Below are 288,358 nucleotides of genomic sequence, written 5' to 3' on the forward strand. Positions count from 1 at the left end.
GTGTGCAGCAACGAAGACCCAACGCAGCCAAAAGTAAATAAATAAAAATGTAAAAATAAATAAATAAATAAAAGTAAATTATGGTACCTCCTGGTAACTGGAATATTTGCAGCCATTAAAATCTGTGGTTTATAAGAATATTTAATAACACGGGAAAATGCTCAAATTTTAACATTAAGTCTAAAAAGTTACATGCAGTGTTACGCTATTTCAAAAGAGAATTATATGTGTAGTTTAATTTCCAAAAGGAAATAGACCCAAATATTAATAAACATTATCCTTGGGTAATAAAAATATGAATAATTTGGGCTTCCTTACCCCTTTTGCTATTTTCAAAAATTCCTACCATGACTTACTTTTATAATTAGAAGACACACAATATTATTATTACAATTATTTTTAAAGAAGTTGGCTTGTAGAACTGGAGAGTGGTTTGTGGCACTGAAGCAGACAGCCTGGGTTTAAATTCCAGTTCGGCCAGTCCAGCAAGCCACTGTCCCTTTCTGTGTCTTAATTTCCTTATCTTAAAACAGACATTATGATAGCACCTACATAATAGGGTGACTGTAAGATTAAATGAGTTAATTCATGATAAATTACTTAACATAATGCCTGGCAGTAAGCACTCCCCAATTAATCTATTACTACTATTATTATTGTAGATTGAAAGATTCCAGCGTCTTACCTATTACAAGTTTAGCTATTTCAAATAAAGGCTATTTTCTGAATATAATCACAGACCTCCAAAACCAAGGGGACTGCATACAATATTTACTGCAAAAAACTGTAATGATTTCCTTGAGGATTGGGTATATTTAGCTGTTGAATTAGGCAATGGAGAGCAAACTAGCTAGAGAACAGCTGTGGCTGCTTTTCCTCTTTCTCTATGGCTTTAATGCTCCAGGTGGGGTCACTGCGTTATACCTGTTTATTCAAAGAGTAGAAGGATAAAGGAGCCCTCTCCGAATTTTTCTTTGGTGGGCTCTAAATTTAGAGCTGTATCTCCACCTCTCAGAGTTTGGTTCAATCCCATGAACCAAATTTGGGTGAAGAGATTCCCTGCCCAAGATTACCCAGCTAATAAGGGGCAGATGTGGAACCTGAACTCATGTCTATCTGGCTCCACGGGCTAGTGTTTAATTTATATAATACCTTCCAACTGCAAGACGAAAAGCTTCAAGAAGGCCACTTCATCCAAGACCCAACAGTGGGACATAGAGAGGATCAATTTGTTTCCCACTTCTCATTCCTAAATGTCATCAACATAAAACAAATCAAGATCTAGCAGGGCATTCATACAAAGATCAGCTCCTGACTCTAACATAGAGCATAGGGCAGAAGGGACCTACTTTCTTCATAAAACAGAGAAAGAGTTATAAAAGAGGCCCCATGTGCACCATGAATTGGGCTAGAAATCTGTGTCCCAGTGTCATTATCTCAGGGAAATCAATCTCAGTTGAGGCAACAACTCTAGGTGACTGCTTAGGAAGGGAGGGGCAGCTTGGTGCTCTGAGAGCCTAGAGTTTCCCTGGCTCCTGCAGCACTTACAGTCTGTGCCATCAATCCCTGTCTGTTGTCTGTATCTCTGCCTAACTAGTAGTGATCTCTTCCACATGTCTCGTTCCTGCTTAAAAACTAGAATACCACCACCTCTGTGAAGCCTGCCCCTACTCTCTGGGGGCAGCTAATTATTTCCTCCCTACTGAGCTCATCAGCTCTGGGCCTGTTCCTTCACAGCAGTGCTTCTCCCACTGTGTATTGTTCTCTGTCCTGTCACAACCCCAGTCAACTCTCTGAGGTCAAAGACTACAACTTTTTTTTTAAGGTTGATGGGAGAATAAGTTGAGATGATGTAAGTAAAGTGATAGACAGTGCCTGGTACACAATAGGTATTCAGTAAATGTTCTCCCACTTTGTTGGTTCTGTCACTTGTAGACCCAGTACTCAGAGCAATTCCTTCAAGGCCACGGTTACTAAACACATTTTTCTTGAATAAATGAATGAGTAAATTAACAAGTGCATTCCACCTCCTGCCCCCAGGGCAGGCGTCACATCTTATACTGATCTATATCTCCTGGAATATCTTCTTCCTTTTATGTACATCCTCTGAAACATCTGTAACAATAGTGATCACATGACTGGGCACAGTACATGACGGACTTTCTCTTCTTGCAAAGGGTATTGATAGATTGAACATTTACCTCTAGGACAGCTACAGGAAATATATTTTCTATCATCTGTTTCATCTTGAGTAAGTGAGATTGCCTGGGGTCTTATAGACAAAGCTTTCAATCTTGCTAGTAAAACTCAATTTAACTCACTTGCCAAGGAGAGGGCTGTTTTCCTTTCTTTCTTTCTAAACAGTTAAGAACAAATATAAACTAAAGAAGGATAAGCCCTCCAAAGTGAGAACCCTGATGAAATCCAAGTGTTAACCGTTTTGATCCTAAAATCTCATTTACTTCCATATCCCCATGCCAGCCTCATAGGTACTCAAAAAAGTGTTTCTTTACTAAATAAAATCCCTTTTAAGGAGATAAAGAGAAGGAAAGTGATGAACTCTACAGTGTAATTTTGTGACAGTCTGTGGCTTTAAAGGCAAACAGTACAGAGGAGAGATGAAAAAATAATAATTCACATATCTGGATAGCATTACGCAATTGTAAAAGCATTTCCCCCACATGTTGTATAGTATTAGTTACATAGCATTAATTGAACCCTTACTGTATAATAGGTGATTTAAATACCATTGTGTCTAATCCTGACAACAAATCTTGAAACATTATGACAGTGCTCATTTTATAGTTGGAAAAAACAAACTTAGACAGGCTAGATGATTTGCCCAAGGTCACAGACCAATATTGATTACCTTCCCCACCATTAAAATGTGAGGTTCATGAGGGCAGCATCTCTAGCACCTAGAACAGTACCTGGCATATAGCAGATGCTAAATAAATATTTGCTGAAGAATTAACCTTGTTGGCTGACTCCAAAGCCTTAGCTCTTTCTGTAATGTCACCTGCTACTTTGTCAAATGGTCTTGAAGCATCCAGAAGTAGTACCCTCTTTACACCCATGAGAAACTGAGGTTCTAGGAGATGAAGTTAATTTGCCTAGAGCTAACAAGGATAGCTGGGCCAGGACTGGAACTCAAGGTTCCAGACTCCTAGCAGTATTTTTTGTTGGCTAGTCTGCACGGAGGCCACGAGGCAGACACAAGCTATAGCCCACTTTCTTTCTCCAAGAAAATCCACGGAGTCTGGCCTGAAGAGAAACAGTTAACAAAGAGTTCGGACGAGGGAGGGATAAATTAGGAGTATGGGATTAACAGATACACACTAACATATATAAAATAGATAAACAACAAGGATTTACTGTATAGCACAGGGAACTGTATTCAAACTATATTCAACAATCTATAATGGAAAAGAATTGGAAAAAATATATAAAACTGAATCACTTTGCTGTACACCTGAAACTAACACAATCTTGTAAAACACTACACTTCAATTAAAAAAAAAAAGTTACATCCAAGACTTTCTGCCTAGAAAGCAAAAGGCAACCTGATGCTGGAAGAAAATTATGTCCCCCAGTAGATGAGTGGACATTTAGGGTTACCTTCTTATTACACCAGAATTTGATGTTTTGAGATAGGGCTAGTCATGTGGTGATGTCTAACCAGGCAGCAGCAACCTGACAGAAGCTACTTCATCACACAATTGTTTTTTTCTCCTAATCATATTACTTCAAATGGTCATGGGCCTTTAATTTTTCAAGGAAGAGATATGTATTCAATTAAACATCTTAAGGTTATACAGACATCATATATATATACATTTTTTTTGCCAAAGACTTTTTTCTTCTCTTTTTTCATTTTATTTTTAATACCAAAGAAAATGTCTATGTATATCCTACAGTTATTATAAGTTAGTAGCTATGGTAACTCCTATATCGATTTGTTAAGTACGCAACTTAACACAGTGTCCCTATGCTAGGTATAGTGTAAGACAAGTAAGTAAATATATATGTACATAAGTTAAAAGTTTACAATATTCCATACAGCATTAAAGAGGCCATGTAAAAGTAGATAAACTTATACCAAACCCACAGACAATCAAATAAACCTATTATTATCTGATATAATGGACAATGAAATATTTATAGCTATATAGGTCAAGGGACTAGCCCATCTCAACTGCCATTCCTTTTTTACTTTCAGGCTATCCTTCCTCCTTCTTTTTTATTAAAAAACAACAACAAAAAAACTTCCGAGTATTTTCTCTGTTTTTCTTTTCAAAGCATCAAAATCAGTGGAGACAAACCAGAGCCTATTCTGGTTACATCCACCTCAGAAATCCCCAAACCTAAGTATCTGGCAACAGCTTGCAGAAGAGCCATACAAACTACTCCTGGTGGGGAAAGAAGTCATCGACCTACTAGCAGCTCATGTGCTGACAAAGTCCCAACAAAGGAGATTATACGTGGTCATAACAGCCACATGGATATGCCTTTTGCAGCTGACACATCAGTCCCCGGATTCTCACACTGTGTCTGCTGTATGCCCTTGCAAAGCTCACTCTGAGGACACCGTGGAGAACTGGAGCCATGTTTTCCTACAGGAAAGGAACAATAGTTCCTTCCCTCATCTCCACATTTAATAACTCCACATTGTACAGTGAAATCCTTGGCAAGGTAAGAAAGAAATCAAGCCTGGAAGCCAGGGACAGCTGCTGTCACTGGAAGGGATTCGTGACTGTCTCTTGCCCTTCTCTCTCCTCCTCAGTGCACTTTTGCTCCCCCTTAGTTTTTCTATCGTATACATCTTTTATTGTTTTCTAAATATAGGCTTGCTAAAACCTCAGTGGAAAGATCGTCTATTGAAACCAAAGTGATAGCAAGTAATGTGTCGGCAAATCGCAAAACAAATAGAGGGTACACTCAGCACTTTTGCTTCTGCTGCACAAATAAGGCTCCTGGAAACATGGGTTGAGTAATCAAGTCTTTTTCCTGGATGTACAACCGCACAGCTTTGGGAGATAACGAATTCAGCTCGTGTAACTGTATACTCATCTAGAAGAGCAAAAGGAAGCACAGAAAGCGAGAAAAGGAGAGCTGGCCAAACTTTTAACTGCTTGCCCTCCTTCTGCACCTGCCATGACTCGCAAGCATAATATCATGTCCCCGCTGGCCACCTGTCCTGAATTCTGAGCCCAAGACACCCATTGCCCTTGGAATTAAAGAATTACAAATGGAATTTTTGTACCTGCAAATTAAAAAAAAAAAAGATAAGTGAGAGAACTTAGAAAAGATCCTTTGCAATGTTTCTATCACCCTTGTCAGGCTGTTTTCTGCCCCTGGTGAATGCTAACCAGACATATGAGTAAGGGCTCCTGAGGACCATTTGGCTGTTTTACTGAAATTAATTTTGGTTCCTACAGATTAACCATAAAGACATGCATTGGCTGCAGGTGTGCCAAAGCCAGCGTTAGGAGCAAACCCAGCAAATTTTGTGGAGATGGCTAATGACTCCTGCAAAATTAATTTAAATTGAAATAGGATAAGAACATATGGAAATAATCAATCATTCCCCATTTTGAGCGAATATTATTTTAGTATGCATAGATTTCTGATATAATTTTCTTTCTTTCCCTTAAGGGCTGGGATGTACTCACACACTAAGTCTTCTTGCAAAAGAAAAGATTTTCTTTTTTCCCCAGGAAAGAGGAGATATGTGTTTCATAAATTTTTTTCCTTGTCTAATGCCGAAACATACATCTGGGGCTTCACAGATGCTGATAAAAGCCCTTACAGAAAACACAACTCTGTTCTCGGGGTAATTATGCAATCCTAGTGGCTGGACACTGGCTCTGGCTTCCATTTAGAATAAGATCTGGGCCCACTTATTATGCATGTCCACATTAACTGGACGATTTATAGAATTTAAATGTGAAATGAGGAGAAAGCAGAGAGGCAATGGCAATAGAATGGAAAATATAAAAGAAAAATATTTTTCAAGTGTTTGGAAAGAAATGACTACATTAACAAAAATCCCACAGCCACATGTTCACACGCTTGTACTCCCATTTCATGTGCAAAGCCATCTCCAAAGTTTGGCTCCAGTTTTTCTGGAGGAGAATAAGACAGAAGTAGACACACCCATTTTAAAGGGTGGGTTCCCAGAGCAGGACACCAGTGTAGTCCCTTCTTCTCCATAGACATTCTTCTAATACTATTTATAGTTTATGTACCTAAGTTATTTATACCTCATTCCAGAAAATATTTAAGGTAACGTTATTGATATAAATCCACATCAAACACAAATATTTACTGATATTTATTTAATGATAATTATTCATTCTTTATTCAACAAATACGGATTAAGATTCTGTTCTGCACCAGGTATTGTGTTAGGTACAGGGTAGGGGAGGATACATAGAAGAATGAAGACTAGTTCCTGGCCTTGAGGACCACATAATTCAGGGATGAAACTGCCACATAATCTCCTAAATTTAAATATAGCAAATTCGTTCATGCAAAAATGATCTACTGATTTTTTTCCCCTCTTTTTACTTTGGATTTGTTTTCACATGTATTTATTGGACATCTATTATGTGGCAGGCAGTATGCTAGGAATTGGGGATATAAATTTGGATACAAAAATCAAAAGAAGAATTTCAAAACAACATTCCACAATTCTAGGGACAGCAGATGAGAAGTCAGAAGACATCTATTTGTAATATTGTGCCAGTGGAGGTGGAGAAGAGAATTCAGAAAATTAAAAAAAAAAAAATCATTCCTATGTGGCTTTGGAAGAGATCCTAACTTTTGTGGAAAGCAGGGAAATAGGAAGTGGTGACGAACTAATGACTGTCTAATTCAATTTTCCTTAGGCTCATGTTATCACTAATCTCTGTTCCCTGAGCATTCATCAGCTGGGGACAGGGTGGGGATGGGAGGTTGGTGTCAAAGATTAAATCCAGATTCCAGTAGTCGGGTTTCAAACTTTAATTGTACAAAACTCACAAAAGAGATCATCTGGAATTGGGGATGGTAGGGAAAGAAAGGGGACATGAGGTAGCCAGGAAAGGAAGTCCTCAAGAGAAAAGGCAAGCTGGAGGAGAGTAAAATAAAAGACAAAGTCAGATAGTAACAGACCAAAAGAACAGCACTCTTCTTCCAGCCTTGCTGACCAAAATCCTGGTGTAAGCACTTAACCAAGTAATCAGTTTATGTGCTCCATCTGCCTAGCTAATACCTAGGGGGCTGTGACTACGTTCTGGTCATCCGTATCGCTAAACCTCAGCAGGGTGCCTGGCCCAGAGTTGGCCTTCAGTAAGTGCTGGTTAAGTAGATAAGAAAATGAATCAAGTGAAGGAGAGGACAGAAATAAGTTCAACATGCATATGTATTCTGTGCACAGGAGGCTTTAGCTGCATCCTATAAGTTTTGGTAAGTTGTATCTTCATTTTCATCCATCTCAAAGTAGTTTCTGATTTCTTCTTTGACCCACTGATTATGTAGGTGCATACTGTTTAATTTCCACATACGTGTGAGTTTCCCAGATTTTTCCATAGGAAAATGATACTGTAAACTGCCCTAGTCTGGGAAGCCCAAGAAGAACACCATTTGGAGAGGACATGAGTGTACAGATTAGAAAAAGCGCGAGATTTCCTGGTAACCTCTGCTCAGGATGAACTTATCGATATAAACCTGCCCTTCAGCTCTCCACCCAGAGAACACAGATGTGTTCAGCAAATGAATATTCTTCCAAAATATAGGTGAAATATATGTCCAATCACACATGATCCCAGACATGGAAAGGCGTGGCACATAGCACAATCAGGATTCCAAGCAGGCCATAGAGCATCATGGTTAGGAGCTTAGGTTCAAATTCCTATTCTGCCATGTTTTTGGCTGTATGATCTTGGGAAAGGTGTTAATTTCTCTAGGTTTCAATTTCCTCCTTTGTAAAATGGGGATGATAATAGTACCTATCCCATAAGGTTATTGTAGTAATAATAATAATCACATAAAACACAGCACAAAGGAAGCTTTCAATAAATGTTAGCAGGTATTATTGTTAGCACTTTGGGGCCTGGAGTCTGAAGCTTTCAATATCAAATATGCTGCTGTATGTGTGCCCCCCTGAATAAAGGAACTGGAGCCATCCTTCCTGAGTTTGAATCCCTGCTCTCCCACATAATAGCTATTTGACCTTTATCAGATTACTTAACCTTTCTGTGCCTCAGTGTCCTCATTTCTAAAAGCGGGGTCAAAAAGACCTGCAGAAGGTTATTCTGAGTAGATGAATTAATATAGGCAAAGCTCTTACAGTAGTGCCCTTCCCATGCTAAGTAGCCAGTCCCTGCAATGATGAGACTTAAATTTTTATTAAGGCAACAGACAAAACCCAATAAAGAGACAATTAAAAGTTACAAATTGTGGTAAGTGCTATGAAGGCAGTAAAATAAGGCTGAAATAGAGAATGGGGAGGGACACCTAATTAAGCTATCAAATGGTCAGGGAAGCCCTTCCTGAGGAGTAAACATTTGAGCTGACAGTTAAAGGAGGAAAGGACTGGGGAACATTCCAATCTCAACCTTGCCAAGAACTGAAGGAAAAGCCTCTTAGGCATAGGGAACAGAAGAAGCAAAGGCCAGAAGTGTATTTCAAATTGAATTCCTAACAATATCGGCAATCGTCACATTCCTTAACATATCATGTCTATGTATCTTGTTTATATCAGAAGCATGCTGTAAAATGATGTAACATGATGAGACATGAGGACATGTGCCAAATTCACATGCCTGATCCTTGCTGGGCACTTCCTTGAGCTATGCATGTGTGTTACAGTGGTCTACTAAAGTGCACCATTTTATATGAGAACATGTGTAGATCTGAATTTTTATAAGAGATTAATGCAGACCTAAGCCTTCCTAATTCATGATCATTTAAGACATTCAAATAAAAGTACAGAAGAGGCAGGAGGATTCTTATTTTTAGGCTTGCACAAAAACAAATTCACCTGGCAGCACAAGTCGATGATGACTTGTTTCCAGTGTGGTCACAATTTTGATATGGAACACGTGTGTGTGTGTGTGTGTGTGCATGTTGTGTTTTAGCAGAGTCTTTTAAATAGTTAGGAAATATATATATTTAAAACAAAGGAAGAAATGTCTATGGAACCCCTAATTTCACTAAACTCAGTGTCACAGACAGTTTGAAAAGTACTGTTGCAAAAATATCCCAGGTGGGAAAAAATTAATTTATCACTGTCTTCCATTCTCTCCCCATTGGCTACTTTTATTTCATTCATTCATTTAACATATTTATTGAGCTCTGTGCTAGTTATTCTTCAACTTCTGCCCCCTCCTGCTCTAATCTATTTATTCTCCACTTTACTCTGCACTGCTTAGGGCCCTGGGAGGCACATCAATCAGGGTCCCTTGCCCTTAGGCTTTTGGTTCCCTACAGCTGGTGGGAGCAGAGCAGAGATCAAAGGTGAGTTCTCTCCCTGCTTGATTCCTGGTTCTGGCAGTGACTGGGTCCCTCTGTAACTAGAACTGCTGCTAGGTGATCCTCTAGGCACCTCCAGTGCTCATCAACTCTAGTAACATCATTTCCTCCCCTTCTTTTTTAGACTGTTAACTGCTCCCCTCTGTTGCTAGTGTCTTGGTGCTTCGGTCTCCTTTGTGGATTTCTTTAACCACACTTCTGTGAATTGTCCCTTCATTAACATCTCTTCAAAATCTAAACTGAGTATATCTTCTTTTTCCTGCTAAGACTCTGACTTGAACAAGCCTCTGCTATGTTCTAGACCAGTCCTGTCCAATTGAAATATAATTTTAAGCTTTTTACTAGTAAAAAGAAACAGATACAATTAATTTTAATAATATATTTTAACTCATATTCAAAACATTATCATTTTAATGTGTAATCAATATAAAAACTTAGGAGATATTTTACATTCTCTTATTCATATGTCAAAACCCGATGTCTATTTTACATGTCTCAATTTGAACTAGCCACATTTCAAATGCCCAATAGCCACATGTGGCTGGTGGCTACCTTACAGGATAGTGCAGTTCTAGATACTGTGTTGGGGCTGGAGATACAGAGAGGAAAGATCTTATCCCTCCCATCATGGAGTGGATGCTCCAGTAAAAAATATGGACAAGCAGACCATTACAAAATAATGTAGTAAATGCATAGTCAGTGCTATGCATAAGATGCTATGGAAGCAGAGCTCTCTCTACCTGTGGGGTTTAGGGAGAGAAGATAATAGGGAACACCTGAGTGGGTCCTGAACCCTGATTAGGATTCCGCCAAGGAAAGGAGAGTGGAGAGAGCAATGCAAGCGGATAGAGAGTCCTCACCTTTCCATCTGCCCTAGCTACGTCAGGCCTTTTGGACTACATCTGAAATGGACATCCTGACCACTTAGAGTACAGTTGAATCTTCCTAGTTATTCTGGTACAAATTTGGATCGATCTCTGTAGTCTTAGGCTTTGGGATGAAAAGTTTTCAAAGGAAACTCAACTAGGCAATAATGGGGAGGGTGCTGGTGAGATATGTGTGTGAGGAGAATGCCTATAAACAGACACATTGAGAGAACCTGGATCCATTTTCCAAGGTAACGAAAATCTGGCCACTGGTTGGCTTAGTTGGTTCAGGTTCCTGGGCACAGAGCCCAGTTTTATTTTCCTTATCTCATCTGTTGCCCTTGCTATTCTATAAGTGTTGTCACTGGACAGATATTAAAACTCACTGTTCCTATCTTTTGGAGATGCTTCTTTGTTGTTGTTCATTTATTCTCCTTATATGAGCCTCATTTCTTCAGCGGTTCTGAGGACTTAAGGCTCAACATCAACATCCCCAAAGTCTGTGTCTCATATGAAAACCCTACTGCCTTTAGCCAAATATATGTCTTTTCCCATTTCAAATGCAGACTCCCTTTAGGGCAGCTCAAAAAGTTCCTACTTCCTATCTGAGAGGCACTGCTGGTTCTCTGCCCTTTGAAGAGAGGATATAACTTAAGTGACAATAAGGAATGGTCACATCTTTTCTGCCTCAATTCACCTTCGCAGCATACTTCATCAGATGTTTCTGGAAGACTCACCTGACTCTCCTGAATCCCCCAACTTGTTTTCTAGCATAAAAGTACTTCACACAGGGCTTCCCTGGTGGCGCAGTGGTTGAGAATCTGCCTGCTAATGCAGGGGACATGGGTTTGTGCCCTGGTCTGGGAGGATCCCACATGCCGCGGAGCAGCTGGGCCCATGAGCCATGGCCGCTGAGCCTGCGCGTCTGGAGCCTGTGCTCCGCAACAAGAGAGGCCGCGATAGTGAGAGGCCCACGCACAGCGATGACGAGTGGCCGCCGCTTGCCACAACTAGAGAAAGCCCTCGCATAGAAACGAAGACCCAACACAGCAAAAATAAATTAATTAATTAATAAACTCCTACCCCCAACATCTTCTTTAAAAAAAAAAAAAGTACTTCACACATATAACAATAACAAAATAGAGCTGCTCACCTTTCAAGCCTAGGGCCTTGTGCGAGGTTCCTCTGATCCTGTTTAGGAGGTGATAAAGTACGCTGCAGATCTCTTTGGGTAATTTCACAGTGCTTAATGGCTGGTGAGGATTTTTAAGGATACCCAAACAGTAATGAGAGAGGAAAGGAGGATAACTATTCTTAGATACTAAAAAAGAAGTATGTGCTTAACTCAGACAAACATTCTGGAGCCTTTCTGTACGAGCAGAGCTCTGATTTCCAAGAGGTTGGAGAGCTATGGCTGTTTACATCCTTTGTCTGCAGCCGTCAGATGGTATATGCACTGCAGCCTTATTTTCCTTGTCTCCTTCTTAAGTCAACCATAAATCATTTTCGATGCCGAGCTTTCCACAAAAATTCCCTGTGGTTTCTTTCGGTCTCACACTCCAACTATCACGTTGCGATTTCCACTGGCAATAATGTCAGCATCTGTTCTTCATATCAGCACTATTTGCAAATACTTTGAGACCAAGTCCTGATTACTACTCAAAAGTTCAACTTCTGTTTTCTCAGAGCCAAAACACATACTGTATTATCCAGTTTAAATAGTTTCCAATCCTCATCTGGGCAGCGGGCTTTTTCAGTTCCTCCCACTACTCATATTACTATTTTTAAATTTCTCTTTATCCTTTTCTTTCAATTCATTCACTGTATAGACGATTAACTTGGGTCTTGAACATGGCTAACTTTGCTCTTCTGAGTTCCCTATATCCCTTCTGAATTCCCCCCCTAAGGATTTCTTCCATCCATGCTGATGTGGACTCTGAGTTCTCTTACTCCCAAAGGCAATTTATTTATTGATGCCACCTTTTTGTTTTTCCTGAGTGGTCTAAGTCAGATCTCAGTGTGCCAGAAATCAGGCAACGATTGCACACAAAGAGTCAATTACTCTTAAAGAGAAATTTCCATGGCTTACATCTGGCTATTTTTCATCTCTCTGGCTTAAAACCTCCACAGTTTTGTTTATTTGCAATGTGCATGTATTTACATGGTTTGTTTTTGGTTTTGGTTTTATAAGTGAGTGTATGTATGCGGTTTGGTTTTGCTTCTGGTTTTGTTTATTTGTTATTTTTCTAAATGACTTGGTTGAACAGTTCTTCAAGTGAGCTGGGTGTGCCATTCTAGGCACTGTCTGCAATAAACATTTTTATGAGCTACCCCTTTTGCATAGACACTGTGTTTCTGGATTTGTGAGAAAGTATGTACTCATATGCTTGTGTGTGTGTACACATACACATGCAAAATACAGAAATTAAAACAAGAAATGGGAAGCTACCTTACCAAACCCAGTAGACTGAAGGACTTACATCTATATTATATAAAAAGGTCTTCTATAAGTTAATCAAAGATAGGTATGCATTTATACAAGAACTAGAAAAAATCATATAAATTATAAAGAAAATCACTAATATATTATTAGGTAACTAATACCAGTGCTACTACTAGCTCTAATTCTAACATTTTTTTGAAGGCCCTCCATGTGTCAGGTACTCTTCTATATGCTTTACATTTAGAAATCCATTTAATCCAACAATAACTCTATAGATAGGCACTATTATTAGTCTGTTTACAAATGAGAAAACGGAGAGGCACAGAGAGGTTAGGTGACTCATCCACGGTTGCACAGCCAGATAAATGGAAAAAGGGACAATGAGAAAATTCACAGAAGATAAAATGCAATCACAAATGGAAAAATGTTCAAGATTGCCAGTAATCAAAGAAATGTACATTGACAGTAAGTATCCTTTCATACTACACCTTTGATGAGGCTGTGGTTAAACTGTCACTCTCAGATATAGTGAAAACAATGTAAATCATTGTAAGGTTTTAGGAAATCCGTTTGTCAGTACTTATAAACAACTGTAAAGAGACTCTCTTGAACTCAGTAATCACATCCCTAGAATTTATTCTTTGAAAGTTATTCAAAAGAAGACTCATATGAATAAAGTTTGCTGCAGCATTTTTATATTATCAAGTATTAAAAGCAATCTAAATTTATAAATACAGAAATACTTAAGTAAGCTATGGTACATCAATGAAATGGAATATTATGTAGCCATTTAAACTATAATTATGAGTGATAATGATAATATAAAAACGTTAGATAATGTTAAGTAAGGTAAGTCAAATATAAAATTTGACCTATTTGTAATTATATAAAATTATGTATACATATGCTCAAGAACCAGAATGGAACATAAAATGAAAACACTTGCAAATGTTAAGATGGCAAAAAATTTTTTTCCTATTTTTAATTGCCTTTATTTCTGTTATTTCCCATATGATAGCAAAACCAGGAGTTGGGACAGAATAGAAGATGCTGTCTTTGCCTTTTGATAATATAGAATTTAGCTGAGAACTTATAGAATCATTGACTTTTAGAGCTGAAAGGGACCTTATTGGACTCTTTGTTCAACTCCCTGATTTTACAAATAAATACTCTGAGGCAGAAAAAGATTGACTTGCTCAATTGCTCATATTTAATTAGGAGCTAGAAATTACAAACCCAAAATGACTCACAATCATTTAGGGTACATTTGTTGCAGAGAAATTAAGTTATTAGGACCCTATCTTGAAATATACTATATCCATAAAAATGACTATTTTACTAATTCTACTTTCTTATCTGCATTATTAACTGCCTCCTTTCGCACCTGAAATAAGCTTTATGCCAAAGCAAGAGCTCTAATTCTTGACTGTATGGTACACATCATGCATATTTTTGGCATTTCAAAGAATGTCAAAATATTTATCAAGAAGAAGAGTATTTCAATAACAATACGGAAGCTGCTAGTCATTTTCCTCTGATGGTAACAGCAGGAATTCAATTAAGATTTGATAAAACAAATTGAATTTCACTTTAAAGTATTTTAAAAAATGTTTTCTAACACTGACTAAAAATCTATTTAAACCTCTTAAAAACTAATTTTTGGGATAGGGGCTTCCCTGGTGGCACAGTGGTTAAGAATCCACCTGCCAATGCAGGGGACACGGGTTCAAGCCCTGGTCTTGGAAGATCCCACATGCCGCAGAGCAACTAAGCCCACGCACCCCAAGTACCGAGGCTGCGCTCTAGAGCCCACGAGCCACAACTACTGAGCCCGCGTGCCACAACTACTGAAACCCGCGCGCCTAGAGCCTGTGCTCCACAACGGAGAGAAGCCACCACAATGGGAAACCCGCACACCGCAACAAAGAATAGCCCCTGCTCGCCGCAACTAGAGAAAGCCCACATGCAGCAATGAACACCCAACGTAGCCAGAAAAAAAAAAAAAAAAAAACCCCACTAATTTCTGGGATAAAAATGAAGAATATAGGTGAATATATAAATGTTTACACAGGCCTTGTAAAGAGGCTCCCATCTACTCACGCATGATCACAAAAGCAAAAACATGTCTTCAGGAAAAGTAAGACCCACTTGGCAGGTGAAATTCTCTACTCGTAAACCCATTTAGATTATGATCAATTCTGGCTGGGCTCCTCTGAAAGGACAAATGAAAAAGAAAAAACATGGGAAGAGGCTAAAGAAATTTTGGAAGTTGCAGATTGGTGTGGTGATACTGAAGTTGTTCTAGTGCATGTGTGTTGGGGCCGTTACGTCATGCCCCCATGGCTGATTTGCAAGAAGTGTGTATAAGGACAACTTGAGGTCCTCACTGCTGGGATTCTAGCATGCCTGGGCAGAGTGCACTAGTACAGTGAGTTTCCTGGGGCATCAACCAAATAGCACCAGCAGCCAAAGTGATAGTTTTTGTTTTTGTTTTGCGGTACGCGGGCCTCTCACTGTTGTGACTTCTCCTGTTTTGGAGCACAGGCTCCGGACGCGTAGGCTCAGCAGCCATGGCTCTCGGGCCCAGCCGCTCCGCGGCACGTGGGATCTTCCCAGCCCGGGGCACGAACCCATGTCCCCTGCATCAGCAGGCGAACTCTCAACCACTGCGCCACCAGGGAAGCCCAGCCAAAGTGATAGTAACGGCTGCTCCCACCAGTACCCTGTACCTGAGCCCTCGGCAGCAGCAGGAAGCAGCACCAGCTTTGGGCGCTGGGACAGGAGCATGGGCTGGGTGGAAAGCCCTGGACGCCATTTGATAGAAGAGAGCTGTTGAAACACCTAAGGACTGAGGAAAAAGATAATAAGACACAGATAAGGAATAAGAGAGGAAGACTTTTAAGTAGAAATTGCTTATACATACAATCGATAGGTTTTTTTTGTTTTCTGGTATGTATTTTATTAATCTCTCGTTCTCTCTCTCTCCTCCTCTGTGCCTCTCTCTCCCCTCACTGTATTTCTTTTTTTGTCCCAGGAAGTTAAGAGATTTGATATACTAAGAAGACCTTTCCTGAGTATATAATCTGTAGTTTCAAGTTAATATTCATATATGTAGGTTCAAAACCTATTCAGACTATCTGACTCTACTTTTTACAACTCCAAATCAGTTCAAAATCCATGGAATTCTATGTGATAGTTTCCTTTAAGTCATACCCTCAATGGTCCTCCACCCTGGCTAAGTATCAAAGTCTCTGAGAGAATCACAAACAAACACCAATTCCCAGGGCCCCCGTGGAGGGATAAAATCAGAATCAGGTGGTGGGACCTGAAGCATCAAAACATGTTAAGAGCTTCCAGGTGCTTCTAATGAACAGCCAAGGTCGTGAGATCCATTGCTCCAACAGGAGTTAGAAGCTTTCTAGAACAATTCTAGTTTCAATATGCATATGAATTACTGGGGGATCTTGTTAAAATGCAGATCCTGATTTAAAACGTCTGGGATGGGGACTGAGCTGAATTTCTAACAACCTCCCTGGTGATGCTGATGCTGCAAACCACCTTTGAGTACAGAAAGGATCTAGGATAATTAGGTCCAGAATAGAGTGGGCAGAGATAAGCAACTAACAAAATAATAAACTTTGTAAATAAAAAAGAGCAAAACAGAAAGTGTGTATAGCCTCATTTTATATGACCGAAACTTTTAACTTGGTCACAGATTCTAAAGAATCTAGATATTCTCTAAAGTCAAGGAAATATTGAAATTGGTAGCACGGACCTTTCTATATTGCCTCCTACCTCCCAGGTTTGCCATGTGTGTCATATTTGTGACACCCCTTAAGACCAAGCCTTAGGGACCACAGTTGGAAGGGATATTTGGATTGAAATAGCAGGGAAGCCAAGGTAATAGGTAAGAAGATGAGCATGGACTCTGAAGGGAGATGTAAGAATCAGAAAAAGGGAAATGAACTTTTTTGTCCAAAGGCAGGAGGCAGAGAGCTGGAGTAAATGCAGTGCCTAGAATTCCAACTACGACCCTCAACAAATGCTGGGGTGGTTTTTTTCTGTTGCGCCAGCACACTGTGTGGGGAGAGTCAAATGTAACACATTTGCTTTAGGTCCTCTCCATTTACCCATCACTCCCAAGCACAAGGGTTGGTGGAAGGTCTGAAACTTTTCCAGGTCTGCTTGGTGAAGGGTTTGATGGTACATTCTTAGTGGTGGGTGTTATGAGAAGGTACTATGGTGGTGGGAGCCCAGGATCTCTTGTACTTAAGCCCTCTCTCCTGGGAGTGGGCAATGAGAGTGTATGCAAAATGCCAGGCTGAGGCCAAGTGGGCTGGGCATAGTGAAGACTGGTGGAAGGCAGGGTGGTGTGTATGGAAAGTGAATGGGAAGGGCAGAGAGCTAGAGACAGAAGGCAGAAAGTTCATGATTTGGGAAGGCCAGGCTGAACGTCAGGGCTAGTTTTTGTTTTTTAACTGTGGTAAAAATACACATAACACAAAACTTACCATCTTAACCTTTTTTAGTGTACAGCTCAGTGGCACTAAATACATTCACACTGTGTTACCATCACCACCATCCATCCACACAACTCTTTTCATCTTGTAAAACTAAAACCCTGGCGACCCCAGTCTACTTTCTGTCTCTACGAATCTGAATACGTTGTCATATTCCAAGAAATCATTGCTAAATTCAATGTCATGAAGCTTTTCTGTCTCTATGAATTACATGTACCTGTAAGTGGAATCATACCTTGTCCTTTTGTGACTAGCTTATTTCGACTACCATAATGTCCTCAAGGTTCATCTATGTTGTTATAGCATGTGTCAGAATTTCCTTCCTTTTAAAGACTGAATAATATCACTTTGTATGTATACACCATGTTTTGCTTACCCATTCGTGTGCTGATGAACACTTGGGTTGCTTCTACCTTTTGGTTATTATGAATGCTGCTATAAACGTATATGTACAAATACCTCTTTGGGTCCCCACTTTTTAACTATTTTGGATATATATATATAGAAGTGGGATTGTTGGGTTACATGGTAATTCTACTTTTAATTTTTTGAGGAACCACCATACTGTTTCCCATAGGCACTGCACCATTTTACATTCCTACCAACAGGGCACAAAGGTTCCAATTTCTCCACATTCTTGCCAACAGTTATTTTGTTTTTTGATAGTGCCATCCTAATAGGTGTGAGGTGCTTTGCAACTGTGGTTTCGATTAGTGATGTTGAACATCTTTTCATGTGCTTACTGGCCATTTGTAATATCTTCTTTAGAGAAACATCTGTTTAAGCCCTTGGCTCTTTTTTTTCTTTTTTTTTTTTTGCGGTACGCGTGCCTCTCACTGCTGTGGCCTCTCCCGTTGCGGAGCACAGGCTCTGGACGTGCAGGCCCAGCGGCCATGGCTCACGGGCCCAGCCACTCCACGGCATGTGAGATCTTCCCGGACCAGGGCACGAACCCAAGTCCCCTGCATCGGTAGGCGGACTCTCAACCACTGTACCACCAGGGAATACCCTTGGCTCATTTTTTAATCGATTTTTTTTTTGTTGAGCTGTAGGAATTCTTCATATATTCTGGCCATTAACCCCTTATCAAATATATGATTTGCATATATTTTCTCCTGTTCTGTGGGTTGCCTTTTCACTCTGCTGATTCTTTCTATTTTTTTGGGGGGGGGTAGGAGTTCATTTATTTATTTATTTTTGCTGTGTTGGTTCTTCGTTTCTGTGCGAGGGCTCTCTCTAGTTGTGGCAAGCGGGGGCCACTCTTCATCGCAGTGCACGGGCCTCTCACTACCGCCGCCTCTCCTGTTGCAGAACACAGGCTCCAGACACGCAGGCTCAGTAGTTGTGGCTCAAGGGCCTAGTTGCTCCGTGGCATGTGGGATCCTCCCACACCAGGGCTTGAACCCGTGTCCCCTGCATTAGCAGGCAGATTCTCAACCACTGCGCCACCAGGGAAGCCCCTGCTGATTATCTTTTGATGTACAAAAGTTTTACATTTTAATGTATTCCAATTTACCTTTTTGTTGTTGTTGCCTGTGCTGCCTGTGTTGCTGCCTGTGCTTTCTTATTCCAAGAAATCATTGCTAAATCCAATGTCATGAAGCTTTTCCCTTGTGTTTTCCTCTAAGAATTTTAGTTCTAGGTCTCACTTTTGGGTTTTTATCCATTTTGAATTAATTTTTCTATGTGGTATAAAGTTAGGGTCCAACTTAATTCTTTTAAATTAATTAATTAATTAATACATACATATATTTTTGGCTGCGTTGGGTCTTTGTTGCTGCGTGCCGGCTTTCTCTGGTTGTGGTGAGCAGGGGCTACTCTTCGTTGTGCTATGCCAGCTTCTCATTGTGGTGGCTTCTCTTGCTGCGGAGCACGGGCTCTAGAGCACAGGCTCCGTAGTTGTGGCTCATGGGCTTAGCTGCTCTGTGGCACGCGGGATCTTCCCGGACCAGGGCTCGAACCCGTGTCCCCTGCATTGGCAGGCGGATTCTCAACCACTGTGCCACCAGGGAAGTCCTCAACTTAATTCTTTTGCATGTGGAAATTCAGTTTTCCCAACGTAATTTGTTGGAAAGACTGTCCTTGCCTCATTGAATGGTCTTGCCACCCTTTGCAAAAATCATTTGAGGATGTATGCAGAGGTTTATTTCTGGGCTCCATGGGGGCTAGTTTTTGAATTTATGTGATCAGGTGATGACTGTGGCAAGAGATGAGCCAGGTTTCTTGCTTGTATGACCAGATCAGGTGAACAGTGTGTGGGGTGGGGCTTTGTAGCACTGATAGCAGCAGTTTGCAGCTCTCTTGAAGGCAGCTCAGACCTCATCCCAATTGTGACAGGTTGCATGGGTTGTGGTAATGCAGAATGGTGCTGAGTGGTATTATAAGTGGAAGCCCTAAATGCTGTGGTAGGAGGTGATCTATGTAGAAGTATGGGCAGAATTATTAAAAGGGAACTTACACACAAGAGGGTCTGTGACACAGGGGCTACCCCTTGTTTCACACGATTTGTTTGGCTTTTGCTGGGTAGTACGTGACTAGATTTATTCACGGGGGGCTTTGAAAAGTGTCTCAAAAACTAGGATGCAAATTAATATGCTGGGGTTGGGTAGACTATGGTGGTCGAATGGCAGTGGCCAGCCGAAGCCAAGAGATTTAAGTAGGAGATACCACATCTCAGACAAATGGTCATCTATCCTAAGCTGTGGGCATCCGAAGAGCAAGGGCCGAGTCTTATTCATTCCAGCATTTTGTCTGGCAATATCTGGCACACAGTGGATGGATGCTTAATATATGTTTGAACTGAATTGGATGTAAGTCAAGAAAACAGCAATAATTTGAAGTAAGGAAACTTAACTCTTCATAGTTAGGAAAATTTCTTATGGCTAATTTAAAATATGTATATTATAGGAAGAGTGCATTTCTCCTCCCTTAAAAAAAGATGACTTGATCACCATCCTTTGTTTAAAAAAAACTATTAATTACCACTTGTTAAGCACCAATTATCTCCAGGCATCATGTCTTGCACTTGATGTGCATTATATTTGGTCCTTACAACAATCTTCAGGTGAGCAATATCATCTCCAATTACTGAGGCTCAGAGATGTTACATGTCTTGTTTAAGGTTACACAGCCAGCAGGAGTGAAGCTAGGATTTATATCCAAATGGGCCCCATGTTTCTTCTCTTCTCTGAGAACCCTTTTTACCTGTTTCTACCTGGGAGCTATCATTCTCATCCTGTAGCATGCTCTTCTTCTAGGGTTAATAAACACATTTTCTTCAGCCTCTAATCATGGCCCTTGTAACAAACTATTACTAACCGTTTATCTGTCTCTGGCCTTTCCCCAAGTTCTCCATGTTCTTTGAGTTTGGCATCAATCTAGCATTTAAACACTACTGAGTGGGGGAAAAAATTACAAGTTTTGACTTCAACAAAAGAACTGAATCATCTCCCTTTCCATTTTACATTGGCATAGAAATTATTTTGCACTGATTCACATATTCACAAAAAGTCAAAATTTCAAAAAGTGAACAAATAAAAGGAACAATAACCACCAGGAATCCTGGTGACAGCTGGGTGGTGAGGTGTGGTTTTGTGTACTTAACACAGACAACTATGTGAAAAGGATAGCAGCGAAAAGCACTGAGCACCTGGACCAAGCATTTCTAGGTGCAAGAGCCCAGGCCCTGGCATTGTACACTCTGAGGTGAAGAGAGACAACAGGGCTCAGGAGGCAAAGCTGAACAAATACTGTGACATGGATTTTTAGTCTCCCTGTGGTTTAGAGCAGTGCAGCTCAAGGGATGGGTTGTGACTGGGTGCTGGTCTGGGAACTGTTTCATTCCCAGTCTGTGACCGGGTGAGCAGAGAGACCGAGTAAGGTTATAACTGATGAATCTAGTAAAAATCTTGGGCTTGTCTCTTTCCTTTTTCCTGTTCAACCCTTCATTCCCAAAACCTAGAGCAATGCCTGACATGTAGCTGGTAAGCACTGGCTGACAGGGCAGTAATATGGAGAGATTGTGGGGAGAGGGCAGAGACCAGGAAACAATGCCAGAAACTGGAGTATATCTTTTTTTTTTCCTACTAATTCATCTTTATTGTGTTTTACAAAAGTATTGGTCTGTGACAGGTTGGAAACGGGCAAAACAAAACAAAAAGCAACTACTGGTCCTTCGCCTCGGATAGTTTGAGAAGTGCTGGTGTACAGTGAGTCAATGTAGAAGCGGTGCTTGGCAAAGTTGCTAGACCTCCTGGCCATTTATTTAGCAATCTAGTAAAGTTTAAGTGTAGTAGGGTTCCTAGAATAAGTCACTGGTTATAACTTTGGAAATTCATTCTGTTTGCAGTCCCCGGTATTCTAACCACATACACGTGTCAGTGCATACCCTGCGGATTCCACCCATCACTAAGGCAGATGCTTACAGACCAGGTAAGCTGCCACAGGCTTACAGGTAAATGCTGAGCAGATGACTCAGCAAGCGACAAAAGGACAAAATAGAGTCCACTCCACATTGCTCTAGTCTCGGTAGATGTGGGGTATGCTTTACCCAGCACTTACAAAACGTTTAGGTAATTCCCACTCCTGTTGTTTCTCACCATGTGGAGGGACAGCAACTGGTCTCTTCAGTCCTGTCTTCCTCATTCCTGGGAGAGGTGAAGTGACTTGGCTAAAAAGTGAATTAGGGAAATGAATTAGGCATGTTTAACCTAGTCCTTTTTCACTCTCTCTTGGAAGCCAGCTGCTCTGTAAAAGGCTCTACAGGGGCAGACCCCCCATGGGTAGAGTCTCGTGGCTGTCCAGCTGTGGGTCTTGATTCTGGGGTTCAGTACTGGGGGGCAACTGTTTCCATGCACCCTGAGCCATTCTCTTCTGTACCAGCTACATCAGTAATTAAGCTCATGTTTTAATCTTCATCTGTTGGCACCTCAGTCTCTCAGTTGGTTTAAAATGTGGGCAGGGAACACAGGAATAGTGCTTTGGGGGGCTTCTCAAACCTCACCAGATGGTGGTGACTGCATATCATGGTATTGTCTCATAGGCTATTCTGGCCTGTATTCTTTACCTGCCCTCCATTTATTTCCTTGCAGAGGGTCAGCAGATCTTAATCACTTGGTGACTCTATTACATTGATACCTAATCTGTTCCCTTGTGCAAAGTAGGAGCTAGACCTTTCTCTGTCACACTGGGGAATGAGGACGATCTTCTGGCTTGGCCAGTGTCCCCTCCTGCCTGCACCTCTCTGGGCGTGTTTATCCTAAAGCTGTACCCCATCTTTCCAGGTTTATGAACATCAATAAACTCATACTTTGTGACATGCCATGATGGAAAAGAAGCACAAGGGCTCTGGAATCAAAAGTAAGAATCAGATAAAGGCAAGTCTTTGCTCTTCTAAAAAGTATCAAAGGGGCTTCCCTGGTGGTGCAGTGGTTAATAATCCGCCTGCCAATGCAGGGGACACGGGTTCAAGCCCTGGTCCGGGAAGATCCCACATGCCGCAGAGCAACTAAGCCCGTGTGCCATAACTACTGAGCCTGCGCTCTAGAGCCTGTGCGCCACAACTACTGAGCTTGTGTGCCACAACTACTGAAGTCTGCACACCTAGAGCCCGTGCTCCACAACAAGAGAAGCCACCGCAATGAGAAGCCCGTGTCTGCAACCAAGAGTAGCTCCTGCTCGCCGCAACCAGACAAAGCCTGTGTGCAGCAACGAAGACCCAACACAGCCAAAGATAAAAAAATAAAATAAAAAGTACCAAAAAAAAGTATCAAGAACAAAATGTCTTAATGGCTATTTCTGTGATATAATTCAGGTAAACAGAAAAAGAGCTCATGGCCTCTGCAGCCTTCCTATTCCCAAGGCTCAGTGAAGTCTCTTTCTTTGCTTCTTCCTGAGCCAGGCTAGGAGGCATTTAAGCTTACAGTCTAGTTCTCTGAGGTTCAGTTTCAAGTCACTCTTGCTACAAACTTCTCTGACCTCGCATTTTTCTTTGGGTCACTGGAACAGTATTTGGCTATTCTGCCTGTGAACACTGCCCACTTTCTCTAGGCCAGTGTGCCAGACGCTTCTGCTGGTAGCCTTTCCTAATGGTGACTGTTTCTATGTGTCTGGCTGAGCTTTAGAGGAATGACTGACCCTAGATTCCGCTGTCATCATATTGACATGGTATGCTTCCTCAAACGGACCTTGTCTATGCCAATAACTTTGTCTGTAACTCCCCCCCATATGGTATTTTATTTGCCATATTATTTTATATTATAGATTAAGTCCTTAAAGACAACGCCCACCCCGATGTAGTTAAGACCTTTGTCAGTCAAGGTTTTCTATTTTTATCATTCAACTAACCTTTTACATTAAACATCTTTTAGGGCTTCCCTGGTGGTGCAGCGGTTGAGAGTCCGCCTGCCGATGCAGGGGACACGGGTTCGTGCCCCGGTCCGGGAAGCTCCCACATGCGGCTGGGCCCGTGAGCCATGGCTGCTGAGCCTGCGCGTCCAGAATCTGTGCTCCGCAACGGGAGAGGTCACAACAGTGAGAGGCCCACGTACCGCAAAAATAAATAAATAAATAAACAGAAATCTTTTAATGTAAAGAATGCATTAATATATAAAAATATAGGCTCCAGGTTTAGAAAGCCACTCTCTTTGGAAAGTTACTGACACTTCATAACAAACTATAATAAATACCCCAAGGCAGGATGAATCAAGAGTAACTTACATTCATATATAAACATAACTATAGTACAAAGTTACATAACTAGAATAAAATTTAATGTAAACGTGCCAAAGAGAAGAAAGCACGAGATTTATAAAGCTTACATGCAGTCAGAAAATGTTCAACTGAGTAATAACCAAAGCTTCATTAACTTGGCAGTCCTGGGGACTTAGAAAGTGAGGTAGCTCAAGCCAAATTCCTTGGGTGTTACAGTTCCTCCTGTCCCAGGCCAGGCAACTGGCAATGGAACTGCAGTAGGGGTAAGCACTGCATGTGTTGTACATCGTTTTCATTGTAGGTAAAAACCAGCAAACAGGGAATTCTTTATTCTTAAGAGTTTTCCTGTGCCCATGATCAGCTCCTGCATGCACTTGGAGGAGAGACAACCCTATTAAAATGTCTTTTAAAAAGCTAAAGCTAAATGACTAAACATTAAAGCTTTGAGGAATGGGGGGGGGGGCTGGAACTTACAAGGAAAGCATCAGCTTGCTTATCCAGGGAATGAGCAGAATTTAATTCTCATTCCAGCATGGGGCTGCTAGGCACCCAGCTCCTTTCACTCTGGGTAGAAAACAAATCCCCAAGTTGCTACCGAGCCAAACTTTAAAGGCCAGTCAGGAAATGAGCAGCACTCCCGAATGGGAAAGGCTGGATCAGTGTTTTTTCTAAAGTAAACAAAAGATCTGCAAAAGTATTTCCTTGCGCTATTTGGCAAGAGAAAGAAGCACCTGGAGAGTGAGTTAGGAAGAGAAAGCCTATAAGACAAGGGAGTAAAACAAGGATGGTTATAATGAAGCTTTGTCTTTGTCTCACTAATCTCCAGAGCCCAAGTATTCTATTACGAAACAAAGCAGCAAATGAAGAGATGCTCAGAAAGACTGGTTGATTAAGAATACATTCATGGAGAGGATAAACAGAGTAAATGCTTTTCTGGATCCTGAATTTCATCTTTCATTTGGATTTTTTAAAAAAACCTTTAAAAATATCTTCCAGAGAGTCAAAGTGGAATATATACATTAAAATAAATGAGGGCTGTGAAGGAAGATGTATGAGCAAGGAGAAAAGCTATTATCCTCAGAGGCAGAAATTTCCTTGCTTCAATGCGGCACGTGACACTGGCAATTTCAGCCATTCTCTTTCAGTGCAAGTTCCAAATGCTGCTTAAGGGGACGCTGTTCCAGCTCACCTGAGGGAGTGCGGCGTAACTAAAAATGTATGGGGAGCTATCACGTCTGTTCAGCAGGACAGCCTCAGGAGAAAGACGTTACTCTCAAAAGGCAGGAGGTGAGAGAAATGAGGCAGCAACTGCATAGTGTTCCTTGTGTTAAGTACACAGCATTTTAAAAAAAAACAAAACCATCAACAAACTAATGCAAGAGACTCAACAGCATCTCATCATTAATTTTAGGAAGTTACACAGTTTTAGAGCTTTTTCTCAATGAGAAAGGCTTAGACTTGAAGGGTGACTGCCCTTCCCCAAAGTTTTTTGAAACAACCAACAACTGATATATAAAGATTAAGTAAGAAAAAAACTAATTTCTTTTCCTGCAATGAACTAGGAAGTGTCACATAAAGGAGCAATGGGTTGAAAACACTGCCAAAAAATTTGTGTAAGGATAACAAAACTCATAGTTTTCCTGGACTAAACCCCACCAGTCCAAGTAGGAGAGATGTTTGGGGCTTTTTAGGAGGCAATGAACAGCTCACCTAATTTAGCAGTTAACACCTGATAGAAAAGCATATCTTTTCTGGAGTCCAGGCTCTACTTAGTGCCTATCTGCTGGAGAAAATCAAAGATAAAGACATAAATCACTGGGATGCCAAGGACACAGCTAACTAAATGCTATTTGTGACTACTTGAAGTCCATGTGCTCCTAAATATTTTTTTCTCCTTATGTAATGTTAACCTGTATTTATCCATTCACCTGCCTCTAGCTGTTCCTGGCTAAAGGTTAAGTGGTTGTGAAACCACAGGCACCGTAGAATCCAAAGCAGCTGTTTTAAACTCTTGGACAGTGGTGGTGCCTTGTAGCTTGCTTTTGATGAGGTCCGGGAGCAGCAGAGGGTGAGCTGTCTTTGACTATGTGGAGGTTTTAATGTCCTCCATGCAGATCATGCCAACCTGGCTTGCCAGAGTTGGGGTCACTGTGCCCTGAGACACTTCAAGATGGTGCTCAAGGGAGCTGTGCTCTACCGCCACCTGGGCCCCTCCGGCAGGTGGACTTGCATTTTCAATTTGATGCTGTTTTTCTTACCCTCTGTAGGGACTCACACGCAGAACTATTATTACTTGCATGTTGCTGACTCATACGCAGAGGAAAAAGTAATTTTGTCTTAACACCTCTTCCCTGTCATTTAAGGCATATGTTAATGAAAGATAGATTCTGGCATCCACTCTCCTCTGCAGCTTTGAGGCCACAGTATATATTCATTATAAATGAAGATGCAACTGTTATTTTACTTCTATTTATATTTATAACTACACCAAAGCCAACCTGCAGGTAACTTTGGGCCTCTCAAATCCCAAGCCATATTCCACGGAATGCTCAACATGTCAGGCTTGAATTGGCATTATTGTACATACAATGTTTTAAACAAAGATGTTTTCACTCATTTTATTATTGACACTCCCTGATCACATATTTTAGATTATGCTGGAGCTGATCCCTTTGAGGGTTCCCCCTACCCCCTTGCAGTACAGACTGATTTATTTTCTTTAAGTGAGGAGTATGCAAGTGATGGGTGCTCTGTGTGCTCACAGGGGAGCCAAGTGGAAGGCTGAAGCCCAAAGGGGGGTGGGGCGAGAGCAGAAGTAAACATATGCAGAATGCTGAAAAGAGCTGACTGCAAGCTTTTGCTTTGTCATTCCTCTTCGTTCCTTTCCTTCTCTTCCTTCCCAGTTTGTAACTGTGGATAAGTACTACCTACCTATTTCATAGAATCACTGGATCTAGAATGAGCTGTCTCCTTGAAGATCGTCCGATCCAAACTCCCACCCATTGCTATAATTCTCTGCTTGATTCAGGAGCTCTTTTTCTTCTCCAGCAGCTTTCCCGAACAGCATTTGAGTCTATCAATTAAAAGTGTACTGATGAGACTAGAGGTTTTGGAATCAGACACCTCTGGGCCCAAATTGTGTTTCTGCCACTGACTTGCGGTGATATCCTAGGCAAATTACCCAATACCTCAGAGCTCCAGTCTTACCTGTTAAATGGTTACAGTAAAAACTAATTCATAGGAGTTTGAGGATTAAATGAAGGAATCATGTGGTATATAAAAGTGTAGTGTATAAAAGACTTAGCACTCAGAGGTAAATTAAGAGCAGCTAAGCGGTTCAACAGGAACTAGGACCCATGCTTCCTGTCTGACTTGCAGGCAATATTTTTCCATGCATTTTACTGTCTTTCTCACAAGGTCTCATAAAACCACTGAAAAAGTTTCTGTTGCTGGAGTACTCTGTATGCTGCCTTGTAGACTGTAAATACTGTTATTAATAACAATACCTCACATATATTCAGTGCTTTAGATTTTACAATGCACTTTTCACAAGGAAGGGAGGTGAATACCCACACCAACACGTCTACTGATGACTAACAGAGGCAGAAAGCAGAAGAAGCAGAGGCTCAGAAAAAGGCCTATTAATGATGCAAATGTGAAGTTATCTGCACTTGTGAGGAGCATAACAAACATTAAAACCAATTAGAAGTAATAATGCGTGATATATTCTGGCTTCAGAAATTGGCTTTGATGAGTTGGAAAACCAGAGGAATACAGCATAGGAGTCTGGGGGCAAGAATTTAAGTCACCTGATGTTGAATGGTTTACATGGTCCTGATGCCCCGGAGGGCAGCTCTTCGCATACGGGTGAATAATTTTCACGTACAAATATGTATAGCAACGATTTAGACTGCATGATGGTAGAAACCTCGATGTATTCAAAATTTAGAGACGACGCATATGGAACTGAGACAAGCAAAGCAAATAAGTTCTCAGAAGTCAACATTAACTGGGTGTTTCAATACGACAAATGTGTCATACCGAAATGCAAAACTTTTAATAATAGAAACCGCTACCTTGGCTTTCTCACAACCTTATGAAACAGTACTTCATGTGTGTGAGAATTTTTACATTTGGAAAATGCTCAAAAGTGAATTTTTATAAATGGAGGAAAACAGAGGGTGCATTTTTAATATAGCATCTTTCATTGTTTCTGTATTATAAAATGAAGGAACACATCTTTTTCTGTTAGAAAGAAAATAGTCCTTTTGAAATTCAGCTCCCTCAGCAGATGAAGTTTTAAATATCAAACTCTGCCTAACTGACTAGTCCTAGCTCCATAGATGTGAGGGAAAAGATGAGAATTTCATGAAGTTATCAAATATTTTAAACTAATACCCAAGCAGATACATTTGCAACATTTCATGATTTCTTAATATCTATAGGCAATATTTCAAATCAGGTCTTTCTCTTAGTTTTCCTCTGCCAAAAAAAATCTACATTTTGTCTGGCAGCAAACTCTAAGTAGGGGGTTGATTCAGGTAGGCTAAGGGAGAGAAAGACTGACCAGACAAGCAGAAGACACTGATAGAAATGGCCCATTGAGCAGCCATGTGGAATAGGAGGTCTATGCTAGACAGAGCCCAAAAGAGCCCAGTTTGTGTCTCACAGTCCAAATTTGGTGGATGTATTTTTGAAGTTTCTAAAGGTTAACTACATGCTGTAATACATTATAGAAAGACACGGAGCAGCATTTTACTGTGCCAGTCAAGAAGCTGGCTTGAATCTGCTATTTAGGACAGAGAGAGACAGTACGATTTACATGTATGAGAATGTGGGAATAATTTTACCTTCTGTTGTTTTTAAAACCACCTTGGGCCATGAGTTTTAAATTGAGACACAAGAAGATCTGCTGGGGTTCCCATAGCAACATTAACTTATCTAACTGCCCTTGCTGTACGTAATACCTTCGTTACTAGTTTGGCTTTTAAATATCCACTTTAATTAGGAAAACAACTGAGTTAAGAGTCCCAGGCAAATTTTGACTTTTACATTTACTGCATGTTTAAACAGAAACCTTGATATTGTACTTCTGAGGACTTGTTATCAAGGAAAATGTATGCAAAAACCTTCCGTGGTTCTCCTTGCCCTGATCTCTGACCTCACTGCATTCCATTCTGTTGACGACTCCTCAATCAATCTTTCTAAATATATTTATAACACACCATGGCTAGGATAAAACAGAAATAAACCAACCTCGGATGGCTCTAGTCCAGAGACCAGAACCCAATGCACCCTCTATTCGAGGCTGTCTATAGATGCCCTCCCCATCTTTTCTCCACTATTCCGAATCATGAATATCCATATCCCCACCAAACATACCTGTCTTCTCACCATCTTCTGAGAGCATATGTTCTAGGACTAGCCTGAGACCTACCTCTTCCCAGAACCCTGATTCTTTCCCTTCCATCCCAGAGCTGATCTTTCTCTCTCTTCAGAACCATTATTACTACTGCTACCACCACACGATGTCTGTGACTGGGCAGCAACCCTCCCCTCTTTTTGATAACAGTGTCTTGATTTTCCTTCGAGGAACTTGCCTCCATTCCATATAGTCTGGTGGTGCCATCAAATAACCTGTCCTGCCCCAGTCTGTCAAAAGATGAATCCATGGGGCTTCCCTGGTGGCGCACTGGTTGAGAGTCCGCCTGCCGATGCAGGGGACACGGGTTCGTGCCCCTGTCCGGGAAGATCCCACATGCCGCGGCGCGGCTGGGCCCGTGAGCCATGGCCGCTGAGCCTGTGCATCCGGAGCCTGTGCTCTGCAACGGGAGAGGCCACAACAGTGAGAGGCCCGAGTACCGCCAAAAAAAAAAAAAAAAAAAAAAAGATGAATCCATGATCCACATTGGACCAATCATATGCTTCCAGGAAGTTGAATATTAAGTGAGTTCAAAAAGGAAAAATAGTTGGAACTGATCATTCTGATGGTGGTCCTTTCAAGAGATTGTCCATGTCTTCCAGGTTTCTGTGGCTCATAATCAGTCAAGCATACCAGCTAGCTGATAAGCTCCGTATTTGAGTACTTGCTCACATGTTATCTTAGATCATGATTTAGAGGCTTGGGATGCACAGTTTGCTTTGCCAGCTAGAGCCTATTTATGCTCTCAGAAGACAGAGCTGGGTCTTTATTGTATTATTCCATATAATTCAGCACAATGTAAAGTACTCAGTATATGTTGTATAATGAATGACAGACCAGTTTTAGAAACTCCATTTTTACCAAGTACAATTTGCAAGCCAATTTATGTCTTTTTTGAGGCAAGGTGGTAAATAAATTTTTAATTGCTACGATTTAAGAATTTGCTTGGGTATGACAGTTGTCTTAAAGAAGGCTTCCAACTTGTACACCTAAGAATAGCCTGAAAATAATATTAGCATTGGTCATACTTCCCCAATTTTAGGAAAGGAAAGAGAAACTAAAATTCTGTTTCAGACATTAGTCTGTGAATTAAAGAAAAAAAATGTTTTGGGACGAACAACGACAAAACAAAAAAATATATACTTTTGTCTTGGTCTTGTGACTTTCCTTGGAAACAAGGTGAGCTGCCTCTCTGCTATCAGTTAACAGTGGAGGAGAGTTCAACTGTGTTCAACTAATGTATAAATAAAGTAGATGGGTTTTTTTCACTTCTAAAAAATGGCAGGTTTCCGCTTCTCAGAATCATCTGACTTATATCGGTAATTTAACTGAATGCTTATAAAACTCAAAGAACAAACAAAATGGTTAAGATGTAATAAATCCAAACAAGCTTTAGCATATTAAGTTTTGAAAACACAGAATACTGTGCTCTCTTCCAAATCACTTACATGTGCTTAAAATGCACAAAAGAGCCCACCCATGGTAAACAGCAGGATATACAAATTCTCTTCTTCTGTCTTTTCAAAAATGAAAGATTTACAGAAGACTTTGAATAGTGTAATCCTCTGGTTTGTACCTTAACATGATACATAGTTCAGCCATGAGAAAAGAGTGAAAATACCAATTTGGAGCTTTTTTGAGTGAAGGGTAATGGTTTCTGGAATTTTCCTTGAACCCAAACTCGGTGCATTTTCACTTTTTTTTTCCTATTAACTTGTAAGCGACGATCGACCAGATTTTGCTTCTCATTTAACCCAGCCTTGCAGAACATATCGTGGACTTCCCCTGTGAGACAAGAAAGGCAGTCAAATGTATGATATGTGACTTGGGGGGAGGGGCAGTCAGGAACAATGGAACATTAACGGAATGAATGACCATCTGAATTTTCATTTATACCAAGAAACATTCTCTAGTACAAATTGGTGAAGGAAACCCATGACACCAAGTGGTTTTCTTCTATTTCACACAAACATACCAAGTATAAACAGTTGAACACAGCAGGTGTTAACAGATATACAACACTATAGGTTGCAGCTTTCAATATTTTGAAAGGTGCCCAGATCTGAGTTTTTGTTGGTTTGCAGAGACCCCAAATGGCACATTGTAAAAGTACTCACATAAGTTTGGGGAAAGTCCTTGAATGAAGGATTCATTTTAAATGCTTTTTTAAAATGAGAAATTGACAAGAGATAAGTAATTTTCTATGGACTCTTAAAATCACATTCCCTCTTTTGGCTGTGGCACGTCATCAATTTTTTCATATCTGGGCTAACAGTACCTCTGAAATGGAAACTTCGTTAGGGTATGAGGATGAAACAAGTGATTCTTTAAATTGGAAAAAGATTAAAAGGCAAAAAGGCCACTTCCAAGCTTTTACATAGAACAGTTATAATCACTAAGGTGTAAAGACCTCTAATGTTTATTCAACTGTTGAAGCCTCATTTTTAGAGCTTCTAAGTTTCTCCCTGCAAATAATACCCAAGGAAAGTTTTTACAGCTAATTATTTCCTCTTATAGATAAACATACCTTTTGTAAAGAAATATGCTCTGGTACCATCTCCTCGAACATAAAAGTTTTCAGATAAACAATGCCCTAAAAAAAAAAAAAGTGTGACAAGAGAAACTTAGTATTCCTTAAGAAAACCACCACCACCAATAACAACAAAATTGACATGAAATGTAAACACAGCATTCTTTAAAACACAAGAAAATAACTCCAAACTGAATATATCATTACCCCTTTTAAAACGAAGCTGAGTCTTATCGTATCTTCCATAGTCCCGAAATAACAGCATTCCCCCAGGTTTCAGTAACTTGGACAGTCGGTTTACAACACCTTGCATCCTTTGAAAACAAAGCAAGAGACTCTGTGGAAGTCTTGTTTTATACGTCACATTTAACCTCTTTAATGATAAAATAAGCACAGCTCAATGAGGCCAAAGAAATGTAAGCCACAAATATAAGGGGAACAAAACCAAAAATATTTTGTATAGAAAGAAAAAAGGACACCAACTTGCTAAATAATCAGATTCAAAAAGCCTAGAATATCAAGAAATCACCCAAATGACCAGAGCGGTAACTTCACAGAGCTTGATGTTGTAATGTCAATGCTGAACTGCAAAACCACATAGACATTCCTGATATTAACAGCAAATTAAGGTAGTTCCAAGGCAGAAAAAAATGAAGTCGTTTCATTTTCCTTGCAAGATAAAAATTATGCCAGAACTGTCCCAATAAGACATACCTAAACGGGGATCACCTTTCCTCCAAAACTAGCTGCTTTTCCTCCTGACTTCTTTATTTAGTTCAAAGGTACTAAATTCACCGAAGTGTAACACCTCAGAGAAATCTTTGACTCCTTTTATTTTTCTCTTCTTCCACTATCCTCAGCACAACCATTTGGTCATCAAATTGTATGTCTTTTTAAAAAAACTACATATTTGGGCTTCCCTGGTGACGCACTGGTTGAGAGTCCGCCTGCCGATGCAGGGGATACGGGTTCGTGCCCCGGTCCTGGAGGATCCCACGTGCCGCGGAGCGGCTGGGCCCGTGAGCCATGGCCGCTGAGCCAGCGCGTCCGGAGCCTGTGCTCTGCAACGGGAGAGGCCCCAACAGTGAGAGGCCCGCGTACGGCAAAAAAAAAAAAAAAAAAACTACATATTTGATCGTTTCTCTCTCTCGTATCCCATTGGTACTCCCTTAGTATACAAACTCCAACATCCTCAGGCTGGAAACAGAATTGCTTCTTAATAGGTGTTATTATTATCCCTGCCAATCCTCCCTGCGTATTATTGATGAATTAGTATGCTTAAAATGATGGTTTTGTCAAATCATCCCTTTGCTCAAATTTTCATGATTTTAATCCACAGGATAAAATCTTAGTTTCTTATTTGAGCCCTTAAGATCACCTACAACTGACCTCAATCTTTCCAACATCTTTCCCACTACTTCCTAATCTGAAGCATCTTTAGCCAAACTGTTACACGCTTGGCTCTGAGCAGTCCATGCCTTTGCTCATGTGGTTTCCCCTCAAAGAATTCTCTCCTCCTTACTCTTTGCCTATTTAAATTCTATTCACACTCTAAGCCCCAGCTCAATACTGGGAAGCTTTTATTACTTTCTTTCCTTTACTGCTTATTCTATCCATCTGGTTCCCAAACATGACCCCTTGTGACTGGTTTTTTTTTTTCTTTTTTTTTTTAAATTTATTTTTGGCTGTGTTGGGTCTTCGCTGCTGCGTGTGGGCTTTCTCTAGTTGTGGCAAGCAGGGGCCACTCTTTGTTGCAGTGTGCGGGCTTCTCACTGCGGTGGCTTCTCATTGTGGAGCACAGGCTCTAGGCGCGTGGGCTTCAGTAGTTGTGGCATGCAGGCTCAGTAGTTGTGGCTCACGGGCTTAGTTGCTGCGAGGCATGTGGGATCTTCCTAGACCAGGGATCGAACCCGTGTCCCCAGCATTGGCAGGCAGATTCTCGACCAATGTGCCACCAGGGAAGCCTGTGACTGCTTTTGATTTAACGTTTTTGGTTAAGTGTTCAAGGCCTTATATGTGATTATGGTACAGTCATGACAAAGATTTCAGATCTCATATCAAGCCAAGTGACTGACATTGGCTGCCGACGGAGCTCTACTGCAAAGGACTCTTAAGACTCACAGGGAATGCCAATCTACAAAATCAATTATCAATGTCTGCCCTGGGCAGAGAATGGTAAATGGCAGCCTGTGTACTAAGTCCTTGCTGTCTCTGCTTTATACAAGCTTCTTAAAACTTCTCAGCATACCTTATTTTAAAAATTAGGGGTTTTGATCAGATAATCTGTAAATTCCTTCCAATTAAAACACTGTTCAGGGACTTCCCTGGTGGCACAGTGGTTAAGAATCCGCCTGCCAATGCAGGGGACACAGGTTCGAGCCCTGGTCCGGGAAGATCCCACATGCCGCGGAGCAACTAAGCCCATGCGCCAAAACTACTGAGCCTGTGAGCCACAACTACTGAAGCCCGTGCATTAGAACCTGTGCTCCGAAACAAGAGAAGCCACCACAACGAGAAGCCCACGCACCGTGACGAAGAGTAGACCCTGCTCCCCGCAACTAGACAAAGCCGGCACGCAGCAATGAAGACCCAATGCAGCCAAAAATTTTTAAAAATTAAAAAAAAATAAAAATTTAAAACACTGTTAAGTGGAATAACAGGGTGAAACAGTATGTCAGGTTATGAAAGAAATAAGTAGTAAGAAAATGAAAGTAACTATGAAAACAAGAGAGAAATGACAGAAAAAGGTGCCATGATTAGAAAAAAAGCTCTTTAAAAAACCTGGAACCTAAGTACATGAAAGAGAAAAAGAAAAGTATTTTTCCTTGTTTATTTTATTACAGGTTATTTTCACACTGTGCTATATCCTTAGAATTTGACAATTAAAGAAAACCATATCTAAACCTTAAAATATTCACTTTCCGGATAAATGTTTTACGTACAGAGAAAAAAAATCTCTTTCTGCAATTATTAGCAAAACAAGCATGAAACGAAAACACAAAAAAACAAACAGCCAAATACTTCAAAATGTAGCCTCCTTCTGCAAATCCTCTCCTTCCAACTATCCTTTAAAGTCTGCGTTGCAGGTGAAGGCAAGAGGTGGGGAGCTGCTTCTCTTATCAGCCCATCTTGGGTCATAATGCAATTCCAGAGCCAGTTCCTGAGAAATGCAGGTGGGAGTGGCCTGCAGGTGAGATGGACAAGAATGGGGGAAAGCCCCTTTTCTTTTTTCATCTGACTTGGGCCAACTCTGCTATCCTCACCTATCGCTGGATGGAGGGAGAGGAGAAGGAAAAAAAGAGATTAAAAAAAAAAGAGTGTTTATTGACTATTCGATGCTTAGATCTTTAGAAAACATATCATACTTTTATTTCAATAACAAGAAGGACAGCTACCTATTTTTTTTGTAGCCTTCTATGGTTTACTCCCATTTAAGTTGGGACCCCAAGACTCAAGGTCTAGCTGAACTTCCAAGCTGGCAATAAGCCATTTTTCTAGAATCTTCCTGGGGCTGAATCTACTACCACAGTGCTAGATGACCCTAAAGATACTGCCTTACTTTTCACTTACTATTACCCAACTTCTACTCATTCACCTCATATTTAGATCATTTCCACGTAGGTAAGAAAGTAGCTACTGACATGATACATCTGAACTTATTTTATAATAAATAAATAGAATGAATATATGTACTATAAAAACAATCTTTCCAAGATATCTGCTTCCCCTTCTCTTTAACATTCAATTCAACTCATGACAAAAATACATTATCTAAACTAATTGAAATAGTCTTTTTGAGGTCTCATTTTGAATTTAAACATTTCCTGTTATAGGCGTCAGAAAATCTTGTTCACTATCCACCTACTCTATCCTTTTTACTATTCATCCTTTTAACTGCGAAACAAAATACATAGGTGACATCCTTCTACCAGTACCTGAATAATGCCAACAGTATAAACAGATTAGCAGAAAGAAATAGGTTATAGAAACTGGGAGGAAGTAACTTCATGGAACTTGATATATCTCACCAGGTGCAATTATATATTTCACTCGTTATTTGGAAATCTAATTTGCTTTTCCACAAGTAATCAAAGTGCACATCTCTGAATGAGAAGTGAAAGGACTGTAAAGGGTCCTAGTGACCTTATAATAGCAAAGAAGGAAGGACACAATACTCGATTTATTTGGGAAAGAGTCACACTCACCAAACAAAAAGTGGTTGATGCCAAGTCCGTATCTATTACCAGAAGATCACGAAAACCCAATTTTAAGAAACATTATGAAGGCACAACCCCTGACACTTACCACATGTGTCTTAATACATACAAGGTGGCAAAATTTTAAGAAAAGTGATCATTTTAATTGCTGGTAATATCTCTTTGTGCTTCCTCTTTAGAGAAAAGCTGTATTTATTATTTCAAAATCTTATGTGAACAAAAATATTTAAGTCATGAATATTTAAATGATGGCACTAGGCCAATCTTAGATTATAAAGGTCCGAGGTTAATCTGGCAAATTTTGATAACCCCTAATTCCCTAGTGGGCTTCTTTGAAACAAATATTTTAAAGCCCATCGATAGAACAGTGTGAAGCCAAACAGATTTACAGCCCACCTCTTCATGAACATTCAGCAAGATGCTAAATCAAAGATGTTTGTTTCTGATCACCAATGTACAATTTCCCTCTCAGGAGTCTATTAGGCTGTTCTGAATTTGTAATTTCCTTGAAGCTCTGTCACTTTTAATAGGTATGTGTCTTGCCAGAAGATGCTTACTTCATTCTGACAGTGACAGAAAGCTCACTAAAGAAGTAGTGTCACCAGTTTCTTTCTGAAAGTCTGAAGAAAGGAAAAACTACATTTAAAAGGCTGCATATTATACATAATGTAGTTCATTAATAAATTCAAGAATTGTCATTTTTGCTTTGATAGTTTTGAAAGCCACTCCTGATAAAGGGGCTGTACACATTTGCTCTGCCCTTTAGTCTTCATTTACCTGTCAGGATGAATGGAAGAGAGCACAAAGACGAGGAGAATGACATCCAGGATCCCATCTGGAAAAGGGTAGGGTAGGCCATCGTCACAAACGTCATGAACAAAGGCACAGCACTGGGCTGCTCTGTATGACGCGTGCGACTGTCATGATAAAGGAATGAAAAGACAAAAACAGTTGTTAGCAGACTTCTAGTATTTTTCTCAAATTAAAAAGGTCAATTTAACTTCTCTCAAGTGCCTTTCTTCTATAAATTTGATTTTTGGATTAGGTATTCTGTTAGGTTATTTCAAGCTATCATTAAAAATTAAGTCTAGCACTTGGGCTTGATAACAAATATTCTTTTGCAATCCCTCTTTAGCTTGAAAAGTGGAGTAGGGCAGTCTTTCTGAGTCAGTAGGCAGTGTTGCTGGAAGCCCACCCTGTGTTACTTCAGAGGCACTGAGATGGTCCTCGGTTCTCTCTCTCACTGCTTATTCCATGCCTCCTTTGGCATTAATATATAAATATCCTATAGTACATAATCAACATTAGGTAATGGTGATGGCTGTACAACTCTAAATATACTAAAAATCACAGGTTTGTATACTTTAAAATGGTGAAATTTATGGTATGTGAACTATACCTCAATAAAGATGCTATTTTAAAAAACCACATCCACACGCAATTTGCCTATAAAAACAACGCTAGAAGGATATATAGCAAAATACTAACAGTGATTCACTCTAGGACTCTAAAAAAGCATATTATAGGTAAATTTTATCTTCCCCTTTAGGCTTTTCAGTATTTTAGAAAATGTCTACAATGAAAAACTATTAACTCTTATTACCAGAAATTATGTTCCATGTGTTTACTATACATTTTTGTTAGAATTTCCATTCCTTTTCCATTTCCTAAAATTACCTCTTTTTGCTATGATAATGCTTACTAGCATTTGGGAATTGTTCAAATAAGGCCAGGTTCCCACCACTGTTTTCCTTACAGTTGAGACATTTTAGATTTGTAATATATGCCTTTTCAGACCTTTTTTTTTTTTCAAAATTTTTAATTTAATGAGTGCCTACTATGTGCCAAACTGTGTGTAAAGCTCTAGGGACATAAATATAAATACCATCTTGTAGGAACCACTCTCTTGAACTCTATATTAAATCCCAAACAACTTCTATTGTTTTAGGGTAACATCTTAGGCATCAGTTGATGATATGATTTACAAAATTGTAAAAGCTCAGTTAAAAATGGTCACAGATTACATCTGATGCAGTTACATTAAAAAAAAATCACTTCAACAGCAAAAAATTAGATTTTTAATATAGCTCTCTTTAAAGAAAATATAAGGCATACCTTTACCAGCTCCACAGCTCCAGAAGCGAAATCACAACAATAAAGAAAGAACTCTGGAGCATTCCTATGAAAATGAAAGAAATATTTAAATCTAGAGCCCAGATATGCTGAAGCTACAGAAGAAAGGAAAGTGTAGGTTTGAATTTGTTAGTATTTCTTTAACAGAATTTTGGATGACACTTGGCTTGTTGTTTCTTCTTTTTAGACACTGTTCTCTGCAGTGGTGTGTGGATGCCTTCATGTTGTTTCTGAACCAACATTATCTCAAACACTTATCAATTACAGGGTGACTTTCAAATTCCTGCCCTGATTTTAAGGCCCTCCATTATGTGGGCCTACTTGCTCTATATCCCATCATACTCTCCCAAGGGAAACCTCCAAAGCCATCCATCAGCGTTACTCAATCTTCCTCCTACCCCTCACAGGCACTCTTTCTTGTCTGCCTCCAGCCAGCGTGGCCTGTAACTCCTCTTAGCTTAGCCAAGTTCTATCCTCTCCAAGGACCCTCAACCCCCAGTTGCATTTACGTGCTGTTAAATATAATATTAATATGTTTATATTAACAGCATGTAAATACAACTTCTAAAAATAATAAAACACTAATATATTCTTATCGTTTCAAGTGACTGTCAAACTTTTCTTTCCTCTGCCGTTGCGGAGCACAGGCTCCGGACGCGCAGGCTCAGTGGCCATGGCTCACGGCCCCAGCTGCTCCGCGGCATGGGGGATCTTCCCGGACCGGGGCACGAACCCATGTCTCCTGCATTGGCAGGCGGACTCTCAACCACTGCGCCACCAGGGAAGCCCGATTTTCAAACTTTTATTGAGCCTTATACATGGACCAAGCATTAGAATACAAAGTAGTAAATGAAACTGTCTAATAAAACTGTCAAGTAAGAGTATGGGATTTGGGAGCCAATTACACCTGTGTTTAAATCCTGGATTTGCCAGTTATTAACACTGAATTTGACTTAACTTCTCCGAGGCTCAGTTGCTTTACCTACAATACGTAAATAAAGTAAGCAAATTCAGGGGTTTTTTTTGGGGGGGGGATGTTTACCCATATGAAAATCCTGACTAATTTTAATTGGCCTCCACTGAACTTAGACAAGTTCTATTTGGTCTTTACCTGAAATTCAGTAACAATGGCTGAGCCATGGTTACTAATGGGCAGGCACATACAGCTGTCCCTTGAACAATACAGGTTTGAACTTCGCAGGTCCACTTACACATGGATATTTTTCAATAGTAAATACTAAGTGCTATATGGTCCGTGGTTGATGGAATCTGCGGATACAGAAGGAACCACAAATACGAAGGGTCGACTGTAAATTATTCGTGGACTAACCCCCCACATTGTTCAAGGGTCAACTGTACTTTGAATTTTGTGGGTCAGTACCCTTCCTAATCATACCTTGTATGCTATTAGCAAAGGATCCTTGCATCATCTTGCTTAGTAGTGTGTCTGAATCACAGAAAGAGATCAGTATGTCCTAAACAGTAATTATAGGTATGGTCCTGGCTCTTGTGGATTTTATAGCCTAGTTGGGGACATATACAATTTCTATAGAAGTGTGCATAAGGCAGGCACCCTCAGGTGAAAGTCTTAAGAATTTTGAAGGAGGGGGATGGCATTACTAAGTGGGAAGAAGGGGAAAGGGTTTAGAAGTGGGAGTCACATGCTAGGGATGAGAAGCAGAGTTGATCCTGAGAGCCCAGTGTGTGACAGGATATATGGGCTTTGAAGCACATAATTAGAACTTCCAATTTGATTCAGGAGGCATTTCAAGCAAGGAGGACTTCTAAATAAATACGGAATATAAGCACAAATATGCATTTAGCAAAATCTCACCCAGGCTTGCATTACTCTCAAATGCTACTCATTGATGAATACTACATTCATGTATAATATTCATATATAGTATAGTATTCATATATAGTGCCATCTTCAAATTAAGATCTGTCCAAATAAATTAATGTATCATGAATAGGATATGGTTATGAAAAGTTAACCAGTACTGAATCAAAGTTAAAACTTGTGCTGCTTATATTTTCTCATCCATCCCATATAAAAATTGTGCTTTATTGCAGCATATATACCCTTATTGTTTCCTATGAAATCCATATATTTGTGACTTGTAATTGTTGGTTGGTCACACATGTTTGAAATGTCTCAAAAAACACTCACATACATATAGTACTATGTGGTATGATGGCTAAGGGCAAGGGCTCTGAAACAAGACTGCCAAGGGTTGAATCCTGGCTCTACCACTTAGTTGGGTGACCATGGAAGAGTCATCTAATCTCTCTGTAATTGGTTTCTTCACCTTTATTTTTTAAAATTAATTCTTTTATATTAGAGTATAGTTGATTAACAATGTTGTGTTAGTTTCAGGTGTACAGCAAGGTGATTCAGTTACACATATACATGTATCTATTCTTTTTCAAATTCTTTTCCCATTTAGGTTATTACAGAATATTGAGCACAGTTCCTTGTGCTATACAGTAGGTCCTTGTTAGTTATCTATTTTAAATCTAGTAGTAGTGTGTATATGTCAATCCCAAACTCCTAACAGAGATAAATATGGCATCTAAGTTGGTTGTAAGGATTGAATGGACTCATATATGTAGAGTTTCTAGAAAGGTGCCTGACTCAAGAGTAAGCACCTAATAAATGTTAGTCATTCTTATTATTGTTGCTATCATCATCACCATCATCATTATCATCATTGTTATCATCATTAAAGGAAGATCTGCCTCTGCCTTCCAGGAACTTAAAAACTTAAGAAATTAACATGGTTCTATAAATACTTCCATATAGCTCAAAATGCTTCTCTGGACACTGGCACATCTAGCTTTTATGAAAGGTATGCAGTCTATCTTTGGGCAGTAGTTACTAAACACTCACAAGATACAGAACAGTCTAGTAAGCTAAAGGAAGGCATGTACCATTTGCCATGTGTCCTACCAGACGGCAGCTTGACCTCTGAAACTGAATTCCCACTGCATCAGCAACCCAAGTTGGTCTTGTGATCACCCAATGACTTTCCAGAGCTTTTCAGTAAAATCGGCTGACTGCCTTGGCCCTTCTCCCAGCAAACAGGTGTAAATATCACCACTACCACCACACCACCAAGCACTCTCTTGGCAAGGGGTTTAAGAATTAAATGATCCTTGGAGAATGATATGACCTCTCAATTCCAGAGGTCTAATTATGGTAAAATATTCTAAAAATGTAAAACATTAATCTTATACTCTCCAAAAGTAATAAAACACAATTTCTGTGGTGGGAAAAAAAGTCTAATCCTCCCTTTGGAAGGCTAATCACTGGTTGCCTTTTAAAGATGAATTAATTATCTCAGGTTATTGAGCTACAGTGATTTCTAAAATATGAATATGAGGCAAAAAAAACCCAAAAAGACATATCCACAAAGAAAGAGTCAGGGGGTGAGAGGCAAGAGCTTGCAATTATTAGTTGGAGGGAGAAGTAGAAGAGGGAAAAATACAACTAACAAGTGGGGAGCCAGAGGTATTAATCAGTCAGTGTGTACCAAGCTCTATCTATATTGTATTGTTAGGCTACCTGAAAAATCAGATTAGAGTAAAATATGCTCTTTACCTCAAGGAATATATGAATAGTAGTTGAAGAAATAAGACATAGAGAAACGATATGCTAAATAATAACTTGAGGTTAAGTCATAAAGTAACACACAATCAACTGCCAGTGTAGTAGATTTATGTGTATTACAAGTTCAGAGATCACAGGGGTGAAGGAATCTGGCTACGTGGTATAAAAGTATAGGAAATTTTGGCCCAGAAATTGGAAAAGGGAAAACAAAGAAAATAAGTCCCGAAAGAGGAAGACCATTCAGAACTGCAAATTGGCCAGCACCACTTCTGGCTGGACACTTTAACTGGTAATTTGATGATATTAGGGAATTACTTAATTTTTATTATGTTAGGTTTATAATAGTAATGAAGTATGTCCTGCTTTTTGGAGATCCATCATAAGTACTTAAAGTGTCATGATGTTGGCCTTATGTTAGTAACTGTTGAAACAAGGTGGTGGGTGTATGAGAATACACTGTATTACTCAGTTTTTCTGAATGCTTTTACATTTTCACAATGGAAAGTTAAAAAAAAAAGGCTTTCTTAAATTTAAAAATAGGCATAGTGAAAAGACTGAAAGGAATTATAACAAAAATTCTGTCAGCAGCTATGCTAATGGTAGTGGGAATAATGGGTGATTCCCCCCAACCCATTTTCCTCTAATGGGAATGTTCTACAAATGTGCTTATGTTGATTTTATAATGGAAAAATAATGGGAAAGCTATCATGTAAACTTAAAAAAAAATAGAGACTTGACAGACCAGCCATAGGTAAAAGGTGTTAAAGTTTTGTAAGGTGTATCTTCTTCATCACCTACTAAAACACATAGGTGAGGTGGTGAACGGGAAGGGCAACTCAGGAGAACATCTTTGCTTTGAATCTTAGGGTTAGGTGCTATAACTCCAAACAATTTCAAGTCCAGATACAGTCATTTGAGAAGGTTTTATACTGGGTGTGGCTCCAGAAGTGATGACAAAAAAATGAGTTTAAAGCTTACACTTTATTTTGTGTAAGCTTTAAACTCAATTCTCTATGTGTAAAATGACACCTAAATAACCTGGAGGGGTAAATAAATCTCTAAAGTTCAGCAATTCCCAGCTCAGCAGAAGGATCCAACCAACCTTTTACTCTCTTCTTATTCCCTCATCCACATAAACACAAGCTTAAAAAATTACTTCAACTCATGGTGGACAACCCAGGCCTGTGAAACATTATTTTCAGAGTAATTCTCAGTTCACATGAAATTAGACACTCAGCCAAGACACTTCTTTTGAAATTTCCTTTAGTCATTGTTTATATAGGAACAAGAACACTACTGGCATATACATGACAACTTTTTCCCAGAATTTCTCAACCTCCCATATGTATGTAGAATTTTGTAGGAGAAAACTCTAAAACTCACTGCAAAGTGTTCAGAATTGGAAAAACACTATTCCCAGCACCACAGCCAACCTAAAATCAAAGAATAAACAAATATTATGAAAATAAAGTTAAATTTTCCTCACCAATGTCAGATTTTTTAATTAAAAAAAAACTAAAAGAAATTTACTGGATCTCTGGGTATAGGAGAGTTTTCTAAACTCAAAAGCAATGAAGTAAATCACAAGAATAATATGCACTGAGAAATCTGACTTATGGAAACAGCTAAAATTTTTACATACCAAACCCCAAAATAAACCAAATTAAAAGGTGACAAACATACTGTGAAAAAAACATTTGCATTAAATATGATAAAGGGCAGAGCTCATTTTTTAAAAAGCATCTGATAAATAAAGGAAATAAACAGAACACAAAAGAAGTACAAATGACTTCTAAACGTTTGAAGAACTATATGACCTATTTAACAATCAAAGGAATGCAAATTAAAATAAGGTATAATTTTTGTCTAACAAAGCAGAAAGCACTAAAATAAGAATATTCCAATCAGTAAGGGTGTGATGAAACAGACCTACACTGCTGTGAATTGGTATTAGTACAACTTCTTAGAAAGCAATTTGGCAATACATTTTAACAGTACTAAAATTTTTAAATAAATTATGAACTAGTAAATTGAACCCAAATAATAAAAGAAAATGCAGAAAAGTCTATACCCAAAGATGTTTGCTGTTGAAAACCTGAAAACAATTTAAATGCCCAGTCAAGTGAAAACAGGTAAGTAGAATCATAGTATTCCACATAGTGAAGTATTTTGCAGCCATGAAAATGTTTATAGAGAATTTTTAAAGATAGGGAAAACTGTTTATGTTATAATGTTCAATACAAACAAAGCAAAACCCCAAAATGCAGGTAGAGTATAGCTCAACTATACAAAACAGTATAAAGGAAAGGAGAAAAAAGTCAGTTAAATGTTAATAGTGGTTAAATTAAATCCTTTGTTTATGGGACTGTAGATTATTTTATTCTTTCTCTTTAGCAAATTCTCTGTAAGCAGTATATATTATCTTTACAATCAGAAGGAAAAGGTTTATTTTTTAAAACAGAAAATCAAGGTCTACACCAGATTATAGCAAATTACATACTTCACTTATTTCTATTTCACCTAAAAGTGGGTAATAACAGAAAGAGATAGAAATTAAGGCCAAAACTTTATTGGTATTTAAAACTTCCTTCAAGTTAGAAATTAAAGTAGACAAATTAAAAAAAATTTAAATCACAAACTTAAAACCTGACTAATTAAAGATATGAGTCCCTTAAATAATTTTTATGCACAAAAGTATATGAACACTTATTTAATAGTTAGATTTGATCATTTCTCCCCTAAAAAATCTGGATCGTTATTAAAGTAATATGGAATGTACATTGAAAAATTTTTGCCCCTGCAGTACCATACCTCTAGGATTCTGAAAGTGGCGTTGCTACCAGGAAACAATTCAGTCTTCAGAGGTCCTTTTCTGTGTTCTTTGGAGTCTAGGTTGGAAAAATCAGATCCTGCTTTGTTTTGACCATCTGATGAGCCAGAACTTTCTCTATCATGATTTTTTTCTTCAGGCATAGTAGGGCAGTGCATTCTTGAGAAACAGTTTGCAGCATGAACTTTTACATGATTCCATGATAATTCTTTTACTTTCTCTTCAGTTTTTTGACCAACTGGAAGAATTTCAGGAAATTCCCTCAACAGCCAATTACGATCTTTGAAAAACTTATTCTTATGTATCTTATAAAATGTGTCCCAATATTTACTAGCTTCACTCTCATACTTCACTAAAATAAAGAGAAGAAAAAGGATTTATTTTACTATGAATTATATTTATCATTAGTTACTATTTTAATAACTAAATATATTTAATAATTAAATACTGTTAAATACATTACATATACTATTCACTTATAACAATTATATTTACTATTGAATAACTTTAATATTATAATAATTTTTATTTATCTGATTTTTTTTAACTTTTTTTTTTTTTTTTTTTTTTTTGCGGTACGCGTGCCTCTCACTGCTGTGGCCTCTCCCGTTGCGGAGCACAGGCTCCAGACGCAAAGGCTCAGCGGCCATGGCTCACGGGCCCAGCCGCTCCGTGGCATGTGGGATCCTCCCGGACCGGGGCACGAACCTGTGTACCCTGCATCGGCAGGCGGACTCTCAACCACTAAGCCACCAGGGAAGCCCTTTTTTTTTAACATCTTTATTGGAGTATAATTGCTTTACAATGGTGTGTTAGTTTCTGCTATAAGGGAAGCCCTTTTTTAACCTTTTAAAGGTTAAAACTACAGAGTGTTAATCCTCACAAAATGTGTCAATGTGTGGGTTATTTGGGCTTACCCTGGTAAGTCTGCTTCTGTCTCAATAGTTTAGCCAATAAATTTTTGTGAGGAATATAATCATTGCATACTGCTTTCTACAGTCTAATCTTGAAATCTTAATGATCACATTTTTACCAATAACCTGTAAGGCTCTTTATTATCTTAGAGAAATGATACCTCATTTTTTATGTCTCTGTAAATGCAGCTTCAACACGACAAATGTCTGTGCAAACTGGTAATCAAACAGGAAATTGTGGAATAATAAATGACATAATCTTAGGGCTAGAACGGTCCATTGCAATAATCTACTCCAACCCCCTTGTTTCACGTTTGAAGAAAGGACACACAGAGAAATGAACCCGCTTGTATGGGTCCTGGAGCCCGGTCACAGCAGAAGCAGGACCGTATGATCGGACTCCTGGGGTCTAGGGGCCATCCCGTAACTCCATTCTTCACCCACCTCCAGAGGCACCTCTTCTTATTGACATCTCCTAATATGAAGCCTTAAAGAGAATTTCTGATACAATTTAAAAAGAGATATGCATTTTGTGATGTCATCCCTTCGATTACCCTGGGTCTCAGCATCAGGGTTAGGTCAACAGTCTCAGACCTTCAGGCAATTCTTAGCTTTCTGCCTCTTTCTATCTGCAGCTTAAATTAGTATAATCATTAATTCACTCACTTTCTCAATCACTCACTCAAGAAACATTTCTTGGATACTATTACATACCAGACCTAATCCCTGGGTTAGGAACTACTTTCGCCCAGTGTAGACACGTGACATTTCTAAAGTGCCTTCAAAAAATTAAAAAAACCTTCCATTAATATAGAATAATTTTCAAGACTTAATGTTAGGTGAGAAAGCAAAATGTAGAACAATAAGTATATGATGCAACTATTTATTAGAAACAAAAGAAGAAAAAAATACATGTGTGTACATACACAGAAAACAGTCATGTATGTATATACACATATTTACTGCTATATGGGCAGAATACTTCTGGAAGGATAATCACATAATTAGTAGTACTGGTTGCCTCTAAAGAGTGGAACTGAGTGGCTGGGGACCAGGGTTTGAGGAAGAATTCTCATTTGAATTTTGATCCATGTGAAATTATAATCTATTCCAAAAATAAACTAAAACTAAAAACAACAGACTCATTTCTTTGAGAATTTTAAAGAAGCCCTTACCCTCAGAACAAGCAGTTGCCTATAGTCAGGTTTGTCTCTGTTACAGAACCCTGTCCTGAAGCCCTTATATTTTTTCTTTTCTTTCCACTTTTATCTTTATGGCCTTGTACCATGGATCCCCACCCATCTGGCCACAAGACTTCCTTCCCATCAGGGCTGAATTGTATCTGGCAGCAGGACTGCTAGAAAGACAGAAACTCCCATCTGTATTTAAGGTCTGAGAAATGAAAGTAGATCTCTGTAACAAAAGAATTATGTGATGTTGAAGTCCAAAACATGCTCTCATCCGCACTAACGGGAGGAAGCCTATTTATCACTAATCTAAAAATGCTGTATATCTTTAAAATAGTTCTATCTCTACTTTTAGAAATTGGAGTGTACCTGATATACTGTGTAAGAAAACAAAACAACATTCCGAAAATCAGACTCAGGAGGAATTAGGAAACCGTCAAATTTCCCCAGGGTCTTCTCGCACCTTCTCTTCTTCCTTTTACCTTAAGAACTCTCTTTGTAACTCACTCTATGCTGGTAAAAGATTTTTCTGCTTAATAAAAGGTGACCCACCTAAGAAGACGTATATTTAGTCAAATCTCTAGCATTTGAGTTTCCAATACCAAGTTACTTGTGAAGTGAGTTTGAACCTAACTATAAGTAACTAGAATGTAATATAAGTGATTAATTTGTGGGAATATCCCCCTCGGAATTAATTGCCAGGGGAAGAGATAGACAGCAGTGGAGTAACTTGAAAGAAAAGATGTTCATAGCAGTGCTATGTATAGTAAGAAAAAGTGGAAATAACTCAAACAGCCAGCAACATAGGAATGACCAAGCAAACCATGCATGTCAAAACAGAGTAAACTTATGTAGCAATTAAAATTTAAAGGATAATAATATTAAGAGAAAATATTCACACAGAATGGTCTATACACTGACTGCAACTCTAAAATTTATTTTATATTCATTTATAACCATCAGATGGAAATTTGGAGTGCTGGTAACAACTTAACGATTATTAGGTAGTTCTTTCTTTTGCAAAGTTTTATCTACATCTTACATGACGATAAAGAATCTTGGTTGAATTCTTCATTCTACTTGCCCAAAGAGTTTCCTCATTTGATGAGGGGTTGAGTTAGAGCAGCGGCCCCCAACCTTTTTGGCACCAGGGACCAGTTTCGTGGAAGACAATTTTTCCACAGAGGTGGGGGGTGGGGGGGTGATGGTTCAGGAGGTAATGCGAGCGATGGGGAGCGATGGGGAGCGGCAGATGAAGCTTCACTCACTCACCTGCTGCTCACCTCCTGCTGTGCAGCCTGGTTCCTAACAGGCCACGGGCCGGACCCCTGAATTAGAGTATCTCTATGTTTAAGCTCTAAAAAGTCTATGTACTTTCCTATTAAATCCCATGAATTTATGGAGAACATTAAACATTCAGTTCTACAAACTGCAAAATCTTGGATCAGATTGCTGTCATAAATATGAGCCTGTACTACTGTTTAATTTCTACAGTTTATAAAGAAAATGAATTTGCAGTGAGGTGACTAGAATCTGGTGCAGGTACCAAATATATCAAGCACCTAAATTCAACCCTAGCTTATCCAATCTTTAAAAAGGATCTGATTACTATTAAAAGATGATGGTCAAGGTCTGCTGATATATACGCTTTCAAGCCTTTTTCAAGTATTTCCCACTCAGGAATTAGGAGGAAAAAAACAAACATCACATAAATCATTGTACCAATAACAGCAGCACAATAGTACATACTAAGTGTTTATTTTGTGCCAGGCACTATGTCAAATGTTACTTGGATTTTTTTCCCATTTAATCCTAATAATACCTCTCAGATAGACATGTTATTCCAATTTACAGACAAAGAAGTTCAAGGTCAGAGGGGATAAAAAAATTTGCCCAGAGTCACCCAGCAGAGCCAGGACCTGAACCAATTCTATCAGACTTTATGCTCTTAACCATTATACATACTGCCTTCCTAACACAAAATCAAGATTAACCCCCTCCAAAATATCTCTGAAAATAATCTGTTTTTCTGATTTTGTACTTCCCTCTCATTATGAAGCATCAAGCTGAAATTAAAACCTCAGTATGACTTATAATCAGTATAACCAAATAGTAAAAATAATGCTGATTGGAGTGAACCTACATAAAGACAGATCAGAAAAACAGACTTAATTAAACCCCATTTGAATTATATAAAAAATAAACTATGCAAGGTTGTATGATGAGATTATGATGAGCAACAGGAACATAAAATGCTCTATGAGAATAGATGGGTTTGTGGGACAGCAACAAAACAGAAACAAAACAGGATAGTCTGGGATAAAGGCTAATGAGCTGGAACTTTTTTTTTTGCTTTTTAAAGTTGTGCTTTTAGCAGTACCTTCAATCAATGCTGGCAACGCCACAGTTCCCAGTAATGTATAACAGCTTCTGAGACCCCACGGAAGCTCAGTCAAACTCATAATTATGGCTATGAGACAAGGAAACACCTCCAGCATATAATTTAATTTCCTGAACTGAAAGAGTATCTGTGATAACAGGGGAATTGGAAGAGCAACTTTTCTGACCATGAGTGAAAAATTTAGCTTAATCCTGCTGTTCGCTCAACTCAAGTTCAGGCCAATAATGATAAAAGAATATAGTGTAGAGAAATCTGCCCTGTCTTCATCTTGTCCAACTGATTTTCTAAACAGGTATATTAATGATCAATTTTTCTTGGAGGAGAAAATTTTCCCTTTACTCTCCAAGGCTGCCAATTCAGAGTTAATTGCTCTCTGCCAATGGCCGTAAAAGGGATGTAGTGATCTGTTTAACCACAGCCAGATGAAGCAACTTCTCAATTATTCATTTATTAAATTCAATACTGCTGAGGGGAAGAAGGACTATGACACACTAACCATACTTAAATATTCAGAATTCACCCTGAATCACACTGAATATAACAACTAAGAAATTGAATTAAACCATTTATATGTATCTGACATATACGATATGATTAATATGTATTATGAAAATTTATTCTAAGTTGCAGTGTAACAAAAGGCAATTTATTTTTTTAATTTTATTTATTTTATTTTTTTAACATCTTTATTGGAGTATAATTGCTTTACAATGGTGTGTTAGTTTCTGCTTTATAACAAAGTGAATCAGTTATACATACACATATGTTCCCATATCTCTTCCCTCTTGTGTCTCCCTCCCTCCCACCCTCCCTATACAAAAGGCAATTTAAAGCTATTTTTGCACAGCAATTACACGAACACCTGAGCTCTCGAAGTTGGAAATTTCCACATGTCACTGATAAAGTTAATTGTCTAATAAAGGAAAACTCTTAAAGTTATGAAATTTAAAGTATACTTCTAAGAGCACTGTATGAAATTAACAACCAAAGCTGACCTACAAACAAGGATCCTAAATTTATCAGCACACAAAACTTTTAGCTACTCTATTTTTTTTTCTCACATAGGACACTCTCAAGTGGTAAGGTATTCACAAAGGAAGGTATAGTGGAATTCTCTTACTATTTTCCTCGACATAGAGAACTCATCCTAGGTAGATAGTTATTTACAAGGGTATTTTAAAGTAAAAATAGCAGCTGCATTTGTTATTAACTTTTAAAAACCCATTACATTTGCTAAATTACCAGCTGAGATATAACACACTAGAGATGTTTTCAGGAAATTATAATCATGTTAACTCAAAAACTGCCAAATGTATCTTTCTCATTTCTCTGAATTAACCTGCTTTAAAAAGAAATCTAAGCTATTATAAAATTTAAAATAAATTACCAAAAGGAAATGTGGAATTAAAAATCATTAATCTGGGCTTCCCTGGTGGCGCAGTGGTTGAGAGTCTGCCTGCCGATGCAGGGGACACAGGTTCGTGCCCCGGTCCGGGAAGATCCCACATGCCGTGGAGCGGCTGGGCCCGTGAGCCATGGCCGCTGAGCCTGCGCTCCGCAACGGGAGACACCACAACAGTGAGAGGCCCGCGTACCGCAAAAAAAAAAAAATCATTAATCTGGGCATCTAACTGAAAGAAATATTGTTAATGAGAGGCCGGATGCTTTACATTTTAATCACAGGAATGAATATGTCAACCACTGTACAGCAGAAGACTGTCTTATTTGTGATGTATAAGTTCTTATTTTCAGAATTGTGGGGGTGTTTCCGGACTTCAGTTCTCACCAAAGGCTGAGACAATAGGTGACAAATGGGAAATGGGAGTGACAGGAGAGACTGACACACAGAGACCAAAAGAAACTTGCCAGAGAGTTGGCCAGCATGGGAGAACAACCAGTATTTCCTCCCAGTGGCATTAAAATAAGTAAGATAAAATCAGTAGACAGTGCTCATGCCGTATACTATTCTGCAAATGGAATACTTTATGATGGGAGAAAACTGGCTCTTTCAAAGACTTAGGACCCTCCTGGATAAGAAGAGGTGGTGATTAACAGGGGCAGTGGGAGAAGAACCGGGTCACAGCTTCCTTTGGGTTTTCACAACGTTTGGGAATAGAGCTTTTAAACGGATCTATTCACCTTGACCCACATTCATCAGAGACATTAGATATCCAATTAGAAGCCTCACCTAGGCTGCTGCAGACTAGCAGGTCGATGATTCCTGGTGGAGACTGGACTGGGTGGCTGGGGAGGTATTTACTCTCACTGTAATGTCCCATCACTCAATATAGTTCCTCAGGACAGAAGTTTTCTTTCTTTGCCACCCTCAACTGCTGCTCTGTGCAACCTTGCTTAAGTGTGATGTAAGGGTCACCCTCAATGTGTGTGTTCCTCTCCTTGTAGCAGTTCTCTGACATGTGTGAAGTCCACTGCACTGAGTGGTGTTATGGGGGGGGGTGGGGGGAGGTAGGAAGGGAGGACGCAGAGGGGACCCAGCAGAAGCCTTGATCACTTTGAGTCATTTTAAAATGAACTCTTTTGTTTTGTGTCTCCACGGCGGCCAGAAAACTTGCTCAGAAACAGACTGCACATGCTAATAAGCAAACCAAATGCTTCAAAGCAGTATCATCAGCCCTCTCCAGTCTGCTTTTCCTGCTTCTATAGAGGAAGGCCAGTCACCACCTTTCTATTTCAGTCACATTATGGTTCTGTGGGAACTGTCATTTTCCTTTACTGTGGTTTCCAAGGCCTGAAAATAACCTTCTCATTAGCTTCACTCAAGTTCATTGTTAACATAAATAGGCCAAAATAGGCAGCCACGTACAGAGCCCTTTAAGGGAACATTATCAGCACTGCTCATCTATTTATGTTCTAAACAGAAATACTCAAAAGAGCATGAAAAAAAAAATCCTTGGTTTTTCGTATTCTCAGGAAATATACTGTGGATAATTTTTAACTTCCTGGAAAAGAATTAAGATGACTGATATCTTTTAATTCTGTTTAGGCTTGACTCTCTCTGTCACATCCAGGTGGCCACTAGCAGAAGCTTGAGTAATGTGGAAAATATGCCTGTGCAGCTGCTGGCAAAGAAGCAAAATTATACTTCCTCAGAAACAGTGTGACAGAGTTCCTGCAAAGGAATGCAGTACGGGCTGATCTGTGAGCAGAACTGCCACCGGTATGCACTCTCAAATCCAGCCCCAACACTCCCTGGCCACATCCCACTCTGGGACTGCATGGCTGGAGTTCATAAAAATAGAATGGTTCTACTGTGGATCAGGTGCTCTTCTTTCTTGTCTATCCTCCAGGACATATTCATGCTTACAGTAAGGAAGGAAAACTAGCTCTGAGGGATAACAAATGATGCCAGAGGATAAGACAGGGCCACACTGCCCCCTTCACTGGCAAAGGGCAGCTCATGAGGGCTGTCTCATTAGCTTAAGTTTCAACAGCTACCTTTGCTTCAAACTTTAGCCTCAAGTGTAGACTAAAGTCACAACAATAGCTAACTACCAGTGGGATTAGTGCTTTTCACTACGCTTGGCTTGCACAGAGGAATGCAAACATCTTTCTCTGGGGAGTTTCAGGACAGCTGATCAATCTGGAAACAAAATTCTATCTCAGGGGTTGGCAAACTTCTGTAAACGGCCAGACGGTACGTAGTCTGTGTGGACTACATAAGGTCCCTGTTGCAACTACTCAACTCTGTAGATATAGCTCAAAAGCAGCCATGGACAATGTTAACAAATGAGTTCCAATAAATCTTTCTTTATAAAAATAGGCAGTGGGCTGGATTTGGCCCCTGGCCATAGTTTACTGCCTCTCATTCTATCTAACAGGTACACTGACAGTGCAACATGAGTGATTGAGAAATGATGATGACCAGAACCAAGTTGTTCTGGCAAAACTAACCTATGGTATTAGAAGCCAGAATAGTGGTTGCTGTTTGTAGAGTCTTAGGGGTTTGGGAAAGTAATTGGGACAGGGCATGAGGAAGTTTCTGGGTTACTGGTAATATTCTGTTCCTTAAAGTGGGTGTTGGGAAAATTCACGGAGTTTTATGAAAACTTTATGAAAATTTATGAATTGTGTTAATTTCTATGGGTATCTGGTACTTCAATAAGCTGTTTTTGTTTTTTTTAAAGAAAAAAAAAATCAACCTGTTTTAAAGGAGAAATCATTTAAGAAAAAAAAGGTAGGAAAATTCTCTCTAGAGAGTGTAAGTGTTGGGCCAACTGCCTGTCGGTTCCCAGCTACGCATTGAGAAGGACAGAGGCCAAATTTTTTTTAGTGTGCTTTTTAAACAAAAATTTGTGGTAAAAAACACGTAACATTTACCATCTTAACCATTTTTAAGTGAAGAGCCCGGTAGTGTTAAGTATATTTACATTGTTGTGAAACAGATGTCCAGAACTTTTTCATCCTGCAAATCTGGAACCCTATACCCATTAAACAACAACTCTGTGTTTCACCCCCTCCCCTAAGCCCTTGCTAACCACCATTCTAATTTCTGTTTCTATGAATCTGACTACTTTAGGTACCTCATATAAGTGGAATCATATAGTATTTGTCTTTTTGTGACTGGCTTATTTCATTTAACATAATGTCCTCAAGGTTCATCCAGATGATAGCATGTGACAGAGATTCCATTTCTTTTTATGGCTGAATAATATTCCATATGAAGAGACCACATTTTGTTTATCAATTTATCTGTTGGACATTTGGGTTGCTTCTACCTTTTGCTATGGTGAATTGTGTTGCTATGAAAATGGGTGTGAAAATATTTCTTCAAGACCCTTTCAATTCTCCTGGCTATATATTCAGAGGTGGGACTGCTAGATGATATGGTAGTTCCATTTTTAATTTTTGGAGGAACTTCCATACTGTTTTCAGTAGAGGTTGTACCATTTTATAATTACTCTAACAGGGCATATAAGGGCTTCATTTCTATGCATCTTCACCCACACTTGTTATTTTCTGGTTTTGTGATTGTAGCATAGGCCAATACTTTAGAAGCCATTTTTAAGGTTGGCAAGGCCTTACCTAAATTAAACTCTAAATATCAAAGGCCTCCAAGAAAAGTACCTCAAATCCTTATTGAAACTTTATGTTCAATAAAAGACCAGAAACATTTTGATATGACTCTACCTTCTTCGCTCAAAGTTTTTGAATCTGTTGAATATTCCTAGCAGGTCAAGTGCACAACAGCATACTAAAAGATGCATAACTAAAGGAAAAAATTTAAATTATGTTCTCATATCCTGTTTGAAATGCCACCCTTATGTATCTCCCAGAGAAAGCAATAATATGACTATAGAAAGAGATTATACTTATAGGGTGAATACATAATTTATTTCTTTAACTTTGGTTCTGCTACACTGGAATAACTGGGAATTCTCCCAAAGGAACAAGTAGATTAGCAAAGGTAGAAGCTAAGAACTCTCTAAAGTAGTGGCACAATTAGGAGGAAAAGAGACTGAGGTGTGAACTGAATCAGTGGAAGGGCACACAGGAAAGCCAGGCTCCAGGAGACACAACATGTAGTTGCTTTACCTTGCTCTTCCAGAAGGACTCGCACAGCTGAGTTTTCTTCTACTTTTTTTCTGGCTGCTTCTTCTTCTTCTTTTGACCACTGCATGTGATCCCTTTCAAAAAATGAAGATTATAAAACATGCTTTATAATTGAAGAAGGCAGAAAAAGAGTGACAAGGGATACCTCTTTCATTCTAGGTTAGTCAAAGGCAAATGACACAAACAAATTCCAAGGCAAATGAATACGTTGTGTCAGATGTTCCTTGTGACAGCGCCGGTGCAACCCTGGAGCGCCTACGGTTCTTCTAACTCTGGGTGTGTTGCAAGCCCCAGCCACCTTCTGGAGATAACTGCTGAAGTGGTGTCCCAGGAGCACCATGGTGCATGTTTATCTGGGTGCTGGTATGGTTTGCTGTGTTTCATTCTAAGGCTAAATTTATTTGCTTTTCTGTTAATTTATGAACAGGGAATTCTTTAATAGTTTTTTCATACTCCTTTTGCACTATTCTTATTAGCTGCTTTAATTTCTGCATATGGATTCATTTATGTTTAAATGATAGACTACTTGATATAGCATATAAGAAGGTCATCTTTCTAAGACCTGGCACTTTCTATAAGTATTTTGAGTTTCAGAATTTACTCCACATGAGAGAATATTATTTCCTGCCACCAAAATATCTTTCTTGGAATAGAAGCAACATCTTTATAGAAAAAAGGTGATTTTTGTTTTGTTTTGTTCTTACAAAGTCTATGTTTCTTTTTTTGCAATAGGTAAAACTGTAAGTAGGTGATGTAGTTTCCTGGAATAAACCGTTTTTCTTAACAATAAAGAAATCACATACCCAAAATTCAAGTCTGTTGCAGTAGTCTAGGAGTAATGAGGTCCAGCACTAAGGTGGTGGCAATGGGAAACAGAAAGGCAGAGTAGAGGGGGAGACACTATGAAAGAAAACTATAGTTATGATCTGGAGATTAACTAGATAATGAAGGGAGAAGAATGAGAGTCAGGAATGATTCCAAGGTATTAAAACTGAGTACTGATGAAAGTGGGGGCAACAGTGACAGAATAAGGAGTTGCTTTGGGTGGAATGATGATAAGCTCAGTACTATTTTAAGTCATGTTTATGCAATCAGATACGAGAGGATATACTCCAGTGACCTGGCTATAAATACACCACTGAAAGGTGAGAAATTACATTTAAGAAGGATCAAAACTGGTATACTGAAGTTCCCAGGAAAAGTATATGATAATGTAAAAATCAGAGTTTCACAGATGAAAATTTAACCACTGTTATTTCAAATAAAACCCAATCATTTACAACCCAAATAATCACTAAACAGCTTTATCACTTGCTTTAATGAATGAGATCAGAACGAATTTTTGCTTTGACTTATTTTAATATATGTGAGCAATCGCATATATAACTTGGAGCTGGTAACTACATTTTATATTCTGTACCTATAAATATATAGAGAATATTATTATATGACAGTTATGATGTTAAATGGATAAAGGCAATAAATCACTTATTGAAAAAATAGTATTACTAAGGCTGGGGACAAGTTTCTCATCTATGAATTTCTAAAAAATATAATAAGGAAAATAGAACAGTCCGTTTCCCTGTAAAAAAATCAAGCTCTGAGATGAGAGTGTATATGGTTTTCACCCGTACGCATTTGTTTTAAACTGTTAGTTTAACTTGCTTCTTCCTGAGTATTTAATAGATTTAGTTATTTCTTAAATTGCTCTAACTTCCTTATACTGTTTTTTACGTTGCTTCATTTTCTTAACTGCTAGGTGAGGGGGATATTATACCCTTAGCCCCAAGAGAACAGATTTTCCACTATATAGTTATAGAATCCCCATAGAAACCTATAAAATGTTTCTACTGTATTTATGGGGACTTCCTCCAGACCAGCTGCTTTATGGAGGTTCTTATATTAGAAGAGTCTGATTCATGTACATCCAAACCCAACAGACAGCAATAAGAATCATTAAGGTTTATAAGTAACAAATACAATTACAATAGAATTTAAGTATAGAGACAACTAACAAACAAACTGAAAATAATCAGGTATTTAACAACCACCACAACCACCACCACCACCACCACTACCACCACCACCACTACTGAAGGAAGAAAATGGTTCATACTGTTTGACTTGCAAATTATACTCTGGGAATTTATTGTAACGAAGCCACTAAAAAAAACCCAGAGAAGTTCTGTACAGAGAAGTATCTGTACAACAGTATTTACTGGAATACCAAATATAATAGCATAAAACTGGAAACAACCTCACTTATAGGATAATAGAAAAAGTATGGTAACTCAAAGGAATATTATACAGACATTTAAAATGATAGATATGAAGTTTATGCAACAACATGGAAAAGTATATATGAAAAAGCATGAGGTTAAAACAACAGATCCCCAAACTGTATATGTATTATAATCACAACTATATAAAATAATATACACACTGGGTGAAATAAAAACAATTATAGTAGAATAGTGGAATAAAGGGTAACTGCCTTAAAATTTCCTTAATATTGTAAAGCTGCTTCAACTAGAGATAATCCTTTTAAAAACCATATTTATAAAAAAACTATACTTCATGTTTAAGACATATAACAATGGTCATTAAAACTTTATGCTATCCTTCTTGGGGGAAAACCCAGCAATCTTTATAATAAAAAAGAATATATGTTTTCTTAAAAAAAGAGAATTGAGGGCTTCCCTGGTGGCGCAGTGGTTGAGAGTCCACCTGCCGATGCAGGGGACGCAGGTTCGTGTCCCGGTCCGGGAAGATCCCACATGCTGTGGAGCAGCTGGGCCCATGAGCCATGGCCACTGAGCCTGCGCGTCTGGAGCCTGTGCTCTGCAACAGGAGAGGCCACAACAGTGAGAGGCCCACGTACCGCAAAAGAAAAAAAAAAAAGAGAATTGAGAAGAAAATATAAAATATGCTGAATATTTTTCCTGAAAACGTGAATTTGAGAAAAAGAAATCTTAAAAATAAAAGATAGGATTTTTAGTATACTACAAAGCTACAGTAATCAAGACAGTATGGTACAAGCATAAAAACAGAAATATAGATCAATGGAACAGGATAGAAAGTACAGAGATAAACCCACGCACATATGGTCACCTTATCTTTGATAAAGGAGGCAAGAATATACAGTGGAGAAAAGACAGCCTCTTCAATAAGTGGTGCTGGTAAAACTGGACAGGTACATGTAAAAGTATGAAATTAGAACACTCTCTAACACCATACACAAAAATAAACTCAAAATGGATTAAAGACCTAAATGTAAGGCCAGACACTATCAAACTCTTAAAGGAAAACATAGGAAGAACAGTCTATGACATAAATCACAGCAAGATCCTTTTTGACCCACCTCCTAGAGAAATGGAAATAAAAACAAAAATAAACAAATGGGACCTAATGAAACTTAAAAGCTTTTGCACAGCAAAGGAAACCATAAACGAGACCAAAAGACAACCCTCAGAATGGGAGAAAATATTTGCAAATGAAGCAACTGACAAAGGATTAATCTCCAAAATTTACAAGCAGCTCATGTAGCTCAATATCAAAAAAACAAACAACCCAATCCAAAAATGGGCAGAAGACCTAAATAGACATTTCTCCAAAGAAGATATACAGATTGCCAACAAACACATGAAAGAATGCTCAACATCATTAATCATTAGAGAAATGCAAATCAAAACTACAATGAGATATCATCTCACACCAGTCAGAATGGCCGTCATCAAAAAATCTAGAAACAATAAATGCTGGAGAGGGTGTGGAGGAAAGGGAATCCTCTTGCATTGTCAGTGGGAATGTAAACTGATACAGCCACTATGGAGAACAGTATGGAGGTTCCTTAAAAAACTAAAAATAGAACTACCATATGACACAGCAATCCCACTACTGGGCATATACCCTGAGAAAACCAGAATTCAAAAAGAGTCATGTACCAAAATGTTCATTGCAGCTCTATTTACAATAGCCAGGACATGGAAGCAACCTAAGTGTCCATCGACAGATGAATGGATAAAGAAGATGTGGCACATATATACAATGGAATATTACTCAGCCATAAAAAGAAACGGAATTGAGTTATTTGTAGTGAGGTGGATGGACCTAGAGTCTGTCATACAGAGTGAAGTAAGTCAGAAAGAGAAAAACAAATACCGTATGCTAACACATATATATGGAATCTAAGAAAAAAAAAAAGGTCATGAAGAACCTAGGGGCAAGACGGTAATAAAGACACAGACCTACTAGAGAATGGACTTGAGGATATGGGGAGGGGGAAGGGTAAGCTGTGACAAAGTGAGAGAGTGGCATGGACATATATACACTACCAAACATAAAATAGATAGCTAGCAGGAAGCAGCCGCATAGCACAGGGAGATCAACTCGGTGCTCTGTGACCACCTAGAGGGGTGGGATAGGGAGGGTGGGAGGGAGGGAGACGCAAGAGGGAAGAGATATGGGAACATATGTATATGTATAACTGATTCACTTTGTTATAAAGCAGAAAGTAACACACCATTGTACAGCAATTATACTCCAATAAAGATGTTAAAAAAAAAAAAGAAATTTTCACACCAAGGCTAGTAGAATTAATTCGTAATTTTGGAGTGGCCATGAGTCCTATGACTTCAGTTCATATGTGTGCATGTGTGTGTGATTTCATATTCCTTCTATATGTATAGTGCAACTGAATGATGATTCCTTGCTTTAGCTTTAAGTTGATGGCAATAACAGTCTAAATAATCATGCATTTGGTTTGGTTTTGAAAAGTTAAAACACACACACTCTCTCCCCAATCATTTAGCTTGGGTACTAATGTTTCTGAGGTTCCTACTTAATGAAAACTGCTGAATGTGGTGTCACTTCCTATTATAATTTTTAACAATCAGATATAAACCAAAGTACCCAGTGTAAGCTACGCAGATAAAATGTTTTTCTGTCTTGGTCATTTACTGTGTATGAAAAAGTGTCATTATAGAAGAAAATTTAAAGACAAATTTAACAAATGTATTAGGTGCCTAGTGAATTAAAAATAAAATATTGTTAGGTAAAAGGAAGAAATAAAGTTTATTAGTTTCACCTTAAAACTATTTCAGTAATCTTTAATTCCATAACAAAGTCATTTTATTACATAGTTACAATTATATTAATAGAAAAATTTAAAGAGGAAAAAGTCTTACCTTTCGTTTAAATATCCTAATCAATTAACAGTTCTTATTTTTTCAAGTTCCCTTCCTGTATTTGCGGATACACACACACACACACACACACTCTTCTACATAGCTAAAAAATATTCATAATTATGGCTTAAAACTGCTGTATAGGATTTGTGATTTGCGCCATGACAGAGTACCTAGAAATAGGCTTATCCTTCTGCTACAAACAATAATAAAACTGGATAAAATAGTATATAAACCAATTGCTTTTAGGTACTGGACTACACTTCAGACAGCACAGGACTGTGATCCCTAAAAGAAGAGAAACACAAAAGGTCAGCTCCCACATTTACCCTGGGCTTTCTGTCTGGGACATGTTCTAGACTGTGGTGCAGAGGTAGAGCCCAAGCAGAGTCTGGCTGACTCACTGAGTGGTAGTTTTGTGAGTTGAGAAGGCAGAAATCAAGGTTCAGAGCTGCTGAGATGGTGAGACTTTGTGCAGCAGAATACTGAACGAGAGGGGGTTGGACAAAGGGGAGGGTCCCTGAAGTCTGCATAGGCAGTGCAGTGCAGTGCTTGGAGATACTGGAGTTCTGGCTAAGCCAGAGTGGAGAGACCTCTCTGAACACTTCAGGCATTCAGTTAAGACTCCAGAAATGCCATGCTATAGGAATAAGAATCACGCTAGATTCAGAAAAATATCAAAATAATTTCACCTGAACAGAACCTAAAATTAAATCTGACTTGACCAAGAAGATTTGGCAATAATTTAACCACTTGCCAGGAAAAAAACCTCAACACCTTTAAAGGAAGACAACATAATCCAGATTCCACATAAGATATCATCCATAATGTCCACCAGATAATCAAAACTTTTAGCATGTGAAGGAGGAGGATAATATATTACCCTTCGGTAAATATATTTTTAATATTTTATGTGACAAAATGGGAGGCATGCAAAAAGCTGCACACTGAAGTCTGATGAATGACTTGTAGAAAAGTACTTGTATGATTGTTTGCATTGTGAACTAAATTATATGCTTTTCTCATGGAATGCTATTTTTACTTGAAAGAGCAACTATAGACAAACTATAGCTATTCAGACTTGAGTATTCGGCATCTTAAAAGTAAACAAAATCAGCCTATCACTTTAAGAAAAGAAAAAGTATTTGCTGTCAAAGATAAATTTTGTGCTTTCAAGCAAAAATTAGGATTTTGGAAAGGTTGTTTCCACCACGAGTTTGATAGCTCCCAATACTTAAGAGATTTTTCCTGATGGGAATAATGGTGTATTAACAAATGTGATTTTTGAATATTGTATAATGAAATGTGTCATCTGAATCTACATAAAACAGGGAACTAAACTTTCCAAATTATCCATACATGATGTCGTAAAATGATGCATAGGTAAAAAAAAAAATTCAAAATATAAGGTGTGGGCTTCCCTGGTGGCGCAGTGGTTAAGAATCTGCCTGTCAATTCAGGGGGCACGGGTTTGAGCCCTGGTGTGGGAAGATCCCACATGCCACGGAGCAACTAAGTCTGTGCACCACAACTACTGAGCCTGCGCTCTAGAGCCCATGAGGCAAAACTACTGCAGCCTGCGCGCCTAGAGCCTGTGCTCCGCAACAAGAGAAGCCACCGCAATGAGAAGCCCGCACAACGCAACGAAGAGTAGCCCCTACTCACCGCAACTAGAGAAAAACGGGGCACAGCAACGAAGACCCAACGCAGCCAAAAATAAATAAATAAAATAAATAAATTTATTTAAAAAAAAAGTGCAAGTTGTAACAATGGATTATAATATAGCACAATACCAAAAGTTCATTGATATGGTTTCATATTCCATATTGCAACTAAGAAACTGCTGCTGCTGAGATTTAATTTAGTATCAAGAAAAATATGGGGGGGCTGCCCTGGTGGCACAGTGGTTAAGAATCCACCTGCCAGTGCAGGGGACACAGGTTCGGACCCTGGTCTGGGAAGATCCCACATGCTGCGGAGCAATTAAGTCCATGCGCCACAACTACTTAGCCTGCGCTCTAGAGCCTGTGAGCCACAACTAGTGAAGCAAGCCCGTGCACCTAGAGCCCGTGCTCTGCAACAAGAGAAGCCACCACAATTAGACCCCCACGCACCACAATGAAGAATAGCCCCTGCTTGCCGCAATTAGAGAAAGCGCGCGTGCAGCAACGAAGACCCAACACAGCCAAAAATAAATAAATAAATATTTTTTAAAAAGGAAAGAAAAATATGGGGAATTCCCAGGTGGTCCAGTGGTTAGGACTCCTGCGCTTTCACTGCCGAGGGCCAGGGTTCAATCCCGGGTCAGGGAACTAAGATCCCACAAGATGAGGGGCACAGCTAAAAAAAAAAAAGAAAAATATCTAAAATTATCTTAAGATGCTATTATAACACTCCTCTCTTTTACAAGTACATATCTGTGTGAGGCCAAGTTTCCTTCATATAATTCAACCTAAACAACATTACACAAAAGATTAAATGAAGAAGCACATATGAGAATCCAGCTTTTTCCATTAAGCCAGACATTAGAGAGACTTACAAACATTTAAAACAATGCACTCCTTGCACTATATTTTTGGGGAGCAAATAGATATTTTCATGAAAATATGTAATTTATGTTAACATGTAATGTTTATTATTGTTTTAAAATTAATTAATATTTTACTGTTCAGTTTCAATCTCTAATATTGAACATATCAATAGATATAATCCACATAAATAAAAGGTCTTTGGGGTCCTCAATGATTTAACAGCGTACAGGGGTTCTAAGACCAAAATGTTTGAAACTATTGCTCTAAAATAAGATACAAAAAATAATCAGAAGATGTATAGCCAAAAAGCCAGTAGAGAAAAATAAAAGAACAGATGAGACAAAAAATAAACAGAAATATAACCAGATTGTATTAACTTACACTGCTACCAGGATACGGTGTTATCTTAAATTTCTCTCTCTCTTTTTCTTTCTTTTTTGGTGTTATTTTAGTAGCTCTAAAAAGGTACCAAATTGTTTTGATTTGTATTTCTTTTACTGTTGTATATTTTCCCATATGTTCACATGTACTTCCTTCTGGGTCAATCTTTTATGTCTGTTCCCGATTTATCCATATAACAAAAGGTTTTCATGCTTTTCTAACAATATAACAAATATTCAAATGTTAATCTTGATGTATGGTAGTGGAAAGTAATTTATATTTTCTATGTCTCTTAGTTTTTGTATTAGTAAAATAAATGTAATAGTTCTCAAAACAGTGTACAATTAAGACTATGTACTTTGAAATTATAATTATCCTATTTCATCAAATCTAAGATACCATTATTTTCTGTACCAGTAAGAAAGAAAAAAACACTTCCAATTACAATTGTAAGATGCCATCAATTTTAAGAAATGCCATGACTTCACAGAGATGTTAATCAGTAAAAAAAATGTCTCAGATGGATAAAATATAGTTGTTATAGGTAAATCAGAGAATAATTGAACTAACTTCAATTAAATCTTTTCTACCATTGACACTAATTTATATTTCTGAGTCCTGGCTTTCCACTTACCTTTTTTGGCCATAATAAATATTTCAGTTGATTATTTTTATTAGTAAATCAGTTTCTTACTTAGGAATGAATGACATACAAAAGACACACAGAAAGAACCAATGCCTTCCCACTTCTGCATACAAGAGATAGAGGTCACAGCTGCTGGAAAAAAAACAATATTTACTTCTCTCATTACACATTTATTGACAACCTATAACTATTAGGCACTGGGCTGTGAACTGGGGACACGAAAATGAAGAAGATTTGGTAGAACTCAAAACTGTTAGGAAGATGAGGAGTTGTAATTGATTATTAAAGAACAAAGACTTTATCAGATAGACAGTAAGATGAGAATATGTACATGGGGGGCATTCTTTTAAAAAACTCAAAATTCAAATAATACTAATGCTTATAAAATACGAAGTTTCATCTCTACCCTACTTCTTATCCCCATGTCCATCCCTGAGATAAACAGTGTTATCAGTATGATGTGGACCTTTCCAGACATTTCTCTGTGTATATAAAAACAAAGATATGTATATACTGTAGCACATGTATAGAAATTCCTTAATAAAAATGAGGCCATACTAGAGATACTTTTCTGCAACTTGCTCTTTCTGTTTAATGACATACCATAGCCATCTCTTGGTATCAATACACATGGATCTCTCTTATTTTTATTAACTGCTACATTGTTTTCCAATGTATGGATGTAACCATATTTTTTAATGGCTTTATTGAGGTATAACTGACATACCGCACATATTTAAAGTATATGATTTGATACATTTTGACAAATGTAATATGCGTGAAAACGTCACCACAACCAAGTTAATAAATATATCCATTACTCTCAAGTTTTCTGGTGCACCTTTGTAATCCCTCCCTTCCACCCCTCCCCTTCTCGCCACACCCCCCTCCTGCTTCACTAACAACCACTGATCTGTTGTCGGCCTCTATAGATTAGTTTGCATTTTCCAGTACAGTAAAAGTAAAGTATATACTCTTCATTTCTAGCTTCTTTCACTCAGCATAATTATTTTGAAATGCATTCATGTTGTTGTGTGTATCAATAGTTTCATTCCTTTTTTATTAGTAGTGTTCATTATATAGATATACCACAATTTGTTTATCCATTTACTTGTTGATGGACATTTGGGTTGTTGCCAAATTTGACTATTACACATAAAGCTATGAACAATCATGCAAAAGTCTTTGTATGCTTTCTTTTCTCTTGGATAAATATCTAGGAATGGAATGGCTGAATCATATAGAGGTTGTATGTTTAATTTTTTAAGAAACTGCCAAGCTGTTTTCCAAAGTGGTTGCACCATTTTATATTCCCACCAGCAGTGTATGAAAATTCCAGTTCCTCTACATCTTCACCAACAGTATTGGTACAGTATTTTGAATTTTAGCTGTTCTAATAAATGTTTGGTAGTATTTCATTGTGACTTTAATTTGCACTTCCCTAATGACTACTGATGTTTGAGCATCTTTTCATACGTTTGTTATCAGTGTATCTTCTTAGGTGAAGTGTCTGTTCAATATTTTGCCCATTTTTATTGGGTTGTTTATCGAATTTTGAGAGCTTTTTATATATTCTGATTTTATTCTTTTATCAGTCATAAAAATAAGCAAAATATTGATATATGCAACAACATGCATAAACCTAAAAATAATGATCCTTAGTAAAAGAGGCCAGAAAAAAAAGAGTATATATTGTGATTCCCTTTACATAAAATATTGGAAAATGCAAACTAATCCATAGTGCATGCTATGTTCTTTCTCCCCTCCTTCCTTCTTTCCTCTCTGGTTTGTTGGCAGACAAATTCTCTTGACACCAAACCTTACTCAGGTTTATCTTTCTCTGCAAGCTTAGTTTGAAGGCTGGGTATTATGTATCCTCTGCACTTTTCTGTAATCTGAGGGTTTCAGAGGTGGGGGAGAAGGGGGAACTCCACTGGGTAGTTGGCAGCCTTTATTTTATGAGGGTCTGGGTCTGCTTGTTTTTTTTTTTTTTTTTTTTTGAGATTTATTAAGTCCTATCTATGCTAGGTTTCACTTATCTAGTTAGGATGTGTCCTATTCCTAAGGGGGTTTCCCTTGGGCTTTGGAGAGTTTCAATTCAGCATGGAACTCTGGAAAATGGTGAGCCCCATGATTTTCCCTGCTCTACTAAGACCTCAAATTTTTCTGTGATAGGTAAGAACATTTATTTTCAAGGGCTCTTTCTCAACATTTGCCAGGGCTGCCTAATGAGTATTAGTAATGATTTGTCAGCTGACCTTTCCCTAGTACTGCTTCTGAGGGATAAAGATAGGGTTAGGAGCCACTCTGAGCCACACATGAATCTATAGTTTCTTTCCTTGGTCACTAATTGTCTATGTATGAACAGTATGAACTCTTGTAGTTGCTGTTGGCATAGTTTTTGCTTGCTTTTACTACTTCTTATTCATTTTGTTGGAGGAGGAATACTTTGTTTTTCAGATTCATTCCATCTTCTTTACCTGGAGGATTCAAGCTTATTAGTGAAACAGACTAGAGCTCCTTTAGAGCCGTGATCATCTGCTGTTCCTCTCTTGAGTACTGCTCTGAACCTAGCCCAGTGATGGGTACACGTCAATATAACAAAAATGCTAAGGAAAAAAGATATCATTTCATGTTCTATAATGGTTAACTCTACGTGTCCTGACAACAGAGCCTGATTAATTCTCCTAAAATACTTCTTTTGTCACACCATTTACCCAGTTTCAAAATGTGAAACCTCTCTTCCAAGTGGGCTGGTCTATTTGCTTGCTTTTGTACACGAAATATACCTCGTGTACAATGCAGATCTTTGCTCATGTCTAGAACAAAAGGGTTTTCACTATTTAAATCCTCCTCATCCTTCAGAGCCCAGGTTAAATCCTACCTGCCCTATGAAATCTTATTGACTTTCTTACATCCCCATCTCAAAAATCTCTTCCTATTCTGAAGACTATTCCTATGGTCTTCACTGTCTTCACTGTATGACCCTGCATAGTCCTCTATACTGTTTATTTATTCACTGGTATATATCTCAACTCTCCATCTTATAATAATAACAAGAATGATGCCTTTTAGGGAGCTTACTACTACTAAGTGTTTTACATATTTATTTCCTTTAATACTCACAACACCTCATGAAAAAAACTTGCTCAAATTCCTCAAATTCTAACCCTGGAAAGGGGTAGAGTCAGGGCTTAAATTCAGATTTTTTGGGTTCTGAAGCCCATGTTTAGCTATGATATTTTTTAAATTTATTTTTTATTTATTTTTTATAGCTATGATATTAACTCTCAGTCTAGCTGTAAATTTCAAGTAGACATGAACTGGATCTCCTATTTCTCTACATTGATTCACTTATTCAAACAAACTTATTTGGTGCCTATAATATAGAGAATATAGCAATGAAACAGATATAAGCTAAGTTCTTCTCTGAAGAGTCATACAATCTAATAATGAAGATAAAACAGACACATAAGTAACTAAAGTACATGTTAGGAAATGGTAATAATAATAATACAGCTAATTCTTATGTGTTGCTTATTTATCATGTATATACAATTTATATTATAATATATATATACTAATTCAATCCTTACAAGAACTCTATGAGGTTAATATTACTATTATTAACCCATTTTAGAGATGAGGAAACTGAGGCACAGAGAGATTAAGTAACTTCCTAAAGTTAGACATGTAGACTGCCCCTTTTAACATCTAGATTGCCTCTCATGACAAATTATTGTATAAATAAAGTTCAGACTATATAGTAAGAAAGAATTCTTGATACCTGAACTCTATTGGGATGCTGGAAACAGTTATTTAAATGGGTTATGTAATAGAAAGTCATGTTACAGGATATAGGTCTTGCCTTGGATCTACAGAGAATCACTTAGCTCAGTGTTTTTAAACTAAAGGTCATGACACTTTTAGTGAGTCATGAAATCAATTTAGTTAGTCCATCTACATTTAAAAAGAGAAAAAAACAAAAATGGAGCAGAAAAGAACAAATGGAAACTATGAGTGCATGTCTTACATGGTAAAACTGCATAGGAAACTTCTGTTCCTGTTTCATATATGTGCATGTGTTATACGTACAGGTACTGTTCCATGATGTAAACTATTCTCCTTACTGTGGGTCATGCCAAAAAGCTTGAAAGCTGCTGGCCTAGCTGATTTAGTTATATGATAATACAAGTGCTTACTGCTTCCTTATAAATTTCGGGGGTCCCCTGAAAAGTTCCTATACACTTAAACCAGGAGCAGCGTGGAATAAGGAATGATTCTTCCAAGTAACCGTGTAATTTGCTCAATACAGACAGATGTCTGGGCCATGTCTCACAAGCACTCTGAATATAGTTTCATGTCAGTGCCCCCCAAATTGATAAATGTACTAAGTATAACTAAAAGACTATAAGTGGAATACAAAATGATTTAGTCACTGTGGAAAAGTTTGGCGGTTCTGCAAAAAGTTAAATGTAGAATTACCACATGACCCCACAGTTCCATTCCTAGGTGACTCAAACAAGTACATGTACACACATGTTCACAGCAGCTCTGTTCACAAGAGCCAAAAGGTGGAAATAGCTTAAATGTCCATCAGTTAATGAGTGGATAAACCAACTGTGGTATATACATACAATGGAATACTATTCTGTCATAAAAATGAATCAAGTACTGATACATGCTACAATATGGATGGATCTCTAAGACTTTATGCTAAGGGAAAGAAGCCAGACACAGAAGATCACATATTGTATAATCTCATTTATACGAAATATGCAGAAGAGGTAATTCTCTAGAGAACACAGATTGGTGGTTGCCAGGGGCTGGGAACTGTAGCATGAGTGTAAGAGGCCTAATGGATAAGGGATTTTACTTTAGAGTTATGGAAATGTTTTGGAACGATGCTGGTTGCACAAAATCGTGAATGTAATTAATGCCACTGAACTGTTCACCTAAAATGGTTAATTTTATGTTATGTGAAATTCACTTAACTAAACTATTAAGAATTAAGAGCCTATAGGCAGATGTAAATACTAGTAATATCCAGAATCTGGAGGGCAAATATTACTCAGGATATAGAAACTGAAGAAAAATGGTATTTTTATTTTTTCTCAAAAAATTTTTAACAAGAGGTTCATGTATAGAGTAAATAGTTCTTATTAACTAAACTAGAGGCTAAAGGGAAAAATGAACTGTACACAATTCTGATCAACATCTCTGAGAGAAAACTGACATGTACTTGTTAAGAGACTTCTTAAAAATCAAAATTCAGCATGAGGAGACATTATTCTTAAATATAAAGGAGGAAATAAGGAAGGAAGTGAGAACTTTTAGACAGAACTTTGGACTTGAAGTAAGGAGAAAGTAAACCAGTCTTCTGGTTTTCAGTTTAATTTACTTATCTTCTCTTCAAGCAAAAAACTGGGGTGGGGGACATGGGAAGGTGATGTGAAGCAACTACTTTCCTCTTCCCTTGGAGAAAATTATTATTTTTTTATTATTACAGTATGTATCTGCTTTGGAGAGAGTTCACTAGAGGTATCCTGCACAGGCAGGGTAACTTCTTTGGGGGTATGCTATGGAGAAGGATGGCTGTAGAGATCAGATCAAGGTTTTTCAAACTCTGGTCAGCTGAACCCTAAAGGTCCTCTAGGCTGCTAGAGGGAGGGAGGGGTGGGAGAGGAAAAGGGAAGTGGAGCTGTCAATGCCCCAAGCCTCTATGACCACTTCACTTCACTCAGAGTAGGTTTGTTTTTACCTTTTAAATATTGGGATTCTATGTTAAGTCTTCACTTGGAAAAAAAATTCTACTAAAGTTTGAAACCATTGGACTGCATCAAGGATTCCTAAACCTGGTAGCTCAACAGAATTACTAAAAGAACTTTTTCAAATTACAAATTCCTGGGCCATACCCCAAGGGATTCTTGTGCAGCAGCCCTAAGCTAGCCCACAGTGTTTGAGAGGCACTGAACCAGATGACCCTTGCTTCCCTGACAGCCTATGACAAAACAGAACTTAAATGGGCAGGCAGGAATCTTGGGCAAAAAAGTTAGTGATAGCAAATGGAAAAAGAAATGTAGACAACTAAATCACTAGAGTTTACTGACAAAAAACAAAACAAAAAACCTGGCAAATGAGGAGCTTGCCTAGGACCAGAAGTTCCTCTGGAGGTTTAACTGTTTGACAATTATCTCACAGCCTATTATAACTGTCCAAATTGGTGATGATAGTCAAAATGGTTTAACTTAGTAACTGTCCAAGAAAGTATAATGTCGGCCACACATGTAATTTAAAATTTTCTCGTAGCCATGATAAAAAAGTGAAAAGGAAATTAATTTTAATAAAATACTGTAATTCAACATATCCAAAATAATATCATTTTAACATTTACTGAATAATTAAGTACAAAAATTATTAATGATATACTTTACCTTTTACTTGTATTAAATCTTCAAAATGTTATAGCACATCTGAATTCAGACTAACCAGGTTTCAAGTGCTCAAAAACCATATGTGGGTAGGGGCCACCATATTGTATAGTGCAGGACTAATTAATAAAGTCAATCTATTTACTTTTAAAATTGATATTGTGTTGCAATATAAACATAGAAAGTCCATGAATTACTTTCCCAGCCCTAGAGGTCCTGCTCCCAAGGCTAGTCAGATAACAATCTTGTCTGCAGATATTATACCCAACCTCACATCTTCAGCCCTGACTGCTCTCTCTTCCTAGCAGTGGAGTCTATGTTCTGGACATTTTTCTCAGGATGTCCCTCTCTGAAAACCTATTCAAAATATCTAAAATTAAATGCACCATCTTTATTCCAAAATAAAAAATCAATTTACCTCTTATTTTGTCTAATACCTATATCTGTTATGAGCACTCATATACAAGTCTTTATGTGGACATATATTTTCATTTATTCTGGTAAATACCTAGGAGTGGGTGGAATTGCTGTGTCATATGGTAAGTGTATATTTAACTTTATAAGAAACCACCTGTTTGACATAGAGAACAAACCAGTGGTTTTACCAGGGGGAGAGAGAAGAGGGAGGGACAATATAGGGGTAGGGAATTAAGACGTACAAACTATTATGTATAAAATAAGCTACAAGGATTAGAATATAGCCAATATTTTGTAACTATAAATGGAGTATAACCTTCAAAAATTGTGAATCACTATACTTTATACCTGTAACTTATATAATATTGTACATCAACTATACTTCAATTTAAAAAAAGAAGATAAAAACAAAACAAACAAACAAAAAAAAAGGGCTTCCCTGGTGGCGCAGTGGTTGAGAGTCCGCCTGCCAATGCAGGGGACATGGGTTCGTGCCCCGGTCTGGGAAGATCCCACATGCCGCGGAGCGGCTGGGCCCGTGAGCCATGGCTGCTGGGCCTGCACGTCCGGAGCCTGTGCTCCGCAACGGGAGAGGCCACAACAGTGAGAGGCCCGCGTAATGCAAAAAAAAACAAAAAACAAACAAACAAAACAAGAAGATAAACCACCTGTTTTTCTTCTATTATATTTAAAAAAAATCAATTTACCTCTTGATTTTCCTATTTCTATTAGTCATCTAGGATCAAACCTTCAGAGTCAAATGTTTCCTTTTCCTTTAGTCTACAAAAGCACCAAGTTCTATTTTTCTTCCCTTACAATCTCTCTCATTTTCCCTTTTCTGCTTCTAGTTCTACCTGCTGATCTATCCTTATACTGTTATACAAATACTTATACTTAATATACCATGTATAATGAATGCCATTTCTCTTTAGTGGCTCTGTAATACCTTTCACTTCAGGTGTGGATTTAAGACCACACACAATCTTGCTCCTACCCCACACCTGGTCTATTACCATTCCAACCTTATCATTTACCAATCTCCTAGAAGAGACTTTATTTTTGGCAAACTATCCTGTTCTCCTGAATATGCCTTATACTTCCTCATCTAGGTGAATATGACTGTCTACCCACCTAGAATGCCCTTACTCCAGCTTTACCTATCTATTATTCCATAAATATTTATGTGTCAGGCACCATACTGGGTACTAGAGAAAGAATAAATATCTCAGTTTCCCCATTTAAACCTTCCTTTATATGCCAATTATAACTCAATAAAGCTGAAAAATAAATCTTCCTGACTATGCCAAAATAGAAGTGATCCTGCATTGTTGAGTTGTTCTTTTTTTTTTTTTTTTTTTTTGCTGTACGCGGGCCTCTCCCGTTGCGAAGCACAGGCTCCGGACGCGCAGGCCCAGTGGCCATGACTCTCGGGCCCAGCCGCTCTGCGGCATGTGGGATCCTCCCGGACCGGGGCACGAACCCGTGTCCCCTGCATCGGCAGGTGGACTCTCAACCACTGCGCCACCAGGGAAGCCCTTGAGTTGTTCTTATACAGACCTATGCCTTATAAGAACACCCTGGGCCCTTACAATTTGCTGCCTTGTATTCCTAATTATCAGTTTTTCCTATAAATACCCATCTATCTTCACAAATAAAGGGTGGATTTCCTAAAAGCATGAATTAAGGTCAAACCAATGTGTTCTCCCTGGTGCTCAGTAAGCAGCAGGTACTGAGTTCACATTTGCTGATTGATAAGTACTTGTAATAGAGGCAAATGGAGGGCTCTACCTAGAAAAGAAGCCCCCTCAGTGATATGCTGCCAAATCAGGATCAGAGGTGAGCAGGGAGGGCCTGCAAGAACCCAAAGCTGAGGAAAGCACTTGGGAAACTTCACTTTTCTAATTCTCTTTGCAAAGAAATTCAGAATTGGCAACATTTAAGTTGGGATCAGTTACCCTTGCTTTTAACTTCAACAACATAAGTGCTCAATTTAAAAAATCCTTTTCTGGCACTAAATGAAAATAACACTGGTGATGCTTAATGTACATACATTATATCACACTTAAAAGATAACTTACCAGGCTTCCCTGGTGGCGCAGTGGTTAAGAGTCCGCCTGCCGATGCAGGGGACACGGGTTCATGCCCCGGTCCGGGAAGATCCCACATGCCACGGAGCGGCTGGGCCCATGAGTCATGGCCGCTGAGCCTGCGCTCCGCAACGGGAGAGGCCACAACAGTAAGAGGCCCGTGTACCACACACACACAAAAAAGATAACTTACCACATGTTGTGTTCAAAAACTTTGGCTGGATCAGTTAAAATCCTTGATCCCAGAGGGGCCACTGGGTGATAACTACTTCGGTATCTGTGAGGCACCTTTCTTATCCTTAGACGAGAAAAATAATTTCTCCAAATCACATTCATCCTCATCAGTACCTGGAAAGTTACAAACAGTTAATTAGTCAATATGGATTAAACGACATATTATTTATCTAAGAGCCAATAACTGGCCTAAAAGGTTTACAAGCTGAGAAAGGACATGAAAACTAAAAAATTTGAAAGGGAAGATGGGCATGGTAGCTTCTTTCCTGAAGTATTTTTCAGGCCAAGAGAAGGACAAAGAATATCTGGAGTGTCCAACATTGCCTGGCATTCTTTATAAGTCACAGCCTTGACCAACTTGGCTTTCTTTGGTATTTGCTTATATAATTTTTAGCACATGGCTAAAGCATGTAAGCCCAGAATCTGGATTTTGTATACTAAAAAGTTTTTTTAAGTGATTTTATTATTTTGTTTTGGGAATTCTAGGCAAATGTATTTCTAGGGAATATTTGATGACCACTAGACCAAAAACCCAAGTATAGGAGCAGAATAAGAAAACAAATTTTAAAAATCTCATTCCCTGGGCTGGGCTGAATAATATGAATATTGGTAAAATAACTATATTAAGATATGATCCCAACAGTTCTTATTCTAACAACCCTGTATACATACATTTTAAAGAATAATCAGTAATGCATTTGCAAAACAGATTTCCCTGTACAAAACGCATGCTTAAATCCCAGCTCAAGAGGAGAATCATCATTTGATTAGCCAAATCTATCTCCATTTCTGGAGAATAACTTAAACATTTAAAGAGTATGTTATTTTAATTATGTACTGGCATATATGTCGGCTTAAAATCTTCATGGAAAAGTATAAAAAATAAGCTCTAAAGAGCTTATGTTTTCCAATAAGAATTCATTGTAATACCGCTTGGCATTTCACCCCCATTCAGTTGTTAATCGCAACATTCAGCCTAACGCTGTAAACTGTCAGGTAGAAACGGATGATGAAAGGTGTGTATATATAATATGCATTAGAGACTATCCCAGGTGCTATCAGGCATAAAAATGACATGTATTGTACACCCTTTACCACCTTACTGAAAGTCAATGGGTTTTAAGACTACGAATTCCAAAACAAACTGCAGAATGTCAAAAACATCTCATTGTGCTTTTAAACATAAAATTCAAGATTTTCCTTTTGGGAAAAAAAGGCTTAGTTATACACACCAAAAAGACTGCAATGATTCCATTCAAATGTGACTAACAGTGATGAGAAATGAAACATTCAATAGCTAGTGCAGATCTCCTGTTTCTTATTTGTTTTTCCTTCTCCACTAAATGCAAGCTCTTTGGTGGAGGCAAATGAAATCAAATGCTCTGCCTACCACTACCTTTCCTCTGATGTGCCTTTGTTCTTTTCTCCTGTCACTGTTCCACATAAGACTAACAAAACCCTACTAGCACAATTATTTTTAGAGCTCTCTTTCTGCACTGAACATTATTCATAAAATCTTCCGTATGCTGAAGAGTAGAAATGGATTACACCTAGAAAAAGAGGCAATTCATGCTCAAAAGTATGAAATGATGTAAATGTTTTCCACCCAGGAAAGCCAAATCAAAATGAAATTTCAATCCTTCAAATAATCACGTGATACTTATCTATATCTATCTATATATAGAAGAGGAAGAGAAGGGAAAAAAAGATGTTTCTCTCACTATAAATGCCCAAGAACATCTACAGACAGCTGGAGACAAAAAGGCATAACCAGATTGGATATTAGGCAATTCAGGAAAATGTCAGAGAAGTGTGTGCCTTGCAGACCACTAGCCCATAGAAAAACACGGTATAGCCAGGGCCTAAACATGTGGCAATTTGTCCAGCTTAGGCAGCTTTTTCTAATTAACCACACAAACATCTTTATTTCATTTATGTATTATCTACAACAGCCTTGCAATGCTCTTCATCTTTTATATTATATAAATATATAGTAAACTGTATAATAAACATAATATAAATACATAATACAACTACTTAACATAAATGCTTTCTCAAATAAATTGCAACCTTCTAAGGGCAGCACCAAGCTGCTTGTGAATTAATTGTTTGACTGACTACACAAAAATGGTACCTGTCTGACATAAATTTAATTGGAAGGAAGGTACTTCATATTTCCCAAGGTGGCTCCTTAGATCCCTGCAGTGTGGAAGAAGGAAGTGACCGAAGAGTTGACACTATACAGGCAGCTATCCAGTTATCGTCACTGCAACGCTTAATAAATATGTGCTTTATGTTATGACTATCATGTTAGCTTAATGTTTACTAGGTCATGGTTCCATTTTGTGATGAGAAAAAAAGAGAAGGGCAGGGTCAGCTCCCAAAAGAATTCTGGTAGAGAAAATTGGTTTCTGCCACCAGAGAGTCCCACTCTCTTTAGGTACCCTCGATTAACTCTCTTTTGGCATACCCTAATTTGTTTGTTTGTTTCTTTTTGGAGTGCAAAGTTTATTTATTTAAAACATCTTTATTGGAGTATAACTGCTTTACAATGGTGTGTTGGTTTCTGCTTTATAACCAAGTGAATCAGCTATACATATACATATATCCCCATATCTCCTCTCTCTTGCATCTCCCTCCCACCCTCTCTATACCACCCCTCTAGGTGGTCACAAAGCATCGAGCTGATCTCCCTGTGCTATGTGGCTGCTTCCCACTAGCTATCTATTTTACATTTGGTAGTGTATATATGTCCATGCCACTCTCTCACTTCATCCCAGCTTACCCTTCACCCTCCCCGTGTCAAGTCCATTCTCTACATCTGCGTCTTTATTCCTGTCTTGCCGCTAGGTTCATCAAAACCTTTTTTTTTTAGATTCCATATATACGTGTTAGCATACGATACTTGTTTTTCTCTTTCTGACTTACTTCACTCTGTATGACAGACTCTAGGTCCATCCACCTCACTACAAATAATTCAATTTCGTTTCTTCTTATGGTTGAGTAATATTCCATTGTATATATGTGCCACATCTTCTTTATCCATTCATCTGTCAATGGACACTTAGGTTGCTTCCATGTCCTGGCTATTGTAAATAGAGCTGCAATGAACATTGTGGTACATGACTCGTTTTGAATTATGGTTTTCTCAGGGTATATGCTCAGTAGTGGGATTGCTGGGTCATATGGTAATTCTATTTTTAGTTTTTTAAGGAACCTCCATACTGTTCTCCATAGTGGCTGTATCAGTTTACATTCCCACCAACAGTGCAAGAGGGTTCCCCTTCCTCCACACCCTCTCCAGCATTTATTGTTTCTAGATTTTTTGACGATGGCCATTCTGACGGGTGTGAGGTGATACCTCACTGTAGTTTTGACTTGCATTTCTCTAATGATTAGTGATGTTGAGCATTCTTTCATGTGTTTGTTGGCAATCTGTATATCTTCTTTGGAGAAATGTCTATTTAGGTCTTTGGCATACCCTAATTTGAATACAAGTTTAATTAAGATATTATTTGCATAATGAAATTGTACGGATTAGTACTTTTATTTGAAATAACACAAAGAAGCATAGCTAAAAATATTCTATTCACCCAAAAGAAGGCAGGAAAGGAAGGAGAAACCAAAGATCAGATGGAACCATTAGAAAACAAATACCAAGATGACATATTTAAATCCAACCATATCAGTAATTACATTAAGTGTAAATGGATTCTAGTTAAAAGACACAGGTTGCTAATTTGTATGAAAAAGCAATGCTCAACCATATACAGGTCTCCCCCACTATCCAAAAGTGGAGGATTCCTGTGAAACCTTTTGTAAGCCAAAATGGCGTAAAGCAAAAAAGCAATTACCTTAGGACACATCTTGTTAACAAAATAAATCAAGATAAAGTACAGATGCTCAAAGCTATGGCGGCTTAATGCTGGGATGCTGAGTGTAGTTCCCAGGGAAGGAGCTTGGAGGTGCCGCTCTTGATGCTCAGGGTTTGCACCGCCTCTATAACAGCTCACTGCAAAACAAACACTGAAAGCTATTTTCGGTTTTCACCTTTTTTCGTAGAAGTGAAAATCCTCTTCAGATTTCTTTCATTTAGACCAATGTAGGTCTTTCATCAAAGTGAAGGAGGTAAAGCAAACTTTCAAAAAGCAGGGCATACCTATATTGTCTATAAGAGAAGCACTTTAAAGATACAAATAGATTACAATTAAAAAAGAAATGGGACCTGGTAGCCCTACAAGCATTTGGTGTTAAACATAAACTCTGCGCAATGATGACTGGGATGGTAAAAGAGCAGGACAAATATTTGAGCAGGAGAGCAGTCCTTTCTTGATTCCTTCCGGTGAGCAGGGGTTGCTGCTGACATTTCTTCTTATCTGAGGTGGTGGGATCTAGGTCTTTCCAGATCTTTCCAGTTCACCTCCAGTGTTTTAATTGCTCTGGAGATACAACGGAGCAATAAACTTGGGAAGCTGCCCTTTACACCTGCTGGCATTTGAGGGTATAGGAGTGAGTTAAAGGGTTAGGAATCAGAAATTACACTTATTTAATGAAGCAACTTAGTAGCTCCACTTTTTTGTCTTTCATTATTCATATATTCAGTTGTGAAATCTGACATACATACAGACAAGTGCATAAAACACAGATGTTTAATAAACAGTCGTAAAAGAAACAGCCCTTCAGCATACTTGTGCTCAGCAGCCCCTGCTCCCACCTCAAACAAAAGCCCCCGCCCTGCCTGGTGCTCATTTCCTTCCTTGTGTGTCCCCAGTTTTGCCATCTACTGATGCATTCCTAAACAACACTGTTTAATTTTGCCTATTTTTGAACCTTATATAAATGACGATCCTACTTTATATCTTCTTGGGCTCTGTAGTACATTGAAAAAAAAGAAAACAAAAAGAGATACCATGCAAACACTGCATGAAAAAAACTAATGGAGGTATAATAATAGACAAAATAGACTTTTAAAAAGACTATTACATTTAATAATGATGAGCCAATTCATCAAGACATAAAAATCCTAAATGTACATGTACCTAATACCAGAGCTTCAAAATACACGAAGCAAAAATAGAATCTTTTAAAAGGAAAAATTAACAAATTCACGGCAATACTTGGAGATTTTAATAGCCCTCTCTCAGTAATAAACAGAACAACACTCAGAAATGAACTATCAAAAAATCAATAAGGACATAGGAGTTTTGAACATTATCAACTTGACCTGAATGACATTTATAGAAAGAGCAATATACCTAATAACAGCAGAATACACATTTTTTTCAACTGATCATGAACCATTTGCCAAGGCAGACCACATATGCTGAGCTATAAGACAAGTCTTAATAAATTCCAAAGTATTCAAATCATACAGAGTATGTTTTCTGACCACAATAGCAATATTAAATGTTAATATTTTTGATGAATTGACTCATTAATAAATGCCCCTCCTTATTTCTAGTAATAGTCATTTTTTTGAAGTAAATTTTATGTATATTTTACCACAATAAAAAAACAAACCAAAAAACCTTCCTACAAAGAAAACTGGAGGCCCTGATGACTTCACTAGTGACTATCAAATGTTTGAGGAAATAACACCAATCTTACACAGACTCTTTCAGAAAATAGGGGAGAGAACACTTCTCAATTTGTTTTATGAGGCCAGCATAACGTGGAAAAGTAGTACAACTGTGTGAAATAAAGGTCTGAATATTGGCCACATTATTACAATGCAGTTTTCCCACAGACTTAGGGCTTCTCATTATAGTTCCTAGTTATCAGGTGTTTGTCAGGAATAAAACTTGCAGATATTCAAAAGAGGGAAGCCTGGTAAGAGTTTTCTAGGCATGTCTTGGTGTGCTTTAACTGCTAAGGCAGTTTGAGTTACAACAGTCCAGAGCAGAGAAATACGAAGGCAACAAGAATTTCCACAAATCCTTGTTAGGAGTTTGAGTTTTAATTTACTGTTGGAAGCACCTTAAAAGGTTTGTGGTCCTGATGCTTCACTTAACTTAGCTCAAACTGATTCTGCCATATCAAATTCTAGTCCATATAATCAAGTGGTATTTCTTTTACTTACTTTGCCTATAGGTTCTCACTTTCAGCTCACCATCCTACGGTGGTTCTTCCTCTCAAGTCCTATCAAGGTCAGAATGAAACAGAATGGGGCTTCCCTGGTGGCGCAGTGGTTGAGAGTCCGCCTGCCGATGCAGGGGACACAGGTTCATGCCCCGGTCCGGGAAGATCCCACATGCCGTGGCACGGCTGTACCCGTGAGCCATGGCCGCTGAGCCTGCGCGTCCGGAGCCTGTGCTCCGCAACGGTAGAGGCCACAACAGTGAGGCCCGCGTACCGCAAAAAAAAAAAAAAAAAAAAAAAATGAAACAGAATGAAGAAGGAGCACGGGTTTAGGGCCATGGTCCTCTGATATCTCAACACCAAGACTCAGTCATGAATAGTCAGTTGGCTAAAGCAATCACTGAGGAACAGATCCAGACAGGAACTGAAGCTCATATGGGTATCAGAGTGAGAGAATTTCATTATCAATAGCATTTATTATGCTATAACTACATTGGTATGCCATGAAGAGCTGACAGACTTCCTGCCAGCTCTCAGATGTAGGTAAGTGTGCGCCCATTTTAGAATACAAGGAAACAAACAAATGTATAAAATGACTTGGGTTCCACATATATATCGTATGACAAGCCAAGGAGAAGGTGGTTTTAACACTCACAAGTTTTCTGAGCTTACCACTAACACCACATTATGCTTGCAGCAAAGGCAGTAGCCTTGGTGTAGAAGGATGACTTGTAGGGAAGAGATCTCTGCCCTACCTCCAAATTTTGGCTAAATGCTTTGCTTTCCACTAAAATGTGGCACTTTTCACAATGACTCACAGCCCTACCATACCATACCAACAAAACTATATCATATTCTTCTGAAACAGGTAAGATGTATATAGGATATTTCATGTTTTAAGTAACTGCCAATGTTATTTTTGTAGAGTAATTGTTTTAACTACTTCTTAAATAAAAGGGATAATTTTAGTAAAAGGAAATACTGCATGCCATACATTGCAATTTGAAAAAATCTTTGAGGAAGTAAATCACCAATCCCAATTTATTTTTCATATAAATATTAATATTTAAAAAAGTTAAGTATTTACCATGTTTGAGGCCCTGTTCTAAGCACTTTACATGTATTATCTTATTTAACCTCTATTTCCCTACCAAGGGGTCCTATTTTTATACCCATATTACATAGGAAAACCTCACAGAGAATGAAGTAAAGTAACATGCTTAAAGTTACCCAACCAATAACTAATGGGGCTTCAACTTGACCCAAAGCAGTTGAACGGGAGAGCCTATGCTCTACCTTTTTTTAAAAACATCTTTGTTATGCACATATATACAATTTGCGCCCTACCTTTGTACACCACACATACAAGAAGGATCACAGTATTGACTCCCCAGTCTTTACTGGGGTTGCTAATTTGTTGTATTTGATTTAAGGAAGCCCAGAATTTCTTCCCTCCCTTCATCTTTCTTAATTCTGTTTTTTTCTCTTGGGCCTTAATCAAACAGCAAGCAATGCCACTGGGAGACGCCAGTCCCCAGATGTAGGGCAGCACAGTCATTCTCTTTTTCAGTACTCAAATCTCAAGGTACAGGCAAAGTGCTCTTGCATAACCTAAATAACGTAACATTTTAACACCCTGTTCTTTTCACTGGTCTTTTACTTTTACTCAGTTGAGGAGTAGAGGCAAAGAAGGACTTCTTTCCCTTACTATTTAAGCTTGAGCCTAAGATTGCTTCCTCACATCTCAATACTATTGGAAGGGCACCAAAGAACTAGAGCAAATAGTACTGTTGTTCGTGTGAATCTGTAATGATTATCCTTGGAGCACTTCGCTGGCTTTGAGCTGCCTCCCTAAGAATGATTCCCAGTTGTCTCAGCTCACTGAAATCTCAGAGAAAGAAACTGCTGTTAATCATACACTAAATGCCTGCCCTTTGCTTAAAAGTTAACTTCCCTTGTATGTTTCCTGGGTTCTGAGCATCCTTTAAATGAGTAAATTAGTGATACATTCATGTTTTTACCTTTGTAACTGTTTAGCTTTCCTTCTCTGGCTGGGAAGCTGGTACAAAGGTTTCATTCAGAGGAACAAACAACATCTAGATAAAGCTGCACTAACATTACCTGAGAGGCTACCATTAATGAGAGCAAATTAAAGTGCTATTATTGTACTGTTTTGAATAGTGAAAGCCACAGGTAAGAAACACTTAAGTATCAACTACAGGCGTGAAAACTGAAGCTTCAATTAACTCTGTCAATTTCAGAGAACTCTGAGGGTGACTATCTGTGAGGCAAAGAGCTCAGGCAACTTGTACATCTTGTTTTAATCTTTCTTTGGATGATTATAATTTCAGAGAATAAATAAGGTTATTAGCAAGAACAGAACAACAGCAATAATTACAGTAAGTATTTGCAGAGCACTTTGATCACACTATGATGTCAGTCACTCTGCAGCTTCAAAATGGGAATCTCATGCTGTGTTTGCTCTCTAAGACCACCCTTAAATGTGTCACCATGCACTCACACACACAAGAAGTTACTGGGACTCACACGTTATATGAAGGATTTCATGTAAACCCATCTCAAAGCTGCCTTAAACCTGAATATCTGAAGGGTATTCTAATTGCTCTGGAAGTTGTCTCCAAAAACATGCTGGACCAGAATGAAATCTGTTTTAACTCATTCACCTGCCATTTCACATTTGTACGCACTACAGTAACTTCTGGAAGTAGTAATCAGATTTGGTGGGCTGAGAAAAGGTATTAAGTTACATGCATGCTTTATGTGTTACCAGTCCTTACAAATTCTAGTAAAAAACTCTCATGAATGAAGTTAATGGAGTTCTACACTTAATGAGACTTCTGCTTCCTGATTCATTGCAAATGGCCTTAACCCTAGGTACTCTAGATGGCAGGAGATGCTTGCACCTGTATGCAGGATTTACCCAGTCATGTTTGGACTAATGTATCAATAAGGCTGTCCTGGCACAAAATGGAATATTATAAAGAATTCAAGTTATAAATGAATGTTATATATAAAAACCTTGGGGGGGCTTCCCTGGTGGCGCAGTGGTTAAGAATCTGCCTGCCAATGCAGGGGACACAGGTTCGGGCCCTGGTCTGGGAAGATCCCACATGCCGCGGAGCAACTAAGCCCGTGCGCCACAACTACTGAGCCTGCACTCTAGAGCCCGCGAGCCACAACTACTGAGCCCGTGTGCCATAACTACTGAAGCCCGTGCACGCCTAGAGCCCATGCTCTTCAACAAGAGAAGCTACCGCAAAGAGAAGCCTGTGCACCTCAACGAAGAGTATCCCCCGCTTGCCACAACTAGAGAAAGCCCACGCGCAGCAACAAAGACCCAACACAGCCAAAAATAAATAAATAAAATAAATAAATTATAAAAAAATCTTAGGAAAAAAAAAAAAACTTGGGGACTTCCCTAGTGGCACAGTGGTTAAGAATACGCCTGCCTATGCAGGGGACACAGGTTCGATCCCTGTCCAGGAAGATCCCACATGCCACGGAGCAACTAAGCCCGTGAGCCACAACTACTGAGCCTGCGCTCTAGAGCCCGCGTGCCACAGTTACTGAGCCCACATGCCATAGATACTTAAGCCTGCGCATCTAGAGCCCGTGCTCTGCAACAAGAAAAGCCATTGCAATGGAAGCCCGCACACTGCAATGAAGAGTAGCCCCCACTCTCTGCAACTAGGGAAAGCCTGTGAGCAGCAACGAAGACCCAACACAGCCATAAATAAATAAATAAACAAATTTATTTAAAAAAAAAAAAAAGGAATCCGCCTGCCAATGCAGGGGACACAGGTTTGAGCCCTGGTCTGGGAAGATCCTACAAGCCGTGGAGCAACTAAGCCCATGCACCACAACTACTGAGCCTGTGCTCTAGAGCCTGCAAGCCACAACTGCTGAGCCCACATGCCACAACTACTGAAGCCTGCGCACCTAGAGCCTGTGCTCCACAACAAGAGAAGCCACCACAATGAGAAGTCCATGCACTGCAATGAAGAGTAGCCCCCGCTCGCTGCAACTAGAGAAAGCCTGCATGCAGTAATGAAGACCCAATGCAGCCAAAAATAAAAATAATTTTTTTAAAAAAACTCGAAACAGAACATTAATGAATAAAAGCATCCAAATGAATGTATTTCCATAATTTCAAAAGAATGTGGGATTTAGGTAGGCAGAAATTATAGAACTGTGTAAATTCTATTTTAAAGAACTACAATTAGTTATAACTTGCAAAAAATCAAGGCAAACTGCACCATGGTCTATCAGGTAAAAATGTGACTGTCACATCACAGGAGGTATGACACAGAAAAGGCACCAGAGAATGGAAAGTAAAATTCTCAAGAATGATACAATTTCCACATGAAAACAGACAAGTCGAAAGTTTCCAGGGAGCAATACAGAATGCTAGGAATATAGAGTGGGTAGTCAGAGTATGTTAGATTCCTCATTAGGTACATTTGTGCTTTCTACCAATAACAGATGTTGCTCCCACTGAGATCAAGCCTTTTCTCCTCTTGTCTTAAAGAGTCTTCTTGGCCTGGTCTTCTGTCTACCCTCAGGCCTTTTATCCAACAGGAAACAGACTCCTGACCTCCTTGTGGCCTTGTGATTACTTGGAGCTTAATTCCAACATCTTGGCCTTATTGAAAAGATTAGCCTTCCTAAAAATACACCTTCCCATCTTCTCTTGCAGTTGGAGGAGCCATGTGACCATGTTCTAGATGACAGAAGTCTGTTAACGGGCAAAAGTCTTTGCCTCCATACAGAAGGGAAAGGGGCTGGAGGATGGCTTGCTGACACCCTCACTCTGCCTTTTTCCTGAATAAAGGAAAGTGATGCTATGTACAGGGGAGGGAAAGGGCCTGGTTCTTGACAGTATCATTGAACAGGTAAACCAATGATAGTTACCACTTTCCTCTGGATTTCCTGCTAGATGAGAAAAATAAATCCTTATATATTTTAGCCACTATTAGGTTTTCTGTAATTTTCACCCAAGAGGATTCTAACATAACATCCATTACTATTGGGTCCTAGGAATCCAGGGACAAATCTATTTGGTTCCTGCCCTCAAGAACCTTATCACCAGGGCTTCCCTGGTGACGCAGTGGTTAAGAATCCCAATGCAGGGGACACCCGTTCAAGCGCTGGTCCACGAAGATCCCACATGCTGTGGAGCAACTAAGCCTGTGAGCCACAACTACTGAGCCTGCGCTCTAGAGCCTGCGAGTCACAGCTACTGAAGCCCGCGCACCTAGAGCCCATGCTCTGCAGTAAGAGAAGCCACCACAACGAGAAGCCCGCGCACTGCAACAAAGAGTAGCCCCTGCTCACCGCAACTAGAGAAAGCCCACAAGCAGCAACAAAGACCCAATGCAGCCAAAAAGAAATAAATTAAAAAAAAAAAAAAAAGAAACTTACCACCAAGTGAAGAAGAATGAGATGCAAACAGAGTCCTGATAAATGTGTAATAGAGGTGGGAATAAAGTGCTATTAAAGTACAGAGGCATTAGTGATTAAGTCTCTTGGTTGTGGCTAGGGAAAGCTTCCTGGTGAAGGCAACATCTGTGCTGGGTCTAGAAGAGTGAGTGGCAATATTCCAAGGAGATAAGGGTAAAAACCAGGGCACCCCAGACAGAGGGACTAGCACAAATAAAGACAAAGAAGTGTGAAAACATATGGTATATTCAGGGAAGCAAAAGTAATTTGAAGAAAGATGCTAAGTAACTTTGGAAATGAGTAGAGTCTGTAAGACTAAGGGCATTAAGAATTGTAATAAGCACTGTGCTTTAGTTGATAAAGGGTTAACCATTCTGAAGTCACTATACAAATACACTGGAATTGAACAATTAAGAAGCAGATGGTGGGAATCAGGTTTCTCACCAGGAGTGGAAGGTTATGGATAAGTGAGGGGAGAAGGCTAGAATAATTCATATGGTAATGAATTAGAATTGGAGTCATCAGTATGAACTCATATTTAGCTTATAAATACAGATGTTACATACAGAACTAATTATAGATGTGTGTATATACATGGGTTAGCATACACACATATATTTCCTTATTTTGTTAGTTGAGAGGCAAACATACCCCTGTAGCAACAAGCACACCAGGGACCATCTTAGTTTCTAATACTATTCTCTAATAAAAGGAATCAGAGCTCCTTGGGAAAATAGCTGAGGCTAGGATTGGGGCAGGGAATATATAAAATGAGCCTGTAGCATGGTGCCAGAAAGTAAGGAACTGCTCAAACAAAAACAAAAAAACAACCCACAATGATAAGGATATGTCAAAGGGACACATAAGCCAACTGAAAGCACTCCCAATGGCCAAAGCTGAAATACTGATACTCTGAACCACAAAATAATTTTGGCTTATAACCCAAAATATAAAATAAATATCCATGTGTTCATATTGATAGAAATGGTTGATTGAATAAACAGATAAATAAATGGGTGAGAAGGGACAAATCTCTCATGCAGAAGACTTCCAAATAATTTATGTAGACACTCCACCCTCAAGGAGGTGGAACATAACTCCTCATTCCTTAAATGTGGGCTACGCATAGTTACTTCCTTCTAAAGAGTACAGTATGGGTGGGATGTGGGGGAGTGACTCTGCAGTGGAGAAACTTGAGAAACACTACCTCAGTCAGGTGATCAAGGTTAACATCAACAATGATAAGTCAGGTTGATAGTATATATTCTTTATATGATATGATAAGAATGGCACTTTGCCTCTGTATTCTTCTTCCTCCCCCAAACCCATAATTCCAGTCTAATCATGAGAAGAACATCAGACAAACCCCAACTGAGAAACATTCTTCAAAATACCTGACCAGTATTCCCCCAAACTGTCAAGGTCATCGAAAACAAGTTAAATCCGAGAAACTGTCAGAGCCAAGATGAGCCTAAAGAGACACGACAACTAAATGTAGTGTATCTTGGATGCGATCCTGTAACAGAAAAAGGATATTAGGTGAAAAAAAATTTTTTAATCTGAATAAACTATGGACTTTAGTTAACAATAATGTATCAATATTGGTTCATTAATTGTGACAAATATAGATACTAATGTAAGATGTTAATAATAGGTGAATCTGGTATGGAGTATATGGTAACTATGTATACTATTCTCACAATTCCTCTGTAAATCTAAAACTGTTCTAAAATTAAACGTTTATTTTTTAAAAGTAATTTTATATGCTTAGAGCCTACGATGTGAGGGACAGATGGAGGTTGGAGTGGAGAAGTGATTATAAGGCCGGAAAATTAGGCAGGGGCCAGATAATGAGGAATCTTTATGTATACCAAATTAAGCAGCTTGAATATTTTCTTATAGACACTGTCAACAACTGGTAAGTTCTAAACAGGTAAACAACATGATCAGATTGTATTTTATAAAGATTGTTATGATGGTCTTATCCTGCCAATTACTGCGCCCTAAACGAGAGCAGTAAAAATCAAAGCTCTGGGACTGGGGCATCTACAGCTTCTTAAATCTTCACATATGATCCTGGTGCACATCAATGACTTAAAACCACTCCTATACAGAATTGATTAGATGAGGGCTACACTCAAGAATTTGTCACAGATCACGAGAGCCAAAGATAGTGGCATGGGCTTCCCTGGTGATGCAGTGGTTGAGAGTCCGCCTGCCGATGCAGGGGACACGGGTTCGTGCCCCGGTCCGGGAAGATCCCACATGCCGTGGAGCGGCTGGGCCCGTGAGCCATGGCCACTGAGCCTGCGCGTCCGGAGCCTGTGCTCCGCAACGGGAGAGGCCACGACACTGAGAGGCCCGCGTACCGCAAAAAAAAAAAAAAAAAAAAAGGTGGATAATGGTGGGATGTGGGTAGGGAAGGGAAGAGAATAAGGTCACTTTGCACATGACAAATTTTAAGGATCCCACAATACATTCAAATGAATATCCCCAAAAGATAGTTGGAAATGAGTTCAGGTAATTAGTAGGCATTAGAGATACAGATTTCAGAGACAAGTCCCTGGTCTACAGGTTGGTGGGTGAAGTCATGATGAATTGATCAAGAAAAAAAGGAGATAGATAGAACTCAAGGGAATACAATACTTAGGAGTCAGGTAGAGGAAGAGGAACCAGTTTATGTGATCAAATACTAAAGAACATTAAAAAAGGAGAAGCTAAAAATAAATAATTGGTTTTGAAGGCACAGATCAATTATGACCTTTATCAAAGTGATTTGAATCCTGGCTGTGCTGGCAGAATGCAGACTTTAGGAATAAGTAGGTCACTGGGGTAGGGGAGGTAGTAAATGTAGAGGACTCTGATAGGCAGTAGTGAAGAAAAAACAGAACTTGGGCCTTACCTTAAGGGATTCCCTAGGTCAAAGAAGTATTTGTTTAGATGCAAAGAATCCTAAGTATCTTTGTAGGATGAGAGAAAACCCAGTGTCGGAAACAAAATAGACTGAAGACAGCGGAAAGAGATGGATTGTTGACAAACAAGTTTCCAGAAGTGGGAGGTAGGGAGGGGGGATAAGTACACAGAAAACATGTTATCCATGTAAGGCATCAAGAACAATCTCATCCTCTGATGAGTGAGAACAGGTGTGTTTGTAGTGGAAGGGAAGATTGTTAAGAGAACCCTTTCCCGATGCTCTCTTCTTTGTGAAGTAAGAGGCTGCAAGGTAGGGAACCTGAGAAAAGAAGGAACAGAAAAAAAAATGAGAAAGGAAACTAACAACATTTGAGTAAAGTAATGTGAACAACATAATTGGCCCACGTGGAGTTGCAACTCAAATTAGTGATCATTTATTAGCTGCCTCCTGAGTACTCAATCCCCACTTCCAATAGCTCATGGACCTGGGATCTATGAGTTTGCAGAGAAGCCACAGTGGACCTGGCTGAAGCCAGAGATGGACTGCATAACCTACACTGAGCCAATCAGTACATTCCAAATCTGTGGGCATCGTGACTGGTTCAGAGGTGAGCATCAGACTAAATCTGGCCAACAGAGTGCATCTCTTAGGTCTAGTGCTAGAGATTTTGGGACAAAGATGATTTCTCATACCTGTTACACGTGAAAGAGGAAGCATGAAGCCCTGGAGCTACTGAAAGCTGTATTAGTCACCTCAGGCTGCCTTAACAAAATACCACAGCCTGGGTGGCTTAAACAGTAGAAATTTATTTTCTCACAGTTCTGGAAGCTAGAAGTCCAAGATCAAGGTGGCATCAGGGTTGGTTTCTGGTGAGGTCCTTCTTGCTACTTTCTTGCTGTGTCCTCACATGGCCTTCCATCTTGCATGCTTGTGGAAAGAGAGATCTTGGGTATCTCTCTTCTTATGAGGACACATTTCTATTGCATTAGGGCTCCATCCTTATCACCTCACTTAACTTTTATTTCCTCCACAAAGGCCTTATCCAAATATAGTCACATGGGGGGGGTTGGGGCTTCAACGTATGAATTTGGGGGAAGGGGACACAATTCAGTCCATGACAAAAGCTATCTTGAAGCTACCTGGCCTAAGGATGATGGCACGGTACACATTTAGGATGAAGCTAACTCTGAAGAAGGAAAATTGGGAAAATAAAAAGAAGTTAGGTCCCACTGTTAATTAGTTAGATTAAGTTTCATTTGAAGCCAGTCCCACATCTGGCTTTTTCAGTTTTGAGCCAATATATTCCCTTACTTGTTTAAGCCAGTCTGAGTTTTCTGTTATCTCCAACCAAAAGTAACCTAAATAATATAGCAGTTATGTGATTTCCTCTACCACCAGGCAGTCTGAGGGGAAAATATGTGGTTTTACCTAGATTAGGCCTGTCTAGGCTTGTAGTTAGGATGTGGAATTGAGGGAGAATAACAAATGACCATAAAAACCCAAAACGACTAGAAATTTAAAAATAAAGAGGAGAGAGGAGAAGGAGGGATTGGGGAAGGTTGATGGACTTGATGTGGTTGAAGTCTGGGTTTAACAGAAACAAGGGGAAGAAAAGACAGACAGAAGGTACTGGTTAGTAATTAGGCCTTCTGAGTTTAACCTATGTCACCTAGTAACAAAAACAGTAATGCTGTAACAAGGAGAAGGAAATCCTATTTGAATGAGAGATGCTTACAGTGTGGGAGAACCACAAGGCCATGAACACCTAGGAAAAAGAAACATTTTAGCATGGACGAAAAGCTGAAATATGGACCCCCAACTACCACCTCATTTTAATCTTCAGCAGGTCATTATAATAAATCTCCATCCTTTGCTCCTCAGGATCAATCCCCCACTGGACACATCTAAGATCCTATGACAACTTTTTTAATTGTATATTTATTACGATAATCTAAAAGATAAAATCAGTAGGAGCAAATGTATAACTGCTACTTGATTTCAGTGCCTAAATGTGCATTTATGATCTTGTTGCAACAAGTAGCACAGATATAAGATAGAAATGATGCATCTGAGTACATAGCACACTGTAAAAAGATTCTGCAGTTTTTTTTTGTTTTTTGGCGGTATGCGGGCCTCTCACTGTTGTGGCCTCTCCCGTTGTGGAGCACAGGCTCCGGACGTGCAGGCTCAGCGGCCGTGGCTCACGGGCCCAGCCGCTCCGCGGCATGTGGGATCTTCCCGGACCGGGGCACGAACCCGTGTCCCCTGCATCGGCAGGCGGACTCTCAACCACTGCGCCACCAGGGAAGCCCGATTCTGCAGTATTTTGAGTTGAGAAAAGTGGTGAGGGAATTGAGAAGACACATAGCACACACAGTACAGATGGGATGAAGTCCAAAGAACCTGTGTGGTGGTGGTCAGTACCTTGTTTATAATGAGAGCTGCAATTTAGTTTTGGTAAAACATCAGCAGTCACGTTATAATGTTGTTAATTTGAATTTTATTGGCTTTGTGGTTGTATTTGTGCTTATTTTGATTTTATAGTTGAATAATAGCTCTATGTACAAGGAGCTTATAACCAGATTTGTGTTAATAATATAGTAAAATATCAACTCAGGGGTCTGAGAATTCTTTTCCTTTAAATGAAGGTTTATATATTTTTCAACATTGAGAAATACAGTATTAGAAGATTCTGTTCCAGCGAATTCTTCTCCCACTCTTCCTTAACAGCAGAAATACTCCAAGTAGGGCAGAATCACCTCAATTCTCCTTGGAAAACAATTTCAGGTGAAGAGGCAAAGGGTTTGGATTAAGTTGAATCCAGGATCTGCCACTTACTACCATATAACCTCTAACATGATACTTAACTTTGTTAACCTCAATTTCCTCAATAAAATGTGACTAATAAGATTATTGCAAAATATGGGAGGGTTATAGAAGGTGATCTATCTAGCATAATATAGCATAGTGCTAGGTGCATGATAAGTGCTCAATAAACTTTAGTTGATATTACTGTTGTTACCGTTAGTTTGGCTCTCCTTACAATTTCCCTAGGGCTTCATTAATACCACAGGATCAAGCTTCCTACTTGATCTGCTATGCCTATTATTCAGCCCTAAAGTAGTCCCAACTTCCCAAGAAAGTGAAAGACTAATTTACCAATGAAGTGGGGTGGTATAGTAGAAAGTGCTGAACTGAGAACAGAATAAGCCTCAAGTTTAAGTCATGGTACAGCCGATCCATTAATCATGATTTTTGGGAAAGTCACTTACTTTGCCTAAGGCTCATTTCTTAAATGGAGATAATTCCTAAGTCACAAAGTTTTTACAAAGAACATTATAAACGACATAGTGTTTCACAAATGTAAAGTCAAACTATTATTCAGTGAATTCCAGAAACATTTCTAAAAGACACCCCTTAAAGCTTGAAAAGGAAAAAGAAAATCACAAATAATTAGGAACCCCATTCCCACTTTCCTCTATTGAGCAATCAGGTATTGAGGTGGCCCATTCGGCAAAAAGGCAAACTGTGAAAGTAGCAATCAAGCCTTTTACTTACCATAACAGTGTAAACAAGAGGCAAAAAGAGGCACCGGCTCCCCAGTGTTCCATTTTCCCCTGTGGAATGACACCAGGCAAGGATCGAGTGGATGCAACAAAGATGGGGGAAACTGTCTCACTGCCCCAGACCCCTGAAAAAGAGGCTAATGCCTTTTTGTGGGCACACGGACCAGCGCAGAGTGGGAGGTTTAGGAGGAAGGGAAGAGCTAAGAGAGGAATGGTACTGAGCCCAAGTAGAGAAAGGGTCTCCGCAGAGGCCCCCAATAAGGAGTCCTCTGAATGCAGGCATCTGGTCTAGGAATTGTCAAATGAAAAAACTAGCAGTGAAACACTCTTCCCAGGGGATTTTGGGCAAGAGCAAGCTTTATAGTACATTAGAAGAGGCAATGTGGAAACAGCATGATTGCCTAGAAGGTCAGGGATTTCCTTATAAGGCTAGCAGGTCCTGTTTTCTAGGGTAAGGTGAGCTAGCTAAAATGAGGTTGGAGGATTGCGATTGTAGTATGTTAGGTTTCCTTGACAGATGTTTCCCATAAGGGCAGGCTGACTAAGGTTTAGAAATGTGACCTTGACTAAGCCACTGGCGTGACATCCATTTTGTGGGTCCCCACATATGCATTCACTTTATCAGAATGCAGATATACATAAAAGCATGGCCACACAGAGTGGGGAGAGGCAGGGCGGGGGGTGGGTGGGGGAAGGCTTGACTGGAATCCCTACAGAAAACTGCAGTGCACTGGCTGTATACCAATTCTGGTGTGCGGATGGCAGCTTCTCCCGATGAGGCCTTGCAGGAAAAGTCTTAATTGCTAACTGCCAGGCCTGAAAGATCACACATATGATTCTGACCTAGAGTCAGACTCCTCACCCAAAGAAAAAAAAACTCAAGCACTCTTTACTTAACATATAATAAACTCATTCAGAAATTACATAAACTAAAATATCAATACATTTAAGAATGATTAAAACAAATAGCCCGTGAATAATAATGCCACAGCAAGTTGCTTGAGAATAATTGAGAATGTTAATTATAGTTTTAACTTCCAAGGACCACAATATGTAAAGAAACCATAGTAATCTTCAATCTATAAAAGGTCTTATTTCTAAGACCATTTGTAAGTCAGCTGTTAAGAGCTCAGAACCACATTTTCCACAGGAGCATTTTAATTGGTGATTAAGATACCAGCCTAGACTACACATGCTTTCAAAATCCATAATGTGGATGAAAAGAAATTTGTTTCTTTATTTTAGATGATCTTAGAAAACTGGCAAATTCCATTTTCCCAAACAGCTGAAACACTGCCAATCCATAATGCCTGGGGCAACTGGAATTTTATTTAATACAAAAAACAATCTGATTAAATGATTCTTTTAAAACAACAATAGCAAACACAAAAAACCTGTCGGCCATCTCGTTGCCACCTGATTACATAAGGTGTGCCTATAAAGGTATGTTGTTTAACTAAAAATTACAACTTTACATCAAAATAAATGTTGTCCTTTCAAATAAATCACCTTAAGAGATTACTATTTATTCCAATAACAGTAAAACATCTTTGAAAACATTATTTTCAGATAATGTCCTCATAGCAAGCTAATTGATTCTTTTTCATATCCTCAGTGGTGGCAATATTTTTGCTTTAGGATATATACCTTTTGTTGTTTTTAGACTAAGTTGTTCTTGTTGCCATAAATGTACATATTCTCAACATACCAGCTTGGAAAGATCATATGCATTAAGATATAGCTTCTGGTATGTTCTGTTTCCTTAAACAGTCTCAAACAGTCATACCTCATAAATCAAGTGCACATAGTACACACTGTACTGCCACAAATGATAGTATCCATTGTGCTTATTCTGTTTTGAGAAGCCAAAACTATCTGGAAATATGAGCTAGATTTTTTAAAGTTTTTTTTTTTAATATTGATAACAAAAATAGAAAATATACAGGGGGAAAGAGCCCTCTTACAATTACAACAAAAAAATTATTTGAAATACCTAGGAATAAATTTAGCCAGAAATGTACAGGACTGATATTAAGAAAGCTATACAACTCTACAGAGGATCATGGAAGATAATTTAATAAATAGGAAGACAGTACATGGGTTTCTGGAGCTGAAGATTCAATATTGTAAAAAAAATGTAGGGCTTCCCTGGTGGCGCAGTGGTTGAGAGTCCGCCTGCCGATGCAGGGGACACGGGTTCGTGCCCCGGTCCAGGAGGATCCCACATGCCACGGAGCGGCTGGGCCTGTGAGCCATGGCCACTGAGCCTGCGCGTCCGGAGCCTGTGCTCCGCAACGGGAGAGGCCACAACAGTGAGAGGCCCTCGTACCGCAAAAAACAAACAAAAAATGTAAATTCTCGCCAAAATTAAAGTAATTCCAATCAAAGTTCCAAAAATGTCTTTGGGGAACTTGAACAAATAATTTTAAAGTTCATCTGGAAGAATAAACATGCAGAAAGTACCAAGAAAATACTGCAGGGGAAATGTGTGCTGTTGATTGTGGTGGCGTAGGGTTAAGGAGGGTTGGGGTAGTCCTTGCCCTTCCATACATTACAATACTCTAGAAAGCAAATATATCCTGGCCATGTCTACAGTGCCAGGATATACAGTCAAAGCACTAGAACAGAATAAAAAGTCCAGAAACTAGTCAAATTATATATAAGAATTCCATTTGTAATAAAGCTAGTATTTCAAATCAGTAGGTTAAGACTGGCCTATTCAAAAAAGCGTATTAAGAAAAGGGGCTACCTATTCAGAAAAAATAAAGTTATATCCCTATTCTTTCTAACACCAAATAAATTCCAGATGAATTAAAGTTTTTAATGTAAAAATACTTTTTATAGGCTTAGAAAAAATATAGGTGAATACTTACTAAAAAGTGGGGTAGAAAAGACTCTTTTAAACATTATACCAAAGCCATAAAATATAAAAGAAAAAGACTACTTGATTGCTATAGGAATGTATAGGATGATATACTATAAAAGACACTCATGGAAATAAATGCAAAATATTAGAATGTGTTAATATGATTAATATATAAGGAATGTTTAGAAAATAATTAGAAATGACCTCAGTAGAAAATGTGCTAATACATCAATAAGCATTCACAAAAGAAATGCAAATGGCCACTAAACACTTAAAAATGTTCATCACACTAATAATAAATAACTTTGGGGGATGCTTATGACTGCAAGTAACAGAAGACACTATTCAAACTGGCTCAAATAAATAGAGCATGTTATCTCTCAGAACTAAGTCCAGAGGTTGGGCAAGTTCCAGGTATGGTTTCAGTTCTATAATGTCATCAAGGACCCCGGTTCATGCCATTTCTCCATCTTGCTCTAAATAGCATCACCTTCATTCTAAGGCTGGTTCGCTTTGTTAATTAAAAACAGCTGCAGCAGTTCCAGGCATCACACTGGCATGGCAATATCCAGAGCAGGAAAAGGATCATCTCTTTCTTATGCCTCTTTTTAGTGATGAGGAAACTTTTTCACAAGTTCTTCAACAGACTTGCTCTCAGATTTCACTGGCCAGAACTGGGTCACAAACTATTCCTAAACCAGTCTCTGGTAAGAGAATGAGTTCCTATGATTACCTTAGACCTTTTGAGGTTCTCAAAGTGTGGTCTACAGATCCCTAGGGGCTCCCAAGACACTTTAAGTGGGTCTGCAAAAGGTCAGAATTATTTTCACAATACCATCAACATGTTATTTGTCTTTTTACTGTGGTGACATTTGCACTGATGGTGTACAGGCAATGGTGGATAAAATTGCTGGGATCTTGGTCTGAATCAAGGCAGTGGCACCAAACTATACTAGAGGTCATGCCTTCCTTACCAACCATGCATTTGAAGAAAAAAAAGAAAAAAACAGTTTCACTTTAGCATATCCTTGATGAAGCAATGAAGACTGTTTTCATGGAACCCCATTTTTACTTTGGCATTTTCTCAAAAACAAAGTAAGCCTGTCAAGAAAACAACTGACAGCATTTGTTGCCATTGATAAAATTCAAGCTTTCAAGCAAAAATTAGAATTTTGGAAACCCTGTGTCCACCACTGTGAGCTTAACAGCTTGCTGACACTTAAACACTGTTCTGATGAGAATAAAGTATTTTTGATATTGTATAATGAAATGTGTCAACATTTGGAAGACGTGCACAACTCAGTGAACCAATATTTTCCAGATGGCCAACATATGATATCACAAAATCATGCATGGGTAAAAGATCCACTCAAAGTGCAAGACAGACCAATGGATTTTAATGTAACAGAGTAGAAAAAGTTCACAGGTTTGATTTCAAATATTATATTGCAATTAACCTTTAAGAAACTAACACATGGACTTCCCTGGTGGTGCAGTGGTTAAGAATCTGCCTGCCCATGCAGGCGGACACAGGTTCGAGCCCTGGTCCAGGAAGATCCCACGTGCTGCGGAGCAACTAAGCCTGTGTGCCACAGCTACTGAAGCCCGTGAGCCTAGAGCCCGCGAGCCACGACAGGAGAAGCCACCACAATGAGAAGCCCCAGCTCGCTGCAACTAGAGGAAGCTCGCGCGCAGCAACGAAGACCCGACGCAACCAAAAATAAATAAATTAATTAATTAATTAAAAAAAGAAGCTACCACTTACTGGGATTTAGTGTAGTATTAAAGGAGATTCTTCACACTCATCTGAATAGACTTTTAAAGTACTCCGCCCCTTTCTAACTACTTATATATCTGTGTGAGATCAGATTTTCTTCATATATATCAACTAGAACAACATATCATAATAGACAGTGCAAAAGCAAATATAAGAATCTAGCCATCTTCTTTTAGGCCATACATTAAGGAGATATGCAAAAAGGTAAAACCATCCTACTCTTCTAATTTTTTTCTTTTGGAAAATACTTTTAATAAAAAGGGTATTCATACTAATATGTAATAGGTTTATTATTGTTTTAAAAGGACTTAAATAAATAAATTTTTTCTTAGGTTTAATTTCTAATACAGCAAATAATGATAGCTATGATCCATATAAACAAAAGCTCTTGGGGGGGCCTCTATAATTTTTCAGAGTGTCAAGTGGTCCTGAGACCAAAAAACTTGAGAACTGCTGCCATAGATTAATTTTCTGGGGTGACATGGAGAGCAGAAAGTCCACCAATTAAAAAAAAAATTGGTGCAATGGGTTACTGACCATCATTTTGGCAAAGGTGAAATGTTGTGATCAGTGGTGTGCAAGAACAAGCATCCTCACACATTGCCAGGGAGATTGTACCAAGAGACCTTTCCTGAGGGAACTTTGGCAATACACATGAACATTTTTAAAGAAGAAATCTGATGGAAATTTCCATTTCTAGAAATACATCCTAAGAATATAATCAGAAGAATATATTAAGGATTTGTCACAGCATTATACTGAAAAGCTGCAAACAATCCAAATATTCATCTTTAGAGGACTAAATTATTGTACACCTATATAAAGGAAAATTATGTAGTTACTTAGAATGTTGCTAAAAACCTAAAGTTGTTGATATGGAAAGAAGTCCATGATTTATTAGGTAGAGTAAAAAAGGTACAAAAGAGTACCTATGGTATGATCTCATTTTAAAAAATTAGTACACATACCAACACCTATGTGTATGCATAGAGAAAGTCTGGAAGAGTTTATGGTAGTTCCCTTTGACTGAAAGGCTCAAGGAGATCCTTATATTTTCTTCTTCATGTGTCTCAAAATGTTCTTTTCGAGAAAACTCAAATTACTTTTATAATCAGAAAATATAAAAATATTTTAAAAACCAGTAACTATATACATTCTATATACTATCCACGCTTGGGAAGGAAGGGGGAAAAAAAGATGATACGGGCAGTAGTGACAGTAACACTAAAAGGTTACAAAATTTTCTGATGGTCACCCATTTCCATGGAGGAAAAGATGCCATGGAGTTTGTAACAGTTTGGTTAGTGGGACCCAGACAGAATGCTGTAGTTGGCTGGATTCAGGACCCAAATACCTTAGGGTCAAAGAAGTCTAAAGAAAGCCTACTTTTAAAAGACCCCAATTTGTTAGACCAGGTGAGGCAGACAATTGCAGATGCTGAGAAGGTGGGGTAAAAAAGCTGGAAAGAGAAATTGGAAAAAGCAAAGAGGAGAAGGTGTAAAACAGACAAATAAAACCACATTAGAATATCAAATTCCAGTTATCCAGAAACTTCCTATTCACCAACTAGGGAGGTGCTTCCTACACTGCTGTGTGACATTATGGCTGCTGTCTCTTTCCATTTGGTAACTGTGTTTCCGATGTGCTAGAACCTTTTCATTTATAGTACTTGTTAATCATCAGGCAGCACACACAGATGGCACCAGTCAGGTCTGCCCAGCCTAGCTGCTGGGAAAGCTTGTGCACCCTCTGCTGGTCAGCTCCACACCAGGACAAGAGGGTCTGTGTCTGTAGGAGACAACTTCTAAATGACAGGAATACACTTTTGTGTTCTCTATACAGCCAATTTCAGTGAAGAGTTTGGAAAACATTTCCTGAAACTGCTGCCTCAAAGAGACAATTCCAGATTAAAACAGTACCTTCCTTTGTTACACCAAAGAAAAACATCATAACAACTAAAGTCCTATGAGAAAATATACCATCTAAAGCATCTTAAATTCGAATGACTTCAGTTTATTACATAATAAGTAAGTAAAGGTGTGCAGATGACTGCAACACTTAATATGACTACAAAGCTCCATGAGAATTTTACTCTGGTTGAAAACCTGAGATTATCATAAAAAATAATACTTGTACAGGTTTTACAACTTACAAAGAGCTCTCACATTCATTTTCACACCTAATCCTTACAACAACTCTATAAGCAAGGGAGGAAGGCAGGGCAAGCATTTCTGTTATCACCATTTTACAGATGGGAGCTGAGGCTCAAAGGGGTTAATGAGTGGCCTTGATCACACAGCTACAAGAACCCACACTCCAAGCAGGTCTCCTGACTCCAAATTCTACGTTCTTCTCAGAGCTCTATTCTACCTGAGCTGCTGATCTATAAGGGGTTTTCTGAAGAGTTGGTGTGTATTCTACGCAGAGAAGTAAAAGGCCTAAAACATGTGTTTCTATAATACATTCATTCCATTTTGTTTCAAATATCACCAAAATTTTAGGTGCTGAACCCTAAATCTGAGGGGTTTGCACTGCAGGCAGTGCTTTGTCCTAAAAGAACATCAGTTTAACAAGGGAAGTGGATATTTTAATAAGGAATCTACTGAAAACCAAAGTTAACTTCAGAATCTCTATGTTGGCATGTCTAGGCCCATAAAAAGTATCCTGTCAGGTTTCATGGCTTCTGCATTCACTCAGTCAATACTATATATATGTAGCAGGAAACTGGGGTTGGGAATCCTCAAGTTCTGGTCCTACTTTCTCTTGAATGTTTACCATCTTGATAATTTTTCCCTTATAAGCAAAACATTATGAATACTGTTTTGTCAGAGTGCCAAGCTAAAACTCAGTATGCTGAAGGAGAGTCATTGAAATTCAGCTATAATCACAGAGATCCCCAAAGCTAAAGAGCAAAGCAAAGTAGTAATAATAGACTCAAACAATTATATAGTGCTGGCTATGTGCCAGGCATTACTCTAAGTGCTTTACATATATTAAGTCATTTAGTCCCCCCAAGAACCCATTTAACAGATAAGTAAATTGAGGCACATAGAGGTTAAGTAATTCTAGTTAGGGTAACCAGGTTCACACACTAATAAGTAGTGAGGCTGAGATCTGAACCCAGGCAGGCTGGTACCTGAGCTCATCTTCCTTCCAGGACACCACATTACATTTCGCCATCAAGTCTCCCTAGGCTCCTCTTTGGCTCTAACAGGTTCTCAAACTTTCTTTGTTTTTGAAGACCTTGACAGTTTTGAGGAGTACTGATCAGTTATCTTTAGAATACCTCTCAGTAAATATTCATCAGATGTTTTTCTCATGATTAGACTGGAGTTATGGGCTTTAGGGAGGAAAACCACAAAGGTAAAGTGCCATTCTTATCACATCATATCAAGGGTACGTGGTATGAACATGACTCACCACTGTTGATGTTAACCTTGATAAATTGGCTGAGGTAGTGACTGACAGGTTTCTACTGTAAAGTTACCAACCCCCCTCTTTTCCATACCATATGCTTTGGCAGGAAGTCACTATGCACAGCCAACACTTAAGGAGAGGGGAGTTATGCTCCACCTTTTTAAGGGTGAAGTGTCTACATAAATTATTTGGAATGTTTTTGCAAGGGAGATTTGTTTCTTCTCCCCCATTTATTTGTTCAATCACTTGTTTATATCAGTACAGTCTCATAGATATTTATTTTAAACTTTGGGTTATAACCCAATACTACTTTATTTTGTTGTTCAAACTATTCCTGCTTTGCCAATTAAGAGCTCTTTCTGGGGCTTCCCTGGTGGCACAGTGGTTGAGAGTCTGCCTGCCGATGCAGGGGACACAGGTTCGTGCCCCAGTTTGGGAAGATCCCATATGCCGCAGAGCGGCTGGGCCCGTGAGCCATGGCCGCTGGGCCTGCGCATCCAGAGCCTGCGCTCCGCAACGGGAGTGGCCACAGCAGTGAGAGGCCCGTGTACCGCAAAAACAAAAAAAAGAGCTCTTTCTGTTGTTTCCTATATCCTTTTGACACATTCCCATCATTGTATTTTTGAGCACTTCTTTACTTTCTGGCACTACAAGATGTTGCAGACTCTTGTATATTCCTTGACCCAGTCCTAGAATCAGCCATTTCCTCTAAAGAGTGTTGGGACTTCCCTGGTGGCGCAGTGGTTAAGAATCTGCCTGCCAATGCAGTGGACATGGGTTCAATCCCTGGTCTGGGAAGATCCCACATGCCGCGGGGCAACTAAACCTGTGCGCCACAACTACTGAGCCTGCACTCTAGAGCCCGCGAGCCACAACCACTGAGCCTGCGTGCTACAACTATGGAAGCCTGCACATCTAGAGCCCATGCTCTGCAACAAAGAGAAGCCACCGCAATGAGAAGGCCGTGCACCACAACGAAGAGTAGCCCCCGCTCACCGCAACTAGAGAAAGCCCGTGTGCAGCAATGAAGACCCAACACAGCCAAAAATAAATAAAATAAAATAATTTATTAAATAAATAGAGTGTTTGTTCCTTTTATTGGAGAATGGTCTGGGTGCTGGGTGTGCTCTTTGCTACTATGCTGTCCTTGCTTCTAGGCCCTCTCAACTGACAAAGCAAGGAAACATATGTGTGTATACTAAACCATGTATATACACATATCTTTATCTATAAATGTTTCATATGTATCCATCTGTATCTATAGTACGCTAACTAGAGTTTATACTAATGTCTCCAACTCTAATCCATTACCACATGGATCATTCTAGCCTTCCCCACTTGGTTGTCTATAACCTCCCACTCCAACAGTAAGAAATCTGGTTGCCATCATCCACCATGCAGCTATTAATTGTTTAATTCTAGTACTCATGTGTAGTAGTTTCAGAATTATTAACCCATACCTCTGTGGGAAACTTTTATCAACTAGAGGACAGCGCTTATGTATAGTTCCTACTGCTTTTAGTCTTACAGTCTCATTTTCAAAGTTACTTAGGTCAGCACCTTTTCTCTTGCCACTTTCAGTGAGATCACTGCATACATTTGTAATACAGTTAGATTCTTTTGTCACCGTCTGCATTATATCCTGGAACCCCCCTTCCCCTTCTTTTTTAAATTTTGCATACATTAAGTTTTACTCTTTGTGCTGTAAAGCTATATGGGTTTTAATAAATGCATAGTCTGGGACTTTCCTGGCACTCCAATGATTAAGACTCCATGCTTCCAATGCAGGGGGCATGGGTTTGATCCCTGGTTGGGGATCTAAGATCCTTCATGCCGTGCATGGCACTACAGGAAAAGAAAAAAAAAAAAAAAAGAAATGCACAGTGTTATGTATCCATTACAGTATCATACAAAATTTCTCTACCCTAAAAAAAAAACAATGCTCTGTGCTACTTAATCAACCTTCTCTCTTCCCCAAACTCTCTACAACAGTGTGTTCATGTTTATAAATTCATGTGATTCACTTCAATCCCGTTTCCACTTAGCAGATGATTGAAGGAAACAGAGTAAATGGCTTAGTCAAAATTTCACTATGTGATGCTGCTACAACTTGTGCCTTGTGACTCCTGATGTGATGCTCTTTCTACCATGCAACTCCACTTCCTTGATTTCAGCAGGGAGAGGCATGGTTGTGCACACAGACAAGAAGAAGAGAAGACAGAAATGGTGCTAAGTGATCGTATCTTACATTAATGGAAGCTTTTACACTAAAAATATGAGAAAGTAGAATTCTTGTTCTGGTAATTTGGTGAGCCTGATACCCCCAAAACCTTTCTGCTATAAAATATTCCCAAAAGCCTGGACAAATACATTAAAAAATATATCTTGTTAAATATCGATACATCAGTGAGCCAGCAAGAAAGAAAGAGAAACCCTCAGAGACCAAAAGCTAGCAAAGATCCAAAGAGCTGAGAGAGCAATGAAGCCAGCAGTTGCCCAAATTCCAGTGTTTAAAAAACAAAACACATCACCAAAACTTATCTAAACTCAAGTTTGGTTTAACATTAGAAAATATATTTATGTAATTACCACATAATATACATTAGAAAATATATTTATGTAATTATCAGATTACAGGAAAAAAAAATATATTATCACCTCAGCAGTTACAGACAAAGTCTTTGATAAAATTCAACACCCATTCATGACTAAAAATAAAATGAACAAGACTTTTAGCAAATATGGAATGGATGAGAAGTTCATTAACCTGATAAAAGGTAGCTACCAAAAACTTACAATGTCATCCTTAATGGTGAAATATTAGAAGTATTCCATTTATAAACATGAATAAGACAAGGATGTCCATTATCACTGGTTCTATTCAACACTGCACTGATCCTGGCCAACATAGTAAGAAAAGAAAGAGGAAAAAAAGTAAAAGAATTGAGAGGGAAGTAACAAAACTGTCACAGTTTCCAGAGGACATGATTATCCATGTAGAAAAATCCCCCAAACCTTACAAATGACAATTATTGCTATTAAAGATAAATGTTGGCAAACAAAAGATCAATATACAAAAACAATGTTGCTAAACATAAGATCAATATACAAAAAGACAACTGCATGTTTGCATACTAGCAAAAATATAGTGAGAAGACCTAATTTGAAAATATACCATTCACACAACGAAGACCCAATGCAGCCCTCCCAAAAAAATTAATTAAAAAAATACATATACCATGTACACCACTGACCAAAAACATAATGTACTTAGAAAGTTGCAAAATATGCAATCCATTAATAAAAAGATTATAAAATTTCATTAAAAGACACTAAAAAGATCTAAATAAATGGAGAGACATACTGTCTTCAGAGATAGGATAATTTGATATGGTAAAGATGTCAGTTCTCTTCAAATTGATAGGTAGATTTAATGTCATCCCAATCAAAATTCCAGTAAGGTTTTTGTAGAACTTAATCAGATTTAAAAATGTATATGAGGGCTTCCCTGGTGGCGCAGTGGTTGAGAGTCCGCCTGCCGATGCAGGGGACACGGGTTCGTGCCCCGGTTCGGGAGGATCCCACGTGCCGCGGAGCGGCTGGGCCCGTGAGCCATGGCTGCTGAGCCTGCGCGTCCGGATCCTGTGCTCCGCAACAGAAGAGGCCACAACAGTGAGAGGCCCGCGTACCGCAAAAAAAAAAAAAAAAAAAAGTATATGAAAGTGCAATTGCAAAAAAGAAATAAGATCCTCCTGAAGAAAAGGAATAAGGTAGAGGACTTGCTGTACCAGCTGGAAAGGCTTATTATAAAAGTGGTCAGGTATTCATTAACCCAGGGAGAGAAAAATAGAATAGACCAGAAAACAGAGCCTAGAAATACACTATGAATGTAAACTCGATATATAACAGAGTTAGCACTACAGATCTGTGGCGAAATGAGGGCCCCTCCAATAAATGGCTCTGGGACAAGTAGTCATCGGTGTACAAAAAAAAGAGAGACAATAAATGGGTGTTAGTTTAAGGTGCTTAGTTTGGGGTAATTTGTTACACAGCAATAGAAAAAGAACACCTTTTTTAATGTGTGTACCAAAACACAGGTTTAAGGTCTATAGAAGCACTTTTCTAGGAATAAAAAGCCCAAAAGAAACAAAAGCCCAGCCAGTAGAAAATGGATAAATAAATTGTAGTAAATTCACACAATGAAATACTATATATTGGTAAAAATAAATGAAATGAACTACAGATACTCTGTCAAGTGTAATGCTGAAGCAAAAATAGACAACTTGTAGACGAGTACATATATGCAGTATGATTCAATTTATATGATGTTCAAAAACATTCAAAACTTAATGTTTTATTTACATAAAGAAGAAAGAGGAATCCAGGAACAACGATGGACACATAGGAGATGTCAAAGTTTTAGGTAATGTTCTGTGTTTTTAAAGTTGATGATAGCTATCTGGGTATTCATTTTATAATTATTATTTATATATTATGCTATGTTACCTATACATATTCTTTTGAATAAATAAAATATTTTTTTAAATAAGAGGAATAGTTTGTAAACTTTACTATCAATCCTTTAAACCTAAATCTTTCTGGACTTCGTATATGAATGAATCTACTACATGTTCAGATATATATCATCAAAATATACAGAGAAAAAAATAAAAGAACCAAATTTATGGTTAAAAGCCTCAATAATTTCAAAATAAATTTCCAAAAGTGACTCACTCTCACCTGAACTACTACAATTACCTGCTAACTGGTCTCTCTACTTCACTCTTGTCCTGATGCTGTACCTAACTATCTCTTTAAGGGAATGTAATATCACTCCAGAGATTTTTCCCATCACATTGCCATGGGCTCACATGCTCTGACCCCTGCCTACTTCTGGGACCTGATTTTATTCCTCTCTTCCCACATGCCCCAGCCATAGACCAAATCCTAACATTCTCCAGCATTAATGTCTATAATGCTAATGTGTACATTTAATGAAATCTTGGCATCTTTCATTGACAGCACATCGTGAGTATTTCCCAGCTTTCCATTTGTTCTGGGGAATTTGGGGATGTTGATTTGTGGTTCTGCTTTATCATGATTTCACTTGACTCTTTCCTTCATCTTTAATATCTACTACATCAGAAGTCCTGTCAGTTCTACTTTCAAAATAAATATATCCTGAATCTGTTCCCTTCTTTCCATCTCTCCTGCCACCACTCTAGTCCATCTATCATCTATTTTTTTTTTGCGGTACGCGGGCCTCTTACTGTTGTGGCCTCTCCCGTTGCGGAGCACAGGCTCCAGACGCGCAGGCTCAGCGGCCATGGCTCACGGGCCCAGCCGCTCCGCGGCATGTGGGATCCTAACGGACCGGGGCACAAATCTGCGTCCCCTGCATTGGCAGGCGGACTCTCAACCACTGCGTCACTAGGGAAGCCCCCATCTATCATCTCTTATCTGGACCAATGCAACAGCCACCATCTCCTTGTTTCCATTCTTGTGCCACTGCAGTACACTATAGCCACAATGACCTTATTATAACAAATTAGATCACGTTACACTCCTTCTTCAAAGTGTCCTATGGCTTCCCATCACAACAGAATAAAATCCAAAATTCCTTATACCCGATGTGACTTGGTCCCAGCCTACCTTGGCAAGTTCACTTCCCTCATGCACACTAAAGAATCACACTAGCCTTCTCATAATTTTAGAATAATCCAACGTTGTGATTGCCTTAGGGACCCTGAATTGGAGCATCCCTCTGCCTAGACTACTCTAACCTTAGTTCATGCAGATTGGCTCATCCTCATCATTCAGGGCTCAGTTCAAACTCCACTCTTCAGAGAGGCCTTTCCTGACCATCTAGGTACAGTAGGGCTCTCAACCACTCACTGTCGAGCACATGACTCTGTTTTCTCTTCTTCCCAGCACTTTATCACTACCTGAAAATCTTATTTTTAAAATCTATGTATTGTCTGTCTCTCCCAACACGTGAGGACCTTGTTCCCTGTTCATTGTTATACCCTATGCCGAAATAGCTGCCAGCACATTGTAGATGAAAATAATTACATGTTGAGTGAATGACCTCTTGTGGCCTTGGTTCAAATTTGTCTCTGAACAAATGTTCAGGTTTAATAACCAGAGTGTTTTATACATTTATTCTGTTATGCCTCTTTAAATGACGTATGTGAACAAAAAGCATTTTATTAACTTCTGAACTCACATGTCCTCTTTTCTGTCTTTAAAGTATCATGGCAAGGATGGTTAAGTATTCTCTAAACATCACACAGACACAGAATGAAAAAAAAAAAAAAAGAACTAATGTTTGTTTTATGCCCCAAATTAAGAGAAGTCATTTCCAAATCTTAACCTAGGGATATCGGTTCATGACATTTTACCTTCAACAAGAAAATATCTACTTTATAGGTAAAACTGTTAGGGATTAAAGTTTTTGTTGTTTGTTTGTGAATAAAAGAATCTTTATTTATTGATTGATTGATTCCCATAGGTTTATTTTTTATTTTATTTTTTAACATCTTTATTGGAGTATAATTGCTTTACAATGGTTAGTTTCTGCTTTATAACAAGGGATTAAAGTTTTTAAAAAGTTATTTCTTTTTATGAATATTGTGGTTTTCTACTTACTTAAAGAATGAAGACTAAATCTGATTCTATGTTAAAAGTACTTAGTTGCTGACAATAGAATCTGTACAACATTGTTTTTAGAATAGCCCATTCATTCAACATACATATGCATCCTTAGCACACTGCCTAAAATGTGGTTACTGCATATGTATGTTGAATGAATGAATGGACCTCTCTAAACACAAACGTTGGGAAGACAGGCAAACAACAATTCTAATATAGTGCCACAACCAGTGTATGCAGAGTAACGTGTTAGAAGAGGCAAGGCTATAACTTGCCTTGTCTCTTCTAACATGTTAGAAGATGGAGCGGTCGGGAAAAGTGTGTGAGTGGAGCTGTGATACCTGGGATGAGTCTTGAGATAAACAGATAAGAGGAAAGGAAGTGTGCTCCAGACAAAGAAAATTTTAAATGTAAAGGCACCCTGGCTTGAGCAAGTAGGCAACATGTCAGAAGCACAAGAGCAAAGGTGGGGCTTCCCTGGTGGCGCAGTGGTTAAGAATCCATCTGCCATTGCAGGGGACACGGGTTGGAGCCCTGGTCCAGGAAGATCCCACATGCTACAGAGCAATAAGCCCGTGCGCTACAACTACTGAGCCTGCATGCCGCAACTAATGAAGCCCGTGCTCCACAACAAGAGAAGACATCACAATGAGAAGTCCGCGCACCACAACGAAGAGAAGTCCCCGCTCACCGCAACTAGAGAAATCCTGCAGGCAGCAATGAAGACCCAATGCAGCCAAAAATAATAAATAAGTTAATAAATTTTTTTTAAAAAGCACAGACTCTTAAAAAAAAAAGAGCAAATGTGAAGGACGGGCAAAGGTGAGGCTGAAAATGTGGGCAAGATGCAGATAGTAAAGTGCCCTGTATACTACACTAAGGCATTCAGATTTTGTCCTATAAGGCACCTATACTGACCTCGAGGAATTCGTATTATGTAGCCTCGAGGTTATGAGATTTCTCTAGAGAAACGTTTTATTTTTAATTTGTTAAAAATCTAAATAAAAAAAATTTTTTGAACAAAAGGATACTCTGGATCACCTGGATGACTACCTTTTAATTGATTACAGTACTGTCACAAGATTTCAGTTCACACGTTTGTGTTTAGGACTGCACTGGCAAACAAGTGGTTTATCATTGGCACAGGTTTAATGAGAGACATGGAGACTTTTACGTAAATGATATTTGTCAAGTGAAGGTCAAATGAAATCATGACACAATGAACAAAGGAAGATTTTTACACTGGTTTAAATAAAGAAAAGAGGTGAAGTCACTGAGTAATCTCTCAACACCAGGACAATGCGGACAGGCCTTTCTGTAAGGAATTTATGCCCGGGAGGACAGTGAAGGTTTACTTTTTAGAGCATGATAGGTCCAGCAAAAACAGTCTCATTGTTAACAATAAATAAGCATTCATCAGAATTTATTTGTTTTATAGTTTTGCTTCATTTAATGTACAACCATTTATACCGAACATATTTTAAGCTCACCATAGAGAATCCTAGGTATCTACTTAGGTTTGAGAAATTCTGCTCTGGGTGACTGGGAGCCACTGAAAGATTAAATAGGGAAATGACAGATTTGTGCTTTAGAAAAATCACTCTGGCAGCAGTGTGGAGGGTTGGAATTGAAAGTATTTAAGTAAGGCAGAAAGGAGGCTACTTAACATAATAATATGATAAAATGGTGAGGCCCTAAATTACTGGGGGGGGGGAATGAAGAGGAGATGGATAACAGAATCAAAAGCACTTGGTTGAGGGTGACAGAAAAGAGTGCATCTAGGATGACTGTCCCTTGGGTGACTTGGTGGTGAGATACAGACCACTGGGAGACAAGTTGGGGTGAAGGGGAAGAAGAAAAAAAGAGGTGATCAATTCAATTCAGCAATGATTTGAATTTCATTTTCGCCAAAGAAAACCCAGTTATCTTTTCTGGGTTCGTTTTCTCAGTGACAGCTGCATTCATGAATTACCAAATTAACTATTATAGCGCTCTCTAAAAATATACAAAGCACTCCACAGTATGCTGTAAATAAGTCATGAAAAAATCAGCAAAAGCCCAGGCCCTAAAGGAAATTCAGCAGAGTTAAAAAGAGATATGACAAATTTTTCCTAAACACTTAAAACCAATGCACTCACCCAGTATTGTACTTTTTGCTCTGTCAGTCAAATGCAATCACTCCCTAGCCCACGTCTGAACAAGAGGCCACGTGGGAGATGCAAAGACACCACCCTCAAGGCACTTAAAAGCAAAGCAAGGGCCCTCGTCTGGTGCATGATTACTGAAACCTTAGTGTGGTAGGAATGTCATATCCTCAATGACCCAGCCCTTGAGGATATGACAGGAACCTCGACCCTACAGGCAGGGCTAGTCACAAAGTTATCTTTTACTTAGAGGAATCAACGTGGAGTACCCTAGGCAGTTCAATAACAATGTAAATATTTCATTCCCGATAAGGAGGGGAAAAAAAGGCGAGTAAGGACAATGCAGCAATTATCGCAAAACCAGCCTACGTCTCTGCGGACCACAAAAGGGCGGGCCTCCGGGAAAATAATTCAACTCTAGTTTGGTGGGAATGCCAGCACCTTCACCACTAACTCATAATAACAAAAGCATAGTGTTTACGGACCCGAAAGGTTTAACCGTACACCTCATCCACAACGTCCAACGCGTGACTGAAGGGAAAGCCGAGGGCGTACCTTTCTTTAGCACAGGACGCTGCCTTCGGGGGAGAGGGGCGGTAGCACACGACACCGCCACCCTCTCGGCGCCCGGTCAGGGCCTCTCAGAGCAAAAGTCGGGGGCTGAGAGACGTAAGGGTACCGGGGCGGCAAGGGACGCACCCCTGAACGCAGGGCTTGAACAGGTAACGGGGACCAAGAGGCTGCAGCACAGCGCCCCCAGGGTTCTCCCCTGGCGCCGCGTGCTGAGCCGGAAAGCCGCGCCAGCCCTACGGCGCAGCCTCCGCCGGGGCCAGAGGAGGCAAGGCCGGGCGGGGCCGCGGCCGGTTGGAGGCGGGGCCGGGGCAAGCGCTTGCTCCCCGCTGCCTTGTGGGGGTTGTAGTTCTGGACAGAAGTCAAGATGCCTCCGAGGGCACTGGGAACTACATTTCCCAGTGAGGGAACGGCTCCGGCGGACCGCGCGTTACGGTCGTCGCAGTGCCGGCCGCCGGGTCCGGAACCGGAGAGCGTTTGAGGGGCCAGCCAGGAAGGGAGTTTCTTTTCCTTCCCAATTGCCCGGTCTCGGGCGGCGCCGGCTCTGCCTAACCTCGCCTCACTGCCGTGCGCCCCCGGCCCGGCTCCGGGTGTCAGCTTTTCCTGGGCCCCTCGGGGAGTTGGGGCCTGGAGGTTCGGAGGTAGCGGCTGCTGCCCGGCGTCGGAGTGAGGGGCGCACCCCTCTTGGGCCCTGCCAACTCCGCCACCGGCCCGCACCTCCATGGGCCCAAGCCAGAAGCCCAACGTGTGCCGCAGGCTGAGTCGCCGGGCGCTGGGCTTCTTCTCTCGGGACGCGGGCGTGGTGCAGAGGACGAACCTGGGTATCCTGCGGGCGCTGGTGTGCCAGGTGACCGCCCGCCGGCCGGGAGCCGAACCAAGGGCAGCGGGGCGATTGGCGGAGGGTGGGGCTAGGGGTGGGAGTCAAGCTTCCGGCAGGGGTGCAGTTTTCACGCAATACAGCCCCGTTTTAAGATCACCCTTGATGGGCAGGGTGATCCAGGCCTTGAACCTGGAGGATTAGTAAATAGCCTTTAATAGAACCGGCACATGCTTTTACTTTTAACTTTCTTATGTCTTATTGCAGACAGTTTTTTTTCCTAAAAATTGGTCACCCCACTTAAGCCAAAACGTGAAGGCAGAGTGAGGAAGAATTGAACATAATGTTTTTTTAGGAACGTACATGAAATTACTTTGAAAACTGTAAATGTAACTATCCAACTTAAAATTGGTGCACAGTAGAAACTTAGGAGTTATTTGCTAAATCGAAATTCCTTGTGTCTTTCAGGAAAGTACTAAGTTTAAGAATGTTTGGACAACTCATTCCAAGTCACCTATAGCCTATGAGAGAGGAAGAATATATTTTGACAACTATCGGTTATGTGTCAGCAGGTATCTTTTTGGTGAAAGTTTTTGCTGTAATTCATTTGACTGTTGATCTTAACTCTAATTTTTATAGAAACACATGCCTACATTAGTGCTTAGTGAAATAGGAGAATGGAGAAATCGGTCCAAAATAAGGGTAGGGGGTAAAATGCATGTAATTTTAAAATCTTGTTAAATCTAAAGTTTGAGGTTTTATCCTTGTAAACACCAACTTAAAGCAAATTTATATTGCAGGCAAAATGACAGTTTGCTGAGTACAATGTAGTATTTTATTCTGCTTAAAAGATACCAGAGTCAAGAGATCCAGGTACCTACTAATTAGATGATGTTTTAGAGAAGACTTTCTGTGTTTTGTTTTGAAACTACTTGCCTTTGTTTTAGAAGGAAATTTTCAAACTTGCTCAAGTAGAGAATAGCATAGTGAACCCCATATATTCATTACCTAGATTCAAAAAGGATCAAGATTTTGCCATTTGCTTATCTTTTCCCACCCCCTTTTCCTTTATTCCTTTGCTAAATATTTTAAAGCATATTCCAAACATCATGCCATACTTAAGTTTGCTTCTCTAAAAAAATATGGCTATTTTCTTTTTCTTTTTTAAGAAAGAATTCACCATTTTAAAGTGTACGATGCAATGATTTTTACTTCCTTGAAATTCAATGAAAATGAATTTGATGAACCACTGATGGTTCATATAGACATCACTACAGTTAATTATAGAACATTTTCATTACCTCAAAAAGAAACACTGTACCCTTTAGCTATCACCAGGATACCTTCATCACCCTCAGCCCTATGCACCTGCTAGTCTACTTTCTGTCTCTATAGATTCATCTGTTTTGGACATTTCAAAAAATTGAATCACATAATATGGGTTTTTGTGTGTGACTGGCTTCTTAGTAGATTACCAGTTTATTATAAAAGTTTATAACTCAGGAACAGCCAGATGGAAGAGATGCATAGGGCAGTGTATATGGGAAGGAGCGCAGAGCTTCTATGCTCTCTGAGCCTGCCACTCTTCCTGAATCTCCATGTGTTCACCAACCCAAAAACACCTCTCCTTTTCTAATATATATATTTAATGCCATACATTTCCCTCTAAGGACTGTTTTTGCTGCATCCCACAAATGTTGATACACTGTATATTCATTTTAAAATTTGAGAGCTTCTTTGATCCTTGTGTTAATTATAAATGTGTCATTTAATCTCCAAATATTTTGAGATTTTCCAGCTATCTTTCTGTTATTGATCTCTAATCTAATTCCACTGTGTTCTGAGAGCATATTTTGTATTATTTCTAGTTGTTTTAATTTGTTGAAGTGTACTTTATGGCCCAGAGTGTGGTCTATCTTGGTGAATGTTTCACGTGGGCTTGAGAAGAATGTGTATTCCCTTGTTGTTGGATGAAGTACTCTAAAGATGTCAGTTGGACCCAGCTGATTGATGGTACTGTTCAGTTCAACTATATCTTTATGGACTCTGCTTGTTGGATCTGTCAGTTACTGAGAGGTTGTTTTGAAGTCTCTAACTATATTAGTGGATTTGTCTATTTCTCCTTGTGTTCTGTAAGTTTTCGTCTCACATATTTTGACATTCTGTTGTTAGATGCATACACATTAATGCCACTCTTTATCCCTGATAATTTTCCTTGTCAAAGTCTGCTGTGTCTGAAATTAATATGGCTACTCCAGCTTTCTTTGTTTCTTTGTCTTTTATTCTTTTTCTGCCTTCTCTGGTTTTAACTGAGAATCCTGTATGATTACATTTTCTCTCCACTTTAACATATCAATTATATTTCTTTTTTAAACTTTTTGGTGGTTGCCTTGGAACTTGCAGTATACATTTACAACTAATCTAAGTCACTTTCAAGTCACTTTCTCCTACTCTTCATGACTAGTGCAGCTACCTTATAACAGAGTGTTTCTAATTCCTCCCTCCTGTCTTTTATAATATTGCTGTCATACATTTTACTTATCCATAAGCTATAATCATTGAATACCTTGTTGCTGAATACATTATTATAAACACATTTTTATCAGTTAAATCAATTAAGAAAAACAATGGATTTTATTTTATCTTTATTTATTCCTTCTTTAACATTCTTCTTTTCTTTATGTAAATCTGAGTTTCTGACCTATATCATTTTTCTTCTCTCTGAAGAACTTCTTTGAGTTCTTAAGGCAGAACTTTCTTATAAGGCAGGTTCACTGACAACACATTCCCTCAATTTTTGTTTGTCTGAAAAAGTCTTATTTCTCCTCAACTTTTGAAGGATAACCTCTCAGGATACAGAATTCTAGGTTGGTGGGAGTTTGTTTTGTTTCATCACTTTAAATATTTCACTCCACCCTCTACTTGCTTGCATGGTTTCTGAAGAGAAGTCCAGTGTAATTCTTAACCTGTTCATCTGTAGGTAAGGTGATTTTTTTCCCTCTACCGTCTTTCAAGATGTTCTCTTTGTTTTTGATTTTCTACAGTTGGAATATGGTATGCCTAGGTATAGATTTTTTGGTATTTATCATGCTTGGTGTTCTGTAAGCTTCCTATGTATGTGGTTTGGTGTCTGTCATTAATTTTGGAAAATTTTCAGCCATTATTATTTCAGTATTTCTTCTGTTTTGTTCTCTTTCTTCTCCTTCTGGTATTCCCATTTTGTGTACATTACACATTTTCCAATTTCCCACAGTTCTTAGATGTTCTGTTCTGCTTTTTTCATTCTTTTTTCTTTCTAGTTTGGGAAGTTTCTGTTGATGTATGTTCAAGATCACTGATTCTTTCCTCAACTGTGTCCAGTCTCCTGATAAGCCCATCAAAGACATTCTTCATTTGTATTATGGTGTTTTTGATTTCTAGCATTTCCTTTTGATTTTTCTTAGGATTTTTTTCTCTGTGATTAATTACCCATCTGTTCCTCCATGTCTCCACTTTTTCCATTAGAGTCCTTAGCATATTAATCATATTTATTTCAAGTTCCCAATCTGATAATTCCGAAACCTCCACCATAACTTGTCTGGTCCTCACACTTGCTTTGTCTCTTTAAACTTCGTATTTTGCATTTTAGCATGCCTTGCAATTTTTTGTTGAAAGTTGTACATGATGTATTGGGTAAAAGGAATTGTAGTAAATAGGTCTTTAGAGTGAGATTAATATTTATCCGGCTAGGAGTTAGGCTGTGTTTGTTGTTTGCTGTCGCTGTGGGTGTCAGAGCCTAAAATTTTCTCTGGTGTTCTTGTTTTTGTCTCCCCAGTACTGACTCCAGCGGCTTGCTCCTGGGTTTTTGCTTCTAGTAAGCTGTGATTCTTGGTATCCACCTCTCTCTCCAGTTTTGGGGGCAGCAATTTGCCCTCTGACCTCAATTATCTGATGTAACTAATAAGAGTTGTTGATTTTCAGTTTGCTTAGCTATTTTCTTGTTGGGAGGACATGACTGATGGACCAGAAACCAGAAGTTAGAGACAATGGTTTTTTAGGTAGTGTTTGAGATTTGTTCTGACCCTGGAGGGCTCCTCCCAGCAGTCTTTTTCTGGTTCTCTCCAGCAAATTAACCAGCCTACAGTTTAGCCTGTATGGCCAGTGAATCTACAGATCTCTACTCATTTGCCTTTCATCACAGCCTCCACTGGTTGTGAGAGTGCTCTTAGGCTAGAACTTCTCACTCTGTTACAAATGAAGTCAGTTTCTCTGGGAAGAGACTTGGAGCTATCTGCTTTATGTCCTGCTTCTCCGCCAGGCAAAATCTTCAAGCCAAGGCTCTCAAGCTGGTGGGGGGAGAGGGTTAGTGGCACTTTTGCCTCTGAATGACTCCCTTACTCTAGCTGAGCACATGGGGTTGGGGCAGACATTCGCCTCGGATTTTCTTGCCACTCTCAATGTGGAACCACTGCTTTATGAGGTGGGATAACGGTAATCAGAGCTCCAGTATTCTTAGGCATGGCAGGCCCAAGGTAGAGCCTCCGTCCCATGAGTAGGGGCTAGGCAGAAGGGAGTCCCACCTCTTGACTGCACTAACCTAGGACCCAGGCCCAGCAACGAGGAGGTGGAGGCTGGATGGAAAATGCTGTCATTCTACCCTTCGAGGGAAGGTAACCCTCTAGGAGCCGGGGGTTGAGGGAGCCCTGTGCTCTTGGCTGTACCAGTCTGGAGTAGAGTTTTCATCTTGCTGAGCTAAGAATGGTGGAGAGGGAGCACATATTATTTCAAACACCATAGACTCTTACTGTTCTTACTGAGTTCTAGTAGATTTTTTTGAGTAAATGTTTTTTCATTTTGTTATATGCCTCTAGGACCACTTCCAGAGACTTTAATTAGTTGTCCTTTTATAATTCTCACCATTTTACTGGCAGTATGTCCATAGAGCTCCTCATACTCTCATGCTAGAAGTGGAAATCTGGACATCTTCTTATATCATCATAATGTCACTATCATGCCCAGCAAAATTAACAGTAATTCTTTGGTATCATTTAATGCCCGTATGGTAACTTTTCCAATTTAGAGATAGCTGCTTTAATTGAAAATTTTTAAAAAATTAGGGTAAGTGGCATTGATTGGTGATCCAGTGGTAAATACCATTGGAGTTCTTTAATATTCCATTCAGGGGTGTTTTACCCATAGGTTAGAATCATATATGAGGTTGCTTTCATTCCTGTGAAATTCTGTTTGGTTTAAACCTTTGAGTCAGTGAGAGTACATCAAAGTTGAATAAAATTGTCACCCTAAAAATTGTTTCTAAATTGTTTTTAAAGTTCATGAGTTTAAAAAAATGAAAACATCTATGTACACCTCTTAGTAGTAATCAGGGAAGTATATATTAAAGGTAAGAGACTATTTTTCATATCAAAAATATAGTGTTCAATATTGGCAGAAGTATAAGCTTATTCAACCTTTCTGAAACACAACTTGGGAGTAAAAAAAAAGCCTTAAAGGGTATTTCCTTTATTATCTACTAATTTGCATCGCAAATAAAGGAACTCTTTATCTAATTAATTTTCATTTTATGATGTTGGAATAACAGTTTATGAATGTGGAATTCAACAGAGATATTCATATTAAATGTTAAAGGATAAAGAAAGAATTCAGTATGCTCCAATTTTGGAAAGTGATCAGCAGGTGGGTATGTGTATATAAAGAAAAGCTAGAGGGAAATGAACCAAGATATTAATACTGAGCCAAAATGTTAATATTGGGTAGTTTTGTACTATTATAATTTATTTTAATTTATTATATATTTTAGATTTTTTTCTATGAATGTGTATTATGAATTTTGTGATCAGAAAAAAAAATGTTAACATTTAATCAAGAAGAGGAAAACAAAGTAGCAAGTTGTATTTTTGGTATTCCGAATCTCTGAATTAAAAAAAAAAACAAAACCCTCAAATCTGAGCAAACACTACCTCATTTATGAAGAAGAATAATCTTTTTTTTTTCCCCAGCGTTGCATCAGAGCCAAGAAAACTTTATGAAATGCCAAAATGTTCCAAATCAGAAAAAATAGAGGATGCTTTATTATGGGAATGCCCAGTGGTAAGATTTGTTTTTAGAGCACTTATTTCTAAAGCATTTTTAGCCTAGAAGAACAGATTATTGTTAATATACTGCATAAAGAAATAAAACTTAGGCATCATAGAGATTCTTAAACTTTGAAAGGAATCAAGAAGAGAGCATATCTTTTGATTATCATTTTTCCTCACGAAGTAATTCCTGTCCTAAAAAATTATATATTAATACTATGAATATATTCTTAACTTTTAATACCATTTGTAAATCTTGAAAACTAGAAAAAGTTATGAACTGATTAAAAGTTTTATAAGCAATATAAGCTAGTTTATAGTTATTCTTAGCGTTTAAGAGATTATTCTACTTAATATATTGAGACAATAAAATATTTATTTAGGGCAACAGTTACGTTATGTGACTTTTTTTTTTTGCGGTACGTGGGCCTCTCACTGTTGTGGCCTCTCCCATTGCGGAGCACAGGCTCCGGACGTGCAGGCTCAGCGGCCATGGCTCACGGGCCCAGCCGCTCCATGGCATGTGGGAATCTTCCCGGACCGGGGCACGAACCCATGTCCCTTACATCGGCAGGCGGACCCTCAATCACTGCGCCACCAGTGAAGCCCATGTGACTCTTTGAAAGTGGATTCTTATGGGTTTCCTCTATGAATCTTTTTAGGAAAATAATAAGATAAAAATAAAAATAATAAAATAACAGATAAGCTCATTCCATCAGATCAGCATTGCCCCAGTGTGTATTTTTTCAGAACACCGTTTTCATAAGATGTTAACATCTTATAATTGCTAGAGGAGTTGGGAGAATTAGGTTGTTTAAAGGGTTAAACAAGTTTATTTATAGAATTACTTCTCAGAGCCTTTAATACTATTAATACTTACAATAATACTACTGTTCATGGTGATTGTCAAACCGTTTTCCCAGCTTTTTTGATCATAGAACTTCCTATTTTGAGATATATTTTTAAATATTAATTTTCCATAGGATCAGTGTCCTAAGAAACACTTAAGAAGTGCTGCAACACATATATACAATGGAATATTACTCAGCCATAAAAAGAAACGAAACTGAGTTATTTGTAGTGAGGTAGATGGACCTAGAGACTGTCATACAGGGTGAAGTAAATCAGAAAGAGAAAAACAAATACCGTATGCTAACACATATATATGGAATCTTAAAAAAAAAAAAAGGTTCTCATGAACCTAGGGGCAGGACAGGAATAAAGACACAGACATAGAGAATGGACTTGAGGACCCGGGGAGGGGGAAGGGTAAGCTGGACGAAGTGAGAGAGTGGCATGGACATATATACACTACCAAATGTAAAATAGCTAGCTAGCGAGAAGCAGCTGCATAGCACAGGGAGATCAACTCGGTGCTTTGTACACCTAGAGGGGTGGGATAGGGAGGGTGGGAAGGAGACACAGAGGGAGGAGATATGGGGATATATGTATACATATAGCTGATTCACTTGGTTATACAGCAGCAACTAACACACCATTGTAAAGCAATTATACTGCAATAAAGATGTTTAAAAAAAAAAAAGTACTGCAACAGGGGCTCCCCTGGTGGTCCAGTGGTTAAGACTCCTCGCTTCTACTGCAGGGGGCATGGGTTCGACCCCTGGTCAGGGAACTAAGATACCACATGATGTGTGGTGTGGCCAAAAAAAAAAAAAAAGAAGAAAGAAAAAAAGTACTACAACAAACTAATCAGGTCTCTGAATCTGGCTGTTTGTTTTTTAGGAAAAATAGAATATGTGACCAAAAATAATGTTTAAAGGTTAAGAGACTATGCTTTGCATTTATTATTAAAATTCCTTTTTTTTTTTAAACAGTTGTTTTTACATAAAATTTTAGTTTTCCAGAGCTGCTGCTTTCTTTTTCCCTGGACAGTTGCTTTCTTTTCATATAAGTCTCCTTTTTAAAAATCAGGAAGCTTTAAATCTACGTTCTCTTCCCCAACTCCTTATTGAAAGTTAAAAATAACTATTGTGTCCCCACATCTAAAGCCTTTTAATCCAGTCTCATTGGTGAGGGGAAGAGGATGACAGATTTCCTAACTGAGAAACATTTTGAAGACACCAGTGCAGAACACCAAAAATTTAGAGCAATCCTGCAAAAATAAAGTTTCTAGTAACCAAATTCCTAATCTCGATTCTCTTTAAACATTTCATTCCTATTTGCAGTGGAGCAAGATTTTCCACTAAGAAAAACTACAAATCATATTGTATTAACATACTGATGTGAAACTACATTTAAACTAGCACCCTTGTTCTCTGAGATAATGTGTGAAATACAACTTTTAGTTTAGGAAAATAGCTTGAACCTATTATGTATGCTACTTAATCCTTGTTTTTTTAAGTAGGCAAGGTATAAATGGTACATTTTTAAAAACTCCACGAGGTGATACTTATGTAAGACACCAAAGAATAAAAATATTTACATCATTGCCTGTGATTTTAGTGTAAGACTTCAGTAGCTAATAAGCTTAAACACACACACACACACACCCAAGAAACAAACAAAAAAACCTTGTTTCTTTCCCTGACATTTGAAAGGGGAGACAAACCTTAGGAGTATAAATAAAATAACTACACTTACATTCTTTTCTATTCACTATTCAGCCCAAGCAATATAAGAGTAATTTCAACTTCCTTATTCTTAACTTTCCCCTTAGAACATCCTTTTTATTCTATAAATCAAAGTAGAACCCTTGGCTTCTCTTTCTCTTTCTGCCTTAGTCTTCCACCTTATGGCAACTCCTCAGTGGCAGGTACGCCCAAGCAGCTGTCCTCTCCCTTTGTTGGGGGTAATCCATTGGAGACAGAGGTTCTCTTTAAAATTAGGTCTGATTCTTTTCTTCTTTGGCTGCCTTGATTCTGGATTTTAGCTTTTCATTTGAGGTTAGAGTAGAGCCACAGTGACTAATGGGATAATTTGCTCTTTTGCCATTTTAACTTTTATCAAAAGGAAAACAAGTCTTGGAATAAAGAAACATCTATTCTAGCAGATGACTCTTAATTGCTTATGGTATTATACATGGTTTTAAGAACTGTTATTGGGGCTTCCCTGGTGGCACAGTGGTTGAGAGTCTGCCTACCGATGCGGGGGACATGGGTTCGTGCCCTGGTCCGGGAAGATCCCACATGCTGCGGAGTGGCTAGGCCCGTGAGCCATGGCCACTGAGCCTGCGCATCCGGAGCCTGTGCTCCGCAATGGGAGAGGCCACAACGGTGAGAGGCCCGCGTACCGCAAAAAAAAAAAAAAAAAAAAAAAAAGAACTGTTATTGTTGCTATTGTTATCACAGCAGCATCAGTAGTACTCCTATTACTGTTGTTATTATGATAATGATTGGCTAACATTTGTTGAATACTTAATGATTAATACTTAATAAGTAATCAGTTATTTCAGGTACTGTTGAAGCACTCCATGTGAACAAACTCACTTAATAAATTAATGATGAAAATAATTATTCACGATTTTAATCTTTCCTTAATTCTTTATTTGTGCATTAATAGTTCTTTTTTAATTTACTTATTTGACTACTTCTTTAAGTGTTTAGCTGTTTTCTTTGGATATGGATTACTGCAGATTGTTTATGACCGTGGAGTTTCAGTTTTATACCTCATTTTTTTTTAAGGGAGAAATGCTTCCCAATACATCAGATTATAAATCCTCACTCATAGCACTGACTGCTCATAATTGGCTACTTCGTATATCAGCAACTACAGGAAAAGTCCTTGAGAAAATATATCTTGCTTCATATTGCAAATTCAGGTATTAAGTGTGACTTTGTTATTTAAAATTTTATTATGAAAAATTGAGACTTGTGGCCTGGGATATTTCAAGATTTTTTTTTTTAAGTTTTCCATTGTATACATAGATCTCAGTTTAAAAACCTATTCTATTTTTCTCTCCTCATGACTACTTTTGAAGATCTGAGGATGGAGACCCTTTATCATTTATCTTTGTATTCCTCATAAGTAACTAACCTCTAGTAGTTGGCAGATACCCTTTCTTAAAAAAATTTACTTTTTACGAATAGTATTTTATATGTAGGATGTATTTTATGGTAGATTTTTCTGAAGGCTGGTCTGTTGCAGTTAAATTACCTACATAATATAATCTAAGAACTGTTAATTTTTAACTAGCAATTTTATAAATTAGATATAAATTTTTGGAATGAATATGTGCATGCAAAATGTGAATGTAACATTTTCAATGCTTTTTGTAACTTCGATTTTAAATCAGGAATGGTTTTTTGTTTTCTAAGTTTTGAATACTGACAGATCAAATATAATTTTTATTCACTGAGACTCTAGAAGGATTAAAATTATATATATATTTAAAAATAGGAATAAATACGTATAAGGATCCAAGGGAATTCTTTTAGTTAGTTACTTTTTAAAATAAACTGCTTTGCTTTTATAATTTAAGTAACTGAAAAACTGTTCACTTTTAAAATATCTATTATATTTTTATTTTAAGTATAAGGAAATTGACCCAAATGAATAAATTTCTTTTTATTCTTTTAAAAGATACTTGAGCTGGGACACTCCTCAAGAAGTCATTGTAGTCAAGTCAGCTCAGAGCAAAGGCTCAGCATTGGCCCAGCAGGTAGACATCTTTAAACATTCAATAAAATAAAGAATTTGTTTCCAGAGGAATTTGTCTGAAAATTTGTTATGAAAGAACTAATTATCTTTGATTTCTGAAGCATGCTATAAAAGTTGTTTACCACAAATTTAGGCAATTCCCTTCAAGCCACTCTGGGGAAATACCACAGATTATTTTATATTCCATAACGGAAAGAAATTTGAACCTTGTTCTTCAGAGTAAAGGAGATATCTTCTTCAAGCAGAGAAATCACTCGAGTTTTAATTGTTGATACTTTTTTCTATTTCTGTTTTCTCATGTTAGTGTAATACTGTTTTGTAATGCTAAATGATATGACCATGATAACTCTGTGTCTTTTGATTAGGCCCTTGATTATTAGAATTCCAATTCACAATATAAATTATGTTGTATAATAATATAATACAATATATTAACTTATATTACAATCTATTATATAGTATATAAATATATTTTGTTATACAGTATATAAAGTATGTTTTTGTAAAATATATTTTGTTGTTAAGAAACGTTTACTGTTATACTTACTTCTATAGATTTTTGTGTGTATATGCAGTTTGTAGTATCTGAAGGACTAAAGGCTTAGTGGACATATTTTGAACATGCAGCCCTTCCTGTTTAAGTAACTTTGCAATATAGATAGAGGAATGTTTTTAATTCATGAAAACAGTGTTTTTATTTTTTTAATTAAAAAAACTTTTTATAGAAGTATAGTTGATGTATGATATATGTTATAGATGTACAATATAGTGGTTCATGGTTTGTAAAGGTTATACTCCATTTATAGTTCTTATAACATATTGGCTTTATTCCCCATGTTGTACAATATATCCTTGTAGTTTGTCTTATACATAATAGTTTGTACCTCGTAATCCCCTACCCCTATATTGCCCCTCCCCCGCTTCCCTTTCCCCACTGGTAACCACTAGGAAAACAGCAGTTTTAAAATACTCTTGAGAGCTGCCTATGATTTTAGTCTTTCCTTTTAGGCAGGCATTCAACAACCTGTTTTGCTGTACCTTGCAGTGTTCCATGTGCTACCTTTTTCACTCATAGGGATTCTGGAGATCAACAAAAAGGTAGGAACTCATTTCTGATTTAATTGTAATACTAATTTTTTGACAATAAGGTGTAATATCATTGTTTAATTATTTGTTTATTAGGTGTTTGGATTGGAAATGTTCCCTTGACTGTACAAAGCTTGCTGATTTAGTTTATTTCATATCAAAATACATGAGAACATTCGATGTGGGACGAGAGTCTAATAGTCCCTTCATCTTTCTACATGTTTATTTATTTATTTAGTTAGTTATTCTTGGCTGCTTTGGGTCTTCGTCGCTGCGCATGGGCTTTCTCTAGTTGTGTTGGGGGCTACTCTTCATTGCAGTGTGTGGGCTTCTCATTGCGGTGGCTTATCTTGTTGTGGAGCACGGGCCTAAGCACGTGGGCTTCAGTAGTTGTGGCACATGGGCTCAGTTGTTTTGGCACGCGGGCTCTAGAGCATAGGCTCAGTAGCTGTGGCGCACGGGCTTAGTTGCTTCACGGCACGTGGGATCTTCCCGGACCAAGGATCGAACCTGTGTCCACTGCATTGGCAGGAGGATTCTTAACCACTGCGCCACCAAGGAAGTCCCTTTCTGCATGTTTTTATGCTTCTTAAGTGGATAGTGTTGAGTACCAGTCATTAACAAACCACTGTTCTATAAAATTATGAAATGAGTAAATATTTTTTTCATTGGGAATATTCCAAAGCTTGTTAAAAATGATCATAAAGGTAAAAAGCTGCAACAAAGTGCCTCATTTTAATTGCAAAGTATAGATCTAAAACTTGTTTTATGGTATATAAACAAGTCTTATAATTAAATATGTAAGTTCTTCAACTCATTCAGTGTTGGGTTTTGTTTTTATTTTTTGCGGTACATGGGCCTCTCACTGTTGTGGCCTCTCCCATTGCGGAGCACAGGCTCCAGACGCGCAGGCTCAGCGGCCACGGCTCACAGGCCTAGCCGCTCCGTGGCATGTGGGATCTTCGCGGACCGGGACACGAACCCATGTCCCCTGCATCGGCAGGCGGTCTCTCAACCACTGCGCCACCAGGGAAGCCCAGTGTTGGGTTTTATTGTTGTTGCCATTGTTCTTGATTTGTGGGGTGGTTATTTGGGAAGAAAGAAAGGACATATTTCCTCTGAGTAAAAGAATCAATAGTTTGCTAGTTTCCTTTAAAAAAATTGTTACTTAGTTTGGGTGAATAGTTATTTATTGGTCTATTCTACTAGTCTTTAATTAAGCACCTGAAGCATTATTGAGGCCAGGTCTTGAGGGTCCACTAATACTTATAAGCAAACAAGATGAATGTATTTTAAAAGTTTTATATAAGCATAATATACTAAACTGCATAAAGACTAAAGAATTAATTATTTATTAATTGTTCATTTTGTATCAGGCACTTTGAATATTTTACGACATATAATAATGGTGTAACATATAAAGTATTCAACTAGGAGGTTAAGCAGCTACCAAAATTCTAAAGGTAGTAAATGGAGAAGCTGGAATTTGAACTTAGATTTGACTCCAGAGTTTAAACCAAATTTTAAAATAAGAGTGGCTACTTTATTATAGCACTCATCATTTGAAAATACATTTGAATTAAACAAATCCTCCTTTCAAATTGGGGAATGAGGATCAGGGAATAAAAAGTCATAGGCTAGTCAAGAGCAAAGCAAACCATGATTATCCTTTTAAGAGACACAGCTCATAAGTGTAATTGTTCTCTTTGTGCTTGTGGATTAAGTAATTGTGTATACTTATTACAGTCTACAATAGGAGTGAACACTTAGCAAAGTCATAAATTGTTTCTACTTATTCTTAACATGTTCGAGATAATCATTTGAGGGATTTGATTTTGATTACAGTTATTTGAAATTGACGTATATCTTTCACTTACCCTGCATAATAAGACTACCTATGGGCCAGGCTCAGAATGTACTTTAAGCTGTTTGTTGGGGTAGTAAATCTTTACTAAATGATTTGTCTTGAGTAGAAACAGAAACAGATTTTCACTGAATTTCTACTTGTTCTTTCTTTTTTATTTATTTATTTTTGGCTGCATTGAGTCTTCGTTGCTGCATGCAGGCTTTCTCTAGTTGTGGCGAGCGGGGGTACTTGTTTTTTCATTGCTATGAATATTTGTTTATGTTAGTTGGCTTTTGTTAAATATTAAAATAGGCACAGAATCAAGTTCTTTTTAGAGCTCTGTGGAGCATCATGACAGGATCCAGTGCATAGAACAGAGACAGAAAGGGAACAATGAGCCAAAGCTCCTCAAGGTCAGCTAGGCTAAATGTTTCTGGATGTATTTGGTTTTTAACATGTTCGGTTTTAACAGTATTAGATATTTAAAGAACAAGGTAATGATAAAATTCTCGAGTAGGCTATTTTTTACTAGAATTACTTTCTTAGACCCAATCTTTTCACCTCCAGCTAAAAAATGTCCCTTTATAAATAACATTTTATGAAGAATAGGTCCCTGTATTTATTCTGCTGTGCATATTCTGCATGGTAGAATTAAATGGACTCAGTTTACACCTATGTCCATGAGGAAGAGGATTTGTTATTACAAGATATTGACAAGACTGTGAAGCAAATGTATGCTGCTGCATCATTTTGAGGGGTATGTCTTACACTCCCATTAGTGCTTCAGTTTGAGACCCCAGTGGCTTACCACTCTGCCCTAATAACACCTTAGCTTCCAGTTTCTAAATTATAATTAAGTTATAATGTTAGGCAGCAGTGTTGTAGTGGTGGCCTGAATATTAAACAGATGCACAAACCACTCTGAAACTCAGAGGATTGGCCTTCTGGTCTTTTCTCAGGTGATATCTGCCTTTCCCCTCAGATTTTCGGGAGCGTAACAGATGCCACCTTGTCTCATGGAATGCTGATTGTGATGTACAGCTCGGGACTGGTCAGACTTTATAGCTTCCAAGCCATCACTGAACAGGTAGAGAAAACTGAAATTTGCCATATTGAAATTAACTTGAGATTTGGACTGAGGTATGAATTTTTTTTTATTTTATTTTATTTATTTTTTTATACAGCAGGTTCTTATTAGTTATCCATTTAATACATATTAGTGTATTCATGTCAATCCCAATCTCCCAGTTCATCACACCACCACCCCCACCCCCCTTGCCACTTTTCCCCCTTTAATGAGATGTTTTTAAAATAAGGCACTGTGTAGATTTCAACTCTACAAAACTGTACAAATGCAGAAAGACAAAGTAACCTTTAAAAGAGGGGTGGGAAGATAAACAGAAAGGCCCTTGAATAAATAAAGACATTTCCTATGTCATATACATGTGAATTTGATTTTTTTCTCTCTCCAGACAGCAAATAAGTAGGTGCTAAAGCCACCATTTTTGTTTTGTTTTGTTTTTAGTTCATGCAACAGAAACTTGACTTAGGGTGTGCATGCAGATGGGGTGGGACTACTGGAACTGTAGGAGAGGCTCCTTTTGGCATTCCTTGTAATATTAAAATCACAGGTATGGCTGCTATATAGTACTTTCTTCACCTTAAAAATTAAGTGGTCATATTAATAGTTATTGTAATCATCCAAATGTTTTTTGCATGATTTAATTATAAATTAATTCATTTTATTCCTATGCAGAGTATTCTTTGCTTTTGAATAGGCATTCACAAAAATCTGTTATTCATTTAGATAAAGGCCTGGGGATGCTGGACCTTGCTTAGCCAGAGATCTGTTGCCTTTGGCAAGTTACTTTTACCTTTCTGGTCGTGATTTCCTTATCTGCAGAATAATAAGTTGTAGCAAATGATACCATCTTAGTTCCTTTATAACTTAAAATTTTACAATTCTGTGAAATTTACCCAACTTAAAGATCAACAAAGCACAAAAAATTATACATAATTTTATAAATATAATAAAAATGTTCTATATTTAATTAGCTTATCAAATTCAGCAGTTTATTAAAAGGAAATGAACTGCTACTCAAATTGAGCAATGTGTGTTAGATAAACCATGACTGACCAGAGTTCATCTCAGCAATACAAGAATTATTTAATGCAGACAGATGTAAAACTGATATGAATAAATTTAAAAAGATAATATATTTTGTTATCCTAATATTTGTTTATCTTTAGTCTTGGTTCATTAAGAATCATTCTTGGGACTTCCCTGGTGGCACAGTGGTTAAGACTCCAGGCTCCCAGTGCAGGGAGCCCAGGTTTGATCCTTGGTCAGGGAACTAGATCCCACATGCATGCTGAAACTAAGAGTTTGCATACCACAACTAAGGAGCCCACATGCCACAACTAAGGAGCCCGCCTGCCGCAATTAAGACCTGGGGCAACCAAATAAATTTAAATAAATAAATATTTTTTTAAAAAAGAATCATTCTTTGTCATATTGAGGATATTTCCTTTTACTTCTAACCAATAAACATCACATATTTAGGTGAAACTCCAAAGGTTTTTCTAACATGGGTCAAAATAAGACAGTAATTTTTTTCTATTATTACTATTTAACATTACATCATCAACAGATCAAGAAACAAATGAAAGATTTAATTGTGAGAAAGGAGATGTTCTTTTTATTAGTAAATGACAGACTATAAAAACAGAGTCCAGTATAGCCATTATTCAAGAAACTCAAAATAAATATTCTAAAAATTACTCAGGGTTTTAGATGTCTTGGACAAGCTGAATTAGGCAGTTCTGTGATAACTCAGCCTCAGCAATACCTCCTATATTTGATACAAATATGCTAGCAGGAATCTATTAAGAATTTTAAAACTACAGGCTCCAGTAGTAACTACAATGTATTATTTTGAAGAGAGTTTCCCCAAATGGTACATTGTTCTCATTGAAATGCAGATAGTAAGCAAATAAAGCAAAGAACAGGGTGATAAAGAAAACTCATAGAACCTTTGATTGTGCTGTGATTTTGGTCCCTGTTTGTAGAGAGAAGACTAGATTTGGGATCACAATCTTGTTCTGCTACTAGTAAGAGTGAAATTCCACTACTAACTGGTGGTTATGATAGTGAGCAAATTACTTAACCTCTCTGGGCCTCACTTTTATCAACTTTAAAATAATAACATTTGAAAATATCTGTGAAATCACATGCCATTGTAAAACAATACAGCGATTGTTGGACATTTAGCTTAGAAAAGTAGCATACTATGTTGGAAACTTTGAGTATTTTTTCAGACTATATTGACTGAAATCCTATTCATTTCTACAGATTTGTTTTTCAGGACCATTAAGCTCTGTACAAAATTATTCCTTTTAACTGTAAATAACTTTTTTTAAAAAATGCAAAGCAATTCATTTTCATTACAGAAGAATTAGGAAATAATGATAAACAGAGAAAGTTTAAAATACTCATAGTCCTCCTGCATGGAATTAACTGTTATCACCTCAGTGTGTTTTTTTGGTAATCTTGTAATGTATATATGTCTGAAACCAAAAAAGAATCATACTGTGAATACTCCTTCATAACTTGCTTTTTAAAAAAATAATTAATTAATTAATTAATTAAATAATGGCAATTCCCTGGTGGTCCAGTGGTTAGGACTCCGTGCTTCCACTGCTGGGCTCCCAGGTTCTATCCCTGGTCAGGGAACTAAAATCCCACAAGCCACACGGTGCAGCCAAAAACAGAGAAAAGAAAAGAAATAATAAAATGATTAAAATAAAATAAAATAATTTAAAAAAACAACTCAAAGTATAATTTACATGCACTTAAATGCCCTCATTTTAACTGTACAATTTGAGTTTTGCCAAATGTTTATATCCATGAAACCACTACTACAATCAAGATTTAAAATCTTTTCATCACTCCAAAATGTTCCCCTGTGCCCTTTCCAGTCAATTCCCTCCCTATCCCCAGCCTTAGGCAACCAATGAACCTGCTTTCTTTCACTCTAGTTTTCTGGAGTTTCATATAAATGGAAGCATATGATATGTACTTTTTTGTCTGGCTTCTTTCACTCACCGTATTATTTTTGAGATTCATTGCATATTATTGCATATATCTGTAGCCTAACCCACTTTTAAATGTTAATATATTACAAATATTAATTTCCATCTAGATTATTTAATAGATGTTCTTATGAAAACAAAGTCGGAGTTCTATCTCTTTACATCAAAAGAAATAATAGATGGATCAAAGATTTAAAGTTCTATGAGAAAACTTAGAGAATCTTTTTATCTCAGAGTTGAGAAGAGCTTTCTGACGCAAATGCAGAGCCATTAAAGAAGGGATTGATAAATTTGGCTACATAAAAATAAAGTGCTGCAAGGTAAAAAACAAAAGCACACACATAAACCAACTCAAAAATCAAACAACGAACGGGAAGTATTTGCAACATACACTGTAAAGGGGTAATTTCCTCCTTATATATGAGTTCTACAGACCAGTAAGAAGAAGTGACTACAACAACAACAACAAAATGAGCAAAGGATATTGTTCAGAAGAAGAGGAAATATAAATGACTTTTAATTTGGGGAGGACAAAGCCCAACATCACTGATAAGAGAAGCGCAAGTTAACACTATCATAAGATACTTCTTTTCAGATTCTCAAATATCAAAAAGTTAGGTAACAGGGTTGGTGAGAGTATAGAAGAGGCACTTTCATTTATTATTGGAGTCCCTTGGGGAGGACAATTTGTCAGTATGTTTCAAAATTTTAAATGCATATATTCTTTGAGCAATTCCATTTTTAGGAATTTATCCCAGATACATTCACATGTGTACAAAATGACAAACGTACAGTTACAACATTGTTTCTAACAGCAAAAGATTGGAAACAATGTATATTGATACATTGATAGGTGACATTAGTATTCTATGATTGTTTGGCTATGTCATAAACTTAATTGTTAAAAAGAAACAGGAATTCTTTTTGCACTGGTATAGAGAAGTTTCCAATATATATTAGTAAGTAAAAAAGGGAGTGCAAAACTATGTATATAAAAAACCTCATTTGTGTTAAGTATTCATATGCATATATTAAAAGTATAGATATATGAGTATATGCCTTTAGGATTGCTTGAAGTATCTGGAAGGGCACACAGAAAACTGATAAATAGTGGTTATCTTTGAGGAATACAGATGGAAGGAAAACTTAGTTTCATTATATTTCTTCTGATGCTTTTTGAATGCAGTACTTATATTACCTTTGCCAAAGAGTGGTCCTATGTATATATATGCACACGCTAAGCTCCTCAAGGTTTTAAGATCTCAACTTATGTACCATTAAACGCATGAACTGTAAATTTATTTAACCAGTTTACAATGGACATTTAGGTTGTTTTTAATTTTCTGTGATTATAAATAGTATAAGAATGTTCCTGTAATTATTAATGATCCTAAAATTTCCTCATCACAAGACATGGAATCAGCCATTCTCTGAGAACTCCTAGGCCCTTTCAATTGAGAATAGTATTAGAGATCAAAATTTGGGCTCTTGGGGCTAATGGGGGGACCCACCAGGGTTGTGGTGAGCAGAGTCTTGCTGTGCTTTTGGGCTATTTTTAGCAACTGCTGGGAAAAGTATTTCTTTTTAAATACATCTTTTTGCATTGATTTTTTTTTCCTATTTTGAATTCCTACCTTATATTCTCTACAACATACCTACTTAAATTTTTAACCCCAAATTCAAACTCTAATTGTATTTTTTTCTCTTTATAATTCTTCTTTTCCTCATCCACCATCATTTGGTAGCCACCATATTATCACACATGATGTTTATGTACCTTTCACAATTTACCGACTGATGTCCTTTGCCCATTTTTCTATTGGGGTGTCCATCATTTTCTTATTACTTAAAAAAGATTTCTTTATATATTAAGAATATTACCCTTCTCTTAAAAGGTTTTAAAAAAAAGGTACTTTAAATATAGTTGATATGTTTATACTTATCTCTTCTTTCTCAGTTTGTAAGCTCACTTTTCATTATTTGTTTTTCTCTTTGTATAGCTTTAAGTAGTAAATTGCCCTTATGAAGAAACCTAATAAGGCACACACTTCTATATGTAACATGTGATTTTTTGAGTGAATGGTCTCCCTAAGACAAGTCCCTTTACTGACAGTGGTGGCCTCATAAGCCAAAGATTAAACTCTCAAGTTAGAGGCATAAACAAAGGACTCTGATTAGTCACCTTCACAAACAGACCATGTGGTATTTCAGTAGGGCTGCCCCAAAGGAATTCTGGTCTTCATAAGCAGCACTACCTTCCGTTTATACATGTCTCCAAAAGTAAGTCTGTTATGCTCTATATAAAATTAATTGTCATCAAAGAAGAAGACTAGGAAGCACTAACAGATAGTTCTTTTGTGTTGTCAGTCTCCAATAGACAGTGACTGACTGGATGTATCTAAACTACCTTAAAATTAACTTGTCTAATGATTATACTAGTAGTAGTGGCTATCCTTTGATAAAGCTTCCACGGTAACAGGACCCATCCTAAGTGGTTACTTTTCATTATTTCAGAAGTGGAAATCTTAAGCAACACTTCTTTTGTAAAGTTTGCTAAATATAACCTGTTAGTCTAGAATATGAAGGTTCTCTTCCTCACATTTGAAGGAAGTATTAGACCTAATACCTTGTTGGATTGTTACGAGAGATGGAAATAGTATCTAACCAAGCCTTGTAGATAGCCGGTGCTTATTAAATGGCAGCTGCTTTTGTTAGGTATACTTTGTCATTTTTGCCATCATAAGCACCTTCAGCCCATTTTTTATCTCCATCCAGCTGCATGTCACACATATCCTGAAAACGGATGTCTAGAAAGTTGACTCATAACCTAACAGTTGTTTCCTATCAGATTTTTCTTTTCTTAAGACTATGGAAATAAGCAATAAGCCTCTTTCCTGATTGTATTTTCTTTCCTTGAACATAGTAATTTTTCATTAGTGGAAGTTCATAGATGATGCGTGCAGAGGTTGAGTTCAGTTAATGAATGTTCCAAGGCTACCAGAATAAAGGAGCTAATACATTCCTTTTGTCTATCTCTGCAGATACACCACCACTGCTCTTTGAGGTGTCCTCCCTGGAGAATGCTTTTCAGATTGGAGGCCATCCTTGGCACTACATCATCACACCTAATAAGAAGAAACAAAAAGGAGTTTTCCATATTTGTGCCCTAAAGGACAATTCCTTGGTAAATCAAGGTGGTCAGACTTCAGTAGTAAATTTATATCAGAAATTCTTTATTCTCTACTTCTCTTAATAGGTCCACAATCCTAAGAATTACTTTTTTGTTTGTATTAATAATTTGTAAACAACGTAAAGTACAGGAGAGTACAAAGAATATAGCAAACACTTGTATGTGCTACCCAGAATTTGAAACATTAACATTTGAAAATTCTCAGGACACCAAAGATTTATTAGGTTTTTTGTCCTTACCATCTCCTTGATCCCATTTAAACATCTCTGAAGCTGCATAGTGGGAATCGTTGATGGAATGTATTCAGGCTGCCTCTGAAATTACTGGTGGAATGTGTAGTTGGTTCTGCTTCTTCATGGTTTGTTGCTCTTGGCTCTCTAGAGCAGAACCAGATAGAACTCTGTTGGTCACGGTATAAACACTGAAACACTTTGAGTTTTCAAGGATATTTTAAAGTTATATATGGCAGAATAGAAAGAAAGGGTATATGGCAAGACAAGACAAAAAATTACCCCTTGAGTTAATTTTTCTTTTTAAAAATGACTTAGGCATTGATTTATCATTTAATAAACATTATTGAGGGCCTACTGTGTGTCAGACTTGACTGGGGACACATTCTCTTCCCACAAGTTGCTTACACTCTCAAAAGAAAGCAAATGTGTAGGGAAATAAGATACAGTCCGTTAAGTACAGTGATTGAGATAAGTACAAGAGTGAGTGCACAGAGGAGGGGGGTTCTATCTTTGTTTTATATTGCTGATTTAGTTTAGTTTATTTCTGGAGCCTCTTGATACATCAAATGAACTTTTTATGAGACAGACTCAGCTTATTCCACATGCTTCTCTTCCAGAATCTTTTTCCATCAGTCACTGTTGGACCCAGTGGCTTTGAGAGTCACAGGTCACCTTTCACCACACCGAAGACGTACACAGTCTTGGGTCCATTTATCTATTTCCTTTGGTGTCATGGCCACCAGGGAACGTGGTGTATAGTGTGTTCTCGTTTTTTGTTTGTTTGTTTGTCTTTTTGCAGGAGCATTCTTCCCTTCCATTTTCTCATTAACCTATCACATGTGGGAGCTCCTGTTTGGCCCAGCCCAGTGACATCCTCTTTTACAAATGCGGACTGTTTCCCACAAGTCTGTGGTTTGATTATTCACCTCCCAGCTGTGGACGTCCTTCAGCCACCAGGACCTGTCACATCTCTTTTTTGCTGAACTTTTCTATCTAGTCAAACCCTGCACAGTTCACATTCTAGACATTTAGTACATATTCTTCTTATATAAGAACTGATAATACATATTCTTTTATGTGTGTGTACAAAGTGGCCTTCAACATCTACATCAAGCATGCCTGTCAAGTATTCTCCTTGTATGATTACTGATTATAACATTTAGTCAGATCGTATTTCAACATATTCATAAATAATTGCTAAATCCAGGGGAGTTTTCAGTCCTTTTGCTGGACAACTTTGTTGAGGTGATACTACCTTAATGATGCATATGTGCATTACCTCCCCACCTGTCAGTCAGAAAAATACATAACCCAAAAACATACATGTAGGCAAACTGAAGAATTCAGAAAATGATTTATAGCTTTCTATTAAACTGAGCTTTAAACTAGCATTTGAGCAAATAATAAAAACTACAGAAGCTGATAATAATGCTGCCTAGTATTTAGCACAAAGAGAGATGTTTCTTTTGCATGTTGTATTTAGATATTATAATAAAGAGAATAGTCTCCTAAAGAAAGAAAGATATGGGTTTTTTTTTGTGTGTATATATATATATATACATACATACACACACAGCATAAAAAAGTTTTATATTGGGCTTCCCTGGTGGCGCAGTAGTTGAGAGTCTGCCTGCCAATGCAGGGGACACGGGTTCATGCCCCAGTCTGGGAAGATTCCACATGCCGCGGAGCGGCTAGGCCCGTGAGCCATGGCCACTGGGCCTGCGCGTCCGGAGCCTGTGCTCCGCAACGGGAGAGGCCACAACAGTAAGAGGCCCACATACTGCAAAAAAAAAAAAAAAAAAAAAGTTTTATATTAAACAAAGGAGCATTTGGAGCTAATGCCAAAATGTACATTGTTTTAGTGGTTGCAACAAAGATGTTTAATTGTATTGATTTTCTTATATGTAAAATGCAGTAATACCACCATTTCTATTAGAAATCGTTAGAATACTTATAAAAATTCTTAAAAAATTAAAATGCATGTGCTAATTTGATACCTAAAATGTGTTAAATTCCAGTTTTTAAAAAAGCATGGCATACAAAGCACTTGTGATGTAACCTCAGCCTACCTCTCCAGTCTCATGGCTGGACACTCTACTTCTCAATTTAATTTTATCTGCTACTCGTGTTTGTGCATATACATGCTAAATGGATCAACACTTCTGTGCTTTTGATTTTGCTGTCTCTTCTTTCTAGCCACTTTATTCTCATTTCAAGGCAGAGTTCAGGCTCCTGACATTCTGCTTACTTGGGTTGGATGCTTGATAATATCCTGTGCATAGCTTGACCACTTTGTTTTCTACATTGCCTTATTCTATTTCTGTTTCTATCTCCCTTCTTGAATATGAGCTTCTTGATGACAAGGATTATGTTTAGTGCCTAGTGTGATACCTTAAACATTGTGTCCTGTCAGTATATGCTAATGGAATTAATAATTTTATATATCAGAAACTTTTATGAGTATCTAATAGGAAAGATGACATCATTTCATTTTACATTGGAAAAATTAAGTTAAGTGACTTGGATAAAGCCAGTGAAGTTGATATATCCATGCTGGTATTAGTCCCCAGTGCTCCTGTGTGTAAGGTAAAACATTTATTACATATGTGATCACATATGGAGGTATCTTTTTCTTTATTTTAATGTCTAAATATACTACTATGAAATCAACCTCTCTACTTACCTTAAGTGCTAAGCAGTATTAGACCGTTTCCTCAGCATTAGAGTTTAACATCTGACTTTTGCAAGGAGATTGTATGACCTGTTTGGTTGCATGTTTATTTTTGTGCTATCTACTCTTCTGATTGACAGTTTGTTGAGGATAGGGAAGGGAGAAGGATGTTGTGGGGGACTGCATGTACATAATTATGGCAGAGTTAAATAATGGAAAATCCATGGACTTTGGAGTCTAATCTGCTGTTTAGTAGGTGCTGAATACTAAGCAAATGATTTATCCTCTTTGTGCATCAGTTTCCTCATCCATAAGATGGGGATAGCAATATATGCTTCAAGTATTGCTGAGATCAAAAGAAATAATGAGTATAAAACATCTAATGCAGTGCCAGACATACATTAGGTGCTTGAGATATGGTAACTTATTATTTGTGAGCTATAATATATAGTGCATGGTGCATCTATGAAATTTCTGAATTTAATGTTCTGGATTTCTCAAGTTTGAGTGTCCTAATTCAGCCCTAATACACATCCCAGTTCAGCTGGTTAATGTTTTCTCTTCCTTTACTTTTGACTTACTGATCTATCACTGATGCTGGATTGGAAAAATTATTTTATTTTTCCTTAATTTTTATTTTCAATATTTTGTTCCAATTTCAGGCAAAAAACGGGGTCCAAGAAATGGAGTGTTGTTCTTTAGAATCTGACTGGATCTATTTCCATCCTGATGCTTCTGGTAGAATAATACATGTTGGCCCAAATCAGGTCAAGTGAGTATTTTCCTTAGTTACTTTAAAGTTAAAAGTAGCCTTTGGTAGTATTTATTGGCATCTTTATTTTTGCCAGCTAACTACTGAGCAAATTTTGGAAATAATTAACTTTTTGTAGGGTGCTTCCTCAGAGAATGGCATCTAGAAAACCTGACTTTATTCTTTCAACCTCATCATTACTGTTTGTAAATATTACATTTGAGTAAGTTCTTTGTTGGATGATAGATGATGTGTGAGGAAAAGATTACATGTTGGTTCATCCTCATCAGGTCTTAATTCATTCTCCAGGATTAATGAGAGAGATGATTTATCTTTGTTCTAAAAGACAGCCTTACTGCTGGAGAAGCAGCAGGTTGTTTGAAGTAAATCTTGTTGTATTTAGTTTACCCACATCTTCCACACAGTTGACCTCTCCTTCCTTGAAACACTCTTCATTTGGCTTCCCTGACACCACAGTGCTCCTGAATATTTTCTTCCCTCTCTGATCTGTCTTTCTTAGTATCCATTCACGTTCTTTATCTGCTTTTTTTTTTTTTTTTTTTTTGCTGTATGCGGGCCTCTCACTGTTGTCGCCTCTCCCGTTGTGGAGCACAGGCTCCGGACGTGCAGGCTCAGCGGCCATGGCTCACAGGCCCAGCCACTCTGCGGCATGTGGGATCTTCCCGGACTGGGGCACGAACCCGCGTCCCCTGCATCGGCAGGCGGACTCTCAACCACTGCCCCACCAGGGAAGCCCACGTTCTTTATCTTCTACTCAGACTTTAAGTCCTCAGGACTTAGACCCTCTTTTCTCACTCTTTGTTCCCTTTCTGCTTGATTCTCCTGTTTATTCCCTTGGCTTTAAAGATCCTGTATACACCAAAACTCCAAAATTTCTCTTAGCACAAACCTCTCATCTAAGTTTATGTCATAAGTCTGGAATCATTCTTGATACTTTCTTACCTTCTTGTCTTTCATCAGTATACTTGTACTTAAACACTCACTTGCATTTTCTCTCTCTCTCTCTCTCTCTCTCACACACACACACACACACACACACACACACACACGCACCATATATCCCATCAATCCAGTTTATTTTGCTACTAAACATTTCTTAAATCTGCCTCTTTCTGCCCTTGGCCACTGTCACCACCTTGGTCAGATCATTGTCATCACTAGCCTAGACTATAATATTTGCCTTCTTACAGGACTCCCAAGGATCTACTTTTTACTCTTTAAGTCTGTTTATTTCTCAGCAGCTAGAGTGATTTTTAGAAACATTAACAAACACAAAAACCTAACCAAGTGAATTCTGTTTTAACCTTTTTATGACCTCCTATTGCGCTTAAGATAAAGACCAACATACTTAGCTGGTCTAAAAGATTCTTCCCACTCAGTTTACTTCAGTCATGCTGTCTTTTCACAAAGCTAAGGACCTGTTCCCTCTATTTGAAGTCTGTTTCCCCTACCTGTTTTGCCTAATTTCTATTCATATTTTATGCCCCCTTAAATGTCCCTTTTTCAAAGAGTGCTTCCCTGGCACCCTTCATTAGATTAGCTGCCCCATCATATTTTCACTCTACCCACTATATAATCTTCTGTAGCACCTACAGCAATTTAAATTAATTATTTGTATGATTATCTGTTTGAATATCTAGGTTGGGAATCATGAGCTCCATGATAGGGAAAGAGTCTATCTTGTTGACACCTGTAACCCTGGCACTGAGCATAGGTCTTAATACAGAGTAGGTGCTCAGTAAGTATTTGTTGAATAAGAGGAGTAGTGTCTGCATTCTTTATTTTGTATGCTTCATGATAATTCGTCTACTCTGAATCAGTTATAAGGAGGATGAAGGGACTTAATGAAAAAAGATTATGAACTTTTATAAAAAGTCATAAAAAGTATGGTCAGCTTTAATAAACCTTACTCTTTTTTTTTTTTTTTTTGCGGTACGCGGGCCTCTCCCGTTGCGGAGCACAGGCTCCGGACGCGCAGGCTCAGCGACCATGGCTCACGGGCCCAGCCACTCCGCGGCATGTAGGATCCTCCCGGATCGGGGCATGAACCCGTGTCCCCTGCATCGTCAGGCAGACTCTCAACCACTGCACCACCAGGGAAACCCAATAAACCTTACTCTTAATGTTTGTTACCACACATCTTTTATATTAGTTTGAGTTTAAGAAAATAAGGTCCACAAAGAGTGTGTGCCCTTTTGCTAGGTTTTAGAAGATAGGCACTCTTAAATATTGGCACTAATTAAGATAACTAATTAAGGAATTTAAAATGTAATCTGATTTCTTTGTCTCTGGCAAACTCTAAGGCCTCCAGCTCTCTCTGGCCACAGTGGCTGCTTCTCCCTGCTGTTCTCTTTGCCTGCATTTGAGACTTTAAGCTTTGAGGACATTGTGCTTTTGATGCTTGTTAATGCTGTGAACAGATTTGTGTAGGTGGTGAGAATATTCTTTTACTTTCACTTGCTTAATAAACTCGATCCGTGAGGTCATTTGCACTCAGAAAACTCAAATCTTTAAATATAACCTTAAGAAAAAAGAAAAGAATTAAGTCATTTGCAGTTTTAAAATACTACTCTACTATGAAAACTCTCGGTTTAGAACTTAGTTGCCAATCCAGTCTATATTATATTTAACTCTGAGTGTTGTTCATTGATACCTCATTCTATCTTCAGAAATAAAAATGTAAATATCTACTATAATGCCATTGTTAAAGTTGAAATGTTGAAGACCTGCTGCAGGATGGTAGAGAGGAGGTTCTTTAGAGTAACTTTCATTAAGCCAGTTTGGAAGATAGTGTAAGCCTCAGCAAGCTGCTGCATTACCTACTTCAGTAGCACCTGTTGTCACATATCCTGTTTTTCTGTTTAACAGAATCTCTAAATTTGAAGAAATTTATGGACACTTAAGTTATCAGACATTAATATTTTGGACTAATCAGGAGGAGAAGAGAACTAACTCAGTGTTGTTACCATAATTTTCATTTGTTAAGTTTCTTTTCACTAGTTCAACTTTGACATTTTGATGGCGTGTTAAGATCTTAGGTTCTTAGAATCCTTTTTACCTTTTCAGAGTTTTAAAGCTAAGTGAAGTAGAAAATAATAGTGCCCAGCATCAGATCTCTGAAGATTTTGTCATTTTGGCCAACAGGGAGAAGAACAAAGTAAGTCAGGAGTACTTTAAAATCCTTTGTATATCACTGTCTTTCTATATAAGAATATAATATGCAAATGTATTTCTCTTTTAGTGTGGCAGAAAAGAAAAGCACAGTTCTATAAAAGTCTGTTCATTTTGTCTACATGGGTAGCTAGTCTTAGCCCCATGTATAATATCTATGAGATTTGAAGAGAGCTGATTATATTGACTTTATCTTTTGCTTATTTCTGTTTCCTTTCTGGGTTTCTCCTTAAGTTTTTATTGATGAATTATCAACCTTTGGGTTTAATTAATTGTGCACACTTAGGGTAAGAAAGGTTAGATATAAACTTTAAAAAATTACACACTATTCTTTGACTCCAAATGGTTCTTTGTCTTTAGCATATAAATTAAGAGCCTGAAGAAAATCATGCAGAGGGAAATTTCCAAAAGCAGATCGACTCTTTATTTGCTGTACTATACTAAGGCAAAAATCAGAAGGGCAGGTGAAGTAACAAATCTGTAACCTTTGTATTTCTAGTTTGGTATTTTACCCATTAAAAACTTTAATAAAGTATTTTTATTAATTGGAGGATCCAAAATCTGGTTCAGAATTTTCTCAGTTGAGGAAAGAATTGTGGATGTTAGAGAACGGTTGGTTAGTTAACAAATTCGTTAATACAGTTTTGCCATTGACTACGTAATAGGACTTGTCATATATTTTTATTTCTCTCCATATGATAGAATGAAAACTTACCCACTGTTACAGCTTCTGGACGGGTGGTAAAAAAAAGCTTTAACCTTCTGGATGATGACCCAGAACAAGAGGTATTACTTTAGCCAGAAATAATAAACCAAGCTTGTATGAACTTGCCCTGGGGTAGAGGTTGGGGAGCTCCATGCAACCTTAGTCTGTAGGATTGTGTGTGCTATTTGAACCGATGTGTCTCTGTCTCCTCTCTTTTAATATTGGAATTATTCTTAAGATTTTGTTTGCAGAAGATTTCATAGGACCGAAATAATTTGAAAACACTATTATTAGCTTATTGTTTTGTTGATATGCACACTTCCTAGGGAAATCTCTTAATAGAAAATTATTGAGTTACATCTTGATGACTATGGCTTTTACCTTGTTTTTCACTTACTAGCCATAGATGTATTTGTTAATGTTCATGAGCCAGAGGAGGAGGGTGTAAGGGTGTGGTAAATCAGTTCAGCCTTTGGCCTCAACTTGACATTGCCAGTCACTAAGGCACTGGAATTACTTATGAAATCAACTCAAAGTGTTCATACTTCAAATATATAGCCTTTGCGTAAATACTGAATCCCTTTAGACTCTGTAACTATATAGTTCATATGACCATTTCTAGGTAGAAATATTGAGTAGATCTCTAAGGATAGTTTTTTTTTTTTTTTTTTTTGGCAATACGTGGGCTTCTCACTGTTGTGGCTTCTCCCGTTGTGGAGCACAGGCTCCGGACGTGCAGGCTCAGTGGCTATGGCTCACAGGCCTAGCCGCTCTGCAGCATGTGGGATCTTCCTGGACCGGGGCACAAACCCGTGTCCCCTGCATCGGCAGGTGGACTCTCAACCACTGCGCCACCAGGGAAGCCCTAAGGATAGTTTTTTTTTTTTTTTTTTTTTTAAGGATAGTTTTTGAAAATCTTTTAAAATAGGTTGGAGGTGGCACAGTATGTGACTACTCTCAAAAAAGAAAAAATATATATTCTTTTGAACCAAATATATATTTATTCTTTTGAACCATCGAGAACAAAGCAGAAAGCTTCCTACCCTGTAGGTAAAACTGTATTCAAAAAAAAAACCAAAAAAAAACATGCCAAAGTTACCAAAAAGTGGCAAGAATACTTAAGAAGGGAGAAGGTAGTAGCAAAGAGAAAGATACTCTGCATTGTGAGATTAGAAAACAAAAACTTTTCACCTGTAAAGGAAAAGTTGAAAGGGGTTGTGACTAAAATCTATAAAATTACTGACACTCAGGCAAGAAGTCACCTTTTGAAGTTTGCCCAAGGTAAGATTACGGCAAAAAAGTAAATTAAAAGGAATCACTGGTAATAAATCTACGTAAATTTTTATGTCATAGGTGGTAAAGGCAGAAAATGTAAATGGGTTAAAAAGCAGTTTGACCAAATGTGAGTGAAGGTTTAGTATTTGGTGATTAAGAGAAACTTGCTGTGCCTGTCAAGATGTGCCATCCCTGGATGGGTGAGCATAGATCTGCTTCCCCATGAGACTGTTGGAGTCCCAGGTTTTCGTCCTTGAGACAGAGTTCTGGGGTTAGATTTTTCTCTCTTAATGTCTTTACCATCATTAATCATTTCTAACTAACGTCTCTTATCCCAGTCCTGTTCTGTGGGTTGGATTTCTGTTCCTAATATTCTCCCTCAAGTATAAGCAGCCATTTTTGCTTGCAGGATCTTAATTCCCCGACCAGGGATGGAAAGCGTGTAGTCCTAACCACTGGAACACCAGGGAATTCCCTAAGAAAGGGTTTTTTTTAAAAAGGATGGCAAATAGGGTCATAAATAGTATATGATGGGCTATCAGTTCTTCTTTTAATGACTTGTGTTTTTCTGGTATGAGAACCTTCCGAGCACAGTGGGAAGTCTTCAAGTTTCAGAACTGAGTTTTATATATTTAGTCCTATCTGGAAACCAGTGAACACACCTATCAGTGTCAGCAGTTGAATACCTCTTTCAAATTTGGAGACACTCTGGCTTGCTGTCATAATAGAGGATTTCAGTTATACTTTGGCTGAGATCTACATAGACTTGGTTGTGTTCATCAAAATCTGTAGGATACTTCTTGAGTCCTAAAAATCTTGAGACTGATATTTTACTAGGCAGATAAGTGGAAACACATTTCTATCTATGCTCCCACCCATTCATTTTTCTTTCTACATATTTTTATAAATAGTAGTTAAGCCACAAACGTAGAAATAATCCTAACTGGATTTTGCCCCTCTTTTCTTTTGCCTTATCTATTCCCCAAGACTTTCAAAATTGTGGACTATGAAGATGAGTTAGATTTGCTTTCTGTGGTAGCTGTTACTCAAATAGATGCTGAAGGAAAAGCTCACCTGGATTTCCACTGTAATGAATATGGAACTTTACTTAAAAGCATTCCACTCGTGGAGTCATGGGATGTGGTGAGTAGAGTCCATGGAATACAAAGTTGTAAGAGTTTCCTTTATAGGTGACATTTATTGGAACAGATGTTACTGTTTTCACGTCAGTCCAAGTTCACCTATACCAGTGACCACATGGAAGAGGTTATCATCCTACATGCAGGACAAAATGAGTACTTCTTTAGACTTTCTCCTCTAGGGATGAGAATTTCTCCTTACCAATGGCTTTAAAGGTAAAGTTTTATGCTTTTTTCATGAGACATGCTGTCTATTTCCTTACCATAGTCTAGTTTTCTCCTATTTTATAAGTTTGGTAATGTTTTAAAAAATAAAAATATACTGTATCAAATCCCCACAGTTATTTAATAGAGACAAATCTAAGCGTGTAGGGTTTTCAAGCACTCTTAGAAGCGTTTGTCTGCTCTTCTAAGTATTATAGAATATAAAAGTTATAAAGAACAGTAGATGTTACTTTACCCAATCATTGTTTTATCAATGGAGAACCTGAAAGATTTAGCAACTTGCCCACGGTCACAAGTGAAATAGTGGCAATGTTGGCAATAGAATCTGGGTGTTCAGACTCCTAAGTCCAGGGTTCTTTTATTCTCAACATTTTGTGTAATGCTTTTCTCATAAGTCGTCTGCATATCCACAAATAATGAAAAATAAACTACTTCTGGCAGCTATTTTGCCTCCAAGTATATATTTGAACATTCCTAGCATAGACGCTGTGACATTTTAATGACTCAGCAGTGAATATGATTATGTGAAGAGGAGATTCCATTTGCCTTTGTTTTCGTTACAGACATATAGCCACGAAGTTTACTTTGACAGAGACTTGGTACTACACATAGAACAGAAACCCAGCAGGGTCTTCAGCTGCTATGTTTACCAGATGGTATGTGACCCTGGGGAAGAAGAAGAAACCACAAACAGAAGTTGTAAAAAAGATGGCAATAATTTTAAATTTTGAGATGTAACTTCTGAGACTTCTAGCCAAACACCCCAGCAGCCATGTCCAGTCCTCCTTTTTATTATCTGCATAGCATATTCTCCAGTATTTTCCAGAGAAGGTCTTGTGTTGACTTCAGATGACTGTGACTTCTTTTTTAAACTCTTGCCATACAAGATGGTGAGTACTTCATTTTATGTAGAGATTTTTTACAATGACATCCCAAGAAGTCTAACATTTTGCAGTTTTTAGGTGGGTGGTGATGCAAATATAAAACATTGAAGAGCAGAGAAAGAGGTTAATTCTAATTATTGGGAGAGGGTCATCGATGAGTAGGTGTTTAACATGGTTGTTAAAGGATGGCCTGGGATTTTGATTAGTAAAACTAAGGGTGAGAGATAAAAAGAAAGATACAAAAGATACAGAAAGAAATCAAGAAATCCTGTATCCTCTCACCCAAACTTTGTTTAAGGATGGAAAATGAGATCTATAATATGAAAGAATACTTTGAGCCAAAAATGTGTCATCACAGTTTAAAAAAAATGTATATGTATATATGTTTTGTGTTTGTATATAGTATCAGGAATTGGCTGTAGTTCCCCAATATCTTTTCTTCCATGGTTTTATTCTCTTGGTTTGATGTTCCCATTGGTTTTTTGTGTTTCTATTAGGCTAATGTAAAAGATTTCAAGCAAAATGTAAGTGAAATTTTTTTTCTCATATGTAGGCTGTTTAGCTGTTAATACATCTAAGAATGTTGTATTCATTTCACTCTTCTATTTATTTGGTGAGTCTTCCAGTTCTGCTTAGGCAATATTTTCATACCTAGGCAATAAGATAAAGGTATCCTGGGTTGTACCAGCTCTGCTCCCTGTAGAAGAGTAGATAAAGTCCCAGGAGTTCTTACTAGCTTGGAAACTGACTGGCAACTAGAAAAAGGTTTTGGCTCTATCTTAGCTGTGAGATGAGTAATTTTTCTTCTTTGTTAGAACTGATCAAAATATGATCCTTGAACTCAGATAATCATTCTTCAGAATGTTAAATAAAAGCAACCCAAGTAAAGGGAGGAAAATGTTTCTTTGTGTTTCCTGTTTGAAAAATCCAGTTGCTTGCAATACATATGTTTAGCACATTTCTCTGATTCAGGCTCAAAAGAATAACTAGTAAAAATAGAAGGGGAGGAGACAGCAGTAAAAATCATTGCTGATTCAAATTTAAAATTAAAATATGGGATATTAGCTTGGATGATTTACATCAAAATCCTCCAGTTTTTCCTTCAGTTTTGGCCTTATGCCATGTTAAGAACAATGTGAATTCTGCCCTGTTCTGCCCTTGAAGTTTGCAGATAAATTTCAGGCTAATTATGATCAACAGGGCTGGTGAGAGAAAGGCCTTAGCTATTCCAAAAGTCTAGAAATTAGTAGCAGAGTCCATAAATTAAAAAAAAATAAAGCCTAAAACTGTCTTTTGTGCAATAGAAAAGAAGATTGCTAACATTTTAGAATAAGGGAAAATATTTATATGTTGGCTAAAAATAAATCTTTCTGAATCTGCACTTATGTATAATAACCACTTGGGAAAGTAAAAGTGATTGATTACCTCATGAGCAAGATGATAAAACTATCTTCATATATTAAATTCTAATACTTTTATATCTACAAGTTGAAAAATCCATTCTCGTTTTATGCATATTTAATAGTACTATTTAATATAATATTTGAAGTCAGAGTATTTTGGAGACATGATTGTGATTACAAAGCACAGTTATGAATAGCTGAATAGTTATGATGTGCTAGATATTGCCCCAGACTTCCAACTAGACATGAGCTATATCTAAATAGTCCTGCCCAGTGAATTTATACCTTGAAACAGGTTCGATAAGAGCAAATAGATAAATATCAGAGAAAAGAAAAGAAACCAGTATGGTGGGTTTCAAAGCAAATGCAGTGCTATGTAAAGGCAGAAAGCCTGCTCTCCATTTCCAAAAGTGTTTCAGAAAAGGATGTCTTAAGACTTCAATTCTGTCAGATTTTTTTTTAAAAAGCAGGCTTGTTGAGTTTACCTTTCTCTAAGTCATTGCCTTCTTTTTATGAAGGAACTCATCTGTTCAGAAAGGCATCTGAGAACTATCTGAGATTCTTGGCTGCTTTTTTGGTGGGGGCAGGGTTGGGTGGAATACTTCCAGTCAAGACAGGAACTGAGCACTAAGAAACGCCTATTGTCTCACTGCTGCCCAAATCAAACTAGACCTGGATCCACATGCCATATGGGCCAGGCAGGAAATGCACCTAGTGTGAAAGACAATAGGGAGTTGTGGACAGTGTAACAAATAGGAGAGCTATGCCCCAACTAAAGGGACAAGCTGCTACTGCTTAGTTAATTAAGCTGCTACTGCTTAGTTTCAGCCAGTTGTAACACCATGTGGGAATGTGGACTGCATGATTGTTAACAAGAAGGTTAATAAAAAGGGTGCCAAAAGATAAAGAAGATAGCAAAGAATGTGGTAAATGCACAGGTAACAGACATAGCAGGAAACAATAGAGCATGATTCCCCCAAAATTATTGGCTTCCCAGCTCCCTACAGTGGCAGCAGCTGCTCATTCCGCCGCCTGCCAGACATGAGACTGCTGTTCTCCTGAGGGCAGAGGGAAGTGGTAGTTAATATCCTCCTGCCCCTCCTTAACCCTCCTCTCTATCTGACTATTTTAGAGGCTTCAACTATGTGCCAGCCTACTTAACAGGTGCTAGGGGCAGACATAAAACAATATGGGTGACATTTCTGAATGTTTAATGCAAGATTGGGTGAAACAGGGTAGCTTCTTTTAGATGGTCCAGATATTAAGCTGATGAGAGGTATATTTCTGCATTTCTCTCTTTGATCTAAGGGTCTGAATTCTCACAGTATCAGTGCAGCAAGATTATTGTTCTTTGACTTTCTAAAACATTTCTCGCAACTCAGAGAGAAAACAAAACAAATCCTATTGTAGTTGCTATTTGAACTACCTTGTGAGGAGATGATACTGTTCTATTTAAATAAACTAAGGTTTTGTTCCACATTTTCCCATCAATTGAATGTTTTGTTTCTTGTACACACTTTTTTCTTAATGATAGCATATTTATTGAGTGCTTTCTATCTGCCAATCTATCTGTGATACATGTAAAATGAATTGTCTCACTTAACATTCAAAATAATCGTATGAGGTATGAACTACCATTTTTCTTCCTCATTTGTAAAATGAGGAAAGTGAGGCTTACAGAAGTTAATTTGCCCAAGGGCCTACAACTAATAAGTGCAGAGATGGGAAACACATTCAGATTTGTTTGACACAAACTTATGCCAGATTTCCTCTAAAGCTCTCAAAAGGCAAAGGATGTTATTTTATCCCATATGTAGCATATTAACAATGATAACATTGGGTATATACGAAAATGCTTAAAAGTCTTTTTAAAAAATGATTAGATATCCGAATTTTGGACAAATTTTGGATGAGACACAATTGGCCTATTCATGTATATAACTTGACATAAAAGATGGCTCTTGGGCTTCCCTGGTGGCGCAGTGGTTGAGAGTCCGCCTGCCAGTGCAGGGGACACGGGTTTGTGCCCCTGTCCGGGACGATCCCACGTGCTGCGGAGTGGCTGGGCCCGTGGGCCATGGCCGCTGAGCCTGCGCGTCCAGAGCCTGTGCTCCGCGGTGGGAGAGGCCACAGCAGTGAGAGGCCCGTGTACCGCAAAAAAAAAAAAAAAAAAAAAAAAAAAAAGATGGCTCTTCATGCAATGGCTGAAAAAAGTCAGTTTTTAAAAAGATACAAAAAAATGGTACTCTGATCTTGTTTGTGGTGATAATAAACACCAGTATTAGTAATTACTCTTAATGTAACTTGATTTTCTTTTCAATAATTAATATGTTTTCTTACCTTTCTTACAATGTTTACATGTATGACTTACCTTTTAGAATCCCAGGGATTATGCAGGGCTAATTTCCGGTCCCTGTGTTTCTATAGAGTCTCTATCCTATAGAAAGAATAATTTATTTCAGGCCAAGGATAGATAATAGAAAGATAAGACCAACTGGCTTTTCCTAATCGTTTTATTATAAAAATTTTCAAACATACAGCAGAATTGAGAGAATTTTACAGTAAATACCCAAATACCAACCACATGGATTCTACATTTTATTCTACATGTTTTATTACTTATCCATCCATGTTATTTTTATGATGCTTTTCAAAATAAATTGCAGACATCAGTATATATCCTCCTAATACTTCAAAAGGCATATCATTAAGTAGGGTTTAGTATGGTTTCATTTTTTTCATTTTTAAGGTACATTCACATGCAGTGTAATGCACAAATGTTAAGTATAAATTTGCTAATTTTTCCCAAATCCATACACCTGTGTAACCCAAACCCTTTTCAAAATTTAGAACATTGCAATTATGCCAGAAAGTTTCCTCATGCCCCTTCCCAGTCATTCCCTACCCCAACTCTCAGATGCAACTACTGTTCTGATTATTTTGCCTCACAGATTAAATTTTTCTATTCTAAAACTTCATATAAATGAAATCATGCAAAGCATAATGCCTCTTTCACTCAGCATGTTATTGAGATTAATTCATGTTGCCTGTATCAGTGGTTCATTCCTTTTTATTGCTGAATATTCTCTTGTATGAATATGTCAGTTTGTTTTTTTCCATTTTCCTGTTGATGGACACATGGGCTGTTTCCACTTTTCTTTCTTTTTTTTTTTTTTGCTGTTATAAATAAAGCTGCTATGAACATTCTTATACAATTTTTTTTATGAACACATGTCTTTATTCCTCCTGAGTAAACATCTAAGGGTGGAATCATTGGGTCCTAAGGTAGGTGTATGTTTAGTTTCATAAAAAACTGCCAGACCTTTCTTCCAAAGGATTGTACCATTTTACGTGCCTTCAACAATGGGGACTTACCGTTACTCCACATTTTCTCCAACATTTGTGTTTGTTGTTTTTATCTTAGTATTTTTGGTGGGTGTGTAATCATTTCCAGTTGATACTTAGATTGTTTCTATAATACTTGTGCCTAGAGTAGCCCTCTTGTCAGATCTATCCCTTCATCTTTTTTAACACCACCCCCTACAAGGAACGGCTGAAAGTATTCTTTGTGATAATAGTTAAGGTAACCTAAAACTCAGGTTGAGTTATTCTTTCTCAAACATGGAATACATTGCTCACCAGTTACTTTTGCCTTAATGGAAACCAACCTAGGAAAAACCTAGGTTGCTAAAGGGACATGTCAGACTGTTTCCACATGACTGCTGGAGCTGGACAGGATGGCACCAAAACATTGTAATAAAACAGAATATGACCTTTTCCTATAATAATTATGAGTTCATGTTATTTCTAAATCAGGTGAATTTTTGATGCTAATAGGAAAGCATATTAAACAACCTTTATGCTTTCCCCAGTAACTATATTAGATCTCTGTGTGGTTTTAATTTATATTTCCTTATTAACTAATGATAGTAAGCACATTATGTGTTTGTTTGCCATGTGTAAATTTTTAGTTTTCTTAACAAATTTAGTGAGGTATAATGTACATACAGTAAACTATGCATATTTAAATAATACAATTTGATCGTTTTGACATGTATGCATCCATGAAACCATTGCCACAATCAAGATAGTGAATACATCCATCACCCCAAGAAGTTTCCTCTTGCTCCTTTGTAATCCCTCCCTCCTGCCTCTCTGTTCCCCTCCCCCTTCCCAAGGCAACCACTAATCTGTTACTGTCACTTTAGATTAGTTTGAATTTTCTAGAATTTTATATACATGAAGTCACATAGTAAGTACTTTTTTTTCTGGCTTCTTTCACTCAGTTTTGTTACTTTGAGATCCATCTGCGTTGCATGTATCAATAGTTCATTTCTTTTTATTGATGAGTAGCACTCTATTATATGTATATAATCACAATTTGTTAATACATTTACCTGTTAATGTACATTTGGGTTATTTTCCTTTTTTGGCTACTACAACCAAAGCTACTATGAACAGTTGCATACAAATTTTTATGGACAGACATATACGTTATTTCTGTTTGGTAAATACCAAGGAGGGAATGACTGAGTCATAGGTTTAGGTATATGCTTAACTTTTTAAGAAGCTTCCAAACTGTTTTTCCAAAATGGCCAAACAAAATTAATCTGCATGATGTGATACTCTATATAGAGAACCCTAAAAACTCCACATAAAAACTAGTAGAACTAATAAATGAATTCAGGAAGGTAGCAGGATACATGATTAATATACAGAAATCTGTTGCATTTCTTTGTACTAACAATGAAATATCAGAAAGAGAAAGTTTAAAAAAAAAATCCTGTTTAAAATTACATCAAAAAAATACTTAGGAATAAACTTAACCAAGGAGGTGAAAGACCTATACACTAAAACTATAAAACATTGATAAAAGAAATTTAAGATGATTCAAAGAAATGGAAGGATATCCCATGCTCTTTGATTGGGAGAATTAATATTGTTAAAATGGCCATACTACCCAAAGCACTCTACAGATTTAATGCGATCCCTATCAAAATACCCAGGACATGTTTCACATAGAACCAATAATCGTAAAAGTTATGTGGAAACAAGGAAGACCCAGAATTGCCAAAGCAATCCTGAGCAAAAAGAACAAAACTGGAGGCATAGTTCTCCCAGACTTCAGACTATACTACAAAGCTACAGTAATCAAAACAGCATGGTATTGGCACAGAAACAGACACATGGGTCAATGGAACAGAATAAGAGCCCAGAAATAAACTCACACACCTATGGCCAATTAATCTACAACAAAGGAGGCAAGAATATACAATGGAGAGAAAACAGTCTCTTTAGCAAGTGGTATTGGGAAAGCTGGACAGCTACACATAAATCAGTGAAATTAGAAAACTCCCTCACACCATATACAAAAATAAAATGGTTTTAAGACCTAAATACAAGACATGACACCATAAAATTCCTAGAAAAGAACATAGGCAAAACATTCTGGGACATAAATCGTAGCCATATTTTCTTAGATCAGTCTCCCAAGGCAGTAGAAATAAAAGCAAAAATAAACAAATGGGACCTAATCAAACTTAAAAGTTTTTACACAGCAAAGGAAACCATCAATAAAATGACAAGACAGCCTACAGAATGGAGAAAATATTTGCAAACAATACAACTGACAAGGTGTTAATTTCCAAAATACATAAACAGCTCATACAATTCAATTAAAAAAAAAGGCCAAAAGACCTAAGTAGACATTTCTCCAAAGAAGACATCCAGATGGCCAATAGGCACATGAGAAGATGCTCAACATTGCTAATTTTAGAGAAATGCAAATCAAAACCACAATGAGGTAACACCTCATACCAGTCAGAATGGCTATCATCAAAAAGTCTACAAGTAATAAATGCTGGAGAGGGTGTGAAGAAAAGTGAAAGCTCCTACACTGTTGGTGAGAATATAAATTGGTGCAGCCACTACGGAAAACAGTATGGAGGTTCCTTAAAAACTAAAAATAGAACTATCATATGATCCAGCAATCCCACACCTGGGCATATATCCGGAAAAGACGAAATTAATTTAATCTTCTTAATTCAAGAAGATACATGTATCCCAGTGTTCATAGCAGCACTATTCACAATAACCAAGACAAGGAAGCAACCTAAGTGCCCATCAACAGACAACTGGTTTAAGAAAATGTAGTATATATACAATAGAATATTACTCAGCTATAAAAAACGAATGAAATACTGCCTTTTGTAGCAGCATGGATGGACCTAGAGTATATCATACTAAGTGAAGTAAGTCCGACAGAGGCAAGTATTGTGTGATATCACTAATATGTGGAATCTAAAAAATAATACAAATGAATCTATGTACAAAACAGACAGACTCACAAACAAACTTATGGTTATCAAAGGGGAAATGGGGGGAGGTATTAGGAGTATGGGATTAACAGATACAAACTACTGTAAATGAAGTAAACAGCAAGGATTTATTGTATAACACAAAATCTTGTAATAGGACTTCCTTGGTGGTGCAGTGGTTAGGAATCCGCCTGCCAATGCAGGGGACACAGGTTCGGTCCCTGGCCTGGGAAGATCCCACATGCCATGGAGCAGCTGGGCCTGTGCGCCACAACTACTGAGCCTGCACTCTAGGGCCCACATGCCACAACTACTGAAGCCCATGCGCCTAGAGCTGTTCTCCGCAACAAGAGAAGCCACTGCAATGAGAAGCCTGGGCACCACAACGAGGAGTAGCCCCCGCTCGCCGCAACTAGAGAAAGCCTGCATGCAGCAACAAAGACCCAACACAACGAAAAAAAATAAAATTAAAAAAAAATCTTGTAATAACCTATAATGGAAAAAAATATGAAAAAGGTACATATATATAACTGACTCATGTTGCTGTATACCTGAAACTAACACAATATTGTAAATCAACTATATTTCTATTTTTTTAATGTAAATTGCTATGGACAATGACCCCAAAAAATTAATCTGCAAACTCATGACTGCTTTCTAGCATACCAAGGGCCAACTGTGTTTCTAAAGAACCTCTTTTGCCAGTTATGTGTTTTACTGTCATTATATAATTTATTACATTAATCCATGAAATGTGAGTATTAAAAAGAAAAATTTGCTTTTACTATTAAAAAGTTAAATGCTTTAGAAAGACTTGTTATAATCAGGTCACTAAAAATTTCTGTCAAATAAGGAGTGGACAAAGTAGCTGTGAAAGATTGAGAGATGTCTTAGCCTTAGGTTCCCTCAAAAACAGAGCCTGAAGCAAAGCCTATGTGCTACTTCTTTGATAAGGAGTGAAATCCCTGCAGGAATGAAGAGCAAGAGGAATGAAGCAGATACAGAAGGAAATCCAGGGCTTCCCTGGTGGCGCAGTGGTTGAGAGTCCGTCTGCCGATGCAGGGGATACGGGTTCGTGCCCCGGTCCGGGAAGATCCCACATGCCGTGGAGCGGCTGGGCCCGTGAGCCATGGCCGCTGGGCCTGCGCGTCCGGAGCCTGTGCTCCGCAACGGGAGGGGCCACAACAGTGAGAGGCCCGCGTATCGCAAAAAAAAAAAAAAAAAAAAAAAGAAGGAAATCCAGTATCAAGCTGGCTAAGTGCAACTAAATGCTTAATCTCATGAATCAACTTCTGAGAAGGCACATGAACTGCCCCTGGGCAGTATGTGAGGAACAAGATGGGGAAAAATGGAGAATAATTTATCCCCCAGTTCTTATCATCTGCCACTCTTCAAAGCTCATCCCCAGAACATCATTCCCCTGAATTTCCAGACTGCACAAGGCTGAGTTCACCTTGACATCAATGGACAGAAACCAAGGGGAACTCACAGAAAAGTGATGAGTGAGGTCGTTAGGCAGGTTGTGCCAGCATGAAGTTTGCAGAGTCCACACAGAATGGTGTTGGTAGCAGTGGCTGGAAGAAGAGAGGGGTGAGGCCAACAGAATTTGATTTTGTACAAGGTGTCTGATAAAAGGGGGAACTGAAAAAAAATGGAAGGATTCTGGACTCAGATTTCTTCACTTGTATCTCTGGGTTCTGGTCTGCTTTAAAAATACCAGTTCTGGAAATGATATCCAGTGAGTGTGGTTTATGCCAGAAAGATGGCAGAGAACACCAATCAGCAAAATCAAACCTAAAGAAAACTTCTTGGCCTTATATCGAAGATAGTTAAATGAATGTACCCTTTTATATTTTAAGTTGGAATAAAATGTTTGCAAGTTATGTATATCTTTATACAATGATTTCCTTTTTAATTAACTTTTTAAGTTAACTGACCAGCCAGCCTTCCTCAGTAATGTCAGATAATAGAACTTGTTTATTCTTTCTAAAAGATTTAAGCCTTATTGATTTATTTTGATAGTTTGATTTTAATAGTTGGGAGATACTGATTTTTTTTTAATTGAAGTATAGTTGATTAACGTTGTGTTTGTTTCAGGTGTATAGCAAGTGGTTCAGTTACACATATATATATTATTTTTCAGATTCTTTTCCATTATAGGTTATTATAAATATTGAATATAGTTCCCTTTGCTGTACAGTAAGATATTGATCTTTTTTTTTTTATAAATTTATTTATTTTATTTTTGGCTGCACTGGGTCTGTCGCCGCGTGTGGGCTTTTCTTTGGTTGCCGCGAGCAGTGGCTTCTCTCGTTGCGGAGCACGGGCTCTAGGCGCACAGGCTTCAGTAGTTGTGGCAGGCGGGCTCAACGGTTGTGGCTCGCGGTCTCCAGAGCACAGGGCTCAGCAGCTGTGGCGCACGGGCTTAGTTGCTCCGCGGCATGTGGGATCCTCCCGGACCAGGGCTCGAACCCGTGTCCCCTGCATCGGCAGGCGGGTTCTCAGCCACTGCGCCACCAGGGAAGCCCGATATTGATCTTTAATAACAGCTTTATTGTGCTATAATTCACATACCGTAAAATTCACTCTTTGAAAGTGTACAATTCAGTGATTTTTAGTATATTTACAAAGTTGTGCAACCATCATCACTATGTAGTTCTAGAACTTTTCATCACCCCAAAGAGAAACCCTATACACATTTGCAGTGATTCCCATTCTTCCTTTCCCTCAGTCCCTGGCAACTGCTGCTCTACTTTCTGTCTCTATGGATTTGCCTCTTCTGGACATTTTATATAAATGAAATCATGCAAAATGTGGACTTTTGTATATGACTTCTTTCACTCAGCGTAATGTTTTCAAAATTTCATCCATGTTGTATCAGTACTCCATCCCTGTTTTTGGCCAAATAACATTTCACTGTATAAATGTAATATATTTTGTTTATCATTTCATCTCTTGATGGATGAGTTGATTCCAATTTTTAGCTATTTTCAATAATGCTGCTATACACATTTATGTACACGTTTTTGTACAGCTACGTGTTTTCAATTCTCCTGATACATACCTAGGAGTAGAATTACTGGGTCATATGGTAGCTCTATGTTTAACTTTTTGAGGAACTGCCAAACTATTTGCCACAGCAGCTGAACCATTTTACATTCTCAACAGCAGTGTGCAAGAGGTCCAATTCCTCCACCTCCTTACCAACAATTGTTATTTTCCATTTTTTATTATAGCAATACTAGTGAGTGTAAAGTGGTGTTTCATTGTGGCTTTGATTTTTATTTCCCTAATGACTAATGATGTTGAGCATCTTTTCATGTGCTTACTGGCCATTTATATCTTCTTTGGAGACATATCTACTCAAATCCTTTACCCATTTTAATGGGATTGTCTTTTTTTTTTTATTTTTTGGGGGATTGTCTTTTTGTAGTTGAGTTGTAAGAGTTCTTTATATATTCTGGATATAAGTCCCTTATCAGATGTGTGACTTGCAAATATTTTCTCTCATTCTGTAGGTGGTTTTTTCTCTTTCTTGATTGTGTCCTTTGAAGCATAAAAGTTTTTAATTTTGATGAAGTCCAATTTATCTGTTTTTTCTTTTGTTGCTTTTGCTCTTGATGTCATAAGAAACAATTGCCTAATCTAAGGTCATGAAAATTTATTCCTATTTTTTTTTAATATTTATTTATTTGGCTGCGTCGGATCCTAGTTGAGACACGCCGGATCTTCGTTGCAGCATGTGGGCTCTCTAGTTGTGTCTTGTGGGCTCGGGCTTAGTTGCCCTGAGACATGTGGGATCTTAGTTCCCCGAGCAGGGATCGAACCCGGCTCTCCTGCATTGGAAGGCAGATTCTTAACCACTGGACCACCAGGGAAGTCCTACTCCTATTTTTTTTCCAAGAGTTTTTCATCATTTAAGTTGACTGTTTAATCTATAATATTGGGATGAATGGAATTTAATGTTAACACTACTTACTTTTTTATTCCTCCATCTATTACCTGGAAAACAAATGGCAGTTTGATTCTAAGTTTATTCACAAACTCGAGGCTGGGGACTGCCCTGGGAGGGGTGAGCATGAGGGCTAGGAGGGATGTTGCTGGGAGTCCATTCCCAGTAAGAGTTGGTGAGAGAAACAGGCCCCAGCCACTGGCTTCACTTAGAGCTAGAGGAATAAGATTTCATCTACTCCTAAAAGGAAGTGCGGGGGAAACAAGGTACTGCCAACATATCAGTTCAGGCCCACTGGTGGGTTATCTTAAATATTTTTACTTCCCCAAAGTTGAGGTGGTTGTGGTTTTCACATGGTCCTACAGTGAGTGAATACACATTCTGTGATCAGTGAGATTAACACCTGTTATTTTATAAATATTGACTCTAATAGGTGACAACAAAATAGTGTCTGTGATATAAGCTTGTATGACTTTCTGATCAATTATTAACTTTTTCTGTCTCAGAATCTATCTTAGAATTTTGATAATGTATTATGATAAATATCTGTTACCCATTTTATTTATTTATTTATTTATTTTAATTAATTTATTTTTGGCTGCGTTGGGTCTTTGTTGCTGTGTGTGGACTTTCTCTAGTTGCAGTGAGCAGGGGCTACTCTTTGCTGCGGTGCATGGGCTTTTCATTGCAGTGGCTTCTCTTGTTGCGGAGCACAGGCTCTAGGTGCATGGACTTCAGTAGTTGTGGCTTGCGGGCTCTAGAGCACAGGCTCAGTAGTTGTGGCACACGGGCTTAGTTGCTCTGCGGCATGTGGGATCTTCCCCAACCAGGGCTCGAACCTGTGTCCCCTACATTGGCAGGCGGATTCTTAACCACTGTGCTACGAGGGAAGTCCCCCTGTTACCCATTTTAAACTTAGTAGACTACACAGAAGTGTCTAAGAATGCTTTTGAGTCATCGCAGGGACGTGACTGCTAATAAGGACTAAAACATTGAGACACAGCAGCTTCTGTGGCTATCTCATGAGTTTGATCATTGAACTTATTAGGTGCTCTATCTTCAAAGAACAGCGTTGTTAATTGTGCTTTTAATGACATAGGAATAAAACAAGATGCATTTTAACAGCTATTGATACCTGCTAGAAGAAACGTATGTTAGGCAAGGAAGTGCACGTAATAATAAAATGTCCGTGTCAATGAATACTAAAATTGCATACAGATTAATGAAATAAGACTTTGTATCTTCTGATGTCAATCTAAAATTCTGATGATGGAAAATGCTATATTTAGGTGAGTTCAAAAGTGCATAGTCACTGACAGTCATTCTAATAAACAATATCGTTTGGGGTATAGTACTGGAGTTAATACCTAGAACATTTACTCATCTTTGAAGTTTTGAAAAATATATTGGTGTTCCAAGGAAAATCAACAGATTAATCAGGAGGGAGGGGAATTTGCTGAGTTCTTTTTTAGCAGCAAAATAGTACAGACTCATGAAAGACTATGAGGAGTAGGGAATGTCCTTAGTGAAGTAGGATCCAAGGTGTTGGAAGCAGCTGGAAATGCCCCATTTGGTATTGGTCTGTGTCAGTATATGACTGAGGACAGGAAACCTGGGAATCACAGCTCACTGAAGCTCCTTGGCCTCAAGCTCCTTATCACAAGGGAAGGAACTTAGTTTGAAGTGGTTTCTGTTGGTGTCTCTCCTAAATCTGGGTCTGTATTTCAAGAAAGGGGTATAGATTTCTTCAAAGAACCAGTTACTGTCAGCCTCTATATCTCAGTGTCACTCAGATATTTTGTAACAGGGCACGTTACTGCTCCATTGCAGGTATGAATTTTAAAATGTTCAAAAGTGAGAAGTAAATCTCTCTCTCATGCACTTTCTGAGTCTGTGTCTGGGCTGTCTCTAATACTTCTCTTTTACGTTTGGAGCTAAAATCCATATGGAATTGATTTTTGCTTATAGTGTGAGATGGCGGGGTGTCTCTTTTCTTTCCCTTTTCATAGAAAAATCTAACTAATCCAGCACCACTTTTGTAATGACACCTTTATCATAAACCAGGTGTCTATATAAGGACTCTACTCCATTCCATTGGTCTATTTGTCAATATTTTCACCAATATAATACTGTATTAATTACTGTAGATTTATATCTTAATATTTAGTAGAGTATGTCCTCACATATTTTTCTTTCTCAGGAGTGTCATGGTTATTCTTGACCCTTGACATATTCTTTACTCTTCCACTTTAGAATCTACCTGTCAGGGACTTCCCTGGCGGCGCCGTGGTTAAGAATCTGCCTGCCAACGCAGGGGGCATGGGTTCGATCCCTGGTCCAGGAAGATCCCACATGCCGTGTAGCAACTAAACCCGTGCACCTCAACTACTGAGCCTGTGCTTTAGAGGCAGCGAGCCACAACTACTGAGCCCACGTGCCACAACTACAGAAGCCCACACACCTAGAGCCCATGCTTTGCAATGAGAAGCCACTGCAGCGAGAAGCTTGCAAACCGCAACGAAGAGTAGCCCCTGCTTGCCGCAACTAGAGAAAGCCTGTGCACAGCAACAAAGACCCAACGCAGCCAAAAATAAATAAATAAATAAATAGATAAATAAATAAAAGAATCCATCTGTCAATTCCACAAAAATTAACTCACTGCAATTTTGATTGGGATTACATTGACTCTATAGATAAACCCAGAGAGTAATGACATCTTTACTATTTTGAGTCCTCTAATACATTGACATAGTATATCCCTCCATTTATTTACATCATTTTCAATTTCTCTAGAAATGTTTTTAGGTTTTCTGTATAGAGATATTGCACATCTTTCTTTAGATTTATTACTAGGTGTTTGGTATGTTTCGATGCTATTGTAAACAGTATCTTTAAATTTCATTTTTTAATGGTTTGATGCTCAACAAGGGAAGTTCCATTGATTTTTGCATACTAATCTGTATCCTGTAAACTTGTTAAACTCATCTAATAATTCTAATATCAATCTGTGGATTTTATTTTCTAAGAATGCAAAGAATTCAATTTTTTAAATATAATTTTCGCCTTTTATTCTTTTAAATTTATTTATTTATATTTTGGCTATACTGGGTCTTCATTGCTGCGGGCGGGCTTTCTCTAGTTGCGTCAAGCAGGGGCTGCTCTTTGTGGTGGTGTGCAGGCTTCTCATTGCGGTGGCTTCTCTTGTTGCAGAGCACGGGCTCTAGGCGCATGGACTCTGTAGTTTGCAGCAGGTGGGCTCTAGAGTGCAGGCTTAGTAGTTGTGGTGCACGGGCTTAGTTGCTCCTTGGCATGTGGGATCTTCTTGGACCAGGGCTCGAACCTGTGTCCCCTGTGTTGGCAGGCAGATTCTTAACCACTGAGCCACCAGAGAAGTCCCAAGAATTCAATTTTATTTCCTCTATCTTTAACACTGTTTTCTATTTTTCTTGCCTTATTGTATTGGCTAGGATCTCCAGTGTGTTCCTGATTTCAGAGTGAACAGTTTTAACATTTCACCATTAAGTACCATGTTTCCTGTAGTTTTGTTTTCCGTAGATACCCTATAACAATTTATAGATGTTTCCTTCTATCTATAGTTTGCTAAGAGTTTTTTTTCATGACTACATGTAGAATTTTATCAATGCTTACATCATTAAGATAATCATGATTTTTCCTCATTTCTTCTGTTACTGTGGTGAATTGCACTGATTAATTTTTATATGTTGAAACAATCATATTCCTGAAATAAACTCAACTTGGTTGTGATGTATCCTTTTATATTTTGCTGGATTCGTTTGTTTAATGAAAACCTTAACTTCTCGGTAGGATATATTAATTTGCAGTATTCCAATGTTTTTGTTGCAACAACTAGAAAATAACATGGATAAATTGCAAATTTATATTTGTAAAGATATCAGAGAGTCGTGGAACAAAGAGGAATGGGTGAACTAAAATTCCAGAACAGTAAGAACCCATCCTAGGTAAGCTAATGATTGTTTTCTTCCCTGGTGGGCTTGACTTAAACAGGGAGACTGTACTAGAAGAAAAAGAAGCCAGAAGAATTTTTGACAATCACACAGAGCTGGTGTGACCTATTAGAAACTGGAGCCCAAATGCAAGGCTGGTTTTCCCCATGAGACATTTCCTGAGGGTGATGTGAGGCTGGGTGCTGGCCAGAAAGGCAGATTGTGATCTCCCATTGTCTTGTGGTGCTTGGGGAAAAAAAATCCTTCTAGGGAAAGGAGGCTTTCACAAATTCACAACTAGTCTCTCCCTCAGGTATACATACATGGGTGAATAAGCTTGCTAGGGCTGCCATAACAGAGTACCACAGACTGGGTAGCCTAGAAAAGTTTATTTTCTCACAATTCCTGAAGCTATATGTCCAAGATCAAAGTGTCAGCAGGGTTGGTTTTTTCTGAGGCCTATTTCCTTGGCTTTTGGGTTATGGTGGTCTCCCTGTGTCTTCACATGGTCTTCCTTCTATATATATGTCTGTGTCCTAATTCTTCTTATAAGGACATCCATCATATTGGATTAGGGCCCTCCCTAATGAACTCATTTTAACTGAATTACCTCTTTAAAGACCCTATCTCCAAATACAGTTACATGCTGATTACTGGGGGTTAGGACTTCAACATGTGGATTTGGAGCTGAGAGGGGATGGGGGACACAATTTAGCCCATAACAATGGGGTTGTATGCAAAGAGCTAAGCTCAAACCTCTGAAGGACAGAACTACAGGGCTAAAGAATCAGAGACTATAAACTCTCAATTAAAAGCCCTGACCCAACTCAATCACTGATTGGATTGAGGTGATCTGTCCTTCAGTCTATCTGTCTAACTGAGGAAAGGGGGACCCTTCACTAATGGAAGATATCAGCTGGAGCCTTCTTTTACACACAAAGTCTGTCATATAATAAAAGATTATTAGACGTGTAAAGAAGGAAAAGGTGACCAATGACAAAGACAAAATACTAATAATAGAAGCAAACCCTTCCTTTCATTGAGAAGGCTTTAAATTACAGATTCAATTTAGTTAAGAGTTACTGAATTATCTGGTTTTTCTCTTTCTTCTTGTGTCAATTTTGGAGAATTGGGTCTTGCTAGAAATCTCTTTCATCTAATTTTTCAAAATTATAAAGTTTGTTTATAATATCCTTTTGTGATCTTTTAATATCTAAACGATTTGTAATAATGGTAAGCACATGTAAAACGCCAGAAAGTTCAGTTCACAGCTGATCCAGGCTGTGGTAAGGTAAGATATTTTCTCTTTTTTCCTGATCAGTCTCACAAGAAGTTTATTATGTTCCTTAGCTTTTTTCAAAGAACTATCTTTTAGTTGTGTTGATTTTCTCCATTATATGTATGTTTTTATTGCATGAATGTCTACGTTTATCTTTATTTTTTCCTTTCTTCCACTTTCTTTGGGTTTTATTTCTGCTCTTTTTCTTTCTTTTTTTTCCCAGATGCTCAAACTTTTAATTCTTACAAAATATTATAGAAATGAACCCAAACTAAACAGATATGTAAGTATGTACAAAATTTTACTTCTGAAAAAAAATCTATAAAAGTAGACAGTTAAAAAACCCAAAAAGATTTAAAACCAGTACTATGAAATTGATTTTCTCAAAGTAAAGTAAAAATAATTTTAAATTGCTGATTGTAGTTGGTTTTCTAGGCTTATTTACATAATTTATTGTGGTCAGATGTATAAAGGAGCTTTTTTTTTTTTAGAATATCTTTGGTTTCATTTTATTTCATCAAATAATCCTGAATTTTTTTCCCTTTGCAAATCTTTCAACATGAGGACATAGCATTTAAGGTACAAATCAACTTTGGTCTTCTTGCTATTGAGTCACAGGTTAAAAAGGCAATGTGATTTGTCCTCTTTCAGGATCAGACATTCAAAGAATTCTAATCAGTTCACTTGACAGAAGTGAGCTCGTGCTTTGAGGGGTAAGCAAGATAAATTGACTGAAACATTGGGAGTCTGCTGTCTTGAGTCTCATGTTCATTGCAGTTCTTTGGTTAACCATATCATGTAGACATCAAACTCATCCAGGCATCTGAGAGGAGATTCAGTAGTGGACCACAGGGAAAGAATGAAGCAAGCCATGGAAAAAACAAAACACCACCACCAACAACATTTGCCTCTGGAGAAGGCCCTCATGTTATTGAAAGGAGCTTTGTTTCTCTCTCCAGGCTGAACTGATATAGTAACAGTTTCATTCTTGTGGTCAAAATTCATTTTTCCACAAATAGGCTGGCTGAGATAATAAGTTGTCAAAGTACAATTTGCATTGTAAAGTCAAAGACCTTCTAAATTGTTGATATGTTTCATATCTATGGGTTCTTATTTCCTCCAGTAATTTAATAAACCTTTCAAAAGTCCTTACTTTATTATCCAGATCAAGATACCTTTCTCTTGCTTCTTAGTACTGCCCCATTATTTCCTCTTGATCTCCATGACTAGCATGTTCTGCCTATATCTTTTGTCTTAATCTATTAATTTCTTTATCTAGAATCGATGCAGAATTTTTTTTCTTCTATCTGCTCTGGGCAGATTTATCTTCCTTTTTTGTGACATTTTCTCTTCTAGTTCTTTTTCTTTCATATCTAGCTCTTGTTTCTTTTTAGTTAAAGTATCCAAGTGTTCTTTTTGTTTTTCTTCAAAATGCCATTTCTCTTGTTTTTGGTTATCCACTTCAGAATCATCAGGGTTTGATTCATCCTTAAGTGGATCTGCTAGCTGATTAATTTTCAGTTTAATTGCATCATCATACTTGTTTTCTGCTTCTATTTTCAGACTTTTAAGATGCTCCATGTTTTCTTTTTGTTGTTCCATATTTTTCTCAACTATTTTCATTTTCATTTTATTTTCTTGAGGCTCATCTTCCAAAGTTGCAACATCTGCAGACTGGAGTTCTTCTATATTCTCAAGTTCCCACATTTTAGAAATACTTTTTCTTATTTTTATCTTAACTCTTTATAATGTAGTTGGCACCTTCTAAGAAAATTTTCATTGTGTTTAATATCCTTTCCAAGGATAGACAAATGTTGCTGAAGATTTAATATCTGGGCTTACTTATTTTCCTCCTTCTTCTCCAAGTCAGTTTGAAATAAATCCACATCTCTGCTTAGAAACTTAGGTCTTATATTTTCAGATAAATAATAATGTCCCACAAAAACCTGATCACCATCAGCAGTAAAAGCTACAGTTCTTGGCTAGCTTTGGGACTGCATTACTGCACAAGCTACACAATTATTTTTGACTAGTAGCACTGTCTCTATGCCTCTCATGTCAGTTAGGCTGTTTGCAACAACTGCATTTTCTATTTCTAAATCTGTCAGAACTGTTGGAAACTGGATGATAAGCAGCTCTGTGTCTAACATCATACGTCTTATTCCAAAACTCAGAAAATATTATCTGTGGCTTGGTGAATAAAACCTTTTCATCAGTGCCTGAAGCATTCTTTCATCAGCATGATTATGGCAACAATAGCTTTGCAGAAGTCCTTTTAAGCAAGGTTCAGTAGCCAGAGCAAGCTCAGGGTCCCAAAGATGAATGCAAGCTCCTGAAGAGCCTATGGGTTTATAGGTAAAATGTACACATCTATAAGCATCATCTCTGGCTTTGAGAAGAGTTGGACCATGAGGGTCAAATCCTTTTAGTCGATCAGTATTACTTTCAGTTCTTTCAGTTGTTGCTGATTATAGTTCAGCATATACTTCACATCTAATTCTTCTCTCAATTCTGGTATGTTCCTCTTTGTTCTTTTCTATGGCTAAAACTGTTCAATCTCTTGATTGAACTTTCTTGATCCTGTAAGGCCTTTACACTCTCTCCTTTTTAATATATATAATTTTTATTTGATTATAGTTGATTTAAAATGTGTTTCTGCTGTACAGCAAAGTGAATCAGTTATACATATATCCACTCTTTTTTAGATTCTTTTCCCATATAGATCATTACAGAGTATTGAGATGTGTTCTCTGTGCTATATAGTAGATCCTTATTAGTTATCTATTTTATATATCAATCCCAATCTCCCAATTTATCCCTCCCCCTCTTCCCCCCAGTAAGCATAAGTTTGTTTTCTACACCTGTGACTATTTCTGTTTCGCAAATAAGTTCACTTGTACCATTTTTTAGATTTCACATATAAGTGATAGCATATGATATTTGTCTTTGTCTGACTTACTACACTCAGTATGACAATCTCTAGGTTACACTAGGTTACACTCTCTTTTTTTTTTTTTTTTTTTTGCGGTACGCGGGCCTCTCACTGTTGTGGCCTCTCCTGTTGCGGAGCACAGGCTCCGGACGCGCAGGCCCAGCGGCCATGGCTCACGGGCCCAGCCGCTCCGCGGCATGTGGGATCTTCCCGGACCACAGCACGAACCCGCGTCCCCTGCATCGGCAGGCGGACTCTCAACCACTGCGCCACCAGGGAAGCCCTACACTCTCTTTTAACTAAGATAATTTTTTTGCCTTTTCAGCTGCTCCAGTTCCAAAGGTTGATTAGTACTTTTTTTTTTTTTTAGTTCTTCAATTCTTTTGCAAAGCTAGTCATCATCTTTCTTTAATGTTCAATATGCATTTAGGGAATGGTTATATAAAACTTCAGCTTCATTATAGGCCCTTTTCTTAGGAGTAACATCTCCTTTCAATACCATACGTTTTGGTGTTCAGGCAGTTGTCTCTTGACTAATCTTTTCTATTTTATCTTGAATATCCTTGTATTTTTTCTGCTTCATTAAGTCTGACCTGCTATTTTTCCATTTTCCTGTCAAGTCTAGCAGCACGATCTTCTCCAATTTTTATATTATCTCTGATAGCACTCACTTGTTTTTCAGTTTCATTGACCACTGCCCAAGGCATTTCGCATTTCAAGTACGAAATGCGAAATTAGCCTTCATTGTACTTACACTAGCAATACTTTGTAAACGTCTTCTTTCTCTAAACACTGGAACTTTAGTTCAGTAAATTACTCTTCCTTGATTTATCTACTCCTTTGTTCTTTGTTTCCATAATGTATAAATAATCTTCCTTCATCTGTTCAAGTGGGGCTGCTTTCATGAAGAATTTGTATCCCTCAATTTTAGACAGCTATAACTGGTTGCTCATCTCTTGTGTTAAAACAGAAACTGGATTAACAATCCTAGTCACTAGGATGTAAGCTAGGATTAACTGCAATTAGCTCTTCTTTCCTAGTAGAAACCACATTTCCATTTCACTTTTTAGTTTATAAGATCAACTTCCGTCCATGCTGATGAGACGTCGCACAGCTGTAGAGTCACCATACGCCATTTGTTTTATAGGCATCATCTCCACTGTTCCTTAATGTCATTGAGACAGCTGCTGAGTTCCATTGTTGCCAGCAACAAAGTTGATATTAGAAGCAAATTTAAAGGGTGTTAAGCATGGAATGACACATGAAGTTTCTTAGCTGAATACTCTCAATTATCCCAACTTCTCCTGCAAAGCAGAAGTATCATTAGTGAAAGAAACTGTACATTCATCTTCCTCACTTTATCAGAATCCTCCAGCTCTTTTCTCAGTCTTTTGGCATTTTTAGGAGAGAAGTTTTCTTCCTCTCTTTTGGCCATCAGGTCTCAAACAAGACGAAGTCTCCTCAAGGAACCAATCAGTGGGACTGTCGCAGTGCAACCCTATGCTAAGGCTACTCTGGGAGCGTCCTGGCCTCGCCTGGCCGCCATTGGCCCCCTGGAACTGCGTGCCTGCTGCCCGGTGCTCTGCACCTGCCTCTGCTGTTTTTCTAATTTCATGAGACGTATTTTTAGATCATAAGTTTTTCTGTCTTCCTTCTTTCCTAATATGTGCATTTTATATGCTGTAAATTTCCCTCTCAGCATGGCTTTTACTGCATCTCCCAACTTGTGACAGGTTGTACTTTCAAGTGTTAATCCGCTTAAAATAGTTTCTAATATCCTTAATGATTTCAATGTTTGAACAATGCACTATGTAGAAATGTATTTCTTAATTTACAAATGTGTGAATTTTCTACTTAAAATTTTATTTATTTCTAGCTTAATTCCACTGTGGTCAGAGAATATGCTCAGTATCATTTCAGTTCTTTGAAACTTGTTGAGACTTGCTTTGTGGTTCAGCATTTGGTCAGTTTTGCTTAATTTTCCATTTACACTTGAAAAGTTCTACTTTCCCCTAGAATTTGCCTGTTCATTCCTGGCACTCTCTTGTGGCTTGTTTATCTTAGTAGCGATTTCCTTTACTTCCTTTTTTGAAAGATTAAACTGTGAAGTATAACATGCATCGTGGAAAAAAACATAATTCAAAAAATAACCACAAAACAACAAAACCCATCCTCCAGGTCAAGATATAGAATATTATTAGCACTCGAGAAACCACATGTGTGTGCCTTTCTGATCACAATTGTATCTCTCCCCAGGATGTAACCATTATCCTGATTAATTTCCTTGCTTTTCTTTATAAATGTACTACCTCTGTGTGCATTTCGAAACAAAAGGGCTTACTTTTGCCTCTTGTTGAACTTTAAGTATATAATCACATTGTATATACTCTTCTGTGTTCTGCTTTTTTACTCAACACTAGGTATATAAGATTCATTTATGTATCTCCAGCTTGTTCCTTTTGCTGCATTTCAGTTGATTTTTATTACTGTATAACGTTCAGGTGTGTCAAAATTTACTTACCCATTCTACTGTTGATGGGCTTTGGGGTGATTTCCAGTTTAGGCCAATTAATAACAATACTACTGCGAACATTCTTGTGCATACATCCAGATGCACATCTGCATGTATTTCTCTAAGGTATAGATCTTGGATTTAAATTGTTGGGTCGGGGGTACATATATGTTCAGCTTTATTGGATGCCACATGATATTTTCAGGAAGAGTATACCAGTTAACAATCTCAACAGCATTGTTTGGATGTTCCTATTGTTCCATTTTTCTCTCCAACACTTAATGTTGTCAGACTTTTAACTTTTTTCCCAATCTGATAGGTGTGTATCCCATTTTAGTTTTAGTGTGTACTTCCCTAATTACTAAGGAGGATGTCTGTTTATTGATCATTTGGATATCACCTTTTGTATAGTACCTGTTAAAGTCTTACCCATTTTTCTGTTTGATTTGTGCTATCAGTTTGTAATAGTAATGCTTACTAGGCTTTGCTGCTTATATGTATTGCAAATACCTTCTCCTATTTTTTCTTTTTCTTTTTCCTCTAATACCTAATAATAATGGAGTCTTTTGAGGAACAGAAGTTCTTAATTTTAATGTGGTTAAATTTATCAATCTTTATTTTAGAGTTGTTACTGTTTGCATCTTCTTTTATAAATTCTTTACTGTCCTGGGGCTATGAAGATACTCTCCTCGATTCTTTTCTAAGAGCATTATAGTTTTGCCTTTCTTATCTAGGCTTTAATCTATCTGTAACTGATTTTTGTGTAGCCAAAGAAGCCATCATTCTGGGATCACTTCAGGGTCTTGGCTCAGTTCATCCTTCCCAACCTTGTGTTGGCCAAAGCCTCAGTATCCTGATAGCAGTGTTACCACTATCCTCATTTACCTCAGAACAACTCTGGTTTTATTTTGATTTTTGGAGTGAGAGGGCCTTCAGAGACCTCCCCTATCTCTTGAGAGACCAACAATGCCTCAAAGAGACAGGTCCTATCCAAGGTCTAGTTGTTCCTTAGCAGAAGGGCGCCTCTGTGAACCTAATCAGTCACCACACCATTTGGAAATCCTTCACAATATATTTTGCATATTGGTCCAGGTCAGTACATATAGAGCATTTTCATTCTTTTAAAAGGCTGCATAATGATCTATTGTATGAAATTTATTTAACCAGTCCCCAATGGTGGACCTTTATATTCTATCCAATTATTTATCTTTACAATACTGCAGTGTCATTTCACACCTGAGTATATCTGTATTATAAATTCCTAGAGATAGACCTACTAGATCCTGTACCCTTCCTCAACCCCCAGCATAGAGTTTGTATCAATTTAAACTCCAGAAATGTAGGAGCATGCCTATATTTCCACATTCTCATCAAATGCATTGTAAAACTTTTATACTTATCCATCTGATAGTTGAAAATAATATCTCATAATTTCAATTTGTATCTTTTACTATTGGTGAGATTGAGTGCCTTTTTATACATCTAAGAGAAATTTGTGTTTCCTTTTCTTGGAACTATAATGTTCCTAGTCTTTGCCTTTTTTTTTTCTGTTGCGTTTTCCAGGTAGTTTTTAAGAATCCAAAAGTTTGCAAGGTCTTGTACTGAAATGTACATAGAATATTTGCTTTATGCAACTTTAAGGAAATATACCACAATGTTCTTTGACAAAGTATATAGATGCAGTGTTGCAATTTAGATATTTTACTGAACTCATTAAAAAGAAGATTTTGTGGGGTTTGGAGAAAAAGTAGAACTTTGTAAGTACACGGGGAATATTAAGCAAAACTGTTCAGTGTTGTACCATAAAGCAAGTCTGAACTGCCCCAAGCGTTATTCTTTACATATGAAAGATTATCTTGTTTTTCTTTCTCTATGAAGAACCAAGCTTTACAAAGATTTATTACTGCTGAAATTTTAATCTACTTAATTAATTTGTGAATTTGTAAATTAATTTAAATAAGTATGCAAATCTGAAGTCCTTTAATAGATTAGATGTCACGGAATTGAAGGTCCACAGCTAAAATGGGCAGCAGATTCTGTTATCTTATTTCCTCTGCACGTAAAGCTAATTGCACTTTCAATGACATTTTTATGATATAATATTAGCCCAGCTTCTTCAGCATTCATAAACTTTAATATAGCTGAAACTTAAAAATATAAACGCTAATCATTAACTTAGTACACTGTTAATTGAAACTGAACTCTGTTCTTGTTTTCGAATAATAGTAGTAAATTCCTTTGGAAGCAAACAAGGGAAAAGGATTTTCATGTCATCCAGTTTTTCTGATTTAGGACGCTAGCATATCTAATGCAGAGTATCTTCAAAGTAAAGCAAGTTCACACTCTCACATTACTTCAAAGACTTTTGGTGTCTTTGGCAACTTGATAATTTATGTGTATTTGACCAGTAGAATATATTCTTATACTTCCTATTTTTGAGCCACTGATTAAATTATATTTAATTAAACTGCACAAGCATTTAACAATTCTCCTGTAGAGTATATCCAAACTAAGCATATAGCCTTAACACTATGGTTAAAAAATCTGACAGTTAATCTAAAATTATTGACTTTGCAATATATGTACTCCTTAGCACTTACCCTTGGAAAACACTAACAGACATTTTAAACATTTGGGCCACGGGTAAATACCATTTTTTAAAGATGAAGTTATTTTAAGATTGGAGGAATTGCAAAGAATACCTGGTTTATTCCCCTACTTCATCCTAGATAAAAAGTGAGGCACAGAAAGACTGTGGCTTGCCCAACAGATAAAAGCAGCTCAAATGTACAAAACTTTCTGATTAAGTCTGCTTCCCGGATATTAGTAGAATTATCATTCTGTTCTAAGTTTCACTTTTGATGTATGAAAGATGCAAGGGATGGAGACCATCCAAAGAAACTAGCCCCTCATTCTTTGGAGCTAGATTTTAGTAATAAAGAGGACATTCTGAATAACTATAATAGTCATTCTAGTGCTTACAGAGAAGCATCACTTAAAAGGTTCCCACCAAAAATTTAAGTTTGATGGCAAATATCCTTGCCCTCCAAACCATACCACTCTAGAATCAATGTATAGTGTTCTAAGTTTAATCTTGGAAAACTACTGAGGGACAGAGTAAATGGAGTTATTCTTCTCAGTTTTAATGTCTATGTCAAACTAGAGAGCTAAGGCTGGACTTCCAGATCCTTATATATTTCCATAAAACACCTTCCCATGAGTTTAGCCTGGGTGAATCATGCAAATTAAAAGAAAATTATTAGTACCTAATTGCCCCCCCCCCCAAAAAAGACTGTTCCCACACAGACAGATATGGGCAAAATTTGAGTGAGAGCAAACATGAGAAACATGAAAAAGAAATACCATACTCATTTCATCGTTGGCAGGTACTGTCTTTGCCAGAAATTGCTGTTATAGTGGAGATTGCCCAAATCAAAGTCCTCAAACCCAGTGGCTTTTATGACTCTGTACATAAGCAAGGAAAGCCTTTATGATGTCACAGGAGGGGAGCCAGGAAATTACTAGAATCTTGTTTTAGCACTTTAGACTTAAGTAATCGTCTTGATGTACCTCAAATGCAAATTTATTACCTAAGAGATGGGTTTGGAGGAGCTTCTAGGAGCTAAGTTTGTTGCAGCTTGGAACACAGCTGGACCTGGAGTGGCCTGGTCCACGATGGTCTGGGATGCACTGATTCCTGATTCCTAGATTTAAATTTAAATTCCTAGTTGCTGATTCCTAGAGTTAAATCTGCCTTTCTAGCTGGGGAAACACTGAGGGAACTGACCTGATGACGGCTATGGGTGGATGTCCAGCCAGCAGACAGAACATGTTATCCAAAAGCTATGGCCACAAACTACAGAAAGATCAAGTCAGCAACAGGTAGATGCAACCTGGGGTAACGTAAAACTCATGAATATAGCTGTTCAGATCATGCACTGCATAAACCTAGATGATACCATTTGCATCGATAGTATGTCCCAGCAGGTGGACCAAACATAGATATTGGTAATGCAGGAAAAATAAATAAATGGTTGTCCAAATAGGTATATGGAGACAGTTGGAACAGGCAAAGTCTACCAATGGTTAAGGATTCAGAGATAGGACTCCAGCCTAAGAAGATAAACCATAAAGGAAATTGTCATGTCTTTAACGAAAAAGAGAATCTTAAAGGTTTTGTCACCTTGGGGTGTCATCAGGAGGTGATTCAGCAAGTGGGTCTGGCCACCTCCTTCTGAATTTCACCTCCTCTGGATTCTTGCTACTGCCATGGGCACTGTAGCCCACTGGTCCAGTGCTCTGCCATTAAAGTTCTGGTGCAAGTGTGGATAAAAATATCTTATTTTGAGTCTTCCCAATAAAGTAGAAACAAGCTAGAATTTTTCCAAAAAAGATTTCACTAAATAAAAAACATGAACCAAAAAAATATTTAAGGAACATAAAAAGAACTATCTCCACCCAGCTTTTGCACTTCTAGGAATTTATCCAAAAGAAATAGTTATGAATGAGTGTCAATTAGGGTTTGATCAGAGAAGCAGAACCACTTATGAGTGACATAGTGAGATCTGTATAGAGATTAGACCTTATACAGTTGTGGAAGCTGGTTGTGCAGTCTGTGCAAGACTGCGGCTCTTCACCTGGTGCCAAGCCTGAAGTCGGCAGGGCAGCAATTAGGACAGGAAGATGCATGTAAAGTAGGAGAGAGTGGGGACAAACTGGAACCCACAGGATGAGCTAAAATCAAAAGGATGGAACCAGAACTTGCACCTGCCTCTCACTGCTTCCAAACATCCAACTTCAGTGATGTGGAAGACTTCTAGAAGATCGAGTGCACTTCACCACAGGGCTGCACATGTGCCTGGGCCAAGATTTGGAGAGGTTGAAAGAGGAGATCTGGTGGGAGCTGGATCTGTGAGGCCCAGGTACTATCCCATGAAGAACTAGCTGGAGTTGCCACAGGCCTGGCTGCTGGCCCCTCTAACAAGATGATCCACGATGATGTACATGAGCTCTGACAGTGCCTGACCCTACACCAGTCTTCCAGGTATAAGCATGACTGCTGCTTCATTTCCACCATCTAAATCTCATGCAAAAAAAATGTATGGCTCTCATTAACTCAGAACCATGCAGGGCAGGGGGTTCTGGGAAATGTAAGTCCAGATTACTTGACACAGTACAAAGTCATCATAGAATATGTGCCAAAAATTAACTACATAGATTTTCACTGCAGTGTTATTTATAACGATAAAGAATAGACTGTGACCTAACTGTCTAACAGTACAGAAATGGTTAAAATTTTATGGTATATCTACACATTAGAATATATTACAAAGGATGTAAAAGAATATTTATGTCCATAAACCTATGTTCACAAACAATTATCATTGTACCCAGTTGTATAAATACAAAGTTTTGATTAAAACACTATGGTGGGGGCTTCCGTGGTGGCGCAGTGGTTAAGAGTCCACCTGCCAATGCAGGGGACGCGGGTTCGTGCCCCGGTCCGGGAAGATCCCACATGCCACGGAGCAACGAAGCCCGTGTGCCACAACTACTGAGCCTGTGCGCCACAACTAGTGAGCCCGAGTGCCACAACTACTGAAGCCTGTGCACCTAGAGCCCATGCTCCGCAACAAGAGAAGCCACCGCAATGAGAAGCCTGCACACCACAACAAAGAGTAGCCCCCACTCGCCGCAACTAGAGAAAGCCCGTGCACAGCAATGAAGACCCAATGCAGCCAACAAATAAATAAATTAATTAAATTAAAACTGTGGAAAGAAAGCAAGAAAAAAAAATCACCTGAGTTTATATAATAATGATCCTACCTACCTTCTGAGTTCACAAGCCTTGTCCCTATCACATTCTGTGAGAAGGCCTGAGTCCAAAAGGATGGGTATAACTTACTAGCGACCTGGCCCAGATTCCTCACTCTCTGGTCTCTACTCTGTACCCACATGGAGGGTGCTGTCTTGTGACCTGCCAGATGGGAGCTGGACTCCAATATAAAACTCAAGGATCTATATCTTTGAATATGACATTGTCTGCTTGGGACTGCCTTACAGCACTAACCCTGGCTTTCATCCGAGAGACCGACCTCTCTCCAGGTATTTGGCAGGAACCTGGAGATTAACATAACATATTTCACTCTTTAGGGGAAACCTGCACTCCCTCAATCCTAGTCACTAGGATGTAAGCTAGGATGTAAACTTTAAAAGGGCACTGGACTGGTTTTGGTTTTGTTTTTGTTTTTTTGGTTCACAGATGTGGTCCCAAGGTCCTGGCACATAATAGACTCTTAGAACATTGAACTAATCTTTTTCTGTATAGCAAATGGCTTAGTCTTTTATTTATTTATTTATTATTATTTTTTTTTTGCGTTATGCGGGCCTCTCACTCCTGTGGCCTCTCCCGTTGCGGAGCACAGGCTCCGGACGCGCAGGCCCAGCGGCCACGGCCCACGGGCCCAGCCGCTCCGTGGCATGCGGGATCCTCCCAGACCGGGGTACAAACCCAGGGTCCCTGCATCGGCAGGCGGACTCCCAACCACTGCGCCACCAGGGAAGCCCTGTCTTAGACTTTTATAGACAATACAGCAATCTCTTATTTTTAAATTCTAGACAAGGACGTCTCCTATGCTTTCTCCCTCAATCTCCATCTTTATCTCATCCCCTAGGAGAAGTTGCTGATTGGTTAGTCAGAAACCTGGACAATGACTGGGCTGAGTTTTCTAGGGATAGAGGTTTCATGTGTTTAAAGCTCAGTAAAAGGTCAGTTCTTGAGGAATGACCCTTGCCCGAGTATCTCCCTTCCACATTCTCTCTCACCCTGTGGCTCCATTCCCCTGCTGCTAGAAGCAGGCACTGGATCTACTTTTCCTCATAGCTGAGCTAATTTCAGGTCCAGAATTCAAGTTTAGTATTTGGAGAGGACTGTGAATTCCATGAGGACAGAGACCTTTGTCAATTTTTGCTCAGTTATATTCTCAGCACCTACCATAGTGTCTGGCATCTCTCTCTTAGATAGATAGATAGATAGATAGATAGATAGATAATAAATAGATGATAGAGACAGATCGATGTAGATAGGTAGGTATAGACAGATATACAGAGAGAGAATCTCTAAATCTTTCTATAGAGAGAGGTTATTTTGATTGAATGAATGTGGAAAGAGCTCAAAGCATACTTTAGGAAAAAGGAGACTTTCACATGATTCTAGCTCAGCATACCAGATTTCTACTTTGAGGTGTTGGGTCATAATCAGCTTATTGTAAAACGCCATTTTACCTTCTATGTGTTGGTCATCGTCCTGTGCATACATTTTCACTAAGAACCTTAAAGTTTTACCAGGTTCGCCAGTGATGATAAAACCATTTAAGAACCCCAAATCTCACCCTGTTTTCCAACATGAGTCAATTTTTTTAAAAAAGCCATAGCATTTATTCAAGCAATATAGTCAGACTTCTTAAAGGAAGCCTATCAGGATAGCTGCTAGCCTTCCTAAAATCTCACTGATTTGAGATACAGATCCTTAGAGAAACACAGAGCCCTGTCCCTGGCATTAGATAAGCATCTGGGAGAGTCACAGCTGGCCAGGCTGTGGTCATTAGGTTGTGATTGTCAGGTGTTAAGCATCTTGAGGTAGTGCTTTTGTCCTAGGATAGTGCTTCTCAAACTTAAATTTCTTACTAACCACCTAAGAAGCTTATTAATACGCAGATTATGATTCAGGAAGACTGCAGTAGAGTCTGAAGTTCTGCATTTCTAACAAGCTGGTCCAAAGACCACATTTTAAGTAGCAAGGACCTAGAACACTGACCTCTCTTCTTTCCACATGCAGGAGGTGCTTTTGTCCCATGATAGTGGAGAAAAAGTAATTTTTTTTTTTTTTGAGAAAAAGTAATTTTTGAAAATGGTAAACTATTTAAACATTCTGTGCCTCTGTTTAATCACTTTTTTGATAAAAATAATATTACAGGTAAAATCCTTTTCTTCAGGAGGAAATGAGTCTTCCAAATGTCTCAATAGCTTATCTACATAAGGTACTTTTCTCCACCCTATGTGGTAAACAGAAATCACAAAAGGAAACGGTAGGAATCAGTCTAATATATCAATAATCACAATAAATATAAATAGATTAACTCACCTATTAAGAGATAAAGACTAGCAGAGTGACTTTTTCCCTAACATTTTATTATGAAAATTTTCAAATGTGCAGAAAAGTTGAAAGACTTTTACAGTATACACCCATAGACCCACCACCTAGATTCTGCAATTAATATTTGCTGTAATTGCTTCATCACTTGTCTCTCCACAAACTGACTTTTTAAAAAAAATCCAGTTATATGCTGCTTACAAAAGACACATCTAAAAACAACAGAAATTTGCAACTATGTGTGGTGATGGATATTAACTAAACTTGTGGTAATCATTTTGTAATTATATACATATATCAAATCATTCTATTATATACTTAAACTGATACAATGTTACATATCAATAGTAAATGAATAAAAATAAATTATAAATAAAAAAATATAGAACAGAAAAGTTTAAAAAATGGGATTCAAAAGTCATTTGCTGGAAGGCTAATGATACTACCATCTTGTGAAGTCCTATGCACGTGATCAGCTGGATATACTAATTGATCAAGGAAAAGATGACCAGTTCCTTTCAGATGGACAGTTACTACCTGAAAACTTCATAGCTGCCTGTACAGAAAAGAAAATCCCTGTTGTTTTCAGATTGCAAGAGGGTTATGATCATAGCTACTACTTCATTGCAAAGTAGCTTCATTGCATAGCTACTACTTTATTACCAGTCACATCAGATATCATGCAAAATATGTGAATTCCTGAAAAACTTCAGATAAGAGAATCTCTTCAGGATTACAAAATTGTAATAAACAGAATTGCAAGGAAAAAAGATTTTAAAACATTGGATTTCTTAATGCTAAAAATGCTTTATTCTGTAGTTGATTCACCCTTTGGATAAATATAACAAAGCTGAAAAAAAAGTCATTTGCAATACCATATGATATCACATATGTGGAAATCTAAAATATGACACAAATGAATCTATCTATGAAACAGAAACAGACTCACAGACATAGAGAACAGACCTGTGGTTGCCAAGCAGGAGGGGAGGTGGGGGAGGGATTGACTGGGAGTTTGGGATTAGCAGATGCAAACTATTATATATAGAATGGATAAACAACAAGTTCCTACCGTATAGCACAGAGAACTATATTCAATATCCTGGGATAAACCATAATGGAAAAGAATATGAAACAGAATGTATACGTATTTATAACTGAATCACTCTGCTATACAGCAGAAATTAATACAACAATGTAAATCAACTATACTTCAATTTTTAAAAAATCATTTGCACATCATTTTATCTTTATCAGGAGTTCTAGTTCTATGTGTTCAAAATAATGGGGAAATACTGAAAAATAAAAAAGTATTAGGTTTATAGTAAATAATTTGAAGATTCTTCCTTACAGTATCCATTGTCACTACTGGCCTTCTCAATCTTCTTTAAAACATGGGATTACAAAGGAAACCAGCTATACTGAAGAGTTATCAAAATTTAAAAAAAGAACAATTTGTGGTACAATGGTATATGTGCTTCATTCTTGTTGCATTACAAGATCTAGCTGCAGGCTTAATAACTGTTGTTACTCTGAAGAGGTGCTGAGCACAAATGGAAAGTTGAGATACCTGCAACAGCTCTCCATGGGACATGAGAATATCAGTGATTTTATTGGTGACAAAATCACAGCCACTGCGAATAGTAGTGGAGCTTGTTGTCTGCCTTCATAATTATAGAAATTGCTAAATTTCAGTTACAAAGTTAATGAAAATAGAGGTGCAATTTTTCTCCCATTCAGGTTTTATCCATAGACATCTGGTTAAGAACCCCAGACTAGTCTGAAGCCGTCCTGTCACAGATCAGCAAACTGCCTCCCAGTTTTGGGCCCGTGTAAATTGTCTGATTACACAGCAGATTGAAATCCTGGAACAATGTATGTTCACTTATTCCTAACTGCTTCGTGTTCACTGGAATCTCAAGGCTCTAGGCTTGGAGCAACATATAAATGACAGAAGCCATGCTAAATTTATTTTGGTACAAAAGTAAAATTTGGACTTATATCATTTGGGTTTTCTCTTTAAAAAAGAGCTTTACCTGCTACCAGAAATTATAATCAAGGTTTCCCAAGATTCTTGAGGTCTAAGAATGTTTGAGGTCTGTCTAAGCTGTTTGCAGATAAAATTTGTTTAGTGAAATATTTGGCCAATTAAGAAAGCCTCTCTGGTCTGCTTTCAGAGTTCTTTTTTGGACACGATCCCTTCATACTTTAATAAAATCCTGACATCTGTGAGCCAAAATTCTGGAAATATATTTCTGAGACACTCCGTCTGTGAACACCCTTTAAAAAAAATGCATCAGTGACAGAGAAGACTGTAATTAGAGCACTTATTCCTATTATTACACAGCCAAACAAGGAAGCATCCCATAAAAGTTCTCCAAAAGTAAACAATGTTTTTGGCTACTCGTTAATAATAGTATAACCCAGTTCTTCACGTACTATAAAGTCCCATCCAAATAGTCCAATGTGCTTGTAAAATTTGATTTATGTGGAAGAAAGCTTGGTTACCAGAAAAGTGTTCCAGAGCATTCTTTCCTTTGCTAATTCTCTGACTTGATTTTAGGCTCTCTATTCTAACCTTGTCAGTCTGTCAGTCAGTCCAGGAGTGTGTTTTGTTTTTGTTTTTGTTTTTGTTTTTGTTTTTTGGTACGCGGGCCTCTCACTGTTGTGGCCTCTCCCGTTGCGGAGCACAGGCTCCGGACGCGCAGGCTCAGGCTCAGCGGCCATGGCTCATGGGCCCAGCCACTCCGCGGCATGTGGGATCTTCCCGGACCAGGGCACGAACCCGTGTCCCCTGCATCGGCAGGCAGACTCTCAACCACTGCGCCACCAGGGAAGCCCCCCACTTAATTTTTGAAATCGCTTCCATCATCATCCCATTTGAGTTTGGAGAAACAGGAAGCACTTAGGAAAGAGATTCGTATCTCTTCCTAATCATCCTGCATCTCTCTAATCATCTGGCAAGATAAAATTACAATGGCCCTATCTCCTCAGCCCAGACATTAGGAGTGGCATTTAGCTCAGGCATTCATCCAGACAGAAGAGAAATAGGATAAATTCCTCAGTTCCCCAATTTTCATCTACCACCTTTATTCCATAGGTTAGCAGGAAATAACCAGGTGAAGAAGAAAGGAAAGGGGCTTGATCCCACCTAGGTTCTCTTTATTCTAGATCCCTCCTCCCCATGCAAATTTATAAAGCCAAGGTTAAAACATAAACTCCTTCAGGGTGAGGATTTGGTCTTATTTGTTGCTGTTCTTCCAAGATCTGTGTTCTAAAAATGTGCTGGGATTTGTTTTGAGCAGGTGTAGTAGGACACACAGACACAAAAATGACTGCCACGAAGGAAGAAGTTATTTTCTTGTATTCACAGTGCCCTAGGAGCAAGAGGCACAGCGCGCCATACAGGGCCACACAGGGCCACACAGGGAAGCGCCACAGCGAGATGAGCAGGCAGAGAAGGGAACTGCGGGCAGTTTTTGTTGTGGTTTTCAAGGGAAAGAATGGGCGAAGCAAGACAAGCAGGTGGAACAAGCTTACCGTTGGATAGTTTGAATAATGTCGGCGGGCTCTGCTTGTAGGGGTGTCCTCAGTTGGCTGGCACCTGGCCCTGTAGTGATGGGGCAGGGGATGGTGTCCCTAGTCTGGTAAAGTCTGGAAGAGAGTTACTTCCTGCCTCTTCTCACACTGGGGCTCCTCAGGCTGTGCCAGATACAGATGAAATCTTTCCTTGCTGCCTCTTAGGGCGGCTGGACTCTGGGAGCCTCAGGTGAGGGAAGTGGTAGAGGCGGGTTCCACCGCCAGAGCGGGGGGCCAATCTCCTCAGCAGTTCCCTCGGAGGAGAAACACCTCAGCAAAGCAGACATTTGGTTTTTGCCCTGAAGACAACACAGGAGGAAAGAATATTCCTCCCATTAACGTGGATTTGTGTTCTTTTCAAAACTGTAACCCTTGTTTTCTTTCCCTAAGGAGCCTTTGAGCACTGCCTGGGCTTGGATTACAGCATGAGTCACGGCGTGAGCTGTGAGTCACTTTATCTTAGTCATCTGAGAGCGCTTTCTGATCCCCAAATCTCTGGTCTAGTAGAAGAGAAGAGAGGAAGATGTGTGAGCTCACTTCTGCTTGTGATTTTTTTCTTGCTTCATATATTCCTCCTTTCATAGTATGTCCTAAGAAGGCACAGACAAGGCTGGGGAAACAGTAGTATTAGGCAAGAGTATTTTTCCACTTGTCTCTGTCACGGTCCTGCAGGAAACAGCTGGTTTGCACAAAGTCTTTCATTCAAGAGCGTTTAATAAGGGGACTATTTACAGGGGTGCAAACAGACTCTTCTGTCTGTTTGGGTTACGAACCCCACAAGGAATGGTGAGGACCAAGGACAAGTACGAGCCGGCAGCCGATACCACGCGCAGGCCTGTAGAAGGGAGTGGGCATGGTGTTACTGGTCCCAGGGGGAGCTGTAGCTGGGGAAGAGGGGACACTGAAAAGTCCCCATGTGTTCCTCCAAAAGAGGAACACAACCACTGTAAAATCCATGGTCTGGCAGGGCTTCCCTGGTGGCGCAGTGGTTGAGAGTCCGCCTGCTCATGCAGGGGACACGGGTTCGTGCTCCGGTCCGCGAAGATCCCACATGCCGCAGAGCGGCCGGGCCCGTGAGCCATGGCCGCTGAGCCTGCGCATCCGGAGCCTGTGCTCCGCAACGGGAGAGGCCGCAACAGTGAGAGGCCCGCGTACCGCAAAAAAAACAAAACAAAACAAAAACCATGGTCTGGCAAGGGGGCATGGTGGGATAAATAGATCGATGACTCCTCTTTCTTCCTGCTCTCTGACCTTCCAGCACCACCCATTGACCAAAGTCAATTGGAAGCCAGAGGACTAGAGTCTGTCAGGGCACAGGGCAAGACCAAGAAGGGTGGAGAGTGGAGGGGCAAACAGAGTAACCAACACACAGTCAACATTTGAATGTTTAAAAAATGGTCCACTTACTCCAGACAGCAAACCACTAAGTACAACTTATTAGACTTTACATTAGAATACTGGACTTCTGTACGTGCCAGAGAAATGCAACACTGCCTCGTGGAAGATCAGCAGATAAATGGCAAACAGGGCCCCTGGTTCCTGATCTCTTGATGAGTGGGGTTTAGATTTTCTCTCCCTGGCCCTTCACAACTCTCCTCACTCTGCATTTTGTGTCTGTCAGGGACAATAAAAATCTGTGCCAATATATACATGTTTCTAGAATCATAGGTTTTTCGGAAGGCTATCTTGTTCAATGCCCTACCCCATCCCCACACATCAGGCAGCCCTTTGATAGCATTGATGTAAAAAGTACTTGAGTAAAGTAACTTTGTAAACTTTACAAAGTACTTCACAAAGTATCTGAGTAAGTACTTTGGTGGCAAATTATTTACCACCCCCTGAGGGAAACTTATATAACAAATCTGTTTTTAAAAGTTGTTAATACCAAGCCACAACAAACTTTATTAAAAAGTTTCCTCTTTCAAGTGACAAGTTTTATCAAAGTTAGGTCCTTAAAGGACAACTTAAAAGTTGAAATTTTTCTCAGTTTAGCTGGTAACTTCAGGATGATTCAACATCATCCGTACTATTTGGCCATGTTTTCATTCTCCTGAGGTGTTTTGTTAAATGGAGTCTGGAATCCCACAGATTCTTCTTTGCTGCTGCTGCAGAGTAAAATCAACTCGAGAGTGGAGTGAAGGTGTTGGGCTAAGGGGGTGAAGAAGTTACCTGGGGACAAGAACTAGATACTTTTAGGGAGAAGAATAGGGACACAATGATATTGTTGTTAAAGAATTACTAGTTAAAGGTCGAAGAGGAAGAGAAACAGCATAAAATTAAACAGGGAATCTTTGTAGCACTCAGGAACCCAAAAGGTCTGAAAAAATAAAACTGGAAGATTCAGTGATAGTGTCTGTTTATTCCTATGGATCTATTCTCACCCTTCTCCACTCTGCTGTGTCCTGGAGGCTGACCTATATGGGCTACATCATCTTCCCTCTGGGTTTCAGATTAGCTTCAGCCATTTGGGACCAGGCAGGAGATTGGAGGGGAAGAGAGTAAGGCTGGAATATTCATGCTGCCTCCCATTCTTCCTCCCTGTGGGGTCCCTGCCTGCTGACTGCATCCCTCAAACTCAAGGCCATAGCCTCAGTCAGCCTGCCCTTTTTACACTGTTCTCTCTCTTTCTCTCTCTCTCTCTCTCTCTCTCTCTCTGTCTCTCTTTCTCTCTCTGGATTTCAGTAACCCTCTCCCATTCAGGCCTGGGCACTGCAAAACCCTTGTGGTTTCCCACACCCTGCCCACAACTTTGTAAGTAGCCCTGTTCGTTATAAAATTGCCCAACTGGAATGAGCCATCTGTTTCCTGCCAGCACCCTGACTGACACACTCAGTCCCATTCTTCTCCCAATATTTACTGAGTAGCTACTATATTTCAAGGAAGAATAAAATGATAAATTAGACAGTTACTAATCTCAAGGAGGCTGTCTGGGGAGTGGAGACAGCCACAGGAACAGATGGTTATATCACATCTTGATAAGTGATGCAGAGAGGCACTGGATGGGGAGGTGGGTAGAAGTGTAAAATAGGGGCATAGGCAGACTCAGGGAAGGTTTCTTGGTGGAGATGGGGTTGGACAGTTTTAGAGGCAGGGACATGGGTAGGGAGTGGTGAGGAGTTGGGAGAGAAGCCATAGACATCAGGGCCAGACCGTAGAAAGCCTTATACTGTGGGTAGGGGTCCTTCTTTTCCACTTGTTTACTCTCTTTCTTTTTCTCCCTTTCTTTTTACCAACAAGGGAAAAATAGCGACATCAGTGAAGTCTGCAGCCCCTTACTCTTAGACCTCAATCTTGCCCCACTACCAGTGCTTGACACTCCTACTTCCTTGCCTAAAACCTGTCTTTTCCATTGAAAATCACTCCCATACATCTCCTGCATATTCTAAGGCCTTTCAAAATGGCAGGATGATAATTTGGTAAACTAGTCCTTGGAGGTGAGCTACAGGAGAGAGCTAGAAGTGAACGTTCCCAAGTGCATTCTAGGAGCCCTAACAGCCAGAGCCCCATTTTCTTTAACAGCAGTTGATAACACTGACACTTTTCTTGTCCAATGGAGAAGGGTAAACTTAATGTTGGAAAGAAGGCAGGGAGTGAGTGAGCTTCACTCCACCAAGGTGGGGCTTTAGTTCAAATAGGTTTGAGCAGGTGGCACTTTTAAGATCCATTTTTATCACATACGGACAAGTCCAGGGTCCAGGAGGTATCTGCCTTCTCTCTCTTAAGTGCACACTGCCAGTAGTTTCCTTGCTAGGTAAGGCCAGGTCCACACAGTCCCACAGTTGCCTCCTTGGCGTCAAAGACAGCCAGTCCTCTAGAACTGCGGCTCATGAGGCTTCGTTAGTCAAAATCACACACACAAAGCCACCCAACGGACCCCTCTCTTCTGTTAACCGAGAGTGCGCACCACTGCCTCCCCTCATATAAGGAAAGAGACACGGGAAGAGCTAAAAGAAAGTGGTGGGTATGGAACCCTCAGCACTCTCGCTCTCAACAAGTAACCGGATCGGTTGTTCGAGCTCTCCGCAAGCACGGACGCAGGGCCAGGGGCGGCCACCCTGCAGCGAGAGCTCTGGGCGGCCACTAGAGCCCGAGGGTGGGGCTAGTCTCTGAGCACCGGCCAGCTGCCCGCCCCCTGGAGGCCCCGCCTCCCAGACAGGCATGCGAGAAAGCCCCTCCCCCGGGCGCTCCTAGAAGTCGACGACGCGTCCCGCTGCTGTGCCAGTACCTAGAGGCCTCCGCCGCCGCTTCGCGGAGTTCCTGTGGCTACCACCGCGCGGAGTATGGGGCGCTGATGGCCATGGAGGGCTACAGGGGCTTCCTGGGGCTGCTGGTGTCGGCGCTGCTCGTCGGCTTCCTGTCTGTGATCTTCACCCTCATTTGGGTCCTCCACTACCGGGAGGGGCTCGGCTGGGACGGGACCGCGCTCGAGTTTAACTGGCACCCTGTACTCGTGGTCACCGGCTTCGTCTTCATCCAGGGCATCGGTACTGGCACCTCCTGGGAGGAGGCGGGGAGGCAGGGGCCGGGAGTTCCCGACCGAGTTCCAACCGAGTGGGGTTGGGCGAGGGAGGGGGTGAGGGAGCAGCGCGCGGCGGCCCGGGAGCGGAGTCGGCGGGGCGCGGCGCTGGAGGGAGGTGGGCGGGCTCCGAGGCCCGGGGGCCGCGGGCCGGGCCGACTTGGGCGAGCGCTGGGGCGGAGCGCGCGGGGCCGGGGTTCGCGGTGAGACGCGTGGCGGGATCGGCTGGGCACTGACGCGGCGCGGAGGGCTGGCCGGGCGCGCTAGCCCGGCTTGGTTAGTAACTCTTTGCTGCGAGTGGTTGCGACGCGATACCAGACGACACCAAACGCGGGAGCGGAGGAGAGATGCGGGAGCGTGGTGCGGCCCGGCAGCCCACGAGCCCCCGAAAATCGCCCCCTGTGGACCGAGCCTGCGCCATCACAGGCGCGGAGACCTCTTTAGGCGACGCCTTTCGTTGAACTTGCTTCAAGGCTGCGGGTCAGGAGAGGAAGGCAATGGGGGCGGGGGGGGCGGGGCGGGGGGAATGGAGGGGCGAGAATTTGCTGCTTCTTGTCTCATCCTCAGCCCTGAGCGAAGGGGCCCGCCAGCGGGTAGCCGGGGTGAGTGAAGGAAGCATCAGCTCTGGTTTCACTCCTAGAGCGTTAAACGCAGTCGAGCCGAGAAGCTGCCAAGACTCTGAAGGGTGTTTCGCTGCCCTGCCTGGTTATTGGACAGTCTGGAGCCCGACTTGTTTTTGTGGCTGCTGCCCAGAGAAAGTTCCCCTGCGGGGCTTCCTGTTGGGCGCTAGCCCGGAATGCGGGACCAGAGATGCCCGAGGGGGCCTCGCGGCTGCTGGGCTGGGAGAGATGCTTCTGCTTGGAACATCTTTGGGGTTTGCTGCCTCGGCCTGCAGCCTCTGGGATGAGGCTGGCACGGAGGGAGCGCTCAGCGGATGGCAGTTTTTGTTCTTGTTTTTGAGATATAATTGATATATTAGTTTCCATCACCTCACGTAGTTACAATTTTTTCCCCCCTTGGGATGAGAACTTTTAAGATCTAGTCTCTTTAGCAATGTTCAAATCTACAGTATAGTATTATTAACTGCTGCCATCATTCTGTGCATTACATCCCCAGAACTTATAACTGGAAGGTTGTACCTTTTGACCACCTTCACCCATTTCCCCCCTTACCTCCTCTCTCCGTCAGTGTCCGGTTTTGTTGTCTTTGTCTAGTGCTGCTCACAATGTCCTGACAGCTTCCTTTCCTTCAGCTGCTGTTGAGCTGGAGGAACCTCTAGCGAGTGGTGCAAGCGCCATTTGTTTGTAACCACTTTCCAAAAAGTGAAGTCAAGGCCTTGGCAGAGAAAGTATTTAGAACAAGGCAGAAAGTAGCGGACTGGAGTTATGTCGTAGAAAGTAATGGAGAGGAGTGGAAAGGACTTGGGAAGGAGGTGCCCACCAGCCGAAACCTCTAGCCTTGCCTCTGAGCAAGCTGCCTTTTCTCCACCAGTATTTAACTTTCCACAAACAAAGAAGAGAACAAAAAAGCGCCCACCTCCTTTCTAAAGAAAAGATTTTTGTTTCCATTTAAAACGTGGGCAGCAGCCTTGGCCAGTGTGGCTGGCGTGGCTGGCATCCTCCCACTCTGGGAGGTACTGGAAGCTGTTGCCAAGGCCCAGCTGTGGTTCTGAGGCTTCCCTGGTGTGAGATGGCACCCGGGTGTGAGTACCACTGGCTGGCTAAGTTATTCGTTGCGTATTTTGCCGCTAAACTAAAATGAGAAAAACATACTCAAGTTCCAAAGTCGCTGTTGGCAGAAGCACTCTTTCCTTTGTGGTGGAGCCCTTAAGTTTGGCCAGAGCTGTCAACACCTTTTGTTTGCTCACAGCAGTAGGAACAGTCTCTTCATCTCTTCAAACCAACTCCTCAGAGCAGCTTCTAATACTAAGAAACTTTCCGGAGGGGCTAGAATATCTCCTTACCATGGAGGGTAAGGGAAACACAGGTGATAATACTTGTTTCTTGACTTCTAAAGAGGAGACGCGCTAACATTTACTTAGTGCACTAAGTGCACTATTTCACAGATATATAAGGGTAAACTGGGCTTCCCTGGTGGCGCAGTGGTTGAGAGTCCGCCTGCCGATGCAGGGAACACGGGTTCGTGCCCCGGTCCGGGAAGATCCCACATGCCGCGGAGCAGCTGGGCCCGTGAGCCATGGCCGCTGGGCCTGCGCGTCCGGAGCCTGTGCTCCGCAAAGGGAGAGGCCACAGCAGTGAGAGGCCCGCGTACCGCAACAAAAAAAAAAAAAAAAAAAAGTAAACTGAGGCACAGAGCAGGTGCTACTTCTGTGTAGCACTACTACACAGAAGTAGTGTGTTTTCAGGGGCTTTATTTTCAAGGTTCATTTCTCTGCTTTTATGGCAATACGCTTATTTTCTGTAAGATATTCTGTTTGAGAAGCAAAAAGCTTCATGTAAAATACACTTGGAAACTTTTCCTTCATGTTAGAGTCCATTACAGTTTTCCTAAAATAATTTATAATTTGTCTAAACCTCGGACTTTTCTTAATCTGTTTATATTCACTTTGGAGCAAAAATATGTACATGGATATTTTGGAAATTTTCATCTGCTGCTTTTATTTAAGCTTAACTCCTGTATTTGTATTAGTTTTGGAATGTTTGTCCTGTCAACATTACCCATCCTGTTTACTATTTGGATTCCAGATATGAAAAGCACTTTAATCAGATGACACACTTATTTTTAAAATTTATTTTATTGAAGTATAGTTGATTTACAATGTTGTGTTAATTTCTGCTGTACAGCAAAGTGATTCAGGAATACATATGTACATTCTTCTTCATATTCTTTTCCATTATGGTTTATCACAGGATATCGAATATAGTTCACAGTAAGACCTTGTTGTTTATCCATTCTATATGTAATAGTTTGCGTCTGCTAACCCCAAACTCCCAATCCGTCCCTCCCCCACCTCCCCTCCCCCTTGGCAACCACAAGTCTGTTCTCTATGTAAGTGACACATTTAATTGACATGTACGTAAGCTTTCTCATACATATAGGCACATGCATAGCACTCATGAGTTCTTGCAAGTCTTGGCCCACCTGCATGTCCTCACATCCAGCAGTAGGAAGCCTCCAGTAGAAGGACTAGGAGTAAATAGTTGACTTCATAGGCCGGGGGAAACACACATGTTACACAGACTAGCCATGTTATAAAAGCTTTTTTACAGTCTATAATTGCTTCAGGGAGCAAATTTTTAGGCTATGTTATTTCAGATCTCTAATAGTGAACGTGATGTAATTGAGCTCTGTGATACACAAATGTTCAGCGATGAGGAGGGAAGGCCAAAGTACAGTTTTTACTCTAAGCATAAAATGCTTTACAAATGCAAACAGTAAATGATATTTAAAACTATGTGAGAATAAATATGTGTCCTTTGAAACACCTTTAAGAAGTAAGCTCTGAAGAAAGCAAGGGTAACATAGAAGTTACAAAATAAATATCTATGTGTCTTTTGGAAAATATATGTGTTCTAAAATAAAGTGTAAGAGACTACAGGATAGTTAAAACTGAAATAAAATTTTAAACTAGTAGGAAATCCAGCAAACATGAATGAGGAAGTTTCAAAGAGAACTTTTAGAAGACCTTTGTGCTTCTCTGAAAGGACTGTTTCCCATGAAATAAGTATACTGCCAGGAAATCAGAGAAACAAAACTTGAAAAGGCCACAGAAAAGACTGAAACAAATAAAGGCTCTCAAAGTGGCTGTTGATCTTTTAAAAGGTTCAGCAAGGTGGAATGTGTTCTTTAGTAAAAGGTAGAAAATTCAAGTATATAAATTTAGTGAAAAGAAGCCTCAGCAATTATATACACCTTACTTTTCCACGTGTAGAACTCTTTTGACTGTATAAACTGAAGGAAAAGAAATTCAATAGTATAATGATCTCAGGTTGGTTTTGTGAGAGAATATAACTTCATTTAAGTCACATTTAAAAGAATAACAAAAAGAAATTAAGGGTAGTTCTTAAAAGGCAAATGGGATATCCTATTAATGTATCTAAAAGTGACCAAATTCGAAGACCACTTAAATATATTTGGAAAGGCTCTTGGGGTAAAACCTGGCAAAGAATAGAATGGAGAAAGTGCTCCAAATACCTACTCCAAAACCAGCCTTTGGGACACCATAGATAATTAAACCTGTCATTCATAAAGAAACGGGGTTTTTTAAAAGCATAAAGACACAATTCAAGACAACAAGACAACCCCAAGCACATTTCAAGACACAATTCAAGACAACCACAAGCACATTTTTTTTGTTATAAATAATACATGCAGATCTCTTTGTAATACATCTAATAAAAATGTTTTAGACATGATTATTTTGCTCACTATTGCATCCCCAGCATCTAGAATAACACCTGGAACTGGCACAAAGTAGGCCAGTAAATAGTTGCTGAATGAATGAGTGATTATTTCAGTACCATCGCCAATTGTTAGTAACAAAATGCAATTTTACAGCCACTCATTTGTGGTGATAATAGTAGCATCCAAAGAAAAAGTGCCCTCCCTTCCCCTCAGTGATTCTGCTGTTTACAGCCCGTTTGGAAGCACTGCTTTAGTCAGCCTCAGGGGAGAATGGGCATCATGTTATATTGGAAGTGCATCTCTACTCTAAAGGCCTCAAGCTCATTAGAATGTTACTGCCTCATTAGAATTGCCTACCACCTGTGCCTTCTCACGCCATCAATTCTCCCCTTTTCCTTGTGCATCAAGTTTCTCCCCCATTGGATTATTTTCAATGTGTTACAATTTCTGTCATCTTTTTAAAAAGATTAATTAATTAATTTATTTTTGGCTGCGTTGGGTCTTCGTTGCTGCGCACGGGCTTTCTCTAGTTGTGGTGAGCAGGGGCCACTCCTCGTTGCGGTGCATGGGATTTTCATTGCAGTGGCTTCTCTTGTTGCAGAGCATGGGCTCTAGGTGTGTGGGCTTCAGTAGTTGAGGCATGTGGGCTCAGTAGTTGTGGCTCATGGGCCCTAGAGCACAGGCTCAGTAGCTGTAACACACAAGCTTAGTTGTGTATCTCTTGCAAATACTCTATGGACCTGGTTTTCTTATTCCTGAAAAAGATATATAGTGAGTTGAACAGTGGCTCCCAAAAGATATGTTCAAGTCCTAATCTCAATGACCTGTGAATAGGGCCTTAGCATCTTTGCCGATGTAATTAAGGATCTCAAGATGAGATCAGCCTGGATTCAGGATGGGCCCTAAGTCCAATAACTGGTGTCCTTATAAGAGAAAAGAGAAGGAGATTTGAGGCACAGACACACAGAGGGGAGGCCATGTGAAGATGGAGGCAGAGATTGGAGTGATCTGTCTACAAGTCAAGGAATACCAAGTATTGTTGGCAGCTACCAGAAGCGAGGAGAGAGGTATGGAATGGATTCTCGCTCAGGGCCTCCTGAAGGAACCAGTCTTGCCAATACCTTGATTTTAGACTTCTGGTCTCCAGAATTGTGAGAGAATACATTTCTGTTGTTTTAAGTCACTCAGTTTCGGGTACTTTGTTATGGTAGCCCTAGGAAACCAATACAGGATATAACAGTTACCACTGCTCTCTGGGAAGCCCAAAGTATGGTATTTTCATCAGGTTTTTATAGACTTTTTGTTGTTCTTCCCAGTCCGGACACAGTTTACCAATCAGAGGCCAATTTTATTATAAGCAGTGTTGCCCAATAACATTGGTGAGAAACCTCTCTGTTTACTAGCGCATATGACCAAAGGTCAGATCCTCGTGCAGCAGGGTATAGGTAGAGAATCGGAGATTGCCTACTCCTGGCAAAATAGGAACCTCTTAGCTCCAGCAGATTGTGGCTATGTGGGGATGCCCACAGTGACCAGAGTTTCTCATTATCCAGGAGAATCTAGATTTTAAAAAACTGGTTCAGTCTAAAAGTAAACAAGCCACAAAACCAAAATATAACCCCCAAATCATGCTGATCAAACAAAACACATCTGTGGACCAAATCCAGTATATATCTTCCAGTGACTTCTAGAGTTTTCTATCTTGACTTGGTGGGGTTTTAAACTTTTCCTTTAAAGAGTAGAACAATCTTCCCTTTTAAGAAAGATAAACCAGAAATATTTGTTATAACTGTTTTTCTTCCTATAGAAACTTTCTTAAAAGATCAAAACAGGCTTTGAAATGACTGCAGACTTCAGCTGTACTTTTCTTTTAATTAATTAATTAATTATTTTTGGCTGCGTTGGGTCTTCGTTGCTGGGCATGGACTTTCTCTAGTTGCGGTGAGCAGTGGCTACTCTTCGCTACGGTGCTTCTCTTGTTGTGGAGCATGGGCTCTAGGCGCGTGGGCTTCAGTAGTTGTGGCATGCGGGCTCAGTAGTTGTGGCTTGCAGGCTCTAGGGCGCAGGCTCAGTAGTTGTGGCACACAGGCTTCGTTGCTCTGCAGCATGTGGGATCTTCCTGGACCAGGGCTTGAACCTGTGTCCCCTGCATTGGCAGGCGGATTCTTAACCACTGCTCCACCAGGGAAGTCCCAGCTGTACTTTTCTAAGTCTGTTCATTCATTTATTCATTCGATTTCTTCATATATTATCCTATTTATTTAATTAGCATTTATTAAGTGCATTTATTAAGCACTTACTGTATGCCAGACAGTGTAAAATAAATGAGTAAGATGTAGCCCTATCTACAAGTTGTTCTCATTTTATTTGTTAGAGGCAAGTTATGGTTTTCTTTTAGAAAACCTAAGCCCTAAATATTTAGAGCTGTCTAGAACTTGAAGTTCAACTCCTAATTTTAGAGATCAAATGCCTAACCAGGGTTAGACCACCAATGATATCAGAGCCAATACTAGTTCTAATGTCATAATATTGATATGAGGCATAAGAAAATATAGCTGGTGTTTCTGGGTATTTGTAAACGTCTAGCCAATTAATTGAATTTTTCTCTTTTCATACACTATTTAGTACCAAGTAGGTGCCTTTGTGAGGGTTTTAGTCACTTCAAAGAGATGCTTCTAGTGCCAAGTTGCTAAAACAAATCTTCCAAATCATCCAGATCACTTCTTTCATTTGAATTCTCCAAAGGTTTTCAGTTTCATGGTATTCATGCTGTGAGACAGTCTGAGAGCACAGGCATGTTTCAGAGCTCAGATTCTCTTTGGTAGCCACTGCAGGAATCTTTTCAAGAAGTGTATTTAAAGAGGATTCTCTGCTTTTACATTTAAACTTGAGGTCCTTTGGACTGTGTCAGGTGAATTCTTAGGTGCACAGGGAAATAAGTTGTAAATCTTGATAATTGTGCTCAGAACATACTACCAAGGAGGTCAAAGTAATACGTTATTCAGAGTGTTAAGAAAAGTGTAATGGGCACACCATATTTAAGTAGAATTTATAAGTGTCTTAAAATTCCAGTGTACTTCAGTCTCAATAACTTACTCTTATTTTATTTTGGGGTTCACTTAAAGCTTACCTAAAGCTATTAGGTGGGGCCGAGTGCAGAATACTTTTTACTTATTTGAAAGGACCACTTTTTAAAATATAAATTTATTTTTATTTATTTTTGGCTGCGTTGGGTCTTCGTAGCTGCGCGCAGGCTTTCTCTAGTTGCTGCAAGTGGGGGCTGCGCTTCGTTGCAGCGCGCGAGCTTCTATTGTGGTGGCTTCTCTTGTTGGGTAACACAGGCTCTAGGTGCGTGGGCTTCAGTTGTTGTGGTGCATGGGCTCAGTAGTTGTGGCATGCAGGCTCAGTAGTTGTGGCTCACAGGCTCTGGAGTGCAGGCTCAGTAATTGTGGCACACGTGCTTAGTTGCTCTGTGACATGTGGGATCTTCCCGGATCAGGGCTCGAACCCGTGTCCCCTGCATTGGCAGGAGGGATCTTAACCACTGCGCCACCAGGGAAGCCCAACTGTTTGGTTTTATATGAACTAACACTTGGGTCAGCAGTTGAGGTTTTGATTTGTGCGTTTTTATTTGTTTGTTTGTTTGTTTTGGTACGTGGGCCTCTCACTGTTGTGGCGTCTCCCGTTGCGGAGCACAGGCTCCGGACACGCAGGCTCAGCGGCCATGGCTCATGGGCCCAGCCGCTCCGCGGCATGTAGGGATCTTCCCGGACCGAGGCACGAACCTGTGTCCCCTGCATTGGCAGGCGGACTCTCAACCACTGCGCCACCAGGGAAGCCCGATTTATGCGTTTTAAAAGAGGATCTGCTCATTTTCTGGGAAATATTAAATTACTGTACTTTATCAAGATTTGTATATTCAACACATACTTACTGAATTCCTACTATGTGCTAGGCTCTGTGCTAAATGCTGGGATCTGACAGTGAACAAGACTGACGTACTCCTACCTTTGTAAATCACAAGATTTAAACACAGAAGAACTGGAGTCAAATTGTTTTCTATGTTTGGGGACATTTCTCTCCCTCCAAGTGCCCTTCTCCCCACATTCACTTTGACAAATTCTAAATTTGCATTGCCTGCTATGAGACAAATTTGTATATGTGGATAGTTTTGTAATGGTATATGGATAGAAAGCTGGTGTCAAACCAGAGATTACATCTTGGAGAATATATATTTCACATATTCCTGAGTTGATTATGCTGCTAGGAACTGAGAAAATTTCTAAATAATTCAATTCAATTCAAGTTACTTCATTTTTCCCTTCATTGTTGAAAGAATAATTGTACACAGGTATTGATTTCTTTTCCCTTTCCTTCCTTCCTTCCTTCCTTCCTTCCTTCCTTCCTTCCTTCCTTCCTCCCTCCCTCCCTCCCTTCCTTCCTAAGTTTATCACAATAGCATGTTCCAGCACCAATAATTTTTCTTTTAGAAAGATTTAAAATGTATTTTTCACATTATATGTGTTCACGTTTCCCTTCATTTTCTGGGCGAAAATGGTTTTGCCAACTAGGGCCTCTAACAGAAAAACCCTTGTTTCAGTCACAAGTAGCTGTTTGATAGCATTTTCCCTCTTCATGGGCTTATGAGACCTTTTTCTTCCTTCTCACTGAACCTCAGGAATGGTGTCTAGGTCAGTGCCAAGCCAAAGAAGCAAGAAATGTTTAAATTCCACTCTCCAAGGCAGTTTATACTACTGTTGAGAAGAGCTACTTGTTTAAGAAATGTGGTTGATTTGCTAAGGTTGCCCTTTCTCCTGAAGTCCACCGTATTTTGGTTACTTATGCATTTTAAAAAGCATGTAAACACCTTATGCAAATGCAGCATTTTGCAGTTATCCTCCATCTATCTAGAGAGCATTTTGAAACATAGTCAGCTACCCCACAGAACTTCTCTGTTGCCAGGATAGGTGCTGAAAACTCCATGCCTCACTTCTATGAGAGCCGCTGAGATTTCCACAAGCTGCCTACTTAGCAGTTGAGACTAATTGGCTATTGGGTTTGCAAGCTTACAGAAATATTGTTCTAACATTAAAACTATTATGAACTCTTTCAACCATACAGAAAATAATATAACAGATCTCCATGTACTCATCGCCCAGATTTAACAGATGTTAAAATTTTTGCCATCATAAAAGTTTATAAACTTAAATAGAACTTAAAACAGGTAGGAATAATAGATAATGCAGGCTGATGGAGGGGAGAGGTTGGAGGCAGGCACCCTAACCTGAGCAAGAAACTAAAAGAGGAAATAGAAAAATTCTACACTAGACCCAGGGACTAAAAGAGAAACGTTAACTGTCTGGGCCCGTTTGGATCAGAGGCAAGTACCTCTCCTGCTTCGAAAGTTCCTAGGGACTTTCTCTTATAGTAATAGGACAGTGTGTTTTGTTGATAACCTGCAAACTGTCAATAAAAGATTAAATTGTGTTCCATTCATGCTAGTGCTAGAGAAGGAAAGCTAGTGTGCAACCAATTTGAAGAACATTTGAGTAAATGTGAAAAGTTTAAAAGTCAAGTTTTGACACTCAAAGAGGGTAGACTTCAGTTTTTTGGAAAATTTGACACATTTCTCTGTGGTGCCCGTAGTATTGAGAAGAGTGAAAATTCTTCATTGGGAGCATAGTTGTCTATGAATTTTGGGCAACCTTTTTAAGGTACTTTTAATTGAAGAACCACATACATGCAGAAAAGTACCTAAATCATAAGTGACATGTTTTCATCACATGAACACACTCATATACCCATCATGAAACAACATTCCAGGCACCCCAGAATCCCCTTGGTTACCCCTGTAACTCTCCTCAGTCATGATAACTATTCTTGATTTCTAACATCCGAGGTTAGTTTTGACTTTGGAAGTTTTTGATATAATATGACCCAGATTGGGGAGGAAAAGCTGTTGTGAGTTATTGCTTATAATTTGCTATTTGAGCAAACATCCTGAGTATTTCCTTTTCGCATGTGGATGTTCAAGTTCCCTCATCTAAGATTCCTTCCCCTGGGGTGGTGCCTGGAGGATATAATGATGGTGACCACAATGATGATAACAACAGTGATATTAATTTAAAAACACTAAATGATATTGAGCAAACTACTTCACATCTCTGTGCCTCTGCTTCCTGCTCTGCATAATGGTAATAATAAACATACCTTCCTCACACAGTTGAGTCGAGGATTATAATGTAAACCTGTAAAGCACTTAGCATGGTACCTACTACCTTGCAAGGCCTCAGGTGTTTGTGTGTGTGTATGTGTGTAATAAATGAGACTAAACCAGGAGAAAGGGAAATGCGTTACTAGGTTTTTGGGGTTTTTTAATAAATTTATTTATTTTATTTATTTTTGGCTGTGTTGGGTCTTCGTTGCTGCACGTGGGCTTTCTCTAGTTGTGGCAAGCAGGGGCTACTCTTTGTGGCGGTATGCGGGCTTCTCATTGCGGTGGCTTCTCGTTGCGGAGCATGGGCTTTAGGCGTGCGGGCTTCAGTAGTTGTGGCTCGCAGGCTTAGTAGTTGTGGCTTGCGGGCTCTAGAGTGCAGGCTCAGTAGTTGTGGCGCACGGGCTTAGTTGTTCTGCGGCATGTGGGATCTTCCTGGACCAGGGCTCAAACGCGTGTCCCCGGCATTGGTAGGCAGATTCTTAACCACCGCACCACTAGGGAAGCCCCAGGTTATTAGGTTTTAATATTTTGTAGATTTTTATTTTACTGCTGCCTGATCACAGATTGATTGCAAAAAACTCGATTGTGTAGATAAAAGGTTACTAAGTCTGTGGGTAAAGAGGCATTTGCTTTCCTTAAAAACGAAAGAATCATATAATTACGACAGTGAAATTTATTTTACTTCAACTTTTTGTTCAAGTTAGTAAATATTGGAAATAATCTATATGTCAATTGTATGTCAACATACAATTGATTATTATCTAGAAAATCCAATATGTATGAGAATATTGTACAGTCCTTAAATTCATGTTTTCAAGGATAATTTAATGATATGTGAAATGTTCATGATATAATTTTAGGTATAAAAATAATTTTAAATGCAAAAAACAAACCAAAACCAAAAAACCCATTAGATCATATAGGATGTGCCGCTGAGTCATCAGAGGAGGAAAAGCATGAGGAGGGGAAACCACAGTGTTAGAGTTGACATCAATTTGATTTCTGGACTTTGATCAGTCTGCAGAAAGTGCTTTACATTTATTTATTTAAATAATACTAGGGCTTCCCTGGTGGCGCAGTGGTTGAGAGTCCGCCTGCCGATGCAGGGGACGCAGGTTCGTGCCCCGGTCCGGGAGGGTCCCACGTGCCGCGGAGCGGCTGGGCCCATGAGCCATGGCTGCTGGGCCTGCGCATCCCGAGCCAGTGCTCCGCAACGGGAGAGGCCGCAGCAGTGAGAGGCCCGCATACCGCAAAAACAAAAAACAAAAAACTTAAGGGTCATACACACACAAATAAAACTACTGAAATTCGAAAAAGGTTAACGGATTATATTGACGTCAATTTCCTGGATGTAATACTATACTGTAGTTATGTAAGATGTTACCACTGGGGGAAACTGTAAAGAGTATATGGGATCTCTCTGTATTATTTGTTACAACTGTATGTAAATCTACAGTATCTCAAAATAAGTTACAAAAAAATACTAACGGAGCTGCATACATATTTTGAGCCCAGGGCCGTCCTAGGCTCTGGGGATACAAGTAGAAACAGCAAGACACATTTTTGCCTTCAAAGAGGATGAAGTAGGGATGAGAAGGGGCCTTGAACTAGCTTTTATTTTTAATTAATTAATTATTTTGGCCATGCGGCAGGGCTTACAGGATCTCAGTTCCCGGACCAGTGATTGAACCCAGGCCATGGCAGTGGACCTGCTGAGTCCTAACCACTGGCCCGCCAGGGAATTCCCTGAACTAGCTTTTAAAAGTGTACCTTTTGGGATTTCCCTGGTGGTCCAGTGGTTGGGACTCAGGCACTTTCACTGTCAGGACCCAGGGTTCGATCCATGGTCAAGGAACTAGGATCCCGCAAGCTGTGCGGCATGGCCAAAAAAACAAAGTGTACCTTTTAAGGTGTTGTGTTAAATGGTTTGAAAAAATTTGTTGAATATATAAATGATTGTCTACAAAGTTTCCATATCCTTAAGGAAATATAATCAATCATTTATAAGATAGACATATATGCACTAAAATTAGTAAGTGGTAGTCCTTCAGAATTTGTATTACATAAAAGGAATACTGTCCTAATGGTGAGGCCTGTCAAGTGTTGGAATGGAACCAAATAATAGGAAGATTGACATCTTGTGCTGAAAGCTCTAAAGAGGCTGAATTCACATCTATCTTTGTAGGTTTTTTGTGTTTCTGCCTGAAAATGGACAAGATAATCTTACATTTTTATGATCCAATTAAGTTTCATATATTCAAATTATAAATGTCTTTGAAGGGAAAAGGCAGCAGCAGTGTCTGCTGCTTCTTTTCTGGAATTAAGAAATATACATGATTCACTGCTGATATAATAGAATCCATTTTCCAAGGAAGTATTCTTTAAACATTTTCAATCCGCCATATATTTCCAGATATCTAAATTTTTCCTGACATGGACTGAAGGAGTGGAATGAGGGTGGGTTGGGGCAGGATATTGTCTTCAGAACAAAAATTAATTGCATGCTGGGTGAGGTGGGTATATAACCTATTGCTTAAGCCAGGACACTAAAAAAAAAGCTTTTTAAGTATCTTTTTGTTAAAGTTTAATCTACATGCAGAAAAGTATACATATAAATATATAGCTTAATGAATCTTCCCTCGGTGATTACTTATGTAACCAACACCTAGTTTGAAAATCAGATTATTAGCAGGAGCCCAGAAATCCCTTGTGCATTCCTTTCCAGTTGCTATACCCCTTCCTCACAAGGGCAACCAATATCTTGACTTTTCTTATTGCAGAGATGAGTGTTGCCTGTTGTTATACTTCATATCAATTGAATCATACAGTATATACCTGTTTATGTCTGGTTTCTTGGCATTGACATTATAGGTTGGTCCATATCATTGGGTGAAGTTCTAGTTTTAGTTCATTCATCCTCTTTGCTGTATATTATTCCATGGTGTGAATATATCACAGTTTATTTATTCAATCTCTTAATGATGGACATTGGGAAGTTCCCAGGTTTTGGCTACAATGAATAGTGCTGTAATAATATTCTCATACTTGTCTTTTGGTGAACTTATGTACAAACTTCTTTGGGGCATATACTCAGGAGTAGAATTACTAGATCATAAGGTATGCATATATTTTGCTTAAGTAGCTGCTGCTAGTTTTCCAAAGTGTTTGTTCTCATTTAAACTCTTATCAGCAGAACATGAGCGTTCTGATTGTTTCACAACCTCTCCAATACTCAGTATTTTCCATTTAGCCATTCAGATATGTGGTAGAGGTATTCTCATTTCTCTGTTGACCAATGAAGTTGATATCTTTATTATGTTTATTAGTCACTTGGATATACTCTTTTGTGAAATACTTAGATATACTCTTGGATATACTTTGTCTATTTAAATCTTTGCACATATTTTTCTATTGTTTAGTCTGTCTTTTTCTTGTCAAATTAAGACACTTATATGAAGAAACCAGATCATAAGATTAAGAATTTCATTTTGGACATGTTGAGTTTAAAATATTTGAGAGGCATCTATGTGGAGATGTGAAGAAGCCATTGGATTATGTGGGTGTGGAGTTCAGAAGACAGTTCTGGGCTGGAGATGAGAATTTTGGAGTCCCTACCATGTAGGTAGCATTTTAATGAAAGAGTGAATGAGATCACGCAGAGAGGGAGCAGAGAGAGGAAAAAAATCCTAGGACTGAGCCTGAGAGGCAGCAAGCTTCGTTCATAAGTTGGGAGTAAAGAAGATGCCAGCAAAGAGCCCAAGAAGGAACCACTGAGAGGCAGGGAAGAGGGAGGAAGCAGAAGCCACGAGAAAAGGGTTTCACAAAAGGGAGTGTTCACTGTGTCGAACTGTTCATCTTGTGTTGATTAAAAAAACAGCACCACTACATTCTGTCCACTTTTGTCTCTTTTTAGCCATCATCGTATACAGACTGCCATGGACCTGGAAATGCAGCAAGCTCCTGATGAAATCCATCCATGCAGGGTTAAACGCTGTTGCTGCCATTCTTGCAATTATTTCTCTGGTGGCTGTTTTTGATTTCCACAATGCCAGGAACATCCCCAATATGTATAGTCTGCACAGCTGGGTTGGACTGACAGCTGTCATTCTCTACATCTTACAGGTCAGTATCTCAGTGTTTCTTTTTAATTTTTTTTAAAAGTAATTAATTAATTATTAATTAATTTTTGGCTGTGTTGGGTCTTTGTTTCTGTGCGAGGGCTTTCTCTAGTTGCGGCAAGGGGGGGCCCCTCTTCATCGCGGTGTGCGGGCTTCTCACTATCGCGGCCTCTTTTGTTGCGGAGCACAGGCTCCAGACGCGCAGGCTCAGTCATTGTGGCTCACGGGCCTAGTTGCTCCGCGGCATGTGGGATCTTCCCAGACCAGGGCTCGAACCCATGTCCCCTGCATTGGCAGGCAGACTCTCAACCACTGCGCCACCAGGGAAGCCCTCTCAGTGTATTTCTAAACAAGATATAAAAAGTAAAACAATTCAGATACTTTCGATGTTTTCCATTCATTCATAGTTTCTTGGAAATCATCTCATTCCCACTAGTCACTGTTCCATTTGTTTCCATTATAAGTATTTCCCCCTGAGGGGGCACCAGAACTGCAGAATTCAGTTATGAACTTGAATGTAAGGGTTTAAATATGGACATATGTATGTAGAGAAATTGCCATCTCATAATATCTAGGCTGCCATTGTTTGGACTTTAAATTCCATGTGCTGGATCAACTAGCATAGGCAAGAGCTATAGATTTCTTTCTCACGTTCTCTGTCACTTCTACTTTCTAGGTTTAACTTTAAGAATAAAGAGGTGAATTTTTACGTCTTTGTTAGATTTTGAAGGCTCAGTGATTATTTTATTTTCATTTCATTTATTAAATGTCTTCATTTACTAAAAACACATACTCTTTTTTAAGTATTTATTTATTTGGCTGTACCAGGTCTTTGTTGCCGCATGCGGTCTCTTAGTCGTGGCATGGGGGATCTAGTTCCCTGACCAGGGATCGAACCCAGGCCCCCTGCATTGGGAGCACGAGTCTTAACCACTGGACCACCAGGGAAGTCCCCAAAAAACACATACACTTAAGAGCACTATATTTAAATGTAAGTTAATGGAGTGAGATAGGAATTTGGCTGTTCTAGATCACAAAAGTAAAGGTTAATTTTTAATGTTTTTGGTGTTAACCATTTTGTTGAAAAATCTTTGTCAATTTTTTTGACAAACTATGTCAATTCACTTCCCTTGCTTAGTACATATATCCAACTCCTGATTGGGACATCACTGTGAACTTACTTTTCTGTGGATATAGGAGAAGAAACTGGAGTGAGTTCATAAAACCTCAAGGCATATTTTAGAATATATGAATGTATGACCTCTTTAAAAAAGGATCTCTTAGCAGACATGTATTTGTCATTTTTCTGCTTCTTAAAGTAAGGTTTTTAAAGCCTTAAGCCTTTTTGAATTTTAAGTAAGTAAAAGTTGGTATCTATATGGACACTATTAATAATTTAAGTTTGCATTAGCATGCCTGGAGGTAGGGATTGGCGGATTGAAAGGTGCCAGACAGAAGGGGAGCATAGGGAGAACCCTGTATCAAACATGATCTTACTGATCAAGAAGGAACAAGGAGGATATCTCAAACTGGGTGGCTGAGCCCAGCCCAGATCTCCTGCCCGCAAAGTTGATTTTCCCTCAGTGTTCTCATGTGGGAGACAGCGTCCTCATCTGGGAGACAGCGTCCTCCTCTGCTGCCAGCTGGTGGGCCCTCTCCCTTCAGAGAGTAGGATGGCAAGAGCAGGGGCCATTGAGATGCTGCCAGTTGCTTTGGGGACCCCCTTGGTCTACTAACATCTCTTCAGGACTTTCCTAGCTTTCTGTTCTGCTTTCAGCGGTTTGTTCCCCTCCCTTTGCCTCACCTCCTTTATGCCACACCAGAATGCAGGATATTAGAGCCAGAGCGCAGTGTGAGGCATTCTGCTTACCTGACGTAGTCCTTCAAGTGAGATAGTCTTTACAGATGCTGAGGACGCACAGGTTACACAGCAGGAGGCAGAGCTGGGACTCAAGCGCTGGTCTTTCCAATCCTGAGCTCTCCCCACATGGTCCTGCTGTTCCACAACATGCCCACCATCACTCAGCCCGTGTTTGATCATCCTCAGTGGACGGCCGTATTTCTGAGGAACAGAATGGAGACTACCCAAAACTTGATGTAGCTTGCCTGTGAGAGGGTTTATGGTTCTGAGTACAGTAGTTAAAATGGATTAGATAAAATGCCTTTAGTGCGTTAGTTATATGCCAAGGCATTCTCTGAACATCTGGAAAGATATGCATCAGAATGTTAACAGAAATGATCTCTAGGTGGCTGGATTCCAGTTGATTATTTTTCTATTCACTTTTTGTATCTTCTAAATACACATGCATTTCTGTATAACAATAAAAGCTTTTAAAGCTAAAAAAAAAAGTTTCCTATACTAGATATACCTTTTAATCTGGAATTTCTAAAAACCAATTTATACTGTGCTCTATATCTTAATATATAAGATTAAGAAATATCTAGGAATTAGCAAAAAAGAGAATATTTATTGGAAAATATATGGGTCTTAGATAAAATGGTTCTCAGAGGAATATAGGCTTAAATGCCTTTATTTATTGAAAGAAAAACTTAAAATATGTAAATGGAGTATTGACTTAAGAAACTGAAGTTCAATTATATCTCGATAAAACCAGGAGAAAAAAAAAGAAACTAAAAGAGAACAGCAAAATATACAAGGAAAAGTAAACACCAAAAAAAAAAAAAATCCGTGAACAGTTGTATTAGTTTTCTATTGTTGCCATAACAATTTACCACAAACGTAGTGGTTTAAAACAACCCAAATATATTACCTCACAGTTTCTCTACATCAGAAGTCCAGATTGGCTTGGCTGGTTTCTCTGCTCAGGGTCTCACAAGGTCAAAATCAAGGTGTTAGCTGGCCTGGGCTCTTATGGAAAGACTCTGGGGTAGAATCACCTCCCAAGCTAATTTAGGTTGTTGGCAAAATCTAGTTCCTTGCGGTTGTAAGACTGAGGTCCCCATACTCTCACTGACTGTGGGCTGAGGGTTGTCCTTAGTTCCTCTCTCTGTTCCTTGCACATGGCCCCCTCTGTCTCACTGGCTTGGAATCTCTCTGACTTCTCCTTCTTTCTCCTCTTCATCTCTTCTTCCTCCAGCCAAAGTTCTGTGTTTTTGAAAGGGTTCATGTAATTAGATTGGGCTGCCCAGATAATCCAGGGTTTTCTCCCAATCAGAAAATCTATAACCTTAATTACATCAGCGATGCATCTTTTGCCATGTAACATAACGTATTCATAGCTTGCAGGGATTAAGTTGTGGACATCTTTGGGAGGCGGCATGATTTAGCCTATCACAACCGTAAATTAAAAATAGAAGAAATTACAAATAAAATGAAAAGCTGGTTCTTTAAAACAAGTAGAATAAAATAGATAAACCACTGCAAATCTGATTGAAAAAAGCACAATATACAACATTAAGAATAAGAAAGAAATATAGTCATAGATATAAATAATATTTTAAAATTAGGACAGTTTATTAAATTTATTAAATTATTAATATATGGTAATATTCTTAAAAATCTTAAAGAAAGAAAAAAGGATTGTTTTCTTGCCAAATATAAACTACCAAATTTGACCCAGGAGGAACTAGAAAACCTAAACAGACCAATAACATTATAAGCAACTGGTAAGATCATTTGAAATCTATCACTAAAAAAGACATCAGGTCCAGATTGTTTTATACCTTTGACCTACAAGGAACAGATACTTTAAACTGATCCAGTACACTGGGAGAAAACAAACTCCTCTTAGATGTTGCCCCATTGTGCACTCCATACTTCACATCTAAGGTGGCAGCTCTGATGATAAACACCTTTACCAATATCAAACAGCAAACATCAGCTTAAACTGTGAAATACTGAAGACACTTCCATTAAATAAATAAGACGTTGATGCTTGGTACCTTTGTCATTCAACTTTGTTTTAGAGGTTTTAGCTAATGCATAAGATAATGAAAAAAATCTGTAAAAATAATAGAAAATTTGTGACTTTTTTCCTGTTTGCAGATCATATAATACATGTTTAGAAACACAAGAGATAGCTAAAATAATGAGAGAATTTGGAAAGGTATCTGGATATAAGATAGCCATGCAGAATCCAATAACTTTTGCCCATACTAGAAATAACCATTTAGAATAAGAAGTAGAATCCTGTAAATCTTATAGTAGAATACTATAAAAACTTATTGAAAAACAGAAAACATGGTATGAATAGAAGGATACCATGTTACTGAAAGAGAAAAATTAATATAGAAATATCCTTCCCTCTTCAACTAATATTTATAGTTAATATAATTCTAATTTTAAACCCAATGGGAGTTTTAAACTTTATGCAGAAGAACAAGTATCCAAGGATAACCAAGAAAATTTTGAAGAAGAGAAGGGAGACCTGCTTTATTCAAAACAAGGTACTCACACAGGAATAAACAAAATATATCCATGGCAAGAACAAAGAGGACAGAAACAGCCCAAGTGTGTATAAGAACTTTTTCTATGACACTATGGTATTTCAATTTACCAGGGAAAGAATGCTTATTTAATCAATGTTACCTTCATAATTGGCTATCCATTTGGAAAAAACCAAACAAACAAAAAGACTCTGTACGTCACACAAAAGAAAAAAAAATTCCAGATACAGTAGATTAAAGGTATGAGTATAAAAAATCCAAAATCAGTGAAAAGAGAAAAAGAAAATTAAGAAGCATATAATCTGTATAATATTGAGGTAGGGGAGGCCATAAGGTTGACAAGAAATCTAAAAACCATAAAGGAAAAGAAAGACATTTATGACTACATAAAATTTTGTTTTAATTATAGTCATTTCTCAATATCTTTGGGGGATTGTTTCCAGGACCCCCTCGGACACCAGAATCCAAGGATGCTCAAGTTTCTTGTATAAAATGGTGTAGTATTTGCATGTAACCTGCACACATCCTCCCATATACTTTAAATCATCTCTAGGTTACTTACAATACCTAATACAATGTAAATGCTCTGTAAATATAATGTAAATCCTATATAAATAGTTGCTGGTCTGCGGCCAATTCAAATTTTGCTTTTTGGAACTTTCCGGAATTTGTTTTTTTGGAATATTTTTGATCTGTGGTTGGTGGAATTTATGTATGCTGAGCCCGTGGCTATGGAGGGCTGACTGTATATGTGACAAAAGATATTCAAGTCAGCAGGAACTGCACAAGGAGATATGAGGAATAATCATGTCATGTGTTAAGGGTTAATGTGTTTAATATACAAAACAACTCCTAAAAATTAATAATAAAAAGTCAACCTAATAGAGCAATGAACAAAAGAGTCGAACAGGCAGTTCAAAGAAGAATTAAATCACCAATGAGCATATGATAAAATGTCCAACCTCACTAAGAAGTTAGGGAAATGTAAGTTAAAACAACAATAAAGTAACATTTTCTCCCATGAGACTGACAGAACAACAATAGTGATATCCATTGCTATCATAGATGTGAGGTAAGGATGAACTTCTGCCCTGCTGGTGGGAAAGTGAATTGCCACCGAATTAGGGAAGCAGTTTGTTAATATCTATTATTTTTTTAAAAAATATACTTACTCTTACACAACATTGTAAATCAACCATACTCCAGTAAAAATTTAAAGTATATATATATATATATATACACACTTACTCTTTAACATAGTGATCCCACATTTGGGGAGAGTGGAAATAAAATACTGTCACAAAAGGAACTCTAAGAAGGATTTTTAGTGCGGCAATGTTTGCAGGAAACAGGAAGCAACCTAAATGTCCATCAACAAGGGAATGGCTAAATAATTTGTGGTAAATCCATGTTGAATATTATACAGCTGTTACAAAGAACATAACTATGTCTACTGATCAAGAGTGAAATCAGGGACTTTCCTGGTGGCGCAGTTGTTAAGAATCTGCCTGCCAATGCAGGGGACACGGGTTCCATCCCTAGTCCAGGAAGATCGCACATGCTGGGGAGCAACTAAGCCTGTGCACCACAACTACTGAGCCTGCGCTCTAGAGCCTACACTACTGAGCCCACGTGCCACAATTACTGAGGCCCACAACGCCTAGAGCCTGTGCTCCGCAACAAGAGAAGCCACCGCAATGAGAAGCTCACTCACCACAACGAAGAGTAGCCCCTGCTTACCACAACTAGAGAAAGACCGTGTGCAGCAACAAAGACCCAACACAGCCAAAAATAAATAGATAAATAAATATTTTTTTAAAAAGGAGGAAAGAAAGGGGGCTAGCAACAAAGCAATACAACCAATACAAGCTGAAAAGTCTTCACCCTTCCTCGTGTTTGTCTATGAATTGCAAAGCATTTTAAGTTGTAGGTATTTTTTCTACTTGTGAGATCTAGCCTCTGGGAGATTTCTAAAAAAATAACAAACCATTGTGTGTATGTAGAAGTTATGAATCATAATAAAGTTAACTCATGATTCCACCATCCAACTTAATTTAGAAAACATAGAACACCTCCTCACCCCCAGCTTGATCTCACATCTTTCTACCTATCCCAACCCCTGGAGGTAACCATTCTCCAGAAGTTTTTTTCTCATTCCTGTTTTCCTTTATAATTTTACCACATACTGTAAATTCCCAAACAATTTGTTTAGTTTTTATTTTTTACTTTTTAAAAAGCAGTATCAAATGTATTCAATTACAACTTTTTTTTTCTTTCTACTGATTCAACTATATTGATTCCTCTAGGTGTAGTTTATTCATTTTTACTTGTTTCTTTTCCTCAAAGAATTTTTTTTTAAAATTAATTTATTTTTGGCTGCTCTGGTTCTTCGTTGCTGTACGCGGCGAGTAGGGGTTACTCTTTGTCGCGGTGCACAGGCTTCTCATTGCGGTGGCTTCTCTTGTTGTGGCGCACGGGCTCTAGGCGCGCAGGCTTCAGTAGTTGCGGCACCTGGGATCAGTAGTGGTGGCACACGGGCTTAGTTGCTCTGTGGCATGTGGGATCTTCCTGGACCAGGGCTTGAACCCATGTCCCCTGCATTGGCAGGCAGATTCTTAACCACTGTGCCACCAGGGAAGCCCTTCATTTTTACTTTTGTATTCCACTGTATAAATAAGCCATACATTTACTTATCTATTCTCCTGGTATTAGACATTTGGGCAATTTTCAATTGTTTTCTGTTACAAACAATGCTGCACTGAACATTCATATACACATCTCTTGGTCCTCATATGCAAAGGTTTCTCTGGCGGTATACTTAGGACTGCAGTTATATACTCAGTCTAAAAGAGTAACATCAACTTGTTTGCCAAAGTGGATGACCCAAGTGTGTTCCTGCCAGCAGCAAGTAAGAGTTCCCATATGGCACATCCTTGCCAGTATGCATCCTCTGCAAACTTAAAATATTGCCGAACTAGTGGGTATAAAAGGGTGTCTTCTTGTGGTTTTATTGTTTATTTCACTGATTGCTTATGGTTCACCTCTAAAAAAATACCTGTTCATGTCTTTTGTCCATTTCAAAAATGAGTTTGTTTTCCTTTTTCTTAAAGATTTATAGGTGTTCTGTGTCAAATTCCTTTTCATTTATATGTATTGCATATATCTTCAAGCTTTTGAAACTTGTATTTTCTCTTTTGTTAGTACTTTTTGACAAATAGGAATTCTCAATTATTTTCTTTTTCTTTTTTTTTTTTTTGCACGGGCCTCTCACTGTTGTGGCCTCTCCCGTTGCGGAGCACAGGCTCCGGACGCACAGGCTCAGCGGCCATGGTTCACAGGCCCAGCCGCTCCGCGGCATGCGGGATCCACCCGGACCGGGGCACAAACCCGTGTCCCCTGCATCGGCAGGTGGACTCTCAACCACTGCGCCACCAGGAAAGCCCAGGAATTCTCAATTTTAATGAAATGAATTAATCATCTTTTCCTTTAAGGTTATTATTTTTTGTTTTGATGCCTTGTGTATGAAATCCTTCCCTACCCTGAGGTCAAAACAAACGAGATTCACAGGTTCTACTCCAGACCTCCTGGATCAGAAAGTCTGGGTTGGTTGGGGGCGGGGGCGAGCCCAGTAGTATGTGCTTTCATAGGCCCTACAGGTGATTCAGAGGCGCACTGATATTTGAGAGCAATTGGTCTAAGAGAAAAGCCTACAAATAGCCAAGAGGTTACATTACAGTAATATTATTGGAAACTTTAATTTCTCTTATGTTTTCTAAGAATGTTAAAGTTTTGTCTTTAAGTATTTAATTCATTTACAAGTAACTTAGTTCATGAAGTGATATTGTTATCTAGCTTCATTTTTTTCCATAATGATAAACTCTTTCCCTGGCATCATTTATTGAATTGTCCCTGTCTTTGCCACTTATCTGCACTGCCAGTTTTGTTGTATGTCTTTTCCTCTGCGTCTTAGCCAGTGGAATTGAAGAGTATAGAAGTATTGAAGTATATAGAAGTATTTACGAGGTATAGAATAGAGGTAGAGATAAAAATCTTTGAATTGTTCTTATTTTAAAGAGAATACTTCCAATATTTCACTATTCAGTGCAGATGTTTCACATTTCCTCTAATTCCAGTTTGTGAAACCATTTTGTTTTTCTTTCGAAATCATGAATGGATGTAGAATTTTTTGTGTATGTTGAGATGAATATGGTTTTTCCTCTTTAATTTGTTAATGTAATCAATCACATCATTAGATTTTCTAATATTAAACTTGGGTGAATTGAAAACATTTTAAATTGTTTCAAGATTCTCTTTTGCCCTCTGAAATATTCAGATTCTTATCTCCGGTTGTTTTATTTGTGTGCTAACTAGGCTTCTCAGAAATGTCATGTCACAACTTTCTGACTTTTGTTTAGCAGGAGAAAATGTGGTCCCTGGCTTCTTCCTTGCTCAGATCCAGAGAGCTGGTAGTATTTAAGAACACAGGACTTGGACTCAGGAAGACCTCAGTTTGAATCAGTTTCATTCATTTGTAATTTGTGACCTTGGACATGTTATTGAACTTTTTCGGACTTAGTTTGCTCACCTAGAAATTAAGATTTTCATACATCCTTCACAACATCATAAGAACCAAAGACAAATAATGCATGGAAAGGCTCAGCCTAGGGCTTAGCATACTGGAATGACACAAGTAAGCTGTTGTTATTAGAAGTGTAAGTCTTGTGGTAGGCTCCTTTATGACCTGAAGATGGCATTTTTCATTTCAACTATAGATCATAGACACCTTCATGGTTGAGAATATGCATTTTATGTCATTGAAGTTTTATTCCTAAATCCATCCATTTATTCAACAGAGTTAAATACCTGCTATGCGTCAGATACCTGTCTAAGTTATGGGGCATACACTGTTCCACAAGACACGCATGGGCCCAAAGAGACATGCTCTCTGCCCTCCTGAAGCTTACAGGGGAAGACAGGTCATTGAGTATTTGGTAGATTGGACGGGTATGGAGTGTTCTAGGAGAGCTCTCATATGGTATAGAGAATAAAGGAAGTCAGATCAAGAACTGGAGTCATGAGGTCTGTGGTCAAAGTGGAAAGAGTATTCTATGAATGGAATAGTATATGGGTAAAAATTTGCTTTATTTGAGAAACCAGAAGGAGTTTGAGCTGCCTGGAGTGGGGTATGGAAGATGAACTGGAGGCTGGACAGGGATAAATTTAGGGAGACTAGGTTGAAGATGTTTACAAAGGTTCTGATGAGAAATGATGGTGGCCTGGAGGAGTAGCAATAGCAGTTAGCAAAGTGTATAGTTCCTAAAGATATTTAGGAGGTAGAATTAATGAGATTTGGAAAGTCAGTGATACAGGGGATGAGAGAGAGTCACTTTCAGGCTTGAAAAGGTGGGGGTGGGATGAGAAAGGGAAAATTAGAGGGGGAGGAGAGGGCTTTAGGAGTGCCAGATGCTACTGAGAAGTCAAGGAAAATAAGGTCTAAAAACTATCCATTGGATTTAGTGATCTGGAAGTCACTGATGACCCTGGAGAGCAGTTTCCTTGGTGGGCAGAAGCCAGATTTCAGTAAATTGAACAGGAAATAGAAGGTGATGTTGACTGAAAGAAAATGCACAACATAAGAGCTGTGAGTTTAAGTTTTATTCAGGGTCTTACTGAGGACTATAGTGTGGGAGACAGTCACTCAGTAGCTCTGAGTAAACTGCTCCAAAGAGGTAGGAGAGAAGCCAGTAAGTATATATGTGATTTGGGGCTTGGGAATACATGCAGTCAAGTAACATCTTGGTAAAAGATTACTGCTAGTCCCAAAGAACAGATATCTCAAGTTTATGACTTTAGTGTTTTTCTAATGTATGGGAAGATGCAAGAGTCTGAGCTCATTAGAATTCTTCTTGAGATGTACATCTATCTATCTAAGGGGCCTATTTGTCCAAAGAACAGAGCATCCTGTTTATGTCTTCCTTTCTGTTGGTCAGTGACTGCAGCAGGTTAATCCTTGTAGAATTGGGTATTGAGCAAAATTCTCTTTTTTCCTCCTTTGTTTACAGTGAAAAAATAGAGACAACTCAATAAAGAGGTTTGGGTAAGAAGGGGAAGCGAAAGAGAGGTTGGTAACTGGTCAGAGACAAGAGTCAAGTCAGGTGCTTGGGTGCTTTCTTTTTTACTTCATTTTGTTGGGAGAAGCTTGGGCATGTTAAAATGCTCACTGGGTAGCACCATAGAGAAGGAAAGGTAGTGAATACTGGAGAGATGCAATAATTTATAGCTATGTCTTCAAGAAGTAGGTTGTGGAGACTGCTGGAAAATTGGAGGACACCAACTCCATTGCAACTGAAGAAGGAAAGGAATTGTTCGCTTGGGATGGTTTTTTGGTTTGTTTCGTTTGGTGGCAGAAAAATGAGGCTCTTCTCTGAAGTTGCCTCTGTTTTCCCATGAGGTGGTAGTAGGATCATCTGCCAATAGTGGGGAGGCACACAAGAGAGCCAGAGGTTTGTGTCTGGGAGAAACATGGAGGACCAGTTGGTAAATCATACAGTAGAAGGATTGTTGAGCAGCACGGAAGTGCTTATAGCCATGAGCATCATAACCATGAATTTATAGCAATGCTAGTCCCCTTGACTGCATGATTTACTCCAGTGGGACCTAGCATACCAGGGGTAGTCCTGAAGATGTCTGAGCCAGGTTGAGGTATTGCCAGGTGGACTTGATGAAAGACAGTGCAGCAAGAAAATGTAGGATATTGACAGGAGACTTCAATTTGAATGTCTGTCATTTCTTTTCAAAAAAACTATGGACATATTCTAGTTGGTTCTGATTAGGTGTTTTTACCCCTAGAAAATGTGCCGTTATGTTTGAAAAACACAACTTGCAAATAACCTAAGACAGAGCTTCTCAAAGAGTGGTCCCTAGGACAGCAGCATTAGCATTACCAGGGGAGTTAGAAATAGATTCTTAGGCTCCACTCCAGACCTACTGAGTCAGAAACTCTAGGGATGTGGCCCAGAAATATGTGCTTTAAATGAAGGAATGAGTGAATATAGTTATCCTTCAGTAACCGCGAGGGATTGGTTCCAGGACCCCCATGGATACCAAAATCTGTGGATGCTCAAGTCCCTTATATAAAATGGTGTAGGGACTTCCCTGGTGGCACAGTGGTTGAGAATCCGCCTGCCAGTGCAGGGGACACGGGTTCAAGCCCCGGTCCAGGAAGATCCCACATGCTGTGGAGCAACTAAGCCCATGCACCACAACTGCTGAGCCTGCACTCTAGAGACCGTGTGCCACAACTACTGAAGCCCACGCACCTAGAGCCTGTGCTCTGTAGCAAGAGAAGCCACCACAATGAGACGCCTGCATACCGCAACGAAGAGTAGCCCCCGCTCGCCACAACTAGAGAAAGCCCATGCGCAGCAACAAAGACCCAATGCAGCCAAAAATAAATAAATAAATTTATATTAAAAAAAAAGGTGTAGTATTTGCATATAACCCATGCATATCCCCCTGTATACTTTAAATCATCTCTAGGTTACTTGTAATACCTAATGCAATGTAAATGCTATGTAAAAAATTGCCTGGCAAATTCAAATTTTGCTTTTTGGAACTTTCTGGAAATTAAAAAAAATATTTTCCATCAGGGCTTCCCTGGTGGCGCAGTGGTTGAGAGTCCGCCTGCCGATGCGGGGGACACGGGTTCGTGCCCCGGTGCGGGAGGATCCCACGTGCCGCGGAGCGGCTGGGGCCGTGAGCCATGGCCGCTGGGCCCGCGCGTCTGGAGCCTGTGCTCCGCGATGGGAGAGGCCGCGGCAGTGAGAGGCCCGCGTACCAAAAAAAAAAAAAAAAAATTTTCCATCAGCAGTTGGTTGAATCTCTGCTGGCTATATATACAATAGCAGAAAAATGAAGAGGAGCTGGGAGGAGCCTCCATATAATAATCTGTAAATCACTTGATTCACATTAAATCCACCTGTACCCTTAAAGAAAAGCAAATCAAACCTAATACAAAAGCTAGCTAAGCAGATGTTTCCTCGTCTCATTAATGACTTTTGCAAATAAAAGCTTTTATTATGTCTAAAAGTTTACACATATCTTTTTTTTAAAAACTCATCTGTTTCATAAAGTGAGATAAAACTGGCATAGTAAAATACATTTGTATCTTTAAAGGACAATAATAATTAACTGAGAAAAGCCCAGATATCTAACACAGGAACTTTAAAAGTAAACTTTCATTGTATATTTCTAATTATAAAAGTAATATACATTTATTTAAAATTTTATAAAATCAGAAAAATGGAAAGAAAAATCCTCAAATCACTGATAATGCCATAATCTAGAGACATCATTATATTTTGGTTTATTTCCTTTAGGCTCTTATTATGCCCATGAATATATAGTTAAGAAAAAATTTTAAGCATAATTAGAATCATACTACACCTTCACTTTCATATCTAAATAATAACTTTTTAAATGAGATTTTACTTTTCTTTAGCTCTCCTAAGAACTCCATAGTGGTGAAGAGCAGTTTTCTGTAGGTGATGGTTCCTAAACTCTGGAGCACTTCGTTTGCACTTAATAAGTGTTTGTAGACTGAAGGTAGCAGTCTACTGCCTTCACTTTTAGGGATTTTCCAGAATGCACTTAACCCATATCTCTGAAATAACTTGAGTGAATCAAAAGCAGTGGTCTTCAGACTGCAACATGTAGCAAGAATCACCCTGGCATTCCATCAAAATGCAGATTCCTAAACCCTACTTCCAGAAATTCTGATTTAGCAGATTTGGATGTGGCACAGGGATCTCTTTAAATAAACACCTTAAGAGTTTCTGATACAGGTCTTCTATGAACAACATTTCAAGAAACACTGACTTAAAGGAACTTAAGGATTTTGTAATATTCAGTCCACTAGGATTTAAGTTGCCCTATTACTTGTAAGATAGTAAGGCTAAGATGGTTAAAAGGAAATAGAGAATGATTAATATAAATTTTAACTTTTTATAAGCTATTATACATTTGCATAATTTGGAACCCTTTTAATCAAAGTTAAGTGTTCTGTAATTTTTTCCTTTCCTTTTAAAAGTAATTTTCTGTTGTTGAAAAAAAAATGTTTTCATGGGGAAAGTAAGATTTAGGAGAGTTAAATCGTCCTGGGGTCCTGTATGCAAATTTCTGGTGTCCCATCTACTTAGATCATTAAGCTTTATGGGATTACAAGAGACACACATGATAAATCCTGAAAGAAATAAGAGAAAACAGTAAGAATCATTCAAAACAATAAGAATCTTAGGAATAGAAAGGCAGGATAACAGGAATATGGAAAAATATATATATTTACATGGATAAGTCACAGAAAAGATATGGTGACTTACTCGTAGAAACGTATTTGTGCTAAATCCTTGACAGTCACTCACCTGAGCCCCATTTTTGTATAGAAAGCACAACCTGTACATCAGGATGCTTACCCTTTGATGCTAAAAGAATCACTAAAGATCACTGAAGGAGAATTAGGAACACTGAACCACCAAGGGGGACTCTCTGAACCATTTCTAATATACTCAGGCATCTGTGGTATTAATGGACAATAAAATATGCAAACCAGCCTATTGCATGCATTTTCAGTTACTTTCCATTCATTACTGTTGCCTTTAATCTGATTCTAAATGTGTTTTAGGGCATCACACCCCTTCTGCCTTCATTCCTCTCTGTCCCCCGTTAGTCCTTTGATATCAATCAGGAAAAATGAACAGTGACGCTAGTGTTTCTCCTCATTCTCATAGTCGTTTTGTTAGAGTGGTAGATACCAAAGAGATACCTGAAAAAGAAGTCCCTTTAAACTCAGTAACTCAATGGTCACTGAGTCATCTTTATTTTCTGGAGGAGAAGAGATTACTTAATGGGCAGGGGTCTGGGGCAACAAAACAAAACTGTGAAAGCATTAACAGACTTTAGTTTATGTAATAATCTTGTTGTCTTCTCTGCAGAGAAGTATCCCACTAGGGATTTAATTATCAAGGAAATGGAGAGAATTTTCTGCAGAACTCATTTCTTCCTCATAAAACAAAATTGCCAGGTTTTTTCCACATAGTTTTTTAGGTTGAACTGAATAAATGTGTTCTATTGTATTTGAATTTAGTGACTTAAAAATCTTTTACTTCCCTTCCTACTTGGCAACCTTAAGGAAATTGATAAAAAGCAAATAAGTATCAGAATGTTCACTGTAGCCTTGTTAATGATAGCAAAAAACTAGAAACAGAAATGTCCATTAATAGGGAACTGAATAATTTGTTACAGTCTTAGAATGTCAGCCATTAAAAAGAATAAACTAGATACATGCATCGATATGAAAAGATCTCCAAGATACACTATTCAGGGAAAAAAGCAATATGCAGAACAAATATGTATAGTAAAATCCCACTTGTACTTTAAAAAACTGTCCCCCTCTCTCTCTTTTTTAAAAAATTTTATTGAAATATAGTTGATTTACAATGTGTTAGTTTCAGGTGTACAGCAAGGTGATTCAGTTTTTTATATATATATATGTATGTATATATACACACACTATATATATATATACACATACACACACATATATATATATTCTTTTTTAGATTCTTTTCCATTATAGGTTATTACAAGGTATTGAGTATAGTTCCCTGTGCTATACAGTAGGTCCTTGTTGTTTATCTGTGCTGTTTATACAGTAGTGTGTATATTTTAATCCCAACCTCCTATTTCATCCCTTTGGTAACCGTAAGTTTGTTTTCTATGTCTGACTTACTCTCTCTTTAAACACACGTGTGCACACACACACGCTTGTTTAGTCATAGAAATTTTCTGGAAGGATACTCGAGAGAGTGAGTGGAACTGGAATGGGGAAACTTCATTTTATGCCCTTGGTTCTATATGAAATGTTTTCTCATTTTGTACATATTGCTTCTATAATAATTTTAAAATTAGTTAAAACTTACAATTAATTGATAACTTTTGTACTTTTTGATGTTTAGCTTCTCCTAGGTTTTTTTGTCTTTCTGCTTCCTTGGGCTCCACTTTCTCTCCGAGCACTTCTCATGCCCATACATGTTTATTCTGGACTTCTCGTCTTTGGAACAGTGATTGCAACAGTACTTATGGGAGTGACGGAGAAACTGATTTTTGCCCTGTAAGTTGCATAGTTTTCCTAATTGCAATTCTTAAGCTACAAAATGTTAAATACTTGTTCATTGGACAAATATAAATGTAACAAAAATTTTTAAATGTTGAAAATAAAAACTCTAAATATTTTAAAAAATGTATTATATTATACATGTGATATAACATTAATAATGTTTGGAAGAAAAGCCAAACAGTCCAACAAATTGTACTACTCTTACAAAACAACTATTGAAGTTATGCATGCCCTTTCAATCGTTTTGATGTGTATGTTTTTATATTAACTGTAATTATGATATACCTACATTTTTGTATCATTTTTTAAATTTTAAGTGATACAGGTGTTTTAGATGCTATATTATTTTCATACTTATGATTTTTAACAATTTCATACTAATCCATTGAGTGAATTATAGCATATCTTAAATTTCTTCTTAATGTCAAGCTTTAAGGGAATTTACATTGAAGCTGTACCAGTGTGCATTTTGAGCAGATAAATTCAAGACTGTTTGGCATGTTGCTGTATCACCCTAATTTTTTTAAATTAAATTTTATTTTTTTTTACAGCAGTTTCTTATTAGTTACGTATTTTATACATATTAGTGTATATATGTCAATCCTAATCTCCCAATTCATCCTCCCCCTCCCCCTCAGCTTTCCCCCCTTGGTGTATCACCCTATTTGTAATTGGACACACTCTCTCCTTTTTTGCAGGAAAAATCCTGCATACAGTACATTCCCACCAGAAGGTGTTTTCACAAATACCCTCGGCCTTCTGATTCTGGTGTTTGGGGCGCTCATTTTTTGGATAGTCACCAGACCACAATGGAAACGTCCTAAAGAACCAAATTCTGTCCTTCTTCAGCCAAACGGAGGCGCTCCAGAGGGAATGGAAGGTTCCATGGCAATGAACTTTGGCAATATGGACAAATCAGATTCAGAGTTAAACAGTGAAGCAGCAGCAAGGAAAAGAAACATCACTCTTGATGAGGCTGGACAGAGATCCACCATGTAAAATGGGCTAGAGATGTAGCCATATAACTTCCATTAGTTCTACAGTTTAGCTTCTCTTATTTAGCCGTAAGATGATTGAGCTCCACAGACTCAATATTTATTCTAATCATAAAGTAGGATTTCTTGAAAGCATTTGTATTGGTTGAGGCCTATGAACTTACCTGAATTGGAAGGGAGATGATCAATGTAAATAACAGCAGGTGTAAACTGTGGTTATATTACCTTGTTCTTGAGGACCAAAGCATTTAGCACAGTGCCTTGCATAGAACAGATGATCAAAATGTATCTTTTGGTTGGTAAATTTGATAAACTGGCAGCTTCCCTGGGCTCTTGTCATGCAGTCATTTTCTGTTAATTCTGGGAGTCCAGTTGTAAAGTTTTGGAATCAGATCATGCATATGTGGGACAGGGTTAATGCTACACAGATGTCATGACTAGAGCACAGAAAAAAATTTAGGAAAGTAACTGGTTCCCTTTTCCCTGTGCCTACCCTTTGCTCCCTCCCCAGCTGGTTTATCCTTAGATTGGCCCTGGAGACCAGGGTTTATATTAGGGCATTTTGGAGCAGTGATAGGGCTGTAGGTAGCTGAAGATCTTGCCTGGTCGGACCTGGAAGTTTTTCCAAAACTGACTTAATCCCAAGGCTTCCTTGGGTTTGGTATACTTTATGATCCAGATTCTAAACTTAATTAGGATGAGAATATGCCTGAATGCTTAAGCAGTATAAACTGCTCCACAAACCTTAAAGAGCACTTTTCCCCAAGCTTCTGGTTTTTTTAAACATGGAACTTACTAAGTGTCAGACACTATTCTAAGCACTTTATAAATCTTAGCTAATTCAACCTCCAGACAAAACTTTTGCGGTAGGCACCATTAAAAGCTCCATTTTACAGATGAGAGATCTGAGGCTTGGAGAGGTTAGTAACTTGCCCAAGGTCACACATCTCATAAGTGGTGAAACTGAGATTCAAAACCTGGCAGTTTGGCACCTCAGTTCAGTCCATGATCCTAACCACCTCACTATGCTGTTTTTTCTGTTACATGCTAATTTATACCTGTTTTGACCCACCCGTGGATAAACCTCATTTGGTGGAATGCAGTAGAGTTGTTAAAACTTACCTTCTGGCTCTGTTTCCAAGGCAGATTTCCCAAATAACCAAGGAGAAAGGCCTACCCTTACCTGGAAATTCATCATGGGCACCCTGCCACGGCCAACAAGCCATGGCTTACCTTGATGCCCCTTTGATCTTAAATCTGTCTTGGTAGCAAAGAGAGGTTTAGGCAACAATATCGCTGCTGAACAGCTTTGGGTTTGGAGATAGGAGAGATGGACTTCATGGTCTGCCCTTCCCCAGGGGCAAAAGCTAGGGTCCCTCCTGATTTGGGTGGAATTTTAGGGGACATCTTGTGCTTTGGTTCTCAGTAGCGAATTAAGACTCAGAGATGACAGTTTTCATGCATGAGGCCTCTGTCTAGGCTCTGGGCTGACTTAAATTAAAACCTAGAGTGGCGCCTATGCTGAAATGTTGCTTTTCGTTTGGGATTGATTTTTGGTTTCCCTGCAATTTTAAACCATACAGTTTACACCAAATAAACTTAACATTTTTGGTGCTTAGTGAATTTCCTTTTAGGGTAACTGGTAATTACTTCCATAGACTGAGTACAAACTATATTCCGTCACATCCCTGAAGCTTCACAATATCCATTCAAGAGTCCCTCACCAAAACACTGTTTTCTTAATTCTGTTTCCAAAATTGGCAATAGTGTCATAAGAATCCCTAGTGCCCAGCCCAATGCCTGGCACGTAGTAGACACATAAATTCAGTATAAGTAGAGCATGCTACAGTTAGGGTGCTAAGTGGAAGGAATAATTGCATTGTCACACACAAACATATTTTGGTGAATGGATATTTCATTACATAGAGGTGCACAAAATTCCAGGGCTTTTTAGGGGGAAGGGAATAGTGGCAGCCCCAAGGATTGAAGCTGCCATTCCATTTCATATAGGCCAAGAAAGAGGTTATTAGTTAAAAGTTAATTATGGATTTGGCACTAGACTATTCTGCTCCATTGAGAAGTATCTGAACACCCCTCATCTCAGCCCTTTATTTTATCCCTCTTGTGGGCTAATGTGAGGGTAATCTTACAGATATTATAGAAACTTCTTCTCTTTCTTTCTCAACCTTTATGAAAACAATGCATAGTCAAATATATCTAGAAAACCTTTCTGTTTGAGACTTTTCTTTTAATGGGCTTTTTATTCTAATGATAATTGTACCTTTATCTTTCAAAAGCTGGTTTGTCCTGCCTAAAGCATCTCCCCCCAAAATTTCTCTTTAAAAAGCCCACAAAAAGAACAGGGGAGAAGAAAGCCTTAGGTATCAGTTCTAAAACAGTGATTGAAATCTTCCCAAATAATTATAGCTTATATCACTTGCAGAGATAGTCTGGCTTGGCTTACTCCATAATCTAATTTCAGAAAAAAAACGCTTTAACATTCATCTAAATCAACACTAAAGCCTTTTGTCTCAAAGGGTTTATTGAGAAACTCAGATGAATATACTTTTTGAATTAATGTTATCAAAAGTGTACAGCTTCCTGTGCACCTTGTGTCAAACTGAATCGACCCTCCAAATCACCTTCTTCCCTTTCCTCTCGTGGTTTCATTTAAGCTGTGTGGGTTGGAAACAGCATCTCAGAGCTTACGATCAAATGACAAAAAAGGTCATTGTACTTTTTAAGGAATACTGACAAGTGGTTTCTGTTTTCTAAAGCAGGGGTCCCCAACCCCTGGCCGAGGACCAGTACCAGTCCACAGCCTGTTAGGAACTGGGCTGCACGGCAGGAGGTGAGCAGCAGGCGAGTGAGCGAGCGAAGCGTAATCTGCCACTCCCCATCGCTCGCATTACTGCCTGAATCCTCACCCCCCACTTCCATGTAAAAATTGTCTTCCACAAAATCGGTCCCTGGTGCCAAAAAGGTTGGGGACTGCTTTTCTAAAGGACAAAAATTAAGAGGATGCCTTGTTTTTAATTAGGCTCTTTTCCCTGCCGAGTTGGAAATTCCAGTGCAATACCGGTTGACTACAACTGCCAAATCTGAAAGCCCAAAGTAAAGTTTTTTGCTAATTTTATTGCAACATGATGGAATTTTTATCTTTGTATGTCCTTTTTTAGGTAACTCTGACAGAAAGCTGTAACTGCTATGTCTTAGAGCTACACATAGGAAAGTAGAAGAAAAACTATTCTTTATCCCCTACAAGGTACCTGAAAACTTTATGTGGAAAAGATTTCTATGTTTAAATTTGCCTTTTTATCTCAACACATTTATGGAAAAATATTAAATAGCCTGAATATTTTATAATTTTGTAGAAAAAAATGCATCTATTTTTTCTTGACTTTGTTTTTATATAGTAATAAAAGTTATTTTGGAAGCTATTTGTGTATGTTACAATTTGTCCAGACAAGAAGTTGAAGAAGTTGTAGTCATTGTTCTTTTTTTTTTTTTCGTCCACACCACATGGCATGTGGGATCTTAGTTCCCTGACTAGGGATTGAACCCATGCCCCCTGCATTGGAAGCACAGAGTCTTACCACTGGACTGCCAGGGAAGTCCCTGTAGGCGTTGCTCTGAAAGTCTCTTTCCCAGGTTTTTTTGTTTGTTTTTCAATGGGGAAAATTTTTTTTAAAAGTTTGCTTATTGAAAACGCTGTCAGATTTCTCTATAAATTGTACTCTGAGTACCATACCTTTTACATTGCTAAAAGGATCAGAGGACTGTTTCAAAACTGTCATGGTGTCCTCCATATAGGATCTGAGCTGGAACTATACTCTGTAGTGTGGAAGGGAGCCAAGACGTAAGCAATCAAAGCCAGACGCAGTTTAAGTTGGGAAAAAACCTATTAAAAGTGCTGGTTATTACAGAATTCTGTGTTCATAGTAATGTATCCTTGAGAAAATACATAATTCATAATGGATGAATTGTTGGATTCTTTTCCAAATAAAAAAGGATAATTAGCATCTAAGTAGTGCCAATACTCATTGAATCTTAATTTAACTGTTCATTTAGTCTTTTTAAAATAATTAATTAATTAATTTATTTATTTGGCTGCATTGGGTCTTCGTTGTGGCATGCGGGATCTTTCATTGCGGTGTGGGCGTCTCTCTAGTTGTGGCTTGCAGGCACTAGAGTGTGCGAGCTCAGTAGTTGCAGCACGTGGGCTTAGTTGCCCCGTTGCAGGTGGGATCTTAGTTCCCAGACCAGGGATGGAACCTGCATCCCCTGCATTAGAAGGCGGATTCTTAACCACTGGACCACCAGGGATGTCCCTCATTTAGTCTTTTTTTCACCTACTTTTTGCCACCTGGGAAATGTTAATGGTATTTTATAATGTGTAGGTATAATCACACCATAATAGTATATGTCCTGTTATGCAATAGAGCCATGATATTGTGTGAATTGAATTTGTATAAGTTACATCATGTTTTGTCACTGATTTATATTATTAATTTCAGGGGTACTATTTCATTTCCGATTGATCTTAATTGGCAAGTACTTTTGACACTTTTTAAATGTATGGCTCAAGCACATTGTCATGTAATTTTACATATATCAGCTCATTCAGTTCAATTTGCAGTTGTGCTAGACATGTAATAGTGCCCACCATGCCCCGATCCCTCCAGGCAGCTCCATTTTACTGACTACATATTACCTGCATTTCCTCAGTCACAGCTAATTGGATGAGGCGGGGACAGAACACGTTGCCCACATGCAGCCTCTCCGTAGCTGGCCAACACACGATGGAGTGGCCTGTCATGAAATGGGAATGTCCTCTTTCATTTCATTCCAGATTGAGGAATAAGCATTTCAGAGGATTTTGGTTTTCTCTCTTCTAGGAACTTGAACTGGGAAATATTTCAAGAATAAGTCAGTGAGAATGGAAGCTAAATGAATGCCTAGAGACAGGAGCCATAAGGGATCAGGAAAAAGTCTCTAAAGAGCCAGATGGATTTTGTGGACCACACACAGTTTCTGTTGCAACTACTCAACTGTGCCATTGTAGCCAGTAGAGACCACAGACAATAGTGAATGAATATGACTGTGATCCAATAAAGCTTTATTTATTTATTTACTTATTACTTATTTTGTATTTACTTACAAAAAAGATTTATTTATTTATGCAGGTCATATTGGACCCATAGGCCCAAAGTTTGCCAATCCCTGGTCTAGATCATGAGGTAGGGCCATGATATTTCGTGGCAGGCTGAAATGATGAGAAATCAAGAACAATGTGGTAAAGAGACAATGCCGATGGTAGAGAGGAAGAATTGATAGTAGATGTCAGGAAACACAAGTGGACAGTGGAGGAGTCTTAGGGAGGTGGCCAACTCAGATTAACGGTAGGTACTAGAGTGAAGAGCCACAAACTCTTACTGAACTCACAACTTCTGTTTTCTTTTCTCGGAGTTGAGCCATTATGCTATTGAGGAAGGTTAGACTAGACCACCTGAAGGCTACCCAAAGAGAGACCTTGGAGGGTGAGAAGTCACCTTGGATGTTCAAGCTTCAGATGAGCTCAGATGCCTGAGAGATTCCAGGTGAGATCAACAGAACTACCCAGGTGAGCTCCAGTCAACCCACAAAATCATGAGAAACAACAAATTGTCCTCATTTTAAGCCACTATGTTTTGGGGTGGTTTGTTACAGATCAATGGATGTGAAACACCATTCTTATTTTAAAAAGCTAAATGGGTGTAAACTAAATTTAAATAGGAAGTGTTTTCCAGAGTACGTTCTGCAGGGCTTATTACATTCTCCTTAGGGGTTTTGTTTATTTTGTTTTGTTGAAAAAAGAAGCTTGGGAAACAGAGTTAAACAAACAAACATATTTCTCTAATGTAAGACTTTACAGACTTTCCCTCAACATTTATTATGAACATTTTTTTGCGGGGGCAGGCAAGCCAAAATTTATTGTGTTTTTTTTTGTTGTTGTTGTTGTTTTTTGCAGTATGCGGGACTCTCACTGTTGTGGCCTCTCCCGCTGCGGAGCACAGGCTCCAGACACGCAGACTCAGTGGCCATGGCTCACGGGCCCAGCCGCTCTGTGGCATGTGGGATCCTTCCGGACCGGGGCACGAACCCGTGTCCCCTGCATCGGCAGGCGGACTCTCAACCACTGCGCCACCAGGGAAGCCCTGTTGTTGTTGTTTTTAATTGAAGTATAGTTTATTTACAATGTTGTGTTAGTATCTGGTGTACAGCAGTGATTCAGTTATTCACATATATATCACGGGATGTTGAATATAGTTCCATGTGCTATAAAATAGGACCTTGTTGTTCAACATTTTCAAACATACAGAGAAGTTGAAGAATTACAGAGTGAACAACATTCACATACCTACCACCTAGAGTCTATAATTAACAATTGCTATATTAGCTTTATCATATTTCTATGTATCCATCCCTTTATTCATCAAATACTCGATCTTAAATTTTTATACATTTCAAAATGTTGCAAACATCAGTAAATTGGTGTGGGGGACATTCTTAGTTTGTTCACTATCATAAAGGGAAAGTATTCAATATTTTATCATTAAATATATCATGTATGACCTTCATCCAGTTGATGAACTTTAATTTGCTGAATTTTTTTGGAAGTCATGAGTGAAATTGTTAAATTGTGTCAAATGATTCTTCTGCATCAACTGAAATAATCATATTACTTTTCTCCTTAATTCTGTTAACATGGTGAAATACATTGATGAATTTATGAATATTGAACCAACTTTGCATTCTCGTCATCTGTATTACAACTAGATATATTATAAACCCACAATATAGTGTTAAAAGTTTTGCTTTATATAATCATAAGTATTTTAAAGAAATGAAGACATACTACACTCATGTTGCTCAGACCATATTTCAAATTAAAAATCTTCCTACAAAAAAAAAAGAAAGAAGAAATGCAGAAGTAAAAAAAATAACCTTTTAAAACTTACCCACATATTTTCTTTTCCAGTGTTCTTCATCCCTTCCTGAAGTCTGTTTCCATCTGGCATCATTTATCCTCATCCTGAAGAACTTCCTTTGGTAATTCTTTTTTTTTTTTTTTCCTTTGGTAATTCTTTAGTGCAGGTCTGTTAATGATAAATTCTTCTTTGGTTTCATTTTTCTAAAAATAGTCTATATAATTTTCATTTTTGAAGGATGTATTCACTAGACGTAGAATTCTGGGTTGACAGATTTTTCATTTTGGCACCCTAAAGATGTCATTCTACTGTGTTTTGGCCTCAATAATTTATAATGTTAAGACAGTAGTCAGGGGAATTTCCTGGCGGTCCAGTGGTCAGGACTCGGCACTCTCACTGCTGGGGCCCGGGTTTGATCTCTGGTGGGGGAACTAAGGTCCCACAAGCCAGGAGGCGTGGCCAAAAACAAACAAACAAACAAATGAAGACAATAATCAGTTGTATTATTGTTTCCTTGTAGGTAATGTGTCTTTTGTTCCTGGCCACTTAGAGTCTGTCATACAGAGTGAAGTAAGTCAGAAAGAGAAAAACACATACTGTATGCTAACACATATATATGGAATCTAAAAAAAAAAAAAAAAATGGTTCTGACGAAACTAGGGGCAGGACAGGAATAAAGACACAGATGTAGAGAATGGACTTGAGGACATGGAGAGGGGGAAGGGTAAGCTGGGACGAAGTGCGAGAGTGGCATGGACTTATATACACTACCAAACGTAAAATAGATAGCTAGTGGGAAGCAGCCACATAACACAGAGAGATCAGTTCGGTGCTTCAAGATTTTCTTTTTATCTTTGCTTTTCAGTAGTTTAATTGTGATATACCTGGGTGTACATTTTTTTTTTTAAATTATGCTTTGCGTTTACTGAGCCTCTTGAATCTATAAATTTACGTCTTTTATCAAATTTGGGAAATTTTTAGCCATTGTGTCTTAAAATATTTTTCTGCCCCATTCTCTCTTCTCATTCTAGAACTCCATTTAGAATGTGTTTGAGCTTTTGATATTGTTCTCAGGTCACTGAGGCTCTGTTCATTTTTTAAAATTATATACATTTTTAGTAAATAAGAGTTTAAGTCATTTTACATTTCTATATTTTATATCCCCTCTTCTACTAAAAAAAAAAAAAAAAACCGAAATTTTAATTTTGAAATAATTATAGACTCACAGGAAGTTTCAAATGTAGTACAGAGGTATTTGACCCAGTTTGCCCCAATGATTATATCTTATGTAATTATAGTATAATATAAAATTGGCATTGGAACAATGTGAGTATATAGTTCTATGCCACTTTATCATGTGTAGATTCATGATATCACCACCACAATCAAGATCCAGAACTATTACAACACCACAAAGATCTCTCGTGGTACTCTTTTATATTCTCATCCACTTCCTCTCCCCCCACACCATTTATATTCTCTACCTTCCCTCCCCACCCATTTTTATTATGGTTGTTTTAAATATTTCCTCTACCGATTGAGAATCACATCAGACAGTATTATAATTTTTTTTAATACATTTATTTATTTATTTTATTTTTAGCTGCATTGGGTCTTCGTCGCTGTGCGCGGTCTTTCTCTAGTTGCGGTGAGCGGGGTCTACTCTTCATTGTGGTGCGCAGGCTTCTCATTGCGGTGGCTTCTCTTGTTGCAGAGCACGGGCTCTAGGCGCATGGGCTTCGGTAGTCATGGCACGCGGGCTCAGTAGTTGTGGCCTCAGTAGTTATGGCTCGCCGGCTCTAGAGCGCAGGCTCAGTAGTTGTGGTGCACGGGCTTAGTTGCTCCACGGCATGTGGGATCTTCCTGGACCAGGGCTCGAACCTGTGTCCCCTGCATTCGCAGGCGGATTCTTAACCACTGTGCCACCAGGGAAGCCCTCAGTATTATAATTTTTGATTCAACCATCAAACAAAGTTTAGAAGACCCAAGATTAGGAGGAAATCTATTGTATTTACCCTATATATTTACTCTCTCCACTGTTAGTCTTTCCTTCCTGATGTTCCAAGATTACTTTCTTTTTAGAAAACACTCTTTAACCTTTCTTTTAGGGTATGTCTGCTGGCAACACATTCTCTTAGTTTTCCTTTGTCTGAGAATGACTTTATTTCCTCTTCATTCTTGAAGGATATTCCCAGTGAATATTGAATTCTGGGTTGACAGTTTTTTCTTTCAGCACTTGGAAAATGTTACCCCATTCCTTTCTGGCCTCTAAGGTTTCTGATGAGAAATCTGTGGTCATTTAAATTGTTTTTCCCTTATAGGTCAGGTTGTTTTCTCTCTTGTTGCTTTCAAGATTTTTCCTTTGTCTTTTGTTTTTAGAAGTTTGATTATGATGTGTATTGGCATGAATTTCTTTGTCCATTTATTACAAGCATGTTTCCATTTCTATCCCTGAGCATAACTACAATAGCCCCTTTATAATCTTTGTTTACTAATACCAATGTCTTGATCATTTTGAAATGAGTTCCCATTGATTGCCTTTTCTCTTGAATTTGGACACATTTAGGTATTTCTTTGTATGTCTACCAATTTTTATTGTATCCTAGACATTGTGAATGGTTGAAGAGACTCTGTGTTCTGTTATATTCCTCTAAAGAATATTGACCTTTTGTTTTAATAGGCAGTTAACTTGGTCAGACTGACACTATACACTATTTATCTTGCAGCAAGCAGCAGCTGAAGTTTCTGCTCAATTCTTTTAGCTTAGATGAGTTGCTTGGAATCTACCCATGCATATATAGTTCAAGGGCAGCCAAAGATGTGAGTAGAGTTTATGTGTAGAATTTAAGGCTCTCCCTTATAGGCTCTGTTCTTCCCAGGATCCTCCCCCTTCTTTCAAGCTCCTGTGGTCACACTGAATTTTGTCCTCTGGTTCTTCAACCAAGTAAAACAGAGTTTTCTGTTGAGTTTCAGCCTCCTTGCTTTACAGAGACCAGGGCCTTCCCTCAGCAAAAAACCTAAAAATGGAAACTTATCTAATGCTATTCCCTTTTTACAAACATAGGCTGAACTCCAATTTCTGTCTGGTTTTCATTGCTTTCCAGTGTCTTCAGGTAGTTTTTTTTGTTTGTTTTTTGTTTTGTTTTGTTTTTGTTTTGTTTTGGTTTTTTTTGCAGTACGCGGGCCTCTCACTGTTGTGGCTTCTTCCATTGCAGAGCACAGGCTCCGGATGCGTAGGCTCAGCGGCCATGGCTCACGGGCCCAGCCACTCTGTGGCATGTGGGATCTTCCCAGACCGGGGCACGAACCCGTGTCCCCTGCATCGGCAGGCGGACTCCCAACCACTGCGCCACCAGGGAAGCCCTTTCAGGTAGTTTTTAAAAAATATTTTTTCCAGAACTTTTAGTTGTTATCTGTGGAAGCGTTTATCCAATAGAAGCTACTCCTCCATTACTAGAAACTAGAACTTTGCAACACTTTTAATTGCTAATATATAATATGAATCTCCAAGACAGACAATATAATGTGCAGTATTTTACTAACTGATTTTGACCAGAAAGGTCTTGTTTGTTTGTTTTAATGGAACAGCTGCAGAATGACTGCTTTGCTTTGGGAAAAGCTGATCAGAGGACCGCCTTATTCAAGGTGCCCTTACAACTTCTTGCCAAATCCAGACCTTGCTTATCATCCACTTAGATTTAATGCTCACTTAATTAAATGCTGTAGAAAACATACCTGCTTTAAGCACCTTGCAATTAAGACGAGTTTGACCTTCGTTATAAGGTAAGAATTGTAAGGTAATATTAAGTGATTGTGTTCACCACTTAAAATGTCTGAACATCTAGGTTTGTGCCACTGGACAAGAGAAAAATTCTGAATATGAGATTGTATTCTGGCAGCTTGACACTTAGCGATGGGAATACAGACAAAACAAATATGTACAGAGATAGGTTCATGAGGTGATAGGCACCATGTGAAGGCAAAGGCATTTTTTACATGGACTCTGAAAGGAATCTACTACTGACCAATTCAGTACTTTGTTCCAAGTGAGTAACCCATTTGTATTTTCCCAACTTTTTATTTTTTAATTTTAAACTGTAGAATAATTGAAAAATAGTATAATAAACACATATATCCTCTATAATGATTTACATTTTGCATTTCCCACATTTGCTTTCTCTCTCTTTCTCTGTGTCTCTCCCAGTCTCCTTCCCCACCATAGTTTTTAAGGTAAGTTGCAAACATAAGACTTTACCCATAGATACTTCAGCTTGCATCTCCTAAAAATAAATTAATTGCATAATATCATCTAATATCCATTTGAGAAAAGCATATAGATCTTGTCCCAGGTGATGTTTTTGGGATAAGTTAATTTCCCTCCTTAGTACAGAAATCATATCTCTTTTCAGAAAAAAACAGATTGTGAAGTAGAAGAGGGAAGCAGAGGCGAAAAAGGGTGGAAAAGATCTTGTGAAGCTAATACTGGTTACTAGTGTGTGAAGTACACACAGTACCTAAGGTCCTATTGTATAGCATAATAGTCTCTGCAATTCTATTCTGGTTTACAATACTACGTTGATACGGCAAATTAACTGCTTTAAGTGGTGGTTGCCTGCGAGGCTTAGGACCAAGCACCTCCCTGAAATAGCTTACAAGATGGTCGGGAGCTGGCAAAACAGACCAAACATTGCCCCACCTTCTGCGCCTTGCGAAACTCAGCATCTCGTCTAAAACTCGAATCAGGCATCACCTAGGAACTCTCTCTGGCTCCCTCTCCTCTCCTGTGCTCCTGGTCCCACTACCCCTTGGTCTGGGTGGAGCATTTCTCCTCAGAGCATTCAAAGAACCCTGCTCCTGCCACAAGCCCTTCTTATCAGACTGTACCTGTTGCTCTTTGGCTCTCCCTTCCTGATTTCTGTAAGTGTAGAGAGTTTGAATTTGCACCCCCAGGCTTATGGTAGGGCCAGATAGATGGATAGATGTTGAATGTTTATGAAGGGTTAATCACCAAGAGAAGCAGATAGCAAGAGAGATGGCCGGTGGTGGGAAAGAGAAGCTGGGGCGGGGCCGCAGAATTGCTGAGAGCTGCTTCCCTCTGTGCCTGGACAGTGGGATTGTGGGGCTGGTCCTAGGCTGAATTAAACTTCCCTTCCTGGCTCACTGGCCTTTTTTTGTTTTTTTGGCTGCATTGCGTCTTCGTTGTTGGGTCTTCGTTGCTGCGTGCAGGCTTTCTCTAGTTGCAGTGAGCCAGGGATTCTCTTCGTTGCGGTACGTGGGCTTCTCATTGCGGTGGCTTCTCTTGTTTCGGAGCACGAGCTCTAGGCACGTAGGCTTTAGTAGTTGTGGCACACGGGCTCAGTAGTTGTGGCTCACGGGCTCTAGGGCTCAGGCTCAGTAGTTGTGGCTCACGGGCTTAGTTGCTCCGTGGCATGTGGGATCTTCCTGGACCAGGGATCGAACCTGTTTCCCCTGCATTGGCAGGCGGATTCTTACCACTGCGCCACCAGAGAAGTCCTCACTGACCTTTTTTCTTAGTGTCTTCCCTCCCTAGTTTCTCAGTGCCCTAACCCTTCTGTTTTTCTCTCATCAAAAGCCATTCACACTAACACGTGGCAAGATAGGGAGGAGGAAGGAAAGTAAAAGAGGGCTGAGGCAAGGGGAGTAGTGACAACTTTTAAGTGTGACTTTATTCATCCCAGGGAGAGCAAAAGTACAAACACAACTCAAGTGTGTGCAAGAGTGTGGAGTGGTGATTAAGATTCAGTTCCCACGAGATAGAAAATCATTCTTTCCTTACCTAGCCTTCCACTCCCATTTTCTGTCTCTGTCTGTCTGTCTGTCTCTGTCTCTCTCTCTCATACACACACACACACACACACACACACACACACACACACACACACACACTCTCCCTAACCTGCAGTTTGTCAGTTTAAATCAGCATGCAAAACTGCATACATGTGGGTTTCCCTGGTGGCGCAATGGTTAAGAATCTGCCCGCCAATGCAGGGGACACGGATTCAAGCCCTGGTCCAAGGAGGATCCCACATGCCGCGGAGCAACTAAGCCCATGCGCCACAACTACTGAGCGTGTGCTCTAGAGCCCGCGAGCCACAACTACTGAAGCCCGCACGCCTAGAGCCTGTGCTCTCCAACAAGAGAAGCCACTGCAATGAGAAGCCCGCGCACCACAACGAAGAGTAGCCCCGCTCACCGCAACTAGAGAAAGCCCGTGCGCAGCAATGAAGACCCAACACAACCAAAAATAAAAAACAAACAAACAACAACAACAAAAAAACCCTGCATACATGTTTCTTTGCTTCATTAAAAAGACTTTAAAAATTCTATTTCCACCCTCCATAATTATATTAAATGTATAAAGTTGTTCTCCCCACTCCCTGTTCATTTCTCGGGTTCATGAACTTCCCAAGTACAAATACTTGATTGATTTCAAGAAGGGAGCCCACAAGATCTGTAGGTTGTGAAAATCTCTGGTCCTCCTTCAAGGAGGACCAGAAGAGGAGCCCAGAGCATCAGTGGTCGAGAACTGTTTTCCTCTGGCCATCTGCTGGATCCTTGCTCCCAGAGGCAACCCAGTGCATGGCCGCTGCGTTCTCGTATTTCCAGAGCACTGGATTGGAAGCAGGTGCAAATGGAGACCGAGAATCATTCTTGTCATGACTATCTGTATGGCAAATCTTCTTTAAAGATTTCTTGTCTTTGGAAACAGTGTCCAATAGAATGGACAAATACAATGTTATGCTATAAAAACATTATGTCAAAAATTGTGTTGTAGGTGAATACTTAACAATATGGAAAAATATTAAATAAAATAATATATGAAACAATTTGTAAACGTGAATGTGCATATATATGTGTGTGTGTATATATATATGCATATATACATAACTGAAAGCATAATATACCCAATAGTTAATTAGTTAATAATGGTTCTCTTTGGGTCAGAGTAGGATAATGGGCATTTAAAATTTACCTCTTTTTGTTTTATGTGTATTTCCTATAATTAACATGCATTACTTTTGTACTAAGATAAACATTTACAAGTACTTAAAATTATGTTTTATTAGAAATCCATCTGCCTGGTTGACATCATCCAAATCTTGGTTTAGTCTAATTTAACAAGAAATCAAAGACAATATTTTTAAAATCAGAATAAATGCTTTGTTAACATCAGGAAAGAGGCACCAAAGCATCTGCTAAAAACCCAACTTGGTCAGACACCAGAATGGCCCAAGGATCCTCGTGCTTTGCAGCACTGTTGATCTCCCAGATCCCCAGAGGCATAAATGTTGAAAGTTTCCGAAGGTAATGCAAATTACTGTAATCTGGGCAGTGTAGAAGTGTGAGAACTGGACAAAACAGGAAGATCTGGATTCTGGTAAGAACGCTATCATCGTCCAGGCGTGTAGCCTAGAAAAAGTTCCTTGATCTCTATCCTCTCCAAAAACAGACCCTTCTTATTGACTCAGTAATTATTTATTGGGGCTTCCCTGGTGGCGCGTGGTTAAGAATCCGCCTGCCAATGCGGGAGACACGGGTTTGAGCCCTGGTCCAGGAAGATCCACATGCCGCGGAGCAACTCAGCCCGTGCGCCACAACTACTGGACCTGCTCTCTAGAGCCTGTGGGCTACAACTACTGAGCCTGCATGCCACAACTGCTGAAGCCCACGTGCCACAGCTACTGAAGCCCGCACACCTAGAGCCTGTGCTTTGCTACGAGAGAAGCCACCACAATGAGAAGCCCGCGCACCCCTAAAAAGAGTAGACCCTGCTCGCCGCAACTAGAGAAAGCCCACGCACAGCAAAGAAGACCCAACACAGCCAGAAATAAATAAATAAAGTTATTTAAAAAAATTATTTACTGAGGCTCTCCTGTGTGCGCAGGCACTGACCTAGGCTCATGCTGGAATGCTGTGAGTCTATGTTATTTTACAGACTTGCACTCAATTTAATTTACACCACCATTTCCATTTTTCTGCAACAGAATTGTCTAGAATTCTCAAGGTTTAAGGGTGGAGTAAAACTTTGTAATCTAGATATGGAGGACTCTAGAAAGGAGAGGAAGTGGGTGGCTCCTTGTAACAAAAAGGCAAGACCGTGGTAAGGGATAAATGGAGGAAAGGGTTGGAGATGGACCCAAACCAAACCCACGTGGCTCAGAACAGCCTGGGGGAAGGGAGCAAAAGGGAGAAACCCTGAGCCAAAGCAACGGGGAAGCTTGCAGATCATGGTGGTCAATTCCTAAGCATGATTGTCTAAATGCCTTGTTTTCCTTGAAGTACAATACATTATTCTTTGCAGGCAACCACAGTCTGAACCAAACAATGTTGATTGTGTTTGCAATTACTGCAGGAGAGGGAGAGATTAAGCTAAACATCTTTGTCCTTGGAGATTAAAGACTGTACCTAATGGGTAAGATCATAGATTTTGACCAATATAGGGAACATGTGCCCAAATCAGTAGGAACTGGTGTTGTGTTTCAGAAAAACTACACAGACTAACCATAATCATAAAGGACATAATAGGTCAGGGAAAGTTGTCTTTATACTTCTCAGAAGATACTTAGTTACATTGCTAGACACAGCACTTTATATTGGTTGTCATATATCTTCATTTGATTGTTTTTCCTCATTGCACAATAAGGTGCTTGCCAAGAAAATTCAAAGGCCTATCAGTTATTAACAACTGAGAAACAAATTAGTTGGAATACGCTCACATAAGGACATGCACTCACATTCAAACGCAAACACACACAGACATGAATAAAGGCCATCTGAGAGAAAGAAATACGAGGCATTCAGCAAGGAAAACTGACCACTAATCAGACTTTCACTTTGAGACCAAAAATAACTTTGGGCAAAAGTTGGTGAGCATATTCCCTCTTTATGAGAATCCAAACAGCCCAATGTCATGTTATGTTAAAGGGCTCCCCTGTGCTCAGTTATCTTAGCTGAATATGGAGCCGGTGTACTGTACGTCAAACTAGACGGTGGTTGGTAGAAATGTAGAACCTAGTTAGGTGCTCTGACGTCAGGACTGAAGATGTTTCTGGCCATTAGGACAGTTTGATTCATTAAAAGAACACTAACAGCAAAATAAGTTCCTGTTTCATTACACACAAGAAATAATCAAGTGTCTTGATTAATAACCCATATGGCTGATGGGTTCCGGTCCTTGTGTTAAGAAACTAGAAAAAGCTCAACTGAGATCATCTTAATGTTCACTCAATTAATAATTGAGATCATATGAATCCAGAAATGTGCCATTTGATGATTTTTGCAGATGTTACATGCACGGACTAGTGCTCTGTGTATTTTCTAACATTATTGGAGTATTTTATGTGTGCAAAGGCCTTCTAGAAAGCTTCTGGACCTTGCCTCCCTCTCCTTCAGACATCTACAGCTCTGCTTTCCTAAGTAAAATGTTGTAGCATTATAATGCTTTACCAATTGTACATTACATATTATGTAATTAAATATGGAAAGTACACTCTATGGTTCCAAGCTTTATCACTTACTGATTATAAGACCTTCAGCAAGTCAGTCTCTCTGAATTATAGCTTCTACATCTGTAAAATGGAGCTAAGAATACATTTTTATTGGTGGTTTTAAAACAAGTCCTCAAATTCTTTGACACTGTTCCCATGAAAACGTGGAGTCCAATTCCCCTCCCCTTATACATGGGCCAGACTCGGTGACTCACGCCTAAAGAATGGAATGTGGCAGAAATAATACTATGTGACTTCTGAGGAGACCAATTTCCCTCCGGCTCTCTCTCTTGGAATGCTTGCTCTTGGAGCCTAATCACGTCACCATTTAGTGACAAAGCCAAGCTGTTGCAGGGAAAGTTCACGTGTAGGTCACATGTAGGTCAAGTGTAGGTATTCCCAAAACAGTTAGAGATGAGCTCCCAGCGGACAGCCAAACATTAGCCACCAGACATGTGAATGAGTGAGTGAGTTTTCAGGTTATTCTAGCCCCCGGTCCTGTAGCCAGCCCAGCTGACACTGAGTACAGCAGAGAGAAACTGTCTTCTCTAAGTTCTTCCAAAATTGTAGGTTAATGAGCAAATAAATGTCATTACTGTTTGAAGCCATGAAGGTTTGGGGTGGTTTGTTATGTAGCAACAGATAACTGGAACAGATTTTGGTATCACGATGAGAATTGAAAACATACAGCAACGACTTCAGGACTGGACAGCAGGCAGAATTTGGGAGGGTCTTCAAGAGACTGTTAAAGAAAACCTCATGGTTCTTGAAGATGTTATTGGTTAGGGGTGACAGGAAAGTGAGGAAATGTTATTGGGAGCTGTCATATAGTGATAGAAAGTTAGCAACAGTGTCATCTATGGTAACATGGAAGATAAAAAATACACCAATACTCTGGTTCCTCTTCAGAACGCATAAGTCTTTCGCCTTTTACTAAAAGTATACCAAATTACGCAAATGACCTATCTAAGGAGATTTTCAGGAAGAGCCTTGCATGTGCTGCCTGGTTATTCTTACTGACTACAGTAGAATGCAAGAAGAGAGAGAAACTAAAGAAAGAACTGTTAAATATATAGCAGGCAGGAACTGCTACGTTTGAAGTAACCGTTTCTCCTTCCTCACCTCTTCATATGGCAAAATAAATGGCTTCCAAGTGAAGATCAAATCCAGAGTCCTGTCATGAAACACGGCCCAAAGGTGAAGTCAGGAGTGTGACTATAAAACTCTTTGTTAAGACCTCAGGAAGTTTTAAGGTGTTGCTTCATTGACCCTTTCAAGCATACAAAAGACCTGCAAAGCATCAGGATGTTCCCAGACAGCAGCTTTGGAGACACTGAGGTAGAGAAGGGCTAAATGAGATTGGTGGGTATGGCTTTTGCCAAATAGAGTTGGTTATAAATTGATTCATAAGAAGCCTACAAAAAAAAATTTTTTTTTAAGAATTATAATCAGCTTAGACCAAGAGGGACATTCAGGCCTTTGAATTCCCAAAGGGCACGAAGCAGTCTAAGAGAACTACCTGGCTGCAAAGATTGGACTACTTTTAGTGGAAAAGGAAAAATGACTCAAAGGGTGGAATCGAGTCCAGCTATGGTGAACAACTTCCAGGAAGGAAGACCGGGTCCTCATCAGGGAACTGGCAACACACACTCGGGTGGATTTCAGAACAGCTGTGAACCAGGGACTGCCGTGTGCTTCCCATTTTTCTCCTTTTTGAACAAAAGTGTCTATAGCTTGACATACCATCGTGTATTGGGTGTGGTGGACAGACGGCTTGTCTCTTGATTCACAGGTCTTCAGATTGGGAGAAGCTGCACACAGGGGACGGGACCCAAGGAGCCTCAGCCACCCCTAGCCCTGATTTACGTGTCCAGATCATGGACCTCAAGCCTGATGCTACCGTAGGTACAATGTTTTAGGGATCTAGAGAGAGGTGAGTAAGTATATCTTACATGTAGGGGGAAATGTAAATAATTCATGTTCAATGGGCAGATTGTGAGGTCTTAAAACATGTCCACAAATTCTTTGATATTCTTGCCAACAAAAGATGCAGCCTAATTCCCCTTCCCTTGGAAGTGGCTGGCCTCAGTGACTTGCTTCTAACAAGTAGGACGTGGCAGAAGCAATCCTGTATGGCTTCTCAGATGATCACAAAAGAAGAGGCAGCTTTTGCCTTGTTTCTTTTCTCTTGGCATGTTTGCCTTTGGAATCCAGCCACCACTGTGGTAGGCGGCCAAGCAGTCACAGGGAAGGGCCCTGTGGAGGTGTTCTGGCCACAGCCCAGCTGCTGTCCTGGCTCCCAGCCAGCATCACCTGGCAACCTGTGAGTAAGCGAGTTTGCAGATGGTCCCAGCCACCAGTCTCAAGCCACCCCAGATATGCCCTGGGAAGCAAAGACAAATTGTCCCTGCCAAGCCCTGCCCAAATTACAAATTCATGAGAAAAATAAATGCAGTCATTGTTTTAAGGCATTAAGTTTTGGGGTGGTTTGTCACATGGCAAGAGACAATGGGATGTTGATGGGTAAATTGTTACTAGAAATATCCACATATGTAAATACAACCTTGTAACAGTTACAAGATTTTAGGCATTATAAACTACAATTTCTTTATGGTCCTCAGCTTTATCACCTACTAATTGTGAGACCTTTAGTAAATCAGTCTCCTGAGCATCAGTTTCTGCAACTGTAAAATGGAGATGAAAATACTTGTCTTAAAAAAATCATTTATGAAGATTATATAGCAACAAAGTAAATGATATGTTATTATAGGTTATAAAATTAGATTCAAATGATTGCAACTGTAAAAATGTGCAGATGAGAAATAGATGGATTCGGTTAGTAGGCTTAAAAGTCATTTTTCCTTCCACTTCCCAAATTTCCATAAGATTATTTACTTCAGTAATAATAATTTAAAAAAAAAGTATTTTCAAAAATCCCACTGTGCACTCCCAGCCCAAACCCAGGGAGTCAGTCAGTGGTTATTTCTTCTCAACCTCCCTGACAGTTAAATCAGGTAAATGGTTAGGAAGAGGAACGGACAAAATGGCTTCTCGTCTCTTAGAGTTTGGGGGTCAATAGAGGATTGACTCCAGAACCCAGATTTCTTACCTCCCCAGTTAGCGTGCCATTTCTTCCACCTGTAACCTCAGTACTACTTTAATCTATGTGGGCTAAGCATTAGAACCAATGCCACATGAGATGCCCTGTATTTAACTGGCAGTCCCAGCCATCTGATCCAATGATCAGGGGAGCCTGTCAAAATGAATATGGTGGGGGCTTCCCTGGTGGTGCAGTGGTTAAGAATCCACCTGCCAATCCACCTACTTAATAAATGGATGAAAATCACTTCGTTAATATTCGGTGTTCTCATGTCGTTTATAAATAATTCCAACAGTAACCTTTTTCACTGGGAAAACACCTGTACAGTGTCGACTCTGATTACTCCCTGTGGATATTGTTTAGCTAAAAATTAATATATCATACTTTCTAGAATGACAGACTGTGGGCTGGAATAAGAGAAAACAGTAATTTATAAGATGGAGTAATTATTGGAGGATCCAGGTACTATTTACTTTCTTCTTTGTTCTCAAGCCAACAGAATTATTGAGTCCACGTTCCGAGTCCTTTATTGACCTCAATCTTAGGTTGTCTATCATAAAACAATAGTGTAGTGGATTAATAAACACCACAAATCCATAATAAACCACACAGGCCCTTTGTCTTCTAAGGTAATAAGTGAGCTCAGCTGAAGCATTATCAAAGTGTCACTGACTAGCTGGGCTGTGGAGCCCTTGCTCCTTGGGTGGCTGAGGCCGCCTCCCTGGCTGTGCTATCTGGACTGTCCACGAGGTGGCAGCAACTGCATGGCTGTCAACAAGCAGCCTCCAAGGGCAACCAAGGCCGCCATTGACTTCCTCACCACCAACAGGGCGATTGTAGTTTGTCAGATTTGGTTGTTTCTTTTAGTGCTGGGATTTAGAAAAGCATTGTGACCATTTCCAATGAAAAATTATTCAGGTTTAATCACAAGTAACATAAACAATAGTTTGATATCTAGTATAAACAGCCTCACCTTGTTTTCTTTCCTTTTTTTTCTTTTTCTCAATATACTTGGTGAAATGCTTTACTATTTTAAAACCACGCCTACTTCCCGAAGTGTACCAGTCATGTGAATAATTTCACATAATAAGACATACATTTATATTGTGAAGGTACAGTGGAAGTCAACAGCTAAACTATTCAGAGAAAGAGTCTTTCAAACAATTTGCATTTTACAAAGGGCAGAATCATTTGACAGCAGGTAAATTACAGCTGGTTCCAGTGGCCTCTTCTTGTAGGACACTATTGCTAAAATCCAGATTCAGCTAGGAAATGTCACACCAAGTCTCTAGCTTTCTTACTCAGTCTTACATTGCCAGATCCGGAAGCTCTGAACCCCTTAGCACCTAAGCCCCAAAGGGTTAATAAATTAAGTCTTTTTTTTTTTAACATCTTTATTGGGGTATAATTGCTTTACAGTGGTGTGTTAGTTTCTGCTTTATAACAAAGTGAATCAGTTATACATATACATATGTTCCCATATCTCTTCCCTCTTGCGTCTCCCTCCCTCCCACCCTCCCTAACAAATTAAATCTTATGGACCCCTGCTCAGACCCTAGTCCAGCCATGGCCCTCTGCTTTGGTGGGGAAGGTTCTTTTTCTGTTAGGGTTGGTGCAGCCAAAAATGAAACCAAAGCCGAGATTAAAGCAGCACAAGCTTTATTCAATGGCCAGAGAATGGAGAAGTGGGAATTTAGTAGTCTCGCCCACCTGAGGAGAGGGATTTGATTTTAAAGAGTGAAGACAGAGGGAGGAGAAGTGAGGCTGATGATGGGGAAGCATATGCATTAGTTTTCCAGGGAAGGGACAGGGCTTTCTGAGGGAGTGGGGTGACACCCTCTTTTTATCCTTTTTTGGTCCTTGACTTCCACCAGTTATGGCCACCAGTAAGTGTGTCATTTAATATGCTAATGTAGTAAATCAGCATATAATGAGACTCAAGGTCTGTTGGGGGTCAGATTCGTTGCCATCTTGGTTCCAGCTGGTTCCATCTGGTTTTTGTTTTTCTCTTCCTATAGCTTCCTTTCTTATCTTCAGACTCTGTGATTTAAAGATTTATATTAACTCCTGTTAAAGGTGGGGATTGGTGAGTTTTGAGCAAGGATCTGGTGCCAGCTCTGGCAACAAAATGATGATTATAAGACTGGTCCTCAGAAATTTCTGAGCCAACACTGCCTAATTTTCAAAGCAGTGTAAAGGAAGACTCTTGCACATCCCTCAGTTGTAAACATTCTAAGTATGCTTGAGATGTATAAAGAAAAAGAACGAATGAACTAGAAAAGTGCCTTCTCAGGCTTCCCTGGTGACGCAGTGGTTGAGAGTCCGCCTGCCAATGCAGGGGACACGGGTTCGAGCCCTGGTCTGGGAAGATCCCACATGCCGCCGAGCAACTAGGCCCGTGAGCCACAACTACTGAGCCTGCGTGTCTGGAGCCTGTGCTCCACAACAAGAGAGGCCGCGACAGTGAGAGGCCCGCGCAAAAATAAATAAATTAATTAATTAATTTTTTAAAAAGTGCCTTCTCTAAACTTAACATAAATGTGGAACACTAGGAGCAATGTGATGACAGGAAGAACACTGGCTTTGCTTCTGGGAACACAGATTTGAGCCCTTTCCCTAAGGAACTGTGGGATCTGAGCTATCCCCTCTGTGTAATGGACTTAATACCTCTCCTACTGACCTCCTGGGTTATTGTGAGACTCACAGGGAACAAATAGTCTAGATGCTCAATAAATGTTTGTTAAATATTGTTAAATAAAATGATGGTGGAGGAACTTCCCGGCAGTCCAGTGGTTAGGACCCAGCACTCTCACTGCTGGGGCCCGGGTTTAAGCCCTGGTCAGGGAAATAAGGTCCCGCAAGCCATGCGGCATGGCCAAAAAAATAAATAAATAAAACTAAATGATGGTGGGAGGACTTTAAAAACTGTACTTTCATAAACAACCCAAAATATATAACCATAAGGTTTTATAACTAAAACAGACAATGTAGGAATCGTTTTCAGGAATGAACTGACTATGAATATCCTTCCATCCGTACTTAGCAGTGGTTCTCAACTCTGAGGAGCTTTTTAAAATTCCCAGTGCCCAGGGTTTTTTGCGGTTTTTTGCGGCGGGGCGGGGGGTGGGAACCAGACCTTGTTTTTGTGTTGTTGTTTGGTTGGCTGGTTGGTTGAAGCTCCCCAGGTGATAATAACATGTAGCCAGGATTGAGACCTATGGCTCTAGTGCAAAAGTCAGTGTCATTTTGAATATTGGCTATAATTGATTCATAGTAGAAATGAGTTTCTATTCGATAAAAATTTCTACCACTTACAGCCAGTAATACAGGGTTGTGTCTTGATCACTTTTTTTGGTTATAACACTCTTTCTCTTTGTACAAAATAAAAATTGCTTTGATGCAGAAAATGTGAAAAGTACAGTGAAAATAAAACAAAAAATCACTCTAAATCTGTAACCACTGTTAACACATGTCCTTGCAGTTTTTCTTCCTTGTGCGTATATGTGTGTTTAAAACATAACAATGGAATCAGGCCATGTTTTGTAGCCAGCTTTGTTCACTCAGGAATACAATGCGGACATTTTCCCATGCCAGTAAACTTTCTTCTGTGACATGGTTTTTAATGGCTACTTTGCAGCCATAATTTCTTTAATCCCTTGTTAACATTAGATTCTTTTCAATTATTCTCTTGTTATAAAAAATATTGCAAAGAATTCCTGTAACATGTTTTTTTGCACAACGAATGCCCTGATAATTTCTTTGAATAATCACCCCACCTTTCATCTTTACTCCTGACCAGTTGGGGTGGGCTTTTCAATGAATCAGCGACGATGAGCTTCCTGGAAGTGCTGACACCGGTGACCTACCTCCACATTCTACAAGTGCCTCCAGAGCAGCTGGATCTCTTAGCCAATACTGTCAGGGCAGCTCAAAATTAGCCATTCAACACATCAGTGGTTCTCAAGGTTTAATGTGCCTGCGAATCACCTGGCAAATGCAGAGCCTGTCAGTATGCAGATCTGGAGTGGAGGCCGAGATTCTGATTGTCAAACAGGCTCCCAGGTGATGCTGCGGCTGGTCAGTGGACCACGCTTGAAGAGCAAAGACAAAGGTTACATTCCCCACTACTGAGGACACCTGTGTCTCCTCTTTCCCAGTTACCTAAAACATGATGACTTCACAAATAAAGGGTGGGGTTGAAGTGAGTATCTACTTTCAATACTGAAATGTGTTGATTCAAGCCAGTTCTTGGACCTTGCTTTTGAAAGAAAAAATTTTTTGTTCGTGACTTTTAGTGCTCTAATTTCCAGGTGACTATTAGCAGCTTTTCTTTCAATGTTAGTCATTATATGAAAGAGAAAATTCAAGGTTTTATAGCTGGGACTGATGACATACAATGGATCCCAAGAGTGGCTAAGGCAGCATACCCTTTTGTCCACTCGTTATAGGAATCTTTCCACCTTCATGGGTGGCTTATCTTGGAAACATGAAGTGTAAAGAACGTGCTTCATGGTTGATGGGATTTTCCAGGAACCATGACTTTTCTTTTTAACCAGAAAAAACTAAGCAAATGCTTCACAGTTTTTGTTTTAACAAGCTGAGCTAACCTACCATCTACTTTTGTTTCTTTTAATTTATTATTTATTTATTTATGGCTGCGTTGGGTCTTCGTTGCTGCACTCGGGCTTTCTCTGGTTGTGGCGAGCAGGGGCTACTCTTCGCTGCGGTGTAGAGGCTTCTCATTGTGGTGGCTTCTCTTGTGGAGCATGGGTTCTAGGTGCGTGGGCTTCAGTAGTTGTGGTGCGTGGGCTCAGTAGTTGTGGCTCGCAGGCTCTAGAGTGCAGGCTCAGTAGTTGTAGTGCACAGGCTTAGTTGCTCCGCGGCACGTGGGATCTTCCCAGACCAGGGATTGAACCCATGTTCCCTGTATTGGCAGGTGGATTCTTAACCACTGGGCCACCAGGGAAGTCCTCAACATCTACTTTGAACATTGACAACACTTAGCATTTAAACAACTTTTATTACAAAAGAACAATGCATGTTCATTGTAGGAAATTTGGACAAGTTAAAAAGTAGAAAAAAAAATTACCCCTAAATCCCATCACTCAGAGATAACCGTTGATAATAATCTATGGATATTACAAACATGCTCAAGTACCTCAGCAAGTTAGGAAAACCCTCATTTCCTCTCTGGTTCATACAACCCCTCCAGATACAAATCCTGTCCATTTTTTCTGCTCCTTATCCTAGGAGGTAGGGACAGTAAATCCGAGACACTTAAGAACTATTTCTTCTTCACATCCTTCGTCAATCATATTAAATATTTTATTTGGGGAAAATGATTATTAGGTCATCTAAAATTTTATGATACATATTTTCATAGTGAAAAATTTCCACTTGTTCTTACAAGTGGAAATTCAATTGTTTAATGATTTTAGCTTTTTTCCAACATCAGTTTAGCAACCCTTCTTTGAGTCAGCTGCCCGTACTATGACAAGCTAATTAACTACATTAACCCCTGCGTGTCAGCTCACATACTGTATTCAGTCACTTAAAATATCATAGGGTGCTGCAGAATAATTGCTAGAACTACGATTTGATCAGTATTTCAGAGTTTACAATAAGTCCATATACAGACATTTCACATGTACTTTATTGTGTTGTCACCATAGCAACTATATGAAACATTAGTTTTATTTCTGTTTTATAAGTGACAAAACTGAGGCTCAAAGATGATAAGTGATCTGCTAAAAAAATCTCATGTTCAGGGAGTGGCAGAATAAAGAAAATGTTACCTTTTTTGACTTTCTGCTACTGACCAACTCTTGTCCTTAATGTCCTTATTAAAATGTTACAGAATAAAAAAGGCTTCATGTAAAAATATAAGACAAATATGCAGATGTTCTTGCTTCCTGCTGTGCTGTAATAAATTCCTTTATCTCTGAAAATAAAATTAAAATGTAAGATATGTATGGGAACTCTATCTTTTCAGTTTTTCTGTAAATCTAAAACTGTTCTAAAAAAGTTTATTTAAATGTAAAAAAAGATAATCTGATAAAATAACATACATCATATCAGAATATCTTTTATATAACTAGTTCTTTCCTAATCTCCATTTCTGCCTTCACTGCTTTGCAATCCTGTGGTGTCCTGTAACCACAGACCTCTGGCCCTCTTGACAGTGAGGACTAGACTGCTGAGATTTTCCAGCCGAGAGACCACATTCCGCATAATCCAGAGGCTGTCAGTATAATGAAGTGTCTTTTCCAGTGTGGCCAAAGACACATTTCCCTTCTAGGTTTCTAATTCTTTCAGTCTCAGAAATGTGCTGGCATCCACACATTAAATTTCACTCCTTTGGAAGGTGAGCATTACTAGGGATGATTGCCTTAGAACACTGGGTGTATTTCAGATCCCAATTCACCAAGCAGGTGCCTCTCGCCTTCCAAGAGCCCACGTCATTGCCTCAGGCTTCTCTGGAACTTCGCAACAATTACTAGCCAGCAACTCTTCTGTTAGAAGTGGGGCCCTAGCACAAGATGAGGTCACTTTACCTGCCTGATGGCGTTACACTTATAGTCGCCATTCTTTTAGCAGTTAAACAAAATCTAAGTGCTTAGCAGCCCCTTTTTGTTCAAGAGGACTCCATCTTTTTCCTTTCCATCTTTTGTCTTCCAAGGGTGGATCTGCCAGACAGATGTTTCGGGCATTTGGAAAACTGAATTTGGAGGAAAGACTGAGGCCAAGAAGCACTCAGGCTAATGGTGGTAGAGAAATTTCTCCGGGAGAAGCCCTGATTCTGGACACATGGCCTTCCAGAATTTCTAGCTTCCTTCACAGCTAGGTGTGGCCATATGGTGTGGCCATATGACTAAGTTCTGGCCAATGGGATGTGAGCCAAAGTAATGTATTGCAACTTCTGGGTTAAGCCTCTAAGAGGAAGGGGAGTGTCTTCCCTTCTTTCCCTCTTTCTGCTAGCAGGAATATGGGTGGGGGAACGAGCCATGTTGGTTGCAGAGATGAGGGCAACATCCGAAAGATGATAGAGAAACAAGAGGGAAAAACCTGGGCCCTTGATTACTTTGCAAAGGAAAGCCACTAACTTCCACATGAGAGAGAAATAAGCTTCTAACTTGTTAAAGCCATTGGATACCACTTCTTACCTGCTTGAATAGATTTTCTCCCAATGTCAAAGACAGTGTCAGCCCGTGGAGTACACCTTTCAGGCTCTGGGCCCTCCCAGCGCCCCCTGCCCCACTGTAATGAACTAGGGCAGGTTTAGGGTGCTGCAAGGTACGATTTGTTCTGTACTTTCTTTCTCTACTCTCTCTCTCTCTCCTGTGGTTCTTAGATAAGTTCTCTTTGAAAAGCATTACACAATGTTCTCTCATTCTGTTCTCTGCTCTAAGCTTTCAATCAATCAATCTTTCTCACTCTCTCTAAGGCTGTGTTATTAAGCTGACCACCTTTGTGCTGCTGGCATCTATTAAGGCTGCAATTCTGTTGTTCTACAGCTCATTCCCAGCTGACTTGTTGCACGGTAGAATGGGGAAATTTATCGCCTTCAGAAAACCCTGCCACCACTTACACAGTAAAAGGACAGGCTCTCTCACATAAAACCACTGCGAAGATTACTTTTCTAAGAAAAACAAACACATTCTCACTGCCATATCTCATGACACAGCCATTCTTAGAAGAACTAACTGGGTCTCAACTGGATCCAAAGACTGAAATCAGTCCCACCCCATCCCTGAGGGAAAGCTAGCAGGTGTGTTGGGTGGAGAGCCATTCACTCAAGCCAGAGAAAACTGTATCTTGAAACAAAACAATTGGTAGTCCAGGCAAGCTGTTGGCACCAGCAAGATGCTGCAAGAATTACAGTGGCCTCTTTACAGGAAGGCAGAGCATGGCATTGGGAAATCCAGGAGCAAGCTGTATTTGGAGAACTCAGCTTGTGGTATTTGGGCAGTCTGTCAGCAGATGGCAGGACTCCAGGCAACAGGCAGAAGTTTAAGGACAAGACTTCAGGCCCTAGAATAGTGATTCTCAACTGGAGGCGATTTTGTCTCTCCAAGGGATATGTGGCAATGTCTGGAGACATTTTTAATCGTTATAATTGGGAGATGCTAATGGCATCTAATGAGCAGAAGCCAGGGATGCTGCTAAACATTCTACAATGCATAGAGCAGCCCCTACACACAGACACACACAATAGAAAATCATCCAGCATAAATGTCAATAGTACCAATGTGGAGAAACCCTGCCCTAGACACTAACGTTTACAGGGCATGACCCCTATCTCAGGAGTGTCAGGGGTTCTGAGCTGTCTGCCAAGGCACGGGCTCTAGAAGGAAAGTAAGACCTGGCCCTGATTACCAAAGCTAGGCTGCAGGTCAGAGGAGCAGGACTGAATCCCATTTATCAGATGGGGGCACAATGTCACAACCAGAACTAGGAGTGAATTCAATTAATCCCAAATCCACAGGGTATCCCACTAGAACAGTTTAAATTCCTCTAGGAATCCAGGAAGATTGTTCTATAGCAGGATTCTCAACCTGGTTCTATAAATCTTTTGGAGGCAGGGGAAGACCTAAGCACAGAGATAAGGGGATCTTGACCTTCCTCAAATTATATGCAAAATTATATATTTTTGCATTTTCCTGGGGTAAGGATCCAAAGCTTCTCTCAGGTTCTAAAAGTGGGTATAAGACGCAAAAAAGGTCAAAACTACTTCTGAAAGCCTAAGGTATCAGGATGAACCTGGCAGGAGGGGAACATGTAGTCTTAAGTAAAGGAAGAATAATAAAACACTTACTGTTTACCAGGTACTGTTCTGTTGCCTAACTTGGATTAACTCATTTAATCCTCATAACAATCTTATAAAGCAGACACTTTTTCAATCCCATTTTATAGATGAAGAAACCAAGGCTAAACTTTCTCTGAGGCAATGCTTACCAACCTTTTCCCCATCGTGGCATACACACGAAAGCTATTGTATAGAAAAATTGTGAGTATTCATAAGAAAGTTTAGTAAGGTTGCCATAAATAAGATCAGTCGACAAAATAAAATTGCACGTCTATATTTTAGCAACAAATAATTAGAAAACACAATTAAAAGAAAGATGCTAATTGTAATGGCAACAAATTATAAGGCACCTTGGAATAAATCCAACAAAACATGTGCAAGGTCTTTATGGAGAAATCAGAAAGCTTCAGTGATATACATCTCTTTATGGAGAAATCAGAAAGCTTCAGTGATATACATCAAAGGTACAGTGGGGCAAAGGGATGAGGATGCTCATGACCAGAGGCAATTGGTCCAGGGGCTCCTGCAGCCCATGTCCACTTCTCACCTATCTACCTTGGCCTCATCAGCGCTGAGGGTTTAAAAACCCTGAAGCCCATTCAGAACACATCAGTTTGCTTACACGGCACACCAGACAGAAAACTCTGCTACTACCATGAAAGAAATTTAATTAGTAGTAACAAATTTTGCAACAAAGAAAACGCTAAGCCTAGCTATTTCTAAAGGCAAGAACAGCCAAATATTCGAGATGGTTCCAATCATACATGAAATCTTGCAGAACAGAAAAAAAAAAGGGAATAGCGTCCAGCTCATTAACTGAGGCTAGCACAACCTTGACACTAAAACCAGACAAGAACTGGGAAAAGAGGTTTCAGGCCACTGTAAGATCAATAGACAAAATATAATTGCAAATCTACCCTTTAGCAATAAATATATAGAAGACACAGTTAAAAGAAAGATGCTAATTATAATGGCAACAAAATATATAAGTCAACTTGGAATAGATCTGACAAGAGATGTACAAGTCCTTTATGGAAAAAAAATCATAAAATATCAGTAAAGGACATTAAAGAGGATGTAAACAATATTTTGCTAAAATGACCTATAGATTTAATGACATTCTATTCATGGAACTTGACAAGCTGCTTCTAAGATACAGGAGAGCAAAGAGTCAAGAATAGCCAAAACAATCCTGGAGAAGAACCAGGAGAAGCAATGGTCTTACTACCAGATACTTAGACTTGTTATTAAGTCATTAAAAACTAAGAACATGTTATCAATTCTGAGATAGATCAATGGACCAAAACAGAGTCCAGAATGATACCCATGAATAGATGAATATAAGGAAAACTTATCTATGGCATTGCAGATTAGGAGGAGGGATACAGACTATTCAATAAGTGTTAATTGATTAACCATGTGAGGGGAAAAGGTAAGTGAACGATCTTACAACTGTTCACAGAAATCAATTCTTGATAGATAAAGGCCTTAAAGACAGGATTTTAAAACTTCAGAAGAATACGTAGAACAGTATCTTTCTCACTTTGAGGTAACAAAGGATTTCTTAACATAAAACCGGAAGCACAGGTTCAACTACATTATAATAAAACTGCTGTTCCTCAAAGAATATCAAGTTATCAAGAGAGTGAAAACAGACGCCAAAAACTGGAGGAAGATACTCATTACACATAGAGTGGACTCAGGGTTAATAACCAGACACATGGGCTCCTTTGAATCAATAAGAAAAAGATAAAAATCGAATATAGAAATCGACAAATATGAATAGCCTTGCACAGAAGAACACATCTGGGTGATAAGTAAACATACGAAACTATGTTCAACCTCATTAGTTACTAGAGAAATACAAGTTCTTGTTTCATACCCACCAGGTTGACAAAAATTAAAAAGTCTGACAATAGCAAGTGTTGGTGAGAATTTGTAATAATGACAACCATCACGCAGTATTAAATAGTAATCTGGAACTGTCCAGTAAAGCTGAACGTGTGCATTAACCCTATCACCCAGGGATTTCTCTTCTGGTGTAGTAAGCAGGCTTCTAAGACGGCTCCCAATAATCTCCACCTCCCAGTTTTCATGCCCACGTGTAATTCCCTCCCCTGAAGGGTGACCTGCACCTAGTAACTTGCTTCTAATAGAATACATCAAAAGTGGTGGGATGCCACCCTGAAATTAGGTTTCAAAAAGCTGACTTCTGGGGCTTCCCTGGTGGCGCAGTGGTTGAGAGTCCGCCTGCCGATGCAGGAGACACGGGTTCGTGCCCCGGTCCGGGAAGACCCCACATGCCGCAGAGCGGCTGGGCCCGTGAGCCATGGCCGCTGAGCCTGCGCGTCCGGAGCCTGTGCTCCGCAGCGGGAGAGGCCACAGCAGTGAGAGGCCCGCGTACCGCAAAAAAAAAAAAAAAAAAAAAAAAAGCTGACTTCTGCCTAGCTCTCGTTCTCTAGCTCTTCCTGCTTTCTCGCGAGAAGCAAGTTGTTGGAGCAAGCTGAACCAACACAGAGACCCACAGGGCAAAGAACTGAGGGCTGCAGCCAGCAACTGGACAGGAGCCAAGCAGCCTTCAGCCCAACAGCCCCGGGGGAAACGATTCCCTCCAACAATCAAGTGAGTGCGTTTGGAAACGGATTCTTCCCCACAAGATAACTGCGGCCCCTGCCCGCGTCTTGATAGCAGCCTTGTCAGAACCCCGAGCCAGAGGACCCAGCTAAGCCATGTCTGGATTCCTGACCCATAGCAACTGTGAGGTAATACATGTATGTTGTTTCAAGCCGTTTAAATCGGGGGAAATTTTTAATGCTGCAATAGATAATGAGTACGTCTGAGTATAAATCCTAGCACGGCGCTTCCCAGCAGGTGCAGCAAGGCACACTGGTATATGGAGTATGGATTACAGGTAAGCCCAGATATTGCTCCTTCGATCACTGGGGCTGCCAAGAACAGGTAGGTCAAGGCGGGCCCGGGATAAGCTGAGTTCAAGAGCATATTATCCCCAGCCAAGGGCAGCCTCAACTGTTTACCCCAGTGAGGCATACAGTGTTACTGGGTTTTGTGTGTATGTGACATGATGTGAAAAAGGTAGGAAAGCACTGGATTAGAAAATAATTTCTATTTCTTTCAGAATGTGTTTGGTAATTTATATTTCCTAGGACTGTGTTCTCAATGTTTCATCCCCTGTGAACTTACTAAAAAGGCAAATTTTCAGACTCCATCTCAGACCTACTAAATCAGGTACTCGAGAGAGGAGTCTCAGCAATCAGTGTTCTTAAAAGGCTTTCAGGTGATTCTGATACATGCTGAAATCTGAGAAACACTGTTGTAGGAATCTGTGCATTTCACCTGTTTTCAAATTTATTGGCAAATTATGTCCTCTTTCCACTGCTAACGTTATTAGTGTTTTCTCCTCTTTCTTGGGCAACTCTCTGAAGGTTTATCACTACTATTAGTCTTTTCAAAAGACTGTACTGTTTCTTCACTTTCTATTTCATTAATTTTTTCTCTTATTATTTCCACCCTTCTGCCTTCTTAAGGCTTATTCTGATATTTGGTTAATATTCTGTTAACCAAATATTTGGGAGCACTTTTAACCAAATACTTAGCTCAGGTTGATTGGGGTGTGGGTAACACAGATGGTATAAATTCTGGCCTCAAACACGTGATGACAAACTTGTGGTTAGATATTCTCCAAGTATTTTTCCCCATTTTTACGTTTCATTTAGATGCAAGGACGATAGGTAAATTCCCTCCACTCTCTCTTTCTCTAGGGCACCCCACTCTCACCACCACATCCCGGATCAGTGCTCTTGAACGTACCTAGTATAATCTTTCTGGAATCCTGGCTTCATGTGGATGTTCTCCAGCCCATCATCTCAGCTTTTACAGGCCTCATGCTTTGGTCTCTCCTCCTCAGCACATGGCCACCTAAGATAGACAGACACCTCCATGGCAAACATCAGTATCAGATAGCCTTACCTCTCTGAATTTTTACTTTCTTACTGTCTATAGCAAGGATATTCCTCCTTTTCCTGATAGGCCAGCCAAGTATTTTTTTAAAAAATTTTAAAGTATGTTTTATCCAGAATTTTTAGTTCCGTACTGGAAGACTTCTCTGGACATCTAGTCTTCCATATAATCAGAAATGGAAGTCATCATATTTGTAACAAACATTTCTTTGTCTTTTCCTAACTTTTAAAGTTGAATGCTTATCTCATTTTTAAGGCTTTCGTATTTTTTATATTTTTAAGCTATAAATTTCCCTCTGAATACCACTTCACCCCACAATAACAATCGAGATAAAATCTTGAGTATTTACAATTACTATGCAACATTACTATTGCATAGGTGCAATGCAAAATGCTCTTTATGTATTATTTCATTGATCTTCACAAAACTCAACGAGATGTGTATTATTATGATTCCTCATTTTATCAGTGAGGAAACTAAAATGAAAAAAAATTAATTTCCCCAGGATCACAAAGATAGGTAGCATGCAGGGAAACTAGGATTCCAACCCAGGTGTGCCTGAATTCAAAATGAGTTCTTGCAATTAACTCGATGTATTTTATGGGGGAAAAGAGGGGGATATTTGAAAGGAGGGTAAAAAGGAAAACATGACATCATTTTATTTTATTTTTTTAATTAAAATAATTTTTTAATTGACGTATAGTTGATTTACAGTGTTGTGCCTGTCTGCTGTGCAGCAAAGTGACTCAGTTATACACATATAGACATTCTTTTTTCATATTCTTTTCCATTCTGGTTTATCCCAGGATATTGACTATAGTTCACTGGGCTCTACAGCAGCACTTTGTTGTTTATGGACATCATTTGATTTTAGAGTGCTAGAGTAAAAAGTACCTCACAATTTGAATTAACAGAGAGAAAAAGGTGCAGGTTATTAAGGGACTAATGACAATCCAACCCAAATTCAGAGAAGACGGGCAAACTGAGAAAGGGTGGCAAGAAGTAACAGGTGTGCCTGCACAGCGTGTGGGATCCCAGGTACTCATAGAAACCTGTCTTTCCCTGCCTCATTCAAATCGTTATTAATTTGTGCTTTCCTGGCAATGTCTCAATTTGCAGAAAAAAGAAACAATTTTTAATCCAAATGGCCATATTTGTAATGTACAGAACCATCACCGGCAAACATATTTTTAGCCCCAAATAGTCTCTTCTGCTAATCCCAGACCTTGGCTCCAAGCCAACTGGCTTCTTGCTTTTATTATTTGCAACAGAATCCAGGATTCAGAGTGAATAAAAGAGCCGAACAGGAATATAACTCCTGATAATATTGTCTTTGCACCTTGTGCACTTATCCTTTTTGTCTCTCCCCAGGGGAAAAGCAATTATTCTTACTTATGCTAAATCCTGTTGTTCCCCACCGTGGCCATGTAAATCTTGGCACCAAGTACGTGGCAGAATAAAAAGTCAAGGCGGTGGGAGGCGCTCACCCAAGAGCAACAGGCGGCCCTAAAGCCCCAAACCGTTCCATCCATTTTCTCCTAAAAATAAAGGGTTCTATTCACCAAAAATTTTTGTATACTCTTGTGAGTTTTCTTACCAAAAAAAGCCAACATGATATGCAGGCAAAGAATAACAACTCCTGATTCACAAACCATGCCATCCTTTCATTTCCCAGGGTAAGCAAATAATCCAGAGAGAGGACAAATAGGAGAGGCTCTGCGTTTGCTGTGTTTGCCAAACAAAAAAAAAATCTTCTTCTAAAAGGGATCCGACCTCAAATTAGACATCTAAATTGTTCAGTTGGAGGGAAACTTCTCCTTTCTGCACACCCATTTAATGAAATGAATTACACAATGCCTACATGTGAGAGACGGTGGAGCTTTGTTTTAACGTTATTTCTAAATATCATAGATTTCTTGTTATTTCTTCCCAGATGAGAATTGATTAGTTAGAATTCACCAGGATTTTAAGATCATTTAGACTTTATTTTTCTACTCTCTCTCCTATTTCCTCTCAATCTTTAACAATGATCTTTCTGTTGTAAATCCAAATTATTGTGTGCTTTAGAATGTTTCCTCTATTTAACACAATAATGTTAGCTAAAAATTTTAAAGATTTAAAAAATCACAATCCCACCTCACTAAAAAGTCAGCTGGGTTTCCATTTTCCAGGCTTCATTTATGCCCTGAATTTGCATGCATTCATTTTACATAGTCATAATCCTAGCATGGATTGGGTTTTTAAAAATTTGTTTCTCTTATTGAAGTATAGTTGATTTACAATAATTGTGTTAGGTTCAGGTATAGAGCATAGTGATTCAGTATTTTTGCAGATTATATTCCATTGTAGGTTACTATAAGATACTGTGTATAATTCCCTGTGCTATACAGTATATCCTTGTTGCTTTTCTTTTTTATACATAGTAGTTGTATCTGTTGATCCCATACCCCTACTTTGTCCCTCCCCTTTCCCTCTCCCCTTTGGTAACCAGAAGTTTGTTTTCTATATCCGTGGGTCTGTTGCTGTTTTGCATATACATTCATTTATATTATTTTTATATTCCACATGTTAAGTGATACCATACAGTATTTGTCTCTCTCTGTCTGACTTGTTTCACTTAGCATAATACCCTCCAAGTCCATCTATGTTGTTGCAAATGGCAGCATTTCATTCTTTTTTATGGCTGAGTAGTATTCCATTGTGTATATATACCACATCTTTATTCATTCATCTGTTGATGGACAATTAGGTTGTTTCCATATCTTGGCAATTGTAAATAATGCTGCTATGAACATTGGGGTGCATGCATTTTTTCGGATTAGTGTTTTTGGTTTTGGGAGATATATACCCAGGAGTGGAATTGCTATTTTTAGTTTTTAAAGAACCTCTGTACTGTTTTCCATGGTGGCTGCACCAGTTTACATTCTCACAAACGATGTAGAAGAGTTCCCCTTTCTCCACATCCTCTACAACATTTGTTACTTATAGACTTTTTGATGATAGCCATTCTGACTGGTGTGAGATGATACCTTATTGTAGTTTTGATATGCATTTCACTTATATTTAGCAATGCTGAGCATCTTTTCATGTGCCCGTTGGCCATCTGTATGTCTTCTTTGGAAAAATGTCTATTCAAGTCTTCTGCCCATGTTTTGATTGGATTGTTTGTTTTTTGTTATTGAGTTATATGAGCTATTTGTATATTTTGGATGTTAACCTTTGGTCAGTCACATCATTTGCAAATATTTTTTCCTATTCTGTAAGTTGTCTTTTCATTTTGTTGATGGTTTCCTTTGCTGTGCAAAAGCTTTTAGGTTTAATTAGGTCCTATTTGTTTGTTTTTGCTCTTATTTCTTTTGCTTTAGGAGACTGATCCAAGAAAATAGTGCTACAATTTATGTAAAAGAGTATTTCACCTATGTTCTCTTTTTGGAGTTTTATGGTTTCAGGTCTTATGTTTAGGTCTTGAAACCATTTTGAGTTGTTTTTGAATATGGTGTGAGGGAGTGTTCTGATTTCATAGATTTACATATAGCTAACCAGTTTTCCCAGCACCGCTTGTTGAAGAGACTGTCTTTGTATATTCTTGTATACATTGTATATTCTTGCCTCCTTTGTCATAGATTAATTGACCATAACTGTGTGGATTTATTTCTGGACTCTCTATTCTGTCCCATTGATCTATGTGTCTGATTTATGCCAATACCATGCTGTTTTGATTACTGTAGCTTTGTAGTATAGTCTGAAGTCTAGGAGGCTTATACCTCCACCTTTGTTCTTTTTTCTCAAGATTGCTTTGGCAATTTGGGGTCTTTGTGGTTCCGTATAAATTTTAGGGTTATTTGTTCTAGTTGTGTAAAAAATGTCCTGGGTATTTTGACAGGGACTGCATTAAATCTGTAGATTGCTTTGGGTAGTATGGCCATTTTAATAATATTAATTGTTCCAAATGGAGTGGGTTTTTAAAATCTCTACCATTTTATCATGTCCTGCCTTTTTTTCTGTTTCCTCTTCCTTAGTATCTTCCTCAAGGATTGGAAAAGGAAAAATTCCAAACTTGCATTTTAATTATTTTACTAGATGTAATTGCTCATGCCCATAAAAAGAGTATGTTTAGATTGATGTTGGAGATAATGGTGAAAATGAATTTAGTAGATTATCTGTGGGTTTCACATATCTTACATGTAAAATTGAAAGACCTAGTTATGTAGAAAAATCTAGTAATGAAGCTATTTCAAGAATTGGTTGTATCTGGGCTTCCCTGGTGGCGCAGCAGTTAAGAATCTGCCTGCCAATGCAGGGGACATGGGTTTGAGCCCTGGTCCTGGAAGATCCCACATGTCACAGAGCAACTAAGCCCATGCGCCACAACTACTGAGCCTGTACTCTAGAGCCCATAAGCCACAACTACTGAGCCCGCGTGCTGCAACTACTGCAGCCCACGTGCCTAGAGCCTGTGCTCTGCAACAAGAGAAGCCACCACAATAGAAGCCCCTGCACCGCAATGAAGAGTAGCTCCCGCTCGCTGCAACTAGAGAAAGCCTGCATGCAGCAACAAAGACCCAATGCAGCCAAAAATAAATAAATAAATAAATTTATTTTAAAAAAAGAGTTGGTTATATTGTGAGTTGGACAGTTTCCTGTGGACAGAATTATGTCATGCAAACCTTGTACTGTAATTCAGGAAGTCTATACTGTAAAGTATCCTGGAGCACAAATATCAGCATTTTAAAGGGGATTCCGGTGGTGTGTTGCACAGGTTGTAAGAAACTTCACCAAGATACTCAAGTATTGTTATATAGTAGATAACGCTTTGCAATACCATTAAGGTTTTCTCCTCAAGCTTTCTTGTAATCATTACACTCCCTCTCCCTTTCAGACAGCAGGCAACTTTGCATGCTCACTGGAAGAGAGTGTGTGAAGGCAAGAAAAAAGAAATCATTCTTCACCTCTGAGTTCCAATTTAGATTCTTAAAACTAAGAAGAGAAATGAAACTAATCTTGTAAGTAAATTTTCTAATGTAGGAGCCAGACCAGTTGAGAGAGGCAAGCCTGTGTTCCCTGAAAGGGCTCAGTACTGAGAACATGAAGCAACAACCCCCAGAAAGAAGAAGCGTGCATGAACATGCAAGAGCAGGGTACCTATCTTTCCGAAGTGAATTTTGAGCAGGGAATGGGAAAGAAGATTCTAGAAGAACTCATCCAGGACTTGGGTTTTATTCAGCCTGGCTAAATCATGTATGGCAGAGTGCAGATTGTCAAATGAAAGCTTGCATTTGGGGAGCTCCAAGGACAGAAGGGGCTGTGCCTGGGCCCAGGGTTGTAGCTGGGGAGAGTGCAAGCCTCACAGAGAAGTGTTGCATCCAACACTGTTCCTGAGTAGACTGTGATGCTGGGGGCAGGGTCCAGGCACATCCTAGATTATCTCAGACTAGATTAGGGCATCCCCAACTTGCCTCCTTAGTGCAGTAGGCAGCATGTCAGTCTCATAGATTAGGGCATCCTCTCAGGCCCAGTGTACTCCTGCATGGTTCAGGGAACATAACCAAGAGTCTCTGACCCTCAAAGAAAAAGTGGGGGTGACAACTTTGGCCACTGAAGGAGGAAGAGGTACAGTGTAGGACCAGCCTCAGAGCTATCAGGGTTAGGTCATCAGCCAGGGATGCCGTAGAGAGGAAGGAGATCACCCAGGACCACATGGGCCTCGGGGAGGGTGAACACTGCACAGGCCAGAGTTTCCTCTTTCTGCCAGGGCCCATTTGTCTCCATTGTGGGAATTACATCCCTCCAGAGAGAAAGGAAGAAGAGGGAGAGGGAGAATTCCATATTTGATGTGTATTTACCCAAAAGAGACTGAGTTGAAACCAAAGTTGAAACCACAGTTGAGTTAGAAAAACATCTTTGCACATCTTAATCCTAAGACCTCAAGTTCATACCACCTATAAAAGGATGAATGTGCAAAGAGACCTTGGAAAAATCCAAATATCTAGACTAAACTCAGAAGGGCAGTTAGGTTGGGCCACAGGAGCTTCTCACTGGTGTTTGGATTAATGTGATTGAGCTTCTTACTCTTCATGTATTTGCTCCCTTCTCCCTTCTCTCCTCGTCCAACTATCAGATTCTTTCTGCGTTTGCAGACCAGTTTGCCTGGAGAAGGAATCACATTGGCCCAGCTCATCTGTTCATAGCAAGTCTCACCATAGTCAGGCAGGCCAAAGACTTCCCTGTGTCAGTCTCATCCCATGCTACACAGCCCCATCCCCCCCACACTCCCCAAGCCCCATGTATACATGAAGACCAACTAAAGTTGAGTGAGGCAAACTTGGGGGGATGACATTCCCAGTATCTACAGTTAAAAAATGGGAGAAAAATATCCATTATATTTTTCTGGATATAATGGATATAAAAATATCCATTATACAAGTCACTGGGACCTCGATTTTTCTGTTCATGAATCTGAGCTTAAATGAGGTAGTATGAGCGCTTCACACAAGACCTAACATGTCCTGGAGTCCTCAGTGTTGGCTGCCATTACCAACAAAATTAGCTCAAATTAGAACAAAACCCTGGCCTATTTTTTTTTTTTAAGTCTCTTTAAAAGTCTGCTTTTTTGCCTTCCTCAGGAATTCTCTCATCATTCTCTGTGATTATTCCACACATGTAAATCCTACTTCTCTATCAAGACCAGAAAATCCTTTAGGAATTTTTCCTATTTTTCTTTTGGACCCTCCACAGACTCTGAGGGGAGTGGTAAGTACGTAGAAACTGCTTAAATGATCGAATATTTTCAGTTATTCATTTGCTTTGCTAGGTATTAATTAAATTGAACTGAAAGTTTATTGAATTGAATTTATTGAACTGAATTGAAATTTACCATTAGTAAGACAGTAATTACTTGAATTTTACTAATGAACACCTCCAGAGCAGTGAGGCATGCTGTGTGCAGTCTCTCAAACATGCCAGCCCCTTCCATGCCTGTCTGTCTTTGCTCCTGTTATCAACCTCTAAAATATGTTTTCATTCTTTCAAAATGTTGTGCGAGGGCTTCCCTGGTGGCGCAGTGGTTAAGAATCCACCTGCCAATACAGGCGACACGGGTTCGAGCCCTGGTTTGGGAAGATCCCACGTGCCGCGGAGCAACTAAGCCCGTGCGCCACAACTGCTGAGCCTGCACTCTAGAGCCCACAAGCCACAACTACTGAGCCCACGTGCCACAACTACTGAACCTGCACTCTAGAGCCCATGAGCCACAAACACTGAAGCCCTCATGCAACAACTACTGAAGTCTGGTGCCTAGAGCCCGTGCTCTGCAATGAGAGAAGCCACCACAATCAGAAGCCCGCACATTGCAACAAAGAGTAGCCCCCGCTCACTGCAACTAGAGAAAGCCCGCGCACAGCAACAAAGACCCAATGCAGCCAAAAATAAATAAATTAATTTATTTTAAAAAAAATGTTGTGCGAAGTCCACCTTCTTTATACACCCTATCTTCAACACTACCCCAAGATATAATAGACCAATCCTTCTTCAGTCTTCGCTAAACTTTGTGACTACTTTATTGTAGTAATTTATGTATTATGAATTATATAACCACCTTCTCGTGAGAGTGTAATTTCCCTGAAGTCAAGAACTATATTTTATTCATCTTTGTAATTCCAGCAGCTTACATGTTTCTTTGGATGCAATGATCACTTCGTAGTGTACGTTGAATGTCAAATGGCTGCTGGACACCTACCCAAGTGGTCTTACAGCTAATATAATGGGAAAGCACATTTATGTAACTTGTCAAAGGGTGAGAGAGCTCGTCAGAGAACAAAGTGGCACGATGTGATGCCACCACTTCTGTGCTGCAAGCATTCTGACATGGAGAACAAAGAAGATACAACAGGGTTTTCCTGGTGGCGCAGTGGTTGAGAGTCCGCCTGCTGATGAAGGGGACGCGGGTTCTTGCCCCGGTCGGGGAAGATCCCACGGCCCGCGGAGCGGCTGGGCCCGTGAGCCGCGGCCGCTGAGCCTGCGCGTCCGGAGCCTGTGCACTGCAACGGGAGAGGCCACAACGGTGAGAGGCCCACGTACAGCAAAAAAAAAAAAAAAAAAAAAAAAAAAAGATACAACAGCTTTATGAATCTAAAAGATAAATCAGTCATTTTTTAAACTTTTCTTATGGAAGACTTCAGACCTATACAAAAAAATAGAACAGTTTAATGGAATCTCTAACTTCAAGAGTTATCAACGTATGGCAAATCTTATGCCATTTATGCCCCAGTCTGCTTTCTCTCCCTACTGGATTTTAGAGCTAAATCTAGACATCAAATCATTCCTTCCATTACAGGATATATCTCTGAAAGATAATTATGTATTAGATATAACCGAAATACCACTATCACTAAAAGGTAATACTACTTTTATAGTATCATCAAATACCCAGTCAGTGTTCAAATGAGGTCCATACTTTACATTTGGTTGATGTTTTTCTTAAGTCTCTTTTAAACTATAGGCTCTTCCTCTCCACCCCCGCTTTTCCCTTGTAATTTATTGGGTGAAAGACCTGGGTCATTCGTCCAATAGAGTTTCCTACATCCTGGATTTGGTGATTGAATCCTCATACTGTATGAATAGTGTTCTTCTGTTTCCTGTACTTCCTGTAAACTAGTAGTTACATTTTCAGCCCTGCCCAACAGAATTTTCTGTGATGATGGAAATGTTCTATATCTGCACATGTGGCTATTGCACTGATGTGACTGAGGGACTGAATTATTTAGTTTTAATTAATTTAAATTTACTTAGACACAAATGGCTAGTGCCTACCATATCGGACAACACAAAGAGATTAATTGAAATTTGAATTAGGTTATTTGAAATTGTTCATTGCTACTTTATTGGATTCAGGTTTGCCTGTTTATCAAGAATACATCATAATGGTGAGCTTCCACTAGGGGGCGAAAAATGTCTGGTTGTCTCTGTAATGTTAGCAGCCCAATGAGATTGTTGCCTATATCCACTAATTCATTAGAGGGTTGCAAAATGATCATACTCTCTTTCTATCATTCCTTCTTCATTTACTAGCCTAAATCTTATCAAGAGAAACTTCCTCTCATCAACAATTTGATTGTCCTGAGGTATAATTTATACAGGAAAGGCAGAATAAATGCTTGATTCTTTTCTTTTTTTTCAGAAAAATGATTTGGTTGCTAGCATTCTCCAAAGATGAAACTCATTTGTTTTAGTGTGTTTCATTTCATTGAAGTTATTCATCTTGATGATTGAATTGTCCCAATTTTGGCCTGTGGGAGACTCTTCATATTGCCTTCTGAATCCTTTTGTCATGACTCCAGCAGTTTTTCATAGCTTCCTGATTTTCTAATATGACAAGGTATTCCAAACTTATCATAATCATTTCCTGCCCCAGTTAATTAGCTATTTCCCAAGGCGGGCTTGGTTGCTTTTGGTGGGAAGTTGTATTTAGAGACTGTAGTCTGAGTGCCAGAGTAGATCAATGAGACTGGATTCATCATTGTTCCTAGGCCTTTCCAATAGACAGAACTAGGAAATATATTTTTTGTTTTTGGAATTTATTTTTTTTTATAAATTTATTTATTTATTTTTGGCTGTGTTGGGTCTTCGTTTCTGTGCAAGGGCTTTCTCTAGATGTGGCAAGCAGGGGCCTCTCTTCATCGCGGTGCGCGGGCCTTTCACTGTCGTGGCCTCTCTCGTTGCGGGGCACAGGCTCCAGACGCGCAGGCTCAGTAGTTGTGGCTCACAGGCCTAGTTGCTCCATGGCATGTGGGATCTTCCCAGACCAGGGCTCGAACCCATGTCCCCTGCATTGGCAGGTGGATTCTCAACCACTGCGCCACCAGGGAAGCCCCTAGGAAATATTTTTTAATGGAAAATGAATTGTGCATTTATACTTCTGATTCAAATTTAGGATTGCATGTTTTATACTTCTCTTATTTTATATTTATAATTCTTTTATGTTGAAAATCTTGGCTTCTAATGAATGAACATAATTATTTATTTCCTTTATCCTATTACATACATAATAGTTTAGAATAACTATATCAATATTATTAGCAATATGACTACTAGAAAAAAATTCAAGTTTGTACATTTTTGCAGTTCTTTTTATCTTAGGATACATCTCAGTCAAATTATTATTTTTAAAATACCTTGAAATAGTTCTCTGTGTAGTTAAGCCACCCACTCAATCCACAGTTGGATTTATTAATTTCATATTTGATTTTCATAGTTATTTTATTTTAATCATGTAAAACATTTACATAATTCCAAAGTCAAATATCTAAGTAAAGTAATTTCAGAAACGTCTGGCTTCTATCACTATTCCCACCTTTTGTCCTTTCCATCTCTCTGGGAAATTTTTTAAAATTAGATTTTGGTTTATCTTCCACTTAAACTAATAAATCTGGAACTTAAAAAAATTACCATGTACCTTGAGTCACGAGCATTCCCATCTTATTTCAGCAGGGCTTGTCCCATTCTTCCTTTTTTGCATTTGATTTGCCCAAAGTGAGGATGATGGCAGTAACAACTCAGTGACAGTTTGCATAAGCATGGCTCTGGTCAGCAGTTGAAAATGCCAAGTTGTTTCAAACTTCTTTTTATGTTTGTTAGGGTCACAAAGTAGAGCTGAAAGCATTTCATACTTTCTGCTGATATACTCTTTGTTCTCTGAGAATCAAAATGGTTGCAACAGTGAAATAGGAGCAGCAAAACTCATATACCTTCAGTGAGAAATTCAGGACCATGCATTTGCTGAATCCTGGAAAAAGAAATCATTTGGGGAAATAATTTAGTCCATTACTCTGCTCAGGTCTGCACTTAATGCATCTTAGGTAACCATTATCGTGATCAACACCAAAAATGTACTTGTGGGAGAGCTTTATGTATGGTAGCCATGAAAATACACATTGTAGGTCTGTAACTGCAGGGAGTGTAATCGACCGGGGGGCCCCAGCAACTGATGTGCTCTGAAATCTATTGCAGTGTTTAAAAAAATAGTATCTTCATTCAGATAGAATTTACATACCATAAAACTCATCCTTTTAAAGTATACAATTCAGTAGTTTTTATTATATGCATAAAGGTGTACAACCATCACCATTATGTAATTGCATAACATTTTTTGAATAGATCTTTATTGGAGTATAATTGCTTCACAATACTGTGTTAGTTTCTGTTGTACACCAAAGTGAATCAGCCATATGCATACATATATCCCCATATCTCCTCCCTCTTGTGCCTCCCTCCCAGTCTAATTCCATAACGTTTTAATTATTCCAAAAGGAAGTTCTGTCCCCATCATCAGTCGTTCCTCATTCCTCCCTCCCTCCAGCTATGGCAACCACTAACTTACTCTTTGTCTCCGTGGATTTTCCTGGTCTTAACATTTCATACAGATGGGATCATACAACATGTGTCTGGCTTCTATGGCTTCCCATAATGTTTTCAAGGTTCATCCATGTCGTGATATGTGTCACTACTTCATTCCATTTTTTCCACCCTCTTTTTAAAATTGTATTAAAATACATATAACATAGAATACCATTTTAACCATTTTCAAGTATACAGTTCAGTAATGTAAAGTATATTCAGGTTGTTGTGCACCAGTCTCCAGAACTCTTTTCATCTTGTAAAACTGAAGCTCCATAGCCATTAAACAACAGCTCCCACCCCCAGCCCCAGCCCCTGGTAACCACTGTTCTACTTTCTGTCTGTATGAATTTGACTACTCTAGGTACCTCATATAAGTAGAATCAGACAGTATTTGTCTTTTCGTGACTGGCTTATTTCATTTACCATAATGTCCTCCAGGTTCGTCGTCGGTAGCGTGACAGAATTTCCTTCCTTTTTAAGGCTGAATAATATTCCATTATATATATACAGTTGTCCCTCTATATCCATGGGGCATTGGTTCCAGGACACCCTCCCACCCCCTACGGATGCTCAAGTCCCTTTAGTACATGATCTGAAGTTGGTTGAATCCACAGATACAGAAGACTAACTGTATATTGATTGAAAAATCTACATATAAGTGGTCTCACACATTTCAAACCTGTGTTGTTCAACAGTCAACTATATATGTGTATATATGTATGTATGTATGTGTGTGTGTGTGTATATATATATATATATACATACATATACTTTATTTCTTTTTATGACCAAATAATATTCAGTTGTATGGATATACCACATTTTGTTTATCCATTCACCAGTTAATGAGCACTTCTTTTTGGTTAATATGAATAACGCTGCTATGAACATTAGTGTGTAAGTTTTTATGTGGACATATGTTTTCAATTTTCTTGAGTAAATATCTAGGAGTAGAATTGCCAAGACTATGTTTAACTTTTTGAGGAACTGTCAGACTATTTTCCAAAGGAACACCATCATTTTAAATTCCCGCCAGCAATGTATGAAATTCCAGTTTCACCACATTATAGCCAATACCTGTTATTGTTCTTCTTTTTAATCATAGCCATTCTAGTGGGTGTGAAGTATATCTCGTGATGGTTTTCACATTTTCCTAATGACTAATGATGTTGAGCATCTTTTCATGCTTATTGGCTATTTGTATATTTTCACTGGAGAAATTTCTATTCAGGTCCTCTGCCCATTTTTAATTGGGTTATTCATCTTTTTATTATTGAATTGTGTTCTTTGTATATTCTGGATTCAAGTCCCTTATCAGATATATGATTTTCAAATATTTTCCCCATTCTATGGGTTGTCTTTCACTTTTTTGTCCATCATAATGGTTGCACAGAGACCACGATACCCATGGCTGCTCCCAGCCAATGGCTGAATAAGGAAAGGAATCTGAGGCAGGCTCATTCCTAGGAGATGTGGGACTTCTCAACTTTGGTGCAAGGTGATTCTGGCTCGAGAGTCATTATTCCCATAGCTGGTTTTGTCTCAAGGATCCCTGAAGTCTTTACCAGACCTTCCTTAGATTGCTCTGTGGTCTCACATGCTTCCATCCAATCTTCCTTCCTTTTCTTCTTCATCGGGATTAGACTTGCATCGCAGTCTGACAGCTCTCAGTCTTCTCCCATTCTTGCCCTATATTCTCTCACATCAGCATTTCCCCTAATAAAATCTTTGCACATCTAATCCTGTCTTGAGGGCTGCTTCTTGGAGGACCTGGACTAACACACCATGCACTGGCAGCCCCTACCCTAAAGAAAGAATTTAAAAATTCAAGGCCCAAAATCCTTCTGTAATGGGTGGCAGTGACGATCAGAAGCAAAAACAAAAGTAGAGATTTGAACTCTCCGGTGTGCCGTAGTGTTTCTACTCAGCAAAAAGAGCAATGATTTTTCAAGCCAGATAGATCCTAAAAGTTCTGCCGCTTGATAATTTTGTCATTTTGCCAAGTTATGTAAGTTCCCTGTGCCTCAGTTTCCTCATCTGCAAAATATGGACAACAGTGCTGTCTCCCTGTATGGTTTTGAAGATTAAATAAAATAAGGTGAAAAGCATTTAGCAAAGTGCCTGGCACATGATGGGAACTTGCCAACTGTTAGTTTCCTTCCCATATCCCCTCAATCAGACTTAGCAGCATCACATTCAGCTGTTAGGTGACAAGTAATAACTTTGCTCTAGGATGAGTCACACACTCTTTGCTAGAATAAGCAGAGTGGAAAGTGTTGATTTTTCTCTTGGCTATTCCTGCAGGCTCCCTTTCCCTGACGTATTCTGGCCCAGCCACTGCCCTCTTAGTTCCTGACAATGAGGAATGGAGGGATGAACTTAATCAGGGTTCCAAACATGGGCCCCAGGCTCAGGCTCAGAGCTACATGCCAGGATGTAACCCTGGCCTGTGTTGGCAAAGCCTCTCTTCCTCCTTCTCACCTCACTGGAATTTTCATGTTGCTCTGAATGGTTCCTCTTTGCCTCCAGCCCCTATTATGCTTCCAAATACTCTGCTGCTCGCTTACCCCGAGTTTTCTTTTCTTTTTTTTAAAATAAATTTATTTATTTATTTGTTTTTATTTTTGGCTGCGTTGGGTCTTCGTTGCTGCGCACAGGCTTTCTCTAGTTGCGGCGAACGGGGTCTCCTCCTCATTGCGGTGCGCGGGCTTCTCATTGCAGTGGCTTCTCTTGTTGCGGAGCACGGGCTCCAGGCACACAGGCTTCAGTAGTTGTGGCACGTGGGCTCAGGAGTTGTGGCTCGCAGGCTCTTGAGCACAGGCTCAGTAGTTGTGGCGCACGGGCCTAGTTGCTTTGCGGCATGTGGGATCTGCGGCCTGGACCAGGGCTTGAACCCGTGTCCCCTGCATTGGCAGGTGGATTCTTAACCACTGCGCCACCAGGGAAGGCCCCTACCCGCAGTTTTAACCAGCTCGCTTCTTTCTCTTTTTAAAAATCTTTAAGTAAAATCCGCTCCTTTCTGTTGCTCTATCATGCTTCATCTTGTCTGCTCCCCAGCTCTTTCCCTTTCCTTCCACACATGCTCTAAATTCCACAGGGTCTTTGTGGTAAAGAGGAGTTTTGAAGAAAATCTCTAGTCAGTCCCGGCATCTCTCTACCCCAGCGGAAATCATGTTGTGGTTGGAAGTGTGGACTATGGGTATATATTGCTATGTGGTGAAGATTTCAGAGTTATTTTTTACCTGTCAGAAAGAAACATAGAAAATAAAAATATGTTAAATCTTGTAAGCTTATATTTTAAAACTTTAAACTCTCTAAACTCCCCATTAGCTAGAAATGTTCTAGAAGCCATGATTTAGAGCTGCAATAATACCTGGAGAAAAATTACCTTTACGGCCATGTTAAGTAAAAACATCTGATAAGGCATGGGGTTCTGTGTAGAAAAAGAGTAGGGTGACCCCAAACCTAGACCAGTTATAGCCACTGTTTCTATTTTGGCAAACATCTTTCCCAATATTTCTATATATATCTCTTATACTTTAACCTTAGAATAAATCTTGTCTAGAGAAAACAGAAGCGGGAGTTGGGGGTGGCTACGTATTTAGGACACATCCATCCACTTGTGTTGGCTTATGGCTAACAGTCTAAGTGGAGAGACAGCACAACACAGAACTTTCCTGGGGACTTGAACTGCCTCTGCCAGATTCCCCAGAATTTCTCCCGTTCCTTTGTTCCCCTCTCCCTGGGCCACCTCTCTATAGGCACCCGAGTCACTGTTAGAAAGCATGGCAGGGCTTCTCTTGGGACCATGTTGTGTTTCAGGGGCTCTAGAAAGCCACCTTCTCTTTTCCTTCAGATCAGTGTTTTTGTGGGGCACCTCTTATGTTCTAAGCTAAGAAATTGCCCACCTTGGAGGTCATTTGGGGAAAGCTTGAAAACTGGTCAGTTTTGTGCTAATGGAAGCATTTGCACACCTGATGTTTTTCTTGGGCTCCTTTAGTATCATGTGGATGCCACTGTACACAGGTGGAGGGCTTCCCTGCATTATTTTTTTACCTCAATAAATATGTAAAATAAATATTTGGAAGACAAAAACAGGCTTTAAGCTAAATTGTCTTCCCTTACCATTTTTAAACTGTGAAAAATAAAACCATTAAACATATCAATGGTTCTCAAAGTTTAGGGTGACTAAAGTTTAGTCACCCTAAATTTTATTTACCACTGGAAGAGCTTGGTAAATAAGCAGATTCATGGGCTTCTCTGATGGCGCAGTGGTTGAGAATCTGCCTGCCAATGCAGGGGACACAGGTTCGAGCCCTGGTCTGGGAAGATCCCACATGCCGCGGAGCAACTGGGCCTGTGAACCACAACTACTGAGCCTGCGCATCTGAAGCCTGTGCTCCGCAACAAGAGAGGCCACGACAGTGAGAGGCCCACGTACCGCGATGAAGAGTGGCCCCCGCTCACCGCAACTAGAGAAAGCCCTTGCACAGAAACGAAGACCCAACACAGCCAAAAATAAATAAGGAAATAAATGAATAATAAGCAGATTCTTAAGCCTGAACCCGAGAAACCAATCAGGTAGTCAGGGGTGGGCCCCCAGAATTTGCACCTTTAACGAGCGCAACAGGGAATTCTGAGGAAGGAGCCCTCTGTTGTGGGTTGAACTGTGTCCCCTAAAAGGTATGTTGAAGTCCTAACTTCAGTACCTGCGAATGTGGCCTTATTTGGAAATGGGGTCTTTGCAAATGATCAAGTTAACTGAGGTCATTTGGATTAGAGTGGGCTCTAGATCCGATCACTAGTGTCCTTAGAAGGAGAAAGAGATGAAGACAGAGACACACGGGAAGGAGGCCATGTGAAGATGGAGACATAGTTTGCCATAAGCCAAGGGACACCAAGGACTGCCAGCAACCACCAGAAGCTAGAGAGGCAAGGAAAGTTTCTTCCCTAGAGTCTTCAAAGGGAGTCTATCCCTGCTGACGCTTTGATTTCAGGCTTCTAGCCTCCAGAACTGTAAGAGAATAAATTTCTGTTATTTTAAGACACCAGTTTGTTATGGCAGCCCTAGGAGATTAATGCACCCTCACACTTCACTTTAAGGGACACTGCTATCCATTGCAAACACAAACAAGTAAAATGCATATCAATATAATGTACTTGACGGTTCAGATTAATTGGGAACAAAGAGCCTTAGCCATGGATACCTTAGTTTGCATGACAAACATCTGACTATGGTTAATAATTTAGAGAGACCCATTTTCATTCTAGGGGGTTAGGGACCAATGCCATCTAAAAGGTTTATAAGTAACTGTATTGGTTTTCTATGGCTGCTGTAACAGATTACTGAAAATTTAGAGGCTTACAGCAACACAAATTTATTATCTTACAATTCTAGAAGTCAGAAATCCAAAATGGGTCTCCCTGGGCTAAAATCAAAGCATTGGCAAGGCTGTGTTTCTTCTGGAGGCTCTAGGGGAGAATCCATTCCCTTGCCTTTTCCAGCTAGAGGCCACCCACATTCCTTGGTTTGGGGCCTCCTTCAGTCTTTAAAGCCAGCACTGGCTGGTTGAATTTTTCTCACATCACATTACCTTGACACTAATGCCTCCCTCTTCCATATTCAAGGACCCTTGTGATTATATTGGACCCACCCAGATAATCCAGGGTAATCCTAAATTAAGGTTAACTAATTAGCAACATTTATTCCATCTGCAATCTGAATTCCCCTTTACAGTGTAACCTAACATATTCACAGGTCTGGTGTTAGGACCTGGACATCTTCAGGAGGCCATTATCCTGTCACCACAGGAACCAGTCTGTATGCACTCAAAATTCTTTGTCATTCCCTTCTTTTAAAAATCTTCACAAAGATTCTCTGAGAGAAGTGAGAGGTACAAATGAAGCAAGAAGGAGTAAGAGGTGGTGATCAACCCCACATCACTGAAGCGACTTGAATATTCATTCAACAAATATTTATACATAACAGCAAAGATGGGATTAGAACCCAAACGCCCAACTCTCTGCCAAGTTCTATTTCTACCATTTGACTCTGCTCCTCTCAAGAAATGAATCAAAATCATGGGTAGGGCAATTGATTGAGATATTTAACTTTACATTGTCTTGGAGTTGTAGGGGATTCAAAAGAATAAAACGATCATTCTCCTTTCTTCCTGCCTCCTGCAAGAAGAGCCAAACCCTCTAATTCTTGGGTCCAGTCTCTTTTGGTCCAGCCCTGACACCCCACAATCTCATGCTCCATCACTCCCCACTTCAGGGAAGGTGGTTAAGAGCTTCTCTGTGTTTTAGGGACTACTCAGGGTTGTAAATGTTAGCCTTTGAAGGAGCTAAGCTAAAGCTGCTTCCCGCAAGGGGTTGTAGCTGACATGTGAATTAAGTGCAGGGACTTCCCTGGTGGCGCAGTGGTTAAGAATCCACCTGCCAATGCAGGGGACACGGGTTCGAGCCCTGGTCTGGGAAGATCACACATGCCGCAGAGGAACTAAGCCCGTGCACCACAACTACTGAGCCTGTGCTCTAGAGCCCACAAGCCACAACTCCTGAGCCTGTGGGCCACAATTACGGAAGCCCATGCGCCTAGAGCCCGTGCTCTGCAACAAGAGAAGCCACCGCAATAAGAAGCCCGTGCATCGCAACGAAGAGGAGCCCTTGCTCGCCGCCACAACTAGAGAAAGCCCGCGTGCAGCAACAAAGACCCAATGCAGCCAAAAATAAATTAATCAAAATAAATAAATTAATTAAAAAAAAGAAGGTGGTGCAAAATGGAGAGTGTTAGCTTTCTCGACACTGGAAAAGGAGAGGAATTGGGGTTATAGGAGTTTCTGTGAGTGTTGTACTCCTGGGACCTACTTGTAAGCAGCACTTGAGATGGAAGTGGCTATGTGGATACCTTAATGCAGCTGGGAAGATAGTTAATGTTAAATAAATATTTAGTAAATAAATGTAACTGAAAAATCCCTATATTGGCTTTCAATAAAAAAATGAATTAAGCAGTGATTTTGTCATATCTTACTGTGATCGTTAAATTTTATGTGTCAGCTTGGCTAGGCTATGGTGCCCAGTTGTCTGGTCAAACACTAGATGTTTCTGGAAAGGTATTTTGTAGCTCTACAGTCAGTTGATGTTAAGAAAAGGAGATTACCCTGGATAATGTGGGTGGGCTTCATCCAATTAGCTGAACATCTTAAGAGCAAAAATGGGTTTCCCAAAGAAGAAGGAATTCCACCTCAAGACTATAACATAGAAATTCAGCCTGAGTTTCCAGGCTGCTGGCCTGCCCTATATATTTTAGACTCAAGACTGTACCGTCAACTTATGCCTAGTTTCCAGTCTACTGATCTGCCCTAGATTTCAGATTTGCCAAGCTTCACAATCGGATGAACCAATTCCTTTTTTTTTTTTTTTAGTTAGGTATTAGTATTTTTTTTTAGCATCTTTATTGGGGTATAATTGCTTTACAATGGTGTGTTAGTTTCTGCTTTATAACAAAGTGAATCAGTTATACATATACATACGTTCCCATATCTCTTCCCTCTTGCGTCTCCCTCCCTCCCACCCTGGATGAACCAATTTCTTAAGATAAATCTCTCTTTATATCTATCTATCTATATATCCCTATGTATAGGTTCATATCTATTAATATGGATATATATGGTATATCCTATTGGATCTGTTTCTCTGGAGAATGCTGACTGATAGATACACTTACTATCAGGTCTGTACAACACAGAGGAAACACAACTATCACTCACTTATAAAAAGACTCATTATAAAGGGGTAAATGAAAAAAAAGTAGATCTCCTATTAAATGAGAAGACATGGGAAATCAGAAGCTGTCATCTGCTTTGATGGGTTTTAAGGACAGATTTTTTTTTTTAAATCCTGTAATCGCTCTTTGGGGCTGGTCAGTGGTCTTCATCCTGACTTTCCTTTATACTGCCTGTGCCATATGGCAAGTTCCCTTCCTGCCTCACACCACTTGAGCCAGCTTAAGCAAGAGGGGGAATTTGTTAGTTCTCGTACAAGTGCTGGAGCGTCGAGTAAATGGACTGAATCCAGGGTCTGGAACCTGGTTTCTCATGTCCTGGTCTTTTCTCTAGTTTCTCTTCAAGTCCACCTTATTCCCTTTTACTCTACACTGACTTTCTCTAAGTGAGCAGTTCTGGGCTTTCATCTTTCCACCTTCCCTACTTTAGAGAAGGGGTCAGCAAACTCTGTGAAGATCCAGATAGTAAATATTGTGGGTTGTGCAGGCCTCTGCTGGTCTCTGGTGTCTCTCGTATGGTCTCTGTGGCAACTACTCAATTCTGCGATTGTGGTGTAGAAGCAGCCACAGACAATACTTCAATAAATGAGTAAGTTTATCTACATTCCAATAAAAACTTCATTTACAAAAATGAAACAAAGTTCCAATAAAACTGTTTACAAAAACATGTGGTGGATGGAATGGAATAAAATATTTGCATAACACCTATCTTACAAAGGACTCATATCCAAAATGTTTAGAGTTCTCTAAACCCAACTGTAAGAAAACAATCCAATTAGGAAATGGGCAAAAGACTTGAACTGACACTTTACCAAAGAAGATATACAGATGGTAACTAAGCACATGAAACGATGTTCAAACTTGCTAGCCATTAGAGAAATGCAAATTAAAACAACAATGAGGTATTATCATCAACCTATTAAAATGACTAAAATAAAAATACAGTACTAAACGCCCGCAAGGATGCAAAGAAACTGGATCTCACACATTGTTTGTGGGAATGTGAAATGGAAATCAGTCTGGCAATTTCTTAAAAAGTTTAACACGCACCTGACATATGATCTAGCAATTGCACTCCTGAGCATTTACCCTAGAAAATGAAATTTTTTCACACACAAAAAACTGTCTATGAATGCTTGTTTGTAATAGCCCCAAATTGAAAACAACCTAAATGTCTTTCAAAAGGTGGATGGTAAACAAACTGTGGCACATCTGTACCATGGAATACGACCCAGCAATGAAAAGGAATGGACTGTTGATACAACTTGAATGGCTCTAAGGGTATTATGCTGAGAGAAAAAAATGGTTATGTGCTGTTGATCCCATTTATGTAACATTCTTGAAATGACAAAATTATAGAGATGAAGAAGAGACTAGTAGTTGTCATACATTAGGGAAGAAGTGGGGAGTATGTGACTATGAAGGGGTAGCAAGAGGGCCCTCCTTTGTGGTTATGGAGCAGTTCTGTACCTTGATAGTGATGGTGGTTATAGGATTCTATAAATACGATAAAATGCCATAGAACTTTACACAAAGACGTTTTTGAAAAGTGAAAACTGGTGAAATCTGAGTAAGGTCTCTAGTCTAGTTAATTGCATTGGGCTAGCATCAATTTCATGGTATTAATAATGTATGATAGTTATATAAGATGTTGTCATTGGGGGAAGCTGAGTGATGGCTACTGGAATCTCCCTATTAATTTTGCAATTTCCTGTGAATCTATAATTATTTCAGAAAACAAAAGCAAAGAAGGTAGTAGGCTGAATTTGGCTGGAACATAGCTTTCTGACTCCTTCTTTGGAGAAAAGTGTTTCTTTCTCCCATTTCCATTTCAAAAACATCCCAGAAGGAGACTGTGATTGTCCTGACTTGGGTCATGTGTCTCTCCCCTGTATTAATCACCGTGAATAAAAAATCAAGGTCATATGATCACACGTTGGGTCACAAGTATGGGGTGGATGAAGAGTTGTTCCCCTAAATAAAGGAAGAGGTGCAGGGTAGACAAAAACCATATATGTCCACTACAATGGGTATCTGAAAAGTCTCAAAGTTAGGAAGTACAGTTGGGCCTCATGCAAAACAAGAACCAGGAATCCAAAAACCATCAGGAGCTAAAGAATCTATGTTCTTCATGGAGCCACATGGTCTCTTGTCTCTTCTCTGTGTATCTGCTTCATCCTTCACTTGCTCTGAAGTGTGGCTTTCTCTGCTTTTCTGTGGGGGCTAAATGGCTGCCCCACAGCTTCCGTGTCTAATTAAAATACTTATAATTTATTATGCTTTATTGTCTTGAATACTGAAAGATATTAATCTTTTGCATTTCCTCTGTAGATTTTGTATTACTAATTATAATTATGATGCTGTACTCCCGTCTTAGCTGAATAAGCTATGTGTATTATTTTTAAAGGTCCAGCAATATGTAACATTTGGAATAGATTTAAAGCAAAACATGGCCTCTACTGAGAGTCTGTATATATCATTCCAGTTAAAAGTTGAGTAAATGAAGAACATTAAAAAAATAAAAATAAACCACAGAGACCAACTATTGTCTCTTAGTATCTGATCCAAATCTCTGGAATTATCTTTTGGACCAAGTGTCATCATTTAATTCAGTAATTAGCTATGACAAGCAATGGGGTCAGATATTAAAGACATGGCCAAAGAGGTCCACCCTCTGGGAGGCTATAGTTCTCAAGGATGGGGGCCAAGTGTTGAGCAGATACCCATAAACTGTATCTACTACACTACGGGGGACCAACAGGTTCTGACCACCTGTGGCACGGACAACCAGCTATCCATCAAAAGTCATGATCCCACTTCCATAGAATAGAATTTGCACTGGGAATCAGCTGCTCAGGGCTACATTTCCCAACCCTTCTTGCTCCTAAGTGGGGCCGTATGACGAATGCTCACCAGTGGAAAGTGAGCAGAAATGATGTTCACCCCTCCAGGCCTGGCTGCCCTCACCGCCTTCCCAGTCCCCACTTCATGTATTCTTCCTGCTTGCCCCCCATCTGCCAGCTGGAGGCAGAAGACTCCAAAAGCCTAGACAGAGGAGGGCAATCTTTTACCTTACGGGCCAGACAGTAAATATTTTAAGTTTTGTGAGTCATATAGTCTCTGTTGAAAGTACTCAACTCAACTTTGCAACATATACAAATATCAAATCAATATGTTGTATATCTGAAATTAATATAATGCTGTATGTCAATTATACCTCAGTAAAAATAAATAATCAATTATCAAATAAAATTAGAAACAATACAACGAAAAGGAAACTACTCATCTTATTGGAGTGCAAACGCAGCCATAGACAATACAATGATGGCTGGATTTGGCTGGATTTGGTCCTCAGGTCACATTTTAGTGCTGCCTTTGTCATGTGCTCTTGGCACCAACATGTAAACTCTGAGCCTCAGTTTCTTCACCTGTGAAATGAAGAAGTTAAACTTGATCTCAAAATCTCTGATAACTCCATGATTCTGCAACTTCAGTGCATCGGCTCTGATTTCCACTCAGCTTCTAGACAGGATGTATTGTGTGTGTGGGTGTGTGCATTTTAAGAGATACATAAAATACTGATAACCTTCTTATTTCACAATGTCTTATAGAAGTCAGAGAAAATTAGCTCAAAAATATATAGCAATTAACCTTTTTTTTCCAAGTTTGGGGGAAAGTAAAGGAGAAAATTGTCAAGAGAAGAAGAAAAGCATTAGGTACTTCTACAGTTTATAGAACTTAACAGATTAAATACAACAAGCAAGTTAGTGAATGAGTTCCAAGTATACATTCCCATTGAACCAGACCACAGGGTGTTGGAGCTTGATCACAGCCATCACACAAGAGGAAAATTGAAAGTCTTTCTTTGGGAAATTCACAGCATCATTTATTAAATAGGCACCCTGGGAGCTAAAGAATTGTTTAGCTCAACAGCAGTGAGACACATCAAGAAGAGATGAATGATGACATGAGTCTTCCCAACAACTGAGCAGTTTGCTCAGTGGAGGGAAGTTAATGTGCTAAAAAAAAGAAACATCACGGCTTCCCTGGTGGCGCAGTGGTTAAGAATCCGCCTGCCAATTCAGGGGACACGGGTTCTAACCCTGGTTGGGAAAGATCCCACATGCCGCAGAGCAACTAAGCCCATGCGCCACAACTACTGAGCCTGCACTCTAGAGCCTGCGAGCCACAACTACTGAGTCCGCGCACCGCAACTGCTGGAGCCCACGCGCCTAGAGCCCGTGCTCTGCAGCAAGAGAAGCCACCACAATGAGAAGCCCGTGCACCGCAACGGAGAGTGGCCCCCGCTCGCCACAACTAGAGGAAGCCCGTGTGCAGTTACAAAGACCCAATGCAGTCAAAAATGAATAAATAAATTTATAAAAAAAGAAACATCAGCTATAATGATAGTAATAATAACAAGTGAGATTTATATTTGTGTTCAGGAAGCAGCCTACTTTCAAAAAGTTCTAAGCACATTAACCCTCTCAACCCCACATTGGTGGAAACCTAGCAAATACTATACTGTATTCTCATTAAACTGATGAAAAACCTATAAAGGCACTTATTCATGTCACATTTATATGTGTCCGAGTTTCAATATACCTGGCATAACATCTGGAGACATATTTTGTTGAATATTGTATGGAAGTTATTCCATACCAGAAAAAATAGTGGTAACTATTTCAGTATAACCAATAATATAGGAACAATAAAACTCATTTTTCAAACATGAGGTTCCATGTTATTTTACTCCTCACAACAATCCAGTGAGCAAAAGGCTGAATTCATGATGGGAATCCCATGTGATAGCTGAGGAAGTTGAGGCACAGGGAGATTCAATGGCATGCCCACACTCACCTAGCTAGCTAGCAGCAGAGTGAATGCCAGAATCCAGGTCTCCTGACTTAGAAAACAATTCCGTGTGTTGTTACTCATCATTAATAAGCAGAAGTGAAATAGAACCAATAATGTGTTCTCAGGACTGGCATCATAACTTGTATCTTCTAATGTCCACATTTCCTTATAATGACATCCGAAAAGGGGTTACCTAGGGTAACAGTGGTACTACTCATGGAAAGTGTCCTATTATGGTCACAAAGCAAGGCTGGGGGTGTAACAGGAACCAGAATGACTGAGGAGGTGAGAGGTTGCCTCTACTCATGTTTTTCTCCAACTCTGCCCAGTAAAAGGCCAACCAATCTTTCAATCCAACTCTGCAGTCACTAACATAGATAAGAAATATTGGCTAATTCCTCCATCTTGAATGCTCTTCCCCCAGCCTTCAGCTCTCATTCAAATACCACTTCCTTAGGGAAGCTTTCTCTGACCTCTGGTCCTTTGTAATGTGCTCACCTTTCCTTCAGCACACTTAACTCGGCTAGCAATTATCCATTCACCTTGTCAATTACATGATTATTGTCACTCTTCCCAGCTAGAGAGATTGAAAGTTCCATGAGAGCAGAAATCTTGTCTGTTTTTGTTCTTCACTGTATCCCTAGCACCTATCTGGCCACATAGCAGGTGCTCAGTTACCAGCTATTTGAATAAATCTGTGGATGGATGGATGAAATGAATGAATGAATGAACGAATGAGTGAATGGGTGAATGGATGGAACTTTAGGTCTAGATTAGGATGGCCAGGTAAAATCCAGTTAAATTTGAAATTTCAAATAAACAAAGAAAACTTTTCTGTATTAGTATGTCGCACACAATATTCAGTTCATACTTGGACTAAAAAATTACTTTGTTGATCTGAAATTAAAATGTGCATATTTTTATTTGCTAAATCTAAATGTTGAAGCTGGAAGAAACGTTAGAAATGATAGTTCACATCTTTCATTTTAAGGAAAAGAAAGTGGGACCAAGAGATATGAGTCTCAACGGAGATTTTCCTTAATGGTGATTGTAAACGTGACCTTAAAGTCTTTAAATTGTGGGTTTCCTTTCTGGCTCTTCTAACTCCTTTTTTTTTTTTTTTTTTTTTTTTTGCAGTGCATTCTTTCTTTTTCATTTTTTATTTTTATTTATTTATTTATTTATTTTTGGCTGCCTTGGGTCTTCGTTGCTGTGCGTGGGCTTTTCTCCAGTTGCGGCGAGCGGGGGCCACTCTCCATTGCGGTGCGTGGGCTTCTCATTGCGGTGGCTTCTCTTGCTGTGGAGCACGGGCTCCCGGTGCGCGGGCTTCAGCAGTTGTGGCTCACGGGCTCTGTTGCTCCGCTGCATGTGGGATCCTCCCAGACCAGGGCTCAAACCCGTGTCGCCTGCAGTGGCAGGCAGATTCTTAACCACTGGGCCACCAGGGAAGCCCTATTTTTTTTTTTTTTTAATTTTTCTTTAACATCTAACTCCTTTTAGAGGAGGGCAGAGCCAAGAGATAAAGAGAGAGATAAGACACTGAGACCCGGGATTCAACAGTCCCTGAAGCAGCTCTTGAACTTTCAGTAACAGTGAACAATAAATTCCCTTTATCACTTTTGGTAAAAAAAAAAGCTGGCTTGAATGGTATGTCTATCCCTTTTAACCCCGAGAGTCCTCACTGATATTATAAACACTTCCACATTTTCTTATTCAGGTCATTAGGCTAATCATCATAGTGCCATTTACATGGCAGAAGCTCAATAAATATTTATTAAATAAATCATAGCTTTGGCTTAGCTTATTACTTTCATGTTACCATTTAAACATTTTCCTTACCCATACAGTGTTTTGTTTTGTTTTTAAAGAAAATCTGAATTTCTTTGCCTGAGCACAAAAAATTAAATATATCATTTTAAAAATGTAAACACCTAAAGTAAGGAAACTGGAGTCAAATTGTATATCTGTACCACTTTCTGGGGACAGCTTGTACATAGAAGTAGCCAGATTAAAGAATTATGTATTTTTCAAACTACTTCCATTTTTCTTCTCCAGTTAGTCCCAATTTCTCAGAATAAGACACCAAGACGTAGACCTCTGGGGTAGCTTTAGAAATGCTAATAACTAATAAATTCCTGGATAATATATTTCTAAAACTAAAGTCCCCTTGCTTAAAATTTATTAAATTTCTCTCTCAGGACAAAAACCTCAACTTTACAGAGGAGTGATTTCAGCATATTTGTTTATTCATACCTAAGTGTAAACATTTAGCCCCACGCCTGAAAAGCCATCTGAAGGGCTGAGTTGGTGTTTCTCTTTCCTTTCCCTTTTTCTTAATCCTCCAAGGCACTCGTATTTCTGCAGATTCTGCAGTCTTTGTTCAAGCAGCAGACCTTCCACAGCTGAGCTTCTTAGACATTTGAGAGCCAAGACCCAAGACAGTTTATATTCCATTTCATGTGACTATCGACTTCTGGATTGGATATGGACCAACATATACACCAAAGCATACTCTTCTGAACCTCATGGTGTTCAAACATGACATTCTCACCCCACCATCCCCTGCCTCAAATGAATTCGATGCTTTAGACTGAATTCCAGGTCATCTCATCAATAGGCAGTTCTAAATCTTCTTCACATTAGCTTTTAGTTTTGGGTGTTGAGACAAGTTTCCTAGTAAAGTTAACACTGGAAAAAGTATTAGAAAAAAATGTTGTAATTCTTTAGATGGTTTTATCTTGTTTTGTATCCAAACTTTGAACCTCAATATTATTAAAACCGAATTTTCTTAGCATCATGATAATAAATATTCCTTTCATTCCAGCCAACACTCTGACCATTTGAATATAATTGACAACGACAATGTCTGAGGAACTTCAGTGGTTTTGCCAAAAAGTTATTTATCCCTCTTCCTCATGTCTCATTGTATATTTACCAGGCTTTTCTTTGACTTTCAAAAAGGAAAGCCTTGAAATTTATTTCAGCTGTGAGTTCCTGTAATGTTTAAATTAAACATTATGGGGTTCGTTTGTTTTGGTTTTTGGTTTATCTGGTTTTGGATTCTGAATTATCACTAAGTCTCCTTGGGTCTCAGGCTGCTAGCAGCTGTGGTAGAGTTTGGTCAAGTCTCTTAGTGTCAGGGTTTGGATGAAGTCACTGTGCCAAGAGTTTCTGGAGTTCTCACAGGTCCAATGCCATTCAGCAAAATTTTGTAAGCTTCCCACTACGGTTGGAAACACATATTTGTTGCTTGATATCTGACTGCGTTCTTTCAGACTTTTGTTGGAGTACGGCTTTCATTACCCTCTTGTTAAGCTGTCAGAGTCTCTTCATGAAATTTTGAGGCGCTCCTTGTCTCTACTTCTTGTCTCTGTTCCTCGGATCACAGGTTAAACCTTTTTCCAGACTGTGAATGACTTTGATCTTGGTTCATCCCCATGTCATATGGAGAGTAACGTAGGAAATGAAGTAAAACCTGAAACCAAGAGCCAGAAGGGCGATTTCCTAGAGAGGCAGTAATGTCATTCAGAACTTGTCCTTTAAAAAGTAAGGTCAGAGATAAATCTTTCTTTTTCCCAAGACTGATCCTTGTCAAATGACCTGGGACTTAATTCTCTTTTCCAAAATTTGTGGGATGAAGAATAGGGATGATGTCCACAGAGAATTTCAATTTAAATGTTTCTAACACTTACTGGCTCTCTCAGCAAGGAGGAAAATGTTATGTATGTTCTTTTAAAAGCTGTGTTTTTGAAATGGAGTCTTTTGATACCTGCTCTTCGTTGCTATTACTGACTAGGATGACCTACTTGCCAGTTTCAGCAAATGGCAGCAGTTTTCCTGGGCTGAGACCACACTATAAGCTTATGGGGAAAAAAAAAAAAAAAAAACGAAAAGCAATTAAGGTGAGGTGGGCTTGTAAAACAATGAGTTAAAAATCTGAAGGGAGCAGAGAATGTAATAATTTCTCTGCCATGGGAGTTTCTCTTTGTTATAAATGTCCTTATTTTTAACATGAGTTTCTGGGTGCTAAACCAATTAAATTGAGGCTATGCTTAAATATTCTCTCTTAAGACCTATTTTAAAACAAAAAGTGAAGCTTGACTTGAAATTAACCTTTCTGAAATAAGTAGTTCTGACTTTTTGCTGGGGAGTGGAAGAGTAAGCTACTGTCAAACGTGCATTTTCTCACAAAATGTACAATTAGAATTCTTCAAAATCTGAACAGAGATGATAAAGGCAACTTGGTTTCAAAAAAAGTTCAAGGTTTAAAGGGGCTTTAAGTTTATTTTTAAGGAGGATGTAATGTTTTCATCATCTGCCCCTTAGATATATTTTTCCTTGGTGTCAAATCTTTGTTGATTTTCTGTCGTTAAATTTAAAATTTGCCATGAGACCAGGGGTGACCAGTCTGAGCCATTTATGGCTCTTCAAAGCTGTCTAACGTTGTACGTACATTTTGAGAATTTTAGACTTGCTTCTACTGTTTAAAAATGCCATTACTAATTATATTTTATATGAATGAAAATAATACGTCCTCTGAAAGGTTTAAGATGACATTGCAAGGCAGAGACACAAGAGGGCACTATAACCAACCCCAGCAATCTGAGAGGTGTTTTTGTAACAACCTATGTGTGGGTGGTGGGGAGAGATGGGAGAATGTGTGCAAAGGCTGAGCCTTTATCAATGACATTGATAAATTCTGACTTCTAGCCTCAGCCAAGACGTGCCTTAGCTTCTTTTTAAACGCCAGTTTAGTGTTATTTAAAAATATATGTTGCTTTAATGATAGTTGCGCTCTTAAGTGTAGCCACATTCTTTGCAAAAGAGGAGAAACGGTGATGATTTATAACACAAAGCCGATACCAACAGTGATTGTGAATGGTGAGCAACTCAGGATAAATCACTGATTGGATGTATAGGTCAAGTTAGAAAATGTTGACCGGGAACCAAAAGTGAGTGCTATGTGATATACCAGAATGAAACCGGGGAACCCAAGAAGAAACCTCCACTCCTGCAAAATGGCAGTTCTGTGAGGTCTCTGAGGCTGGGAGAACTGCTGAGGGCAGAAATGGGAAACAGCGCACTGGGCTGAGTGGTCTCTCACTCCTGGTTCTGTTTGTTGGTTTGCTGAACAGTATTTGCCTGGAGTGGGCTTTTGCACCAGGATCTATAGGGCCTTCATGTTATACTCACGTAGATTGTAGACTGCAGCGTTTAAGTGTTTGGATTACAGATTGTAGCGTTGCACTCACCTGGATTAGGGGCTGTCGTGTTTGAGAGCCTCTGGGTGGCCCGGCTGCAGTATGTGAATTGTGCCTTTTTCAGGGCCTGTGCATTGTTCCCCTCCACTCACTCCTGCTGTTGTGCAGTAAGATGAGACCACACTGCAGTGTGCCGAGGACCACAGGAAATGAATGTTGGCTAACATGACTGAGGCCACATCACTGACCCTTACTTTGCCATAACTCCAGCGATTATTTATCAAATGTTCAAGAGCAGCCCAGCCCTTTGCTAATGGAATAGACGTTTTCTGCCTCCAGGGTGAGTGGGTGGGATGGGACATTACCAAAACAAAAGCACCTCACAGAATTCTACATAGGTTTTAGGTAGATGTTTATTCTTGCCAAATGCATTTAAGAGTTACGTAAATTTACTGGATCTATTTTTTTGTGGGTTTTTTTTTGTGTTTTTAAAATAAGGCTTGTTTTATTTTTTATTTTTAAAATTTTTTTATTTCTAATTTTTAAAAAATTTTTAAATTTAATTTTATTTATTTTTTTTATACAGCACATTCTTATTAGTCATCAATTTTATACATATTAGTGTATACATGTCAATCCCAATTTCTCAATTCATCACACCACCATCCCCACCTCTCCGCCGCTTTCCCCCTTTGGTGTCCATACGTTTGTTCTCTACGTGTGTCTCAATTTCTGCCCTGCAAACCACTTCATCTGTACCATTTTTCTAGGTTCCACATATATGCGTTAATATACGATATTTGTTTTTCTCTTTCTGACTTACTTCACTCTGTATGACAGACTCTAGATCCATCCATGTCTCTACAAATGACTCAATTTCGTTCATTTTTATGGCTGAGTAATATTCCATAGTATACATGTACCACACCTTCTTTATCCATTCATCTGTCGATGGGCATTTAGGTTGCTTCCATGACCTGGCTATTGTAAATAGTGCTGAAGTGAACATTGGGGTGCATGTCTCTTTTTGAATTATGGTTTTCTCAGGGTATAGGCCCAGTAGTGGGATTGCTGGGTCATATGGTAGTTCTATTTTTAGTTTTTTAAGAAACCTCCATACTGTTCTCCATAGTGGCTGTATCAATTTACATTCCCACCAACAGTGCAAGAGGGTTCCCTTTTCTCCACACCCTCCCCAGCATTTATTGTTTGTAGATTTTCTGATGATGCCCATTCTAACTGGTGTGAGGTGATACCTCATTGTAGTTTTGATTTGCATTTCTCTAATGATTAGTGATGTTGAGCAGCTTTTCATGTGCTTCTTGGCCATCTCTATGTCTTCTTGGAGAAAGGTCTATTTAGGGCTTCGGCCCATTTTTGGATTGGGTTGTTTGGTTTTTTTTGTTTTGTTTTGTTTTTTGTTTTTTTTTGGTGGTACGCAGGCCTCTCACTGTTGTGGCCTCTCCCGTTGCAGAGCACAGGCTCCGGACGCGCAGGCTCAGCGGCCGTGGCTCACGGGCCCAGCTGCTCCGCGGCATGTGGGATCTTCCCAGACCGGGGCACGAACCCATGTCCCCTTCATCGGCAGGCGGACTCTCAACCACTGCGCCACCAGGGAAGCCCTATCTATTTTATACATAGTATTTTGTATCTGTTAATCCCAAACTCCTGGTTTATCATTCCTCCACCCCTTTCCCCTTTGGTAACCATAAGATGGTTTTCTATGTCTGTGAGTCCATGTTTTGTAAATAGGTTCATTTTTACTATTTTTTAGATTCCACATATAAGTGATATCATATGATATTTATCTTTCTCTGCCTGACTTCACGCAGTATGACAATCTCTAGGTCCATCTATATTGCTGCAAATGACATTATTTTGTTCCTTTTTATGGGTGAGTAATATTCCATTGTGTATATGTACCACATCTTCTTTATCAACCTGAAACACTTTGATAAAATTATTCATTCATTTATTCACTCGTTGGTTCATTCACTCACTCAATTTATTTAATGACATCAATAAATATTTATTAATCACCTACTATGTGCCAGGTGCTTTCTTTCATAAGTACATATGGTACAATGAACATATTTGAATCTTTCTTTGGTAAATCAGGCTCTGTCAGCACCTAGTGCTGACCATCCTGAGGCCTCATTGGTTAGTTGTAGATACTAAGGACTCAGGAGAAGACCTTACAATTTGTCTTGGAAGTTCTCTTCTGTTTTGAATAAATTCCATCCAGACATAAAATTCTTTTGCTGTGATTTTGTTTCCCCCTAACAAAGGGACCCACAAAATCTATCAACTGAGTGTCCTGAGCTATCAAGGTTTGCCTTGATTCTAGACTTTGTGTTGTTTTAGGCCCACCTCTTAACCTTATTAAATCTCAGTATGGAGATAAGGAAAGAAGAGGAAATAGAGACAGAGTCATAACATTAGAAGCATCACAGGATTACAGAAGGTTAAAGCGCTGTCAGAACCAAGAAGTTGTGGGCAGCCCAAACTTCTTTCACTGTAGATGGGAAAACTGAGAGTTCATCCCACAGCTGCCTGAACCATGCAGTGTCTGTGACTTTTATCTGATTATTTTGTGTAGGAGCAGTTGCCTCTCCATCTAGTTGGTAAACACCTTTGGGGCAGAATCTGAATCTCATAGTTGTCCAGTCTGCTCAGTGTCTAGAAACATAAGAGATGGGTTTTGAATAAATAATTGACTGTTCAAGCCCTCTTCATCCAGCAAAACTGCTTCAATCACACGGGTAGTTAGAGTCTTAATTTTTTTATGTGCAAAGACCTCTAGAGGAAATCCAATAATCTCTCATCACTCAAATCATAGGTTTAACAATGATCACTGTCAAGGAGTTCCTCTTAAAAATATAACCTGGCCTTGCAGAATAACCCAAAATGTCATAAATATGCACAAAATTTATACTAGCCCTGTTCCTTCACAAGAAGGTCACAGATAATAAAGCAGGTTAGAAATAAAACCAGCACTATTTTAAAATTTAAGTGTCTAAATAGCTACTTAATCATTATTATTTTTACTCCACCTCATTCTAAAAAGGATTTGAGGTCACTTACAATTAAACACATATTTCAATATATTGAAAAGTAAGAATATGAAAAAACGGAGGTAGAAAATAAGATAAGGCTCAAGGTAATGTTAATATCCAAAGTTCATGAGACTGCTAGTGGTAAACCTAAAATGTGGCTCTGAGCATTACAATTAATTAATAACAGTAGAGTGGTTCAAGTTCCCAAATCATCAGAATCTGTTTCACCCCAGGTGATTGATCTAAGCCAGTCACAGTAATCATATTCCTCTTGTTGGTAAGTTGATTAAGAATATATATGATCTATTTCTGGCAAAATAGATGTGGGAGAAAGTCTTCTGGGGGTTGGGGAGCTTTCCAGGAAAGGTCTTCTCATTCTTATTCTTAAAGGAGAGACAAGAAATGCATAGTCCCTTTCTTCTTCTGGATGTTGTTTTGCCTGGATATGATGCCTGGAACTGATGAGCCCTCTTGGTATCAGCCTGAGAATGAAGCCAAAACATAGGGGGTTGGAGCGGGTGGGGTGGAGTGAGGGCAGAGTCAAGGGAAGCTCTGTGATGAGGGCCTGGGCCCTGACACACTGCCCTGAATCCACATTCCCTCTGGACCTTTGGTTATGTTAGTTATAGCATTTTCCTTAAGGCAACTTGAGTTGGGGTTTTACTGTTACTTGCAGCCAAAAGCATCCTAAATGTTTGAAAAGCAGCAGTTAAGAGTGAGGCTTTGAAATCAGGCAAACCTGTTTCCTACTTGTTCTATGTAAACTTGAAAAAGAATTAAAATCTTTAAACATCAGTTCTTTCACCTGTATATTGGGGTATGTAATACCTACTATACAGAGTTACTGTACAAATTTAGTGGAGAAAAAAGCATGTGAAATGTTTAGCACAGAACTTGATGCACTGTAAGTGCAAAATAAAGAGTACATTGTAACACTAAGGAGAAACATAGATAATCGATATCTAAATGACTGGCTCTTTGAAATGGTAATTGAACTTTCTCAGGCTGTAATTCAGGCTCTCAACTTGTCTTGAGTGAAGGTGGAAGACAATTGATCACTTCTTGCTTGTGAAACAATCCATTATATTCTGGAAGGTCATTATTATTAAGAGTCTTGTTTGTTAATCTCAACTAAATATCTAAAACCAAAACTATGAACTATTTGTCTTATGTCCAATTAACCTGTGCTCTTATTGAAGGAACACAGTTGTGTGACAAGGGTAGGGCTCAGATATCACCATCACACGTTCAACAAACAGGCACTGGGTGGTCTTTACTGTGTCAGCTCTCTGGGCTTCAGTCTCATCTCTGCAGATGAGCTCTTTTCAAATCTGGTAGGTGCTACCGATGCCAGCACCTTCCTTCCCTCTTCTAACCTTGCAGAACCAAATCCTTTAGAGCCAGCCCCGATAGACTGTGGCAAATTGTTCTGTTTTTCTGTTTTTTTTTTTTTTTTTTTTTTGGTACGCGGGCCTCTCACTGTTGTGGCCTCTCCCTTTGCGGAGCACAGGCTCCGGATGCGCAGGCTCAGCAGCCATGGCTCACGGGCCCAGCCGCTCCGCGGCATGTGGGATCTTCCCGGACTGGGGCACGAACCCATGTCCCCTGCATCGGCAGGTGGACTCTCAACCACTGTGCCACCAGGGAAGCCCTGTTCTGTTTTTAACAAGGGGCTGTATATGGTCAGTCACTGGATCTCCCAGCATTAAATCCTGTCCATTCATTTGGAAGAGGATCTCAATCTAATGCTGTATGATCTAGCTGACTCTCAGAGCACCCAACATTGCATCAGCAGCAAGATGGATATGGGAAGAAGAGGTGAAGCTGAGGGGGAAATGTAGCTGCCTGCCCTGAACAAGTCTCTCTTGTCCATAGACCTGCTTTTTATTTTTCTCCAAAGAAAAAAAAGGCTAATTTAATTATGTTTCTTGGGGACAAGAACTGTGTCTTCACTGGTATCATTCATTGCCTGAAAATATTAAGAATAGTTAGTTGTTGTTGTTCTTATAAATTTAAAATTAATATTTAAATGCCATTATCTTCAAAATAAAGGCATTAAGCACATTTTTGAAAATAAATGGCATAACAGGGTAATTTTACTTTAAAAAAATTCCTTTTTATTTTTGTTATTGTTTGTTGAATACTGTTAAATTAAGGGAGGGAAAGAAAGACCAGCTCCTCCCAAGTTCCCACCAGCACCACCATGAAGTTAAAAGGCTGAATGGGTGCCTGGGAACTGAGCCCTAAACCCCGGTGAAGGCCCCTGTGGCCACACTGAGCAGGAAGCACGTGACCACCAGTAGAGCCGCTCACCTTCAGATGGAGCATCCTCCCTTGGTGAGGAGTATCAGGAGTGCCAACCACAATGAACTGAAGAGCACAGGCTCTGCTCCAATTTCCTGGGGGTTCTTTTATAATCTTAAGAGGAGAGAGGGGATTGGAAAATTACTTAGATTGGGTTCCCTCAATTTTAAGAGAATAATGGCAAAGCCAGATTGAATCCTAGCTAGAATAATGTATAACACTTCTGGCACTGTGGAGCAATCCATTCCTGTTATATTTTAAATTTTTAAATTCTGCAAATCAAAAATAGAAAAGCAAAAAAAAAAAATAGAAAAGCAAAATGAAAAGAAAAATCACACATACCCTACCACTCAGAGATCACCAGTCTTAATATTTTGGCGACAACTTTTCCTGAAAACAAACACACACACCTATACATATATTCATGGGATCATACTTATGTACTATTGTATAAACTGAACTTTTTTTTTTTACACAGCATAACATTGCAAATATATTTCCATATAACATTTCTATAATTATATTTCTGCAACATAATTTTAATAGCTACATACTATTCCATCATATAGAATACATGTTCTATACTGGAAATAATGTGCACAATCAAATCATCCGTATAGGATTTTTAGACTTTTCCAATGCTATTTTTGTTATAATTAACAGCACTATGATAATTGTAACTAAACTCCTTTAAGCATCCTTATTAAACTCTTAATTTCCTTAGTATAATTTCTTTTTTTTAATAGATCTTTATTGGAGTATAATTGTTTCCCAATACTGTGTTAGTTTCTGTTGTACAACAAAGCGAATCAGCCATATGCATACCCATGTCCCCATATCCCCTCCCTCTTGCGCCTCCCTCCCACCCTCCCTATCCCACCCCTCTAGGTCATCACAAAGCACCAAGCTGATCTCCCTGTGCTATGCTGCTGCTTCCCACTAGCTATCTATTTTACATTTGGTAGTGTATATATGTCCATGCCACTCTCTCACTTCGTCCCAGCTTACGCTTCCCCCTCCCTGTGTCCTCAAGTATGTTCTCTAAGTCTATGTCTTTATTCCTGCCCTGCCACTAGGTTCATCAGTACTTCAAAGTGTTTGTACAATGTTAAGTTTTTAAATACATATCACAAAAATTTGAGGCACATTTAAATATTTTTATGAATTATATTCTCTACTTAGAGAAATTTTATTGGTCTATTATTAAATCATCGTACCAAAATTTTCACTTCCTCTTTTTATACTTAACAGATTCGTACAAAATTTTCACTTCCTTTTTCCACACTTAAGGTTACATTATGATGACAATGAATATACTACTCGGAAATTGTACTAGGTCTTATTTTTACTAAAAGTTAAAGCAGTTACCAGCTGCTTACTTTCTTGAATCTCTTCTACACTTGGAATTTCAATAACCTGGCTTGTAAGCCAATTTTTTTGTCTACTAATATAGGCGAATCTCTCTAGTAGTTCTATACATTTTTTGATTAAACTGATCATATTGCAAAGAACCATAAGCTGTCACTATTTAAATTAGGTGAATTTAAATTAGAATATGCTAGGCCTTTTTGATGTGCAAATTTACTTGTAAAAGCCTTGTCCACATAGCAGTTAAATGCTCAGTCTTTCCATATTAGCACAGCATGAAAGGCAAGTTTTTATATCTTGGTAGCACACATTTACTTTAAAAATATGCATATATGTGTGTAGATGCATTCTCGGGGTATGCTTTGTTGCTTACAGATATGGAATAAATTATTTAACTACCAAGCCAAATATTTGGAAGTGTGTTTTGCTGCTGCTTCTAGTCTGTATAAAAAACCACTAGCTAGACACTCTCTTTTCTGCTATCTCAACCTTAGAAAAGACTATAATTTAGCACTTTGCTTGATGATTAACTCTTTTCCAAGGCTCAGAAAATGCTGATGGTTAGACAAGGGACAGAATATTTTAACTTTAAATTTTGGGTTAAGTTCACAGCATGGACTACTTCTTCACTCACACAAACTGAGAAAAATGTAAAAAAATATGACCCTTTTAGGGACAACTGTTATGACATGCACGAGTTTCCCTAAGTAAATGTAATGCCTGTATACAAGATGCATTGAGACAATATGCTAATTCATATATTTGGGAAGCATTGGGGACATGGGAATTGGCAAGTCATTTTCATAGGAAAGTCCGATTTTTAGAAACACAACAAATTGGGCAGTGGTATTATGACTTTAATCATTTGGATGAAACAATGAGATAATTACGGATAATGACTCACTGCTGTACTTTCAACACCTTCAGGGTTCAATTTCACCCAAAAGTGAACAGAGCCAGCGCCACATGGTCTGCTATCAAGCACTGACCTCCCTGATTCAAATGCAAAATGCTATTGCAGATGAAATTCACTGGGACAAAATGTTCAATAGAAAGATTACATTTCCAGTGGGGCAGAAAGATATTTGCCAGCATCTAATTAAAGCACCGATACAAAATCTTGGATTTCAATCAGCATTGAGATAGAATGGCAATAATCCAGTGGCAAGAATGTAACGAGGGCTTTGTTTCTCGTAGCATTATGCATTTTTCCCATCTACAATAAAATCTTGAAAATTTTTCTAAGGGGATAGATATGGAAAGAAATAATCTTGTAGTCATTTTAATGTCAGCCACGCAATGCATTCGGTGAAGGCTCTGCGGACGGATAACTTTGCCTCTGACTAGCGGAGGAAAAGGTGACATCATTTACATTTAGTTCAACACGTGAAAAAGCCTGAAATTCTCTGCACCGTAAATGTAGCATCAATTCTTCCACCTTTGCAGCCCCACCTCCCATGATTAATATAGTCCAGCCATTTCATTGCCGGCATTTTTTCCTTTTCCCCTAGAAGTAATTTACCGACTTAATGGAAAAGTGAGAGATTTGCTTTAACAGATTTTATGAATTTAAGCAAAAGGTCCTGCTGAACATTTCCCTCTGGAGAGAGGTTATTCTTTGGCCAGGAGGCATTTGTAATAGTTCAGTAATCAAAAAAGATTTGCCTCGGACTTGCTAATTTGCTCACTCTCTTAAGTAACAAAAGGATCTAAACTCTGCCTCTCAATTTAAAGTGAGCCCATAAAAGCTTCCAGCTTAGCAAGAAATCTAAGAATCCACAATCTGAGCTTTTAACCCCATTTCAATTTGTGCGAGTGTAATATCATTAGGGACTGATTTCTACTTCGGGGTAGCCGTGGCTTTTCATGGCATTTAGTCCTTTATCTGAGAGGTGGTGGGGTGGGAGAACGCTTTGGAGCAAACTACTTCAGAAATAAACCTTGTTCCCCCAGAGGGATCAGAAGCTGGGAACACGGCAGATTTCATGGGAAGGGCTCTTTCCTCTGAAGTTTTTGGTTAAATGAAGCCAGGTAAGACCCCTGGACTAAGTTTGGATTAGGGTGTAGAAAATTCAACTGTATTCTTCTTAATTTGCACGGCTGCATCTGAAAAAGATACAATTGGGCAGAATTATGACACCGTCCACAGCTGTATTCCCAGCGTCTAAACAGTGGCAGGCACTGGGATGCTCAGTAAATATCGAATGAACTGTAATAGGACAGAGCCTTTGTCATGGGATATTGTCAGTATCAGGGAGAGACACTGCCATGTAGCCTGGTTATGTCCACAGCCTGCCATTCGTTTTTTAAATATAGGAACAAACAGTGCAGGACCTTGCCCTTTTTTTTTTTTTGCGGTACGCGGGCCTCTGTTGTGGCCTCTCCCGTTGGGGAGCACAGGCTCCAGACGCACAGGCTCAGCGGCCATGGCTCACGGGCCCAGCCGCTCCGCGGCATGTGGGATCTTCCCGGACCGGGGCACGAACCCGCGTCCCCTGCATCGGTAGGCGGACTCTCAACCACTGCGCCACCAGGGAAGCCCCCAGCCTGCTATTCTTTGACTGGCTTCTTTGGGCTGGTTGCTCCAGTTCCTCCTGCTTCCAAACACCTCTTCCTAGGATCGACTAATCAAACTGCACAACTTAACGGGAAAATGTTTAATGAAGATTAGGGCCTCTCAACTCAAAAAAACAAGTAGAAGAAAACTAACCTATAAATCGATAATCTTGCCCAACAAACTTAAAAACAAAATAAAACATAATTGAGAACCTGGGATAACCGTATTTGCTGGAATCCCGGAGACAGTTCTAACTTTTAAAATCTTGTCTCACTGCCCCTTAAATCATTGCTTAGTTACAGTTAAGCTCATTATAGTTAGACTGGAAGGTTACAGTTAAGTTACAGTTAAGCTCATTATAATTAGACTGGAAGGTAGGGAGATAACAGGATGGAGGGAAGAGGTTTTGCCAAAGCTTAATTCAACTAAATTGTCTCCTCTGGATATATCATTCTGAGAGTTATTTAAAATCTGACCAAGCAAGCATGGACAACCTCCCACAAGTAAGGTAAAAGGGTTAATAATGCAAGCGTAGGTAGCTCAGCATTTTCTGATATCCAATGTAATATCAGGAGTGATGAGACTAATTATGTTTGGTTTATAAAAGTATATGAAGAACCAACTGGAAGGAAAACATGGCACACAGGCAACCGGGAATAGTTCGGTTTGACAGAAACATAAACCAGATTGTTTCCTTAACAATACCTTCTCATGTCCACTAGACATTTTTCCTGCAGTGCCCTGCTATTCCTAGTACAGTTCTTTCCGATCACCTTGTGTAGGCACCACCTGATGACCCTTACCTGGCCCGCCACGTTGGTTTGTTAATAGGCTAAATCATACTGAAGTCTTTCAATTTTTAGAATCGAGGTATAAAATAAACATCACTCTGGTTAGAATAAAAGTTCCTGTGGCCTGCTTGCCATAGGCAAGAGAGACAAAGAGAAAGAAAGAGACAGAGAAAGAGAGAGGGCAACATGTAAAGGAATTTTGCCTTTATAAATAATCCCTCCATTTTTCTTTTATCTTTTTCAAAATGTGGATACAGTTTGTCTTAATTTTAATTAATTAATTAATGCACATATGTAGTTTAAACAGTCAAATAATAATACAAGGACTCTGCCCCAAACTTCCCTACTAGAAATATCTCTTCTTTTAGCTGCTTATCCTTATTTCTAAATAATATTCTTAGGTTACTATTTCTTGATTTTTTGGTCAGTTTTAGATTTTATCTACTTCCTACTATGTAAGATGAGAATTTAATTCTTATCCACATATTCTGCTCATTCCACTATGCACTTATAATTTTCATTTTATCAATATTCAATATCAATTTAATCAATATTTCATTTAATTCAGTGTTCATCATTTTGTTAATATTATTCACAGCTAAGCTACATAGTATTCTAGAAATACATTTCTTTATGGTACAAGAATTGCCTCATATTTTTATTTGCTTAATTTTCTGTGATTCATTTCCAAACTCTCTGAAAGAAGTGTAAATATCCTTCCAGTACATGAGACACACCAAGTAATCTAGCTGTTCCATTTTGATCATTTTACAGACATCCTAATGGAGTCCCACATTCTCCAGCTCCCATTTGGCTTGGTTGTGTCCAGTCCTGCTAGGCGTTGAGAACAGTCTTCCCCCCTGCTCTGTATTGCCTCTCCTGTTTCCCAGACCCTATGTCTTCTTTTTTGGCTTACTCTTTTGTTTCTGCAGAAGAGTGTCATAAAATTTCTTTTCTTTCTTTTCTTAAAATAATGTAAACTTGTATGGGCAATGAAAACTACTTGTTGGGGTTTTTTTAGCTACATGTTTTTCAGACTTGAATTTTAACACAACTTGCGATATACCTGAAAGTCAAAGACCACCAAAGCTCCTTAGACCATCCTTTGAGAACCTTTATTCTATTAGTTCAAGAATCAACCAAAACACAAACATAGTTAGACCTATTCTTATCTCTATGAGAAATACAGAGAAAAATATAAGACAACTAGGGAGTTTACAGTCTGATTGAGAAATGTGATAGGCAGAATAAGGACCTCCCAAATCATGTCCTAACTCCCAAAATTTGTGACTATGTTATGTTACATGGCAAAAGGGAATTAAGGTTGCTAATCAGCTAACCTTAAAAGGAGATGATGATGATGTGATTCCAGTGGGCCCAATGAAATCACATGGGTCCTTAAATGTAGATGTGAGAGGCAGAAAGTGAGGTGAATGCATGCCACCTGAAACCTACCGTTAAACAAAGACAGAATAATTGCGCTAGTCCCCTAAATTAGTCTGTTTGTTGAGTCAGGGATTTCACTTTCTCTCATTAACTAGAGTTTGGTGTTGGAGGTCCGGAAATCAGTTACTTATTTGTGCGTAAAACTTATACCAAAGAGCAGAATTCCTCCTATTAAGCGTGATTAACCCTTCACATGAAGACAAGATGCTTTCAAAGTTGTCTTGGTTAAATCCTCCTAAAACAGTTACTCCTCAGGACCAATACCAAAAGAACATTCCAATGCTCACCTATGCATTTCTCTCACATGCTACAAATATATCTTGCTGTACTTTTGCTTTTCTTTGCAATAAGCATTTCCAGTTGCCTTGCCTAGAGGTTTTCACAGGCAGATAATCTTTTCTCTGAGAATCTGAACTGTTGTTAGTGATTAGAATTCCAAGGCAAACATGCCAAGAAATAACTACAAGCGCCTGATTATCCTATAAGAATATTCTTCAGTTCTTAATTATTTGTCACATTCGTACTTAGCAGCAATAAAAGCTTCTTCACTTCCCTCTGTGGGAAGTTGTGATAATGTTTTCACTTGAGGCTCCAATTGTAACCGAAAGTGGGGTCCGGCTGCTCACCACTCAAAAGCCAATAAAGCGGCCAGGTTGGTGGAAAGTAAAGTTTGCTTTATTTAGGATACTGGCAACTGGGGGTGGGGGGAGGGCGGATGCCTGTCCAAAGGCCGACTCCCTCCTTCCCCCACCACCACTGACAATCAGCCCACAAGAGCTTTTATAGACAGAGGGAGGGACCTGTATGTAGAAACAGCACCATCAGCCCTGACAGTCATCTTGAAACTGGTCATCGGTGGTCTGACCAGCGTCATCTTGATTGTTTTAAGTACAGTTAATCTTCAGTTTCTGGGTCGGTTTGTTCCCATTTCCTTGAGGCCAGTCCTCAGACTTGTGGTAGCCTATGTTGTGGCTACAGTCTGGTCACCATGTAGTTAACTTCTTTTACCTGGTGGCGGTTCAGTATCTATAAGACAGCTCACAGGATATGGCTCAGAATATTACCTATTTAGGTCCTTGACTTTGCTTACTGACTAAACTCTTATTGTTTTGTCCTGTTTTTCTTTGCTTCTGCATTTTCCTCACTTCTCTGATTAAACTTATTCTTTGGCTAAAGTTTTTTTCACAGACAAAAGGCAGGCGGAGGACATGGGTGGCAAGGACCTGCTCCATTTCAGAATCACCAGGGCTGTGTAGGAATTTTCAGTGCTGGGAGTGCTACTTCAGTGCCAAGAATATGGGAATTTTTAAAGAGAGGAGTGTAGGTTTTTCAAAAATGGTGTTATCAACCCCCTTATGTAAATCAAGACCTTCCTTGACTGGCCTCTCACTGGTTGCAAGGTCTTGTGGTTTACAGAAAGTAGTTAGAGGAAGAAAAACAAATGAATCCTGCATCCTGGCTGCTCTGCCTCATTTGCCATTTGAAGGGAAACATCACACACTTGCAACATAACCTTTTTTTTTTTTCTTAACACGGCCCCAGACACAAAAAGAGAAACTATACCAAAACCAAGGAAACAAGAAATCAGAGGAAGATGGAGATCAGAAAATGTATGTTAAAGATCAGGAGCCAAGGGCTCCTTCCCTGGTGGCGCGGTGGTTGAGAGTCCGCCTGCTGATGCAGGGGACACGGGTTCGTGCCCTGGTCCGGGAAGATCCCACATGCCGCGGAGCTGCTGGGCCTGTGAGCCATGGCCGCTGAGCCTGTGCATCCGGAGCCTGTGCTCCGCAACGGGAGAGGCCACAGCAGTGAGAGGCCCGCGTACCGCAGAAAAAATCAGGAGCCAAGGAGGAAAGAAAAGGATTCTAAAAGACTGTTAATTCATTAGATTAAATTAAGGTGTTTAAGTCAGTAAGCAAGGAGCTTGGGAGGCTCTAGGATTTTTGTTTCATAAAGTTTTTTTAGTATCTTCAGAGCTGAGTTACATATTTGGTCAATCAATGACAAACCTATAGAACATCTATGATTTCAAGTTCTTAAAATGAAAAAGACTCAAGCCCAAGGAATATTACATAAGGGAATATTTTGGCTAAGACAATCAGGACTTGAGTAATATCTTCCTCTGTTTCTCAAGAATAACAAAATCTACCTTCTGGTTTTGGATGCAGTGTTTTAACTGTACTCTACATCATTAATGTAAGGATCTTAGAAGGGGAAAAATGGTCTATTTTTTTTGGCTAGTAATTTTGCTGGAGTGAACTTAGTGAATGGCAATAACTCTTTAGGGAATTTTTAAGAAAAAGGAAATTTTCATGATCAAATTCTGAACTAAGAAGGCAATGTAAGTTACTTTATTCTAAATTAGCACTTTACAATAAGGTAAGCACCAAAGCAAGGATTTTACATTGTTTTCCTAGCTGCAGGAGATTCTGTTCAATTCCATGAAATACTAAGGAACAAAGGACTAGTATCACAGAGTGCCTACTATGTGGTAGGCACTGCGTAGTAACTTAGAGTGCATGTAATCCTCAATGAGGTACTAGTATCCTCATTTTTTTTTTTTTTTTTTTTTGCGGTACGCGGGCCTCTCACTGTTGTGGCCTCTCCCGTTGCGGAGCACAGGCTCCGGACGCGCAGGCTCAGCGGCCACGGCTCACGGGCCCAGCCGCTCCGCGGCATGTGGGATCTTCCCGGACCGGGGCACGAACCCATGTCCCCTGCATCGGCAGGCGGACTCTCAACCACTGCGCCACCAGGGAAGCCCAGTATCCTCATTTTTCAAATGAGAAAACTGTGGTTCAGAGAGGTGAAGGAACTTGTCTGAGATAAAATCCAAATCTGTTTTAATCCAAAGCATGTAATCATCCCACCTCCCCACTGTGACCCCAGGGAGTTAGCTAGTGTCTAATGATGGATATGACACTCAAAAACATATAACCAAATTAATGCTATAAATGCCTTTAGAGATACACATCTTGGTACTTCAAGGAGAGAGAGAGTGATCTCACAGAGCCGGAAATGGCAAGCTCAGGCTTAGCCTTCTCAGCAGAGAAGCGTCTGGAATTCCTTGGCACAGCAGAGAGTGGCAACCACCCAAACAGAATCCTTTAGCCCTGCCTCAGAGTCCTCAGAGACCAGTAGGGACACATCCCATCAGGACATGGGAGCTAGTTGAGTGTCCCTGAGAAAAGGCTCGGCCCAGCACGTTCCCGGCTTCTGCTACGCACACCTGCTTGCTCTGGCTCTTGCCTGGCTCGCCGGCTGCGCCCATCTTATTCACTTGCTACCTTTTTCGCTAATGCTGCCACTCGGGGTTTTTCTCGGTTCCTCCAAGCCCTCTCTCCCTCTCCTCCCACCTTAGGGCTATTGCACATGCATCTACCTGCAACGTACTCCAATCTCTCAGGATTTTTAGATGGAGTCATCAGAAACCGACTCTGGGTGATTTAAGCCTAAGAGAAATGGAGTGTATCGGGTGGCTCACAGAATTTCCAGGAAGGCTGCAACATGAGGTTTGGAGATTAGGAAGAGACAAAGCAAAGCTGGACAAACAGAACTTCAGGCAAAATCACACCCAGAACCAGCCTGAAGAGGGCTCTGTTGCCTTTGCCTCTGAATGCAACGCTCCCTTAGACAAGGATATCCTGGAATCGCTACTCCAGAAACTGAATGTTGCTACCACACTCATTGCCACCAAAAGGAATTCTCAGCTCTGCTTTTTGGTATCACTAGTTCCTGATTCACTGCCTTAGATGACTCTGACCAAGTCTGGGTCACGTTCCCAAACTCTAACTGCAAGGAAGTCTAGGAAAGTGAGTACGTGGGCTTTGGAGAAGCGTGCCCCTTACCAAGACTCACACCATGGGAAGGAATTCAGGAAAGGAATTCAGATGCTAGATAGCCAAAAAGTCCCACCCCTCCTTTCTTCCCCTGCTTGCCTTTTCAAGACTGGCCTCTTTACATTTCAGGTCTTTTGTTGAACCAGCTCCTCAGAGGCCTTCCCTTGACCACCTTATCTTAAAAGATCTTCAGTCTGCACCATGTTTGTTCCTTCACTGTACTTATCACAGTCGATCATCATTTATTTGGACTGTACCGTTCATGAGTACCTTGACTGCTTTGTTCACCTGTTTCCTAGTGTCCCCGACCAAGCCTTACACAGATGCTCTCAGTGAATAGCTGTTGAATGAACGAGTAAGTGCATGAGTACTTAAGAAGGCAGAGACTCTATCTGCTTAATTTTCTCTAGATTCAATGTAGCTTTACGTTGAAGGAGTTTCCACACATTACACTGGGAATTAATCGAATTGCTTTATAGGCACAG

General features: G+C 39.1%; 3 protein-coding genes and 1 pseudogene across 7 annotated transcripts; 2 read left to right on the top strand and 2 right to left on the bottom strand.

The window, feature by feature from the left end:
• Window positions 1-30,926: 30,926 nt before the first annotated feature.
• Window positions 30,927-108,294, bottom strand: METTL8 (methyltransferase 8, tRNA N3-cytidine). The gene is made up of 10 exons (XM_082841639.1): window positions 108,213-108,294; window positions 72,744-72,898; window positions 54,854-54,945; window positions 44,780-45,150; window positions 43,352-43,401; window positions 38,341-38,404; window positions 37,003-37,142; window positions 32,216-32,322; window positions 32,006-32,071; window positions 30,927-31,263 (listed from the first exon to the last, which is right to left on the bottom strand). Exons 2-10 carry the CDS (start codon window positions 72,890-72,892, stop codon window positions 31,073-31,075), a joined length of 1,230 nt encoding a protein of 409 aa, XP_082697765.1. The 5' UTR covers window positions 72,893-72,898; window positions 108,213-108,294; the 3' UTR covers window positions 30,927-31,072.
• Window positions 108,295-108,812: 518 nt separating this feature from the next.
• Window positions 108,813-144,524, top strand: DCAF17 (DDB1 and CUL4 associated factor 17). 3 transcript variants are annotated; one of them, XM_082841634.1, is made up of 14 exons: window positions 108,813-109,074; window positions 109,513-109,616; window positions 115,041-115,131; window positions 118,760-118,896; window positions 119,658-119,736; window positions 120,744-120,833; window positions 123,650-123,754; window positions 124,193-124,298; window positions 129,801-129,943; window positions 133,519-133,628; window positions 136,695-136,785; window positions 137,502-137,585; window positions 139,768-139,923; window positions 140,708-144,524. In XM_082841634.1, exons 1-14 carry the CDS (start codon window positions 108,949-108,951, stop codon window positions 140,873-140,875), a joined length of 1,590 nt encoding a protein of 529 aa, XP_082697760.1. In that variant the 5' UTR covers window positions 108,813-108,948; the 3' UTR covers window positions 140,876-144,524. The 3 variants fall into 3 exon arrangements, with proteins under 3 accessions (XP_082697760.1, XP_082697761.1, XP_082697762.1); XM_082841635.1 differs by lacking the exons at window positions 124,193-124,298; window positions 136,695-136,785; window positions 137,502-137,585; window positions 139,768-139,923; window positions 140,708-144,524 and having other exon boundaries at window positions 133,519-133,626; XM_082841636.1 differs by lacking the exons at window positions 124,193-124,298; window positions 136,695-136,785; window positions 137,502-137,585; window positions 139,768-139,923; window positions 140,708-144,524 and having other exon boundaries at window positions 129,801-129,953; window positions 133,519-133,600.
• Window positions 144,525-158,441: 13,917 nt separating this feature from the next.
• LOC309962899 (structural maintenance of chromosomes protein 6-like) lies at window positions 158,442-162,311 on the bottom strand (annotated as a pseudogene). Its single transcript has 2 exons — window positions 161,177-162,311; window positions 158,442-160,547 (listed from the first exon to the last, which is right to left on the bottom strand). The product of its transcript is annotated as a structural maintenance of chromosomes protein 6-like (transcript).
• A 17,012-nt stretch (window positions 162,312-179,323) lies between these two features.
• Window positions 179,324-214,346, top strand: CYBRD1 (cytochrome b reductase 1). Of its 2 annotated transcripts, XM_082841516.1 has the most exons (4): window positions 179,324-179,603; window positions 194,131-194,339; window positions 209,755-209,909; window positions 210,614-214,346. In XM_082841516.1, the coding sequence occupies exons 1-4, from the start codon at window positions 179,411-179,413 to the stop codon at window positions 210,912-210,914; spliced, it is 858 nt and encodes a 285-aa protein (XP_082697642.1). In that variant the 5' UTR covers window positions 179,324-179,410; the 3' UTR covers window positions 210,915-214,346. The 2 variants fall into 2 exon arrangements, with proteins under 2 accessions (XP_082697642.1, XP_082697643.1); XM_082841517.1 differs by lacking the exon at window positions 194,131-194,339 and having other exon boundaries at window positions 210,614-210,838.
• Window positions 214,347-288,358: the final 74,012 nt, after the last annotated feature.

Source organism: Leucopleurus acutus, assembly GCF_964270905.1.
Source record: "Leucopleurus acutus genome assembly, chromosome: 6".
NCBI lineage: Eukaryota > Metazoa > Chordata > Mammalia > Artiodactyla > Delphinidae > Leucopleurus > Leucopleurus acutus.

What these genes read in the sequence shown, in the direction of transcription:
- METTL8 (XM_082841639.1), bottom strand. Translation starts at nt 72,892, where the DNA reads ATGAGGATGAATGTGATTTGGAGAAATTATTTTTCTCGTCTAAGGATA. An exon ending in AGTCCTTCTGGAAGAGCAAG is followed by an intron (nt 45,151 to 54,853) that starts GTAAAGCAACTA and finishes TCTTTATTTTAG; the next exon opens with TGAAGTATGAGAGTGAAGCT. An exon ending in CCACTTTCAGAATCCTAGAG is followed by an intron (nt 43,402 to 44,779) that starts GTATGGTACTGC and finishes CTTTGATTTTAG; the next exon opens with GTTGGCTGTGGTGCTGGGAA.
- CYBRD1 (XM_082841516.1), top strand. Translation starts at nt 179,411, where the DNA reads ATGGCCATGGAGGGCTACAGGGGCTTCCTGGGGCTGCTGGTGTCGGCG. An exon ending in TCATTCTCTACATCTTACAG is followed by an intron (nt 194,340 to 209,754) that starts GTCAGTATCTCA and finishes TTTGATGTTTAG; the next exon opens with CTTCTCCTAGGTTTTTTTGT. An exon ending in GAGAAACTGATTTTTGCCCT is followed by an intron (nt 209,910 to 210,613) that starts GTAAGTTGCATA and finishes CCTTTTTTGCAG; the next exon opens with GAAAAATCCTGCATACAGTA.
- DCAF17 (XM_082841634.1), top strand. Translation starts at nt 108,949, where the DNA reads ATGGGCCCAAGCCAGAAGCCCAACGTGTGCCGCAGGCTGAGTCGCCGG. An exon ending in TTCTGGAGATCAACAAAAAG is followed by an intron (nt 120,834 to 123,649) that starts GTAGGAACTCAT and finishes CTTTCCCCTCAG; the next exon opens with ATTTTCGGGAGCGTAACAGA. An exon ending in TCCAAGCCATCACTGAACAG is followed by an intron (nt 123,755 to 124,192) that starts GTAGAGAAAACT and finishes TTTTGTTTTTAG; the next exon opens with TTCATGCAACAGAAACTTGA.